Below are 288,358 nucleotides of genomic sequence, written 5' to 3'. Positions count from 1 at the left end.
CATGTCCTAGAGAAATTTTCAATGTAATTACTGTTCATTCTACTAGCCAATATTCGCATCTACTAGCCATATTCTCATCGAAACCTCCCAAAATGCACCAGTCTTTTTAACTTGGAGCTTTTAAGCAAAGAGCCATAGATGACTAAAATTAATGTTTTAGCAGAGCCAGTAGAGAACTCGAGAGACTTGTCTTTGATTTATTGAGTGAGTAATAGTTCTTTCTAATTTTACACTGTAACATTCCCGAGTTATGGTTTAAGTCTTTGTTATGAAAACAGCAATTTGAAGGATGATGCCAAAATGATCAATCTTATTTTTCAAAGCTCTCTTTCTCTCTCTTGCTGCCACCTAGTTTTTAGGTTCTTAAGCGGCAGAAAAACTGTTGTTGCTTACATTAATATTTTTAAAAACATTCTTTGTCCTCTACTGAAATAGTGAACCCTGTCTGCTTGAAATAAGTCTTCTTTTCACCTTCTAAAAAGGACTGGGTCTGATAATTTTTTTATGTCAATAGTTTAATTTCTGTATGAAATACATGTGATTGTTATATAAGTGTTTGAGGCTGATTTTGCATATTAGAGTGCTATTTTTATTAATATGCAAACTATAATTTTATCTTAAATAAATCAGTTATCTGTATTACTTAGGTAAACTCACAAACTGGGATTTATGCAGAATATTCAGTCTGCTGAATTTCAGTAATATGGTAGGCAGTTAGAGTTCTATTAGAACAGCAGAAAAAGATCACAAGGAAAACAAGAAAGAAATGTGGAAATAGAGTTGAAAAAGGATAGCTCAGTTCAAGGTAAGAGAAAATTATTATGAAATGATAGCTAGCTCTTACTCAAATATTCAGATGAGTTTTGAAGACTTTTGTTGCTTGCGGAGGCAGCTGTCCAGGGGAATGTTGCATATCACCTGCCAGCAACACAACAGGGAAAAGCTGTGGGATTTGCATGTAGCAGCAGAAAGAGAGATGCCACAAATAAATTACTGATCCTCATCTGCCATATTCCTGAGAAATGCTTGTCTGTTAATGTTCCCATGCTTGGGGTCCATCATCCTACCATCAGTTGCCCTGAAGACTACTGTCTGCTAATGTGTTCCCTCTGCACTCAAAAGGCACTTGCAAAGGCACCTGGGAAACTTAATTTTCACTCATTTTAGATAGTACTGGATGTGTCACTGTCCCTTTGCTGTCAAGAGATTCTAGACTAAGAGCAGATGCTTGACACTTCTGATTTCAAGTAACCTATAGGGGTGTAGGAATGGTGGAATTGGGTCTGGGGCTGAGTGAGGGCTAGACCCAAGTAGGAAATCCTTGTTGACAGTCTGTGACAATTATATCCATATTTTCCTAATATTAGATGATACTTTAGCCATGACACATTAAGCAGTGCCAAAGAAATGGCATACCTATGCACAAAGATGCATGTAAAGTAACTCTGTGTGATTTTTTTTAATGTGGTTTCCTCAAAGTTTCTGTTTGTTGCACCAGAAAACATCAAACACAGCCTGTTTCTTTTGTGAAATGCAAATGAAAGAGAAGGCTAAATGGGTCTGATGCAAAATAACAAAGTGGTGCACATTAGGTAATTATGGTAAGTTTGTCTTCCTTACTGCCTAAGGAAAATTACTCAGCATGGGTCAGATCCTCAGCTGACACGGTTGGTGCAGATTCACCAAAACAGAAAGAAGGTTGTATCTATAAATATTTTTCCAGCTCAGAGTAACTCTGAGATGAAAAATAATCTAGCAGAGGCTATCCTGTACTAAGTTATTCTTCTTACTCTATCTACCACCTCTGGTGAACTCCAGGCACATTTAATTATCTTACCATATGTTGCCCTCCTCAATAGACGTGTTTTAATAAGTTAACTCAGGACTGTTCATGAATAATTGAAGACTGGAAGGGGTAGAAGCAGAGATGGTTGGGTTTTTCTTTTTTCTTCCAACTGGTCCCCCAGCAGACTCAAGACTTAGTCTTTACCAGCAATGATTTTTGTTTCCTTTCTAGCTCTATTTCTACCCCTTCCCTCAACAATCCACTCAGTTTTAAAGTCTCTACCAAAAAAGATTGAGGCAGGTTGCAAACAGCAGGTAGAGTTTATCATGCCTCTTTTCACAAACTAAAATGTGTATTGCAGTCTAAGCTTCTCTGCTTTTTCTTTGGTCAACAGTAGAAGAGTTTAGGCCAAGAACAAAAGGGCTTAGGAAGCCAGTTTATCCCTCCCTCCCTTGGGTGTTTAGGACCAGTGTGATGGACTAGGGTGAGTCTATGTCCAGTCATTAAAAGCATCAAGGGGATCAACTTGGACTAGAGAAGTTTTTTACTGAGTCATAGTGATAGCTCGACTCCATTAATAGGAATGAAAAGAAAGTAAAGTAGAAGAGTTTAGTTTAATAAAAAAAAATCTTGAAGCCTTGATATTTTGTAATCCTGGCCCAGTATAGCTGCTGTAATGGCACATAGACTAGAACCTTAATCTGCAGGTGGGTACGGATGAGGAACTGACATAAAACAAGCAGTGCAATTAGAACTGCCTGCTCTGGCCTACCACTGCAGAGCCATAGATGTTTTGAAAGGCTGTTTTTTGGAAACAAAATTTCTTGGTCAGCTAATTGACTTTTCAGCTCAAGTTTCACTGGTTGAAGACGCCAAGAGCAGAAAACTTCACTTTGTGATTCAATAAATATTGTGTGGAGGTACATGCATCAGGCTCCCCAGGGAAGTGGTCACAGCAGCAAGCCTGACAGAGTTCAAGAAGCACTTGGACTATATGCTTGGGCACATGGTGTGACTCTTAGGGATGGTGCTGTCCAGGGCATTATTCTGTGATTTTGTCATCTATAGACAAAGATGCTGCTATTTCTATTTAATTGCCCTTTTTTTTTGTTAATCTGGAGGATGTGTAATTAGCAGATATAGCAGAAAATAATGGTCCTTTCCAAGGTGAAGATAACTGCTGTGTCCAATGCCTGGTATTTCTTGCTGCAGTAAAGGTGAAAGATTTTTGATATAAAAATTTCCTTTTGGAGACTAGGGAGACATTCTACAGCTTTGAACTGAAAAGAAAATAAAGATGTACCTCTAACTAGAAAAAGAATACAGTTCTTTTATCAATAAGGAATCAGATTTATTTTGGAAGGAATGGCAAATGAGATTTTTCTCTCAGTTCTTTGAGGTCTGAGATATTTTATTTTCATTTTTAAATGCTTGCCTGTATTGCAGTGTCCGTGGGGACTGTGATTTGTTCTTCCCCTTTTGCTGAGTTCACATGATGCCACTCCTGTTACTAATGCCATAGTGTCAGCTCGACTCCATTAATGGTCATTGTGCATTAAAGTGCTTTGCCACCTGGCATCTTTCTTTCACTGCATCTACTGCTTGCAACAAAGCAGTCAGATAATTTTTCTCTGTGGCTGGCACAGCAGAAGATGTGGTAGGAGCTAGTCTGACAGAGCAATGATGGATGAACATAATCATCTCTGTCTGGATAGAAGTGTATCACCTACCAATTTGTTCTGTTCCTGCCAGCTAGAAAAGCAAACTAACAAAACAGCCAGATGGCTCCAGCATGGCAACAAACTTCTGTACCAGCTACTGGAGTTGTTTGACACCTATTTGCCATGTTATAAAGAAAGAAGCCTAAACTTCTTTATCTGGCTAAACTAACCAGGCTGTCTGTTAATTCTGTAGAGTTGACAAGCAGGCAGGAAATGTAAAGAAACAAAAGGAGTTAATTCTGCTGTACTGGATGTGCCTCAGCTCTCCCAGTCTCATGTCATGACCAAACCCACAGCTTTAAAACAGGAAGGACAGTCTTCAAACACTTTTCTGTTCCTCAAGCTGATCTCATATTCTCAATATATATAGTTTGCCTTTAGACAAATGGCTATAAGGTGACAAAGTATTTGAACCTAGAAGTAAGAATTTCTCTGAGTTGTCCCCCTAAAGTTGGCTGGGGTCGAGGGCACCAAGATGATGAGGGAAGACAGGACAAACAACTTCAGTTGCTGGTTCCTTGTTGCCTAAGGAGGCATTTAGGACAATTACTTCAGTCCTGCTCAACCCAAAACATATTTGACTCACTGCAAGGTGCCTCAGAAGCCACTGTGTCTACTCTGAAAATCTCAAGGGTGATTTCTTTCTTACAGAGAGAAGCTTGAGATATCTCTCTTTTCCAGTTATCAAAGACCAGCCCCACATTCAAGGGGCTGCAGGTTCACTGTCAATATTGTAAACTCTCATGATTTTATCAAGAGTTATCTCATATTAAGCTGTTCTAAAATGTTCTGGAGCCAAGTAATAACATGTCTTGGATTTAATTTTCAGCAGAACAGCAGAACAGCGTTTTTTTTTTTTCTTCTGAGTGGAAAAAGAGCATGAAATTGGACATTCAGAAAGACTGATGGAAAAACCCCAATTAGCTGTTTTAGCCATTGGTGTTTTAAGAACATCTTATAATACTTTCCAAGCTGACTTGTAGCTTTGTTCAGTTCCTAGCTAAATGCTTCCTTTTGACAGTTCAATGTAAGGTGCAGAGCATGTGTCTGGTGAACAGTAGTAAGGGCATTTTACCCAGGGAAAAAATATTTTTGTGGAAAAAGTAAGTGCACAGGATGGATAAAAATCAGTGTTCTTTTTGAAATATAAACATGAAAGCATTTAGTTTGGGATGACTTTTAAAAGTCAAATCTTCTCATAAGTACTGAGAAAAAATAAAGCATTAAAAAAACCCAGATAGTTTTTATACATAAAATAACTTACAGTGACTGTTTCATCCAATTAAGAAGTAGCTAGAGGTCCAGAAGTGTACTGTGATCATTACTGCGTTCAGGGACAATTCAGTTGCATAGGCCCTTGCATTTCTTTTTATATTTGGGGTGACCTATTTAAAATTAAAGTCTTCCACATATGCTGCATAATATATTGTAAGTCCTCCATGGTGTGACAGTCTGGACAGCTTCCAAACACTGTGCAGGTTTTCCTGTCAAAGCAGCAAGGTTTTATGGTCCTTCCTAGTGAAGGTTCTTTAAGCCATTGACTATATTCTCTGTCCAGGAAATCGGCTACAGAATAACCTGTTTTCTCTGAAGCAGATGGGTGTTTTCAAAATCTATATTTGCTTATTCAACTGCTCTCTTTTCATTTTATTCTTTTGCAGAAATTTCTTCTTGTTACTGGTTTGATTTAGGTTGTTCAGGTTGTTAATTACTTGGGACTGTACTAAAGTTTAGACTTGATGGTTATGTTTTTATTGTCGACTTTGTGAAGCTGGAAGTACTTAAAGGTATTTCCCATAGCTCCTGCTGATTCTTGTTCAATACCAGGAGTAGCTATTTATTGTTCTACTGCTTTTTATCTGGTGGAGGACAAATTATTTTAGTGCACAGATTGTAACCAGGTGTGTCTGTCCAGCAGAAGATTCTTCCAGGACACAGTGCAAGGTGGAAAGAAATTGTTTTATCATCCTTAATCTCTGTGCCTGCTTGCCTGGGGTTTTTTTGGCCTTTTTTGGCTTTTTTTTTTTTTTTTTGCACAGTGTGTCTTTTGGCCATGATCTTAAGGCCCTTTTTCTTTCTTAAGTTTGTTGGAGAACACTGTTTCACCTTTGGTTTTTGTTCCAGAGTCCTCTCTTGAAGTTTTTTCTTTTTCCCTAAAACCCATTTATTCAAGAAGTGTCATTAGAAAATCGTTGTTGAATGCCCTCCTGTTGCAGATGGTGATCACATTGCTTTAGAAACTAAGCCAATGTAAAAATAGAGTTCAGTTACACAGAAGTTTCCCTGTAAAATTTGATTATCCAAGGAATTCATGGGATGATAACCACCCTGAGCCCAAATTGCAATGGAAATCAAACAAAACAAAGCAAAACAGAAAAGCATGCCTTCAGCCTACTTCTACATGGTTGTTAGCAACCAATGCTCAGGGCTGTGAAGCCTCTTGGGCTACCAGCCCTATCTGAGGATTCCTGTGGGAGCCCAGCTCTCTGGGCTGTTTGGAGGGGCTGCCTTGTGCGCTGTGACTGGCTGAACCTTTTGGAAGGACTGCAGCAAGAAAGAGTACACTAACTAGTCCTGAGTAACTTCTAGGTTTTAAAATCAGACAATAAAATGGCTTGATGCCTGCCCAAACCCATGTGGGAGTGCCTTTTTATCCCAACTGCATGCAGATTTTTTTTTTTTTTTTTTTTTTTTTTTTTATTTTGGAAATAAGCAAATCTTACTATTTTCAAAACCAACTTACCAACCAGCCTGAGGCAGCCTAGCCTTGGGCACTCCAAATACTTCACACTTTGTAACCACCCAGTCAGCTCACCACGTGGGAGGGAAGCTGGTGGCCTTCTCATCTGAGTAGAACTGCCTAAATAAAATGTAGATGTCTGCCCTAAGTTACCCAGGCTTCCTCTACAGTCACCACTGAAAGGAGACACACCATTCCAGGTTAAGCCCTGGCAAGACAGATGAATGGCACTCAGATGTGTACCTGTCTTTCACTGATAACTCTGTGGAGAGCAGAGATAACTAGACTAACTGCCCAGCTTAGACTAGGCAATTAGCTTCTAGCCAGCTATAATGCTGTGCAATTAATCCTGCATGATATTTAGAGTCTGTCAGTCTGCAACTTTGCAGCACAGGAGACATGAGAAGGAGCAGCAATATATTTAAAATGGAGTTTACTTTCCTTACATTTGTGTTCTGCTTACATTATGTAAAGAAAAATGTAAGAGAGTTACTATTTGGGGTTTTTTATGTAAGGAAGAATTTTAATTCTGACCATAGTCAAAGAACAGAAAAGACTGCAATGGGTTCTTTTTGCTGATTACATGCTTTTCTCTTTGCCAACTCACACCTCTAGTAAAGTAAAATCAGCTGATCACTGTGTCTTCATGAAACTAGATATTCACTTTGATGTTAGAAAAATAACCAAGTAAATGAAACCCAAACTGTTATTTGTGGACACCTGTCACAATATAATATGTACTCTTCCTTGTTTGCAGTAAGTAAAAAAAGTAATGGATTTGCCTGAAGTTGCTCTCCATGCAATTTGCAGCTGGCACAAACATTACTTCCATCATGTATAGATTGTTACCAAAATGATGTTAAAGAACAATAGTTTGCAGTATTTACCTCATAGTCAAGGCTCCTGTATATGTTATGTCACTGACTTTGAGAGCAACTCAACATGTCACATATGTGAGGAAACTGGCAAAAATCATGTCTAGTTTTGCAAAAAAATGCTTTCACAAAAGAATAGCTTTTACTCTTTGAAGAAAAAAATGCCCACACTGGACATTAGTTTGATGCTTTAGCTTCATCAGAAAGAGCAATCATTGTCCTAGGGATTGGTGTATAGGAAAATGAGCCTGCCCTGAGCTCTGTACTGCTGCACAGAGGCAGCTTCAAGGTTGCCAGCCAAATTGTTCAACAAGTCTGTCAGTGAGTCAGATCCTGCTGCTAAAGAGATATCTTTCCAAGCCCAGCATCTGAGTCCTTTTCTGCAATCCAAGAAGATTGGGAGTCATGTTTTAGTTTGACTGTAGCTGGCACAGAGCTCAGAGCTAACCCTTGGCGTTATCTCCTTTCAGTTAATTTGTTTCCTTTATGTTGCTTATTTAATAGATCTAGGACACTTATTTGACTGTTTTGCTTTATTCCCTTTCCCCAATATTGCTTTCTAATTTATTCTAAATGCTCTTGGTGGAAAGAGGCAGGTTCAGCTTTACAATGGGTGAGATGCAGAAGCTCCCTTTTCTCCCATCTGTGTATATGTAGGAGAGCCACTTGGGCAGAAACTCATGTTTTGCATCTGAAAGCTCAAGACAGAGTAGTCATATGATTATATATACTGGTAATAGCTTTTCAGCTGAAAGGGAAAATAAATCCAGCTCAGGCTGTATTAAAGGGATAGGAGTAGATTTGGCTTTTCCAGTTAAATTCCAGTCAGAAATAGGGTTATATTGTGGTTTACTGATCTGAATCCTTTTAATTGAGTAACATATTTAAGGGGATCCTGAAAAATGTAAAGTTTATCTCCATATTCCAAGATTATTGCTTCCTAGATATCTTCCCAGAAATGAGCTCAGCTGGCTCTCTCAGGGGCTGGGGGCTTTGCCACCCACTCCAGCTCTTGGTACCTTCACTGGTGACACCTCCCTTGAGCAGAACCACAGCACAACCTGCAAGGCCAGCAGTTGACTGCTGCTCTCTTGACAACACTACCACCACATCATGTTGTAGCTAGGGACAGGATGCAATAAATCCTAAAAATTTGGAATCCTGTGCAGATTCTTTCATGCAAGTGAGGTCATGAAACAAAGAAAAAAAAAGTTAAATGACAGTGTTTGTGAGACCAAGGTATTATAAATTTGTGTTTAGAATCTTTTAAATGACCTGAATTGTTCATAAGAAAATAGCAAATTTGAAAAATGCCTTTGTTAGAATTTCTTTTTACCCAGGAAATAATTCCAAACTCAGATTAAATCTTCCAGAGATTTTTTCTCTGAAATTTTGAGGAATTGCATACATACATTCCTCAAAATACATGTATGCCTGTGTGTATGTATGTTTTTGCATTTCCTTGATAAGTTCTGTTGTGCTCTTCAATCACTCATAGGCACAGACTTATTAACTGGGCTAAGGGTGAATCAATCATCCAAAATCTGGCCTACAACACATTCTTCCTTAAAGGTCTGATTTCAGCCAAGTGGCTGCAGGACCCCTGCATTTAATTAACCCCAGTGTCTGTCCCTGTGTTAAGGTGATGGCACTGGAGCTCACCAAGCAATTTAATTTAGTAGGGACAGGTTCTTTTCCCAATTATTTTTTGATAGAACAGGACATGTCTGGCAATGAACTTTTTCCGCCCAGTTTTTAAAAATCTTGTTCTAGGAGAATCTGTGGAGTTCCCAGAAGGCTATGTTCATGTAAGACAAAAACCTGCTGCTTTGTAAGTGTAAGAAGCATTTCATGACTGCTTTATATTAATTTCATATATTTCTTTGTTTTTCCCTATTTTGCCTTTTCTTTTCTTTATTTTTCATTTCCTTTATATGTGCAGATGAACAAAATATCAATACCTCTCTTCCCTGAGACCCTGAGGTCTCTTTCTGACAAGGAGTTCTGCTTATTGCCTATTACACCTGCAGAACTGGCTTCTTCATTTTGAGTAAGCACCTGGCTTATTCTTATCAACCTTTTTGAACTAAAGCTAATGAAATTTAGTAGACCCTATCTGTAGATCTGAATGTCCAGTCTTCACACCTGTAGATACACTTCTTCTCTAACATGCTTAGATAATTTTTTTCCTCAGACTGTGGAAAATAAAGGACAGTAAGGAGTTGTGATATCCCAGGGCAGGGACAACTTCCTGCAGCAGGAATCAAAATTGAAGGCCATAGAATTTAGATTAGAAGCCATTATACAGGTGAAGAAATTTCCTTAACAATGTGGATTAATTTATTTAAAATAAGTTTCTGGTAGTGTTTTAGCACTGTTAATTTCGGGGACAGTTTAATTATGTTAGAGAAGAATCCATTTTGTTTTTTACTTACAGAGTTACAGATGATTACTGTAGTAGTAAAACACCCATCATTGCCTAATAACAGGTATATCTAATCCTTCCTGAATGGATAGAGCCCAGCTCTTAAAGACTGAATTGCTCAAGATATAGCAGTAGCTTGCAAGGCTTCTGCTATGTTTTACCATTTAAATTGTATCACCAAAAGGATAAGCAATGTCTGAACAAATAGTCATTTCTTAAAATATTCTAGCTACTGACTCTCTTGATTAAGAGAAGGATTGCTCTTTGGCTTTTCACATTATTATGCTCTTGATGTGACTAGTAGTGGGTGGATGTTTCAAACAGAACCTATTTGAGATGAGAGTGTAGGTGATATACTATTTTCTCATTTCCAAATAATCTCCTCATTAGAGAAAGTGTGAGTGGTAAATGAGGAGTTTCTCCTCCAGGTGTCCACTGTGTATATACAGCATGTTTCCCAGGCAATGCTCATTGGCATTTGTAAATGATCCGTTCTCCATCTGAGAGCATTAAAGTACTGGATGCAGCTGCTCATGCTTTGCCCCATTTGTAAATAGTTTTAAATATGCATGATCAGCTCTGGCAGATTGCTTTACTTGCAGGATTTATGAGTTTTTTGACTTCTTTCTTATGAAATAATTCACTGTAGTGTCTCCTGCACCCTCCTTTTGAAATAAACAGAGAATCTGCACATTCTGAAATTTGGGATTTTGGAGGGAACTGTCAGAAAATAATGGAATGTCAGTAATGCTCATGTTTAGACTGCTAATCACTTACCCCCCAGGAGTGCTTTTCCCTCCCCTCCTTATTCAATATGCCATATGTCAGCAATTAACAGTGAGTCAAATTACAGCTCAACACAGTTTTGCTCATGCAGTTAGTGGAGTAGGCAAGAATCAAACTTAATCCAACAACTATTCATAAATGTAATGCAAAGGGCAAATGGAAATTGGCTGGAAAATTATGGATGGTGAAATGTCAGTGTTATAAATTATTTTAGCTTCAGAGTTCTGAGAGGAAAGGTGGAGCTTAGTTAATAATACAATTTTCTAAAATTCTTTGGCTTTTGACAAAACAAATAGTATTTTAGAATCAAACCCCACTGACTGTAATTGGGACACCCATAGTGCTGATGGCATTGGTATGGATGACCAGGATGACGTGGTCCGTTCTGACCTGCACAGTGCCGTGCTCAAGGCAGGGTGCACTGAGTGTGGTGTAGGGAAGAGAGGACTAGGAGGGCATAAAAGGGTGATATTTGCTTCTTTCTCAGGTAAAGGTCAGGTGCAGATTGCTGTAGACATGTGAGAGCAGCCCAGACCCCACGAGAACTCTGCTGGACTCCATCCAAGGAGCAGGTGTCACCTCACTCCAGTTCAGGATTTCCTGGTGATTTCTCAGAGTTGTCTGCAGATTTTTCAAATGTGAGTGTGTGTGCCTGTGTGCCTTAAATAATTTCTCATGGACTGTTCAAAGCTAAGACATGAAATGCTTTAGTACAAATAGTGCTGTAAGGATTAGAAAGGTAGTGATAACAGTACTCATTAGGGATAGGTGTAGGAGTTACTGGCAGAAGTTTAGTATTTTATGGTTTCTAAGTTTAACATAGATTTCAGAATTAAAATTTAAGGCATAATTAATATTCTCCCTTTCCTATTTCTCAAAGCCCAATTTTTACATAATCAATATCAATTACCAAAAATTGTGAAAGCAAAATGTGATTGATCACCCTTACAGACTACATTTTTTTTTTCAGACTAAGATTTTCCACTATTGTTTGAGATGTTTTATAATTCATACTTCTAAGAGAAATCTTATAAGCCAAGAAATACTGTAAATGTATTTCAAAGTTATCTATGCCTTGCCCATCTACAATCTTTTGCAGGAGATTATATTTCAACCTCTCTGGTTATTTTGCCTTCAGGAACCAGAACCTACATAATATTTTCTATTATGAACTTACTTTCAGTTCATCAGCTTGATTTGTTAGATGGAAATCTAAGAACCATCATATGGATAGCACAATGTTCATCAAGTGTTATCTCAATTTTTTTCGATTTCGCTATAAGCCACTATATCTTAAGTGAGAGATTTCAAACATTCCATCCATTGTATTCTTAATTATATCTAACCTTGTATTTCTATCTCCCAGATTTTCAGTAAGTGTATATCCTATGCCTGACTACCTTAGGAAAAAAGGAAATGAAGAAATCCCCAGATTAGTGGAAAAATAATATGTATCTGTGCATGCCTTAAGAAGCTCCCAACTGATAATTTTTCAAGTGTGGTGAGTTGCAATATTCTGAATGCAGTGGCATTTGCAGGACTGTTCTCTGACAGAACTGGATCTCCCACAGGGGAATGCCACTCATGGATGAGATGTGATTGCAAACAAGTCTCTATGACTTATTTTGATATTATCTATATTAAGAAAGAACTTCTAGGAGGTTAGGGTCTGCATATCTTCATCTTCTGACAGGACTGTGGTTTGGCTTCACATAAATTATTTCCCACCCTGTGTCTCAAAATGCTGGTTCCCTGACTGTCCTCTTGCTGGTCATTTTCATGGAGATTTTTTCAGTCATGGTGATAAGCATTTGCATGAATGAAGCTATAATTTCATTAATCCATCTTTTTTCAATACTATTGGAAACTATTATGTGCTATTATATTTTTTATATATAATAGTATACATAGTATACTATTTTATATTATTAAATATATGCATACTATCATATTATATATATAATAGTATACATATATATTATGTACTATACTATTATGCTTGTATTATGTACAGGGATAAAGGGGGAACAAAGCTCAACTGTTTTGTGGTAAAATTTGTTGAAAATAGTCAGAATTTATTATTTTCACCAGCAGATATTATGATCTAAAAATCTGCCAGGTTTTCATGGAAAGGAAAACATTTTGATTCCTTATCAATACTGGATGGTTTGGAGAGACAACTCATGTGAACACCTGAGTTAGGTCTGAAGCAAAGGAACAGAACTATAATAGACCCTTCTCCCCTGGCTTCACCCCATAAAACTGGGTGGTGAAAAGGCAAATCCTAAGAAAAACACACTGAGGAGAGGGCAAGAGGAGCTTAAAGTAAAAAAGACATGTGCAGCTGGAGAAGACTGTGACAGGATCATATATTTTGGAGAAGTTAATAATCTTTTCTAGCCACCCACCCACCCACCTACCTACCTACAGAAAGAAAACACTAAACCGTAAGCTTTTGTTAGCATAACGTATAACATTTTTCAGCATCACTTTTTCCTAGCAAAAATTACCAGATCTTTTCAGGAAAGAAGAAAAAGATTCGTAGCAAATAATCTGGATCAGAGATGGAATGCCCATTGCTAGGGACATTAAGGGACAGAGAGGCACAGACCAGTGCTCCAAAACTTTAGAATTAATGGGAGTGAAAAAATCAGAGGAAGGAAAAGTATTAGATATGATCACAGAAATCACAGAACTCAGTCTACAACTTGGGAGGGAAAAAATAACTAGCAGGGAAATGTAGTGGAAGAGGAAATAACATGATTTGAGAGCAAAAACATCCACAAATAGATTAATAAAGTAGAACCTGGTAAGAAATTAACACTATGAGATGCACATTTAGATCAAAAAGTATGAACATCTAGGAAGAAGAATAATTTGTATTTTGTATTTCAGAAGGGGAATAAAACCAGATTTAGTGGACTTTATCCTTCCTTTTTCCTTGTCTTCTCTCTTCTCTACTACTATTTCTCCTTAATTTTTTCCATAGTCTCTTGAAATCCCATTTTCTGGCCAACTTTATCTTGTGGTTCAATGAAAATACAGTCCTTTCATCTGTCTTGGGCCAGACAGCTGAAAAGTAACTTCGAAGAAGAGGCCCAGGGGTGCTGTTGGACACCAAATTGAACATGAGCAAGGAATGTGCTTTTGCAGCAAAGAAAACCAGCAGCCACCTGGACTGCATCAGGAAAAGCATCACTAGAAGTAAAGGAAGGTGATTGTTCCTGTCCGTTCTGCACTAGAGAAAGACACCTGGAGTCCTAACTCCAGTTCCGAACTCCTCACTGCCAGGAAGACATGGACTTCCTGGAACAAGATCAGCAAAGGGGCACAAATATTTTCAAGGGACTGCAGCACCTGATGTACAAAGAGCAGTTGAGACAGCAGGGAGGGTTCAGCAGGAAAGGGAACACCATCTGTGTAGATAGAGGAGAGTACAGAAGACAGAGAGATCCTCTTCTCAGTGGTGTCCAGTGACAGGACAAGAGGCAGTGGTCACAAATGGAAACAAAGAAGAATGGTTAAAACATAAGACAAAACTTATTTTGCTGAGGGTGATCAAGCACTGGCACATGCTGTCCAGAAAGGCAGTAGGGTCTTCATCCTTGGAGATATTCAAAATCTGCATGAAGCACTGGGAAACTGGCTCTAGATGAACCTACTTGAGCAAAGAGTTGCTGTGACTCTAAGATTTTGTGTTTTGTTTTCTTTCAAGAAAATACATAAAACTTTCTTCCAATAATTTTTTTATTTTCTAGGTAAGCATGTGTTTAAATTGTATTTCAGGATGCTGTATCATGTGCCTGGAGAATGGGTCCTTCTGTTTGGAAAAACAAATATCAGCTTAAACTGAAGAAGTATATGAACTATATTAGTGAGATACTTTATTTTTTTTTTCCATGAGATGATTTTAAGGATTGGGTTTCCTTCAAGTAAAGAGAGAAAAATCTATTAATGGAGAAGCTTAAAATTTTTCACAAGGAATAAGCTTTTATAAGTTCATTACAGGGGTGGCATCATTAGAAAGTAGAGGAAAAAAATCCTTCTAAAGTTGGCATTAATGGCTGTCACCGTACTTAACATTTTGGTAAAGAAACTATGAACTTTGCACAAAAAATGTGAAACTATGTATATAGTTAGTTTGTTCAATGGAAATATCTAGGACTTTTCTGTGTGCTTTTTGAGTAAATTGTTTGGGGTTTTTTTTTTTTTTGTTGCTGTTGTTTTTTTTTTCATGGAGAGCTTGCAGATTTCTTTTGAACTAAAATATGCTCCCTCAATCTCACTAGTAAAAGGACCTGTGATATCTAATAAATGACTAGAATGCTTCAAGTGAGGGTATAAAGAGGCTTAATAAATAAGATACTGTTTTATTGAGGAACTGTCTCTATTTTTCACATTTAAAGTTCTCCAGGTACCTGTGTACACTCAGAACTAACTCAGTGTTGTCATGACAAGTGATTAATATGCATCTTTGGAATGGGAAGATCAATAAAATGCACACTTTTAGAGCACATTATCAGATCAGAGCACTCCAATAATAATAAGGTGACCTTTACATATCTTAAAAATGTATTTAGGCAATCAGCAGTTAAAGACCTTCTTGAGCTTGAGATAGCATTTAGAACACTGTTTTCAAAAGCTACTAATGACCTTAACTTCTATAAATTGGTTTTATGTATTTTGAACTATTTATGCTATGACTCTGAGAAATTCTGTGAAAAGTCAGTGGCAATGTGCTTCCATTTTAAATAGATTCATATAAAAAATGTAGTTCTTATTTTAAATTTGCCACCTGATGATTTTGAAAGGGCTGATTTCCATTTCTTCCACATACTCTGAGGAACAGTAAATGACCTTCTCCCTAGAATTCCTAATTCTATTAAGCTACATCATATCCTCTTCACTGACTTTTTAAAACCATAAAGTCCTCGTATTTACACTTTCATATAATGTAGAATATATTCCACAAATCTGATAGTCTTTGTTGCCTTTCTCTGTCCTTTTTAAACTCTATTATTAAGTTTTTAGAAGAGGTTTGCCAAGAACTTCATGCAACATTTAAGATGTGGGCACACTGCAGTAACACGATGCTTTCAATTTAATTCTCTATGTATTTCTTTATCATTCCTACTTTTCTATTTACCAGTCACTGAGCATGAAGTTAATGGGTGTAAATTTCAGAAAACAATAATTTTGAGATTTCTTTCCTGCTTAGTAATAGCTAATTTAGAAGCCAACCTTGGGCAAACTGGGTTATTTTACACTGGAAAGACCAGTTACTAAATCTGCTGATAAACTCTTTATAGACTCTGTTTGATGATTAATTCATACAGCCCAGGTTTCAGACTAGACCTGTGTTTTAAATTCTCTCAATTTAAACTTTTTTACTTCTATTAAAATAATCTGTGAAAGGACCTTCCCAGTTTGTCCATGGAAATCTAGTTACTGTAAACTTTCCTGTGTAGAACATGAACATTTCCTCCTTGCCAGAGAAAAGTCCAACTCTGATTCACTATTCCTAAGAGGAAGTGCTTCTACTATACCTTCTTAAAATGGTCCCACTTTGCATGAAATTGCTGGAGGATTTTGGATCCAAAGACAGTGCCTTAGGATGAGTCAAAATTACTGTGAGTCATGGTTATAGCACACAGAGAAAAACATAGCTCCTTATTACTGAAATACTTCCTGTCAACACCAAGGTCAAAATATTATGATCCTTTTCTTGTGAAAGATGTATTTGGTTTCTCTTTTGTTATGAGAATTTATGCTCCAGTCACATAGGAGACTTTACATACTAGAGACAGCTATAGTACCTGATGACATTAGTCCAGGGCCACTGTTTTGTTCCCAGTGGTATGGGCATTGGGTTGTCTGCTGAGATTCCAGACTGAGATGTAGTGAAGTGTTCATTCTCTAGTTGCAGTCACCCAGTAAGGAGTAACAAAAGGATTTTCCAGTCACAGCATTTTGATATATTTCCATTTGCAGAATTAAGTTAGATGAATGCAGTAGCCAGTTAATTGAGTTACTCTAGTTTGTTATTGAGATAATAAACTAAGTTTTATTTACAGGCTTATTTTTCAATATAAGATTAATATATATATAATATATTATATATATATATATATATATAATGTGTCTATTCTTTCAATGCATCACATGAAGGCATCCTGACAGTTGGAGGAAACACTTCTCACTTTTCATCCTGTAGTGTCAAGTAGCTTGTCAAAAATATTTGTTAATAAAGATTGCTGTAAAGTTTTAATGTCCCTACAGAAAAAAAAGTCATAAAATATTGGAATATACATAAGAGTTGAAGTACTGATCAGACCATCTAGGTTGGCATTCTGTCTCCAATAATAAGCAACACCAGCTACTTCAGAGGAGATGAATGGATATTCTGGAAATGCAAAGAAAAGTTTTAGCTGAGTAGATTTCTCCCTAACCTTGTACACTTTTTATTGGCTTTGTGTCATAGTGGGATATTTATATAACCATCCATTTCTCTGGAGATTTTTTTTTTTGGTCAGTGCAACTGGGTTTTTCTACCTGTGGAAACTTTCAAGTCTTTGGGAATCTATAACATCATGGCAAGAATTCAAATATGTTGATTGCTTGCTTAGAACAGTTGAGTTCTGTGGAGAGAAGGAAAAGCATTTGACTAATAGCATTTCCAGTTCCATTGGGTCCATCCCTGTGAACTTCAGATAGTATGGAATTTAGATAGTATGAACTTCAGATAGTATTCTTTAAAAACTCCAGAGAAAACTGGCTTTGAAATTAGGAGTTTGGTACACATATGCTATTTTTTTTTTCAGGCAAGCCAATGACTCTGGATATTTTCAGTGTTCTCCAGTCTAGAAAATTAAGTGGTTTATTGTTTTGTCTGTTTTTATTATAACTCTTCAATTCCATTTTTTTCACTAGATTAGGATAAAAAGAAGTATTTTTCAATGAAATTTTGCCTGGCAGTTTCTGCTAGTGTTAACTGTGTTGAAGAAATCTTTATATGAAGGATTTCTTGGAATTGTGTTATCATGTTCCTCAAGTAATGGGTACCATCCAATTCAGACTCTCTGGAGTCTGAAAAATCATCAACTTCATACTGGCTTCAAGTAATTTAAATTACAGAAACTGCCTTTGCTGTCTTCTGTAGAAAAATACTAAGGGGAATTTCTGGCAGGTGCATGTGTTTCAACTGATGATCATCTTAATATGCATCCTGGTTTTATATGGGCATGTGGCTTGAAATGCCCACTGCAAAGAGAGAGAACCATTCAGGAAAGAAATTCGTGAGGCTCTGCTTTGCAAATTGTTGAAGAATTGTTTGAAGGTCAATTTCACCTCTGGCTATGCAACCTCATCTGGTTTTCCAACATACAGACAGAATACCTTAATAAAATGTTAATTCCAAAGGGTTTTCCAGGATAGAAATCCAAGAGCTTTTCCTGTCCTGGCTAATTTAAAAACTGGTATTTTCTGGCCTATTGCCTGCTAATGGAATTAAACAAGTACAATCTTTGTTATTTAGTTTGATTCCACATTTCAGCCTTCATATGAACTTTGATTACTTTTCAATAGATTTTATTTGGCAGAGTCCAATGATGTTATGGGAAGAGAAAATAGTGAGAAGCATTTGCAACATGTGCATGGTACAATACGATTGAGTAGAGAAAGGAGCCTGAGCACCTTGAAAAAATATACCCTGTGGATGATCTCTTCCTTTTGTAACGGGAACTGTGTTGGTGACACCCAGAGAGAACTGTAGCAGGAAGAGTAACTTTTTGAAAATTGGTTTATATCGGATTCTTAACAGTCTGTAGGGCTTCTGGGCATGGTTCTATGAATATTTTGGCAAATGAAGGACTCAGCAGGTGTAAATCAGCATACAGCTCACTCCAGCTGACAATGCAGTATAGCTACCCTAGCACTACACAGAGGAACTCATTTTCCTCCAAGTGATGGTTGTGTTTTCAGGCATAAAAACCACACTTTGATAATCCAAAACTCTGAAGGTATCATACCTTGAGAGTAAGTCCTCAGTTAACACACCCTCTCAGACAACGATTAGTGGGGGAGGCAGAAGGAGGGTGTTTTTACTTGAACAGAGTTCCAGTTTATGGTGAAATCAAACCAGCCCTGCTGGATGAAAGTCAGCTTTCTGTTGTATTTAGTCTTATATTGCCAGAACATTTCTGCTGAATCATAGAGGCCTCTACTCGTACCCCAGGAGTCCCTTGTGCAGTAATTCAGAAAAAATGCCTTTTCACAAGAAAGGGAATGTTTGGAAATTCTATACTGTCATAAAGCAGAGGCAGAATTTCCCCAGCGACTTCAAGTGCACACTTATTACTCTATATACAGTTTAAATCATTATATTGTTGTTTTTTTTCTTTTTTTTCTGAAGGCTGCTGTCTATTTGATTTTTTTTTACTCATTTATCATTCTACCACTTCCTTGGTGGAAAAAGTCTACCAATTCCTTCAAAACCATTAAATCCACAATTTTGCAACATTCTCTGCTTTATAGGACCTCTCTTTTTCTACTACTTCCTAATAAAATCCTGCTAGAATCAGCCTGATGAAAAACCTCTTGGTATAATTTTCCAATTAATGTCCAGTTCATCAAATTGAAACAAAAGTACAAGTCTTTCTGAAATAGTAATATCAAATTCTAGCTTACACAGCAAATTTAATAATCTCCTAAGCTGTATCTGTGAGGCCTAAGTGGATGGATTTAGTCAGTTACTTTGGTTGTATTTTTATTAGATCTACCCAGCTTCTTACAAGCAATGCACTGACAAGTTTAGCAATGTTTGGATGGAGGAAAGCTCAGCTGAGGGATACAGAAAGACTCTATGTGGAACAGCTTGGAGAGAGAAATTTGTGAAGAGTTGTTGGGACAAAACCTCCCAAAAACAATCTTGGAACCTGCTGTCTCCTCTGTGCTGTCCCATCTTTCCCTTCCCTCTCCCATCATCCCTTAACCAAAGCATAGGGATGTAGCACTGGGGTGTGATAATGCCATAACCACACCTTGATGAGCACTCATCAATGAGCACTTGTGAAATTTGTTCTCTGCAAGCAAACGATGCTTGCCCATTAATTGTCTGTATATGCCAGGTGTGACCCTCTGGCCCTTCAAGTACCACACCAGTATGTTCTCCACATAATCATTCCAGCAGGCAGTCAGAGACCCTTTCAGTGGCTCCCATCAATTCTTGCTCCCTCTAAATTTATTATGACTCCTTTCCTATTGTTCATGTGGTTCAGGTTCAATGTGGGTGACCTCTAAAAGAGAACTTCTGTCAGAAACATTCCTAAGGCAGATGCAGCAAAACTTTGCACTGCTTTCATAAAACCTGTGGGAACATAAGGACTGGTGGCACTGAGAGCCCATCAGAAGTGGAGACTGAGACTTTACCTGTCAGCTTCAGCAAGAGCTCCATAAATTCATCTCACATATCCAACCTGGGCAAGGCTACTGGGAGCCCTGTCTGGTATCATTGCACAGCTCCTTTCAATTGTGACTGAGAAGGGTGGGGAGACTCTGAAAACAGCAAATATTATTCTCATCTTAAAAACAGGTCAAAAAGAAAATCCTGTGACCAATCCAAATTTATCATCCTCCTTTTGATTCTTAGAAACATGATGGAGTGTGTCCTCTTGGAGCACACTCCTGAATGCACAAAGGCAGTTTTATTTGGGAGCAGTCATCACAGATGTGCCAAGTGTAGACTTTGCCCAAGCAGCCCTTCTATGACAAAGTGACTGGGTTGTAGACAAAAGGGAAACAGTGAATGTTGTTTAGAACAACATTCTTATGAAAGAGAGACTTAATGAGAGACTTAAGAGAGACTCTTCTGGAGAAGACTCATGGTATTTTTTTATTTAAACTATTATTCTCTCATGGTATTTTTTTATTTAAACTATGGCTTTACAGTCTGATCTGATGGAAAACCAGCGTGAGTGAGTGAGTGAGTGAGTGAGTGAGTGAGTGAGTGAGTGAGTGAGTGAAGTGGAATCTGTAGAAGTGAAGCACTATAGGGGTATATCCTGGGACCTGTCCTGCTCAGCATCTTTATCAAGAACCTGGAGTAGGGAGGAAGAGGAGCACTTGGAGGGATGGTCTGGTGGAACCCTCATGCACTTCAGCATGGGCAAATGGAAAGCCGAGTAGCTGGGATTAAGCCTCCCACTCCCACCACAGTGCTACATACTCTAGATTAGCTGTGCAAGGGCAGCTCTGCAGACACAGCCTTGGAGGATGTGGCAGGGAGGAGCTGCACCAGTCCCCATGACCCTATCAGAATCAGGGATCAACAGCACCCTGGGCTACGCAAAGAGCAGCACAGGTCCAAGGAAGTGATCACCCCTTCTGCTCAGCACTCTTTAGACCACATCTTAATTACTGAGGCCAGTGTGGGGCCCTTCAATATCAGGCAGGCACAAAGAAACCTGGGAGTTCAACAAAGGGCACCCCAGATGGCTGGGGATTGGAATATTTGGCTTGTGAGGAGAGGCTGCAAGTTCAAGATTTGCTCAGCCTGGGGAAAAGATGCATTGTAAGAAACCAAGTAGCTGTTATCTAAAAGCTCCAGAGAGGTTATTCTGAAGATGAACAGATGTTCTTCACAGTGTTGCATGGTAGGAGAATGACAGACAGTGGGGGTAAGTCATAATTTTACTCATATGCAAAAAGAAAGAACATCTAATACATATAAAACTAAGAACGCATCATTTTAATGGATTAGGTCCTGTGCTCTTCAACATCTTCATAAATGACTTGGATGCAGGACTGGAAGGGATACTAAGCAAATTTTGGAAAGACATAACTGTGGAGAGCTGTTGACCCCTCGAAGGCAGGGAGCTCCTGCAGAGGAACCTTGATTTTGAGCAGGAGGTTGGACTAGAGCTTTCTTTCCAGCCCCTTCCAGCCTGAGCCATCCTATGATACTCACCCACAGGTGGGCAGCTCACAGGTTCCTTTAAGTACCAACATGATAGCCGCAGGCCTTGCCTAGGCGGTGCTGCCACTGGCCTGTGACTGTGATGTGGAGCCCACCTGCCTGGTTTGTAGCTCTGAGAAAGAGTCTGAGAGGATAACCCCATCACCAGGGCAGGAGGAACCATGGCAGCTTAGCCCAATGCTTGGGAAGCAAAGCCTGTCAGGAGCACAGATGGTCACGTGCCTTTGGTTTCTTCCTGTGTACTTGCTTTGCACAACATTCCTCTTTACTTATTTGACAACCTTTCACCTGCATTGTCTGCATTATTTGACAGACTATAATAAAGGGGATGTTTTATTGACCTTTAGAGAGCACTTGAGGCCTGAAATGGAGGGCAGAATGCTATTAAACTTAATTCATATTTACTGTAACAACAACTGTTTCAGCAGTTTTTTTAATGATATTTCTCTGAGCCAGGGCACTCCTAAGAAAATGTCTTTAAAATACTTTTATTCTGAGTGGACATTGAAGGTTTTAGTACCATTCCTGGTCAGCTTTCTGTCAGTGCTCTGTAACAGGAAAAAGATTATCCTGGAAAACATGGATGGCCTCTTTGAATGCCTCACTATAGACTCTGCATATATTGACTTCATCCCAGGAGGAAGACTGGTTTCTAACATATTTCAGTTAGGGGGTGCATAGAAATAGGCTATTCTGTGATTTTGGTCAGATGGAAGAAAAAAAGAAAAAAATGCCCCAAATCCTGGAAATTTTTGTTTTCCCTGAATAATTAATGTTTATGACAAAAGGTGACAATCTGGCATTTGGAGGTGATTAGAAAGGTAAGCCAGCTATAATGCTGGAGGACAAAATGTAGGACATTGTTGCAGTCAAAAAGAAATATGACTTTGTAAAGAGAGTAAAGATTAAGGTGTTTTAGAGGAGCCAAAACCGGGCATTTAAATAACCAAAGTGCTTGGGCTCCAGGCAGTCTTGCCCAGGTAGACACAGATGGCCTCATTCATAGCCTTCCTTCCCTGATATCTCTAGCTATGGGCCAAGCAGGGCATGTGGCAGTGTCCAGCCTGGCTGGAGCACTTGGACTGGCAGCATAATCTTCCCCTTTTTATTCATTGGTAAGTGCACAGCAACCCACGACAGGCCTGACATCTATCTGACATCAACCTTTTTGAGAAGAAACTAATAAGGCAAAAGTGTCTGATGGTAATAATGGAACCTAGTGAGCCCCCATGGACAGGAGCCAACAGCTCCTTGTGCCATGGCAGCAACCATGACATCAAAAGTGATTATGCAGCACAGTAGTGTCAGAGTAGGAATGCTGATGTCATGAGGCTTGTAAATAAGTGCCAGCAGTGCCAGGTTTCCCTGCATGGAGAGCACCTGCCAGGCCCCTGCAGTGTTAGGTATTAAAGCACCTAAAACTAGTAGTTAGTTTTAGGTACTTTAGTACTAAGGTAAACTTTAGATACTAAAGTACTAAGTTTTAAAACTTTAGCTACTAAAGTTCTAAGTTTCAGGTACTAAAACTTTTGGTCAAAACCATGGAAGATATGGAAGAAGATAACCATCTCAGAAAGGGGAAAACCAGATGAAATACATTATCCACGAAACCTGATTAGCTAGAGGCAAAACTAGAAATGTTTTGCATGTTTGACTTTGCAAGAAAAAACACCAATATTATTTAGAAAGAAAAGGTATTTCCTTTGAAATACCTGTGAGACCTCAATTTGCTATTTTCCTCTTTTTTTACAGAGAATGGTGGGAAACAAGCTTCCCTTCTGCTAGAATATTCAAGCACTTGAGTCTTATTTCAAACCAGAGTACTTGAGGTTTTCAAGAAAAGGGAATAACACTATTCAGGGACATACAGCATCTCTTTCTATCTCTTCAGCCTGTTTGGGTTGCTCTAGTCAGAGCCTTCCCCTAGAAGGCACGAGGAAATTTCCAGTGAAAGTCCAGACTGCAAGGCTGGTTGAATGAGATGTAAGAAATCCCATCTTTTCCTTCTCTGGACAGGGAAAAAACCTGTGTTTGGAAATACCTGGGAGTTCTGATGCCAGGTGTGCTGCTCTGGCACTTGGGACCGCTTGGCTCTGAGGTAACTGAAGAGCACCTGTCAGGCCTGAACTTCCCAACCTGTTTCTGGGGTGGGCATGGTACCTTCCAGCCTCAGAGGCCACCCAGCAAGCAGGAGAAGTGGTAGAAAGCCCATTAGCAAGGCAGGGGATGATAGCACACACTGCCAAGATGAGTACTTACATCTTCACATGCGGCTGACCAGTGCACATGGGATGATTGGTCAGGCTTGAAATGCAGTTTTTGAACAGAGAAATATTGTCAGAAGGATTTTGGCTTGCTTTTATCACTGATATTGTGAGGAGAGAGATGGGAAGTATTTGTGATAGAGCCTTGTCAAAGCATTATTGAATGATTTCATGCTTTGAAGGAAATAATTCCCACAAGGATGTTCTCCTTTTTATCGCATTAATCATTCACCAGCACTGAGGGTACATCTATGTGACAAAATGCAGTACTGTGCAGAAGCTGTGATGGAAACCAGTGCAGCCCCATCCAGGGAGAAGGACCCCTGGCTAATTCTGGGAGCTTATATGTGTACAAATGGGCAAGAGTGAATACTTCATGCACATGGTGCATTGGGAGCTCCTGACTCTGAGAACAGTTTCTAAGATACAAGCAGAGGAAAGAGAGACAGTGAGACTGAACAAACAATTTGATCACAGGGCATTACAGATTTTCTCAGTGAGGTGAAAGGAATTTCAATGGCTCCTCAAGACAACAGTGGAAAACCATACCTGTGTATCTTATAGTACATTTTCTCATGTTGAAAGGAGCAGGAAATGAGCATTGCTCGTTGTATCCTCTTCGTCAACATGTTCAGCTTGGCAACTTGCAGCTGAGAAGAACTCCTTTCTCTGGCTTTTTTCCCAAGGAGTTTTAATCAGTGGACATAGATGCTGTGGCTTAAGCAGGTGTGACTGTATTTTAATAATGCAAGGTAGGTTAGTACTGTCATTGGGGAGAGAAGAGACCTGAAAACTGTGAAGGATTGCCGCATCTAAGAGGACTTTACAAACAATGAGGTTCAGCAAATTAGGCTAAATTGGCACTATAAATTTTGCAACCAAGCTATGGAAAATTCTGACATTAGAGGATGTTTCCAAGAATGAAACTATAGTATGCATTACTGCAGAGTCATTCGCGGGGATACCTGTGTCAGAAAATGTTGATAGAAAAATTGCCAGCACCTTTCAGAGAGACACTACTTTTAATAACAGGTGTTGTTGCTAGCAAATTTCATATCTTTACTCCCCATCAAACACAAACCAGAAAACATGTAAACTACAGCTAGACAGAAGCAGTGACTTCTATTAGCAGACCATTCATGTTAGCAAACTCCCACACCTGAAATTTTTCTGGAGGGCTTACATTTCTGACAATGTTTGTTACCGTTCATGTACTCATTGTATGGAATTGCAGTAAAGGTAAAGCAAGTTTGTACATCATTAGCAGTAGTTGATGAAAATAAAAGTCAGCAAAACATGAAGGCTGGAACTGCATATACTAAAATTGGCAAAACCCGACTCACTTCACCCATCTCACTACTGGAGGCCCTCCCACAAACATTTGCATCTCTCAGAGCATCACATTTCTTATAGAAAATACATTTACAGAATACGTAAGCAAAAATAAATCTGGAAGCATATAATTAAAGTTGTGATCTGTTTCTTTACTCATGTAATATTAATTTCTCATTCTTAATTATAAGGAGCAAGCAACCACTGTTTTAATCTCATTAACTTTGTTCTTTTACCTCAAAGTGGAAGTAGTTCTGTGGCTATATGCAGCTGGTATACAAGTTCTCAGATGTGTATTAACTTTCTTCAGGTAGATTTATATCAAAATACTGGAGAGCTCTATATATTTTCACATAATGCAATTTATTGCAGGTAGGGAAAAAAATGATATTGAGAGAAGCCATGTTGGATTCCCAACAGGGTGTTGTACCTTTCCTACAACCGTATATAATTTACTGGAAATTAGTATTTTTATATGCTGGAAAGCAGCCAGAACTAGTATGCTTTATTGAATAATGTGCTCTGGTTCTGTACTTACAACCTATGATGAACTGGTATCTGGTGAAAAAAAGGCTGTATAGCCACTGGTGTGCCAAAAATACAAACCCCATGTTCACATGTGAGGAAGAGAAGGGGTGAGGATTCAGAGAAGAAATCTGAGGGTATGGGGAATGGAAATGGAAGCTGGGAGGAAACTCATGGCAGAAAAGGACGGGCTGGACAGTGCCTGATGGCATTAGGCATGAGCAAAGGGAAACACTGGGGCAGGGCAAAACTCAGAGTCAGGACCCAGAGAGGAAAGGGCAGTAGAGGCAAGGTGTGGTGGGGATATGTGCAAGGGGCTGTGCCCACCTGCACAGAATGTGAATCTACCATTAGAGACCTCAGCATAACATATTTGGTGTCCTGACACTTCTTTCCCTCTGAGGATTAGCTGGTCTAATTTTCACACTGCTTCAGCTGGGTGGGAAGAGTTTTGGTTGTCTACAGCACTCTGGTATTACTTCACTGGTTATGACATAGCAAATCTTCTTAAGTAAAAGATTTTAATGAGGGAAAACTTTTATTCCAACAGAATACTTTTTTAAAGGGATGAAAAGATGTTCTTCCTATGCAAGATATACATTTTTATGTATTTCTGTCTGCCTCACATTAGTGAACTTATATGCAGACACAAATGTTCATGGCCATTCCCTCCTGTGGTTAATGGGGGACTGAAAATCTTTGGCCTGTGGGGAAACCAGCTAGTGGAAGCAGGGCTCTGATAAGAAGGTGTAGACAATAAACTGATACAAATAAATTCTTCTGCAATCTTTCCACAAGGTGAAATGGAGTTTTTTTCCACCCAGAACACATACTCTAAGGAAAGTCCCTAATGGGAAGATGGGAAATAAGAAAGCTGGAAAGCAGATTTTGTACCTTTCTCTACATGTAGTTTCAGTCCTTCTCATGTTTTTGTAGTTATTGCCTTTGAATTTGCTGTCCTGCAAAGAGAATATATACCTCCCCAGTGACAACTAATGAAGATTCTCCATCTAGCTCAGTTGGGAAAATTCGGTGCTTCTGGAGCCATGAATCTTCAATGATTTCAGGTTTGCTCTACTCTGTGTAGCTTAGTACATTATTGGTTTTTTTCTTTGTCTGTGGAGAGCCTGAATCAGCACAGAAGCACAATTTGTTGTATACTGCTAGCTAATAATTGATTTTTTTCTGTTCATTTGAGGGGAAAAAAATAGACTATTCCTGGTTTTTCCTCTTCTGCAGCAAACTCCCCCACAATTTAATCTGACAAGAAATATTAAACTGATTATAAAGAGAGAATTAAAAAAAAAATTCAAAAATAGCCAAAAGGAGTAACGAAATTCAAAAGGTAAGATGGCTGGTGACAAAGAAAAAAAAATTAAAGTGTCAACTAATGGTGGTCAAGAAGGCTTGAGCTGCAAAAATGGTAGCAAGGGTAGAAGGGTGTGTATTTGTTCAGTGTTCTGGTGTTAAGGCATGGTGTGCAGAAGCAGAGGATCATGATTCACTGACCTCTCAGGAAACCTGAATCCACATTAGCTGCCTGCAGCAGCTTGGGGAAGGACTGCTCAGCACCAATGAGATACTGCATTGTGCTGGAAGCTGGGTACCCAGCTTCATAGTTACTCTACCAGCCTCAAAGCAAGGACTTAAGCAAAGCTTTTATTGTGTTTACTCCTTTTAAAGGAACAGAATAAATGAAGGAAAAAGTGGAAAGTCACCATCTGTCTTGGACAAGGACTTGGGAATCTGTTGAGACATCATTAAACTCAGAGTCCTGAGTGTTTTAGAGACTTATGGTGGAGACTGGTTACTGGTTATCACTGAAATACTAAACTCTTTAAATGTCATAGAAAGACATTCTGTCAAATTTTAATTCAGGAATGGTATAAGATGTGAGTTACTGAAGTTTTTATTATGAGGAAACAAAATATCTAGGGCAGTACATGATTTTTTTATTAGAAAATATTGAGAAAAATTAGAAAAAGCTTTGAATAAACTGCATTTCACATTCTTTTGATGTAAACATTTTTTAACACTTGATGTTGTGTGGTAAAAACAGGTGATCATTAAGAAAAGGTGATCACCATTCCCTGTTTATCATATATAACCAAGAAATAGTGCTCATATTAGATCATTGTAGGAATAATTAGTGTTTATATTAACAATAATCACTGGCTAAATAAATTCAATTTTTTTTTTAGTCTTTAAATCATTCTGTACAACTCCACCTGAGGGGACTTGAATCAAGGAATAGTTTAGAGTGGACTGCTCGTTGCTAATTGGTTTTATAGGGTGGATCCAGATTTGTTCTTTGGTTTCTGTTGCCACATGGCAAAATGCTGTTTCTGCATTTTAACTCCTTGTATGTGAAATGTTATAGCTACTTACTGCCCATTTGTCTCAATAAAACAATGAAGGCTGCAGATCAGGGTGGGTTGTGAAGAGTGTCTGCTGACAGAGTCATTTTTCATACTGAACAGCCATTTGGGGGAGAAAAGAGAGAGAAAAATCCACTTTAACAGCTTGCAATGTAACTAGAATTCCCTGTTCCTTTGCTACTTTATAGTTGGTAAATATCTTCTAGAAATTCATTCCCTTTGGCCTCATTCCATTGCTTCTTGAGGTACTATAAGTGTTTGCAGAAACAGCTGGGGTTATAATACCTGTTCTCTTAGTTCTTCGCTTAATGCAGGCTCTTACTGTTCCTAATATTTGTAACTATAGAAGATTTGTTTATGATTTAATAGTTACAGATTTTTTACTGTTGTTTTGATAGCATAATTATATTTTCCAAGGTTTACAATTTGACATGTTTTTCCTTTTGTTGGAATCATGGCCTCATAATTTTTTAATTGTGAATGAATGGTTGGTTTTTATTTTATATCCCTGATTAGAACTGTCTGATGAGATGCTATTGGTACAATCTCATTTATAGTTGTATTTTTTTGTAAAACTTTGGGAATGTAATTTAATTCAAGGGTTGCTTTCTTAGTCTGGAGAGGTTGAGAGGGCTTGAAGCTGTCCTGTGGTGCACTCCCATCCAGAGGCACTCCTCTGACAATTCAGGTTTGGGCAGAGCAGGATTTCCTGCAAGCACTGTCAGATACTTTGTGCAGAGAGTGCAGATGAAAAAGAAGCTTGAGCTAATGATGCTTGGGTTATATATTTCCCAATGGTAGTAGAAATCCCTTCTGATCACTCAGATGTCTTCCTGCCAGTGAACTACAGATATCTTTTCAAACTTAGTACTGGATTTGAATATCCGCATTTTTTTAGTCCTCTGCCCTCTCTCACCTTAGGAACCTTATAAAAGTGGTCATGATTTGTTGTGATTAGACTTTTCTCTCTTGCTTGATTATTTTCTTACAATTGTTTCTCTTAGTGTCTTTCAGCTGAAAGTCTGTGATTTCCCTTCCAACATAACACAAGCAACTGTTTATTTTCACAAAGTCTCAGCTGATATTTGCCACTGTGGGATTTACCTTTTCCCCCGTACCCCTTGTTACTTTTCAAGTTATTGTGCAATTAAAAGATTATTTTTAGTTTCCCACATAAGCTATTCAACTATTCTTTTTTATCACTCCTTTTTCCACATCTATAGTAATTTGTCACTTTGCTATCCAAGATACAGAAGCCCTTTTAAATAACTTTTCTGGCATATAGAAGGCTGGTGTTTGGAGAGATTATAAAGGTTCTTAAAATGTTGATTGAAGTCTAGGACTCTTCTTGACAGTACTTATGTTCTTTGGAAATATTTGCAGTTTTATTTTGTATTTGACTGCCTTCATCACTGGATACTCCAAATGATCATAATGTACTGCATTCTCACAAAACAAAGAAATCAAGAAAATTCTTGCCAACCCACTGCAACTGGACAGACAGTAGGAATGAGATCTATCCTAGACTTAAGAGTGCCAGTAATGATCTGTTGGATTTCACCTTGATCCACCTTCAGGAGTGCTCTACCTCTGACAATGGTACTAGGAAACTCATTCTAGAGTCAATATGAGAGTCTGGCCACCAGGTGGTCCATTCCCTTTGTACTTCACCAATATCCACTTTAAAAAAAAAGGAAAAAGAAAAAGAAAAGAAGATTTCACTTTTCATATTGCTGTGAGTGTAAAATTTTACATCACTGGGGTTGTAAACAGCAAAACTCACCATTATCCCTATCCTTCTGGAGCTCTACTCCACAGCATGTCTTTTATGTGAAACTACAAAGTTGAACTGAGGAAAGCATTGAAAGAAAAATAAAATTATTTTGAATACTTAGCATTTTTCTACATAATCTTAAATAGCACTCAAAATTTCAAAACTTCTCTTTGTGACATCCTGTCTAATCATGAGCATCGTTAAACAAAAATTTCTTATTTTCAGATTCAGTGACAGTGCTATCAGTGGTTGAACTTTGCCTTCTTCAATATGTAGCAAAAAACATTTGGAGTCAGTTTGTGAGTCTTGATAAATATGTTCTAATCTTTCCCAGCATATATGATGTGCTTCAGAAAATCTATTATTTGTCTCTGTTTTTGCTGATAGTAATAGTACCTAGTAGGTTGTTTTGTCTTCACTCTATACCTGCTGCTCTCACTGAGATGTCTGCACTGGCTTTTCAGTGTCACAGATTTTCTCTGCACACCTGCATGTAGCACTGAAGAACCTTAAACTATGCTTTTCAGACAATCTCTGAACAAATAACCAGGGGGGATCCTGAGGCAACTTGCAAGTTCCATGGGAACTTGCTTCATAATGTTGCCTGATATCAAAAGACAAAACAGTATTAAAATGGAAAGATAAAAAAGTTCTTTATTGGAAAATTCTGGGTGCCTCCATAGTTATGGGCTGTGACCACACAGGTTTCTACAATTTTTATAAGTTTAACAAATTATCATATCTGACAGACATTGTCCTATTAGAACAGCAGTTGATTAGGTAATTTTCCCTGGGTACTGCCCCATTGGAATTGGTCCAGGCCTTTTTTGACCCACTTCTTGTTATGTCTTCTCAGATTCTGATTAGAAAACAAAATGTTCTTCTTTTAGGTCCCCTGCCTCAAAATAAGACTAAAAAGTATTTCAGGAATATGTTATAAAGTTAGGTTATAACTCTAAAATCTCAGAGAAAGGGTAGGAAAAATACCTGGAGGTGTATAAGCACGTATTAATGGTCTTCAAAGCTAAAAACTTATGAAAAATACATAAAAAGCTATAGTCTTTAGGCATCAATAAAAGGTGGGTGATATAGGAAAGACTAGGAACTTTACTGGGCACCAATCATTTGGATGTGCTGTGGTTAAAACCCCTCATTTTTAGCATGTTCCATATCGGCATTTTGTATGTACATATTGAACAAAATGTTTGTCTTTCTCAGCTGCTTCAGGGTTTCAGGCCTCCTGTAGATTTCCGTGTTTGCTGCCAAGGGAGTAGAAGCTCACTGATTTTTTTCAATTTGTAAATTTCAAAAAGCTTGAGAAGTCTTGAAGCTGTCCTGTGGTGCACTCCCATCCAGAGGCACTCCTCTGACAATTCAGGTTTGGGCAGAGCAGGCATTTTTTTCAAAAGACAGGCATTTCAAATTCCCTCTGCCAAAACTTCTACCCCTTCCAATGATAATATGTGTAAATTGAAGTGAGATAGCACACTTATACCAGACCAGAAAAATATTTGGTATTTTCTGTTGCCCAGCTGTATTTGGAAGAAGCAGTATTTGAGTAATACTGGCCTTATCTTAGGAAAGTCCATTTTTCAAATATATTATCTGATGAATTTCAAGGGCTGCCTCATAAACTATGTGAGCATTTTCCTTGATTGTATCCCAGATTGGTGGAATCTTTGTTTAATAAAGAAGTGATGTATGAAGAACCAAAAGAAAGCTCACTTAAGAAGCATAAATCCTTTGCCGAAGCTCCTAGAGAGAGGAAGAACAAATATCTATGATCATCACCTATATGAAATGAAGAACTTTTCTGATGGAAGAGAAGAGAAAGTCTAGACAATCACAGCTTCATTTGGAATCAAAATATTTGCTTCATAAGCTTTAGTCTTTTTATGTTTTCATTTTTCCATAAAAACCATAAATTTTATGGAGAAAAGTAGTTTTCTAATTAGTTCTAAGCCCTTAGAACTTATTTAGAACTTATTTAGAATTCATTTATTTTAAAATAAATATCTTTGTGTAACCAAATAAAGTGGTGTTGAAATCACTGTTTCTAAATCCTTAGGTATCAACCACTACATGAATAAAACAAAATATTGTGGTGGAAGAGATTATATGCAAAATTGGTTGTTAATTTAGAAGCATACTGAAATGTTTAATGACTTATAAATCTAGTTTTGTGTTCCATTATTGCCTGTAGCATGTACTATTATTAAAACAGATATTTCTCAGAGGTAACTTTGACCCACATATTTTGAGCCACAACTTAGATAGCTGTGCCATTCATCCTATTGTTTGCAAGTGGAAATTTGATTTTCTTTTCTCTCCTGATCTCTGATGAGGGTATTATACTGGGTCTCGTTTGACCTTTTACAGAGAAATGGAACCTTTTAACAGGAAGAGTGAGATCTAGAAAAAGCAGAGCATTTTCATGAAATTATTTCTTTTATAAATACTAATGGAAACAATTGTACTTCACATTTTGTGTGCTAGGCAAATTTCTAGTTCTGACTAGGCTTGTACAACATGTGTGTGTCTGCCTCAGCACTTGCACAGGTAAGAGGACAACCTCTGCATTACTTTGTTTCTGGAATCTGGGACAACCATTGTGCAAAATAATGCCATGCAGGGAAGACCAGACCATCTGTTTTCCCCATCTGTTCAGCTCCCACAGCTGAGACACAGTGTCCAAAGAATCAGCCCCCAAAATATTAATTTTGAAGGCATGTTCATCTTCTGAGTCTGTGACATCTTCTACATCTCACTTTTCTCAAGCATGGTCTAGGAAACTTGTGCTTGAACCTGAGGAAACAAATGGGTCTTGAAGTCTGGAGTATTCATTTCTGGAGTATCTATCATGAAAAAGAAGACTCAGATTAATAGGTCATGTTAATACCATTCCTACAGCTCACAAGTGAAAAACAAGGACCAAGGTAAGTCTTGAATGTCTGCATCCAAGGCACCAGAAGAATCTTGTCAGATATAACACAGCAGCTCTGTGTCCTTGGGACAGTAGCTTGAGAACAGAAGGATTTCCCTTGAGCAGCTGAAATAGCTTTGTTCACCTGAATTGTGTCTCTGGTGAGGAGTGCATGGCTGGTTAGCAGTGATGGTTCAGAGTTGGAATCCAAAATGTAGAGAATTCTCAGAACTTTGGGCCTGTAAGCCAAAGCTTAGAATTAAACACAGGATTTGATCTGAGACCTCGGAAAAGACTTCCAAACTTTGGTGCTAGAAGCAAGAATGTGGATTTATCGATTAAAGTAGAGACACATTAAGCTAAGTAGAGAAAGGTTTAGACTTTTAGAGTACAGTACTGTAGGTTTGTGTTTCATAACATGATTGGCTAAGAAAGCTTGCACTGTAGCATGAGTCCATAAGATTAAATATTTAAGGATTGGGTCAAAAGCATAAATATCCTTGTTGGCAATGTTTTATTGGTTAATAAATCCTTAGAAGGTCTTGTAACTAGGTCTTGTAACTGGGGACCTTCTGAGCCATGAGGAGCTGATGTGAGCTGAACTCACCCTTCCTGCCTATGTAGAAGATAAAAAAAAGCAGCTCAGAGGTCCTGTCTCTAACTCATTCAAAATTCCTTCACAAATCCTCATAGCTCACTGTCACTGCTGAGACCTGGTCAACCAATAACAGTGTGGACATCAAATCAGGCCCCATGTTAGAGCACCTCAGCTCTGTCCCCTAACTTAGAGAAAAACATCTGCTTTGATAGTAAAAAATTTAGTTGGTTTGGCCTCATTAGCAGCCCAGGATTTGAAACTCATTCCATAGACATAATCACTGCATTTCAGTGTTTCTTCATGGGAATATTGAAGGCTTTTGGTTCTTCTTCCTTTAGTTTTGTCTTTCCCCTCTTGAGCCATTTCAACGGGAAATCCTAATGACTATTTCCAGGTGAGCCATGTCCTTGGTGAAATTGTGTTAACTGTGTCCCTCTCTTGCTTTCCCAACTACACCTGACATCCTTGAGGCCTCTCCCAATGGCAATATTCCACACAGTCTTCTGGAGACTTATCTGAAAATAGAGGGATTAAGTCCTACCCTTCCTCTTTGCTATACAAACCCTTACCCTATACTGGGACACATGTGGGTGCACCAAAAGATGCCTTTATTAAGTAAACATTTCAATATCTGTCTAAATCCTTCTTTTTCTCCTCCCTGAATGCTCCTAATTTTACATTGCTTGTGGAGAGCTGATGTTGAGCAATAGAGGCAGCTTCCTGCTGTAATTATAAAAGAATATAATGATGAAGAAATGAGGAACAAGGAAAGTATCTCAAGGGCCATACGGCAGTAATATGCTCTATGAATTGGTTTTCAAATTATTTGTAAGGAGGAGGAAGGATAATTAAACTTGGGTGTCTTTATTTCTCTGCAACATAATCCCAAGGGCTTGTTTAGGTTAAAGCATGCTCCATTCCCAGTGTCATGCAACAGGATTTTGCTTCATACTGGATTAGATCTCACAGAGTCACAGAATGTGCTGAGCTCGCAGGGACCCACCCAGATGATCAAGTCCAACTCCTGATCCTGCACAGCACCATCCCCAAGAGCCACACCACATGTTCAAGATTATTGTCCTAACACATCTTGAACCCTGTCAGGCTGGTGCTGTGGCCACTTCCCTGGGCAGCCTGTTCCACTGCCCAACCACCCTTGGGGTAAAGAACCTTTTCCTAATTTCCAACCTAAACCTCCCATGACACATTCCCTCAGGCCCTGTCACTGGTCACCACAGAGAAAAAATCAGTGCCTTCCTCTCCTCTTCCCCTCACAAAGAAGTTCTAGACTGCAATGAGGTCTCCCCTCAGTCTCCTCCATGCTGAACAGACCAAGTGACCTCAGCCACTCCTAATATGTCATCTTCTTGGCCCTCCTTTAGATGGTCTTTAATTGCTTAAAGTCTGTTTTATATTGTAGCACCCAGAACTGCTCCCAGCACTGGAGGTAAGGCCACCCAGTGCAGAGCAGAGCAGAGCAGAGCAGAGCAGAGCAGAGCAGAGCAGAGCAGAGCAGAGCAGGACAATCCCCTCCCTTGCCCTGCTGGAGATGCTGGATGTACTGGGGTCTGATGCCCCCCAGTACACCGTGGGCCCTCCGGCCTGCCACTGCTGATGTATATCCAACTTTCCATCAATCAGGACCCCCAGGTCTCTTTCTGTAGCACTGCTTTCCAGCATCTCATTCCCCATTCTGTCCCCTGTACATCCAGGGTTGCCCCATCCCAGGTGCAGAATCCAGCATTTTCCCTTTTTGAGCTCCATATAGTTGGTTGGTGGTTACCCAGCCCTCTGAATTGTTGAGGTGTTTCTGCAGGGCCTCCTTGGCTTTGAAGGAGTCAACAGCTCCTGCCAGTTTTGCGTCATCTGAGAACCTGCTTAGTGTCCCTTCCAGTCCTGCATTCAAGTAATTTATGAAGATGCAGAAAAGCAGAGGATGGAGCCCTGCAGAACTCCACTAGTGACATGTCATCAGTCTGATGTCACCCTATTCACTGTAACCCTTTGTGTCTGAACCCTGAGCCAGCTGCACACCCATCACATGATGTGTTTATCCAGCTGGGAGATGGACATTTTGTGTACAAGAACACTAGGAGAGACAGTATCAAAAGCTTTGTTGAAATCCAAAAACACTACATCAACTGGCTTTTCTTGATCAGTTAGGTGGGATATCTTGTCATAAAAGGAAATCAGGTTTGATAAGCAGGACTTTCATCTCATGAAGCTGTGCTGGCTTCAGAACTTCAGGCTTCATGGATTTGTAAGGATCCAGCTGGAGCCCCAGGTTGACTGGGAATTGACAATTCCTGTGGTCATGGTTCTCCAACTCAGGGCACTGAGACCCCCCCTTAGTCCATCTGGTGTTGATGACAGAGGCAAAAAATATGTTAAACCTCTGCTTTGTCCATGTCCTTGATTGTGAGGTGACCATCCTGTAATGAGCTGATATTAGTTTTGCACTGCCTAATGCCATTGATATATTTGAAAAATCTTTTTACTGTCCCCCATGGTTTTGGCCAGCTTCGGCTCCAGGATTGTCTGCCTGAATTTCCTCTCTACAGTATCTCTGTATCCTTGCCATGTTACCTGGCCCTGTTTTTCACTGGGTATGCACCTTCCTTTTTGCTTTGTTTCCAAGAGAAGACTCCTGTTCATCCAAGCTGGCCTTCTGCCTCACCTGCTTTACTTCTGACTTTTGGGAATTGCCTGCTCCTGTGCCCTTAGGAAGTGATGTTTAAAAAGTCACCATCACTGATGGACTGCGGCATCTGCAAAAACATGTTCCCAGGGGACCTTACTAATTGCCTGAGAAGCCTGAAGTCTGTTTTCCTCATAACCTGAGGAGCTGAGTTTTGCTAGCACTTTTCCTCCTGTTAACAGAGATTTTAACTCGATTTCTTCTTGGTTACTGTGACCAAGACAGCTGCCAATCTCCACTCCACTCACAAAATCCACTCTGTTGACAAGCAGCAGATCAAGCAGGGCATCTTTCTCAGTTCCCTCCCTTAGGACTTGTTCCATAAAGCTGTCATCCAGGTTTTTTAGGAATCTCAGAAGAGAATGAGGCATCTGAGTCCTCTGAAGTGGATGACACCTATGTTAGATTCACAGTGAAGAAATACCTGCTCTTCACTGTTGACTCTACAAGGGCTTCAAAGTTTTCGATGCAGCTGGGTAAGGAAGAAGACAGAATAGTAAAGTGCAGGGCAAATAATAAATATGTACTTTTCTGGTTGTGCTACACTAACGTAATTGCCACCAGGTTATACCACATTTCAAGTGTCATATCTGTCTTTTTGCAATGTCTAGGATGCTGAGAAATGCAATTTAATAAATTCATAACTTTATTGTCATCTGCAGCAAAGCTTAAGTGACTCTTCAAGGTTCCTCTTCAGTTCCTTACAAATGATTATTTGACTGCCTGTCTTCTAGCCTTGCTTCATACTGTATTTTAAAGCAATAAAAATCATTCAGATTGCTGAGTCTGTGATAAGAGAAACATTTCTATAAAGTTCTCAAAGTACAGACTGCCTGTCCTTATGAATTCTCTTGCTCTCATGGTTTAACCCCAGACTGCAGCTCAGCCCTAAGCAGCTGATTGCTCACTCCCACCCCATGGGGGATGGAGAAGAGAACTGCAAGAATAAAAATAAGAAAACTCATGGGTTGAGAGAAAGACAGTTTAATAGTGAAAGCAAAAGCTGCATATGCAAGCAAAACAAAACAAGGAATTAATGAATTCAGCACTTCACATGGGCAAGCAGTTGTTAAGCCATTCCCAGGTAAGCACAGCTCCATCACATGTAACAGTGACTTGGGAAGACAAACACCATCACTCCTAACATCCCACTGCTGTGTTCCATGCTGAGCATGATGCCATATGGTCTGGAATATCCCCTGGTTCAGTTGAGGTCAGCTGTCCCAGCTGTGTCCCTTCCCAGCTTCTCGTGCACTCCCTGTCCGCTCCCAGCTGGTGGGGTGGGGTGAGCACTTCTACTGAGCCTTGACTCAGTACAAGTGCTGCTCAGCAATAATGAGAATATCCCACTCTTACCAGCACAAAATCAAAAGACAGCCCCATACCAGCTACTCAGAAGAAAATGAACTGTATCCCAGTCAATACCATCACACATCCTTATTTAGAAGCATGATTCATCATTACACTAGAGGGCCAAACTAGATGAATGTAAACAGAGCTCCCCCTATGCATAGAAGGAAGTGACATAAGACTATATAGCTGTGGTTACAGTTGATAAAGGTAATCCTCCCTGGAGATTTCTATTCTAGGGAAACAATTATGTACAGTGAATAAGCCCATACTTCTACAAGGCCTTTAGAGAAAACTTGCTGCTCATTTTGAGGACGGCCTCTAAGAAGGTCATTGACATCAAATTTAGCTTGTCACTGTAATGATTAAGGTGAGGTTATTTTTGCCCTTGATATTCATCCATTTTTTTATATTACAAAATTCTTCAGTACAACACATATTATTTGTAGAAGTGGTTTTTGTCTTTCATGATTTCCACCCAGTTTATAAAAAGTATTTATTGGTTCTTTTATTATGCTTGAAAATACAGTGAACTCAGCCAGAAAAAAGTGCATGTTAAAAATGTCTATCTTAGCTGAGAATGGACAGTGGGTAGTTGACAAGTGCTAACCTGAGCATGATAGGTTAGTTTAGTCTGCAATTTCCTTTGTGGATTTACACATAATCATTGCAGGTAGTATCAAATGCTAATTAGCATTTGATCAGATTTGGGGTTAATTTTGTTCGTCCTGCATATATTTAAAAAGCTCAGCTGGCTAAAATAGTACATTAATTTTATCAGTTGATTGTCTGGCAGTTTCTCTTCTCTGTATTTGCTGTTACTGCCAATAATGTGTTTTGGAGTCTTAAAAAGTAAGGGAGGAACTGAGCTAAAGCAATCAGTAAAGAGGAAAGAAGACCTCAAAAGCATGATGGCAACCTGTCACCTCAACTTCAGTCAAAGATCTGGCAGTTGCAGGAACCTGATTAGCACTGCTACAAGACAAATGCAGCTGTCCATTCCCGGTCTGCAGCTGTTGCAGTAGGTATTCCTTTGTCTGACAGCCAGTGTTTTCAATCAAAGTAATTATCTCCTATAGGAAAAATAAAGTGTTAGCCATGTTGTTCTAACAGCAATTACCCATCTGTAACAAGATGGGCACTTGGAGAATACCATTAAATCACTGAGCTTCTGACCCTGTGGTCATTAGGTTTTCCTTTTTCATTTCCACTTGATGTCAGGTGTCTTTCTTGCTATCTGGCTAATTCTGGCTTCCCATGCTGTGTGCTTTTGGGAGTCCTAGAGACAATGCCTGAGCCTTGAAAGACTGTTTTGTGCAGAAGTGAGAGAGCTGGCTCTGTTGCCCTAGTGTCGGTGAGCACTGGAATGGCAGTGCCCAGTCTATTGTGGCCCACAGAACTGAGCATCAGTGCAGTAGGAAAGAGAAACTGATCTGAACTGATCTAAAACTGCATGGATGAGGTTTAGTCATACATTAAATGTGTTCTGCCTGACAACTTCAGAAACAACAGTTTGCAAATCTAGAAGGCAACAGCATGTAGCAAATATGCCACTTATGTTCCTTTCCAGGTAAAGGACTGTGTGTATAATTTCTTTAATATCAACCTTGAAGGTAGCCATCCTCTAACCATTTAGTGCAGAAGGGCTTACTGGACCCTTATTTTCCCACCCACTCTTGCAGTTCTCAGTCAAATTATCTAGAGATGGAAGCAGCCACTGTCCCTAGAAAATCATGTGCCTCTCGTATTTGTCATAGCTATAAAAAAATCCACACACTGCATCAAACTGCATGCAAACAGGGCACTTATAATCTTCCCAAAATGCAACAGGAGTGGGTCCACAAGGACCTCCCATACACAGTTTGAAGTCCAGAGGAGGTTGGCAAAAGGGTTGGGAGCAGGGGATTGCATAGAAATGTGCTTGAGTTCTCAGCCTCTGTGGGGATCATTAAGACACAGAAATTCTGTCAGAGGAAAATTTTTTCATATGATGACAGAATTTACCAGATTTAGATTAGATATTAGGAAGAAATTCTTCACTGTGAGGATGGTGATACACTGGAACAGATTTCCCAGAGAAGCTGAGAATGCCCTATCCTTGGAAGTGTTCAAGCCCAGGCTGGATGGGTCTCTGAGTAACCTTGTTTAGTGGAAGGTATCCCTGCCAATGGCAGGGTGGTTGGAACCAGATGATATTTAATGTCCCTTCCAACCCAAAACATTCTATGGTTTTATCAGTATAGCATCCACCTGTGCTCCTTGGCTGCCTGCCTTTCAGGTGTGTGCCAAGGGTCAATGACTCACAGTGTTCAGACCCTGAAACCATGGCAGTGCTTCGTGGCAGGTGGGATACTTTGCAGAAATATACATTATTTTCTTTTTACATCTTGGAATTCCACTCTTACTTTTTTCCTAAGCCAAATTATGGTCCCATTATATTTTACACATTTTTTCTTGTGTTAGGTAAGTTTGCACAACAATTACAGAAATGTTAATTAAGAAGTCGTACAGATTTTCATTTTGTGTGTTACGGCTATGAAATATATTTCGGTTGTTGCTTCAGTTCTTAGATTTGATTGCTGTAGGAGATGGCTGCTCATACACATAACAAATGGAAAATTCTTTGACAAATTAATTGACTGGCAAGACAGGTTCAGTGTATGCATCCACTTTATAATGAGTTATAATTAAAAAAAATTACAAGGAAAGTAACTATGATTTGGTCATCGAAGTTTAGACAGGCAAGGTGACCTATGTGTGAACAGAAGAGTAATTATTTGAGAACTATGACATCACCTATCGACATCCCTCACATATTCTGTCAAATTAACCTTTGCCATCACAGACAGGCCATTGTCTGGTCTCTTCAAGCTGAAATGATCATATCTAAACTCCTAACTGGGAGCAGCAATGTGGGCTGGCCCAAAGGAGTTAGATGGTTCAGCTAACCTAAGGCACAAGGGTTCCACCAAGCACCCTGATTCTTCAGAACTATTTAAAGTGCTTGTTTCCCTCCTGCCAGGCCTCTCCTGTTAGCATATTTGGTAAAAATGCAGTGAACAGAGAGACTTGTTCTGTCCAAGGTGCTGTCTCTGCCTTGTGCTGTACTGCAGCAATAAAGTTGTTTGCTCTCAGAATATGAATGTGACTAGGTGTCCCATTATATTTGCACAATCCAGAAAGCTGCAGAACATTATGGATGATTCACCCCAGGAAGGCCAGATGAGAACCTCTAACCCTGGCTTCCTAAGAGTAAAGTTCAATGATGGACAAGAGATTTATGAACCCAGTTTACAATGTTTAACATTTTAATATAACAAGTTGTGAGTTTGGATTGGGGATTTATATTTGAAAATAAATAAATATTTTCTCTAATGTACATAGGACAAATATACTTCTTTCAGCTGGTGGCTCTGGCCTCATGATAGCAGTGGGCTTATTCTGCTCTGAAATAGAATACTTCCCATCTAAAAACATGGTAGTGCTTTGCTTGCCTGCTTACACTTCTCTTTATCATTTTTTTTTTCTGCCTACTTTCTTTCCTGCTTACACTTCTCTTTATCACTTTTTCCCCTTAAAGATACATGACTTTGCCCTCAGAATGTGATAGAAACCAAAACTGGTGACTTCACCTGAAGTCACCTCTCTGTTATTCTCCTGCAAGGAGAATAATAGAGAGAAAAAAGCCAGACTGTGTTTGTATGTTCAACAGAGAATAGTAGCAAGTATAACCTTTTAGATAAAACAAAGAAAAAAGAGCCACAGTTCTGGCCTGTGTATCAGGGCATTATCTCAAAAATTGCATCTTTAGCAAGAATTATGTGGATTCTGTCTATGGTATCTTGTTCTTTAATAGGCTACTTTCTAGGAAACTGGAAAACTCTATACATACCAACATGTAGAAAGCTGTCAAACTGACCATACAAATTCAAAGAAAACAGATGGTCTTAGTGTCTCAAATAAAGAGGTATTTCTCACTTCTTTCTCACTATTTCTCACTAGCTTCAAGGCTGCATTCCATGTGCATAAATCTCAAATATTCTGTGATTAGTGCATGCTTGTCTGAGACACTGGCAGTGAGCCTAGAGAAAAATGCCACCTTGAATCATATGTTGTGGTGCCATCCTACAGGTACAGCACACTGCAGAGTGACACAGAACAGTTCAATGCACTCCTGTACTAGCTAAATAAGGAAACAGAGATAGTCCATAATTTCATACAAAGTGCCATTGGTAACAAAGACACTGCAGAAGGAAAAAAAAATTACTTTTCTCTTTTTCAAGAAATAAGGTCTTTGATTCTCTTTCTTTTTTAATCCTTTTATTTAAAGGTGCATACTCCAATCATCAATCTTTTTTTCAGGAGAAAGACTGGTAGACAGGATCAGAGTAAACTGAATGCAGGAAGATTATCCTCTCATCTATCATGTCAAGAGTCTAGATACGAGTAAACCAGAAGTCCCAGTCCAGGCTTGGGTTGGCTGCTGATGCAAGAAATGAAAAAGGACTCCTGAGTATACAAGCACCTCTGCTGGAGGTGGGTTCCTATGACCTTTTTAATGCCATGCCAGGGATCTTTTTGCTTCTACATACACATCACTGTTTTTGCAATACCTGGTCACTTGCTCAGTTGCTACAGCCTTCTCTCTAGAGAAGACAAATAGTCTAATTCTTGAGAGGCCTTGTGTCTGGAGTCATACTATTTTGGTAGAGACTTAAAGGCAATGAAAATATATAGCAAAATGTCACAGAGTAATAGAGTCAGAAATAACAAGGGACAGAAGGTTCAGATAGGATACTGTTAGGATATTAGAAGAGATGGACACAGATAAAGAAAATAGAATAAAATTAGATTTAAGAGCTGAAATAGTGGAAGGGAAGACATAGTACCTATTTGAGGAACCTTTTCTGTAAGAGGAACTCTTCACTGCCATGGGGTTTCAGTGCTGTTTTTGACCTGCAGAGTTATTTTCCAGCCTCCTCCTTGTATTTAAGTGGTTACTTTCCATGTTTTAGGAATCTATGCTACAGCCAGCAGCTTTCAGGTATATTGTTCATCATGTCATCATCATTGGAGTAGGAAGGTTCCTGCTGAAGCAGTATGTCTTCTGGAAATTAAATAAAAAGCCCAAGTTTAGCCATGTCCTTGAGGGAAGAAAATGAAAATTCTCAGATAAAATGGTGAGTTGTATTTAAAAAAAATACTCAAAGAAGAATATGAGCAGCTCATGAAATTACTTGTATTAAGTAGCCTCTTCTTAAACAGAATTACTTACACAACCCCTACCCCCTGCCTCCCCCAATTTTTTGTTAATTTTAACTTCCAGTGTATTCGTATGTGTTAGGTTTAAAAAAATGTTTAAAATTACTTGGGGGAAATTTTGGTTTGCATGTGACATCTGGAACAATGGAAAAATACCAAAAGTGCCATCCAGGCATTACCATTGTGAGGTATTTATTTATATTTCTATCTTTTTCTCCTCTTTGGGAGTCATCCTCAGTAGTTCACAGCACGTAGCAAAATCTTTCTTTGCTGAGTAGTTGTGGAAGGAAGGCAGTTTTCATGAGCAATAAAATAATGAGATACCTTTGGAAAATAAGACCTTAGAATTGTTCCATCTGCCCATTAGATATAAGCATTCATAAAGCATTTCAGTAAAACAATAGAAAATTATTTTAGTGCTATTTTTAATTCATTCTGCTGTGCTGATTTACTTGTGTGAACAAAGCAACCAGAAAGCTTAATAAGTTTGGGCCATCAATAATCTGCATGGCAGCAAAACCCAGATGCTCATTGTAAGACTTTGCAGGAGATGATAAAATCTGTAATTTCCTTTAAATTCATTACAGTTTTGTTTATTGAGCAGAAATGTGCCACTTAAGTATTCATTCTTCTGCAGAAGCTAAGGAAGATCCTTTGTCCTGCTTTAAGTGATAGGTTCAGAGCTCACTTAAAGTGCCTCTTCACAGGCAACCCTCTCCAATGATTACCTAGAGTAAAAGGAAAACTATTAAGATTCCTATGAGAACAAGTTAAGCTTGTTTTTCTACTTTTAAATAAGAATTCTTAATTCTATTGTTTCTTGTATTTATTGTTTAATGTCAATGAACAGCAGTTTCATTATAATGCCTTAGTACTAGGTCAGTGAATTTTTTCTGCCAATCTATATTGCTGTCTCTAACACAAATACCTTCAAACACACAGTCTAAAACAACACTTCTACTCCCTGACACAATACAGATGAACTTGATTAGTCTGTATTTAATTGAGATCAGAAATGGTATTAAAAAAAGCAATGGAAAATACTCTTTTCATCTGACAACTAATATATAGTAGCATAAATTTAGCTATCGTACATAGTTGATTTATGGTTCATGACATAGAAAAGTGTATATTTGTACTTACCCACAGATATATGATGTCTGCATCACTCTGATCCAGGATGTGAACTGATGCAGAAATTCAAGAAGATACGTGAAGCTTAGCAGAAGGAAAGGAACTCATCAAAGCCCACATGTGATCAGTTACCATCATGCAAATTTTATTTTAGCTGTATGCATACATTAGATGTCATCAAATGTACATGTAAATATGCCCAACTTGGAAACCTGATATAGTGTAGAATATAAAAACAGATTCAATTGCAGCATCCTATTTCCGGCAGTAGCAATCTGATCCTAAAAACCCTCAGGGCCGCAATGTGACAGAAGCTGGCAGTTTGTATTTAAGTATAGAATTAAAATACTGTATATTTTTGGGTTATGACAATTTACACTAGAAAGTGAGAGATGGAATCAGTGGATGTCTGTGTTAAAGGATTATTCAGGTGGAAAACATGATCTCCTGAGGGACTCAGCAGGGCGGACAGGGATTTAAACTGGTCACAGTGAATTTGAGATGGTAAAAATAGAACTTCAGTAGAGCTGCAAAATTTGGATCTGGTCTTGGATTTCAAACATCCCTAAATTCTGAGTAAGTCTGTTCTGCACTCCTAAAGTGGCAGCAACAGCAGGCCCAGCTGCCACCATGCAAATGGCACAGTGTGGGTGCCTGGAACATTCTAGGAGTTCAGAGCACTCATATACCAGAGTTTATGAGTTGTCCCCATCATGTTTGGACAGCAGCATCCCTAAGATGGCTCAAAAGTCAATTCTCCCTCAGTGCGTGAGAAGTGTAGATTTAGTTAGATGACTGAGGATGCACTCTAGGGGTTGAATCATTCAAATTATGAGATCAGGGTGAGGACAGAAATCTACTTCAGCTGATGCAGAAATATGTCTGTAAACAGACACAGACATACACATGGACATTGACATTTATGATTGCTGAAGTTTTCCGCACGGATTCTGTTGCACACCTATTGCTTGAACCTTATTTTAGAAATTATTGTGCTTACATGTCTTTGCATTAGGAGCCTGGAAATTATCCTGCTTACTTATTTCAAAACATATGACTTCATGTGGTGTAATACATGCTATGAGCACATTCCAATGAATTGTTGGGTCCTAATGGGAGCTACCTGAGAAATTTTAATGTTCAGACACTAACTGTAATGGCTTGGCAGCTTAAGCTTTGAAGATATCTATAGCTAATGTCATATCCAACTGCTGTTTTTATTCTTCCAAGACAGGCATAATGAGTCCCATGTAGTGAATGAAGGTCTTCTCCACCTTGGCATGAGTACCATCTGCTACAGCTGCACTCAGTTTATAAGTAGCTCTGTAGGTTGCCTAAATGGATTTTTATATACTTCAGTGTCACCGTTTAAAGGTAAAACTTCTGGTTATTTAGCTCTGAAAGTAATATTTCCAGGTTAGAAAATGGGGTTGAATGAATTAATGCAGTAGAAAGTCTGTATACAAAGAACAGCATCTACAATAAAGCACAGACATTATAGCAGTCAGCACTGATTACATGCCTCCTCCACCATGAGATTTATGTGGATGTGAGAGCTGTCCTTCTCTTAGATTGTGTCTTCATGCTCATTTAAGCACAGCAGCTCACATTAACGAAAGGGGGTTAACATGAGCCATCTTTCTTTTGAAGGGCAATTTGCTTTCAGAAGCTGCTTGGTGATCTCCATGCTGTGTTTCTCTCAGTTGGGCCAGGCTCAGCCTTTAAAACCTTTTTCCATGCAAGCTGAGCAGTGCAGCTGGCCCTCTTAGCACATTCCTCTCATTAGCTACAGCCTGGGAGCTTTCCTCAACTTCCCCTACTGCATCGAAAATTTGGTTCCCGGACTTCTGCTCCCCTGGGGACTCTGGAGCACTGGAGAGTGGATGCTTTCACTGGATGAATGGATGCTTTTAGAAAATGTGAATTCACATTTTCTAAAAGCATCCATTCTCCAGTGAAGCTGTCTAGGCATTGCAGCAGGTCTGTCTTTCCCTTTATTCCCTGTGGTCTGAACTACATCAGGAAGAGTACAGAGCTGACCAATGTTGGTTGAGAAATATCCTTTGCAGTGTTGCTTGGGCCCCAGATTTGTGCAATAAAGATTCCTGGAAGAAGACCATGATACATCATCATCTTATGTCTATTTATGACTATCATGCTCTGGCATGTCCTGTGCCCAGGATTTGTAGAAGATGCTTTAATGGTTTGTCAGAGAGTAAAAGACCATGATCTGAATATTATTTACTGTAGTAATTGCATGTTTTCAAGAGTCTTTGAAGACTCCCTTTTTTGGCCTGTCATTTTCTTTCTTAATGCGGTTATCATTTCCTAACTTAACGTGGTTATCATTTAAGCTACATTTGTTACTATGGGTTTTTGGACTCACATCAAGGATATTCCCACACATTTCTTTGAGAAAACCTTTCAAAACGTTCCATAGCTGCATCTCTCATTCATTTCTAGCAGATAAAGCTGATGAAAAAAGCATACTGTAGAGAATATTTATGTGGCATACAAAATACTAATGACTGAATTTTTAGTACCAATTAATAGCACTGAAAGCCAACCAATCTGATGATGAAATAAGTATCTCTATCTTCATGTGAAGAAAGAAGAAAAATACATAAATTAAAAAAAAAAAGCAAGAAATGAATATGGTATTGTGTACAAATATATATGAATTTAATTGTCATTTCACCTGAACAAATAATATGAAGCAAATAGCCTATTTTAATCTAAGCTTTTTAATTTTATGTTTGTTATAAGTTACTTAAAAATAGAATTATTTTCTTATATTTTTCACAAAATATTTTGCTGAATAATTCTAGACAATCTCTTTATAAATAGCTGAAAATAAAGGTTTTATATGATTTCCATCATGCTATCCTCTTTGACACTTTAGGTAGGAGTAGTACCTCCATCATGATGAACTTTCTTAGCTTTAACAATTCCAGTTTTCAGTTTAAAAAATTTCCAGATGTCCAAGAAAAACCAATATGTATCTTACACTAGTGACCTATTTTGGACTCTAAAATGTAACTCAAGTTGCCATGCAGCCACCTCTTAAACTCAGAGTGGAGAGATAATCACCTACCAAGGGTGATTCTAGAGATCCTGAGGGAAGTGGAATGAGCCCATGTTAAGGGCTCTTCACTTTTTTGGGGAATACAGGAAGGAGTAGACAGCTAAATTTAATACAGTCCCATTTAGATAGGCAGATTCTTGCATGCTAAATGTAATGAGTCAATTGTATGTAATTTCCACAATGCAGAGAGCTTTCATTGCAGATCTGTGAACACGGAGTGTCAAGGGAGTACTGAGGTACTCCCACTACTCTGTCGCACCTGCGGGAGGCAAGAGTGGCTTTGGCTTCTGATCTGGAAAACTCTGAGCACTGGGTTATGAAGATGGAAGGAACCAGACACAGATACTGGGGCAGTTTTCAGGCCACAATGCATTTCAGTGCTTGCACAGTGGCTTGGGTGTCCAGTAATCGAGCTCGTAAGGCAGAGCCAGTGTTTGACTCACGTTAAGTTTCTCCATAAGTACTGAGCACTTCTACGCTTAGACCCGAAAACTGTTCAGCAGGAGTGCTACATGGTGAGTTCATTCCTGGATTTTTGAAGACCAAAGAAATTCCAAGAGAAAGTTAAAACTTTTCAAACAAGAGTTGACAGATAGGACTGTGCTATAATTTTCTTGCAGTGCTTTCAGTTTTTTAAGCTGCCAAGGAAGTTTCTCAGTTTGAATCTGTCTGATGCTGCTGGTCATACCTGTATCTACTGTGAATTTCTAAAGCTAATTTCCTGAAAAATGAGGTTCCACATTAACCCATGTATTCTAACCTAAAGGTCACAAAGTCTTTCAAATGTGTAGGCAATGCCTATAAATGGGAATTATGTGTTAAATCTTTCTGTGGCACTTTGAAAATAGATAGTTAGCAAAAGTCTCTATCTTTTTCTGCTTCTAAATGCAGATGAGTGATCTCTGAAAAAAGAACTGAAGAAACACTAGTAGCTAAACAAGTCTTAGTGTACATTATGGAATGCTTGTAGTTATTAATAATTTTTCACCTTTATCCAATGCTGTTTGTCCTAGGACTTGACTGGAGCAGACATGGAAAAAAATATTTTTGCAAAAGTTACAGCCTACTGTGAGTAAAAAAAGCTACTGGAAATGTTTGTCTTAATTTTATCAACTTCAGTAATTATGGCTGCTTCTCTGAGGTCTTGTCTGTGCTTGCAAGTCTCTTCAGCTTTATCTATCATGAGTCTCACCTTTCCCTGGGGTTCTCTGCACCCTTGGGAATTAACATACCCTTTTCTCCAGGTGTCACAAATCTGACATTGCTCTTCAGATTGCACTCTTTTGTCTTTGTTATTTGCAGGCAGCCCTTGTGCTCATTTCCTTCCCTCTCTTGTCCCATTTCAGCACCCTCAGTGGCCCTGAGCATCTCAGGATCTCTCCTGTGAGCAGTTGGTGAAGGCTGGAATCATTGAAATGAAAGACAAAGTTATTTTGAACTCATAAACTCTGATCATAATCCATAATAAAAGTCATTATTAGATGTCACCCTGACCCATTTAATTTCCAATAAAAATTGTGTAGCAACTGTTTATCTAACACATCATTTAACAAAAATAAAATCACGGAATGTAGCATTTGAAAATACGTGGTTGCAGAGCAGAGCTAATAGAGGGGGACTCATGGTGGGAAAGCTCATTGCTAGGGATTAAATTTATGTCAGCAGTAGATATCTGTACTGTAATTACAGGTGATATTAATAAAAACATTAAGTGCTTTAAGTCACAGAGATCTTTCAAGAAATTACCAGTAAACAAAAAAGGATCACCTCATATTATTGTCAGTGTTTTTTTCCACAGCCAGTTTCTAAAGTGTCTCAGGGAGAGAGTAAGAGAAACAGTCCTGAAAACTCTCCTAGGTACTTACAGGCGTTGGTTACATGCTGAGGATAAGACAGGAAGAATCCAGTCCTATGAGAACTGGCAACTTGTCTCCGTGGACAACTAGCAACTAAACATGTAGTGTTAACTTGGTTATCTATCCCTGGATCAAATTTGGTTATCTACCCCTGGATCTACGTCTTTATTTGGAACCCAAACTAACAGAGAAAACATTTAAGTGGTACAGACTCTGCATCTCCACCTTTCGACCTGTAGTAGCTGCTCCACCCTTGTGAAGAAAGCAAACTCACTAGAAATGGAGTGGACTCTCAAGAATACTGTCAGAGAAATCCTGGTGCAAGCAGGAAGCAACCATTTCTAGTGTTTTGACTTTCTCTGATGCAGATAGGATTTCCAATTCATAACATTTTAGCTTTGTACAGCTGAAAGACAAGCATTTACTCAGCAACTTATACTTTCTCAGCATGAGGGACAGAAGAAAAAACCCTCCCGTTTCAAGAACTCTGCTGTATTTCACCTGCGAAAATATGTGGCAATTGATTAATGATATTGCCTGCTTGTACCATCTTTGATTTACTGCAAATTTCTATGCCTTTTGGAACAGGTCCATGTTCTGCTGAGAACCACTGAGCTGGGTGCCATCTTCCAGGTGGAGTCTCTCTCACCAGAGCAGAGCAGAGCAGAGCAGAGCAGAGCAGAGCAGAGCAGCAGTGTCCCTCCCCTGCCCTGCTGCCCACACTGCTTTGGATGCAGCTCAGGACACGTTTGGCATCCTGGGCTGCGGTGCACACTGCTGGTTCGTGTCCAGCCTCTCACCTACCAGCACCTCTGAGTTCTTCTCCCCGCAGGTGCTCTAGATCCATTCTCCACCCAGCCTATCCGTGTGCTTGGAATTACCTCAACCAAGGTGCAAGACCTTCACTTGGCTTTGCTGAAGCTCCTGAGGTTTGCACAGCTCTACCTCTCAGCTGTCAGGGGTACAACTTTGTATTAGAGGCAACCATACAACCTTCAGATGATGCACCCATGTCCCCAAGACATACACACATAACTATTTCTAATAAATTTGGTAGTGTTTTCCACTGGGACTGGCAGAAAGCAGCCCATAAATGACTTGCAAAAAAGATGAAAGCAAATTATAATTCAACCATTTTCATATAGAACATATTGCTTTACACAGGAATGGTTGTTTTATGGCTGTCTGAAACTAATTATCTCATTCCATTCTCGATGACTTATTTATTAATGGTGCTGATTTTACTTATACACAACTTGGAGTACACAAAACAGTTTTATATATAAAATTGATAAATATGTTTAATTTATTGATTTGCAAATGACAAATTTATTTGGTCTAAAAATGTTATTGGTTCATAAGAATGAAATATTGATTTTTTTGTGTAATATAAGTTTCAGATGGGCCCTTAAGTAGAGGCAGCAGAACTGCTTATACCTTTGATGGAAGTCTAACAAGCTTTTCAATCTTATCTTTATTTTGAGGGTTTCATAGCTAGGTCATAAAAAATGAGTTTGGGCTGCATCTTCCTTTAAGACAGCTGTGTATCTAGTGCTTGACATCTCAGCCAAGAGTGCTTTTAAACACATTCACAAAACAGATTGGTCTCTGTTAAGCTGTACACGTTTAAAGTAAATGCCCATCAATGTAACTGTAGATTTATTTCTGTCTATAATTTCTGTAATTGGAAGTTTTGCATCTTCTGTGTTTTCTGTTAAAGAAAATAATGTGTTCCTTGAAGAATAATAAAAATTATGTTAACATAGCCACATACTCTATAGACAAGCAACATGTGGACTTACAGCTCATCCTGGTGGTCCTGAATGAGAGTTTTTCATAACCTGAAATATTAATGAGTTAATTCCCCTTAGCCCTGGGGCAGAGAAATATTCAAGCACATCACAACAGTATGCCCCAAACTCAGCATGGCAGCAGTGCAGTTCACTGACTTGCAGATTCCTGTTATTCCCACACACATTGTGCCTGCTGTCTAGAAAGATAAAGGTAATTAGCTGCACTCATGGTGATTCTTTATATTTCTGTATAAAATACATATGAAGATACTTAGTTTGCATAATAAGATAATACACTTCCCACCAGAGTGTAGGAAGGATTTTGCTGGCATTATAGTTAGCTTTATCAGGAATAGTAAGGTGTGGACATCTTCATTTATTCACATATTATATCCCAGTCAAAGCAAGGTGGGTAATTTCTTTTTCTTTTTGGTTTCGGTTTTGGTTTTGGTTTTGGTTTTGGTTTTGTTTTTTCCCCTGCTTATACCAAGTTTTGCTCAGCAACAAACAGGTGGGATCTGATCTCAATTGGAAGCCTATTTGAGTTAACAGTAATGTCATAGATATTAATTTGCAGGGGATTTCCTTCAGACATACAAACTCTTTATATGTCTAATTATGAATTTTGTTTTTATTATGAAATATCTAGAAGGAAAGCCACAATTGAATGGAATTAGATACACTGTGTCAATTATGTCTCCGTGGATTTGCATTGGTTTCAAGACTTTATAGAATGCCCGAGTCATGACATGTCACTGCAAGGTAGATTAGTTTGGTCCCAGAGATTGGCCAAGGTATTTCCAGCTATGCAGATAGGCTGGACAGAATATAACCTCTGTCACATCTCACCTCAAAAGATAGAGTTTCATCTACTACAGACATGCAGACACTTGGTTTTTACCTTCCTTCAGTCTTTGTGCTCACCTGGAGATGGGACACATATGAAACTATACACTGAGGGGTATAAGTAGCCTTGCAAATAGTCCAGAAGTTCTGGGAGCCCTGAAGCTGAGTACCTGCACAATCAAAAGCCTTGTGTCAGAAAACAGATTAAATGAAAGTTAGATGGAAAAGGATGCAACAAACAAACTGGAAAAATTCAGGGTAATAGGGAAAACATGGGATAAAGTGATACTTATTATAACTGTTTGAAGATTTAAAGAATGATTGAAGAGTGAATAAATGACACATTTGTATGCGATATAATTATTTGGGGAACCTGACAGATGAGTTGTATGTCTAATTATAAATAAACTGATCAGTGCATAAAAATACTCAGGAGGATACTTATTTATTAAAAGTCCTTGGAAAAAACACATAGATAGAATAATTTTTGTAAGGAATATTTATTTTCAGTTCCATTTAAACAACCCACTTTTGTAACACATACTAAAATCTTTAGGAAACATTCTATGAAATTTCAGGATTATAACCACAGTAATGAATTAAACGTATTTCAGTTCTGGAAATTAAAATACAGAATATGTTTGCATCATTCTGCATTTTATTAGGTTGCTGCCTTTTGGTATGCTTTACATTAAAAATACATGACTGACACTCTTTATACCAGTAAGCCTTTTTATTGAAAAAAAATATTATTGCATTAAACTACATTCCCAGGGATTCCTTGAATAAGCTAAAACAAAAGTCTCATTGCATGTACAATAGTGCAATTCACTTAGCTACTGTATAATATAAAACACTTTATACAGAGAATACAAAACAAAATTACTAGTTTACATATTATACTAGCCAGATTATTATCCAGTTTTAAATATAAACTTGACACTTTTAAAATCAATCTGATCAAATGGCATTTTTATGCAAAGCTGCACAACAAATATACATGTTGAATGCATTCCAGAAATGCATCAGATAAAAAAAAAATCCCAAAACAACAACAAAAAAGTTTATCATGGTGTGACTTAGGAAACTTTTTTAACTGGAATTTTAAGGTGTGGGTGACCTCTTTCCTTAGATTATGTATCAAGAATATACAATCAAGCTAAAATAGATTATTAACTTGGTGTGTATATATCACTGCCATAAGGATACTATAACTCTTTTAAAAATATCTTTAAATAAAATCAAAATTGTAGCATGGCTCCATACATCAGGCTCAATAATGCTTTTAATAATTATAATTATATATATTTAAAGTACATTACTGATGAAAAAATATGGCAGCAATTAGGAAAAAAGATATAATTTCAGCTGTGCCAATAGCTTTATTATGTTTCTCCAAGAAAATCCCTTCTGTGCACTAAGAACCATATTGGACATTGCCTGTGTTTGGTAATCAGTGATTACTGATTTTCTGTTGTGCTCTTTCTGTTCCTAATCTCTCTTTTTCTCTCCATTAATACATCTCAAAATTCTAATTCCCATTATTCCAAGAATTAAAATTAATCTTCACTGTCAATTTATTTGCCCTACCAAGTTGGTATGTACAATGATGCATGGGAATCCTATGATTTCATTTATTCTAGAGTCCCATTGTATGGTGCATACATTAAGGGAAACAAATACTTCTATTTTCTATAAATGATCCATGTAGTAGGATATGGTCAAGTTTGATTTGGTCAGGTTTCTTGCCACAGAAATTTTTATAGTATTAACATTTTTTGGTAGAAGTGGGAACACAAAATATGTGTACACACATTAAAGAGGAGATTAGCCCAACATTCCTTCAGTTCCATATTTTTCTTTTGGTGTTATCTACCTAGGGTACAAATGAACTCTTACACACAATGAGAACAGCTGGGTTTACTTCAACAGAGATGAAACTGGACCCACAGATTTAAAAGCTTGTGGGGCTGGAAATGTCCTACCTTTTATGCTGGAATTATCCCTGGACTGCAGGTGATGGCCACACAGCTCAGTCAGCCCTCCTGGGGCACAGCCTGACCTGCTACTTTAGATGTCCAATTCAGAATGTTTCTACAGAGTTATGACTAATGTGTCCAAGTGGTCCACTCAGTGAGTGACCTCCATCCAAGCAAGTCATAATTTTCAGAGGTGTTAAGTCAGAGTAAGTGAAATATGTTTGATTCTCAGAAAATAAAGTATTGGAAGTACAGAAAATATATGTAAATTCAGGTCTTATTTTGGGAAAATTTTCAGCCAAAATTGAAAGAAAGAATTGTTAAATTCTGAAAACATGTAGTTCTATATTCTTGCCAAATAAAATTTTTGACTTCCTTAATTCTGAAACAATAATTTCAATTAAAGAATTACTCTGCAATTTAAATGAGAAAAATAAATATAATTTATATGCTACTTACATACAGATAAGTAACACCAAATGGCATGAATCCATTTTGTTAATGAGACTAAAAAATAATTTGGGAATCAAACCAAAATAAGCTTGAGGGTGCTGGTGCTACCAACCTTTTTTGACACCAAAATATTTTGCTTCTGCATAGTCTCCATAATTTTTTTTCTGGTTTTTTTTTTTTAAATAGCTAAACCATCAAATATTTAAAGCTACTTGGAAATACAAAAATAGCAGTCAAAACTTGTAAAGTAACTCAAAAAGCTTGGCATATTACCAGTTTATGCTGAAGAAGCTCCAGAAAGAGAGAAATTAAAATAATTCAATTTTTTTTGTAACGGATCAATGCATTTTGATTAAAACTAAAAAATTGGTTCTGTTGTATTTTAAAGACACAACTTATTTGCAATTAGAGTTTTCAGCTTCCTCAGGTAGCTGAATATAATGGATTAAAATTCTCCCAAAAGTTTTTCAATGTGTTTTATATTGATTCTGAAAGATTCCTATTTGTGCACTTACTGCAAATGAATTGAAATTATTTCAAATGTTTTTAATCCAAACAAACAGGTACTGTGTGTTGGATGATTCATGGTCCAATTTTATTGGGGAAGCATGCTTGCAGTGTAACCATAATTATGAACTAATTTCATGCTAAATATCCTGTGTTCAGTTGGAAACATGATAAAAAATGTCAAACTATGGCATTCAAAGAGATGCTGTAGCCTTCATCTATTTCCAGATACACAGTTATTACAAACAATTTCAGCCACACATTACTCTTGAAGGTTGGATACATGCATTCAAACCCTATTGATTCATAATTTCAATTTACTTGTTGAGAGTTTGGGAAGCCATGCGAGAATCTTGACATATTTGTTTAGATTCAACAAACTTTTATATGCTGGGTACTTGAACAAGTTTTTCTCTGAGTCTTAACCTGTAGAGCCAGTTTTTGATCAGAATTTTACTTCTGCATCTTTATGAATATATGCATGATTTTATGGGACCAGCCAATTGTTTCTGTTTGTGAAAGGGATGAAAAATATTGACACATTCTTTGGAAAAGACTCTTCCACACATCAGAACTCTGTTTGGTGGGAACCTTTGGCCAAGTACCTCTGAGGTGCAAAGCCAGCATTGGCTGCTTGGCAATTCTGGGCTGGTGTGGCTCACCCTGACATGCCCTGTGACACAGTCATGCCCAGGCAGTGCCAAAAACTTGGCTTCTCAGTGAGCCTGCTTGGATGCTTGGCTCAGAGAGAAGAGGCAGCCTGCTTCTGCCAGCACAGAGCTCCCTATGCTCAGGGAATGCTTTGTTATGTACCCATCACCTGACTGCAGTTCCTTCACACTGTCCAAGCAACATATGCAGGGATGAAATCACTAAAGTATCTTCAAGGTGATCCTCACCTTCTCCTGCTCACTCATCACCCCTCCCTCTGAGCCTCCCCAGTTTACTTTGGCCAGGAGACAGCCCCAGGGTCTGCTGGTCCCAGATACCTTATTTTTAACTCAGTCCAAAATACCTTAACCAAACCAGACACTGTTTCATATACAAACTCAGAAAATCAATCTTTGAGGTGTGTCAAGATTACTCAGCCTTAAATTGTGCTACTTGAGATCCCTCATCAGTGTTGATATTGATCCCATTTTGTCTGGGTGCTGTGGTCCCTTTCCTACTGACTTCCCTTTCTTATAGACTTCACTTCAAGCTATTCTTTAAAACATTCTGTAGAATGACACTGGCCACACATCCTTCTTGTGATAGTATCACGAAAGGCTTTGAAGCAGCTTTTCCTCAGTGATACAAGAATAAAATCAACATTCATATGCTGTCAGCCAGACTGTGGACTTTAAAATCTTGCTGTTGTGCTCTCAGCAAAACAGTAGATTTCCCCTCAGAGGTGATTTAATGCTGAATGCTTTATTTTATTTTAATTTGGGGTTGGAGCCATGATGAAATCATTTGGGCTAGTTTAAGTAGCTAGAAACACTGAAAACTTCTTTTGCTGTAGGTAAATGTTGGGTCTGGATAGAACAAGAATAGTGATGGGGCTCTTGTCCTTGGAATAAGGGATGAACTAAGTGATTTGGGTGTATAGCAGAAGGTGTGGCTGTGTTCAGGTGTGGTGTAAATAAGGCTGGGATATATGCAGCATGAGGCAGTGCAGGGAAGGTCAGTGGGGAAGGGTGGAGGGGAGTGGCAGACACCAAGTGCAGTGGGTGCCCTGTCAGCAAAGCAGGGTGGGTGGGAATAAGGGCTGGTGCTAAAGGGGAAAGTGATATGGGGGCAAAATGTGCCTGAGAGAGGGGGTGGAGGGGTGCCAGGGAGAGATGGCTGCCGTGGGGGTGCACAGATGCCGAGACAGCAAAGCGCTGCAGCAGCGTGTGGTGGATGGTGGTGACAGTAGCCTGCTGCTGAACAGGGAGGGCAGGAACTGCTGGTGTTGCAGAGAAGGCAGCTGGTCCTGGGGCAGGCAAAACTTTCAGATGTTTTGCCAGAAGTTGTTTCTGCATGTGCTGCCGGGCTTGCAGCTGCAGCAACCTGTATTTGTCTACTTCTTCTGGTGTAAATGTGACAGGCTGCTGTGTTAAAGGAGGGGAGACGGATTTACTGTACACTTCTAGGTCATTTAGTGTATCACCATACTTCTGCATAGCATTGTCACAAAAAGAGTCTGAACTGCCTTCTGCCCGGTTCAAGTCCATGTTTACATCATGTAGTTCTTCTTTGGTCTCTGTTGAATTAGCAACAGAATATCTATTAGAGGGAAAAGCACCAGGGAAATCATTTGGTACTGGATCACAGCTTTGTATAAAGGGCTGCACTTCACTAAAGAAGAGACTGGTTTGTTCCTTTATTGCTGTGTTCCTTTTTATGCTTGGGCTCTGATAGCCTGTTTCAATTTGAATTATGTCTTTAAGAACACAATGATCATAATCAGTTCCAGGTGAAAGAGTAACATTTGTTATCTCTGATGCTTCAGTGTTGTTTTTCTTCACACTGTTTTCCAGCGAACTGATTTCATTATGTCTCATGTCATTTTTACCTTTGCTTAGCACTTTCTCTGGCAAAGGTAACATTGCAATGTCATCTACTGATGATGAAAACTGAAGAGCAAAGTGACTTTGTGAGTGATCCTTTAATTCTATCCCACTGCTGATTGAAAATCTCTCTGGATCATGCATTTGTTCCTGGGTTTTCTTAGATTGCACTCTTTCTAAAAGTAACTTGGCTGTCATTGACTTTCTTTTTCCACAGATGTCTTTTGCCAGGTTTTTGGAAGAGCAGGTGGCAAAGTTTTTAGATTGACTATTCACTTTCAGAGAGCTGGAATGTGCAGTTTCAGCTTTTCCTGGTTCGGTGTTAGAACCTCTCTCAGAATCCTCTTTTGTTTTGTTGTCACAGTTGTCAGTCTCTTTTGAGACAGATCCTGAACTGCTGCATCTTGATATTCTGCTGCTAGAGGATCTTTCACTGCTTCTTGAATCACTAGTGGAACCACTTTTGGATTTGTGGCAGCTCCTACTCCTACTGAGCACTTTGCCAAAATGCTGATGTCTACATCTGCTGTGTTTAGACCTGTCTCTGATTTGTAAAAGTTTATGTCTTGAACATCTCCGATATTTAATTGTGCCACTCTGAATACAGTTTCTAGCTCTGTGACTTCGACTATGACAAAGATAATCCTCGTCTGTATCATCTGAAGTGAAAATACACTTGTGCTTTCTGTGTTTGTGCCTTTTATCTGTCTTGTTTTTTCTTTTACAACAACAAAGCAAATGATTTCTTCTGTGATTATTTGATGTGGGACACATGTAGCTACTCGTACTGCTAACTGAAGAGTCAGAATAGCTGGAATGTCTGCCAGACGAGGACTTTTGAGGAGATGGGAATCTCCAGCATCTTGTATAGCTTCCACATCCTTCAGTATCTGAATACTTGCTGTTTGAACTGGATTTACAACTAAAGAAACTTCCACTAGAGTCTTTTCCACTGTCACTTATGTCACTGCTGCAGCTGACCACATCTTGAAGGGATCTGGAGTCATTTTGGTTCTCATATTTTTCTTCAGAATCAATTAAATGACATTTTTCAGAGTTAGAGTTTTTAATCCTAGACATAAAAGCAGAAAAGGAAATGCTTTCATTTCTAATGTTCTGAGTTTTTCTTTCACAGCCATGGAAATGATGCTTTAAAGGTCTCCTCAGTGATGTTGTAAAAAGACTTTTTTCTGTCACATAATTTTTTTGTGAGACATCAAGGTAAGCAGGCACTTTGGGTATATTTTCATTCAAATAATCTGCAATGCATTTTTGACCTCTTTCATTCATTTCTTTCCCTATGTCTGACTCAGCTTTTTGCTTGGCCTTTCTTGGATTTAGGGAACCTTTCATCTTCTTTGGTTTCAACAACTGATTATCTTGTTCATTTGACATTTGCTTGTGTTTTATTAAACCTGAGGGTTCATATTCATCTGCAGTCTTATTTTTAGAGAGCTCTTTACAGCTTGCTTTGTTTGTTTCATGCTGTTTACCCTCCCTGTGATTTAAAGAGAGTCTGAAGTCAAAATACAATGGATTACAGCCATATGAAATACAGGGCTCAGTTTTTGTAAACAAAAGTAATTCTGTGGGCCACTGCAGAGCAGTGGTGCCATCTTTGCTCACTACATGGAGGAAGGGCAATGCCTGGGGCTTAACTTCTTTAACCAAGGTCTCCTTTTCAAGTGTTTCCATATTTCCATCTGTGATTTCTGTAATCTCCAAAGATCTTTCTCTTTTTATCACTCCAGGACTGTCATTAATGTTGCTTGAACAGGTCAGCTCAGGTTCTGGCTGTCGAGGGAGCCCAGATAACTGGGCATGCAGGTGGGCATTACTGTGCTTGTAGGTGCTCAGCTGTGTACAAAAATTGCTAGCTTGGCATGAAGATGAGATGGGAGTTTCTAAGAATTGCTCAGATTCATTCAGTTTGCTCTCTTGCTCTGTTTCTCTCAGTGAAGCAGAAAAATTCAAATTTGGAAGAGGTATTTTGACTTTAGAAAATGATGGATTAGCTCTGAATTTTTCTTCTGATTCCCTATCACTATTTTTATCATTTTCCTTTAGCATTTTAGGTTTTACACCTACATGACTTGATGCACTGTTATCAAATCCATTTGGTCTTGTGCAATAGGTGACTCTTTATCCAAACTTGCTTTCAGTTGTTCCTCCAAAAGTGTGACAGAATGACAGCCCTCAATGGTTTGCTTTCTTTTATGGTTGGGGGACTCACTATAATCATTTCCTTCTTCACAGTTCTCACTGAAGACTGATGCTGAGGACTCAAGCTTCAAAGGGACCTTTTTAGAGAATGAAAAAGACACTCCTGCCCTTCGAGAGGTATTGCTGCTGTATGGGAACTTTTGTGAGACGTGGTTTCCAAGTGCATGGTGTCTTTCAGTTGGGGGGTGATGCCTGCTTATTATAAGTTGCTGTTTCTCTAGCATGCTTTTGGAGAAGCCTTGTCCTTCACTTGTAGTGGTTCTTTGAGAACTTGCTGCAAACTTGCTGCCCTTGTACAGGAAAATGCCATCTGGTGATTGCTGCTTTTCCAGGACTAATCGGGGGGCTTTAAGCAATGGTCCACTCCCAGTGATGCTTTAAGGTAAAAAATAAAGAAAAAAGAAAGCTGCATTGAGTAACCAAGTTATGACAGAGCTTGCATTTTACAGTGTCTGTCTGGTGAAGGAGGGTGTCACTCAATTTTTTACAAGGTAAAGCTAAGTTTCAACAAATGTGCAGTTTATCATCAGTTTGGAATTTTGTATGGGCAAGACAGTCTCTACATATGGACAATTAAATGTTTTAATGTCAGCACATGAATTTTCTTTTTCAGTTATGTCCATGTACAAGCAGAACAAATATTGGTTTTACTCCAAATTTATATTTAGGTTAACCTAATCTGTGGTAAGTCTTGTTTTTCGGAAAGGCCTCTGCAGAGGAAATTGTGCTATGTTCAAAAAGAGATGCTTCCACTTGGAGCATCTGCAAAATCAAACTCTAGAAGAGAAAGAGAAATATTCTGCTTGCTATGGGAAGAATGTGTTTAACTTTTTAAAGAGTTGATTCTTATTTTATTCCACAATAAATGACTATGCAAAATATTCAGAGAAATTAATACTAAAACTGTTAGCAAACATTGGGGGTGAAGAAAATCACAGCTTCCCTGGTCTCTCAAATCAACCATGATTTGACTTACTTTGTTACATTTACTGTGTCTTACTTCCATTAATTACATTATTCCTATCTTCAAAATATCTCAGAAATTATTTCGTTTTCTTTAATTATAATATTATTTCGTTTTCTTGTAATTAAAGAAAAAAGTTACCTATTCTAGGGCCTTAGCAAAAAAGGCAAACCACTGATTTCTTGAAACAGATAATTAACTGATACTGAAATGACTGTAGCCATTTTCCATTAAAGATGTGATATATATCTGGCCACCATAAACTGTTTTTCTAAGATATATTTTAAACACATGTTTCATTAGACTAATTATCTACATTTGCTATCAGTGTGGTACCACGGTACACTAACAAGAAAAAAAAATAGAACCAGATTAAATTAAAAGTTTGATTAAAAAAATAAACCATTTAAATTAAATGTAAATAAATTAAAACTGTTATAAGCTATCTATAATTGGCAGTCATGCTTTATAACTATGCTATAAAAATACATTGATCTTCAACAAAGGGAAAGACATAAAGACTCCCTGGAGTAGGGTCAATCCATAATGTGAGAATATGTGTGCATTTCAGAGAATATATTTGCCTTTGCCAGAAATTCAGCGTCAGGAGATACAAATTGACCCCTCTTTGTACATGAAGAACAATTTTCTCTTGGAGAAGGCATAAAGAAACATAAAGAAATCCTTTTCAAATTCTTCTTGGAATAGCAAAATAAAATTTTTCTGTGCCCAAGATTAACAATAATTTTGTTGTCAAATTGAATTAGCTCGTTTTAAGGAACTGTGTTGGAACCTGAGACAGTACTTGGGGATGGTAACAATTGTATGTGTGTGGACTTCTGCTCACAAAGGCTGACATTCTGTCTTTCCTGAGCAATTGGGAGTGCTGCCCCTCTGCCAAAATCCTGGCATTCAGCCTCCCTGAGCCTGTTAGTGATCACAGGGAGGAAGAGCAAGCTCTTCCCTTTCACACTCTATGCAAAATATTATGGACTCCTGGCTCTTTCTAAAAGCAAACCTGCTCTTTCCCTCCCAGATTCATTCTGGCTTTCCTGTTATCACTGATATTATTGCTCTATCTGAGGGTACATCTTCAAGTATGTGGGCATAAAGGAAGCTTCCCACTGGCAGTTACATTTGTTTCAGCAGATTTGTATGAAAATGGAGTTGTAATCATAAAAGGGATATATTAGCACTAAACTGTTATATTTCAGCAGATTGCCCAAAAGCAATTACATAGGCCAAAATGAGTTTGTAATAAACTCTGAATGCTGTTATTTCCAGGGTACAGTAGTCTTCAGATGAATTTAAAACAATGTCAGTTTATTTATCTGATTAACTCATTGTGGTCATAGATTAATATAAACAATTGGTCCGATGGCAATCTATTCTACTGAAGCATTTAGTATCATTAAACAAAGGAGATTTCTCAATTTTAAAGGTTTACTACTATGATCTTTGTCCTCTATCTTGATATTAATCAATAGAGGTAACAGTATTAGACCAACTTAATTCAGTTAATTACTTGTTTTTCATTCAAATTATCCTGCAGAGAAACTGGAGAATAATCCCAGTACCTTAAAAGCAGTAAAAATTATTCACAAAGGGTTTATCCTCTCCCATTAACTTACAATCAAATGTTAAGACAGTCATACTAATCTCTTCAGATCAGTTTGGATAAGGTAAAATGGTGATATTATAAAAGCATCTTCAAAGCACTCCATTTAGAAGGCATGAGAATATCTACATGAGAGAACATGACAAACTTTCAAACAGCATGTAATTAAGGCAGAGGTTTTCAATGTATGGTTTGCAGAACAGGATCATTTGGAGTTGAAGACAGCTGAAAACAGGTTACAGTACACACAATCTCTGTATATTACTTGTGTAGGAGTAAAATTATTATAATTTCTTCTGGAAGGGAGGAAAGAGGGCATTAAAACCCCATTTGATTTTTAAAAACTTGCCATTCTGACTGCTTCCGTAACTCTGCAAGCTGGTGGAGTCGCTTGAGTGCTTTTTCCTGTTTCTTCTCATCTTTCCATGACTTCGATGCCACATTTCGAGCAAATTCCCTTTGTTTTAAATCTTTCAATCTCTGCATGAAAAGAATATAAACAGAAGGGAGTAGAGATGTACACACCAGATACAGTTCCTCTTTTCATGAAGTTGGTATGTAAATGGAGAATAAAAGTATACCTAAAATACTATAATAGTGCGAAGAGGTTGAAAATGCTATTTTTGCTTAACAAAACAGCATAATTTGCCCTCTGCTATTTATCTGATAGATGCCTATGTATGAATGACAGCTTTTTCTGCTTTTGGTGAATACAAAAATGTTCTGTTGTGTACAAATACAGACACAAAACTAGAATCCATTTAATGAGGTCAACATGTTCCTATTTAAGTCATCCTGTTGAAATGTAATCTGCAGGCATATACTGGAATAACTCTGAGCTCCTATTTGTAATATATTTTATAGTTCTCTACTTGGACATATATACACAGATTTGTGGGGGCTTATCTGTTGGTTTTGTACCTTTTTAAGGCTGTATTGTTTTCTCCAAGGAGAGAACTACTGTCTGAAATATTTGATCAAGAAACTCTTTTATAGTTATTTTCACAATTTTTTTAATCACCTCACACATCTATAATCCAGATAATTGCTGTTGGAGAGAGAAAAATTCTTTGCCTTTATTATAGTTTTTATTGCCTGATTTTGCACTACTGATAACATAAGGAAAACAAAAGGGGAAGACATAAACTAGAAAGTGTCAACAGCATCCTCTGCAGAAACAGATTCTCTGAGCTCACTGTGCTCTCTAGTAGCCAGCAAGTCACGTCTAACCTTACAACTCCCCGGTTCAGATCCATGCTTCCATGATGCCTTCCCCCTTCCCCACTTCTCCAGTGTTTGGAGAAAAAATGTTTTCAAGTGGGGAGGGAACTCTGGTGTATTCAGCCAGATGCCCAAACTGGAAGCTTTGAGGACCAGGGCTGAAACTAAACTGCTGCATTAGTTTGCCCCTGGGCCCACAGGTGGCTACACTCATCTGTGTAATTTAGAGCTACTGTATCAACACCACACAATGATAAATTTTCCATGGAGCTGTTTTTGTAAAGTACATTTGAAGAAAGGTTTTGATATCTCAGTCATTTTTAAACTGCTGCTCATCTTTCAGCATCTATGCCTGCTTGACTGTCCACCAGCACCTAGAGATCAACATCCAAATCACTGCCATCATCTCATGCTGTTGTTTCACTATAGCAGGCCCAGAAGGTCAATATGCATCCGTAGGATAAATTGAAGGCTGAGCAAGCATGGTAAAAGCAAATACTGATTTCTGCAGCTCAGGTATGGGGAGCAGTCTAGCCACAGCACAGAGCTGTACACTGGCCAACAAGCACCTGCTTCTGAGAAAACAGGGCTGAAGGCAAAGAGTCTTCAGCTTGTAGAGGTCCAATTTTCTTATAATTTATAAGAAAATTATAAATGCATGAGAGAACTGCTTTCTGGAGAGAAGTCTAGCTTTTGCCAATAGATTATGACAAAGCAAATGGATAAAAACCACCATCTAAAGAGACGACAGGTTCTTTTTTGTCCAGCTAAGATGAAAGAATCCAGTTAGTGGCAAAGACATAATATGACAGAGAGGCATGGAAAAACACTTGGTGGAAACAGGCCATACAAGGTCTGTAATTTCTTTCTGTGAAGAGTGCTGGAAAGCTGTAGTGAGCATCTCTCACCACTGTCACATCAGCTGTTCTTCAAGTTTGGGATTTTTTAAAAAGTCAGATAACATCCGTGAGAGAAAAATAAATGCTGGAAGACTAAGAGCAGAAGATTTTTGTTTGCTCTCAGCGTTTTGGACCCCAAGACAAATGCCTTTGAGCACTGATCTGGAGACAGGGAGAGCTGGGCTGTGCACAAATCATCTCCTCAGGAAGCTTAAGATGGGTTTCTGTCTCTTAGCCATCCTGATGGTTTTGCACAGACACTCTCTGTTGGATGGGGATGAGAAAGCCAGGAAGTTGCTCGAGCAACTGGTGCACCACCAACCAGCAAGAATCATCATGCTGCCTAGTGCCTGATGAAAGCTTAATCATTTCATCAGAACTATCTACAGTCTGTCAAATCTGTATGTTTCTCTGTAAAGTTTATATCAGCCTTGGGGCTGTACTTCCAGTACATCCAGTACTTCATTGAACTAGACTCTAAAACAGGACAGCTGCAAAGTCCTCTTTAAAGCTCTTAGACTTCACCTTCTTGGAAATAAATGGTTGCTCCCTATATGTTTAGCTTTTACATGTCCCTTTACGTGCCCTCTCTCACTGTTCATTTGTCCCCTGCCAGGCCAGTCACATAGCATTCCATTCCCTCAACCTCACTGTCTGCAATTTAAAGTCAAATGGATGAATATGTGGGACAATGTTACTTTTGGTTCAAGAAAAAAAAGCTTTGCAAATGATACATTAAAGCCAAAGCTGAAAAAAGAAATCAAAGAAACTTCCCCAAAAAAATCCAAATGTTCTGTCACCTAGGTAATATTTACATGAGTGTAGAGATATTTAAGCTGTAAAGATCCCATTCTCCACAGAAAAACATAGGTAGTCTTGAGCCTTATTAACATGTCCAATGTGAAGAAAGGGCAAAGAAACACATTTGAGAAATGCCCTTTAGGGCAGCTTGCAATGTTTTAGCTGTCACCGTGAGCTGTTCAGCATCACACATAAGCGTTCATGAGGAAAAACAGAAACAGTTTCTACCTGTCAAGGAAACAAAGAACAGTGTGAAACTGAGAACTATGGAGAGCAGTACTGCAAAGCAATGCCATTTCGTTCCTTTGACAGTTAGGATGATAATCAAAAAAGCAAATGGACCAACACTAAGAATAGGAGTTCCAGCAGTATTTTTTGCTCTCTAATGGCATGCAGCAAGTGCCAGAGAAGTAGAGAAAAAAAAAAGAAATATAGGTAAGCATAGCAGAGAACTCATCAACTGGAGCTGAAATCCAAGAAATCCAAAGCTCTACAGTCTGAGGAGAGAAAGGGCTCTCCCTGCACATCCCCTCAGCAAAACAAAACAAAGCTGCACTGCCAGAGCTCTAGTTAGGAGTCATAATGAAATTTGTCAGCTATGTTGGATAGATCATGGGACTGCCTGCTGAACCTGCAAAGCCCTGGTTTTCTTCACTAATAACCTGTGCCAGACTTCTGACAAGCACACAGATATTTTCTGCAGGTGGGGTACAAGAGCAAGCAATTGAGCAGATATCTGAATGACAACCCTAAGCTCAGTAGGTGTGCTTGAAAATCAACACTTCTTTACACAGCAGTTGCATTTTTCACATAATTAGGTACTTAAATGGGCATGCAAATACAGGCACATATAATAAAATATTATTTATTTAATAGCTTTCTTGTGTTCTCTCCATCTGCTACAAATATAATTGTTATGCAGTTATATTTCTTTTTTAGACTAATTTTCTATTCTTTCTAAGTTTTTTGTACACTTGTTGGTGGACATTTCCATATTTCAAAATAAACCATTCCTTTTTTTATATACACCCCCAGAGAGTATTAGAAGACTACAAAATAATGTTCATTGTCATGGAAAGATTTACTTGTAGAACTGCTGGGAGTCCCATTGGTTGTTCTGTCTAAGACTCAGTCAAAAACTGCTGAATCTATGCTTTTCCTCCTGGAACTCTGATATGAATCACCTGGAGATTTAAATGAGTTAATGGCATCTTCACTGCCTACCTTTGCTAGATATCAAATAACAGTAATTTAGCAATTTCTTGTCATTCTTAATGTTTGGGGGGTTGTGTTTTGTTCTTTTTTAAATTGTCACTTTATTTGGGACAGTACTTGCTTTGCACTGACCTATGAGCAGCTAAATACTCACTGCTGTCTGCATTTGAAATACTGAGTTTACTTTCTATCCAGTTATGATCCTGATTTCTATTCTTCCCTGTGCAGGTAAATGTTTTCCTGGATTGCTATTATTCTGATCAACTTCAGATGCCTTTATTCATAACCACTGGAAAGAAATGAGAACTTTAGGGACCTAATCACCTGTTTTCAAAGCAGCTGCCTAAATCAAGAAGGATAAAGTTGAATGGAAAAGTACCTCTTTCCTTTCATTGTGTACAGAGGTTATTAAAGGTGTCTATCCTACTTTCTTCAGGGTGTTCCTTTATGAATGAGACACAGCTGACCTCCCAGCTGAGGTGCCTTTACACCAATGCACACAGCATGGGTGGCAAACCAGAGGAGCTGCATCCCACTGCTCTGCTAGAAAGTCAGGAGCAAATTGCCATCCCTGCAATATGGTGAGAGGAATCAAAGGTGTAGTCAATAGGTCCACCTGAGAAACTGCCCTGTGGGACAAGGGAGCAGAACCAAGCTGGCAGATCTTTGAGGAAGTTACACCAATCCTTTGGTGTAAGAGGAAAGGAGAAGGGTGTGGCTGAATCAAAACCTACTGGTCAAAATAAGGGGCAAGAAGGAAATGGAAAGGTAGTGAAAGCAGGGACAGGTGTCCTGGGAAGTGTATAGCAATGCTGCTCAGCTGTGTAAGGACCAGTCAGGAAGGCCAAGGTGAAGCTGGAACTGATCTTGGCAAAGGATGAAAAGAATAATATGGAGAGCAGGAATATCAGCCGGAAAATAAGAGTTAAAGAAAGCATACTGCCAAATAAAGAAAGCAAACAGGAGTGTTGAATGGGTAACAACAAATGAGGAGGAATTTGAGCTACTCAACAACTGTTTTGCCTCATTCTTAACTGGCAAGTGTCTCAATTTGAGGACCATAGGAGTATGGTACTGGGAGACAGCATAACTTCTCCTAAGTATTCTGCCATGGGCAGTGCCATTATGTAGATTTTACAGGGGTTCTCATGCTTTAGATCCTGGGAAGAAGAAGTGTTGCTGCAACTATTCTGAGTAACGAATCCTCTTCTTCTTCAAGTAGTGTAACTGCATGGATGTGAAGAGAAGGTATCTGAGAAAAAGTAATTTTCTATGTATTAAGCTAGAAAATGTCATTTCAGAATAAATTAAATTATTTTTCCCCTTACATTTAGAATGTTTTTGTTCTGGAATATCATTCACAATGCACCCTCCAAACTACTCATTATGCATTCCAGCCCCAGGTAAAAATGTACGTACCATACTAGGTGTATATGTCTTCTGTTATATTTAGAGAGCCTTCTTTGAACTGAAGTCCTTGAACTAATGTGTTTGAGGGCTTGATTTGCTTTAAAGATTTATTCTCACTCAGCAAAAAGGCTCCTTAATTAGGTTCTAACCAAATTCACCATAGAAGGGTTAATTGAGGAAGAAAAGAATGTTAATTTCAGTAATTATTCTCTTGCCTGTAACCCTAACATTGGAACCAAATGCATTATTTGTAAAATGATTTCATACTGCAAACCCTCAAATGAGAATGATAGTCACTAGAGAGTATAATTAAACTCCATATGTAAAGCTTACAGTGTTAGCTTCCTAAGTGAAATTGAGGAAAGAGCAATGAAAGAATTTGCCTTTACTATGGTAAGTAAAATCCTAAAAATAAATTGGAAAACCTATTATATACAGAAATTAACAATAAGAGATGATGCTCAAAAACTAGCTGAGATTTTCATTTGTTTTACCCATAAATAGCTACAGATCTCTTTGAAGTGGGTGCAAGTAATTATTTGTTAGAGTATGTTCTATTATAGCCAGCTGAAACAGATTTAATATTGGTAGTGGAAGTGAATGAGAAGACAAAAAAAAATATCCTTGTCTGATTGGATTAGGGAATGAGATAACAGCAGGAGGGAGGAAAATTCAGTCCTCAGACATGTCCTAGAGAATCCATCTATCAGTGAATGAGATGCTGATCACAGATCTAACCTGAAGGATAAATTACAGATGGCCCTTTGGAGGGCTTGTTTTTCATGTCTTCAGAGAAACTCTTACTGTTTAACCAGACCTGAAAATATTCCTGCTAATTAAACTGATTTCATCTATTTCTGGATGAAAGCATCCATTTGTGGATGCTTTCCATTTTCAAAGATCCAATTGTGTTTCTCATAAGAATCCCCCAGATAAAGTTGAAACAGATGCATTTGGGGGCTGTTTTCACAGGGAAGAGGACAGAACATGCATTGTGTGCCAGCAACTCACTCCTGTGGAAGCCTGAGCTGCTGCCCACTCATGTTTCCATCAGCTCCAGCAAACATTGTCATGGGCTCCACCAAGCTGGCTGCACACTGTGTACTTGGATTAGATACATTTAGTGTCCCTTTGGAATGCAGAGCAATTTATCCAGAAAAATCAACACATTACAATGGTAAAAAACTTGGGGCAGGGTCTTTATCTTCCCTTCAAGTTCAGTATAACCTCACCGGTCAGGGTGTTGGGACCACTCTTAGACCAAACCCATCATCTTTTATATTTTATTTCTTTTTCCTTCTCCTTTAAGCAGCTAAAAACAAAGAAACTGGCATTACAGATCCTGTGCAAGACTAGTGCCGTTCAAAAATTTCTGTACTGATTGTAATCTTACTTTAAAATTATTTAAGACTTTCCACATGTTTTTAAAGCCTGTCTCACCACTTTGTTTTTCTTTGTTTTAATTGTAGCAGGCAGAATGCAAAATCACTAACATTTTAATGAAAAGAGAGTCTAAATTATCCCAGAATTCTCAGGTGAGTCCAAAACCTGGCCTCAAACTTTCTTCAATGCAGTCAGAATGTTTTAAGAGCAAAACAAATGACAGTAGAAATGCCCATACATGGATTTTAAATAACGCTTTTCATAGCCAGATCTCAGATTTCTTACAAAACTTCATCCTTACCATGATATCATTTTACAAATAAATAAATGAAGGCATAGAGAGATGGAGTGAATTTTGGAAAGAGCAAAGAGGAGACTGAATCAACATTTACAGGTATATATGTTTAATTATCATCGCTAACTCTTTGTACACCCATTGAAAAAAAATGTCATTCACCTGAATTAAACCTAATTTTGATTTACCTAATTTTGATAAACCTAATTTTTGATTCTTGGTAACTGTGATGCAGCTGAGGGAACAATAACAGAAGATATAATAAATAAAAAATATAAATAAAAGATAAACCTCTTCCAAATTATTGTGCTGTGTTCATAGTTTACACAGAGGAAAGTTGACTTAACCACCCCATGGTGACTTTGAAGAGCTCTGCAAGAGAACTTCAAGTCCATCACTAAAAAGAAATATTTTAATATGTCCTTGAGATAAATGTAACCTTGCTTACAGTCACCAGCCACTGAACTTTAGATGAAAAGTTACAAACTGGGCAAATGTGTGTGAAGGATACTGGAGGGAGTTAAAGCAGAAGCCTCATCAAATATATGAAGGAAGTAAGACATTGTTTTTTTAATAGGATATAATAGCTAGCTATAAAACAATTTTAGAGTGCACCTTTTTTTTTTTTTTTAATCAGTCTAAACCAAAATATTATTTCTCTTGTATTTGCTTAAAGTAGACTGAGCTCTTCTGGAGTAGGATGGTAAAAGGCAACCAGGAATCTAGCAGCAATTCTATAACAAAAACTGTCTGCTCCAAGTAAAGGAGCTTTAACACATGAGATTTCCTTGCAGTTTTGCTCAATCAGAAAAGACCACAAAGGAATTTTGTAATCATCCAATCAAATCTTTTCACTAACATAAGATAGGGGACATCCAGATAAATAAATTAATTAAAGTTACTTTGACAAAGCTATTTTATATAATCCATAATAAATTAAATGAATTGCATTAAAATTCCTCAACATTTTATAGAGATCTGTATCAGTCATGCCAGTATTCTCCCTGGCACTAATGTCAAAATGACAGATTTTCCTATTTATTCTTTTAAATCCTATCATGGCATCATCTAGCTTGATGCTTTTTCTTCTAGTGCTCTGAGACTCATTAAAAATAAACATTAAATATTAGGGGAGTTTATGGCCTGAACCAGCTGAGACAAAAATATTTATTTCTAGAACGTGTTGTTTAAGGTCCTTCTTAAATATTGATAAAAGAGTGGTACCTCACAATCATCCTAAACATAATGGATGTGGCTAAGTCATCTGGCATTGTTCCAAGTATAGAACAGAAATCTGTTTTGAATAGTCTTTTTTCTTTATATCACTGCTAACAAGTAAATAATTTCTATTTGGACCAGAAGATACTTTATGTTCTCAATATATTTCCAGAAACTTTCTTGCCCTCACCTCTGATGACTACAGGTTTTTCTTTTGCCCTTTTACTTCCTCCATCACTTCTTTTCCAATTTCTAAACTTGTGATTTATAGTATTTACCATCCATTTTTCCTTTCTCTCCTTTATTATAAATTTAAGACAGAGAGAATTGACTTTCCTTCTAAATGAGATTAGCTGTTTATAACCTCTTTGGTCTTTTTCTGTTCTGGGATTTGGGTTCTTAAACCATCTGCCAAGTGCTCTTTGAAATTTCTTTGTTCTCTCTCACATCTTTCTGTTTGTTTTTTCTGCACATAGCCCATTTTACAAGCTCATTCACCTTTATGAAACTAAGTTCCTAAAATAAGTTTATGTTATAGTTTGTTATATATACAGATATATCCAAATATTTTATTTGCATTTGCTATATACAATTCTCTTTTATTATTTCCCGTATGTCTGTGTTGATCATCATAATGCTAACATAGACACACAGATTAAAGATTATAGATTAAAAATAAGATATAGATTAAAGATCAGATTTAATGCATATGTTATTATTTTTAGAGACCCATAATATGGATGAAGTGTATTTGTGCTATTCTTGTCATAAGGGAGACCCACAGAGGCAGCACATTCAGATGGAAGATCTGTTAATTTTAATTTCTTCATGCATGGGATTGGAGTAGCAGTTTATGTTCCAGTTTCTGGTTTATTTGCAGAAAAAGATGAACATGTGCTGTTTTTTATTTTTTTGGGGTGGGGGATTGGTTGTTTTTCTTTTTCAGGGATAATAATTCAAGAGCCTGCTTTAGCCTTTGATTATCAGAGACAGCCTTCTGAGAACACATCCCAGTACATTGTACTGATATTTAAAAAGATTATTTTCATTATATTTTATAGTTTATTTAATCATTTTCCAAATTTTGCCTCACATTATTATTGTGTGTTCTCTCCTTTGATGTTAGTCTCCTTTCTTCCATCTACTTGGCTTATCCATCTCTCTTCTCAGTTAAACAGAATTTCCTTCTGAAATGACAAGAGCAATAAGGTACTTCTTAAGCAAATTCAGTGTGTCATAGAAAGAGATGACCAAACCATGAAGATTTTGCCCTAATTTTCCAGTTTATCAAGGCGAAGAGATGTTGGTCATATCTAGCTCCCTTTTTATTACCATGTGCTTAAAATATTTATTTGCAGCTTGTGATTTGTATTTTGTCCCCTTGAACTTACTGGTGTGCTACATGTCACTGAGCTGAAACTTGACCCACTTCAATTGTGATGCCATAATTAAAAATTTTTAACAGTATTCTAGAAACTGCTCTGTGAGAAGAGAGTAGAAATGAACGTGATGTACTTTTATAAGAGCAATCCTGTACTACTTCTCTTACCCACCTATTTGGAGTTCTGGAGTTATGGGAGGTAACATTTAATGTTATCCTCTTAGCCATGCTCCAGATAATGTCTGTTTACTCTTACATCAAATGGTGCTATAAACACATCTAGTTTTTCATGTGGACATGAGCCTGTTTAAGAGTCAAAAGATGAACTATCATTCACTGTTTCTGAAATACTATGTCACTTTCAAATTCTTTCCTATCACTTGACACAAAGAACCTTTTAAGCAAGCTTTACTACTCCTTCCCATGAAATTTTCATTCCTGTAAAATTCAAAGTTGTTCTTTTATTTATACCATGTTTTTTATCCCAGCAATCCATACTTTTCTACACCCCTGGATTTTAATTATATCTTTCAAAAAAAGAGAAATACTGTGAGTACATGTACTGAAATGAAAAAGAAGCATCTTAAAATATGCACAAATATAGATACAATATGGTGATAGTGGTTTCAAATTCTTTAGACTAGGTGAGTTAAAACAATACTTGAAACTGTTCTGGAGACAAGGAAAAGTAAGATAGCTGGATTAAATGTTATAATTTTAATTTCTGAAAAAACTTGATTGTTTTTCCATGTATTGAAAAAATGTATAGGTTTAGCTTTTAGAGATACCTTCTGCAACAATAAAAAGAATTCTATAAGAAAAAACATTGCTCATTTCCCTGAATATAACAAAATTTCTATAACAATTGCTGTATACTTCTGATGCACTCCATGTTTAGATGTCTTAAGCTATGACTTGGTGTTTGACATGTGTACTGTTCCAATTTCTCATTATCATCAAACTGAAAGCCAGAATCTCAATTTTTTTCCCCATTTTTTTTAACCAAGAAAATTCACATTATGGTGTGCTAAATTTCAAAATGGGAAGGAAATCAGAATCTGACATAGGTTCTTGAGAGCCAAGATTATGTCAATGAATTGAATGTTTGGTGTAAGTCAGAATCAAATTACATAAAAGTAACATAGAAAAGATGGTCATTATGAGCCAATGAGAAGAACTAATTGTTGCTTTGAAGTAAAGATGGGACTAATCGGAATATTCTGGATTTCTTTTGAAAGGTGAGTACCTTTTAGGCAATTGTACCTTTTAGGCCATATTTCTGTATGCAAATATTGGTAACTATCACAGAATCACAGAATATTCTTAGCCGGATGATTGGGTCCAAGTCCTGGCCCTTCACAGGACACCCCAAGGCTCACACCTGAGAGTGTGCCTGGGAGCATTGTCCAAACACTTCTTGAACTCCCAGGCTTGCTGCTGTGACCACTTGCCTGGGGAGATTATGTTCCTTAATAAACTGCACTGGTTTACCCCCAAACATGGTATTACTGTAGTTTCTCAGTTAATTATGATTTGATATTCACACAATCTGGGCTAAGACAGGAGATCCAGGGCAGGTTCAGAACACAAGCCATACTCAGTTTTTCTTCTGCCAGAAATGATTTAGTACCATGCTGGTTACCACATATCCTAAATGGAAAGTGTAAACACACATCAATGGAATGTGACTTTTCAACACAAGTATTTAGGTGTCTCTTTTGAAGGAAGCAGTACTTGGAATCCATCAACATGCTAAGAGCTGAAAGCAAGCCAAGAAATGCTAACTATAAGCATGAAGTATGTCACAGAGTTCCAGGGGGTGTCGGTCAATTCCTGTATACTTACATATAATTCTAGTCTTTAACAGACTAGAATTTCTGCTATGCAGAAAACTTTGATATCTGGGATTTCTTTAATTTTTAGTCTTAGTGGGGAGATAAAATTTGGAAAGCTCATATGAAAAATGAAATTATCAAGTGTCTAGATGTTAATGCATCTAAACAGCAATGCAAAATAATGTCCCAAAGTTGCAGTTTTCAAAATTTCTGTATCTCAAGAATGACAAACAAAAGGTGTGGTTATGTTATAATTAAGATTATGAAAGTATTATTACATTCCTTACAAGAAATTTTGAAATTTATTTTTCTAAAGTAACACCCAGAAGCAAAGTCAATCTTTATGAACCATTTCAAATTGTTTGAAACTAAATGGTGCAAACTTTCTGTATGAAATATAGATTGATCTTATCACATTCCTGAGTAACTATTCTACTCTAAAAACATTTCCTGAAAAATTAGAATTTAGGTTTTTTTGATTTGGTTTGGCTTAGTTTGGTTTGGTTTTGGTTTGGTTTATTTTCAAGAAATATGTATTTTTTACTGTCCCATCACCTGCATTAGTACATTTGTTTGGTATTCACATGCATGTCACCTACATTTCTCTATTCATTCCCTTGAAATTTAATCTGAGAAGATACTTAAAGAGCCCTCACATTTTAAATTATTTCTGATAAAACCTAATTATCATAAAACTGTAAAAAATGTGAAATGATAATCAGTCTGGGTTACCTCCTTTATTTTTTCCTTAGAGACATATTAAAATATGTTAATGCATTTAACTAAGTAAGGATGATAAATGACTAATCTCACCCTTTTTACTGCTGTCTTGGTGATGCACAGATATGTTTCTATTTTGCTTTAAAATATTTGTTTCTGCTAGGAATGCCCCTTAAAGAGGTACAAGGCACATTGTAAGGTTCCTTGAACACAAACCTAGCTGATAAGCATCACTTAAAGCTCCGAAGGAATCAATTGTGCAGCTACATTCTTGCATATTAATTACTGCTTGCAAGAAGGTGTTTAAAAATGAAGAGAACTGGAATAGATAGAAAATTCTAGACAGTTGTTTATAGAGCCAGACATACCTTGTGTATGTCAATGGGATTAAAAGTATTATCATTTTTTTCAGGTGAGGGAAAGTTATCAGCAAGTTCAAAAGTTATGCAGAAGCCAAGAGAAATGTAATTTTTCTGTGAACATTTAACATTTTGCTGTGACAGCTAATTGCTCTATTTCCAAAAAGCTGATTATGGCACAGGACTGCCTCAGGTAAGATATGTAGAGAGGTGGCATATCCTGTGGAACAGCTTCCTTAATCTGGTTGATTAAGGATAATACCTTATTCTAAAAGTCATTCCAGAAATATGAGTTCAAGTACTTGTGAGCACACGGTCACCAAAGCCAATCACAGCACCTGGCAGTGCTTTGCCTCTCTCACCTCACTATTTGTAGACACTGTAGATCTGGACCTTAAAATGACACCAAGTATTCCAGATCTACTGATTTATCACAAAAAACCCAACCAACTGTGCAAAATATGTGGCCTATACACAGCATTATGTAATATTTGCCAGTGCTCTGAAGCTGGCACAAGAAATGGAATGTACATCTGCAGTCAGTCTTGCCCAGCTCTTGCTAGCTCATTGTGAGCACATTTCACATGAATGGTAACATTTTACATAGAAGTAGATAGAACAAATTCTGTTTATTCTGTTTCTTCTGCCTTTGTATAATATCTGGTATTTTAAAAGTGGAAAAATTCTGTATCCCTGAATACAGAGATGTTTAAAAGGATAACAACACCCAAGATAATCTATCTTATTTATTAAATAACACAGACATGACTTCAGTCTGGCTCTTCTAAAGGTTAACAGGGAATAATAATCTAAACATAAATATTTAGGTTCTACATGCCTAGATCATTTAATTAAGTCATATTCTACGTACTATGTGTATTAGCATTTCAGAACTCAGAACCAAAGAGGAGTTTGTTGATTTTGATAATTCTTTTTATGCACTAGGATAAAGAAGTATGACCTGGTCAAAACCTTTTCTTTTTTTTTTTTTTTAATTTTAATGGAATGTTTCAGAAAGTCTTCTGTTTCAATTTTTTGGTTTTGGTTTCAGTTATCATTGCCATGTTAAAACAGTTATAAGAGAATGTTTTAATTAATTTAGTTTTGGGATTATGTCTGTAATCTTAATGGGAGCAAAGTTTGAAGCAATGGAAAATTATTTGAACCAGAGATTCTGAGTTTCCACCAGGTAAACTGGACCTTTAGTCTAAATATAATTGAAGAAGAATGTATTCCTTCATGCTCTGAGTGAGGATTTATTGTACAAAATTAAAATCTAAAATGATGGCTTGAGGGGTAATTCTGTATTTTTCTGTGGCTCGGCATCATCATTTTGGTTTTGTTATAAACGTAATCCTTACAATTCCTTGCTTATTTTAATAAGCCATCCATTATACTGCATCAACCATTCCTACTGCTAGGAAAATTACTTTTAAAACTTTAGTAATTAAAAAGTATACCATCGAGAAGAACAGAAAGAACAATAACACAGGCATTAATGAAAAGCACTTCCTCTAACTGACATTCTGGTTATTGCTATTCTTAAATGCCAAAACCAGATAGTACACTTTTGTAATTCCTTATATAATGAAATGCTTAAGAAAAATTCTACAGTCGTTGGACCATCATTAACAACTATGAAATTAGTTGTCCCATGGGTTTTTTTTTCCAATTTAAAGAGGGTTAAATTGCTAATTTACATGTTAATTAGCATTCATTCTAAAGAACACCAAATGTAATTCCATAGCATCTAGCATTTAACAATTTAGCTTATCAAGACATTAAATTTAAAAGAAGCTCTGCATTATTTGCAAGAATTTTTTGAGGGCTAATGATGAAAGGAATCTCATTATTCTAAGTAACATGCAATTTAAAAAGGATGAATACTGCCAATTTATTTACTTTATCACTGAGTAATAAGAAAACAGCAGAGCATTGGCAGGGCAGCAGGTTTAACAGTTCTTTAAAGCTCACTGATCTGCACAGACTGGTAAGTTTAAAATGAAGAATTGTTTCTGGTGACATTTCTTTGGAATGTGTTGCCTCGAGTCACTCTTAATCACCAGAGTGTGCTCAGTGGTATTTGCTAATACTGCTTCTGCTGCTCTGGAGCTACTCTGGTACATGCACTTTGGTTTGCAGCTGAGGCATTTCTCTCTACCAGACCTAGAAATACAAGCCTGCCCTCACACCATTTAAGAAAATATTGCATGATATTATAAAGCAAGCATTCATTTTAAGAAAATTTCAAACTGGGAAAATAAATGTTCTTAGTTCACTGAAACCACAGAATTATCATATTGTTTATGTCCTGCTTTTGTGCTTATGTTGTACACTAATACTTAAATGCTGATGTCATCCTGTTTTGCTTTATGTTACCCTTATTTGCATTAGTTTCTGTTATGTGACACAACCTGATTGTCTGTTCCCCTGAGCTGCTACTTCAGCATTTCAAAATTGCTGGATTGCAGGTGCTCAGAAGCACAGCAGATGTGATGCAAACATGGTTTTTGAAAGGCAGGATATCTCTCTCTCTAAACAACAGAAAAAAAGCATTCAGAACAAGGAAATTTTAGTCTTATATTATCTAGCAGTAGTAAAAGATGAAAATGTATATGAAAACAGCATTATACATTCCATTTTTTGCTTTTTTTCCAGAGCCCAGCATTTTTTATGTTGTGTAAGTCCTTTGTATTTTTTTCAATGCAACACTGTGTGCCAATACAATATCTATGGTACTCTATTTAACAGAATTAGAGTCATGAAATGTGGCCTATTCACTCAATTCCTCATCTCTAAATGTAATGATTTAGACATTGGTGGTGCTAAGTGGCTGACACTGAGAGTTTCCTGCTGTGCTTTATCCTGGTATTTCTCATCATTTACTGATTATTTCTCCTGGTCCTTCTTATCTTGTAACTCTTTCTTCTCCCTTGTCTTCTAATTTCTTAGTGATATTTGCAAGCCTTGCTGTTGTAGCAGTTTCTGTCCTCACCTATTTCCATAATTGCTTCCCAAACCCACATGTTCTTCTGTTTCCCTCTCATTCCACATCATCAGTTCTTTTGTAGACAGCAGCTGCATCCCTTGCACAAAAGGTATTAAATTCTAAAGTACCGTCCATCTTCAGTACTGAGTCAGGGATGTTTCCTCACTGAAGACAATATGCAACCTCAGATTAAAGATTTCATTAAAGGGCAGATCCATAAAAATATCACTTTAGGGTGTCCCAAAAGTATTGATTCTGAAGCCTTCTCACTTCTTTATTCTTGACTTTGCAAATACTATGTATTTTTACTGTTAATTTGCTAAATCTTGTCATCCATAAGCAAAATTTCAGCCCAATAACCAAGGGCAAGGGAAAGATTGTTCTTGAAACACAAAGTGTTTGTAAACCTTTATTATAAGCACCACAATCAGTTCTGTATCTAACAATCCCCTACCATTAGGTAATCTAGTTTGTAATCAAAACTAGTTTAGATACAAGAATGATGGATGGATGGGGTTAATTCACAGGAAAAAATTCTGAAAGAGTGAGAAAAACTTTTTAATTATGGAAAAGGCAGTGTGAGAAAAGCATAACTATTCAGCAAGAAACTATCAAAAAACTTGCTCTTCGGGAAGAGTTACAGTCAGAGTGGAAGTAATTTTTGGAAGTATGAACAAGAATATACACTGAAAAATCAGTGTATGAAGAACAGCTAAGAAAGTGTGAAGCTATAACAGAAGTTAAAGAATGTAATAAATGGCATAGGAATAAGTAGCAACAAGAAAATCTCTAATTTCACAATGAGCAAGAAATAGTGTCTTTAAGGCAAAAAGACACTGAAATGATAGGATGGACTACAGAAATTAATTATTTGCTTTTAACTTTGGTCTTCATATAAAAAGAATCTGGACTAGACTAGAAATGTCAAGAGTATGCTGTATCCAAGGGAAGAGAAAGAGGTGCTTAAAAGGATAGAGCACAGAAAATTGTTATTTCTATTGCAGATTAATGAATAAATAAAGCAAAATTGAGAGCATCCATAACCCCAAATTCAAGAGGAAAAAAAAAGTGTTGCAAAGAAGCAGAAGTATAACAAATGTTTTATTGGACAAGGTGATCATTCTAAATAATTGTATAGCAGAGATAGTTAAAATATAAACTGGTAATAGATTTGTCTAAAGTTAGAAATAAGCAGACATTTCACTGAAATTAAAGAATGCTTTGTAGAAAAAAATCTGTGAAACTGTAGACTGCATTGAATCATAATGTCAATATTCTGATGTAATTTCATTTCTAACACCCCTCTCTTGTAAAACATACGAGCTTCCTTCATTTTATGCATTTAAATATTTTATTTTTTGAGGGCGCTGCTTATAGGGCTACCTCTTAGAAAGTTCAAAGTTTTCAGGACAGGGCCTAATTTTACACCCTCTAAATTGCACACATATAGAAATTTGTGTATGTGATAGTTGCTTTGCAGCATAGAAATTCATTGGTAGTAAAGAGGACAGTAACTATGACATATACAAAATTCTTGCATCACTTCAAATCCACTTATAAACCAGCTGTTTGTGGGAATCTACCACCATATTACTGTTTCTCTTGTTTGACTTCTTTTTTCTAATCTTTCTAAGGATGTGAGGAATATGAAAGTTTTATTACAAGTATGCATGTGTTTCTTGACAAGCATCAAACCAAGGTGATTTTTGTGAGTTACAGGAGCAGAATCCTGATGACAGCACCACTTGCTAACTGAAAGGAAGAAATTATGAGGTCTTTTACCTCTCAGGTTGTTTCTTGAAGAGGCCACAGAGTACAGACCCATGTGCAATTGGCCCTACAAAGTCAGGGCCAGTCTCCTGCTTTTCAAGGGTCATCCCTTTAAAAGCCAATGTCCTGATGCAGAGGGACAGGAGCAGGGACTACAGGGAAGGACCTGTAGTCCTCATGGGAGCACCAGAGGACCAGTGGGCCCACCTATTTTCCAAGGGAAAAAAGCAGAGACTACACAAGCACATGTAGTAGGGGACCTTCATGCTGGTGTAGTCCTGTCTATGATTACTGTGCTCTTACAGCTGAATATGCATTCCTTTGCCCACAAAAAGCTTTCTTAACACTTTTGCCTAATTTCCCACATCCAGATCCTAAGGTGAAATTCCTCAGATATTGCCAAACCAGTTATTTTTCCTCCAAATGAAAATTGTTTGGGTAATACAGGTTTACCTTGGCAGCAAAAGACATGACTTACTTTTCCTCCAATAAACACAGAGATGCTGGAAAAAATACCCTCAAGATGAACTAACAAGATCTCAGCATTTATACTCATTCCTGGAGCTTTCTCTGAGTTAACTTATCAGTACATTTTCTGGGTGGCAGCAGCAATGCTAGCTAAAATGTAAGCATATTTGCTAGCTTTGAAGTTTAACAGGAACTAAATCTCTGTCTGAATTAGAGTTTAAATCCACAAGCACCATAAAGGCTTAACAGTAAGTGCCAACAGCTGTACACACTAAATCAGTTTCTCATGCCAAAAATACAACCAAATGCTAGTATGCATGGATGTAAATACTGAAATACAGGTATGTTCATGTAAACCAGAGTAGAATGAAACTTCTGTTCGCTTACTTAGTACTGTCTGCTTCAAGGACACTAAAATTTATGTTGTGGGGTGCTTTTTATGGGTTTTTTAGTTTGTGCATTTTTTATCACAGGAGAGAGTGTGATGCATTTAACTGTATGGTTAAATTCTGACAACAAAACTAAAGGCTTGCTTTGTCATCAGAAACCCCAAGATGGCAATACAGTCTTGTTTTTCATTGCTGCTTCTAGCTATTATTATTATTTTTTTATCATCATAATTATTATATTGCAGTACATGGAACGGATTTGTGATTTTCTCATTTGCTGACATCTAAAAGCCTTGCTCATTGCTAAGGATTATTTATGCAAAAAATTGAAAACTCCAACTACTTTGTTGTTAACTGAATGCATGAATACTGTGCATGACCTGGACTTATTAAAAGATTCCATTTTATAATGCCAACCAAATAGACATCTCTGCTCAACTTTGGCTTCATTTTAAAGACACACAAAACATGGTTAAAAAGAACTACACCTGTACATTATTTTCAGCTTAACCTACTCCTACATAAATTACCTTTTCAGGTGGCAGCCTATCTTGCTTCTCTACATCCTGATCACTTTAAAATGAATTCTCACCAGGACCCTTTTGCTTTTCAGTGTTCAGAGAGCTTTGGCAGAGCCCAGGTACCCTGTTCTGATGCCGTTAACTTTTGCTGCAGAGAGCACAGCGAGCAAGCGAGGGCCAGCGTCCTTCACCTTGATGCTTGAGGAGAGAAACTCAGATTTATCAAATAGGCTGCTCCCCCTGACTGCTGCCCCTGACTTCATAAAGTCATAGGAATAAAACACAAAGGGAAAAAGCCGTGATTTCAAGTGGGTTAGCTGATATGTGGTAGGCCAATGAGAGATGCATGCACAGGGCTGTACAGAGATGAAAGATTAGGTTCTCCCAGGAAAGTCACTCCCACTCCTGCCCCAGCCTTGTTAAGTATCAGGTTTAACAGCACAGGGCTCAGGTAAAGCTGGGTGGAAGTGCAAACTTCCAATCAGACAGATTTTCTGTGTTCGCTTTATCCAGCAGTGCTCTGAAAGAAATTAATTTCCAATAGCAGGTAATATCAATGAAAAATTCTTGTAGTGTGTCAGGAAAGATGTTGAGACTAATGCTGACAAGACGACCAAAGGAATAAGAATTGCTTAATAGTGGGAAAATGTTACTCAAAAATAGATAAATAATATTAGAACTCTCTAGGATCATTATAGTGTTAGAAGATAATGAAGACAGAGGCATTGATCTTTGATGGGCTGTCAAAATTGTATGCATATATATGTACACATACATCATATTTTTATGCCTATAAATTTGAAGGTATGTAGCAAGCAGAGAGAGAGAGAGAGGCAATGTCTGAGTATACTGTTTTAGAATATTCTAACACAGAAAGACAGCAGAAAGACCATTTATGCAAACTAGGCCAGACTGCCATCAAAACATTTTGCAGCCTCTGAGGACAGGGAGGGCAATGGCTGGTATGCCAGCTGCTGGGTCCAGGACTCAGCACTTCCTGCTATAACAACTGGTTGAAATCATCTATAAGAAAATGGATTGCAAAATTAATTTTATGAAACCACAATATTTGGAGATTAAAGCCACAATTCTCTGAATAAAATCTGTTTCCTCTGGAAGACAAACAAAAGACATGATTAAGCACTCAGTGCAATATCCTTTTTTCTGCCTTACTATCTTCTCTAAACCTCATTTCCACTTTAATACAAATTGTGAAGTAGTAGCATTTAAATGGGAAATCACATGGGAGGAGTATACTGTATTGTTACTGAGATGCAAAGAGTGTCTCATTTTAATTTACTCTCCATTAGAAGAATGATGTTTAGAACATATCCAAGCAGATTACTAAAGCTACCCTCAAATTACTGCTGTGAAACAGAAAACATACCTTCAGAGGAAGAAGCTCTTGTGTTGGCTAATGTCCCTCCCAGAATAAACATTTTGAAACAAAGCTAAATAAACCCACACGAAACCATAAATTAACCTTTTAAATTTTTTTTTTTAAGATTATGCTGATGAAATTATGAAGAGAGGCTTTTCTGTGACTGACTATAAAAAGTCGGAGTAAACACCTACACTATTCCTAGAGGCAAACTAATTCTTTTTCCAGACTTGGCTGACCAGGTAAGAAGTGAGAGGGGAGAAGAGACTGAATTACCCTGTCACATCAGGAGGGTATCTAGCTAATCCTGCACTAACTGAGCCTCTGAACTACATCTGAAAGGGCAGGATGAGGTGAGCTTGCACTGCCAGTTGATATTCAGTATGTGTCGTGCATTTCTGTGCAGACTCTTAGTTTCCAGCACTATATGTCTGGCAGCTTTTAAAGCAGTAAATTTATCTGAAAATTAAGAAGAGTTTTATTGCTTAAACAAGCCCTTTTATAACAGAAACTTGCCAAAAACCTCCCCTGCCCAACAACCCAATCATAGTTGGTGCATGAAGCAGGCTGTTTGATTTAGCATAAACTGCTTTTTGCAGGGGGAGCGTGTGAAGAGGAAAGAGCACAAATGGCTCCATTTGAGTTCAGATGCATTTCTGATGACTTAAAAAAACAGCTGAAAGGTGAAAAAATCTTGTGTGCAGCAAATGGGGATTTATAGGGATTAGAGTCACAGGTTTAGGATCTGGAAAAGCATTTGTTTTGTATTATTATAAAAAAAATTACGGATTAATTAAAAGAATGGTGATGAGGGGAATTGTTTTTGATTTAATACATAAGCACATAACTCTGGTTTGGGAGTGCTGGGACAAAAGAGTCCCATTATTACCCATGGATAGCTGCCTGGGGTGCTTGAATTCAGCAGGATGGTTCAGCATTTGATGTGTGGGCAGACCTTAGGCAGTTTTTTAATGAAGTGCTGTGATAGATGCACACAGAAAATTCCAGGGTGATTTACATCCTCTGTGATACTGCAGAAGACAATAAGATTGCTTTCAGGGAGACCTAGGAGTTTTGCCTTTAGCATTGCTCATTTTATTCAACATTATTATTTCTAATACTCTCTTCAGAAATACCTGCAACTTCTAATGGTTTCACATATTTTTGAGGTAGCTCCTGACCCTCATGAACCCACAAGTGTGATCACACAGAGGACACTAATTCCCTGGCAGCTTGGATGCACACTATACATGAGCACTTAAATGCAAGCACTAGCAGAGATACAGGAGAAAAAGATCCACCTACAGCATCCAGTAGCATGTGCTTAGCCTGCCTGGTCAGCAGATGTGATCTCTGGCTTCAGAGGTTCAGAAACGTTCACTCCTGGACTTCACAAACCATTTTCTTTAAATTCTGAAGTACTTATATGAATTAATTGCATTTTCCTTTCATCTTGCTAATAGAAATATGGATTTTGCTAAAATTGGAGGAAAACTGGGACTCGGGAAATAAAGTTAATAGGCACATATGGGTAAAATATACCTACCACATACAAATGTGATAAAATTGATACCAAAAAAGTGATAAAAAATTAGTATTTATTATCTTTTTCCAGGAATCCAATGTCTCATCAAGGATTATTTTATATCGTTCTGTATGCAAGGAAAAATGTATTTTGCCTGAGAAAAATTATGAGACATAGATTTTAATGCCAGAAAGAGATGCTTTAAAAAAAAATAGACAAAATTAATTTTTGCCCTTGAAACAGCACAACCAGCTTGAAATAGCATGGTCATATGCCTTCTGATAAAAGCATGAAGAATAGAGGCTTTTCTGTGACTGGGAGGGTCAAAAGAACGACCTTGTCGTTTGAGGAAGTGGTCTTTCCCCCTGCCTGTGGTTTTGTAAGTAATTCCACATTTAAATTTATCAAATTAAGTCCTGACATCAGTATTAAGCATGTATCTAAAGCTACAGCTGGAGGTCTTTCAGTCAGAGTAGCTTAAAAGAAATTGTGATAAAAGTGAATATTTTCCATTTTATTTTAATGGAAAGTAGCATGTTAAAGTTGAAAACATCAAATGATGAATTGTCTTCTACTTGGGTGAATTTAGAAACCTCCTATAATCAATGAGGAGGGAAGAGAGACTGTTGTAACATGCAAGACATTTATCAGGTTTACCTGCTTGTGAGCGTGGTCATAAGAATTGATGTGGTTGTCAAATTCCTGGTGTTTGTGGTACTGCTTGTCACACAGTTCACAGTAGAAGTTAGCCTTCACATCCTCCAGGGCCTTAGCTGCAGCTTTCTCCTTCTCAGCGTAGTCCTGCAAAGGCAGAAGCAAAGGGAGGCTCTTCACCTGAGACCGTGAACTCCTGCCTCAGCAGCTCTTTTTATCAGGCACATTGCAAGCCCTGGACAGCTGGAGCACCAGATTCCATCCCAAACATGCTAAGCAGGTTTTGGTCTTAAATGGGATTCATTAAAAGAGTTGTGTTTCTTGGGGAATTGTTCTTACTACTCATCATAGGTTCTGCTGTAAGTAGAGAGGAACAGGGTGCAGAGGAATAGCACCAGGATACTGCCTCGCCCCTGGGCAGCAAAGCTGAGCAGTGAAGAACAAGTAAGCCCCCAGTGTCACCCTGTTAACTCAGCCCCAGATTGCCCCAATATCTGCTCTTTCAGGTACTGTTGCTCACAACAAATAAACTGGTTTAATCTGCTTTGTGGCAGATTTTATTTTGTGTTCTGCTTTCTGACTTCTATGGAATATTCACTGGGCCCGGCAGCAGATTCCTATGGCTGGCTGAGATTTCCCTGGAGTAGAGCCCCCTCTGCAAGAGCCTTTTCTGTTCTTCCCTGCCCTTCCCAACATGTGCATGAAGGGACACACCATCCAGCCTGACCAAAGTTAAAGTAACTCTTGCTTGCCTGACACAGGCCACAGCCACTGAGGAGAGCATTATCTAATGCCCAGGCTCATGCAAACACAGCTGAAAACAGGGAAAACACAATTAGTTCCTACATAGTTGCCTTCCATATCTCCCCACTGACACAAGTGAGTGCTATGGAGAGTCAAACACTTCAATTCAACACATAATATTAGGTAAAAAAGAGAAAATTTCAAACATAGGAACCAGAAGTTACTAAGCTCAAATCAATGCACTTAAATAAAGGGCCAGATATGCAAAATTGGCAGCAGCCTTTCTCAATCTTATTTCCTTTAAAAGTCCTGTTGCTGTTATTTTTATGACACTTCCTCAAACATTTTGCATTAAAGTGCAAACTTCTGATATGGAAAACAAGAACAAAAAAAAGTTGGTAGAAGCAATTCATTTTGTATTCATATTGACAAGCTGATATTTCTTGAGTGCATGTAATATATTGCCAGGGATTGCAGTAATTCATCATTTGCTGTACTGTTTTACTCTCCTAAAGAAATGAGCCCTTTCTGCTGCCAGGCTCTCTGTGCTCTGCAGTCAGTGTTGCCTGCTGTCCACACGCTTTCACCACGCTCTGCGTGACAAACTCAGAGTGCATGAAAGCCAGGACACGCTGCACGTCTGGGACAGCCTGCTCTTAGCACATCACACTGCCCAGCCCAGCTCCAGGGAGCAGAGAGGGCTGGAGGCTGGTGTTGGGTATGGCACATTAATATGAAGTTACATTTTGAGCCCTTCAGAGGGGGAGCGACTTTCTTAAAGAGTGGCATGATTCAAATATGAGACTTGGCCAAGCAACTGATGCTGGTTCTTCGTGTGACTCACTGAACTTTGCACAGCTGTGTGCTGTGAGCCCTTCTGTTTTGCCTCTTTTTCTCTTTACACCCTCATATTGCTGTGAGTAGGTCTTTTTTACATCATAGTTTTAGAGGCTACCTTTGCTGGTGTGATTAACTTCATCTAAACTTGGCTGTCTAGAAGTTAGGTGTACAGGTAAGACACAATCCTAAGCTTCTTCTGTAAGAAAGAGAAAAATGCTAGACACTGCCAAATGGTTATTAATCCCATCTATTTCAAAAACCCATTTTAGGATGAGATTAAATTCTCCAGAGGTTCTATCTCTCTCCAACCACTGCAAGTCTCTAAATTACTAACCTGGCCTACATCCTTAATTCTTAGATTGCTGAACTCAAAGATAATAAATTCTATATTGTATTTCTTTAGATTCAATTCTAAATCTCCTCATGAAACTTGCATAAACTGACCTACATGAAGACAGGAGGTCAAAGGGGAAAGCCGTGCCAAGAATTTTGATTTTACATCCTATCGATGATACCAGTTCCTCCCAGAGGGGAAACATGCAAATAAATCTCTTTCCTGCAAGCATATAGCTCAGGTGGGTCAATATACTATAGTACACTAAGAAAAAAAAAACTAACCTGAGCTAACATTTCTCCACTTGAGAGGCTGCTCAATTATGGTACTTAATCCTTGATTGTATCAGGGAGAAATATACTCACAATCAAATAGTTAAATAGCTTTCATTAGTTATTTAAATTTACAAAGCCCATTAAAAAGTGATACATTTCAGCTTATGCTTCAGACCCATTGTTTTGCTAGCATTAATTATTCACCAGGCCTTTGATATAATTAAAATGCATAAATTAGAATGTGGATGCAATAGTATTAATTATGCAGAGATGTTTTCCCTGAAAATCAAGTGATGGAGGCAACATATTTTTATTCTAAACTGGTAAAAATGTAAGTTTTGCACTCACTGGAAGCCAGTCAAAGCATAACTGTTTTGCAGGAGGGGTTGTGGGTTGGGTTTTTTTTTGATTTGTTCTTGTTGTTCTTGTTCTTGTTGTTCTTGTTCTTGTTGTTCTTGTTTGTTTGTTTGTTTGGGGGTTTTTTTTGGTTTTTTTGGGTTTTTTTTTTTGCTTGGTCTGAACTGTCAATTAAGTGCTTACAGCCTGCTCCATCTTTCCTTCTGCTGAAGGAGAAGCCCAACTGTTTGGGGTTAATGCACTGCATTACTGTCTGTAAAGCACAGCTGAAACTGCTGCTCATGAGCATTCCAAACTGCCGACTTTATCTTTCTCAGCAGAAATTAATACAGCTTCCTTCACATAAAGATGTTTTAAAATAGCAACAAGGCAGCTCCCAGGTGCATCCTAAGATAATCACAACTACCTCCATTGCCTTATTGCTTAATTATGCTTGTCTACCATGGCAAAAGATATAACTTCCTGCTTGCTTATCGATCAGATGCAGGGAAATTGAATGCTACTCACATACTTTAGAAAGGTCATGGATTTTTTCTTTCTCTACAAAGACATAAGAACTTCTAGCACTACTGTAAATTGTGCAATGTCAAATGAATTTTCACATCCAGACTTCTAATATCATCTCACTAGGATTGTAGAGACCGATAGTCAATTCTGGCATGGTGAATGTGATCACATGGAAGAAAATCTATGGAGCTGCACCTGTGGAAAGCATACGTGATCATGAAGGCCTGAGCACACAAATGCAGAGACACAGGCAGGCAGCAAAGATGCACCAATACATTTTGAACTCTGAATCTTCAATGGTAAGGAATATATGTGTCACAGTCTCATAAACTTTATTCTGGATCACACTGTCCTTAGTAGTGGCACGTAGCCTTGGTAGACATGTGTATACTTGTAGGACAATACAAGTTAGCAGTTCTGTCTTCGAGTCATGGACAGTGGTGGTGCAAGCTCATGTAAGGGGTGGCGCCATCCTTGTAGGTGAGAACTCCTGGAAACCATGGATTAGCCAGCTTCTGTGGTGCTGGATGCAGGCAGGGAAGTGGATAAGGACAAACAAGTGCAGAATATGTCTCTAGATGCCTTTTTTCTAGAAGCCTGCAAAATGGTTCCATATTATAGATTTTAATTGCATTCGTGTCAATTTGACCCACAGAGGCACATAACTGTAATAACTGTTTATATATTGGATTAATTTTAAAAAAATACTTCTCTTGCATGTTAGGCTAGAAGTGCTTTCACTTAGCAGCTACTTTTGCAGTATGCTTGGTATTGTGAAACTCAATTAATGGTAGCTGACATTTCATTTTCTAATATGGGGAAAATCAATGAAAAATCCCATGTAACTGAGTTTTCTTGAATGTTGCCACTGACATCTAGTCAATTAGAAATCATTTATTAAATCTAGAGTCTGTAATATATATTTAATAGACTGCATGGCCATTAAAGGATGCTGATCTAGACAAAACAATACCACATTTCTTGTCTCAGTAACTGATAGTAAATATATCTGCTATGTTCAAATGGGCTAAAGTGAAAAGTAGGTCACTTGATAACAATAAAACGTACGGAGGCAATTTTCCACAAACCCATGGATTTCTATAAATATAGTGGAATAAATACATGGTATTTGTAATAGAATATGAGAGAAATATAGCATCATTAGCCCACTTTTAAATACCTATTTCTAAATTGGAATGCAAAATTAGTGACAGAACAGCTAACTCACATTAATGCAGAGCTCAGTAAGTGACAGACTGCTTCCTCTTTGGGGACACAAGCAATCAGTTTGGTAACTTAAATATGATTTTGTGAACCAGATTAGATATGAATGCAAGTTTTAAATACTTATGCAGCTACTGAGGTACCTCTTGGGGGTTCTCAGGCAACAGGTTAAAGGAGAAATAGTATGAATATAAGCACATGAATTAGCTACAGATTACAGTCTACATCTAAGACTTTTAAATGTATTTTCATTCTTGATTTAGATGACAAAATGAATTGTGATTATCTATGAAATCTATGAATTCTACTAATTAACAGCATAGGGCATACAAAGGCTTTCGGGACCTGAATCAAGACTCAAAATTACTGTAATAATCTTCAGATATAATCTTAAATCAGCAAGATAAAATTCAGTAAGATGTTTGTCAAGTGCCGCAGTTTGGTGGGGGAAACCACGTTCATCAATGCTAGATTAGGAATAGCTGCATAAAAAAATACAAATGCAAGAAAAAAGGTCCATGAGTTAGAGTGGAAAAGAAACCAAATGAAAGTCAACAATGAAAGTCAAGGCAAATCACATTCTGACATGTTAATAGTGATGTTATAAGTAAGATGCTGAGGGTAATTATTCCACTTGACTCAGTATTGGTGAAATGTCAGCTGTAAAATACTACTTGGTACATCTACACTAGAAAATAACTTGGCTTCTAGAATCTGACTCTCTATCATTCCCATTATGTGTGTGATAGTTCATTCCTGGGCTTTTTAATTTCAGAGTTCGCTTTGAGATAAAAACGATTGGAGTTCCAGAATAACATCCAGTGCAGGGACCACGCTCTACAGGCAGGGAGGATGAGACACCACAAACTTCTCAATGCCCTGTATAGCCTTGCAAAAACCCAAAAGATTTTGTCAAAGAAAGCAACATTTGCATGCCATAAGAAAACATACAGCATCATGTCACAAATCAACTACCCCAGCAGTGGTTTAACGTAGCCCTTACACTTCATCATAAAGACTGAAATAAAAAATAAATATAATAAACACACCTGACAGTACCAGACAGAGGAGACTTCAGGCAAAATGGACATATGGTCAGTTTGTCCTGGGGTGCATGTACTTTTTGGGGAAGACCAAAATGTAGATGTAGCCTTTGAGACAGTTTACTTCCCACAATTTGAGAAAGACATAGATGTACTTGAGAGATCCTCGAGCAGAAGTGTAGGGATCAGGGGTTTAAAATTAGGCAAACTAAATCCAATCTGTAATTCATATTTTCATTGGATCATTAGTGTGAGCACTTGTAAACAACATTTTTGAGGGAAATATATAGAACTGCCTAGGCTGGTACAAAACGTCTCTGGGTGGTCAGGACCTGCACATAGATGTGTAGGAACAGCAGTTGTAGAAGCTTCGTTTTGAGTGCTCGTTCACCACATCTTCCAAATTCACCAGTTTTAGGGATACCTGCACATAATTTTAATGTCCTTATACATTTTCTTCTGCAGCTAGAGTGAGATAGATTTTAGACTATCTTTAAAACTCAGCAGGCAGGTGATAGAATGCAGGAAGTAATCAAAGTACTTGTGTGCAGTGGGAAACTTGAGTACCACAAAAATGTCCTGCTATTGAGATATGTAACTGAACATCAGGTTGTTTGAAATTAATGAACTTTTCCCTGAAAGCTCTCTTTTGTTTTTTCTCCCTGGAGAAGACTGTTCACTTACCTAAAGACTTTCCTAGGGAAGTTTAGCTGTGGAGATAGAATAAAAAGCAAGTGATTTGTTCAGCTGCAATAGCTGGCAGTACAGAACGCTTTCATTTATCTCACATATGTTCTGCCATTCTCCACCTTGAAAACTCAATGCATAGTTTCTGCCACTGTGGGAGCTACAGGGAGTATTTGCAGAGCAATGTGTTGCAAAGGATTTTTTCTTCAAAGGCAGTAAATGCTGCCATTCTCAGCTGACTCATAGAGGGCAACACCTAACTTCTGCAAATAAATGCATCTTCATATTTTTCACACTCAGCCAATTACTGCAACATTTTGAATTATCTGCACATCCATTTGCTGCTAGAATGCTGAGAAGTGCAATGCTTTTAGCAGGTCCTACAGACCTCTCAGAGTACAACCCTGCTGAGACTAATAGGACATACAGACCAATTCCTAACCTATTTACTATCAAAATCATCAGTGCTGCTTGGAACAAACCTTATAGGACATAAGAATTCAAAGAACATGAGCAGATCTATTCAGACCTTCAGAAAATCTTTTATTTTCTAAGACAAATGAAAGTAACTTTAGAAAGGAATTGAACTTTGAGATTTTCTATACTCATTTTCAACATTATAAATGGAGCATACAGCCACTAAAAATCTTTGTTGTGGATATAGAGGGCATTTTTATTTTTCAAACATCCCAACATTTTTCTCCTCATTTTCAGAAACTGGTGGAATTGAGATCACATTCTGAAAATGTGATCAAGAGTTGACCTGCAAAGGTAATTATGTACCTAACTGTAAGTTGCATACAAAATTGTATGTATTCAGTTTAATTTTTAGAAAAATTTACAACTAATCAAATTTGAGGATTTGCATAATTTTATATTGCAAAGGGATATATCTAAAAGGAAATATATACTGGTTTTGGCTGGGATAGAGTTAACTTTCTTCATAGTAGATTAGTTTTCAACTAGGGTTAAAGCATGACAGAAGAATTATCAAAATATAATTTATTTAGCTGAGAAAAATCTGCCTGGAATTGCATAGAGTGCAGAAACATGAGTGCATAAAATAAAGCCAGCTTATAGAGGATATTAAAAATAGAGTGGAACTAACATAAATGGAAAGAAAGTTCAATTTGGGAAAACCAAGGGGTAAAATGGAGATCAGTGATGAGAAGTGTCCCCACAGGGCCATACTGGGGCCAGTGCTGCTCAGTAACATCATAGATGACACTGTGGGATCCAGTGCACCTACAGAAAGTTTGCAGATGACAAGAAGCTGAGAGGTGGGGTTGACATGCCCGAGGGATGGAACATCATCCAGAGAGAACTGGACAAGATTTGATCAAGTGGATGCATGTGAACCTCAGGAGGTACAACAATGCCAAATGTAAGGTTCTGCATCTGCGTGAGGACAACCCCCCAGTTGTAAAAGAAGGTGATAAAGGATCTGCTCCCATGTATTAAGCAACTACTGAGATGCAGATGAAAAAAGAAATTAAATTGAATACAGCAAATAAACAATTTCCATACAGACTGGGAAATACACTCAGGCAAAAAGACCAAATGATAGATATAAATGTATAGCTCATTTATATACAATAGAAATTGAAATTATTATATTCACTTATATTTCAATATATTCATATATTATGGCTGGAATCCATTATATATGGATTTCTCATCATCAGTGGAAAATATGTAAGGACAATTTTCACATTGAAGTTGAAGGTGTCATTTTAAGATGAACCATGATATATTTATGAGGGGGAATATATGATGGGATTTGGTTGAAGATTTGGGAAAATCTTAAGTTACACTAAGTCTTTTTAATGATTAATGGCTTGTTGCTTGATTTTCATCTCTGAGCCTCATTGTTAATCCATCCCCCATATTAATGCTAGCATTATCATTTGACTTATTGCTTTGAAAGGGTTTCCAAGCATAAAGTCATTAAAGAACAATTTCAAAATATAAACGCTGCCATTAAAGAACAACAAAAAATGTTACAATTTAGTAACTAGAGCAAAAGCTCTAAGAAGATGAAGAAATATGATTCAAGGACAGCCTGAGAACACAAACGGCATTAGAACTCTCAAAATTTGTGGTGGTAGAGGCTGAAACAATTTCTGGGGTAACCGGAAACAGATGTGGGTTTCTTACAGTTAGGATTATATTCTAGGCATTTAAAAGAAAATTCTAAAAGCTTTTTGGGTAAGATTAAAAATAGAAAATTATAGAGAATCTCAGTATATTTCCAGCTACTCTGTAGATATGGTTCACTGACCTTACATGTCAATATGACTGTGGAAAAATGTAAATAGAATAGAAATGTTTTTTTAAAGTTGGACAGAAGAACTGTTCCTGTTATGAAGAAGAAGGAAAAAACCCATCATTCACTTCTTCCTTATAGTCCTGCTTTTCTGCACAAATGTGAGTCCTTCAGTGAATCTGATTGTGACGTTTTTGTCTGCCTTCCATTCAAAGCCAATTCCTTCAATTTACTCACTGATTCATACTACTTTCTCTCTCCTCCTCTCAGGTGATCATTTCTTTTACTCCTTTTCAGATGAGTGAGGTGTTATCAATTAATCTGAAGAGTTAGTCCTCCATTTATGTCTGGCTATTCTCGCTTTTCCACTTGTGATTTTTAGAGTACAATGCATGTTCTAGCACTGCATGGATTGATGTGATGTATTTCTTTATCACCTCTTTTCAGATTAAATGTACTTGACTTTTTTAGGATCTTTGTACCTTTTGACCTAAAGGCTTCTTCTATAAAACACATATATATGTATATAACTTATATGTAGTGTCTTTCATATCTGAGCTACATAAAAGCACTTTTCAAAAATTATTTTGATCATTGTTAAGGAAATTGTGTAGAAAATATTTTAGGCATTTGATATGAGCATAATAATAGTTATCACACAACTCATATATAGCTGTTAGAACCATTTTTATTAAGTGCCTTTTTCACAAAATACAAGCTAATCATATCAGATAGCACTTTATAGTCTTTAATAACAATAGAATTAAACATTTAAATCTCTCTCTTTTAACATTGTTGGACTCTTTCTTTTCAGATACCACAATATTAAAACCAGTTCCTGTAGACTTAGTCAATATCATAAATTATGCAATACATCTCATATCAGTGGGTTTCTTTGCTCATAGCAACAGAGAATAATTTTTAATTTTATGATAAAATATTAATAAACTATTAGTAAATCCAGATTGGTCAATTTATCTCTTATATTATGTATATTTGCAATCTACTTCAGAAAATGTCTTACAGGGTAAGCATTAATCATACACTTGAATTATATTTATAACCACTCACCTTCACTTAAAACTCATCTACTGCACTCCACTGCATCATTGTTGCATTGTGTAGCATTTCATGGGAAGTTTTTAACCAGAAATCAGGTCATTTCTGCACATTATCTTTTCATGGTTTTTTGTTGGGTTTTTTTGGTTTTTTTTTTTTAACAGAAGCCCAGAACACTGATTTATGTAAGCTTTGTTTTTCTCAGAACTTGAGGTTGTCCAAGGGAAAAAGAAAGAATTCCAAATTGCTTTATGAAGTTCAAATGGAAACACAAAGTTTATTTGCACACACACATATCCTTCCTCTGCTCCCCAAAGTTCAAGTGAGTTATAAAATTCTATATACTTTCTTTTGTTAACTCTGCAGTTTTATACAAGCTGCAATTCCATGACCTCACCTAAAGCAAAAAAAAATAATCCTTTAATTTAGATGAAAGTATAATATTTGCATTCTGATTGGAAAAAATGCATGGATGGGACAGAAAGAGGGAGCTTTGAAAGACGTGAGTGTGACAGGAACAGAGGAAAGGAAGGAAGGAAGGAAGGAAGGAAGGAAGGAAGGAAGGAAGGAAGGAAGGAAGGAAGGAAGGAAGGAAGGAAGGAAGGAAGGAAGGAAGGAAGGAAGGAAGGAAGGAAGGAAGGAAGGAAGGAAGGAAGGAAGGAAGGAAGGAAGGAAGGAAGGAAGGAAGGAAGGAAGGAAGGAAGGAAGGAAGGAAGGAAGGAAGGAAGGAAGGAAGGAAGGAAGGAAGGAAGGAATACTTTTTCTACCTCTATTTTATCCAAGTGCTTATGGCTTGAAACTCACCCTGCAGCACACATGGCAATTAAAATTAGTTGATTTTAAAATACAACTGGATACTCAGCTTGTAGATTGATGGCACCCTTATGGCAATTTCCAAAGTTAAACTCTCTGTCATCCCATTTTCTTCAGCCTTGATGCAGGAAATAACTGCCTGGAAGGAGTCCCTGTATTCAAATGCCAAGTGGTTTTTTTGAGTTTTCAAGCTCAGTGTACAACCACTCCAGGGGTACAGAACAGAATCAATGTATGTGTCCTATTCAATTTGCAGGTGATCCTGTGTGGCTTTGCATTTTTGTTCTCTTGCCTTCTAATTTTTCTGGTCCTTCCTTTCCTTCACATAACAACTTAAGAAAGAGACAGAATCCTGGTCCTGCCTGCCAGTTTCTGTGTTTACCAGGCTGTATAATTGGTAGTGATCTTCATTAACCGTCAGTCTGCAATAGTTTTGATTACTTATTTGTAGGAAGAAAAAAATGTTGCCAGAATATATCTTTAGAGCAAATTCCTGGCCTTCATGAGGATGTGGAGAAACGCCAATGCTCACGATCAGTTGTGACACCTTGCCAGTTACCAACTTCTCTTTCTATGCTATCACCCAGGTTAAGGACACGTTGCAAAAGGGCATGAAGGGCTATCAGAAAATGTTGGCCTGAAATGCTCCAGCCTATCCTCATGTCTTGGTGAAGTCTGTTCCTAGAAGCTGGAACAAACACAGGTGTATCTGCCCCCATCTCCAGCCCAGGCTCCAGTAAGACCCAGCAAGGCTGGACTCGATGGAAGCTTTGAAACTGATTCTAATGAGGCTGTAAGATCCAGCTATAACAAGCATAATAAACGGGAAAACAAAACAAACAAAAAGGAAGATACCATTTAGATCCAGGGAGATTTACTGAGATTATCAAAAATAATAGAAGAGAGAGTGAGTACATTCTTGCAGAGACAGATTTGGAAAAAAAAAAAAACAAAACAAAAACAAATCAAGATGTGGAAGAGAAAACGGCTGTTTAAAAGACTACATTTTTTTTTCCTGCTGTGGTATTTTGTGAGTAAAATACTAATATGGTACAAAATTGATAACAAACATCTACTGTGCTCTTGAATTCATCATGTTGGTATTAGGAACAGAGCTGTATAACGCAACATGCAATTTAAAATAAAATGTCAGTGTCTGGGACACAAAAGGTCTTAAACAGATACTTTGTTTAACAAATAAAGGATGATCCATCCTCATCTTCCCTCAAATGAATAAACTATATAACATAGAACTAATTCTGTCACAAGTACTTGGTTGGGAATATGTTACCCACACATAATGAGCACTTCTAGTGCTGCTGTGGAGACCTGAGGCTTCCTGAGACAACAACTCAAGCAGCTGATTGCTGTTTGATGCTGTAAAATGAGGTCTCCCGGGGTGTCCTTTAATCCCATGAATTTTCTGAACATAGGGCAATGTAGAGGTGCTTGAATTCAGAAAACTGGGCCAGGCTGACATTTCTCAACTTGAAAGAATATTTCTGGCTTCACCATCACCTATTATAAATACAAATGGGGAGTTCTCAGCTCCAAGATTACCATCATTAAATTTCTTGCCTTACTGTGTGTCACATTTCCAAAGAATGAGTTTTAAAGAAATTATTACATTTATATCCATTACTGACTCTCTGAATTCTTCTTTATTTTTTAACTGTGATTCTGTGTTGAATATTTAATGATTTTAATGCAACATAAGTGAATAGTAGTTCCTAACTTTGATTTTTATAACCTGTTACTCCAACCATTTGTGTCATGAAACAATGCACAATCTTATTAGGTAATGGTGCATTTCCTTAATGAATATGAATACAAGTGTGTGAGCTCTCTAACTCTTGATCTAATTAAAATAGATGACTCAATGAATTAATGATGAGACATTTCCTTCCAGTATTTGAAACCTATGTAGTAAACTGTCTGTTATTAACTAAAATGTAACAAACAAAAAACCATTAATATAATCTCAGTTACCAACAACTTGGAAGAGCAATTTTATTAATAAGCCTGGTTAATTTACATAGTGCTTTTCTTGTAATTGCTTGCCTTCTGCACAAACTTTCTATTGCCACAGTTTTTCTGAACCTTGTTATTTTTTTTCCATCCTATTGACACTTCAGTGCTTACATTTTGGTTCCAAGCAACCTATTCTAGTGCATTTCCATGGTGGGTGATTTGGGTGTAATGCCTTTAACTTTCATCACTCAACAGCTTTTTGCTATGCTGTCAATATACTGTCTGGAACAGAAGATCAACCATGATGAGATTTGATGCCTTGCTGTGCAGCTGGATTGTTCTGAGCTGGCTCACACTGATATCAACAGCTCTCTGATGGGACAGGCTCCCACTAGGGCAAGAATTCACAACCCTGTCCCACACATTTGGGGAATAACACAAGTACCCTGTAGAAACATACAGGAAATAATGTTTTTGTCAGGTCTCATTGCCTGTATTTAGAGATAGTCTCCACCCTTTTTGATACAACTACTATGCCACAGGAAATTTCTAAAAGCAGAAGTTCTGACTTGATTTGTTAGGGCTTTGACTAGTTTATTCAGGAAATTAAGTCTGTAGTAATTCAAAAGCAATTAGGACCTCATTTGCATTATGACAGGTGTGATCAAGTGAGATTTAAACTTCATAACAGCAGTTACTGCTAGCCTGAAAATTTTCTTTTTCCCCTTTTGAGAGGAACACAGCTCTTAGATGCTGGACACTTAGCCATATTCAGTGACCTCTATTCTAGTGACTTCTGACTTATGAATTCAGTACAAGATATATATTCAAAATACTTATCCTGTTCTAGAAGAATAACTCTGACAAGTTTTGCCTTAATTGCTGTATATGTTTAACAGAGAGAAATAAAAAGCAGCTATATCTATGTGTGATGTATATGGTCACCTCTGTCTTCATCTTTAAGACAATTTGTCTTATGGTTGCATAAACTTATATTTATATTCAAAACATCATTCTGAAGCATGACTGCCTTCCACAATGAGCACAGAACCAGGACTTTGGCCTCATCATGCTCAGCTTTACAGCACTGGACTTGCCTGCACCTTCCTGGAACCTGTAGGGCTGCATTGGCCATCACAGCTGCCTCTGACACTGTGAGCCCAGTGTCAATCCAGCTTGTTGAAGAGATATCATTTGGAAATAACAAGAGAAGGAATGAGCCTTTATATTTCCTTCCTCAGGGATTGGGATACCTTCCTAAAGTTAAATAGCTAAGCTGCTCCTTGCAAATGTGGCCTCCCTTTCATGTCTTGCCCACTAAAATGTGAATTTTCTGTTCAATTTGGGAACGTGGTACTACATTTATTCATGCCCCTTTTTTAATCACCAGGAGGACAAAGGAGTTCAGTACAACCCTGTACACTTCCAGCACTGTGGAGAAAGTGAAAGCAAGCACTGAATGACAGGAATAAGATTTGCCTGTAGGTTTGTGGCTGTGCCAGAAATAGCACCCCATGCTCCAGCCTGAGCCCAGTGAACTGCATGGCTACATCTTCAATAATTTTAGTGAGTGAAGATTTCTAGAGAGCATGGAAAAATGTGACAAAGAAGATGATTGGAAAATAAAAGAACAAATGACAAAGCACCCAAGGAAATGTACAAAGGAAAACATAGCCATGGAAGATGATGGAAAGAAAATCTTCATGTTAATTACCTAACTGAAAAGAAACCTCAACATGTGGATATACATTCTTCAACATTTTTCTGTTTAGTGTCTGTAGTATAGTATATATAACATAACTATAAAACTATTTTTTAATTCCATCTAATATATATATATATTACATTCATCATGTTATTATACTATTACAACAGTAGCAAAATAGTGATGCAAATATTCTCTGTATAACATCAAAGCAATGTTAATAATACGTTGCTAGATTTTTTTTACTATGTTATTAATATATTAAATTTATATATGATATTTTTCTATATAAGTGATTAGAACTTGGCATCACTAAATCTAAATAATGCTTCAACATTATACTCTGCTATAAGGAGAAATTGTGTTACTACTGTCCCTGCTACCAATTTGGTTCCCCTAATCACCTGCATTTTCACAAATCACTTCAAGTAAACTTATGGTGCCATCACTTCTTGTATAGTTTCAATATCTTGAAACTTACAGCAGCATGCAAAGCTAATAGGAATGAGTATTTGAGATTATTTCAAATATAAAAAAATCATTTTTTCATATTTTTTGATTTTATGGTTAACGTTTAAAAATATCTTTTTTCAGTTTGTTTCATTTTACTGAGGATGCCATAAAAGAGAGGCTACTTACAATAATGAGAGTTTATGACAAGTCTTTTAATAATACATTCGTCCCTAGTTTCTCTGTTTCAGATTTTAACTCAAAATTAATTAACTCATAACAAATTAACTAATAATAAATATAACAACTTTGGCTGGTACTCCAGATAAAACATGCAGAGGTCCATGAACTAAAGTATTTTCTTCAGTACATACTTAAAAATTTCTATTCATAAAAGTCATAGTTAAATCCTGGCAATCCTTATCACAACTGTTCAAGATGTACTGTTCTAAAACAAGCACTTGCTTGTTATGCATGCATAATAAACCCTCTTACTGAATTTGCTTCTCCTTACCACTTCTTCATTTGCAAATGTTATACATGCTTGCATGCAGAATAGGATAATGAAATTATGTCATGCTTATATTTTGAATAAACAAAAAATAGTCAGCATACAATAAAATAATGGAAAATTAAAGTGAAAAAGCAAACAAGATAGTCATACAACAGACACAAACCACCCATTTCAGGCATTATTTAATTCAGAAATTATATTCCTCCCCAGAAAATTTATCACATATCAAACAAAAAAAAAAACCTGTGTTTTTTTAAACACTAATTGGCCACCAAGACATTTTCTGAAGTGACTTAATTTCTGCTCAGATCCTGTATTTGGTAATTAGTTGTATTGCCCTGAAATGTAATGATGTGACACTGGCATCTAATTTTGGAATAAATTCAACCCTGCAGAGAAAACCTACGTACTATTCTCTGCCCTGCCTTGAGCAAAATTTAGGAGCTTGACTAGTGTTCTGCACTGGGTTGAATTCCATTCCAATCAGTGTCAGTGTGCAGATTTAAAAAATTCAAAGTTACTGGAGGAAAGGCAAAGGCTGGACCTTGTCTGAATTAAAGACAGCTTTATGTGGAGTTTAAGCTTATTTTCCCCTTTGTTTGCAAACTCATGCTAAACAACCAGAAGGAAATTCTGAAATTCTCATGCACAACAGGGCCTTCCATATTTTCATTCACCTTGATTTCATTGAAATAAGGTTTCTTTCTTCTAGTCCCTTGAGTTTTTGAGGACTTTTGGGGTTCGTTTGACTCTAGGATCACAAAAGCTGCTCATATGCTCTTAACAGATTCTGGAACCTTGTATTTAAGTACAGTCTAATCATTACTCTGGTATAACACCATGTGTACTTCTGCCAGGCCACCTCATTCAAGCCATTTGAGATTCTCAAGGCAAAAGGAAATGAATTGCAGTGCAGGCTTGAGAAGCTTAAACTATCTATATTTGAGGGTATGTCTTTTATTTACTTTTTAAATCTATTTATTCTAAAAATAAAAAAAAAAAAAACCAAAACAGGTGCCAGGCAGAGATTCTTCAGGGACTGTGGCCACCTCTGCCTTAGTATTTTGGATCAGAGCAGTAACAAGCTTCTGAAGCAAAGTCAAAAGCCTTCTTCTTTTCCTGCAGGTTGGCTTGGTTCATAAATCAGCTCTGGTGTGTGCAGCTGGCTTTCTTTCAAGGGAAACTGCAGCATAAGAACTGCCCAGGGTACATACTAAATGTACCTGAACTACAGTGGAAACATAAAAGTACAGACTAACTTATCCTGCAAACATCTTTGACCCTCGTGTGTAGTGGGGACCACTGCTCTAGGGAACAGCCTGAATCTTGTCCAAAGCAAAATATCTGAACAAGGTGGATGTAGGTGTCTCAAAATCAACCCTTTCAATTTACAGATCCACTCCTACTAAATGGAATTACTGTCCATGCAGACAAAGCCTGGCTCCATGATAGTCAGAACAGCTTATATAACTTTATGTAGCTTTTGTAACTTCCCCTACCAGATTCTCTACCACATTTGGCCCTGATTCACCCAAACTCAGTAAAGAACAAAGCTTTAGCTACATACCAGTGGGGCATTTGTAAACATATTGTATTGTACATCTCTTCCTTGGGTGACAGCTGGGTTGTTAGACTCCTCTCTACCTTTCCAGATTGAGGGCTTTATGTAAAAAGTAAGAACAATATCTTGCTGAGTTATGTTAAAAAACACTCACTCCATAGTCCACCCTGCATTCAGCTTGTCATCAGGAGGATGGGGTCAAACGCTAGGGCTGCTCTGTGTAGAAGTGAAGGACAGCCTGTAGTTTTAAAATAGCAATGGAAAGAATGTGAGCCCCCAAAGTGAATTTTTCCCCTATTGCACTCAAGCAAAGAGTCATCTCTAACTTACTCAATAAGGTCACTCTGTTTAGGGACTGATTTTTCTTTTCCATCAAGGAGACACAAATATAGCTTAGGTTCTATAAACTGAACATTTTGATAACACTGCAGTCAGGTCAATTGAAGTGGAACTGGTACAGAAACATTATCAAGCATCATTTCAATAGTGTGTGGCTGTCTTCCAGGGGTGCAAATATCATTACAACATAGCAAAGCAGTCTATGAACCGGATTAGCTGAACAGCCATTATCAGCACTCAGGAAAATAATATCAGTGACTGACTTCACCTGCTTGAGTGGTTTAAATGTCCTGCCTTTCCATACTGATAACATTTGGCACCACTTGCAGCCTGAAGAAAGCATAATTTTATTTGATGTAATTATAAAATGATAGCAATTTTTGATAAAGAAGAAAAGACATATAGTCTAGGTCATCTTGTCCATCTCCCTGTAACTACATGAAAGTTGCCTGGCCATGTGCCTGAACTGTATTAGAGTAACACCCGCTTTTTTTCTCCTCTGTGGTTTTCTTTATTGGATTTATTGGTTGGATTTTTAGATTCAGAGCAGTAGAGTTCCCAATAGCAATGCTATTGGAGTCTTTCCATAGGGAAAATACTAGTAATTTGTTTTGGCAGAGAAGAATAAGAAGCAAGATGTTATTTTTAGAAATGTTGAAAAGATTTTCCTCAGGGTTTAATCTCCCCAGCACAGGATGTCTGTGTGCAGGAGGAAACTTTGGCTTGGTATAGGCGACTGCTTTCCTGTAGTCCAAAGCTGGCAACCTGGCTTGGAGGCAGTCAGGAAATTTGTACTGCCAGGTGGATTTTGAAGTGATTCAGTTGGATTTTGAATACAGTGTGATTCGATACAAAAAACCATTTAGAGGCAGAATCCTCATTAACCAAATTATGTTTAGTGTCCTTAGTTTGCTGCACAGTACACAAAGTTAGTATATGCTAGATATGCTATATGATAGCCTCATATCATAGAATGTTTTAGGTTGGAAGTGACCTTAGAGATCATAATGTTCCAACTCCTTGCTATGGGCAGAGATGCCCTCCACTAGACCAGACCCACTAGACCAAAGTCCATTATCCAACCTTGATACTTTCAGGGATAAGGCATCCACAGCTTCCCAAGATGATCTGTTCCAGCGTCTCAACACCCTCACTGCAAAGAACTTCTCCCTATTATCTAAATTCTAATTTAAACCTATTCTGTCTCAGTTTAAAGCCCTTTCCTAACACGGCGTATATTCTTGTAGCCCCCTTTAAGTACTGGAAGGTGCTATAAGGAGTCCCTGGAACCTTCTCCAAGCTGAACAATCCCAACTCCCTCATTATCTTCACAGAAATGCCCAGTGCTCCAGCCATCCCTGCATCCCTCCCCTGGACTCACTCTAACAGTTCATGTCCTTCTCATATACCCTAAATACAACATCAACCTATAGTCTATGAGAAGAAAAATTAAGTTTCCCATTCATCTCTGTAATATTTTCTTGTTTGGAGCAGTGCTGTAGTAGACATTTGATTGGTAGTATAAGACCAGTTTTTCCCTAGTTATAGGAATGAATTTTCACTAGTTGTAATTTTGCCCGGGATGAATTCTGATGTAAATAACGATGTACCACCCATACCATGGGTAGGTGATACAGCACAGACCTGATTTACAAAAATTTATAAAGATACAGACCTATTTATAGAAAATATACCAATAAAAGGCCATCATCAGCTTCGAATTGTATCCTTAGATTTTTCTGAGGCCACAGAGAAGCATGCTGCAGTACATTATCAGTCTGTACTCGCCTGCCATTTGCACAGCGGTAAGCTTGCATGGTTCCATTAGCTTGCTCAGTTTAGGCACAAATAGATCCAACTACAGATTCAATACCAGGGCAAGAAAAGCTAGAAAACAGATGCTGACCTCTGGCACCCATGGAACATTTCCACACTTGGTTTTCCATTATCCTGGAGGGTGTTCTCATTACCAGCTCCAAGGAAAGTTTTCCAAAGAGCAGTGATGCAGAGAGCACTGTAAGAATGATTGCTCCCATGGACTGCCGAAGCATTACTTGCAGCTGAGTAACAGGAGATGACTTTAGCAAGATAGTCCTACTGAGCACAAACTTGTGTAGTCATAAGTGCAGGCCCTTAGAAAGGTATTAATTTCATGGCTATGACCCCTAAGGAGAGGTGTTGAAACGTGCCCTGCCCAGACTCTCCTGTTACAGAGTTGAGTGCTGGGCTTTGGTTCTGCTGCCCACAAGCGTTCACTGCTACCTGAAGTGTGCTTAGTCCTGCTCTGTCAGAGCATCAGTCTGCTTTAGATCCTCTCTCCCACCTGTGGAGTAGCTTTTACCTGAGATGCTCTCAAGGGTGAGTGCAGCTGACATCTTGTCAGCAGAGCATGGACTGTGAGAAGTCCTGCACTCAGGATCCACTTCAGAGCAACATGAGCTGCTCTCTAGACTGCATGGCCTGTGATGGCCGAAGGCTTAGTGGGAGACTTTGAGTTCTTTTTGAGATTCCTGTGGTATTATTGCATCCATACAGGATTGCTGGATGCACTGGAGTCCACTTAAGACTCACACCTTTCTAGAAGAGCTACCTGGGAAGCAGGTGGAATATCCTTGGCCACTGGAAATTGTTATCAGATGAGGAAGCCCATGCAACTGAATCCTGTCAATAGCCCATTTCTAGAACAGATATTTCTAGATGTTTCAGTACGGAGATGAATATAATTTGGGAAAGTAGATCCAGTGCTTACAGCAGGGAAGGTAAAAACTGAAAGTTTTTCATTTATTTTCTGCTGGCACTTGTAGCTGACAAGGGAAAGAGGTCAGGCCCATCAGATTTGGGCATGGATTTGGAGATCTTTTCATTTTTTGAATCCCAAACTTTAATAACTTAAAACACTCTTCCATGTTAGGTTGCAGGTGCCTGTATTCATAGTAAAGCACGTTAGTAAAAAACTTGTTCTTGTTCTATCCTTTTAACTTCTCTGACTATCCAGTGAATAGAGAAAAAAAAATCCAACAAAGCAACTTTTTTTTTTTTTAATTCTCATTTTTAAGTCATTTATTACTTTGATTTTTCTAACATCAGTAGAGACCAATCACCTCTTCCCAGGTGGGATGTCCCTTGACAGTCCTTTTCCACAGGGACAATGGAACTGTCAACCAAACAATGGGTGAGGGATGACACTTATCCTGCAGCTGGTTCACCACATGTAATTCTCTTTTATATTAGATTAAAAAGAAAGTGACCAGTGTGACCCCATCAGTGTTCAAATAATTTGGAAACCTGGTTCTGCAAGGTATTTTTTCACTAGAAAGTCCAGAACTCCTCCTGTTTATACAGGGGGTAGGTGCTTGTAATGTGTTATCACTATTACAGTAAAGTAAATGATAATAAAAAGGGACTCTTAAGAATTTTTTCTCTGTAAGGATAAATTTGTGTGTGCGGCTGTATTCTAGCCATGGGGTATTTTGGTTAAAAGAAGATAATGGACTTTCAACAAATTACAGGTTTTGCTGATATTTCATGAGGTTCCTTTGGACTGTTTGAGGGATGCCAGAGTTCAGTGTGTGCTATATAATCACACAGCATACCTGCAATTTTTCCCTATGAATACTTGCAAGCAGTGCAGAAATCAAGAGAGTGATGATTATGCTTTGGGCAGGTAATTTTGAGTTACTACCTACAATAGTCTATAAAAAATCACTTTCATATGCATTACTCTCTAAGTAGTCTACACGGACTGCTAAAGTCTCAGCCACCTTGACTGCTCAAAACTACATTGTCAAATTTCCTTTTATAATAACAAGAAAGAAGCACCACATTTCGATTTTTAAAAATTCTGTTCTTGCTCGGTGTGTTATATTTTGTTCAAATACATTCCAAAATGGTTTCTCTTTTTCATGAAGACTGACATACAACACAAAACAACTAGTCTACTTTTGAAAATGTAAAATGTTAAGAAAATAGATAGATAGATGCATAGATAGATAGATAGATAGATAGATAGATAGATAGATAGATAGACAGATTTTGTACTGTAGAGATTAATACTAGACATGCTATTTCTAGTTTTCTTTAACTTTATGTAATTGTGTTCTGAATGAAAAATAACCTCTCCTTCCTGGAACCTCTGCCCAAAACTAAATATTCTGTTACATGGAGTTGAAAACAGTCTGAGAAGTTGAAGATTTCTTCATCCCATACTTCAATATGGGCTTATATTCAGAATTCCAGGCTTCCAAGCTGTGAAGTAACACTGGCTTCAACATTTCCAAAATTGGTTCTCCAAAAGGCTTTAAACACTGACAGATTTTTGTCTGAGCTTTTCAGTGGTCTATGGCAAATAGAGTTCTACCTAAATTTTAATAATTCATTAGTGAAGTTAATTTGCTGGGCCCCACCCATTTCCCATATCTTCAGAAATGCTACCTATACCCATTTGTAGAACATAAGAAAGATCATATAAAACACCACAAATTACTACCAAGAGGCAGGAACAAAATTTCAATGTAAAAAGTTCTATGAGGAACAAAAAAAAAAAAGGCGAATGACACATCCTGGGGAAAAAAGTACAGTTAGCAGAGGGTAATTCAATAATAAAATAGCTAGATATTTGCTAAATCTGGAGAGAAAACAAATAATCTAATTTTTAAAAGGGAGTGACTGAAATGCACTGAAAGGATCAAAGAAATGGGCTGTTACTGACTCAGTAATTTTATTAAACTTCTGAATATTGTCATGCTTTTTAATTTAATCTTTTGTGATGGCAGCACTTTCAAGCATTTTTTTCTACCTTTTTCATGAGGGTTCATTTTTCCTTCCAGATGATTCCAAGACAGGAATATTCTGCCTCTGCATCACAACTGGGACAGTTCTTCAGATGCTTCTTATGAGCATTTCCTTACTGATAGGTCCCAATTTTTATATTTTTTCTCAGCTCTCTTTAGTGCAACTAGGCAAACAACTTGATGTAAGTAAAAGTTTATTTCCAACAGCAGACTACAAAACTGGCATGCAGCTAAGGACAACCATTTAAAGAACCCATTCTCCTTTCTGGTTCAGAAATCCAGCAAAGTAGATTTAACTATTAAAACATGTGAGGAGAATTTATTTAGACTGCTCACAGTGGCTATCCTATCTCACTATCTCCCTTACATCACTGGATTGAACATTGCAGTGGTGGGGGTTAGAGGGAGAGAAAAAAATCACTGGTCTTGGTGTTAAAAGACTCTTTTACTTGTAGAATGAACTTGATGAAATGTAGGTCATTTTAATATAAAGATTACAATCAAAAACTGCATTTCAGAACATAAAAAGGTTCCAAAAAACCCAAAAAAAACCCAAAAAACCAAAATCCAATGGCAATATCTCTTTTTTTGCATGGGATTTGGTCTCAGAGTAACTATGAATGTTTCTGACACTGTCTCTATGTGCTTCACTGCTTATGATGCAGAGAAAGAAGCACCTATGAGAAAGGATAATGGAGAGACAGGATCAATATACTGAATGCTTCCTTGTTGCTATATTTTTCAAAATAAAGCTTCCCATTTTACATACCAGCAGATTTCTGATGGTTTTAGCTTAAAAAACATGACAGCATGCAGTGATTGCTACTGTTTCTTTCTCTAGTACCTTAGAAAATACTGAAAGTGCTTGAATCAGCACATACAGAGATACAGAAGTACTTCTCTCCTCATAGAGATTAGACAGGGTTTGAGGTGATAAAGTTTACAAAACTCACAGCATTTCATAATTCCATCTTCTTTTTTTCTATACAGCATTATTTGCCTTCTAAGAAGTACATTGCCAAAGCAAATTTTTTCCTGTCTGTTTCACAATGCTCACCAAACTTACAAGGGACATGTCTGAACTTCAATGAATGACCAAGTATGAGAGCTCTAAGAATAAAATAATTTCTGAAGCCAAATGTGACCTAGAACAGTGCTCCACACAGCATTTACCAGTGTGCCAGAGGAGCCAGCTCTTAATACTCCTGGAGAAGAGCAAGGAGTGGGTGCACACACCCATTCAGAGTGGTCCTATCATGCTTTGTGTCCCCTGCATTTTTTGGGCTGCAAAAAGTGAGCCCTATTTTAACATTTTTCTCTAGCATCAGGAAAATATCAAGCCTACCTTAATGCTCCACTGCTAATATCCCCATAAGCAATGCAATTATAGTTTGTCAGAAACTTTTGAAGATTTAAGGAACCTCAGGTGAGTCAATACTAGGAAAATGCTCGTTGATAAACATCACTTCTTTAGTACTTCTAATCTGCTCTAGGTGCACATCAGACACATCAATACAATCAAAATGGCACCATGGAAGTTCCTACATTGGACAGTGCTATGTGATGCTGCTGCTGTGTAAGGACAAAGTCAAACCATCAGCAGTCCAAAGTCTTTTTCCAGCCAGTTAAAAGATATGAGGCACAACGTTGTGTTCAGAAATTGATGAAGCCTAGTGATGATATGGCCATGTAGGCTCTTTGATCCTTTTTGTTTTTTACCAGTTCAATACTCACCCACTCAGATGTCACTGCTGTACCCAGTACAGAAAATTATATAGATCTTGTAATTCATATACATGCTGTTACTTCAGAGCCAAATCTTGTTCAACTATCTACCAGCAGCAAAAAAATGCTGCCATAGAAACCATATTTTTTGCTGCCTTAGCAATCCACCACCCAGCAATTTTCCATTACTAATATGACAAAGAATATGCAGAAGTGTATACTTTTGCCACAGTGTGTGCTTATTTATAATCAGATGAATGCTAAGAACTGCCTATGAAGACCATGATGTCAAATCAATAAGTGATGCTAAATGGCAAGTAAGACATTGATCTATATGACTATATAATCAAATTCATTGTGCCAGCAGTTGTTGCTTGTGTAATTCAATACTTTTAAGGAAGTAAAATTTGAGATTTCAGTCTAGTATAGTCTTCGGTTATTTGGCTTACATTTCGTGACTTCTTTTTACTTCTGGTCATTCAACAGCAAACCTATAAATACAAGGTAAAAGAAGAAGTAAATTTTAAATAATAATAGTTGATTTCTCCATGCCACTCTTCATGCCAACTCCTTGTCTCCTCAATACCAGAGCCACTGTCACTTCACAGTGTATACCCAGGGCCCACAGCACCATGACAGCCAGAGGATGGCAGGGCACCAAGGAGGGCTCCCTCTGCAGCTCCCCTGGACTCCACAGTCTCTACAAAGAGCCGAGCAGGGACAATCTGATCATGCTACTAACTACAGTGTCTCTTGAAATACATCCAGTTCTGAATGTGACCATTATGTGCAGCAATTCCCTCCTGCCAGTCAGTAATTTTGGCTCTTCTAGCACATGCAAACCACACTCTTGGGATGGGCTGGAGCGTGTCTGGTGCTCCATCTGTGTTGGCAGGCAGAAACTCCTTCACTTGACTAACACAGCTGCTTGCTATTGTGGGCATTCAGTGAACTAGACCAGGTCTTCAAAAGATATATTTTATTCTGCTCTATGATGAACAGCAAGTCCACAGACCTCACTTGCTTTTTCCTAGAATCTCAGATACAGCAAACTAAGTTACATATTCTGTTCGTGCCAGAACCGAAACACGTCTCCATCACCTTTGTTGAATTCCTTATTTCACCTTCCTTCCTCACTTAGATGTGAAAAATAACTACACTGCACTAGACAATATAAATTTAATTTGCTTTTCATTTTAAAATGAGGACAAATACTACCTAAAACAAGTTCTAGTGCTTTCACTGTTTGAACTACTTTTGATGATGACAGTGAAAAGTAAGTCACTTATTAATCTTAAATAACTTGACATTTCAGTTTTATTAATAAAAGTCATGTCAATTAAATAATATTTCATCATACTTTACATATTTCAGCAGCACATACCCTTAAAAGACCCATGGAGGTTCAGACTGAGAGAATGGCAATCTGCAAAATGGACAGGTTATTTCAGCCACTGCTGCTTAATTTACATGTTTGTTGAATTGTACATTGTTTGTACAATTTTACCAGAGAAGAATTTTTACAAATAAATAAAAAAAAATTTCACTCTGTTTTAACATTTTACAGACATCTAATCTTATACCTCTATTTTGCCTGTCATTTATAAAGGCTAAAGAATTCAGAGAAAAGTAAAAGGAAGAAAGGCAACAGAATGCATTCTGTTTATGATTTTATTAGAGTATAATGGTCTGTCTCTGTTGTACTAAAGCCATTGGTAGTAAAGCAGGTAATCCCTTATATTCAGTTTGATATTAGACATTCCATGCTAATCTACTGCTTTACTTACAGAGACAAAATCAGAAGCTCACCCTGCAGGAGCAATGCCTATAATTTTCTGAAGGGTCTCTATTGTATTCCCTCTTTTCAGCTGTGCATGGCTTTGTATGTCAAAATAGTCCAACACATAGGAGAGGCGTGTTTTAAAAATTCAGCCCCAAGCTTTTACTGCCCCGGATCCCCTTATCTAACAGCTTTGAATTACCTTGTGTCATTTATGTTGCAGGATGTTCTTGAGGGTATAACTGATTAAATGGCACAAAATCTAGCAGTTTTGGAGCAGCTTCCAATTCAAGGCCATTAAATGGATTCTCATGCTGTTAGGCTTTCTATAAAGAAACTCTGAAGACCAGAACAGACATTCAGTAAGTTTTAAAAACCCTTAATGTTTTCTCTCTTGGTTTATAATGAAGCTATTGGATTTGGCCCAGTTAATCATCCTTCAGTTGTGTAACTATTTCTTTATTTCCCCAAAACAAATTTCAGAGCATGGTAAGTAACTAGAGGTTATTCAAGTCACGAACAAGCTGAAATGATTTCAGGGTATTCGGTTTGGTAGATTTCCTCTTTCAGTAAAGGAATGACAAGAAATAATTCTAACTATGTGGCAATAAACACATTTGTTTGAATGTGTTTGAACATAGTATCTGTCCAGTTGAATGAACCTCATGAAATACCTGCTGTTACTAGCAAAGCTCAGCACAGCTGAGCCTCATGTTAGGCATTATTCCTCAGGAGACCTCATTCTTCCTTGCTTTAAGCCACATTCTGAACTCATCAATGTGTATCTATTAGTTACTTGGATTTCAAAACACCTTCACACTTACTTTCAGGATCTCACATATGTTGGGAGATAGTTACCTGTGAGCATTCAGAATCCTTGCCTCAGGAAGCTCTCCTTTGCTGTAATGCAAACCCAGATATTTTGGCTACCAATGCCATAATACCTCACTGTCCTCTCCCTCCCTCCTTTTTTTAAAAATTATTTTCCTTTTTCTGTCTGTCTGTCTGTCTCTCTCTACATATATATATGCTGTCCTTTTTATTTTAATTTAAATTATAACAAATCCAGGGCAGACACCTTCTGGCTGTTTGCATGTTACTTGCCACAGATGGCTCCAGCTCCAAGCCTAGTAGTCCCAGATGGTACTGTAATAAAAACAATAAAGATAATCTCATAATTCCCTAGGGCATCAGCCACAAACTCTACATGCAGGATGTATTCTCTTCCTCAGCATTGATCTGACTTTTCTGTCAAGACAAATGCTCTGAGGAGACCAGGAATTTTCAACATTTTTATGCCTTTTCCTGAATCTACAACTGTGCATGATAAGTGACAGACAAAGGTGGCTATCCACAAATGTATGTATCCAGACACACAAAGATACACATACACACATTTCCTGAGGCCTGGGTGTGATGAGAATTTACTGCTCCAGATGAGGTGTTCAGCTTCTGCACCACTCCAGACATTCCCCTATATGAATCCCTACAAATGCCTACCTGATACCTGCATATCTGATGGGAAACTGCTGAGTCCTGAAACTACCCCTCAATGGTACACCTACAGGTGAAAATCCATTCAACATATTGCTCTACTATAAGTGAATTGTAACTAATGGATAAATTAACCCAACCTGATTCAACCATCCAAAAATATATTTGGCCATAGACTGGACTACTCACTCTAGACTGCCTTTACAGTCAATGGAGAAATAATTCTCCCCTGAACAAGGGTCCTTGTGAAATAGGGGTCCTAAAATAGATGAGATAAACTATTCTTAATTCTTGGGACCTGGGCTGAAAAAATTGGACACCTGATTTTAGATAACTAAAGTTAAATGGGATTGTCTGTTTCTGGGATTGCTTGTCTGGATTGGTCTCTTCCCTGAAGTGTAAGACTTTGTGCCACTATTTCAGTACTGTTCCTGAATGTCAAGCTGTGAGGGTGGCCTGTGGGGAGACTATGACTTTTTGTTTACCATGCTCTATAGGGAAATTGTGACTTTTTGTTTACCACTGTGTGGCCAGGTTTTATAGATGGCTATCAAACCTGCCTTCCTCAGTCAGTTTGTTTTATTTTTTTATCCTGGTAGAGTCTTTAATTATATTTTATCCCTAGAGCTCAGTAAACCTTCAAATTATTAATACTCTTGCAACCAGTTTTGCAATCTAAAAGTACTTAATTTTGATCCTCTGGAAGGATTTATATCTGCTTCTTCCTGTGTGAGAAGAAATTTAATTTTTACTCCCAAATTTTCTACCTCCCTTTCAGGATGGTTGTGTGGTAAAACATAGGTCATCTCAACATTTCTGTCCACACCTTGAGGTCCATAATTGTTGAATATCAGGACTGGAAAAATTTTAATAATGGATAAAAATTTAAGAGTTCATGGATAACAGGTTGAAACACATAATTTGGAAACTTAATGGCCTTTGTAGGTTGAGACTGAGACAAAGCACACTGAACATCCCCATTTATTCTGGTACATTGCCAGCACCTTCATAGATGTGTTCACAGGAAGGAGAACCACATATTCAGGAGAATATGGCTTTGACTGAATATCAAGAAGGGTGTGTAAGCACCATCCTGAATGAGAGAATTCAACTTTCTGTGAATTAATTTGTTTTTAAATTAATCAGAAAGAAGGATAAATTTTTTTGAAGATAGGCATATGAGTTCTAGTTCTTTGACTCAATGGTAAACAACGCATTGATATATGCTATTAAACAGTGGTTGTATAGTAAAGATATTCCTTTAAATGGCCTGTATGATATGAAGATTACTAATAATGAGAGAAATATAGGGTTTTTTTTGTTGTTGTTGAAGTTGTTAGAAATAAGCTGTTTGATCATCCCTTATAATTTTTGGAGCCAACAGAAGATGGCTGCAATGACAAACTTACTTGTGACCTCTAAAATTCCAGGAATATTTATTTCCACCAATAAAAAGCTTGTCATCTGGATAATCTGCTGCAATTACATGTAAATGCTCTTTTTATATTGAAAATATTTGCATATATAAGGAAAAAGTGCATGAAAGCTTAGAAATTATTGAGGAAGTTGGCCAAAAACATAACTCCAATATGTCAGCAAAGCATTAAGTTCTCTAACAGAATTAATATCTTCTCTGAAATCAACTAAAATCCACTGTAACAATTTTTAATAGCTCAGTTTACCCAGGGGTTTTAGGAAAATTTGAAAAGAGATTAATTTCAGTACACAGTTTTAAATAAATATTTAATTCATGACAATAACTGCAGATATTTTTTTCTCAGTAGAAATTCTCAAAGGAGAAAAATGCTACATTGATTCTCTTATTTGCTACATAGTGTAGTTTGTCAATTGCCATAGACTAAAGTTTCAATTTCATGTTTTTGGATTTGGAAGTCTTTTGTGTTTCTGACATTATTAATTTATTAGGTTTTTGAAACTTCTCATGAAAAGTGTTTACCAAACTGGCAATACTCTTACTTTCTATTTCTTTACATAATCTGTACTGTCTGCAACTGCCAAATCAAATTAGATGCGCAAATATTTTGGTTCTAAGCCCTACATGACACATTGAAGTGCAAATCAAATAGTAAATAAAAATAGACATTATTCGCCAGTTTGTGGTGCCAGACTTACATGACATCATAAACCCATTGCTCATCCTTCATGCAGCTGCCATATCAGAACAAAATGCAACTGTAAAATAAATAAGTATTTTGGGAGGGTTTTTTTCCCAAGAAAGGGCAGAAAATATGAAAAAAAACACAAACTCTTTTGCCAAAAGAGTGATATTGATGATACTTTTCATTTTACAGTTTTTTCCAGAAGGCATGATTGCTAATCAGATCGACAGTAAATTGAATATCAGTGTTCTCTTAACTGTACATTCAAAGCTCTACTAATAGCATAATTAAAATTATTAGTTATTTAATTATTTATATTGCAGCAGTACTCAAGAGTCTTTATTAAAATCTGGAGTAAACACAGATGAGTAGAGTGTTCTTGCCTAAGAAAGCTTAGGTAAATTTTGTGAAGAGAGAATAATGACTATGGAAACTTGTTCCTCGAATTTGAGAAACTCAATGACTTTCTGGGTTTTTCTCTAGACTTGAACTTGTGTCCAAGTGCACTCACCTAAAGTTCAGTCCAGTTTATCATTCTTCTTTATTTGACTTGCAAAGACTATGTCTGGCATGTCCAGAACTAAAATGATAACAGCAAACATCCAAGTTAAACTGAAAATCTTTAAAAATTTGGATTCCGTGGCAAATGAAAAAATTCTGTCTTCTGTTCAATCAGGCAAATAATATTTTCCAGGATAACAAAGGGAAGATTAATTTGGTCTATGCAGAGAGTAAATTTCACAAATTTTACAAAACAGAAATATTATATGATAATTATTACTATCTTCACTGAATAATTCTAGAAGACATTGAACATTGAAGTGCATTCTTTTGTGAGATGAATAGGATGATTTTGCCTCATCTATCAAACTAAGAAATTGATTTAACCCTTAAACTAGAAGCTATGATCTTAATTGGTTATCATTTTATTATAAGGTACAGCTCAATATTAAAATACTTAACAAAGTTTTATTTTTCATTGAAATGAAACTTTTTCAGTGTACCCAATACTAAGCTTCTAACAGGTTAAATAACTCATTCACCTGTGAAAATGCATTAGTAGACAGAATACACTAAGCAACTCAATATTGTTTATACATTACTCTCGTCATAAAAATTACACAATTCATAACACCCCTAGTGATTTCTTTAGCCCAAAATGTGAACCAAAGATCTCTTAATTTCTTTTCCAGTTATTGCTGAAAACAGTTCTAATCTTCTCTTTCTCAGATTTTTAAGGTGAAAAATAAGATCACAAATAGAGCCATCAGCCAATGGATAGGGATTAGAAGTGAAAGGAAGAACTGCTAATATTCTCAAAATGTCCTTCTATAATAAAGCTGGAATACCTTAGCAAGATGGCAAGTTACACTGCCAGGGAAATTCCAAAGATTTGCACTACTTAATTACAAGACACTTCCTTTTTGGGTGAAGGCATCCAGGATGGTGAAGATGGACCCCTTTCCCTGTAAGGAGAGCTGAAGGACCTTGGCTCAGTCACGCTGGAGGTACCTAACTGCAGTCCTGCACAAAGCCCTTATCAAGGGGATGGATTTGGCTGCTTGCAGAAGTGTGTGGTGGGAGGCTGAAAGGCAGTGGGCATAAACTGAAAGAAGGGAAGTTCAAGCTGAAGGTAATGAAAAATTTTCTCCCAATGAAAAGAATAAAACAGTGGCACAGGCTGCCCAGAGAGGTTGAATGTTCTATATCTTTGATATTTTCAATACCAGAATGGACAAGCCCTGAACAACCTGGTCTGAACTCATGTCTGACCCTGTGTGAGCAGGAGATTGGACCAGAGACCTCCTGAGGTCTTTTCCAGACTGAATTATCTTGTGGTTCTATGATTCTGTGATGTCAGCCTTCACATGCAGTTATTAGAAACAATAAAAAATTTATCTAACACGTTAAAACTAAGATAAATCCTTCAATTCTACATATCATGTACAGACTTGTTTAACAACCACTTCAGGGCATCTTGGGTTAGTTTCTCTGCCTCACATGGCTGTGGCACTGAGCAGATATATTATGTAGACTTAACTATTATATGACATTTTTATACATTCAATGAGACATTGTTATAAATACAAAAGGCAATTAAACTTCAAGGAAAATTATTCACAAAAGAGGAACAAATACAGTTAGCTAGATATATGGATTAGTAAAAGAAAGTGCTTCTATCACTTAGAAGCACAGGCTGTATATAATAAGGATGTTTGTGTTCTTTATGGCCTACATAAAGTTCAATTTGTTTGGTATCTCTGCTAAGTATTTGCATATACTGACATTTTAGATTTTTGAAAGTGCTTGTTTTATATAATAATTTCTTTTTATGTATTTTAAACTGCATCTCTACACCACTGTTTCTTTTAGATTTAAAATATGGATTTTAGCTGTTCCATTTAAATTATTCTAAGAGCTAAGGAAGACATTATTGCAGTATTGCTTGCTAACAAAAGGCTGTAAGAGGCCAACATGCATTTGGTACAATTGTGAAATTCTTATAGAATGCATCTGTCCCAGCTATTAACCATATGAGATTGGTTCAGCAGAGATTGCTGAAAAGGAGTGTATTGATTGCTTAGCTCTGCTGTCAAAGGAGTACAAGGCACAGTATTATAATAGGTGCAGATTACAGTGATTGTTGTTGAACAAGAAAGTTTTGAGAGGTTCTATTTATTTCAAATGCTTTAACAAAAGCAATTTGAATGAGCCAAAACACAGGTATTTTCCCTAAATTACTTTCAGTGTTCCTGCTTTTAATAGATTTTATTTCAGAAAGTTCTGACAAGTAGAGTGGTGACGACTTCTGTACCGAATGGCACCTATGTGTCTGTGTAATAAAGCCACAATGTATTCAACTTAATTGACAATAAAATTCAGTACATTTTCAATAACTCCTCCTTCACCAACCCACATTTCAGCAAGATTATTTTGATAGCATCTTTAAACATATGAATTTACTTAAGGTAGCACTAAACCATATATTTTTGTAATGTAATTAAACTTTAAATCATAATGTAAAACTAGTTATAACATGCCCAACTTTTTATCAAGCAGTGGGAAAGGGATAGTTATAAATATATCTAACATTTGGGCTTGTATATTGAACACTCCTAAATATTCAGAATATAATATGAAACATGACTTTATGTATCTCAGCCTCTGAGATTCAGAACTGGGGATTCAGAACTGGGATTCAGAACTGACAACTATCTCCACATGAATTTCCATGCCTATGTAGTAAAAAAAGAAGATATTTTATTAGAATTAAAATGAGGAAAATATCAAGATAAAATAATATTTTTTCCTTTGTATGTTTTCTATGTCCACACATGCAAAATCTGCCTTTAGCTAAGAAAAATTTGGTTGACTTTGATGCGCTTCCCTTAAAATCTTGATAAAAAAAATAATTAACCCAGCTACTATGTTAAATTCCTTGTCTTCTCTAATCAGAGCTGTAGAAATGAAGCAGAAACATCCTGTGGATAGGAGAACCAAGAAAAAAACATGTTCCACCACTCCTTCCTTTGCACTGGCAACCACAAAGAAGGAATGCTAATCTGTAGTGATAGCATAAGCTGGACAAAGTGATGTTTGCTCTTGGAACAAAACCAAAGAAAAATAGAAGAAAAGCGGAGGAGATGAAATTCTTTGCACACTGGCTTTTACATTAATTTGCTAAGAAGTGAAGTTGGCTTAGGTTTTTTTGGCACAACATATCAGCCTTGTTGAATTCTGACACAGTATCTGTACTCCTCCAGCTTTCTGGAATATCCCTCATCACCCAATATTTACTTAAATATTTCACAGGTTCAGCAAGACTGAAGACTTTTAGCAATGAGTGGGATAGGGGTGGCTTAAAAAAATACTTTTTTCTTTCTTTTTCTTTTTCTTTCTCTTTTTTTTTTTTTCCTTAGATTACATCTTAATGTTTATATTAATGATTGGTAAAAAACAGACTTTCATATCTCACTTTCACTAACGTCATACTTAACTTATTAGTTTTACTCAAGTACATGTTGATTATATTTGGTTTCTTTGCATCATTTTTTATTATATAAATTTAAAGTATATTCAAAATATGATTTTTGTATACTTATGTGGTATAAAACATGGACGAAAGGTATTTTACTTATAATGTATTTTTTGAATCTCATAGGCCTTAGATCAACAGACTGCTTTTTATACTCTTCTTTGATCTTCCTTTAAATACTTTGCAATTTATACTCCCATGTGTATTTGTTAATTTTTATGTTCTGTCCCATTTTCTCCCTATTGCTTTTCATTGACAACTTCTGTCCTTTTTACTGCCACTGGGCTGCAAAGGACTTTTAGAAAAAGATAGCTCAGTAAGGAAATGCAATTTTCTATCTATTAGACAAATCCTTTTTCATATCAATTACACTCAAAATTTTCCACATACCATTTTATTGGTACTCACAATTTTTTATTTTCTTTGGGTGTTGAAAGCTTTTCTGAAGCACCAAATATACCTTTATCTGGTTGGAATTATCTTTATTTTCCTCTTCTTACCATAATCATCATTATCATGAATGTCTAGGCTGCCGTAAAGTTCCATGCAGGGATTAGTTAATTTTGCCCATTAGAATACTGAAATGAATTTTAAAATTTTAACAGCAAAGTGCACTAATATAGCATATCTTATGAGGCTAGAAATAAAAATATTTTTTCTTGCTTGTGTCCTCTAAAAAAGAAATAAATCAATATCATCATACCCATTATGATAAGATGTGGGCCATGGACCAGCTCTGAGTCTGCACAGAATACTGTGTATATTGCACCTATTTTTAGTTGAATATTATTCATTGAATACATTATTTAGAAAATGTTGCTGGTTTTCAATGAATAATTTATTCATTTTTGTTGCTATCTTAGACCAGCTTTAATTATAACCCATAGTGCAGTGCTGAATCAGAGAGAGATGAAAAAAGATAAGCCCATCTATTGCTAGGATGTCTAGAGACTTAGGGCATTAAATACCATCCATCTAAGCTGAAATCAAAATCCTGATGTTTTCAACTTGCATGTATTCTCTATTGTCACTTTTAAGTAGTTTTGATTTAGTCTCTTTCTCCTTTTTTCCCCTTCCTCCCTGTTTTCTGTCAATTTTTGCCTCCAATTTTCCCTAAACGTCTATTCTGTCTTTCCTGTCTCTTTTGTATTTCACCACTCACCTACCCCTGTCAACAAGCTCTCATTTTAGATATAGATTAAGGGTAGTCCAGCAGACCTCTTGAGAGCAAGTGGATCCTTCATAAAGCACTTCTAAATTTATTAATTTTTCTCTGCTGGTTCAGCTCAGTGGAGTAAATCTACAGGAAAACATTTCTGGGAGACATTTTATTTCCTTGAACACTTCTGGTAAATGAAAACAGTTCTGTGACCAGTGCATTTTAATAGTTCCCTTATGAAATCATCATCTGCTCTTGTCCATCATTTAACTGAGACTAGAAAAGTAGGAAATTTACTGAGTTAGTCTGGCAACATCCATGAATACAAATTCATAGCAGAGAGAAAGAAATGTAAATAATCCAGATCTATGTGCCAATCTTAAGGCATGCTATAAAGCATGCCTTAAGCATGCTTTATAGCATGCTACATGCTTCTGAAGCAAGTAGCTACAGAAAACAGGACAGGCTGATTGCATGCAAGTCAAGCAGTAGACAGGCTGATTGCATGCAAGTCAAGCAGTAATCTCTGTTACTGATGACATATTGGCATTGGAAAATAGCTTAGATAGTTGGTGCAACATTCGAAATCATTAAAAATTAGAAGAGAATAGGAATGCCTGTGAACCTGAAGAATGTCTTGATTCATCAGAGTGCTCTTAAATGAACTTCTGTGCAATATCCTAATGCTGATGTGAGCAGCTCTGCTGCAGTTACCCAGTAAGGGAAAACCAAAGACCCAGGGTGCCAAGCTTAGTGTTTTGAAAATATTAATATTTGAAAAGTTTTCAAATGGGGACAACTAGATACTGTAAAAACCCCTGCATATCTTACTCTTGCACTCAATGAAACATAATTTGTAAAGTGTCCTGGAAACATTTCATAGTGGATTGTTCTTATGCAGGACTAATATAGGAGAACTCAAATGCAATGCCTGCCTAGCTCAGGTTTCTGGGCACTATAAGAATGCAAATAATAGTAATAGAAATTAGATAAAAACTAGACAGCCACAAGGGTGTTGGGTGTTCTCTGGGGGTTCCAAGAGAAAAATACAGATTCTTCTGGAGACTCTGTCACTGTTTAGAACAGTTAAATATAGTTGCATCTGAAACTTGAAAAGTATCAGCAGCAGCACATGATTTTCCAAGCTTGTAACATCTGCAACTTAATGCATTGGAAAGCAAAAGAACAAAGGTCGCAGTCCCATACCTGTTATATGTTTAAAATCTGGAAATAATATAGAATGTGAAAGTGTGACTTAAAGAAAAACTTAATTGATTAAAATATAATAAATGGTTAATTCCCCCTCTCTGATTAAACAGTTAATTGCAAGAGCAGTGAGCAATAAAAATATATATCAATATTTAGATATGAATAAATACATATTGAGACACAGCACTTATACAACACTTAGAAATAGATTTGAGAAACTCAAGATATGCAAGAATCCCTCTCTAAGAAAGTGCTGTTTAACACTACAAACTCTCACTACCTCAAATATAAAATACATTTTTTCTTTCTAGAAAGCAGTTTTTAAAAATTCCTCTGAGTTGCTATTTCTTGTCCTGAAAATCTGACCTACTGATAGAGCATATTGCTAGCATATGTTTGATTCTTCATCAACCTTTTTTTGACAATAAATATAACTACTAATGTTCTTGCAAAACCTCACCCCATTTTAGAAAGTCTCTGCAGAGATGGGAAAATTGAAATGGGTACACAGAAATTGACATAAAAGTATATGAGTTCAGGCAGCTATTTTCCACATATCTTCCTTATTTCCTAACTTGTTGGCAAGGTTGTCATATAAGCCATGCTCTAGTAACTTTACAAAGATAAATCATAAAATATTGCCTATTTTAATTATGACATCTGTTTTGCACCACAGTATTATATGGTTCAATATCAACAGCATGGCTTGGTATCACAGCTGGATTTGTATCACAAATATAATCATCAATACTTTATTAATGGATTCTCTACAATAATTTGCTGATATTGCTTCTTCTAAACTAAAAACAAGAAACATACTCTTGTCCATACAAATATTATTCTATATGCAACCAACATACTTTTTATAGTTTACAATTTAAAAAAGTAATCATGAGCTCCCCAATCCATGTCCCACAATTATTAAATGGTATTATCTTTAAAATTACTAGCAGTTTATCAGATTCCTCAATATCATAGAGAAAAAAATACAGTATCTTGAACACTCGTTTTTTCAAAGAGAAGTAAATGAAGCATAAAGGCCTAAATATCACACAATACAGCTGTACAGTTGTAGTTGAGCACACAAGACCGTAGTAAATCTACTTTAATAGATGTATTATGAGAACACAGGTAATTTTTGAATAATATTTGAGTACCTGTATCATCTGGTAGGAGAACTGCAGTGCAGGCATGTAGCTTTTAAACAGAAAGCCAAAATCACAGCTGAAGAGCAGGACAGAAAATGATAACAGTCCTTTTCTAGCTCCCTCACCAACTGGCTGTTGAATTTTATAGGTAGATTAAGTCATGGAAGATTAAGAGAGAAGCTTTGCTCAGAGTACCTACCAGGCAAGAGAAAGCAAAATACAGCACTCCATTTACAATAATGTACTATGTAAAACCAGAAAAGCTGATTGGCAAAGCAATCATGTTTAAAATGTCCCTGAAGACTATAAATAAAACACTATTATATTTTATACTGGAGCTCTGTGGTATGACGACAACCCATTAACTCAATCAGAATAACGACAGGAGGGCCATCAGAATGATAAAGCCATTCTAATAAAATGCAGACTAAGATTAAAAAGAATTAAAAGTGACAAGTAAAATCCATTAAAGGACAGCCTTTAGCTACTGTAATCAAAGGATTATTACTTTTCTTGTCAATTAACAGCTGTGTGTCTATTTTTTCACGCAACACTAAAGACTGTGCCAAGTGTCAAAAACTCATTATTAATAGGAGGGCTTTATTTTTATTTATTTGGCTTGTGCAAGTGCATTGTAAGTTCTCCAAATGAATCATGTACACAATTTTAGAAGCCATAACACACAATTAACTACAGCATTCTGATTCTACTTTATCATTGCTCTTAAAATTGAGTCTTACTGAAGAAAGAAAGAAATTGAAAATAGAATCAACTGCAAATGTATTAATTAACGCCTTTAATTTACATAAAATATTAGAAGAATACGCATGTAGAAATGCTCTGGTTTTCATTCCTTGACATTATTTTATCTACACTTTGCAACAATATTTCGCATGGTAGGACATTCCACCAATGTTGGATTCTGCAAATTGCATATGCAAATTAATTTCCTGTTCAATAACCTTGAAAATAATTAACGGTAAAAAATAAAACTTAAAAAAGTTTAAGAGGAAATTAAATTCTTGAACACAGAAGACCAATTTGCACCTTTGTTTGGAAAAGGAAAGTGTCATCCACAAGTCAACACAGATTTTTATGTTTATAAACATAAAAAATTTCATTAAAAAGTCTTTTACAATTAATGTTAGACAATTAATACAATTAATAACACTAATAATTTTAGCAGATGAGGCCAAAGAAGAGGTCATAGTAAAAATGCTTATCTTCTTTTTTATGTATTTATAACATGTGGCCATCATCTGTGTTGTTTCCATCATCTTTAGCAAATTGCCTTTACTTTACGCTGCTTCCAAATTGCTCTAAGTAATTTCAGAATGGGAAAAATTATGTTTTAATTCCATGCTTAAACACATATGTCCTTTCCTCAGACAAATTATGGCAGTATTTGGTCATTCATCCAGATTTTTCCAGCACTACACCTTTAAATAGATGAATGAATGGCCAAACTGATTAATCCACTACTAATTCTGCATTTTGGAAACAAGCAAAATAGTTTGCAATATCCTGTAGCGACTAACAGAGAAAATTGAGACACCATAACATTTCAATTACATCCACTTCAATCTACCCTGATGAAACAAGAGTAATCATGAACAAAACATCACCCCAATCCCCATCTGCACTCTATAAATAAATGTCAGGATACTTTGTTCTCCCAGTCCTTATCAAAGAACACAAGTTTCTTGAGGGCTGATAGACTCCATTCAGAATTATGCATAATCACATCAATTGCAAGATTGATAGTTGCTCCTGTGAGAGGCATCTGAAAAAGCAAATATTTTCATTTGATGCAAATTGGCTTACTACAGGGAAGATAGCAATGGCGTTTACACCATTCAGGGAAATTTTTTTGGTCAAACAGCTTTACCTAAGGAATACTATGTTTTCTGCATTAAAAACTGTGTTTCTGAAACCCAGTATAAGTAAGAGCCCTAATCTTTTCTTGCAAAATCCTATCAATATGTTGTAGATTATCAGTGAGTCACAAGACCAAATTTTAGGTAAATCAGTTGTTCATGTGCTTTATTTGTTTGGTATATTGCCAATTTTAAGAACTATTGAAAGGAACTGTGTATTGCATTGAAACAGGTGATGGAATCCTGCTTCTTTACATAGTATTTAATCCAGGATGGGAACTTATCTGTTCGGAATTATAGGAAAAAATATCTGCATGATACCAGAAATAATAAATTTATTTTTGCTGAAACACTTAATAAAATATTTGCTATTACATCATATGAACAAAAAGAAAGCTTTTTTAACCCTAATCGTCTCCCAGCAAGCATAAAGAAAAAAAATCTGGCATTTCTATGAATTATTATTTTCTCCCACTTCACCTAAGAAGCAAAGGGAATGAAGGAATGCTATAAATTCAAGTAAGATTCCCGAGGGAGTTCTGTGTTTTATTCTGAATTTAATCACATCATCTGTGTCTAATACTGTCAGTAGGCAATGTTATATTTTTCTTGTTTTCCTATACATCATCTTCCAAATTCCCCTTTCCTGTGTTGCTTAAAGTGTTCTGCTTGCTCTGTTCTTGGACAGGAGTTGTTTTCCGTGGCTCACTGATTTCACCATATAATGCCATGACCTTTGGAAAGCTTTTTTCCCTCTTTGAGTCTATTCTCACAGCTGCTTTAGAGAGGTCTGTTCATAGTCTTCTCAGACTGCCTAGAGGAGCTTGTTCATCAGCATTCCAGTCTCTGGAGACAAACACAGTCACACAGTTCTGGTAAGGAACACATCTCTCAGCCGTGTGACATGGTTCACAGACAACACTACACTGAGTTTTCCATACACTACACAGAGCAAGTAGATAGAACAGGATCAAAGCTGTGTGCTCCAGTAGCTTCTGGAGGTTCTTTTGTTAGAATGAAGCACTTTGCAGCTTCTCTTTCTCCTGTCTAGGTATGTCAACTTTCCTTAGCGTGTCACACTTCCTTTTGAAACAATGGCAAGGATAAGAGGTCTCTGGCTATTATAAAATAATGTGTAATTGTACTAAAGTGTGGGATGTAGTGTGAGAATGGATATGAATAAAGTCTAGCTATGCCTAGCTGCTGCAAAATATTGACATTATTTTGCATTTTGTAGGACCAGCCTTGCTACTGATGCCAAAGTTATTAATATCAGAATATTTTGCACTACTCCATCTGCAATTTCTCATTCCTAATCCTATAGGAAATGGTTTGAATAGCATCGGGAGAAGAGGAATATCTAAGAACTGAGGGCAAAGAGGATTTATAGTTCCAGTCTTTCAGTGATGCAAGTTACTTGGTCTTTTGCCGCAATTGCAATGGTAATAAGATCAGATCATAGTTATAAACTATTTTTTATGAATCCCGAAGAATTGGAAATTATTTCAAATGATGCTAATAAGGCCTCAGTCTCACAAGGAGCACAATTTGATTTGAAAATGTCTAGAAACGTCCTGGTGTTTATATTTCATTTTCAATCTGATTAATGCCAGTAACAGATCTTTTTAGATTTACTGTGCCAGATTTTTTTTCTTTTTTTTGACAGACAGTTTGCTCTCTGTCTTTGTTTTACCTTAGAAGGATTAAAGTTTCTATTTATACAGGGGCTTTTATAGATTATGTTTTTTCTTACTGCTTAAGTTTGTGTGCCATTTTGTAGGTCAGATGCCTACTCAGTCCTAACTGAACGCTTTGAGAAACCTGGTCTCTTAAGGACATATTCAGGCCAATGCAACACAAAATATTTACACATTACACATAATGCAACACATTATATTTACAGGTGTTCTTTCTTTGTGTGTTTCAACACATTTTCCCTTCCTTGAGCAGAAAAATATAAGGGCATGCAATAAAAGAGTAAAAAAGCTCAACACTTAACTGATGGTTTATAAATATAATGAAAGATTTAAATTTACACTGAAAATCTAGATCAATATTTATTTATCCATGCATCATTGTCCACTCAAATTGCCCTTCTTAGGCACTTCAAACATATCTCAAATAGAAAGACAAAAATTCTTATTCTGTTCAGCAAGGCAATCTACAGAACAATCTACATGTAAAGTGCTGTAGGGTGCTCATCACTAACAGCAATTGGACTGCACCCTGTCTACAGGTACACTTATGCAAGAAGTGATTTGAATTATAAAGTTAAACTTCTGTGAAAGCCACCTCCTGTCTGGAAAGGAGTTGAGGACACCACAAACAATCAGGCTGTGGGGTGATTTCCACACACTAGACAAGTTTGCTGAATGCTGCAGAATCTGTTTTCTTCCAAGCAGTGAGGACCCTGCAGACTGCAGTCCCCCATGCAGATGAAACTGTTGGTTGATGACTGGACTATGTGGATGTCAGAATGAGATGCTTTGATCTGGAGCACCTTTGCTACATCCTGCCAAATCACCTGACAATAATAATTGTCATCTACTGCTCAGACTCTTTTCTTGTGAAGTAAAGTGTCATATTTTTTACACAGAAGGTGAGAAATTAAACCTCTACTTGTCTTTCACAAATTTTAAAAATGTCCAACTTTGCTTGCAAAGATTTTTTTCCTGCTGTTTCGCTGCAACTCAAAGTGAAACAGGTGTCCAAGAGCCACACATGGTTGACACAGAAGCAAATCTAAAGGCTTCAGATCCATTCAATATCTAGGTAGGTGACTGAAGTATGCTCATAATGTTTGTAAATGTTTTCAACTTCACATTGAACAGGAAAAAATTGAGTGAGGATAGTCCCAACTCTTCTTGAAAAAATTGAAGTGTGATCAGCACTTCCTTCCTTTTTTATTCTTTGGTTATTATATTCCTACTGTGCTTGTGACTTCCCATGACATGCCAAGAACACACTGCAAGGTAATGTCGAAATGCAGCCACCATATCCCAAATACAAGACAGAAACTAGCACAGATACAGGCAAGGAGAGCTATTTTATCTTGTCCTGACAGTCAGAAATATTGTCCTTCTAAAAGTCTCAATGCAGAACATATGTTTAATTTTATCACACAAATTAACAGAGAAAAATAATTCAGTCCTTTCAAGTTCCTTGCTGAACAACAGAGTGCAGCAGCCTGTTGAGGCTGAGATGACTGAGGTCCCAAACACAGTAACAAGTTCATCATATATGGTCCATAACATTCTGTAATAGATGAACCTTTTCAGGTTTGGGGTTGTGATTTGTCTCCCTTACAAGGCAATTTTTTGGAAAGATGAGTCATTCTCAAGCAAATGAAATGCTTTGCACACCATTTCACTTCTGTCATGCATTATTAAAGGCTGGCATATCTTTATCCATACATTTTGTGCAATTCAGCCATTCCTTATGTCCCTTTCCATAAAACACGCTTGTGCTGCTGTCACCATCACAGTCCCATAAACTGTGATACTGAGGAAAGGGTCATCACATAACAGGCAATGAGGATAAGCTTCATGTTCAGCAAGATGCATGATTTTTCTGACCTAATATTACTCCACAAATGTATAAATACCCAGGCTATTATTTATTAGTGCTCCCTTTACAGTTAATAAAAAACGTTCACTTGAGTGTAAAGACTGATTTTGAATATTAGTAAGAAGACTCCCTTGAATGCTCTCTCAGCATTATTGTCATGGCAGGAGAGATGCCTAAAGAAAACTTTTAGATGGCTAAATCCAGATTACATAAATCCTCCCCTACATGCATACATGGCCACCTCAAGACATGTACTTTGCACTGGAAGGACTGTCACATCACACTTGAAAGTTATCAATAAAATTATGTTGCCTAAATCTTTCTGATGGCTCATGAATTATTTTAAGTATACTGATCAGTTAAGTTACTGGAAAGACTTGAGTTTTAAGCTTGAAGAAACCATGTTCACATTATTCCATCTCCAATTCTCTGGCCTTCCATAGGCAATTTTTCTACTTAGTTTGACCATGCTTACTGAACTGTGTTCTCTGAACTTTCTGATAATGATTTTAACAACTTTTGAAACACTGAATATTTTCTGGCTGGAATAGCCACTATAGCATGCAAACACTCCAACACTGACATTTCATCTTGCATTTTTTAAGTTATGCCCATAGAATTGCTGCCCATTTCCCAAAATGCACAAACCCCAAATATTCTTGCTGAATATCTGATATCAAGTTTTATTTCAGAATAAGGAGGTTAGCTTTTTCAGCTCCCAGAAGAGTCAGTGATATAATACAGAAGAGAAGCGTGACAAGAAATAACAAAAGGTTCAGCAATGGCCTGTCAAATGCCAATCACTTCAGCAATTTTGGACCATGCTTGAAAAGAGACCCAGAAGCTAAATGCATCAGGAGCATATTTTTGACTAACATAATGTGGCCTTTTTGTTTTGTTGACAGGAAAAGTTACTGGCAGCTCTTTGGCATAAGAAGCTTTACTCCTTTACTCTCTGAAGGTTCACTTGCAGCAGGTCCTCCTCCTCTGGGGTTCACAGCCAGCCAAGATGAAAGTGGTGACCAGGATTTATTCCCAGAGGAGAGAAAGGCAGTACACTATTTTATACCAAGGTAAACTTCAAATTAAACTGCATTATAAAGCTTGTAGCTTTGTAGATGGTTATAGAAATGTTCAGCCAAAACAGCCATGGAGTGGGAAGGAAGGTGGTCCTTATGGTTATACTGAAAGGATTCACAAGGCTAGAGAGAGGGTGTTAGGGAAATCTCAGGGTGCTCATGGGCTGGGAGTGATGGGGATCAGCAGCCATGAGGGTTTTTCTGAAAGGGCAAAGCTGACCCCACATCTTGGGCCCATCCCCAGACAGGAGCAGGGCAGTGGGGGCAGCCCCTGTCCCAGCCATTGGGCACTGAGCTGGGACTGGGCTGAGCTGGGATATGGGCTCATGGGCAGAGCTGTGAGCAAAAGGAGCCCAGGGCTGCTGCAGGGTGGCTCTGGCAGGGACTGATGTTTCTGGGAGTGAAATGAGCCCCAGAAGGAGTTTGGCAGGAACGTCAGGCCTATTGATGCCCTCCAGACTGTGACAGGATGGACCAGTTGAAAACCTGACCTTGTTAGATATTTTCAGTGAAAATTTTAACACAACAGGTAATAAGTGATAAGAAAATTTGGAAGTTTATCTTTCATATATTACAGGTAAAAACCACATGTGCATATAATATGAAATAAATATCCAAATGGTACAGTTGGACTACCTAACTGTGCAGTTTGGATATGAAAGCTGGAAACAGGATGAAAAACAAAACTGCTATGCAGTTTAGCAGAAGAAAAAGGCCAGAGTTTAATAATAGTCATACATTACATTTGTCAGCAGTTTGGATATGATAACATAAAAATGGAATAGGAAAACGTTTTCAAGTTTTCGGCTGACCTAGTTGTCACAGACATCCTTTTGTGAAAATCTTTTCTTTAGGATTTTCCTGCTGAAGCTGAGAAGTTTCAGCAACAAATGTAAACAATTATTATCTGCTGCTGTGGAATGCAACAGGTCCACCTGTAATTGGCCCCTCTTAGATGTTTATAATTAATGGCCAATCAAGACAGAGCTATCTTGGACAGAGTCCAAGAGAGCTGCCTTTTGTTTTCATTCTTTTCTATTCTTAGCAAGCTTCTGAGAAAACCTGTCCTTCTTTTTCTTTTTAGTATAGTTATAATGTAATATATATATCATAAAATAATAAATCAAGCCTCCTGATCATGGAGTCAACATTCTCGTCGTTTCCCCCATCCGAGAACCCCTGTGACCACGGTCACACCTAGTCAAGTATTATATGACCATACAATGGTTAGCCCACCTGGACCCAAAGCCAGGCTCTACTTGCCTCAAGGCACCTCACTGGAATGACAGAATTAAAGTTAGCCATTTCAGTTGCAAGAAGGAAGAAATTGAGAGTCATTATGACTTCTTTCTGGTTTATATCCTTAAGGGAAGGTAAGAACTATTTGAACTGAAGGGCAGTGCTAGAAGACTTCTAAATGTGCGGACTAATAAAGGCCTAATGGCTAATAAAATTGTTGTGAGGAAAAAGGAAGTTAGATATTGATGCTAAAATACATACTTTAGAATAAAAAAATTGATGGAAAAATTAACTAGCAGCAGTGGCAGAACAAAATTCAACTCTTTTTTTAAGTTATAAATTCCATCCCAAACACAATGTCCAATAACTAAAATTTAAAGCGAGGAAATTCAAAACATACCATTCTTTAAGAGGCACTTGAAAATATGAATTTCAAGCTGTTAATTTGTGCAGGAGTACATTCATTGCCAATTGTAAGACAAAAGAAAACGTTTATGTTCATTTTTCAGAAAGAAATATATTGTCTTTAAAAAAAGTTTAACAGACTGGTAGATCAGTCATTCAGCTCTAGCACCCATGAAACTGTAAGTCATAAGATGATATATGGCATCTAAGGACTGAAACACAACAAAATAACATTTTCCTATCTTGAAGTTTTTGTCTATATTTTTAAAAGAAACATTAGAAAGTTTTCAGAATGTTATAAATTTTCTATTCTTTGCCCATAGGTTTTGGGTGGCCTAATTTAAAATTGATGCTATAGAAAGCAATACCAGAACACAGTTTTTCTACATGTTGGCTTTCTGAGAAGTTTGAGTTGTTCTCAAATTGCTTTGGTATCAGTGTTAGCAGAAATACACTTTCAGACACTACCTGAAAAATAAAAAATTATTAACATTGTTGAACATATTGTGCCTGACATGACAGGGGTCATTAGTATACTTAAATTACCCTAGAACTTTGTAATATATTAGATGTCTTATAAAGAAGGAGTAAGACCTACCAGAACAGAAAAGAATAATTTATCTTGTCTTCATCTGTTTTTCAAAGACAAGGGCAGCTATGACTGAAATGTTTTGTTCTATTATAATCACAAAAACCATCAGTATCACTCATTGCATTTCTTTCAGCAACCTTATTCCAATGGTTACTCATTTTAGAACACTTTTCCCTTGTATTTTATTTTGTGGTAATTTAAGCTTATCTTCTTAGATACAAACATGAACAAATAAGTTTTTCACTTTCCTCTCCACTGCACCCTCTTAAAGATTGTCACAGCAGTCAAAATATCTAAAGAAATATATTTGTCTTCTAATAAAAAAAAAAAGAATAAAACCAAAGTGTTGACCCATGTAGACTCCCACAAGTCTTATTCTTACATGTGTCCTACCATATTGTTGCAAATGGTCCAACAACTTGCCATAGACTGAAAACAACTTACTTGATTTTGGTTTAAATTTTCAGCCGAAGAGCTTGATAACAGCATTGACCAAAGTAAACCAGAAAAATATTTCCTCACCTGTGGGCTCCAATATAATTTTGACACATCTTAGTACAATACTCTGAGTTCTGTCATATCTCCAGCAGTGGTGTGGCCAGCAGGACCAGGGCAGTGATTGTCCCCCTGCACTGGACACTGGTGAGGCTGCACCTCGAGTCATGTTCAGTTTTTCCTTGCTACAGGAAAGACATTGAGGGGCTGAAGTGTGTCCAGAGAAGAGCAATGAAGATGGACAACACAAGTCTGGTGAGGAGCTGCTGATGGAGCTGCGGTTGTTGCTGGGGTTGTTTAGCCTGGAGGAGCCTCTGGAGAACCTTATTCCTCTCTACAGCTACCTGAGAGAAGTCTGTAGCCAGGTGGGGATCAGTCTTTTCTCCAGCTAACAAGTGACAAGAAGACAGGAAATGGCCTCAAGTTGCTCCAGGAAAGGCTTAAATTTGGTATAAGGAAAAATCTCTTCCCTGAAGGGGTTGTCAAGCACTGGTGCAGTCTTCCCAGGGACGTGGTTGAGCCACCATCCCCGGAGGGGTTTAAAAGTTGTGCAGATGCAGCATTGAGGGACAAAGTTTAAGAAGTGTAATCTTAATGGTTAGACTAGATGATTTTTAAGGACTTTTCCAACCTAAATGATTCTTTGATTCTCTGATTCAATATTTGAATACTACCAATGAGATTTCCTCTTTCAGGAAACATTTGAGCAGTCTTAACTTATTATTTGCTTCAGATGCTATATTGACTTACTGAGGCACATATTTTTACTTGGTATGGTCTATGGTCCTGTGTAGCATCCTCTGCATGTAATTTTATTACTGAACTTAAAATAAAAAGCTGAAATCATTTAACATTGCTTATTATTGTACTAAGAATTTTTAATTATTATGATGGTTTCAAAGGAAATATTTCTCTATAAAAATAAAATCACTTTAGGGTCTTGACGTCAACTGGAAAAATAATTATTAATATTTCAATTTTCAGTAGATACTTCTTTCCATAACTTTTATTTACATTCATTTTAGGAATACTATAATTCTATAGTACAGTAAAAGATTTTCATTATTACAAAGAGATATGATTTTTTATACTGGAATCCTAAAAAAGTGAAAGAACTCTAAAAGGCAGTCTTTAAAACTCATGCCTCTATCTTGATCTATTATCTTAACATGAGTTGAGCACAAAAATGGATGGCACGATATGACCAGGGCAGGCTGTAGTTATACTTTTCTTCCTTTCTGAAATTTCTCTAAGACTAAATTACACTTTATTTTGTTAAAAATAGCCCTATCCCTCTGATTTTAGATGTCTGACAATTTCTACTTCTTGTCCTGCCTTGTGCTATTCTGGTGTGGCTGGTTCCTCTTACCATTTGAATTTTAGGAGCTATTTCAGTAGTTTCAAATTTTTCAAGACTAGATTGCTTACAACAATGTAAAATACTTCAGTTTTCTATTTAACATAAGATGTAAACCTCAGTTGTTTTTCTCAACCCTATTTATCAATATCTATCTATCTATCTATCTATCTATCTATCTATCTATCTATCTATTCTTCCATGATTCTGCTGCTCACAGAACATACTTTACTTAACTGATACACTGCCTTCTATACCTGTTCCAGTAATTTGCATATTAAGGTTCAATTATTTGGTCTTGTCTAAAGGAAACTATTGAAAAATAACAAAAAACCTGCCATTCTAAAGCTTTAGTCTTTCATGCATAAATTAATTATGTCTTTTGATCATAATCAACTCGTTCTGCTTTTTTTTTTCTTATATTAGGGCAGAGAATAAACAATGCTCTCACCAGAAAACCTGAAATAAATATAAGCAGAGTAATAGCAAGATTATGAGTTTTGAAGTCTCAGGAATATTCCTGACCATATAAATATATGTAACAATTTATAGTAAACTAATTCTAAGATCTTAAGTTAAAATTTTCTGGGAATTTGACATTTCACTTGTTATTTTCAATTTGGAATGTATTTTCTTCATTTTTACTTTCACCAGTCTTATTTTAACCCAAGCAGTTTTGAAATACCGATAAAATATGCAATTGCAGTTTCCTTTGGCTTAAGCTGATGAGTTTTAGCAAGCAATTTGGGATAAGGTTTCTTTCTTGTTTTTCGTTAGTAATGACTCATGAATTGGTCAAACATTACTATTTTAATTCATTAAAATTCACAGGAATTTCACACTTGATTAAGTAAATCTTCATAAGTGCAACAGCAGAATGAAAATACCTCAAAGTCATTAACTACCTGTTTAAAGGAATGTTAATAATTTGCTGTAATGAAAAAAGAATGAAAACATATTTTCCCGAGAATGACTGAGCCACCACCACTTCACAGGACAATGCTGACAAAAAACATTTTGGTGCAGTAAATTGCTGAACGAGGTGCACTCATTGTTCCTAGGCCATCTCCAGGAGATCACCTTGGCACCTTTAATGGTGATTTTGCAATGTGCTCCCTTCATGAAGTGCTTGCAGAGCCCCACGCTCCCCCAGGCTTGCAGAACTAAAGTCTTGTTTCGATTTCTCTCTTGGGCTCAGAGCAAACTGCAGAGCAGTCTGAGAATGAACAGTACTAGACATTTTGTGGTAATATTAGGGGAAAGGAAAAGTAGCCAGAGATTTTAGTGCAGGAGAAGGATTTAACTTCTGCACATTCTTTCACAGACATGTGGCTCTTCATCTTCTTATCAACCTTGAGTTACACAGGCTGCATTTATTAGTGTGTAAGACTCCTCTATGCATATCTTTAAAATGACCCTCATCTTACTTCAAGACATTCAGTTGTTCCTTGTTTTCCCTATTAGTATGCCCCAGTGAACACCAGCATTCATCACTAGAAATGTCAGACATAACCAAGAATTTCTTCAAAAGCCATTTTTTATTACACACATACAAAGAGAAAAGAAAAAAAAAGAAACTGATATTTTATATACCTTCAGTTTTCTTCAATGTGTCCTTGATTTATGGTACAGTTGTCCTTGATTCCTTTGTTTGAGTTTTAAATGAATATCTGCTATGTAAAGAGTGCCCAATATTATGTACATGTAGAGAGCTACAGATCCTCCCACGTGCTGCTTAAAAGAGAATTATTAAACAATGACAAAATGCACTGTCCTTTCACACTGAAAATCTCACAGTATAATCAAAACTGACTTACTTCATGTATGAAGTGTGCATTTTGTTAATTAGCTTCCTTCTGGCACCTCTGAAGCAAAAATCAATTTTTCACAGAATAATTTTTCCCTCCTTGTAATAAGTAACACTTAATATTTGCTGGTACTGTGATAAAATGTATTTCAAGGTATTTTTATGGAGTACTAAATTAAATGTTTCAATTAGAGCTTCAGAGAGCTGTTCAGCGATGATTTGAATGAACCTCTGTAGGCAAACCTTAAAAAAAAATCCCCAGGCCTATATTTTCATGCACTCAATAAAGATGTGTCAGGCTTGCAATTAAAATAATTCATTTTTCTAAATGAGCTGAGAGAGATCACATCTCTTTTGCTCAATTACTCCTATTTCTATCACTTTTTCTTCTGTTATTTTACCCATGTGACTCTGAAGCAAAAAAATAATGTGAGAGTTTGGAAGTAAGATTGGAACTTAGGATCTGTGAGCTCCAACTTTGGAATATGAAACAGAAAAGATAATTTTGATTATTTTGTTGAGTTTTCCCAAAAGGCAAAACCCTTCAACATCCATCAGCTGAACATCTCTTTAGACTTTCTCTATTAGCATCCTCAGGGTCCTGCCATAAGATACTTATCCCAAGACTGTTGTTTCTTGCCCTGTGTCTTTTCTTTGGTCTTTAGGCTTGTCATCACCCCCTTGAAACTCTTTTTATCTGCTGTCATTAGGAATCTTCCATGTCTGTCAAATTACAGCTTTGAACGCTGCAAGTCTCATGAGAGAGTGTTTCTTAATCTTTGTTTAGCAGTGTAGAATGGGAATACTTCTGACATCTTTTGTTCCTGCCTTTATTGTCTGGGCTTTTTTATTCTTGGTGGCTAAGGATTGTGATAAATGGTTCCTGTGAAAGTCCTAATCAATGTGATAGGAACACAGACAGAAAAAAATTTTATTTCACAAGGTATGCAACACACTCATAATAAAACTGAAAATAGTACAAAACATTTTCACTTCTCCCAGTCATGCCTTTCATGATTCAATCTCATAAGTCTTCAGAAAAAAAAGGCAGAATCTTTTTTTTTTAAGCAACTTCTCCTTTATAAAATTTATTCTCAAATGAGAAACATTAACAATGCAAAAAGCAGGAAAAAATGGGCGCAATTTTTGTGTAAAACATTATGTAATTTTACTGATTTTATATTAGTACTTGGGCAAAACAGAGCCCTTAAGTGTAAGAATAATTTCTGAGATGATTCAGTGCCACAAATTCAGATCTTTTAGATAGCCATGAGCATCAAATTCATCATTCATTGGTAGTATGCGCATTTAAAGGAAGCAAATATTTATCATTTATCAATAATTTTGTGGGGTATTTTTTGTAAAATCAGATTTGGGTGGGTTTTTTTTAATTTTTAATTTTTTACATTAATTGTGCTTAAGATAAGCACTCAGACACACACAGCTAATGGATTCCACAGGACCTTGGCATATATTTATGCTTAAATATGAGATTTATTGCTGTCCTAAAAAGTCATAATGGAAGAACAAAGGGAAGGAAGAAAAAGGGAGAAAGAAAAATATTACTGTACATTTCCTCTCCCCTTAAAAGGGCACTTTCTAAAGCTAGTATGAAAAAATCAAAAGTATACACAACTTGGATAATCATGGGGTCAATAAAAATTCAGCAACTTTTAGAAGATACGCAGGAGACAAGAGAATAAGAAATCCTTTATGAATGAAATTATATTGAACTTAATCAGTAGCTTTCATAATTATCTGAGAAAGATTCTTATCTGAACCGATTCTAAAGGAAAACAGTCATAAGGACAAAATCTCCTAATAAACACAAGCCAAAGACAAACAAAACACCCAGAATAAATATCAACGTGGTCTTTAGACAAATAACATTCTACCATGTAATATTTTCCGACACTGACTAATGTTTTCTTTTTGCATGGGTAGCTCATAGGCACTCTCTAAGAAATTATTCAGTTTCAAGAGACTCAAGCAGCAAATAAACTTCAGTTGAGTGCACTTAGCTCTCAAGAACTGCACTAGAAATAAAAACAAACATTATTTAAATATCTAATCAGATAGATATCTGGTATATGCGTGCTGCACTGTTAAATTGGCTACATCATACATATAATATATATCCTGTTTACCTTGTATGCAAATGTTAATGTGTTATTTTAGTGCACTCATTTAATCTACACAGTAGAAAATATGCAGAAGAAACAATTTTCCACTTTGATGAAATATTGGGTTCAATTCAATTTTTTTTTGGTCTAGGCAATTACACCAACCCTGAGAATGTCTTAGTCATTCTCTCTCTCAACCTTAGCATTTAATTTAGAAAAATAATTACATTTATATTATTACAGTATCTATGCTGATAGAAGAGCTGTTGTATTTTCCAATAAAACACTATTTTCATTGGATAGTTTCTAAATAAAATTCTGCTAACAATATGTCTGAAATCAAATTAATTATGAATGCAACTAAAAGGGTGTCACAAGGTTAGAAACACCAGCAAACCATGTGTCACAGCAAACATCACATTAAACATGTTTTCAGGATTTAATTCTGAAGATTTATATGTCACTTGACTTATCTCCTCCATCTCAACGTCCGCATATATCTCCCAAGACATAAGCATTATAGAAACTGACTATTGCTGCTAAAAACAATAGAGGATTTTGTTTTGCTAATAGCACAATTGATTTCCCAAACAGGAAATTAGAAACAGCACCCTTAGGAGTATTTTTGAACTGCAGTGAAATGAAATAAAACTCTCTTCATTGCTATTGACAGAACCTAATAAAATGTTTCACACTAAATTTCCTTTGATGCATCTGTACATAAAATTAATTATGCAAATAGTATAGTATCTTATCTCTATGGATAATTACAACAGTAATCATACTTATGCTCTTTTTTTTTCTTTTCACAGGTGAGTCTATTCCAAAAACGGTGAAACAAAACTCTGTGATTCTACCTACATTGGAGCTGCCTGGTGTATCACAGAGGGGCTGAAGCCAGGAGACCCCACTGAAGCCCATCCAATTTAGTGCTCTGCTCTGGACAGGGTCAGCTGGAGCAGGACACTCAGGGCACTGTTCAGTCAGGTTTTTAGTATGTCCAGGGATGGACGTCACTGTGCCAGTACTCAGTTACCCACACAAAAGATTTTTTAATGTTCAGACAGAACCTCCTGTGTTTAAGTTTGTGCCCATTGCCTTTGTCTCTGTCATTGAGCACAAGCTGAGAAGACCCTGGCTTCATCACCTTTGCACCCTCTCTTCAGGTATTTAACACATTGATCAGATTGCCTCTGAGCCTCTTGTGCTCCAGGCTGACCAGTTCCAGCCCTCTCAGCCTTTCCTCTTGAGAAAGATGCTCCAGTACCTTCAACATTTTTGTGTCTCTTTGTTGGACTCTCTAGTATGTCCACCTCTCTTTTGTACTGAGGAACCCAGAACTGGACACAGTGTCTCCAGTGTGGCTTCACCAGTGCTGAGGTTAAGGAGGCCACTGAGGACCTCAGCCTTTTGCATGACCTCTGTCCTGAGGACCGCTGCCCACTCACAGAAAGCCTCTATTTTCCCCAGCCTTCCTTTTCCTGCCAGCGTGTGTCTGTGATAACTCTTGTCAAGATGCAGCTCCAGGTGGGCTTAGCCATTCCTAACTCCATTCCTGCATGCTCAGACAGTGTCTCTATCTTTCTTCTGACTGCTCTGATCCTACTGCCACCTTTGTATGATTCCTTTTTTTGTTTCAGTTTAGTCAGGAGCTCCTTATTGAAACCTGCTGATTCTCTGCACCTATGCCAGACTTTCTTCTTGATTGTTCTTGAGCTTAGATGGTCTCTTCCTGTCCCTCAGCACAAAAGCAACTCCCAAGCACACGACAGGAAGGTGTAGGAGGTGTTGCAAACACATGATCTCATGAAGAACACAACTCTCCACTGTGCTGAGAGATCAGGTCATCCAGGGCAGAAATTGTCTGCCCTTTGTTACTGCAAAGACCATCTCATATCTCTTCTTCCAGAATTCTCCAACTGAAACACAAATGGTTTCCATATGCTGCCGTTCCAGACAACTTTCTTGTGTCACATGCACTCATTTTAGATGACAGCATAGAAGAAATAAGAGCAAACAAGATATGTATCACATGAAATGCATGTCTCACAATTGTGGAAGTTTTGCCTTCTGCATTCCCCCACCTGCTGTCTTTGTTTATTGCCATCCCTTACTGTGTTATGTGCAATTTAGATTGCATGCTCCTTGAGGTTAGGATTTGTCAGATTTTATTTATCTGTACAATGCTATACACACCTATGGCACTATAGAAATAATTAATAATAACAATTTATGACAGAGTACTTTGTTACCAATCATCACATATTGTGTTCATTCTGGTAAGACACAAAAAGCTTTTCTAATGGAAGTGGAATAACATGCCCTATTTCTTGATAATTCACTTCTTAATGTATTATCTGTATAAGCATGAAGGATTCCTGAAGAAGGGCTCAGTCTTCCTAAGCTGATCTGTATTTCCAACTTTTATATTTTAAAAAAATGAGATTTTCTTCAAAATGTGCTTTTTTGTTTTATGTCCTGAGACTGACAAACCAATTCTGGTAATGCAAAGATTCTACTGTTATCATTATTGCACATAACATGGCTTTTCCACACAAAATTCTTTGCATAGCAGGACAAGAGAAATGCAGTAATTATTTTATATATGCAGACATAAACCAAAACACAGGAGTCTCTTTTCTTCTCTAGGTAATTTAATTTGCTACAAAAATTAACCAAGTATCTGGTGTACTTCAGCAAAAGAAAAAAAGTCACCTCTGAGGAATTTATAGAGTTTACTATCTTTTTCCAATATGAACACAAGATACTGAGTTACTCTTCTAGGTAGGAAACTTTTATATCTACACCTTAAAATTCTGGTTTACCTGAAGTAAAACAACTGCATGGCACAATGTCTCTGAATCTCCTCTAGCAGTCAATAATTATGGTTGCCCACTAGTCTAGAAAAATAACTGTGTTTAGAATTTGTAATAACAAATGTATTAAAGAAACTACTATGCAAAGGAAGACCTGGTTTACCAATTCTTAGGGAGGAGTTTGTGGAATGGAAATTTCCACAGCACAACCAAAGTTGAGATGTTTCTTTCAGAAACACCGTGCAATTATATAAACAGAATAAAACTCTGAACTAAAGAACTCCAAAATTTTCTAGATGTGCAATAAGAAGAATGTTTAGAAGAAGACTGCATTTTCCTAGAGAACCTGATCAAAACATCAAATTGCTACAAATGGTCTGCAAGTACATCTGGAGTTTATTTCCTGTGGACCTACATATTGTGCTTTCAGGTTAAAAAAAAAAAAAAGAAGTAGTATTTTCACAATCACTAAACCTGCTATCCCATATGTATATATCTTACAATTATTTTTCATCCCTCCAGAATTAAAAATGTAAAATGTATCACAGCTTAGTAACACTGCAGAGGAAACTCTCTTTGACAAAACAGGTGAAGTATAAGCTGTAAGCATTTTTAGAAAAAAATTTTGTGCATTAGTTGTGGGTTTTTTGTTTTTACACATTTCCTATGTGTGGAATTCTATAGTTCAGTTTGTACTGGCATTTTTTAAGCCACAGATTCACTGTTTACTGGTAGTTTGTTCTGATAGCACAGGGTGTTGCTTCCTTGGTTGGACCTCTCAGGACAACATCTTCACATATTTCAATACTCTTTGTAATCTTTTGTAACATAAATAAAAATGAATAATACTGATCTTTTTGAAGTACTTTGAATTCTGCCGAGGCATGAAGGTTGCTCTCTACAAATGTCCCATATACTCCTTGTACACCACTAACAGAGATTTATTTTAGCTCCTTTACCTGGACTGAATTTCACACCGAATTAATTTTATTAACTCATTACACTAATTTTATCTTGTTCAAATGATATTTAAAGTCTCTGCTTTCTGTGGCATAGATTGTAACAAATTTAGTCACACAAACTGTGCTCTATTATGCTTTGTTTTTGGTTTGGGCATGAACATATTTGCATTTCAACTACCCAGAAATTCCTTGCTAACTGCTAAACAACATATATAATATAATACATGTCAATATTTGAGAAACCCCATCAAAAATATGAAAGAAACAGTCTTATTTTTTCCTCATTAAGTTGATCATTTAATGATCTCCCAAGCATGTCCTTAGCTTGAAGTGAGGAAAGGAAATGGCAAGAGACATTTGTGCAAGCTGTAATCTTGAGGGACAGCCTTTGTAGGCACACAGTTTGTGGTAATTGGGAGTGGGGCTGCAGTGGAGCCCCATCCCCAGTGGGTACAGCTGTGGGGAGCAGGTGAGCAGCACTGACAGCAATGGCACATGGAGTGCCCAGGGGCACTGAGCCCCATCCCCAGTGGGCACAGCTGTGAGGAGCAGGTGAGCAGCACTGACAGCAATGGCACATGGAGTGCCCAGGGGCACTGAGCCCCATCCCCAGTGGGTACAGCTGTGAGGAGCAGGTGAGCAGCACTGACAGCAATGGCACATGGAGTGCCCAGGGGCACTGACCAACCACCAAAAGGAAGAGAGGGCACACAGGTGCACTGCATGAATGGTATAAAAGGCTGGGCTAAAGAACAACAAGGGCAGCTGCTTGAAGCCTCCTGAGGTGAAATTATTCTGTAAGGGAAGATGCTTGAAACCTTCTAAAGAGGTGTGGTTACTCTGTGTGGATGAATGTTTAAAGCCTTCTGAAATTTTATGAGGACATTCTGTGTATTGTGGATGTCTCAACTGCGACATATGCTGTAACAAACCTTAGGAGAAACAGCTATCCTGTCATGCAGGGCAAAGAACTGCCTTCCTCTAGCCTTTCTTTCCCTCTTATCTCTACTCAAATGTCCACTCCTGCTCCCTCTTTTCTCCCTGTGTGGCCTTTCAGGAACCACAATTTCTTGTTACTGCAATTTTTCAAATTATGATTTACAGCCTTGATAATCAAAACTTGGTATGATTGTTGTGTTAAAAGTATTTTAAAAGGTGGTTTTTCTTTCTAACTAATGTAGCAATGTGTTGCATCTTTCAAATGGGAATTGTATTATTTACTGGCTCCACAAGCTGGTGTTTCTTTGTGTTTTACAAAGGAAAAACAGCTCAGAAGTGAGGGGCAATATACAAGTATCTTTAAGACATGAGCACAAATTGCATGAATACTGAAGACAGACAAACATGCAAGTACTGTAAAAATGTCTGCTTATAAATTGAAATTTATTTATGACTCAATTCAGAAAGAATAGGAAAACGGAGTGGCCTCAGAACAAAAATCTGAACCAAAATAACATATGCAATATAAATATCAGATTTGACACATGCTAGCAAGGGTCAAATCTTTTTGCTGAAGGAGGTAGGAACTTAAAAACATCTGTGACATTTACATCTCTTTCCTAAGTGTAATCTTTGTTGCTATTTGGAGAGAGCCGCCTCAGGGTAAAAACCATGAAGGTGTTCAATCAGACACACAAACACTCACAAACAAGAGAGGATTGGAACTGGATACTTTACTCAAATTGGAGTAAAGTAAGATAACTACCAAAAGACTACCTGTGTTTATGACTTTCAGTGTGGTAGGAACATTCTCTGTCACTGCAACTGGCTAGCTTGAATCCACCCATACCCATATTAACCAATACTTTTTTTTCCAAGACAGAAACAAGGTGGTCTCCTCCTTCCAGTAACTCTCCAAATGTGCTCAGGAACTGCATGGGGAAATGCAAGCTGGCCTGGGCCCAAGTGTGTTCCAGGAATAATTCTGAAATTTAATAGCAGAGATAATTGTGATCCAGTGCCTATGGCTGTTTCCTGACACTACCTTCTGTATGTGTACAAACACAGTCAAAATGTCTGGTTTGTGTTTCTCAGGACTGCTGTGCAAATCAGCATAAGGTCTCTTAGATTTGGCAGTGCACATGGATGAAGTGACTGGACACTGGCCTTCCAGAAAAAAATTACATACATTTCCAAGAATATTATAATAAACAAATAGGCTGCTAAATAGGTGACATAGATCTAATAATAATAGGTCTGTTTCTTATGTTCTCCACATAATATTTAGAAACAGTCCTTAGACCTGGCAATCTGCATGTCAGAAGCTGAAAAGCACTGATTCAAAATAATCTGCCAAATAATAATGGCATAATATAATATGCCATTCATATACAGACTGACATAAAGGAAATTATGTGTTCCCTTTACAGTAGATGATTAACTGGGAAACTACTGTACATGTTTGGTCTTTAAGTTTGGTCACCTGAACTAGGATTTGATATCAAAAACATAATTTGGTCCTGCTTTGCACATGTTGTGTCATACTTAGAAAATGGCTGGTGGTCAAAACAAATGAGAAGAGACATGCAAAATGAATATAGGTGCTTGGCAACAAAAGTTTCTCATTCAAAAACTTAGGAAGACATGATTTTCTTACTGTATCCATAGCTATTATCTCCTTCTAAACAGGATATTTGCATGCAGTGGTAGAATTTATTTACTTTTTTCTAAACCATGTTTCAGATCTTTAGTAGACGGTAAGTTTAATCTTTTTCAAACTCTGCTATCAAAATGGACTACTTCAGAGCTGTCTGTCTGAAAGGCAAGGAGAGCTTAATTCAAATTTTTGTGAGGGCAGAAGGAGAAGATCCTCCTCGAGCTACAGGCTGGGGGCAGGGGGGTGGTTATTGGTATTTGTGTTGTTAGACCAAAATCAGTGTTAATTGCATGTTTTTCATTAATATGAAGCCTGAACTTAATAGCTCTGTTCCCTGAGTCTGTTAAAGAGTCAAAGATTCACAAAGAACCTTATTTTTAAAATTCAGTACTCTGATGCAGTCTAATTAATAGCCCTAAATTAAACACACTGCTCCACACTTTACACCCTCAGCAGAACATCCATGGGAAATGGGAAACATTTACACAAACCAATGAGAGGTACACAGTAGAAAGTCCAGCCTCAGTGTGCAAATATTTCCTTCATTTTTGAGGTTTGCATTTGCAATGTAGAACAGGTAAGGCCTGTCCTGGAATAATGGAGGCAAAAGCAGCAGAGTAAGAGAGTGAGCAAAGGGAAATGAGACATTTGGGGTCAAAGCCATTCTCTAAATCAGACCTAGCAAGGACCTGCTCCTATGACTCCTCTTCAAAGAGAGGTACTAATCAAGTTACATGGGATAAAAGTCTTCTAGTCTTTAGGTTTCTTTTAAAAAGAAATTGCTTTGACGCCTAACTCAAGCTAGAGGACAGAACTGCAATCTTAGGTGGAGGAGATTTTACCCTATGAATATCACTCAGGTACCATCTTGCCACCCTAAAGAGGCCAGTACACAAGTAACATCCCTCCAAAATGCGTTTTTTGTTGGTGAGTTAAACTCCTAAGATTTTCCTCTCCAGTCATCCAGCTCTTTCAGGTATTGTGAGGAGCCTAGATTCTAATGGGAGATGGCAAACTCTATCTACATGATAGGTGAGTATGAAAATTACTGAGTGAGTTTGGAACTTAGAGATGATGTGGCACTAAAACTCTTGTTATTCCTATTCTATACCCATGTCTCAAATTTCAGCAATGTAACAACACTTGGTTGTTACCTCTCAGAGTTGATTATCTCTGTCACTTCAGTCACAGGGTTCTACTGAACCTTTCATAATGGAGATTTTGTGAAGAAAATAGTGTTGAGGTCCAGAGTGCCTTTACCACATGTTTACTACTCTATGGCATTTTAGGGTGTTTGGCCTCAGCTGTTGCAATGTCACATGCCTGAGACAAGCATTTCATAAAGACCAGTTGTAAAAACCCTGTAAAAACCTGTAGAAAACCCTAACCCTGTAGAAATTACCTATGCAGCTGTTTGAGTTCACAGATCTGTAGTGTCACTACCTTTGCTGCAGCTGCCACAGATGACCATGCTGTCACATTTTGCACTGCAGCAGCAGGGTTCTCTGTCCAAGAAAATCCATATAAAAGGCATTTCCTGACTTTGATTTTTTTTTTTTCCTTTTAGTATCTATACCTAGATTCATCTTTATGATTTGGTATTACACAAGCTCTCAGTTACCCGGGTATAGATCTAAAGGGCGAAGTTGTGAGAGATCCTGAAATATTAATATCTTTCTTTACAAACACATATACTCTCAGAGTATCTCCAAATGTAATAATTTATACTACATCTACATTCACTGACTAAAGAGGTACTAATATAGACATCCTTTCCTATTACATCTATTACCAAGCCAGTAGCAATTAAGAGGAATTTGAGTTATGATAATGAATTCCTAGTTTGTAAAAATACTTAAATTTTTGGATGATTTTCTATTTAATCTCCACTCTGAGAAAATAATGTCATCTTAAGAAAGGAGGAAAACAGCCCAGGAACAATTTCAGGATCTAACCCTTCAGCCTAGTTCCAAATAATGCTTTGACACATGTATTCTACTGATTTAGGTTGGACTTATGTGTGACAATACCTTTGAACATTTGCATCTTCCTATATAAAAAAATTTGTCATCATTCACGTATTCCCAAGAGGTTTAATGTTTGATGACATTCTGTAGGACTGAAAGGAGCAGGTAGTTCTTTTATGGGTCACATGTGGTATGGCTCTATTAATTTCAGTGAAATTTCCATAATTTTAATATTCCATGGACTTTTCCCTTTAAAAAACAGGAAATATTAGGAAAAAAATTGGATTCTATTAATAAGAGAGCAATGGAATGAATTGATTGAAAATAATACAGGCTGTTGATTTCTAGGGAAAGAACTGTAATATTTCAATCTCTTCTTTAGGTCTCCACCTTGTATGCAAAGGGGAAATTAAATGACAAAAGCTGATATTTAATACATGTAGTAGAGTTCTGAAAATGATGCCTTTTTAAGCAAAGTGCAGTGCACCAAAAATAGTTGAATAGTTAATGAATTATGAAACAAAAGCTGGTTACCACTGAGAAATATCTTAGCTTAGTAGTCTACTGACAAATATTTCAGGAGTGATTTGTACAGGTGGTGGCTCTCACACTGCAAGCCCAATGCTCCTGAGGCTGTTTTCTGCAGTACCCTTTTCCCTTGAGCTTCCACCACCTCTCATGAGAGGAAAACCCGTCACACTGCCCTTGATCTGCAATTTCTTGTCCCTGCTGCCCTTCCTCACCTTGGCCGTGCTCTGGTGGGAATGGCAGACTAAGACTTGTGACCTGCCACTGTCACTAAAGCTGAGAACCTGACCCCTTCCTCATAGTGGACCAAAGGAAACTTCTCCCTCCTGAAAGGTTTCTGTACACCTCTGAGGTAGAGGGGCAGCTTGACCTGGGTAAATACTGTCTCCCTTTGCAGCAGCTGGTAGTCTGGACAGAGCCAACACTTAGCCTGACAGCTTAGGAAATTATTTGTTGTGTCTGGGAAGGGTGGCAGGGGAAAAGAATGAGAAGCAGATACACTCCTAAATCAATCATAAAGACATATTTATTTATCCAGCTGGCAAGTGTCCAAATCCACCAGGGCTCTGAATGAGTTATGCTCCCAAAGCTTTTGCACAGACCTATAGATTAGTCATGCTCTAAATGAATTGCCCATTCAGCACTACAAGCTCTGCCTGGCTACTTTCTAGTCAGAAAATGTGTGTGTGGTAGCAGGAATGGACAGAGTCAGACACTGAATTGTTCAGTCCATGGCAAGGAAGCATTTGGCCCAATCTCAGGGCCAGCTGGGCTGCAATGCTTACCTGTGATGTGTTTCTGTTTCTTGTTTCTGCACTGAACCAGCAAGCACAGAGCCACATTCAAAAGGCTGCTGTACCTGAAATGGTGATCACAGCTTCAGCAGGCCTGCCTTTACACTTTTCTACCTTAGTGTCCCTGCATCTTCACAAATGGTAATTTATCATGCCATGAACTAATTTTGGCATGGTTTCTCCTGAAATTCTTCCATATATCTGGGCAGAAACATTTTGCACTTGCACTTAAAGAAACTGGGCAATTTGGTGCTTATTCACATATGTGTTTACTTTCCTATTCGCTCAGAGTGGGCTCACAAGATACATCTGTCTCAAAATTTATATTACAATCCACCCTCTGATATCACAACATTTACTATTCTTCCCTTGGATCATAAAGTCTAGTCAGCCTCAGATGAGAAAAAAAAAAACTTTGGGAGAAGAACATTGGACAGTTTCCGTAATGGAAGAGAAAAATGAAAGAAAAGTTGATGGTGGTAAAAATATTGAGAAATACCCTGGGAAGGGGGGAAGTCTCTAGTGCCTGAAAAGTCAAAAATTTGTTCTGAGAAGGAAGGAGAGAAAGATATTTGAAAAAAAAAAGGAATGCAAGAAGAGCCAATTATGGGGTACTCACTAAGACATAAAAAAGAAGTGATTATGGCTGAAAGAAACATATTTAGGGATGAATTTTTATGGAAAGTGGGATTAGAACAAGGCTTCCCAGTAGCATGAATAAAACACCAGGTGAAATAGCATCTTGAGTGGCATGTTATTCTGGGCATGATATTGTGCATACAAACAAGGATTGTTCTGGAAGAGAGGCACAGACCTACAGCACAGCCAAAAGATTGCTTGGCTCTCTGTCCACACCACTGCTAAAGAGCAGTTTGTAGATGAGGTAAGGGCACAGTCTGCTCCTTCACCTCCATGCCCACAGCTGCTTCACAGACTGCCTTCAACAGCCTCTGAGGTTGTGATGTGGTGGGGTCTGGGAATGTGTGGGCACATGGGGCAGCAACCACACTGGGACATTGCCCATCAGGGCCAGGCAACTGGGCTGCTGCCTGAGGTGTCTGTACTGCTGGGGAATCAAATGTCAGAGCAGGTCTCAAGGGACAGCAGAAGCAATTCACCATGGCTCCAGGGTCAGGATGTTTGAATGTTAGCTTTAACTAACCAGCAGTCTCCTCTGCACTTCTTCTGAGCATTGATTAAAATACTAATGAGTGTAGCATGAACTGTGAGAAAACAGACTGTGTGAAAAGCAAATGTGACTTGAGAAGAGTGCATCAAAGCAAAAAGCTGCACTGATAACCAATCACTCAGACAGCAATACTGTCTTCATAAAGTGTGAGCAGAATAGAAAATTCTAAATGTAAAGTTAATTCTGGCTTCATGTCATATCACAAACATGCCTGTTGTCAGTAGTCATAAGTAGTGATAAGGAGAGCTTAGATGGTTCTAGCATTTTAATGTCTCACTCTTGTATTTACCCGACCAGTGAAGTTTTATGCCAGTTACTAATCACTTCCTAGCCAGAAGCAGCAGACTCCTTATTCCCTGAAGTCTGTTCTCAGTTAATTGCACTCATGAGTATGGCAAATTTAGAATTATTATTCTTTAACAAATCTTTCCAAGTCCCTGGCCAGGAAGCTGGTATGACAGCCAGGCAATATAAGCTACATTATCACCTCCTACTGGTCTAATATTTTAATGGTGTTTTTTAACTATTGGTAACACACATTTGTCCTGTCAAAAGGTGGGATCAATAAAACATTCATAGGTATAAATAAAGTAAAAAGTATTCCTCTATAAAAACAGAATGAAAATTGATGCTACAATCTATTTAGCACTTTAGTTTATAGAGTAGGCTTTACGAATCCACACTGACAGCATATTCCAGGAGAAGCTGTGCCCAAGCAGGGCAGCTAATGGTACTAACTGATTAACTCAATTTCTTTTGAAGGAAATACATTTTGGAACTGGGTATTTCCATTAGCCATTGTCATAGATTGTTCTTAATGGCCAGCCTGAAAAAAAATAGTTATTGGTTTCAGTGTGCCTTTGGGGCCAGATTCACAGTTGGAAGAGCTCTGATCATTTTTTGTAGGCTTATACTGCTTTGCTCTGATGTTTACATGAAGTCTCATTCTGATTTAAATGATCTGAAGGAAACAGTGGCAGTCATTAAGCCAGCAGAATTTTCTTTAGTGCTTTCAGTATTTTTCTGTCAGAGGTTAGACAGTTTTGCTGCTTGACTGAGTTGTAAGAACTGGTTTTGCTTTTTTTTTTTTTTTTGGGTGAAGATAAGTGACAGTGTCTTTTACATCTAAGGCAGAAAAACAGGTTTTAAGAGACCAATTCTAACTCTTAGCTAGGGTCTCCCAAGTGGCATTCCCTCTGAATGTACTGACAGACCTCACAGCACTGCTCTGTATCCCCATACTTCTGCATTACCACAGCTCAGATCCTCCTGCTTGCTGCTTAACAGTGGGAAAGACTCACTTACTGTAGGGCTTGAACAGTAACACTGAAGTAGATGAAAATATTTAAGTGATGTTGGCAGACTTTGGCTCAGGACCTGCTCCCATTGCACACTGTGATAAAAGGGGTGAAGGTGGCTTTGCTGGGCTTTATCTCGAGAAAGGATGCTTCTCCTGAAGGGTGTCATGAGCAGCAGCTCTAGTGGCAGCAGCAGATGTGAGCCTGGAGACTTGCCTAGAAGTGATCAACTTTTAAAAGGTTCAGTCAAATTGTAAATAATTCAACTCTAACTCCTTTTCACAAAGTCAGGAAGACAGGAGATGGTGGAAAACTGTATCACGGAAGACTTCCATTTCAAAGGCTCCTGTTCAGAAATGAATGAAATGAAGCCAAATAATGTAACCCCAAAAGTATGACTGCAGTGATGTAAAAGAAAAAAAATGTTCTGAAAAATGCAAGTAGCCATGGTTACACACACATACACACCCATCACAACACAATGGTCCTGTCATCCACTGCACTGAAAAGCTGCTATATCCCAACATAATGCAAGTCTTGGAAGGAAAAACAAGAGCCCAGTGCCACTTAAAAACTCGAGAATTTCAACTCTCCGCAGGAGGAGATTGACTGTTCTGCAGGTACACCCTCAATTTTAGAACCACATTATGGGAAACACAATGAGTTAATTGCTTACCTAAGCAACAATTTTGCAAGCTATCATAGGCAAGCAAAGTGAGGAAGGAACCCCAGGACTGCCTTTTTCATATCAGGTAACTCCACTAATGAGCAGTGCTAAACATTTCTATTTGAGCTGTAAATGCCTAAAAGCTTTGACACGTGTCTGGTATTGCTGGCTTTTTATAGCTTTACATAATGAATTAGGGCATCTACAGAATATTTCAGAAATGCATGCTGCAACAGCTCTCAGGACCTGTAAAGTTGCTGCGTATTTTCTGAAATAATTTTCCCTAGACTTTCAATGAACACAGATGGGCATACTGCTACCTTCCAAAGCACAAGGTTTCCTGAGTTGGTCCAGATTCTCCACAGACTGCATGGGTGGTTAAGAAATCCCAGATGGGTATGCTGCTGACCCAAGGGCAGCCAGTGCAGGTCTTTTTCTGTCCATATTTCATCTCTGAGGGCCACAACACAGCTGCAGTCTGGCCATCAGGAAACCAAGCTTTTACCAGACACATCCTCTTCTCAGCTGGGCACTGCCGATGGCTGCCAGCCACAGGAATGCAGCTGTACAGATTTGGGACTCTGCCTGGTTCAGCGTTTGGAGCATCTGTATATCTGCTTTTGCTGTATAGGGAATCTTTAACCTTTTCTGTACTTCAGTTAACAATGGTGAAAACACAGATAAAAGAAGTTTCCTGCTCTCCCCGGATGTTCTCAGTCAAATTACATGAAATATTGGATGTACTTTTCTCATGAAGCACAGACTGCTGATGGCATGGCTGAATCAAGAAGAATATTTTAGTGGCATCCTGAAGTAAGTGTTCAAAATCCTGTGACTTATGGAGCTGTGAGGTTTTGCTCATATGAAAAAGACAGAATGCACTGTTTTCCATGGACCGAGTTGCTGTCACCACCAGGAATCTTTTATTTAATTCAGAGGAGATCAGATCACTCAAGAGTCTTAACTGGGAAAGAAAATAATTGGCAAAACCCCCAAGTTTTGCTGTCCTAGTCTGACAATAGCGCAGCGCAACGCGGTCTGTATGCAGAACAGTACAAATCACAGGTTTAGTTCTTGCTGTAATTCTCTGGAGTACAATGTGGCATCAGGGGTCCCAATTATACTCAGAGCAGTTTTCTGAATGGAATCAGAGAGGAAGCCATAGAACAAGGCTAAGGGTATTTAGATTCTGCAGTTCAAGAAAAATTACATCTATCATATATGACTCCTGGGAAAAGAGTAATTGATCAGAAAACGTGTTTTTCTAAAGCTTAGTCTCCCCATGACTTTGTTTATTTTTGAAACATAATCCACTTTTAAAGAACACCCAGAAAGCAGGAAAGCCAATATCCTCACCATCTAATCAGGATTCTTAATTCTGTCTTTACTGCAGGTCTGGCAATTGCTTGGATTTAGGTAATTAGTTGATTTATGTGCCTAAAGATGTTTGGACAAAATCAGAAGTGGTGCAAACACAGATTCAGGAGAGCCAATGTTTTAGATTTTTAAAAATATAAACCCACAAGAGGAATGCAATAGAAGGAATATAGAAAGAAAATAAATGAAAGAAACCCTTCTGGGGTACTCTAAAATAGTGTAAATTAAAGTAATGCTCCCCTCCCACCATCTACTCAAATGTAAACAATGGCATGGATAGTTTTTTGACTGTAACTACTTAGAGTCACTTACTTGTAGTAGTAATAAATAAATAAATTATCTCTGAATCTGGGTCCATTTTGGATGAGGCTTCTGACAACTGAATGTTCTTTCAAAGTTTAAAATAGTTGCTGTTACACATTTCCCAATCAGTGCAGGGGAATTATCATCTCTGGCTGATGATTTATCACAACAGTGTGAAAAACCTATTTTAGAAACATTTTCTGGAGGTGTCTGCTTCTTCTAAGTGATGGCTAGCTGCCTCCCCATTGTATCAGAGTCACAGCAAGGTCCAATACATAAATGGAGTTTCCTTTAGATTAATAAATTTTACAAATAAAAATATGTTTTCTTTCTAAATCAGAAAGAAAGGTCAAAGTATCATCAGTTTTCACAGCGTGGAAGCTACAAGAAATATAGAATCAGAAATATTGAGCTGTTTGTTTTGATCATTGTCTAATTGTCACACTTTGCTAGTGTTAAAATATCTCAGAAAGTTAAAAGCATTTGAATAGCACTGGAAAAATAAAAATTAATATAAATTATAATAGAGATGAACAATGTGGTCTGTCAATGTGAAAGCATCTCTAAATATGTGGTGTAACACTCCTAATATAGCAACTAGAATAAAACTACATTAAGTTGAAGATTCATAGCAATTTTTTTTCTCTAATACACACTCTGAAGTACAAAGAGGATTAGTTTAAACACTTTTTTGATCAAAATAAGAAATAAAAAAAATACAAAAAACCCTATTTTCAAGTGCAAAGTTTCTTCATTTCCCTGTAAAATTTTTGGTTATAGCTCATAGAAGGCTTTCTGCTGTGTGGATGGCATCTGCCTGCACTGGATGATGCTGCCTCAGAAAAACTCCATTTTTGGTGCATGTTTCAGCTCTAGCTACATCCACAAGCTGTGGCAATATTTCTGCATCTGCCATCCCTGTAAGCAGGAAATCACACCCTGTTATGAAGTATCATTATTTTGAGAAGTGAATGGGACAAGGCTTCCCATGGCCTAAGTGTTTCCAACTCTAGAAACTGTTAAGTGCCACCCAACAGGTTCTTCCTTTACAGCTGCCCTGTGGCAGCAGTGAGAAGGCTCTGTGCAAAATCCTGTCCTTGTTAATGACACCACAATGCCAAGCAGAAGTGCATTCTTTGCTTCCTTGGATATTTTATAAACATACATTACCTGGACTTTTGACCAATCCATGGACTTTTAATTCTAATTTTAATGCTTACCATAAATGACAAATATTTGTGTAACAAACACTATTGCAACAAGAAAATTGTGACCTTCAAAACTGATTGTATTTTATGCTTTCTGTTATTATTAAAGGTCTACAGCATAGAATTTCCAGTGAAAGATTCCCTATATGACCTTATTTTTCTGACCAAACTTTTGTACTAATTAACCAAGAATTAGTATTTTTGGGTTTTGTCCTAATCTGTATTTTATTCCGCTCACCCCATGATTTTTTGTATAATATAACTGTTTCTGTCAATGACAGGCAAAAGAGGACAGGTCAAGAAGGAATTTTATAATTCAAGTATAACTCAATTTCACCAGTTAAAAGTGAGGCTAAAGTATAAAAGAATCCTAGAGAAAATCTATTTCCAAAAATTAATGAATTCACTCTGATTTTATAAGTTGCCCAAAAATTAAGGGCTACAGCTGTCAGTACTCAATTTTTTCAAGATAAAGGAGAGTGAACTGTTAATTTTTTTAGCAATAATGATAAGGTTGTTACCAGCACATGAGGGATTGGCAGTCTGGACAACAGCTCAGCTGTAGTTGCAGACCTTGGGATGTTATCCTGGCTGCTGGACATTGTTTAGCTGGCCTTCTCCATGCAATTCTGAAAAACAGTAAGAATGTAGTCTCCAAACTTCAGCTAATACCTCCAGAGTTATTCCCTCATGGAGACCATACATGGCCTCTGACTTCACAGGAGAGCTTTTTTTAATTTTCCAGTTAAAATTAATAATGGAGAAAAAAGGAGAGATGAAGGTAACAGCTGCCACTTTGGACTGACATCAGAAGAACCAAGCTGGGAGAAAGGGCTGTGAGCATCACCCACTGTCCCTGCAGACACACTGGAGGGCTCCATGTGCACCCAGTCTGGGTGCTTCAGACCTGCAGAGCCCTGCAGGCGACCATTGTGGAGGTGAGTACCCAGAAAGGCAGATCCCAGAGCACCCAGCCCAGAACAGAAAGCAGTTTCCAAGCAACTCTGGTGAAAAACAGGTGTTTTCTGCTGAAAGAAGCCACTTGGTGTGAGAAATTTCATGAAAGAGACAGTGTTCCACATAAAATAAAGGTGAGACAATCTGAAATAACTCACTGAAACACATTTGACAAACCTCACATATTGCCTTTGATGACGACATCTTTCCCAAGCTACCAGGACATAAAGCTATGTGTGCTGACAGGGATGAAGCTTATTTAATAATTATGCTAGGAAAAAAATGTAATAGTTTACAGCTTCCACCTGCATGTCCTGTTTTATCCATTTTTACACAGTGAATGGATATAACAACAATGGAGCTAGAGCCATCTAACTCAACTATCTAAACGCCAAATCCTAATCCCATGAATAAGTGATGGGTATTAAGTACTTAACTGAGTAGGGACAAAGTCCGCATTTCCACGTGCCATAATAATTCTCTCTTTAGCCTTACATCTTTTTCATGAAATGTATTATTTTTAAATTAAATTTCTACTGTAGATCTGGGGAATGTCATAGATGACCCTGAGCTTGTCCTTTAGTTACAGCTACATTGGATGGTCTTATAGGAGATATTACCTTTCCCCATCAAGCTTTTCTTCCATTATTATTCTTAGAACACTACAACTGCAAAAGCACCAGCACTAGTTTCAATTATTTCAGACAGCATGAAACAGCTTTCATGGGACTGAGAAAGCCTTTACACAGAATAGCCTATAGTGTGGCCATTATGATGTTCTTCTGGGACATGGGGGAGTAGGTTGAATCCTATTAAGTAGAGGAGACAATTGAATCTGCGTTTCCTGCAACCTGGGTGAGTACTTTAATCATGAATTATTGGATAAAAGGTTAGGGGAGGATCACCATTGGCTTTTCCAGATACATTTCATGAGAAATGAATAGTAGCTCCCTATGCAGTAGAGTTTCAGTTTTGTGAGTCCCACTGGCACTAAAGTTGTAAGTACTGGAGGACAGCTTAAGCCCACCTTTGCTCCTAGCAGTTCCTGCTGGCTAGCTTAAGTAGCTCAGCACAGTTTGCAAATCTCATTATTTGGCAGTTATGTCTCCTAGTGCACTGTACTGAAACCAGGCACCAAACTCACGGCAGCAATCTAAAAATTTAGTCACTGAACAGCTAACTAGGAGGCCTGAGACAAAATTCTCCAAAAAAGTTAAATTATGCATAATTTATTGATAAGCTGGTAACTTCAATATCCTACTTCAGTAGTATAACTGATGCTCTGAAATAAAATATGTAACACATGCTCTTTGGGATCTAATGCTGCTCTTCATTCTGTACATTTTTCTGAGTACTGCTGGTAGATGTGATTCAGACAATTGAAAACATAGATTTTCTATTGCCATTACAACAAAAGACAACACTTTTGTTCTCAATTCTTTTTAGATATCAGTTTTCAGGTAAATCAAAATAATCTTCTTTACACAGATTTTTACTTCAGAGATTCTGTGATAGTAACTTAGAATACAATCTAATTTAATTAACCTGATCTTCATAACTTAAACAATTGGAGATGGATTTATGGGTCATGTGTGCATAATTTATCATTATATATTGCATAACTTGTAGCCAAATAAATAAGCACAAAAGTGCAAAACCAAAAGTATCAGACATATACATGCTTTTTTCTATCTAGCCATATATTTTCACCATGCTATAAGCATACAAATGCGGAGAGATTGCATCAAATGTTGCACAATTAAACATACTGTATGCTCCAGTAATAGGACCAAATGCTTACAATGGTCCAGTTATCAATAAATGATTTAAAATATTTTGCTCCCAGTTTTGCTCAGACTTGCAGAGAAAACTCTGCAGATGCCAGGGTGTAACCATGGAATTCAGCCTTCTGTTTCTTAAAAGGTAGCAAAGGCACATTTCCAAAGCTGCTCTTGCTCGACGTTTGAAATGCAATGGAATACATTGAGACATACGTTTTTTGAAAATCTCATGCTTTCATCCAGCCCTAAAATGTATTTGACATGCACCAAAATGTCAGTAGCATTATATGAGATGACTTGATACCACAAGCCATGGTGCCATAATAGTAAACAACCTTGGGAATGGGAACTGGAGCAGCATACATATCTGAAAATGCAGAATGTCCTTCAGCTGCCTACAGCTAGTTATTTTCTTTGCTGTCACAAAGATATTCAGCCTAGATACAACCTCAGCTTTTGAATTTACTGGTTCTTTTATCTCTACTACACTTTTCTATATCAAATTTCTCTATAAATTTAAGTTGCATGCAGCTATATTTGTGCCACTGGGAGTAGAGACAAAGGAGGTTGTAGTTAGACCATTAGTGTGAAGGAGGTAGACTTGAGAGCTCAGCGTCACTCTGTCACAGAACTCTTTGATGAGTGTGGGAAACTCACTCAGGAGCTTTCAGTTCACAACTTATATGCAAGTGAGGCTACTGTGAGGTCTGTGAGGTATTTAGCTAGTACACTAAAAGGGCCTTCTAAATATCATAAGTCAAATTTTATTTCTAAAGTGAGTCAGGATTTAATTTAGTTAACAATTTCATTGATGGATTATATGGTCCAGGCCTGTCTATACTGGAAGCTAAGAAATTGAGTGTTTTGTAATAACCTCACTGGAGACCTTGCACTGCCACTTTACATCTGTTTCCAAACTTATTGTCAATTACTTATTGTCACATTGAAACAGCTCAAGTAGCAATGGAAAATTAGTGTACATCTTGTCTCGTAATATCATAGCCACACTGTGAGACTGAAAAATATGCATTGCATTTAGTTGTTTTTATTCTGTGTATGTGCAGTCTTTCGATGAAAAGTATCTGAATATAGTCAGCAAGGTATGACTCTTGAAAATACTATTTTTCAACATTTTAAAAACAGTTTTGTTTTTCTATCATAACTGCAGGAATACTCTGAATTTCATGCTCTATTTTCCCTGAAACTCTCTTAGAAGGCTACCTCATTCCCATCTCTGGTTAGCAGACTTCAGATTTCAAAGCAAAATATTTCTTTTACACAGAGTTCTATGAAAAATCCACTGTCACTTGCAAGAAATTGAGATTTCCAAACTATGTCCTTAAAAAAAGGAAAATCAGTGACCAAAATCTCTTGCATAATTTGAATTAATCTCTCTGTATATATCTTTGTATGTGTTTATATATGTATACATATACCCAACTATAACAGTAATTATAAATATAAACATATATATGACTTTAAATGTCATTTTGGAAATAATTCTTCTGTCCCAGCTGTCATGTCTAAAAGTTTTATGTTGAAATCTAATTTAGGCTTTCTAAAAAATGGAAGGAACCAGTCTTTCCAAAAGGATGATCTCTTTCTGCTGAAGAAAAGTATCTAAAATAAGAACTGATTAAACCATTCTCTGATGTATCCATTTTTGCAAAAACTACAGACTGCTATACATAACTTAAAGTCAACTTTCTTTAGACAAGCAAAATAATCTAAAATCAATCCTATTATTTGACTTTCTTTAATTTCACCTCAGGGTCAAAATTTCAGAGCCTCATGTGCTTAAAAAGTGGGGCTCTAGGCAGCATCAAGGTGGTTGAGGTTGGATAGGTGCTCAGTGGTGACCAAGCTGGGCTTCCCCCAGGTGTCACAATCCATAGGAGCATTTCTTCCTGATAGGTCAGGATCTTCAGAGGGCAAAACATTCCAGCAGAAAATTTCTGATCAGTTCTAGTCTTCAACAGCACTGATTCTTTTTTTTTCATTAATTGCATTTAATTTTTGCCTTAATTCATCTACACATTCTAGATGGAGTAGATGTTTTGACTGAGTCTTTTAAATGCCCTAAAGATCATAAAGCAGCTGATCACAGTCCCAATCCTGACATCTTCTCTTGCATCCCAGTTAATCAAATTTCAGTATAAGTGAAAACCTGGTTGACCAACATTTGCAACCAAACTGATTGCCCAGCTTAAGATGTCTGTGTGTAAGCTGCTCACTGGCTTTTCTAGCTGTGTTCAGACAGCTAAGGAAAGATCGCACATCAGCAGGGGTGGGATTGAGTGATGATATTGAAAAAGGCAAAACTAAATGCAAAGCTAAATAGCAAATGTGGGAAGAAAAAAGTGTTAGTTAGACATTATATGAGCAAAGGAAGAAAGAAGGGATGATGAATGTAAACAGAAATTAATCTAGATAATCCATCCAAAAGAGACGTCAAGATGATTATTTTAAGGCAAAGGAAAAATGGAGTCTCTAAAGAAAGACAGTAAGGGACAAAAATTTCCTCTGAATCAGCAGTTGTTTGCATGGTGATGACAGCTGCATTTATGGATAATCACTATTTGTTCCAAGTTTAATATTTCTTAGTCTCCTTGACTGCCCTCTGTTTCCCTTTAAAACTGTGCAAAATACATAACTAGAGTTCCCAGATTAAAAAAAAGTGAGCTGAAATATTGATTTTTCTGTTTCCTTTTCTTCAAGTAAAAGATAATGAGCAAAATTCATCACAGGAATAATTAGTAGAAATTATTCCTATTGTGTTGTGAAACCAAGTGACGTTTCATTATTTATCTGGAGGCTTAATGATGATTTCTGGTGATAATTACTAAGCTTTCAAAGTTATTGTTAATATGCACCAGTTTTCTCTGTTTATCCAAACTCAGAAAGTATGTGACTATATAAAAATATTTTAAATAGGTCTCAACTGTTGAGCTGTCTGAATGGAAAAGCAGTTTTCTTTTTTTTTTTTTTATTTTTCCATCCCTCAAATCTTTCTCTTGAAATCTGGGTCTAAGAATTAAAGCTGAGAGTTTACAAATGGGCCTTATGTTGTAAATCATGAATTACAGTAATGAACAGCTACAAGAAAAGCAATAGCTACAGAAAACAAAACCAAATAAAAAATATTTAAATTCTCTCCCACGTCTAAACTTTTTCTGATTTAGTCACACACATCTACAGTACCAAAACTGTAACAGGCAAATCTTATTTCATGAGTACCTGTAGTACAGATGGCGCAGAAATCCTTGAGACAGGACTGATGAAGCCAGCTGTAAAACTCCTGCAGTATGTTTAGTTCAGATGCAATGCAACTCCCAAGTGAGTCTGACTGCTTTCAGGGCAGTAATGCATGGTGTCCTGCAGATGTACCAGGTACAGACCACTACACATCTGTGGCACTTCTAAGGTCAAATGGTGAGAACTTTAATTATCTAAATGTTGGAATCATGCTCCTAGAGGGACAGTTATAGAGGTGAAGTAGAGACCCTTAAAAATTAAATTGAAGAAAAATGTGTAAAACTGCATAGTAATACTGTTTTACACATTTCCTCAATTATTTTTTTAACTACATTTTTTTGAACTATTGGAGATTTTAAGGTCAGATAGGTTCATCATCCAATGTGATCTGCAGCTTAACTCATGCCAGAGAAATTTTCAAAGGATATTTCTTAAAGCAGTATCTTGATGCTATCCTTTTCCTTTGGGAACTGAAATAAAACTTTACTGGTTTGGGAAAAATTTATCAACATCAGTAGGACTCCATTATACTTGTCACCAGTTCCAAGTCAGCTTCTATCTTTGTCCTTTGTTATTGTCATTTTCATTTTGATTCTTCTACTTAGTATGCTATTTCTGTCTGTGCTTTCAAGATTGACAGGTATACTACTTTTTCCTTTTTCTCATTTATATCCTTCCTGCTTTTTTCAAGGTCTTAATTAATGGCTGAATAGTCTGGACTTAGATTTTAAGTCTACTCTGATTACAAATTTGGTTATCATAGTAAGAATAAAATGTTTTTCAAAATCTCAAAAAAAATTGTCAGTGGCTCATCACATCAGTTATGGAACACTTCAAGTTTTAAAAAAAAGTGACACGTCCTTGTCCAAACTTTATATATGTCAAGTTAAAACATAGAATCATAGACAGTTTGTGTTAGGAGGGACCTAAAAATTCTCTATTCCTAGCTGCCCTGCCAGTGACCAGGGACACTTTCCACTAGACTGGATTTCTTAGGGCTCCATCCAACCTGACATTGAACACTTCCAGGGATGGGCATCCATAACTTCTCTGGGCAACTTTTTCCAGTGTCTTACCACCCTCATGTAAGACATTTCTTCCTAATAGTCAGTCTAAATCTACTCTCTTTCTGCTTTAAGCCATTGCCCCTTGTCCTGCTCCTAAAGGCCCTGGTAAAAAGTCCCTCTCCATCATTCTTGTTGGGACCCTTTAGGTACTGAAAAGTTGTAGTAAGGTCACTCCAGAGCTTTGTCTCCCAAGCATGCTGAACATCCCTAACTCTCTCATGCTCACACCTCATACCAGAGGTGTCCCACCCTTCGAACATCTTTATGACTCTCCCCTGCACTTGCTCCAACATGTCCTTATGTTGGGACCCCAGAGCTGGATGCAGCACTCCAGGTGGGGTCCCACCAGAGCAGAGGAGATTCCCCTCCATCACCTTGCTGCCCATGCTGCCCATGCAGCCCAGGATACAGTTGGTTTTCTGGGCTGCAAGCTCACTTTGCTGGGTCATGCCAAGCTTCTTGTCCAACATCCCAAAATCCTTCTCTGCAAGGCTTCTCTCAGTCCATTCTCCACCCAGCCTGTATTTGTATTTGGAATTGACCATACCCAGGTGCAGGACCTTGCACTTGGCCTTGTTGAACTTCATGAGATACCCAGAGACCCACCTCTCAGCCTGTCAAATTCCCTCTGGAGAGACCTCTTCCCTCAAGCACATCAGCTGCGCTGCACAGCTTGGTGTCATTGGCAAACTTGCTGAGGGTGCCTTGATCCCACTGTCCATGCTGCCAACAAATACGTTAAACAGCACTGATTCCAGTAGTAATCCCTGAGGAAACACTCATCACTGGTCTCCACTTGAACATTGACCCCTTGAGTGCCACCCTTTGAATTCCTTATCCACCAAGTGGTCCTTCCATCAAATACATCCTTCTCCAATTTAGAGACAAGGATGTTCAGGACAGTGTCAAATGCTTTGCCCAAGTCACAGAATCACAAATGGATCCTCTGGCCCATCCTGCCTGCTCTGCAGAATTAGTATGATTTTAGTTTGAATTTAGGAATTTAAGACAGCACAAGGGACATTTTGATGTGTGTAACTCCACAGACACAGCTAGATGTTTATCATTGGAGGGAAGGCACACCCGTTTTGGGGATCCTGAAATAGCTCTGTTTCTGTTCCTGTTTATGCATTATTCAGATCCCAAAACCCATTTTAGCAGAAAATTAACACCAAGTTGAAAAATCATTAAAGAGAACACCTAGCACTAGGAAGTTGGACTGTCACCTGATGGTCTGAAGAGACACAAGTCCCTGGTTAAAATCAATACCTCTTACACACTCATCTGTTCATTTCTGGAATAATTAATATTCTCTGCATCCATGGATTAGTGACCATGTTCATCAGGAGAAAGCACTGGCAAACTTCTCGATGAAGTCAAAAATGGGATATCCTTATACCTCATTTTAGACAAGCTTCTTGCTTTGAGTCTCCATTTAAGAACACATGAGCTGACAGCTTTGGTTGTAGGAAAAACATTCAAACAAGTACAAAGAAATTCCCTCACACAGAGATCCATCAGCTCTAAACATTCCATTCTTGCTCTAAACAGTCATATGAATTCCAATAAACTGTAACTAATAAAAACAGTGCAATAACGGCAGGTACTAGCTCTTACATTTTATTGACCTCTCAAGCCATTCAAGCATATTGAACTTGACTCAAATGCTTATGAGTTTACTGTTAACTATACCATCTCCCTTACTTCTAATTTTCATTTGATGTGTCCTAAAATGAGACATAAAAACAAGAGCCGCTTTCAAGCCAGTAATTGTTTCTTGATGTTAGGCCCACTATCAAATTAGCCTCAAACAGAAAACTTTGATGACATTTAGCCAACTATTAAGGCTATTAGTTGAAACATTAAATTGATTTATTTTTCCTATTACATTAACTTTCTCCTTTACATTCAGTGGTTTCTTACACAGGGCAAAGTAAAAACAACTTGATATTTAAAGATGGCAAAAATTAATATAAGACATCTTGTTATAAGCCACATGTTACTGTAAAAACAAGCTGACAATGTCTTCTTAAGGATGTTCAGTGCTAGCAACAAAATGGAATATTTGTAGCAGCATCATAGTGGAAAATGAATTTGATGGCACTGAGAGAGGGAATGTAATTAGTAATAAGCAGGATTTATTAGAAGATTTTACGAGATATATGACCTGCAATGCATAGATATTTGACAGAAAAGAAATGTCCTTGCAACTGCAAGGCAGGGCAGAATTAAATTAATTTGTTCTGTCGATTTATCTAAGGCTTTTAAAATTAGATTGATGTATTTATATCAATGAGAAAAGCTTCTGTTTTGAATGTGGAAGAATTCCCGTAACTAGAGAAGAGAGCAGGTAACCCTGTCATTATTAACAGGGAATTATTTCATGAAAATAAAATGCTAATTTAAATACATACTGCTTTTGCACAAAAAAAACCCCATTAACAAACAAATAAGCAAACAACAACAACAACAAAAACCAACAAAAAACTAAGAGCAGAATATGAACAATAATTTCATACATACTAAAGCTGCAGGTGTTTTGACAGGATAAAGCACCTGCTCTTCACCAGCAGAAACTGTATTTTGAATTTCAGCACAGGATCCATACAGCTGCTGTCCTCATATTTCTATCAGAAAGATATCTTTTTACTAATATGTAAATTCATGAATCCAAAATATATTTACTGTTGATTTCTTATGTGTACAAAAGACATCCTTGAAAATGTCAGCTCCTCCAGCTTCTATTTCTGTTTCCACAAGCAACTTCTCAAAAACGCCACAGATCCAATAACATGGGTCAAAACATAAAACTTCAGGTTAATTTCATTTTTCTATGTACTTAGAAAGACCTTTTTTTCTCCTTAAGAAAAGCATCTGAGGGGAAATACTGCTTGTGAACAAATGTGCTGCAGCTTTTGCCTCTAGAAAGAGGAGACTCCAATTTTGGCTAGACTGACAGGGGGGATATAGCTGCCCTGGTGATGCTAGGCAGATGTGTGTGAACATGTGTGTCCCCTGAAGAGCTCCTCTGTCCCCTGCACCACTCACATGCACACACAGAGCCACAAAGGCACCAGCTCATGCTCTGAGCACCATCTGCAGGTGAGGGCACCAGCAGCAGGGGCAGCTGTTAAAGCAGATGAAGTGCTGGTCTCCGGGCGCCCTGGTGAGCAGGGAGACTTGCAGAGTCCTGCACATCAGACAGAGGCCTGAAGCTGCCAGCTGGACCATGCTGCTCCATGATATCAGCAACACAGGAGCTAAAATACATTCACAAAAGGCATCTTCTACTCCACTATCAGCCTATTCATGCAGAAGCTGAGTACCAAGAGGGAAAAGCACTCTATTTTACAGGAAAAGTGTTTTTTCTTATTTTCTCAAGCATCACTCAGAGACAGTGTTTCTAAGGTTTCTGAGTATGATGAAGGTTATTGGTACTCACTGTACCATTTGCAATTACCAAATGTCTCTACTCAGAATTTTTCCCAGGTTCCCTTTTCCTTGCTGCAGTCTATGATTAACACATGGTGCTGTCAGAGAATACCCAGCCTACACTTACCGTTTTGCTTTCATATTTTTCTCCTTGTTTATTTTGTTGTATTCCTGAAATTGCTTTGCTATTTGGGGACCTAAAAAGATTTGGTTTTGTGGAGGTATTTCAAAAGCAGCTTAGCTGGGCTTCCTGGGCCTCTGATAGACAGAGTGAACTCAGACATAATGTGTTTTCCAGTGACTCACTGCTGGTAATCCAGTGGTTATCTTAAAATACCAATAAGGTTGTGGGATCGTGTCCACTTCCACCTGAGAAGGTGACCTGCCAGCAGGCTTGTGCTGGGAACATGGGGCAGCAAGTTTGCCATCAGGGATGTCATGCCATTCCTTAAAATCAGCTCTGAGGGATACAAACTAATGCTGTAGTGTTTTGGGTGCCCTTAGCACACACCTTACACCATCAGTGCTAAGAGGTGGAGTCACCCATCTCTAAACCCATGCCAGCATTCACATATAAGAACCATACATTAAGGTGAGGAAAGAAGAAAAAGCTCTTGCTGACAACAGCACTACTTAAAATTTTGTCAGTGCTCTGAAACTAGGAAAAATGTTCAGTCACATTTTCAAGCAATCTGATTTTGACCTTGTTTAACTTTGCATGAACATTTGGAAAACTCATAACACCATATTTTACTATTATCAATATTCATGTAGAGCAAGTACTAAGTTTTTATGCTCAAATATTTATAGAAAGTGGATTTTATGTTTGTTTTCTATAAACATTGGTGTCAGAGTCTGGTTGTTAACATTAGTGCTTCATTATCAAGAATGAGAAACAGCACTATGTGTCTTAGACAGCCATCACAGTTAAACAATACAGACAATACTCCAAAAGAGATCTATAGAGCAAATGAATCAGAACAACAGAACAAATGTGCAGAGATAGTCAACTTATATAGGCTTTCTGTCAATGGAGAGAAAAGCAAAATGTATCAAATTCAAGTATTAATTATTCAGCCAACTCTTTTTGCAGATTTGCCTTCAGCATTATTATTTTTCACGTGAGACTATACTAACTCACTTTGTACACATTAGGAAGCGTCTGAGCTATTATTTTATAAATTATTTGAACACAGTGATAGTGCTGAGGGCTTCTGTTCTTGTGCTCCTAGAAATTAGTCAAGAAAAATACTTCTCCTGCTGAGGCAGTAAAGAAAACAAACTACATATGAGATGACACGAACATTATTGTCTCCCTTTTACTGAAGGTAAAAGAAAACCTTTCAAAAATCAACCATTACCATGTTTTTAGATAGCATGGTGGTAGATCTAAACATCTAACCAAGTCTCCTACTCCTAATTACTGATAAGGTACATGTAGACAGATTCCATTTTCCTATATATGTTTTATAGTAATTTTAAGATCCATTTCATCTTTTCCACAGAAGCTTCTTGAAATCACAGGCACTGAATAAAATTCCTCAAAATTATGTTGCTTCCTCTAGAGGTCACAATTTTTAAACAATTGCCTTCATTTCATTCCAGTATCTATGAGGAATTTGCCCTCACCTCTGCACCAGGCTGGTTGCTGTACACCCTGAGGGACTTTCAGAGCTGCTTTCCAAAGCCAGGAACATGCACAGGCAGGATATTTTTTTGGCTGTGGCCACAGGGCTTTTTGAGCCCTGCTCATTAGCCTTGCACTGTCACAAGCACTCGTGTAACCAGGTCCAAGAGAAGCACCAGTGGACCTGCAGAGGCTTCAGAAGAGCAATACAGAACAGCATAACCAGTACTGAACGGGGAGAAGGAAGAATTAGTGTAGCCCAATCTGTATCCTCATCCAGATTTGTCCTTCAAAAGCCAGTTTTGGAGTTCCATGTTGCCTCATCAGCAGCTCCATTGAGATTCTGTTAAAATTTTCCTTCTGGACAGTGTTGTCACAGGTTAAAAACCATCACTACATGATGTGTTGGCACAGTCACTTTATCTCAGCTAGATGATTATGATTTTGGACAGTATTTCCCACAAGATGTCTCTTCTTCCATTTTTGCATTATCCCCAAATCGTGTTCAATTTCAACTTTTTTAAAAAAGGTTATTTTTAAATCTTAACTTCATACTGATAGCAAAGCCTACATATTCAATGAAGGATCTTAAAATCTGACTATACAGCCTTGTAGACCCTTTATTGCTAAGACCATTCTTGTTAAGATTCAGGAAGAGGCAGTGACTGGCCCCTGGATCTATTTGACTTTTACAGTATGGGACAGCCTTTCTAACCAGAGAGGGGAGTTATTTTGGTAGCAGATCAGGATCCCAATTTACAGGGACCGTGCTGCACTCAAATGCCTTCTCACACTGCTGAATTCCATTGTGTTTGCAGAGTGCTTATTTTAGCTGCTGTCATTGAAGTTATTACTAGAGACAACATAGGTTCAAAATGTCCCTTGCACTTAAGCAAAAGTAAAGGTTTCCTGGGATTCCCTGCACTAGGAGTTTTGCACTTCATTTTTTCCAGGTATTAATGCATTCTCAAGCAGTCATCCCCAATCAGGTCTGCTGGTATCCTATGCTTGTAAAAGTCACACTTTTCCTATCAAACTTCTACAGTCTCTGTATCTTTGTAAATTCTGACTTTTAAAGAAAGGGTATTTTTTATGTGTAACCCAGTTCTCATTTAGGAGTTCATTTTATTTAAATAGTCTTCACATTTCTCAAATAAGCTTCCTAATTTTCACTAGTAATTAGTATATTATCCAAGTAACAGATCACTCTATTTAAGACTGTTATTATGCAGGCTGCTGAAATGCAGAAAGATTGGTAGCCATTGCTGAAAGCTGCCTGATGAGAAAAAAATAAGGGGTAGTGAATAATATGGAGATTCAATCAAATAGAAAGCATTAAACATTCACTGAGCAAATTGACCACCATTCAACCAATACCTTATTTATCTGCAATTAAATAAAGTGAGAATTAATCATTTTTCCATTGTGTCTGAAAATGTATTTGGAGAGCCATAGCTGCTGCACCAGCTGCTCATCTAGCAGGGTGGGAAGGTGAAATGAAATTGCTGGGCATGACTGGAGGCAGGACTGACCTATAGACAGGGCTGTGCTCTCCCTCAGGTGTGCTGTACAGGGTTAGGTACATGCCATTTCCACCCAGGCTCATCAGGAAAGCATGAATTAAACCTCTCAGTATCCCTTCCCCTTCCTGGGCATGATACTGCAACTCCCATGTATGTCCCTGAGGAGCAGTGGCTGCTGTGACCATCAGGGCACAGTGGCCCCTGGCCCCTGCACTGTGACCTTCTTCACAGCTGCTGCCAGCCCTGCCAGCTCAGGGGAAAGTTTGCCCTCCAATTCCAACCCCTTCACTGTGTCTTTGCTGGTGGACACATGGTGCCCTTTTTCTCCTGTTTGTTTTTCCTCTGCAATCTTTTCAGGATTTCAGTGCTAAGCAGTGGCTGCTTTTAGTCACAAAATGCATTAGTGGCTCTGTACAGATCATAGTGGAAATGATTTTGTAGCAAATGACAGTCATGAGGGAGGCATAAGGAATTATTTTTGGGAAATAACTCTTGTAAGGGAGTCACTTGTGGTATCACTCAAGTGTTTTTAGTACTCAGTAGCAGGCTATGTGAGGTAAAATCTTTTTTTGCATTGGATGCAATACTATAAGGGACATAACAGCTACTGAATATATTAAAGCAGCTCATCTGTCCTTCTCTCACAATGTACTAACTACTGTACATGTCAATTAAAGTAATCAGTTCACAGAAAGACTGATCTCCTACACCACTGAAGTCTTTGAGAGGAACATACATAACATGTAAGGTTACCTGCTATCTACTCCAGATAGAAGATGAAGAAAGCTTTGGAATGGGCAGGGGAAGGGGGCTTTGCATCAGGGGGCTGGGTGGGTGAGGAATACCATGGAGAAGCTGCTGCTGAAATACTCCAAATGCAAGCTCAGTACTGAATATACCTCATACACTGGGATTTCCCACGCCTGCTGCGTTCCTCAGACCTTAGAAGTACGCGCATCTGCTCCCCAGTGGTTTTAAAGGAAGGCAGAGATAGGCTGTGGTGCTTGCATGCAGGAACTGACTTCCCAGGACACACAGAGTTTCAGAACTCCCTGTAAAGGCAGAGCCAAGAGCCACCCATGTTCTGAGTGAGGGACATGGAGTGCTGGGGTCTGAGCTCACAGCTGGGCTGAGAGATGGCACTGGGCATTTCCCCCTTGCTGGCACAGGACCAGCCCTCAGATAACTCTCTGCTGTGGCACTCAAGCCCAGCAGGGAGAACCTTTTATCAAAGGGTACAGGTGTTTCTTGGAAGATAAATGGCTTTGAAAAGCAGGACTCTCCTTTGCAGTCAGCAGACATTAAGTGCTACTCTATAAGATGCTACTTCTTTCCATGGGTTGCATTTTAAAGCAAAATGTAAAAAAACAGTTTCCTCCTGAAATGGGTACCTGTTTGGTATTCCCTAAGCGACTGTGAAGTCCTTTTCACAGGAGATATTGCTCAGAAAAGATTTATGAAATGTGGCAGGGCAACATCAAGGCCTTAGAACCATTAATTTAAAATGCCTTTCCCCTTCATCCTCCCGTGTAAATTGCTGAGCAATCATGATTTCTTCTTACCTTCTGCTCTCAGTGATACAGCTCGTGTCATGCCAGGATCACAGTTCCATGACATTAATTATACACAGCCAAGATACACTTTTTATTTTGTGCCCCAAATGGAAAATAGTGCAAAGGAGCACAGAAGACACTGGCTGTGCTTAGGGAATTTAATTTCATCTCTGTACCTTAAAAAAAAAAAAATAAAAAAAAACCTATGGTTTGAGAAATCTTTCATTTTGAAAGTAGTAGGTCACTGCTACATTCAGAGCTGCTTACAGTGGAATGGCTTGAAATATAGAATAATAATATCAGCAGAAAATTTCTTGGGCCTGCTTACTTTTGTGTAAGGGAAGGCAGATGACAGCCAAGATAACAATCTGACCCCAACCTACCCCCCTCAGTGCAGTAAAATAGAACCATGTAAGTGAGATGTAACAGAGCCAGAACATCAGGTCAGTGAGTCTGCCTCTTCCAAGGCAGGACTGTGGCATCTGGTACATCCTGCAGAGTGAACAACTTGCATCATTTTAACCACAAATTTATATTATCAGGTTTTACCTGTACAGCTGCAAAAATTATCACAAAACATTAGTCTAAATTAAATATGTTGTATAGAAAGAGACCTTTACAGGGCCAAATTCAGAGACTCACTCAGAGCAGGATGGATACGGCATGGAGAGCAGCTGACTATGCACACAGGCACAGGACTATGTATGCACTCTCTCACTCCTCTAATGATCTCCCCAGCCCAGGGGCAGCACCTCCTGAGAAGTCTTCACTGGATCAGAGAAGTTTTCAAGATCTACTCTGGTCTCTGAGACAGCTCTGCCCAGGATACAGCTTACAAGAAGGTATTGGTACTCATCCAAATGCCTTGAGTATGCTAGGTGGGGGAAAGGCCACCAGCAAAACTGAGAAAAGCAACTTTAACATCAGATATCACAAAGCATCTACACCTCATGTGCAGCCCCTGGGGCTCACAGAAAGGCTAGCACCAGCGAGGTCCCACTGCTCCCACAAAGCCATCAGGAACTGTAAAAAGGAAACAGTAACCTGAGATGATCCCAGATACAGGCTGCAAACTCCTGCAGCTTGGCAGATCACAAGCCCAGCCTTGTCTCTGATGGTGATGTTTCAGTGCTGGGGAGCAACACAGCGCTGTGTATCACTCTGTAGCATCCTTCGCTTTGCGGGTGGTACAAATGGAGAATGAACTGTTTTTACTTCAGCAGCCATGATAATCTAGATAGCACCACACTACTTTCTTCCTGAACTCCTCTTTCAGTTCTGCCAACTACTGTCCCAGGCTACTCTGACAAATGAAGAGTGCTGCTGCAGACAGAATGAGATACTTTCTAGGTGAGGCTTTAAAAATAAAAAGAAATGATGGACTTCTCAGGTTTCTAAATGTCTATTTGGAGTGTTTTGAAGAAACATTGGTGACTTCAATCATTGGTGACTTTTAATCATTTTTCATACAAATATTTTCCAATTAGTTTTTCATTATTTCTGGATCTTCTTAAGCTTTTGCCTTCCTTTAATGCTGTGACCTTAATGAAACTCTTTTGTGATTGATCTATGAAAGCAGGTTTATCATGGTGTTTTATGAATCTGACATTTCCACACACATGAAATCCCAGGCACTGAAAATGCGGTGATTTATTGGCAATCTATATTGCATAAAAGAATAACAGGGAGGAATATAATGGTATAAGAAGAAATCACACACAGCCAAGACCTGATCTATTGAAATACCTACCAAAATTTCTTAAAACATGTAAGTAGCCCATTCTAATAGATCATCAGAACCAGTCACAGATTTCACTTTTTAGAGGGTTTTTCCTACCTTGCTATTACATGTGCCTTTACAGTTTTCTACTAGAAGATTTTTTTTTTCTTTCCTGAAAAAAATTGAGATAATTTTCCTTAGAAATACCAACTTGAGACTCCTAGGTGTGCCCAGAAGTCACACCCACAGACTTTTGTCAAAGAGACCAACTTTTAGACAACGAGGCTGCCGCTGGCTCTGGCTGTGACCAGCATCTCCCTGACCCCAAAAGAGCCCAGACAGGAGCTGAGGGGAGGGACACAAGGGCCATCAGCACAAGAGGAGGAGGTGAAATCCTGGGGGCCTGGGACAAACCAAGCAATGTGACCTTACCCCATCCTCAGGAAAGGCTGCAAATCCCAGGCACAATTCAGGCCTGGAGGCAGCAACTGCTATAGGGAATGGCTATAATTTATGGTAGAGAAAAAATTCAACTGCAGAGTAATCCACCTTACCTTTTAAACCTCTGCCTGTGTACTTTATTTCTCAATGTGGAGATTCAAAATTCTCCAACTTTTCAAGAGCAATCAGTTATTATCTGCACTAACACAAGAACAACCAAATTTGATGCATAATGAAAACAACAAATGCTACAGGGGTGTTATGCCAGTTTACTATGTTAAGCTTTTACTGCCTCCTTTATTCCTAGATTATATTGGGGGTTATTTACTGGTGATTCATATTCTTTCTTGTTATGATGCACATGATAAAATTGTCCATGTATGGGAGAAAAAAAATAGGAGTCTGCACACTATTTATCTCACATACAATATTAGACCCTGAGATGTGTAATGAACAGAAGGATGTCAAACCAGACAGTAAATTTCCCAGTTGTTCAACTAGCACTTGTTTTTTCTGATTTTTTTTTTATTTTCCAAGCTCAAAGTAGCCATGATGAGCTCCCTTGCCTTGCTGTGTGTGCTTGGGCACCCCTAATGTAACAAGTCACAGACAGTCAGACCAGTCACTGATCACACTAGAGAATGGCATTTAGACTGCTTTGAAGAAAAAGTACTAGCTGTTCTTCAACTTTGAGTAGATCTATTCCTATAGAATATAAAACAGGAGCATAAAGTCATAAACCAAATAGAAGAACCACTGACTACTGAACAACAGCTGCCTTACAAAAATCCCCAGGCTGACTCTGCTGGGGATGCTGTCTAGTCCACTGCATCCTGAAAATTTCAGAAAGAAAGATCAACTGACAACTTTAGAGAGCTCACAGAAAAGAATAATGGAGAGCAGAACCAGCAACTACAAGGATTTTGTAGGATTTTGAGAACTTAGAATAAATGAATAGATTTGAGTGCAAAAGTAATAACCACAGTAATTTATCTGCTCCCTTCACTTAACTGTAAGCATAACCTTGTGATAACAGAGAACCTGTGTAGCTCCTACCTACAGTCCAACACCTGGAATTACATTTGTTTGTATTGGGAGCATATTTTCAGTTAAAAATTTAGCATTTCTCTGAGGAACCAGGACATATCTTGCTTCTTTAAAAGCGCTAAAAATATTTTTTTAAAGTTTGAATTTCATAAGTCACTGCTTCCAGGTACTGGCTTACTTTGTGCAGCTTGTGAGATTAAAAAGCCTACCATTTTCCACTGAAAAGGTTAATCTACCTGTGTTCTTATGCTTGTGTGGCAGAAAAGGAGTTTTATCTTCAGAGCAAGATAGTAGTGCTATTTAAAAAATATAAGTAGCATAGAAAAACAGAAAAGTGTATTCAGAGCATTTGTCTAAGATTCCACTCATGAAGAGTTGGTAACATCATTGGTAACATAGTTGGTAACAAATGTTTTTCATGGACTGAGCATGATACTATCATGAAAATAATTTTTTTTTGGCATATATTCTCTAAGAGAGGTAAAAACCACACAGTTTTTCCCCTGAAAATGCAGAACAAAGAAAGGCACTCTTAACTGTGGTAGGACTTGTGGAAATTATCTCTACTCATTATTCCAAGATAAAACACAGGTTTATTGTAATTAAAAAGCATATTCTCATAAATAAACCAATTGCAATGATATTAACTCACAGATTACTTTAATGCAAATATGTGAAATGGTGATTAATGCATAATGCTGACAATTTTTGCTTTTGGGTCAAGGTTCAGTATCAAATACAAACTTCAAAAAGGAAGCATGCAAATCACAGCCATTAGTGCATTAATCTTTTGCAACCAGGTTTTGCAAAAAAATAAATCTCAATAATGTGTTGAGGCAGTAGGGAGCCATGTTATACAAGGCTTTTTTACTGTCTCCAAAACATAATAGTTACTGAAAAAAGTGAGAAAATAACCACAAGTGCATGATACCTATTGCCATCTAAAAATGTTCTATAGAGACTCACTGATCCTTTTTGTATACCTGTTGAATTCTTTGTTGTATTATTTATCTCTTGCAAAATCTAACTTATTTTACTGGATTTTTAACCTCCTCAGTGATTAAATGCAAGGTCGTGATTGTTAATTGCCTTTGCCATGTCTAAGTAAAGCAAATGCCTGAATCTGCTGTCTTTTTCATGAAACATGTCACTGTTCTCAAAGTCAGCCTTGGGGCCGTGGCGGCAGCTCACACCATAGGGGACAGCAGATGAAGGCTGTGCATGTCCCCACAGCCAGTGTGGCTGAGGGCTGGTGGCACTTGGCTGCTTTGGTGGCTGGGGCTCCCAGGGCCAGCACACCACTCAGAAAGGCATGCCAGGTTTCTTCTGCCACTGCCTGTGAGTGAGAGAAGAGCAATTTTCCCTGTGCCCTGGCTCCAAGAACACCTGCATGTTTTAGCAAGTTCTATCTTGTCAATATTGCAAAGTCAGATGCAGCTCCCCATTTCTGAGATTCCTTACAGGTCTAGGATAGGAGTAAGTTCAACTGCAAGTCACGGAAATCTAGAAGGAAAACACAACTTCAAGGCAGTGTTTTTTTCTTTGATCTTGCACATCCTCTCCTCAGGCTCCAGGTAAAACAATTGAATTTGCTTTTTATCCTGCAGTGAGCTTGGGACCTCTCCCAGGTTCGTGCACAGAGGGGGTTGCTCACCAGTAGCATCTGGTTGTGCACCATGTCACCAAAGGCCACCTGGCTAAGGGTTAGCAGCAGCACAGGACACTATGGTGACAACACTCTGCTGTCCCTGGAGCTCCCTCCCAGACAGCTGCCAAGTGAGGGAGACAAACTGTCTGTGTCTGTCACTGCAGCCTCCTCCTGCAACATCAGTTTGTATTCACTACTGTGATGCACTTAGGTTGTAATTAAACCTGCATCTCTAAATGGGTACATTTAACTATAGGCTCTGATGTTTTTGGACTTAATAAGCTGAAAAAAATTTTGACATCATATGCACTACATAGGTGACCACAGTCCTCAAAAGACAAGAAAAAAGAGCAAGTAAGCCCCTCTTTTAGGTATATCTTCTGCTTTTCCTTCTTCCATCTGAAACTAGAGGCCTGGTTTCATGCCACATTTGACAGCATGAAGGGAGTGCTACAGGACAGGCCACAAAAAACTGCCAATGCTTCAAATCTGCTCCATCATGAGCGAGACACAGGAGTGAGACAAAGCAACTGTTAGTAGTTAAAAGAAAATAAAGCCTACCTGCTTACTCTGTACTAGGAGCTCATTAACCACTGCTTGTTGCACAGGCTGAGTTTGATCTCTTAATTTTAGCATGTAAAATTTAAACGGACATGATTACATAAGACATGGGAGATACCCATGCTCTACTTCAGACTTCTGGTTGGAAGAGAGCAAATTTTTAATTCGAAGACTTTCCTGCTAAGAAGAGTATCTTCATGCTCAAAAAAGAAACCAGAAGTTAAAAGCTTCTGTTGTTTTTTTTTTTTTTTTGGGGGGGGGGGTTTGGGTTTTTTTTTGTTTGGTTGGTTGGTTTTTGGTTTTTTTTAATGAAGCTTAGCTGTGACAATACACCTATATGGCCTAAACAAATTAATTCAATAAACTCACTTTTCTTTCTAGTAATCTAAATCACCTGTCCTTCCTGTGTATCTGAGACAAAGCCATATACTCAGAGCTTCTAGATTACCCAGAAAATATCTTTGAGAGCACAGAGGACAATACCCAGATTTCTCATTTGCTGTTTTTTCCAAATTGCCCACTATAGCAAAGTGGAAGGTACCCAGCAGCAGCCACACTGCTGCAGAGAGAGATCCCTCTCAGCTCCCTTTCTATGACAGTAGCTCTGATTTGGGAGAGCCCCTGCTAACATGATCAGGAAGTGCTGAACCATGTAGGCACTTCTGTTACACACAGTATAGGTATTTTTCTGAGCGAGTTTGCAGCAGCTCAAGTCCATTTATTCTGCATCATTCTCAGGCTACTGGATCAGCAGTGTTCTCTGTAGTGAAAAGCACTGGTAGAAGGCTATGAGCAAAGTTATTGCAGAGAGCTAGCCAGAAAGACTGTGACCTCCTGCTACAAAAATTGAATCTGGGGCAGCACATCCATTCTCCTCTTGACCCCAGCCATGTATTTTCAGGTGTATCCCGAGAGACAGCAAAGAGGGACAAGCAGGAAAATACCCACCAATGCCTTCCACCTGTGAGATTTCCACACTTGGCAGCTCCTGTTATTCCTTCACAGCCACCTCTTCTCAATGCAGCTGCTAAGCCCTCTCAACCATAACCTGGAGGATAGCCAGGCTGTTGAAGGAAAGTCCCTCTGTGCAAGCAATGAATTATATCTCACATAAAAAGTAGTTTTAATGTGGTTCCATCTGACTTTTTTGGGTTATTGTTCAGATAGGTATTAAGATCTAACAAATTGTCATCATTTGCATTAACTGGCATTTATATTACAGTTAAATGCAGATGGCAACTGCCTGCAGGCTGGTTTCCTTATCTACATTTGCCATTCCACTATGACTGTAAATCATGGCTTTCAAACAGTTGGAGAAACAAAGCATTCAGGGAGTGTCTTCTGAAGATGGTGTACTTACTTTCCTAAAAGAGTTGATTTTTACAAGGACCAAATAAGCACATTTTTTAAAGAATCCTGCACAATTTCACCCAAGAAGAGTCAGAGAGAGGATTCTGTACTCAGCAAAAGCAAAATCTGTAAAGAGAATAAGCTGTATGTACTGGTGCAGATTCTGTTGACAATTTTCCACACTGAACACATCCCATTACCCCAGCTGGCACAAAACTGGGAGCAGCAGCATTCCCCAAGTGAGCAGCATAAGGGAAATTGGGTAACCCTGGGTGAGCCTGAAGTCTGAATCTAGAGCAATGCTCCAGACCCCATGGGAAATTGTGGGCTTGCTGAAAGAACAAAATGTGAAATTCAGAAGCCTGGAGTGGGCAGAAAGGCAGAGGAGATGATCAAAGTAACAACTCCTCTTTGTCTTGTCACAGAGGGAGTCTGGGCAGTCCTGTGCTGCATCTGCAGCTGAAGAGCAGGAACTGACACACATTCCCACTCCACACATCCCCAGCTTTTCACCCTTTATCTGTTTCAAATATGTGATGATACTAAATATTTTCAGTCAGATGAAAGTTTACCTTTACTTGTAGAGCAGATGTTATATGCTCATCAATTTAATTTACTAGATACCTAAGGAAGAAATATAGTCATCCACAGCATCTAAAAGCAGATGAGTTATTCACCATATTGCTAGGTGAAACATGTTAATGTCCTCCCTATCTCTTTATTACCTGTGCAAAAGTTTCTGATAAATTAGTTGTGGTACAATGGCAGAACATAAATATTTCAGCTAGTAATTTTTAAACTGCAAAATCTCTCTGTAAAATCCCCCACATGTGGGAGGTACTCCCTAAAAAATTGTTGTTGAATCTCAGCACGTGGATAGTACAGGTCAAATAGCTAGTTGGATGTAAATATTCCCAAGAGCCAGAACATTGCTGATGACCACCAAATGCTCTTAATGCTTTTAGTCCCCTTTGCTACTCACAGGGGTGCTACCTCTGTGATCCTCACCCTCCTCAGTGATTTATTTCCCTGAAATCTTCTGTCAGGTTTGATTCAAAGTCTGCAGTCCTCCAAAGTTTGGTTTGGTAATAAATTTATCACATTTTTGGAATGGTAAGTTATACAGCAAAAAGTTGTATTCCTCAGGGTTGGTTTAGGGAACATTTTTGTTAGAAATTAAAAAAAAACTAAAGACTTCTTTCAACAAGATTGAAACAGTATTTTGATTCCCCATTTTTATTTCTAAGCTCATTTTCACCTACTATTTTGGAATTACTGTTATTAGAAGAGTGCCTGGCACCAATCTCTGAGCTCAGAGCCTCATTTATTGCTATTAGCCCAGCTAAGGTGTATTGAAAAGTGTGGCATTCATCAAATGCAATTTGTCCACCTTAGTTCTTTATTCTTTCCCTACAAATGCTCTGAGTAACTCTGATTTTTCCCACAATTTTCTCTGAATCACTAATTATTACATTTGATTTCCATTAATATGAGCACCTAATATTATTTGAAACAGTCTGTCAATAGGGCAGACCATCTTATTTTATATATCTCACATTTGTATGTTTTCCAAATATAGGTGTACATGATTGTAGCTAATTAGTGTTTAGTGCCTGGTACCAGCATTCCAGTTCTATAATATGTATATATATGTGTATATATTATATATATTTTTTTGCACTTTGCTGCAAGGACCCAGTTCTCCAAAGCATTTAAACTCCTGCCTTGGACCTTTACTGCTTTCCTAGCCAAAGCCTAATTCTGTTTGGTTTTTTTCTCCAGACATGTTTTCTAGATGTTAAGGCAATGGGAATAATGTCAAATTGGGATGCTGAGAAACTGATAGCAAACCCACTCTCTCTGAATGAAAATTTAATCTGAGTTTAGTAGAAATCCTCCTGCAAGAAGGTTTCCTCTGTTCCCACGGCTTCAGATCCCACTGCACAAACACTCCGTTCAAAGCTATGTTTGCCCACTGTAGGAAACATCCATCAGGAATGGGAATAGTGCACAAAGAAGCAACTTCCATTACCTTTTCTAGTATCAAGCAAAGATTTAGGTGGCATTAAAAATGACAAAATGCTCTAAAATTTTTTGTGCTTTTGTGAGCATAGAAGGATGCAAAGAGTATCCTTAGAAACACCAGCTTCACAAGAATGGGTTCTGTAGATCAATGCAATTTATCCTCATCATTCTGAGCTGATGAAAACTTACAGGGGTATTTCAATCAAACAAGTTTTCATTAAAAGTATCAGAACTAAACCAAAAAAAGTTTCAAATTTGGAAATGTTTCTTAAAGTAATGAAGAGGTGAAGTTTAGCTGCCTGGTGACTCCAGGTATAGCATAGCACTTTGACTTCTGTGAGGACCAGACACAGCATCTGCACTAGAGGCAATGACACATGGGATAAGATGAGCTGGCCAAGAATCCCATCTGCAGGTAAGACTACAGAGGGGATGCAGCTGAAAAATAGCTCAGTGTTTCTCAGGATAGTAATTTCTAAACTGAGCAATCTCAAGAGATAATTTAGAGTTTGAGGATTAAAAGGTCGGTCATTGTATTTCTGTTACTAAATACTGATACAAATTTTTGTCTTTGTTCTCCTTGGGCAGGTGAGGTATATCATAAAGATTTTTAAATTAAAATAAGTTCCCCATTATGGACTGCATAAATAGTGTGGAATGTAAAAAATGGTACATTAAAAAAAAAACCTTACGAGAAGTGTAAAGCATAGTAAAAAAGTGTGTCATTAGAGAAAAAATATTGCAATTTAACTGGTAATTTGTTTCTTGGATTCCTCTTTTTAAGAAAGTAAGACACAATCATTGACTAAATTCAAGTTAATAAAATAATTGTTTGCTCATTCTTTACAGAAAAGGTCGGACTGATGTTCTGAGAGGCACAATTCACCACCTGAATTTTCTGCCCAGGATTATATTGCCAATAGGTCCCTCTAGCTGGAGACATAGTTTTTGTTTGTTTTCCTCCAAGCTGTTTAAAACTATAAACATATGGTGAAAACATATAACAATATTATGTCAACCCAAAATGGAATGTGAGTTTGTAATAGAATCTTCTCTAAAATAATCTAAACAATCTCTGTGACTTCAGTCTGACTTAATTAGCTTTTGGACTTGCCTTTCCCTTTTATAAATGAGATCCAGTGACTAAAGAGGTAATATATGCCAAGTTCCCCATACAGACACTAACATGCTGCCAAATGCTGCCCAACGCAAAGTAAGCTGCCTTCCATGGAAATTCACCCACACAAAATAGAATTATGTTTTCTACTCTTCCGGAAACTGCCATACAATCCTTCTGTTTAATTTGAGAAGACAGGAATAACTTTGTAGCATAACCCATGTAATAAAGGAAACAACTTCTGTTGGGAGTCCTTTACATTGTAGATGCAACTTACAGAATAAAGACAGCTGAAATTCTTAAAAAAAAAAAAAAAAAAAAGCAAGTAGCCAGTTAAATCAGCCTGATGTAGTGGCTTAGCAGAGGGGAGCACAGCCTCCACTGAGTTATAAGCATCACAGTTGATTTACCAAGCCACTGTTTGGATTTGGGGAGTAAAGCAGTGGCTGGCACTGGCAGAACTGCATTATCTACTGATGCATCTGCTGTGCTCCATCAGAGCTGGAGACTCAGCACCATCCATGGCCGTGAGTACCTCTGAGGAACAGTGACTTCCATATAAGCCCTATCTGCTTCCCCAGGATGGTAAATATTAAGCTTTTCATTTTAGATTAACAAAAGGCCATTAGGGCCTTGGAGAAAAAAAACCCCCAACCTTAGCAGAAAAATAAACAAAACTTTAATGCAGAAACCATAGCGTGTGATGCGGGAGCTTGTAGACAACGTGTTTGTTCAAAAGGAGAAAAAAGCCCAAGAATCCCCTCTTCTCTGTTCTCCAGTCAATCTACAAACAGGGGTGAAAAACAAGGGAAATTTTCTAAGATTTGGCTCCTCTTATAAATGTTTTGCAAAACAAATTGTAGAGATTCTTTTGCTGTCTTTGCAAGTGAACTTTGCAAGGCCTTTACAATTTTGCTGGGGTTCTTTTCATTATTCCTTTCTTCAGTTGTACCTGCATGTCACAGTGGTCACAGGGGTTTGCAGGTGAAGAGAGAGACAGGAATGTTGACTCTATGATCAGAAGGCTTGATTTATTATTTTATGATATATATATATTACATTATAACTATACTAAAAAGAAAAGGAAGGAAAAGGTTCCTTCAGAAGCTTGCTAAGCTAAGAATAGAAAAGCAAAGAATGATAACAAAGGCAGCTCTCCTGGACTCCGTCTGGGATAGCTCGGTCCCCGATTGGCCACTAACCATACACATCTAAGATGGGCCAGTCCCTGGTGGACCTGTTGCATTCCATAGCAGCAGATAATAATTGTTTACATTTGTTGCTGAAACTGCTCAGCTTCAGCAGGAAAATCTTAAAGAAAAGATTTTCACAAAAAGATGTCTGCGACACCTGCACACAAAAGCATTAGCGGAAATGGTGCTGGTCTAGCAGCAGAAATGTTGCTGGTTAACCTCTGCCTGCCCTGTCTCCACACAGGGAGGCAAGCTGAAGAGACTGATAACTGAACTGCCTGCCTCTTGGCCTCCCCATCCTGCAGCACCATGGAGACCAGGTGCATGGAGGTTACTGAACAGTAGGAAAGATATTTTTGTTCATCTAACTTGAAGCATTTTGTCACCTTCCTCTTCACACAGAAATAGCAGCAGGTAGAAGAGGAGCATTTGTCAAAATGAGGGTAAAACTTGTTAAGGACTTCAGTGCCTTTTATATAGCAAAATTTGATACCCTGTGACAGATATAAAACGCTACAGATTAGCATTTTAAATCTAGGAGTCACTTTCTCCACAACTGAAAACTTCGCTACACCACACAGTATCTCACAAGCTCTCAGGCATTCTGTAGCAGCCTGGTTTGTTCAAAATGTGGTGCAGAAGGGACACATTTTGCAGAAGGGCCCAGCTGTTATGGTTTGTTAACCTGCAAATGAGCATCAAGCTGTGAAAGAAAATCTTCAAGATATGCCCTCTATTAATTCAACAAGAATTTTTGCACCATTTGAATGATAGTCTGCCCAGGTTTATTTTTTTTTGTGTAGAATTTAACCTAGCACCCATCGTTAATTTTTTATTATTTTATTGTCAAATTTTTCAAAGATGGTTTGGAATATACAAAAGATTACTGGAACAAACATTTTTGTGTTTTAGTACACAGATGTGAGGCAATATTCTTCAAACACAGTTTCCTAAAACAAGGGTTCTGGTTTTATGTAGCTTTGCTTTACAGGGTTTCACAACCCCTATAATGAATGGGTTTGCAATGACTTGGAAAAGTCAAGCTAGTTTTGTTTTATTTTCTTAATAGTTACTTTTGAATCTAACCTTAGGTATAAGCTAAGTAAACATGCTGTCTCCCAGAAAATGTCTGAGATTTTCAAAGATGTTCAGGGTTAGCCTAAATCTACATCACTGTTTAGTGAAAACATTAAATGTAGATTGATTTCCATCGTTATGGATAAACCAATACCAAGCACTTGTGAGAATCTCATCTTCATCACTTATAGGTTGTAACTCTGACTTTAACTCCATTACTGAAATGGAAAATAAAGGCCCTCCCAGAAATTTTAAGATTGGGCATGCACAACTCTCTTTCAAACCAACAGATTGAGTGGCTGAATCAGAGCCATAGAGAGCACCATGTGTAGTGCCTGAGGATGCAGGGTGAGCACCTAAAACTGTGGAAGAGTCTCCTGGGGAGCTCAGAGCACCTTGAGCCGTAGGAAGGGCAGGGGCTTGGGGATCATCCGGCACCCTTTGGTTCAGGGCTTGAAGCCACCCCTTTTCTGCTGCTGCTCTACTGACTGCCAGGTAGCACCCACCTTTCTGGATGTGATGTAATTACATTTCTGGAGCAGAGCTTATCAAGCCCAGCTTGTGAAATCTGTTTTGATGTTGCCCCATCCATCGTTATGTCCATGATTTGTAAGTGGCTGGCTAATAGGGATAGTATGCTATGAAAAACTCTGTTCCACAGATGGGACCTTGTCAGTAACAGCAATAGCTTTTTCCTGATGATTCTTTGATTTAACCCAATTTCCACCACCATCTGCATCCTAAATTAACCCTTGTTTCCCAAGACTATTCACTACACCACACCATAGCTCCTATTGGCTAGGGCATTTTATTAGTGCAGCTGAAAATAGTCTTCAAATAGGAAAAATTCCACCTGATCAATTTTATAATTTTGTTATTTGATGCCAAACTTTCACACAGTAGAATAAGTCACAAGAAGTAAAAAACAACAACAAAAAAATCAACGTGAAATAAGATGCTCAAGGTGTCCTTGCTCATTGCAGGGACTTGTAACTTGATCACCTCTCAAGGTCCCTTCCAACCCAAATTATTCTATAATACTATAATACGCTAATTGAAATAATAGACATTATAAAATTCCTCTTAGTTCATATCAAGTTTTCCTATTATAACGTAAAGATTATGGAGACCAACACACAGTGTAATTACATTATATTAAATGATTCAACACATTAAGGTAAAAATGTTCTGGATTTGATATTACTTGGCTTGGGTTTATATTTTGGCTGGAATTAAATGAAGTTTTTCTAATGTTTCTGACATAACCATTTTAAGCAAATACTTTGTAAAAAAAATCCTTGATGACACAAATTAAGGGGTATCCCATGAAAGTCACAAGTGATGTGGCAAAGCCACACTGAAAGCAATCTTAATGCATGTTTTTTATATGAAGGAGAAATATTACTGGATTCTACATTCACAGTGAGGGAGAAAGCCAAAAGCATCTCATCATAGGTTAACTGAGTTAAATTAGAAGAAGAAACAGCTTTCAAAACACAGGAAAAACTCAATTACTTCCTATTTTTTCTCCCTCGGTGCTGTAACACTTTCTCTTCTAATCCATCTTGTGTTTTTTCTTGTTTGGAACATTTTTAAGCCAGTATCTGGCATACCTATAGATGGAAAGTATTTAATTTGAGAAGTGAAAAATCCAGTCTTGACACAAAGCTTGAACCTAGCAGCAGAAGTTGATATAATTCCCAATGAAGACAAATGGTGTACAGGCATGGGCTTATTTTGGTGCTTTGGGCTCTACTCCTCACCATTTCCAGCAGCACACACAGCCCAGCAGGACCAATCTTTCCCATAGCCCAGCACTGACTCCTGCATGCAGACAGCAGTGTCATGTTTGCTGACAGAAATCTTCCTCCAACCTCTGTGCTGGCCCATGTAACATGAGGTTTTCTAAAATAAATAAGCTCTTCTACTATGATTTTATGTGTATTTTCACACATGAAAATGTCATTGCCCTCTTGACCTCTGCAGCATATAATAAATGCAAGTTTTGCCCTTTAAGCGACCTTCTACTGTTTTTCTTCTTTCCTTTTCTGAATTCTCTTTTCAGTTTAGCAGGGACTTGATTTACTTTCTTTTTTCCATTCAGTATTTGTCTTTCTTCCCACTTCACAAGTGTCACAGCATCTACAGTTCATTGTATTTGATCAAGTTAGATCACATATACATAGTGAAGTCCCTGAAACACACAGGCACTCCAAGATGAATTAAGGAGGTCACACAAGCTCTTAAAATCACATTTTATGAAACTAGCAGAAAAGCCAATGGTAATAAAAGGCAGTCAAACCACAGATTCTGCAGAAAGTGTCTGCTATGAGGCAGCAGGCTGACCACTGCTTCCTGCCCCCCAGCTAAGCAAAGTGGGATGCAACTTATTATCTGCTGGCTTTTCTGCCAGTCTGATAAGATGCAATTCACATTTCAAGTGGTGAGGCTGTGATCTCCTTCAACAGTAACATTTTCATTGCAATCACTGAATCTGTCCCTCGGCCTCACTCCAAACACTCATGTGCTAATGGGAAAATGTTGAGGGCCAATTCCTATATGAGTATCTAGAAACTTGCTACTGATGCGGAGAATAGCACTGTTTTCAGCAAATTACCAGATCCTTTCCCTACCCTAGGAAAAAATTGAGGAGTGTTATCCCATTTCTGACTTGTTCTACTTAATGCCAGAAAGTAAAACCTTTTTTCCTTTTCTGAGTTAAGAGAACAGGGAACCAGCAAGTGCCCCAGCTTACAAATGTGTCAAAAGCAAACCCACATTTCTGGCAGAAAGTGCTGCCCTGGGGGCGGAGGTTGCTTCCCACAGTGACTACAGCACCTGCTATGTCTGGAGCATGTGAACAGTAAATGTGAACATTTCCTGAGATTTAGTTCAAGCTCCAGACATCACAAAGTTAACACAAGTCACTGCACTTGCAAGGAAGAAGGATAGGTAGAGTTTATACAGATGTTGAAGCAGATTTTTAAGGGCAATTTGTCCGTGGTACAATTATTGTGCAGCAGCTGGAAAGAGAGGTGGTGTCCATTTATGTGCACATGGATGTGTGTTTGTGTTTGCAAAGTGGCACAAGTGCAGAGAGATGGACTTGCCTCTCCTCAGCCCTTAGCAGGCAAAGGTTTGGAAGTCCAAAAGCTGCAAGTCCTCAAAGTACCAGGGGACCTCAGAGGACAAAGGACCTCTGGGGCTGGAAAGTCTTGTTTCCCTGTCTCTACACCAACACAGCTTTTCTACAGGACATGGAGTGGGGCCAGGCAGACATACTTTGCTTACTGAATTAGTAGTAAAACAGTCATCACAACAAAAAATGGTGGGGTTTGAGCCCAAAAGACCAACATTTCTTTGCACAAAAATGAATACTCAGCAACAGCAAACACTGTACTCACCCGTAATGGGAAGTTTACCCTATATTCAAAGATCAAACTTTATACCAAAACTCCATACACTCAGAAATAATTGACAAAATGTAACTGTTCTCCCAAGACACAAATCAGAGCTCCCAAATGTAACAAAATGAGCCAAGATGGAATTGACAGCTACTAATGGAGAATGTAATCCTTCTCACAAAATTCAACAGAGAGGAAATTTAGCTCTTAGGAATAGGTGCTATTTATCATTTGTTTGCAGTTCCCCAGCTGATCAACTCCCAGCTGTACACCAACTAAAAATCAGGGGATTAACTCAGCTTTGAAATGGAGTAATCAGTCTACTTGGTCTTTGAGCTGCCTCTCACATGCTTCTCACATAATCAAGATTCCCTAGAAACACATGGCATTATTTCACTATTGCACCTCTAACAAACAACAAACTCTAAAAATGGTAGTTAAGCCAAAAATTGGATGGACTGTGAAAAAAACTCTTTGAATAACAATATTCTATTTGGTAATGAACTGGCTAAGAATTGTTCATTAGAGACCCTATTAGAGTCCCCTATTAGATCCACTACAAGGATCTCTTGCATCACTAGTCATAGATATACTAGTTAATGATATCTTAATGTGCTGCTCACAACACAAATAAATTTCTTAGGCTGAATTGCCACAGACTGAAATAGTAAACTGTGCAATGGATTAGTTGTATGATGAAGAATTAGCCTAGCCATGGGAAAATATCCTGGTTTCCTGGTGCTCACCTGCATTCACTGAGGTACTGGCTGGTCTTACAGGAGGTCAAATGTTTCAGCTGGAGCATTTGTACTTGATATACATTTCCTACTGTGACAATGTGATGTATTCATAATGATTTAGAGGGATTGCAAACACAGAACTTCAGTTCTCTGCCATTTACAGATGACACCAACTTGCACAGGATGAAAATATCAGCTACACATCAGCAGTCAGTGCAGGTTTACAAAACTTCAGGCCACTGTATGCAGGTTAACTCTGGTTGTACATTTATACACATAGAGACCTCAACTAGGCACCTTATGGCTCCATCCTCTGACAACATGACAGACACTTCAATTTTGCTTCTGGCACAGCATAGTAAACCTATGGCCATCTCAGTCGTAGTCTCCAGTGCTAGTGAAAAAGAAAACAAAAAAGCCACAGAGGCCAAAGGAGAACAATCCCATTTGGATTTCTTCCATGTGTAAGTACCAGCTGTTGCAGCAGGAAGGCATTAGGATTTTCTGCAGAAAAATAGCTGCTAAAATGTCTCTTGTTTCCCATTCTGGATTTGTACCTGTAAATACAGGCTTGGGTCTTATTTGTTTGTTTGCTTTTCTTACATGGGCTTCTACTCTGTCATGCACTGACAGTCTTGCTCAAAAAGTTAATTAAATGTTTAATATTTATTACAGCTTCCTGCCATTAATATTCATTTGTAAAAGCCTGGATCAACTCACCCATTAAGTTCAGATACATATAATTTGTTCTTAATGTATGCTCATTATTTGCCATGAAAATATTAAAGAGATTTCGACACAAGCCTTTTATTCAATACAATTTCATGCATAGCCAAATAGGCAGTACAAATAGCATTAGTTCTATTTTTGAATCTTTGCATCATGAGGGTTAGGGTTCCAGGCATGTGCATTGCTGCAATGAAATCTGGAGTCCTGTGCATCAGCAGATCACTTGAAAGCATACATTTAATTGTGAGCTGCCAAATGTGTGTCAAGGATTGGTTCAAAAATCATTCCTGAGGCAAGATGACTCGTGTCTTTGTACTTCTTACTTCCAACCCAGTAATATTTAGTTGAACAATGATAAATACTTCTTTAAATATTTTAATTAATATTTTGCTATAAAATTACAGGCAGTTATTTAAAGATTAAAATAATTTAGTAATTCTAATAACTTAATAATTTAAAGGATATATAATTGCTATTTTGAGAATCAGACAGAAACATTATTTCAGGGAAGAAAAGTATGTCTTCTCACCTGTCCTATGCTTTATCTGAATTCAATAATTCCCTAGCAGTGAACATTGGCTAACAGTCCTTTGCCAAGAATAAATCAATGAATCCCCTTAATTAACTAGTAATGCCCATGGTAAGTTAAGGCTTCTACATCTGCATATTTTAGACAGTGACAGCCAAAGATTAATGTTCTTATCCTTACCAGCAGCCTCATTCAGAAAAAGAGCAAGGTGCATGCTAAACTGAATTTCTCCATCTCCAGTGAATCTCCTCATTCACTCCTCTACCACTAGGCAGTCAAGGCAATCCTGCTGCAATTTTTCAGACCAAAATTGCAGAGTTCAGGAGACTTTTGCTTTCACAGAACAAACATCAGCCACATAATATGAATGATGGACCCAGAAGCAGTACTCTCCTTATATGAATCCCAAGTTTCCATCCTTTCCAAGCAAGTTCAGGACAATCAATGCACAAAACTTGATGTGATTTTAGGTATTACCTTGGACAGCAAAGATACAAGAATGTAGAATGCATTAGCCAGCTTTTTCTTTTTTTTTTTTTTTCAAAAGAGAAAAGGATGTTGATCTTTAATTTTTGATAAGAACTATTTTGTGGTCTGAATATATCAACCTTTCCCTTTGCATCTGTCTGAAGTGTTAATTTAAAAATAACGACTTGGTAAATGCAGAAATAACAAGTCTCATACTGTCAGTTAAAAGGATCATAAAAAAACCTTAGAAATTAGGCAGATAGCTACAAATATTTCTTGGAACTTCTTTTTCTCTATAAGTTTCCAGTAAGTTCAGTGGTCATAGGGGTACCACAATTACAGTCTCGAATTTTAAACTGATCCTTGTCTGGAAGACAAGAGTGACTGAAATAGGCCTATCCAGCTGAATTTTCCAACCAGAAGAAAATCCGAACAGCTTTTCTAACAGTTGTTTCTGAATTTTTGTGAATTCTTTACTCACATTTTTGGGATTTTTTTTTTACTCCTGAATGTATAAAAATTCACTAGGTAGGAAAAATTAATTCAGAACAAAAGGACATCTTTCAATTTAAGCAATAGGGAGGTACCATACACACTAATATCTTCTTAAAGGGCGATGCTCCTGGCTTTTTATCTAGGGTATGGTCTAGAAGAGGGTCCATGAGATGAATGAATGCCCAGAATCTCTCCCAAAAATACTTCAGACTGGGGTGGCAAACCAAAAAATTACATTGGCGAACCAAAACCAATACACCAGGCTAAACTGGGAGATACTGATATATTGACAAGGTTACTGGGAAGTCATGGCCTGTTTCAAGCTGCACCTAACACAGCACATAGAGTGAGATGTGGAAGGGTGTTTGTGAGAGAAACCAAAGTTGGCTGGAAGGGAGCAGGATGTTGCACGGTCTCCTCTCTGCACTGTAAAAATCTTGGCTCCTACTGCAGGAGCTTTTTTCCAGCTGCTTTGGTTGCTCTGTGATTACATCTGTGAGCAACCAAAATTTATGAGTCCACACAGGTCAAGTGAAAGGCTAAAATTTTTCATTCCAAGAAAATGACAGGAGAGGGAGTCAAGTGAAAGTTCAAGTCAAAGGCTGTGAGGATTAAAACACAGATGAGTCAATAGCTCACATGTGGACATATCCCAACAACAAAATGCTTCTATGCTTCCTCACTAAATTTTTCAGTTCTCTGACTGAAACATTTTAGACCCATTAACTTGATTCCTCTAATAGTGCAGACAGGCTTTTTATGCAGGGATGCCTCTGGAGATACGATAACTGGAGGAATATTCCTCTCTATCAGGAGAACTGTCAGAGGAAATTACTCTAATACATGTGCACACAGCTCCTCCAGAAGAGGAAGGCTGCTCCCTTATGGGGAGATGAATGGAACCTCAAGGATGTTGTAGGCTCTGGTTATTCCCTTTTGTTTCTTGCTTGAAGCACTTTTAGATCATGTTAGGAGATTTTAAAGACTAGAAGTAAATGAGAGCTTCCATTTACTTTTCTGGTAATTTAATGTTTGGCAAGCTGGAAAATATACAGATTAATCGATCTGCCAGGCTCATCTGGTTTAGCAAATTAATGAGTCTGTGTGAAAAAGAAGAAAAACTACAAAAGATTTCCTTCCCTAACAGGTTACATACACATTAGCTGAGTGTCTGTCCTTCCTCTCCAGTGGGGGTTTAGGAGCACAGCAATGCAGGTAATAGGATTTCTATTGACAACAGTGATTTCTGTGGTCTTTGAATAGATGCTAAGTATTGTACCCTGCTCTAGTGAACTGCTTGGGGAACTTTCCACTGATTTAAAGAACAGTTCAGTCATTCTACAGCTAAAAAGGGGGTTTAAAAAGATATGGGAAGCAGAAATTCTCTGAGAGAAGGTGTAAGGCATACCTCTGGATGAATAAACTGTCCTGATGCTGTCCCAGGCAGATCAAAACAGCTTTAGAAAACTCTGTTTCTTTTGAACTTAAAACAGAAACAGTCCACCAATGCTTTTGTATTTCCAGTTTGCAACACATGCCTGAAAAAGGGGAGAGCAAGATCCAGACAGGCTGTAATTGTTTTCCTGCTGAGGTTTCACAGGTGGACCAACAGGGGCTAGTACAGAGGAAGCTGGGAGGACCCTGGAAAATACCATAAGCACTGTGAAGAACTGCAGAGCTCTTGTGTCCCTTACACAAATGCACTTTCCTCGTGCTGGTGGGATGCCCATTTCCATCCCACCTCTGGGTCACCAGCTCCTCAGTCTCACACCTTTCCAGGGCAGCTGCCCCTCAGCTGTGGCCAGCTCTGCCCAGCACGCAGGGCAGCAGCTGCTGCTTGCACTGAGGCAGGAGCTCCAAGGAGTGCCCAGCCCAAATGTGTGTTCCCACCATGGTCCTGCTGTAGAGGGGTCTCTGTTATCACTTAATCCACTGCTACTGAGGTATGAACAAAGAGAATAAGAGCAAAAATTCAGAGGCTGGATCAAACCCATTCCAAGCCCCAGTGTGACTGCTGCAGGCATCCCTGAGAAGGCTGGGGGGAAGGTGCAAGAGGAGCATTACACAGGCCTCAGGCTGGCAGAGAGGGACAACTTCCAACCTGTTGTCATCCTCTAAAACACTTAATAGGATGCTTTCTTGTATGATACAAACGTTTTTTGCATCACAGACAGTACACCTCTCCAATTATTCTTTAGAATTGTTGGCATGTTTAAATATTTATTATAAACTAATATGACATTTCAATGAGATAAACACAGCATTTATCTCATCTAACAGGCAAGAAGACAGTTACTCAAGTGCCTCCCAGAGCCATTAAAAGTTCAAGGTCTGAAAAGGGATCCTCTTCTCCTGCTTGTAAGCTTGCAGGTGGTGCAGACTCAGCAGTTTGCCTCTCTGGGAGCAGGAGCAGGTCTGCTCTGCTCACATATCACCACCTCCAGTTAAATTTCCAAACTACCAGAAATATTGGGAAAGATTACTCTGCTTATCACCAGTGACCAAAAATTACTTTTAGAAACAGAGAATGTCATTAGTGACCTCATAGGAAAAAAAAAAAGAGATAAATCTGAAGGATGGGTTAAGCCTAAGAGATAGCCTAAAGCAGTGTTTGCACTTTATCAGCTTCCACTGACTCAGTATGTTTATTTTTTTATCTGTTTGTTTTATAGTAGCTGAGGTATTTGTTAATAACAGTAGCAATTTTGTATCAAAATGTTAATTTCCATACCTAGGATCTGAGCTTTAAATTACATAAACCCAAAGAAGGGAGAGAGCATCCTGAGAAAGACACAAGGGATACATGGAGGTCAACAGATTGCAATTTTTCAATGATTAACCATGTCCAAAGGGCCCAGGAAAGCAAAGTAAAACCTCCATCCCCACAGAGGCAAGCAACTACAGGGAAGGTGAAGGCATGATAGCCACATTTTATTACCCAAATGGAAATCAAGCCAGACTGCATTTTAGAGATATAAAGGGAGATGCAACAACATAATTTAAAACCCAAGAAAAATAAACTTTATTGGCTCACATAAATATCAATGCAGATTGATTGCTGGGGAACTGGAATATTAACAAGCCAAGCAAGTTCACTGTCTGCTCTAAACAGACATAACTGCAGGTCAGCATGCAAATTCCTTCTATTATTTATACAGTCTCAGACAGTTATAGGATATTGCATACTGCATAGAATATTAGCAAAGTCATGGTCATGCAGAAAAAATACCCTCTAGATTTTAACTCTGGTTGAAACATTCAGAGCAGACCTGAGAAGTGACAACAGAGCATTATCAGTTCAATATGATGTCACCATGCATGCTCCAGCTCCCCACCCAAGTTAGTTTGTGTTCAGAGTCTTTACACCAGCTAATTATTCCATTAGGAACCCCTGGAGGAGAAAATGAGGGAATGATGACTCCAAGATTTGGGCTAAGCAGTGGGAGAATGGGTAACTGAAACACAGCAACCAAAAGCCTCCAAAAAATGAACAGAAGTATAAGACTTCTGTTGGGAGTTTTTTCTTTAGCTATTGGTTATTTCTGGTACTGAGCAATTTTCAAAACACAGTGTGAAGGAAAAAAAATTGTAGCAACATTCCTAGAAAGCTCAAAGAGCTCAGAAGAATTAGAACATTAGTATCAATTTCATGTGAGAATGTGTATCAGCCTTAGACTGAATCAATGAATGTTTAACAATCCCCTCTGTTTTTTTCTTGTCTCTTATGAAGATAGCTCTGTATATCTTAATAGTCTGAGACTTTCCAGTGACTGAAAGTCATTAATAAAGGAAGAATAGCATAGATTTCTTTTTTGCTTATCAAAGCTACTACCAGCATTTCCATTCTGTCAGGTGAGAAAACGTTGAAAGATAAATAATTAAATTAATCCATTAATTTATGTATTATGTACAGGAGTTGGCTTTATAATGACTTTCACATTTCCCACCAGGATACAGTCTCTGCAGTTTACATTGCAAGTACACATTTTTTCCTTGAAGTCATAATTTATCTCACGAGTTCTGCCTTCTGACTAATGGGGACAGAATCTTTATTCCCTTCCCTGCTGTCACCACTCAGCCTTGGAAGGACTGGAACTGCTCTGCTATCCTCACTGCCCAAATAATCCAGCTGTTTACCCAGACCTCATGTTCTTATGGTACAAATGGGAAAGGCCCTCACACAAGACTCAAAGTGCTTTAAACCCTATTCAGTTTGCACAGTGCTGCTGTAGCTCAAGCTAGATCATGGTAACTTTGAAGCAAACCAAAAGCAAATTCCACAGAAGCCTGACAAGAAAAAAAACCCTCCTATTCCTTTTAAATTATTTAGGAAATAAATCTCAAAATAATTTTCCTTTTCTTTATGGAAACTCTGAGGTCTTTTTTTACATCTCTTTATTAAAGTGACCTAAAAAACTGGACAATTGTTTATAGAATGATATCACCATCATTCCTTTCAAGTACAGTGCTGCTGGCACATGCCCAGCAACCCTTCTGGACAAGACACCTCCTGTACAGTTACCTCTGATGGACAGGGAATGGACCCAGCTCCTCATTTGCTATGTAACCAACTCATAAGAATTCCTCAGGATTGTTTTCTCCATTTAAAAGCTGCATTGCATAGTGAAGGGATATAATTCATAAGAATTCCTCAGTGCTGAGAACTCAATGCCAATTAAAATACAGTGTGTTGAAAGCCTTATTTCTGTTATTTTTACCAGTAGCAAAGAAAGCCTGAGAATGAAAAAGTGAAAAAGGGGGTGTTTTTCATGAAAACAAAACCTTCATCTCAAAAATATAAATTTTGTTTTATTCAATAAAAGTGGGGCAAAACAAGGATAGTGAAAGACAGAAGAACTTTAAAGATAATGCTTCTTCCAATGGAAAAAAAAAACCATAGTGGGAGAAACTAAAAAAAATTTATATATATTTTACATCAACATTATTTTCCAGAATAAGCTTCCAGAATAAACTTCTTCCAGGTCTAATTAGGAAGGCTCTCCTGCCCTTGATGCTAGGAAGGGCAGTCTCTACCTGCTGGTAGAGAGCTCCTGAAGTCACAAGGGCAGCAATAACAGCAACAACATGAGGGTCCCAAAAAACAGTAGGAGCCAGCATTCATTGATTTTGGCAGCAATAAGGCTCATTGATTTTACTGCTTGACACAACTAGAAGCAAAAGAAAAATCCTCTTCAAGGAAGATATGTCATGTGTATTCTCTGAATACATTAAATAAAAGAGGCCCTTTGGAAGCAATATTAATATTCTACAGAAGCCAGAGAAAATCTGACATGTTTTGAAAATGGTGCTGAAGGATCTGAGACATAACCAAGGATGAGTGGCAGCCTCTCACACTCTCACCATGATCACAGCTTCCACTATTTTCTTTCTCAGGTGGTTTCAGTGACTCTTCTTGGTACTGAGAAAAGGACAGAAGAAATGGCAGTGTAGGAATGTCAAAGGGTGAACAGGAATCACCAGCATATAATCCTCTGGATTATCTGTATCTCATCTAAGAAAAAGTAGTTCAAATAAGAACAATATCAGGCCCTGCATTGGCTGTGAAAGAGAGCATTTGAAAATCTGCTCTAGAAGGAAAAGTGAAGGAGCACTTTTACTGATGGTAAAAGAATGTACCCATGCATTACCTACCACCTTTCTTCTCTTGGCATATCAGTCTGCAACTTCATTTCTCCTAGAGGTAATGTAATCTGACTGAAAACCAAATAAGCAAGTACATTTCATTGTTTTCCTTACCCCACTTAGATAGCATAGATTGTAGTTTTCAGAGTAAAGCATTTCTTGGGTATTATATACTATTGCTTCATTTACTAGCTAAGAATCATAAAATATTAACAGAATTAACAGATTACTGTGTTCAAGACTCTTGGCAGTTACAGATTCTTGATATTTTTCCTCTTTAAAAAGAAAGAAAAAGGTAATGAAAATAAATTATATGTCTTGTTTGAAGGCACTCAGGTCTACTTTTTAAACAGAAATTGAACAACAGCCCTTTGAATAATAGAGGGAAATAACAAAATGTTGTTTCTGGTTGACCAATGAATATAATTTTGATTAGTTGATAATTTTAAAACACAACCAATCCAAAAGAAATATTTTGCTCTACCCAAAACAAGCATTTTTTATGTTTATACTTTCTGGTGCATGTCAACATCATTCAGCAGCTGGTTTTGATGTATAAATTATTTCTTAATATAGTTCAAGCATTTAATTTAGAAAATATGTTTACTTAATACTTAGGCTTTTCAAATTGAAATAATTTGCAGAAGTGTACATTTTGAAAACATTTTGCATGACCCAAAACAAAATATCTGGGAAAAAAAGGGTCTAGTTCTGTTCACTCTACATGCTCCTATTCACTACATTGTCCTTCTCATTTATTTCAGGACTAAATTAGAAAAGAATGAAAATCAAATGAGCCAGAATAGGATTGTTTTCGCCATTTAAAAACTACTTTGCAGAATGAAGGGATATAATTAAGGGCCATCAATTATCATTATTATTTCTCCAGAAGAGAGAAAAAAGACCCTTGCCTTTTCACTGCATAATGTGACTACAAAAGAGAAAATTCCAAAACAATTTTCTGAAGAGTTTTTCAACATTATTTGGTCACCTTAGAAGCTGAAAATCATTTCTGGCAGTAACCTTGCAAAGGAACCTGGTTCTATCTCAGTAGTCACTTTTATCACCAAAGTGGGTTACTCTGTTTTACAGATTTTAGCCTAAGAATTTAGAAGGCTGTTATATTTGTGCATACATCTTAGAAAGTCTTAATCTGCTTGACAGAGCTAAACAACATAAAAACTTAGTAAACATTATTCAGATACAAACCAAAAGTCTATTTAGCAAAGGTGTGTATGAATTAGAATTATTCAGTTCAATTTCCATTATTCTACTTCTGAAGTGGCTGCAAATACTGGTCAAGACATCCAGTCATGCAGAAGACTAAGACACAGGTTGGAAAATAAAACTTTAAAGCTGGAAAAACTTATCAAGCCTGTCTGTGTCTTACTCTGTAACAGATCAGCACTGGAAATAAGCAGTCACACTGGTGAGTGTAGACAAGACTTCCAAAAAGTAGCCTGGTATAAAAAACTTGAAAAGTAACAGTCTTCAGAAAACCTTCTCCTAACAGCAAGAAAAATATTCTCAATATCCTTTCAAGCCTCAAGGTCATGGGTGGAAAAACCCTGCAACTTCAGAGGTTCAAGTATACAAATATCTAAAGCAATCAAGTTAGCATTCAACCATATATAATTTGCACTTATTGGATGGAATTGTGCAACATTAATATTTGACAGAAAACTCTTATTATTATTATTTTTAGCTATAAATGGAAAAAGGCTTCTTATACAGCAGCACTGGGTAGCAGTGTGAGGAAAGACAGGAATCCCAAGTGTAAGGTAGAAGGTATTTTCATCAACAATCACAAGGCTGAAATATAAAGGACCATAGTTCACCCTGCACCCCAAGTGCAAATGTCCATAATTGGATATGAAACTGGAATAGCTGTACAAGAAACCCTCCCCTACTCAAACTTCTCATAGCAGGGATAAAAATGCTCTGAAGTGAAAGAGCAAATACATCACAATGCTACCAATTCACTGATGAGCAGGGGAAAACACCTCCTAAACTCATCTAAGGGTGGCACTGGCCAGAAGAGAAATCTTAACATTGACATGGGCTCAAAGACTATTCATCAGCAAGTCTCACACATCTACTATGAAACTAACATGTCTGCTCAAAGGATGCTTCATGTTCCTCATCTTTATCATCAGCATGTGCAGTGCAGAACCAAAACTGGATCCCTACAGACCCAGACCTACCCAGTTTCCCAAAACACCGTGATTCATCCCAAATGTTTTAAACTAAATGGGTCCGAGGGAGAAATGTTCTTAATATCTGACACATGTGCCCCCCAGCATTTCTTCCAGGACCCTACACAACCTGTCTTTGGAACAGGGATGCAAGCTGGTGTCTGAGCAAGCATTGAGCATGGGGCCAGAGGAGCAAGCACTTGCTGTGCCTACTACGTGTCTGAACTGACATATCACATCTGTTGTGCCTTACAGGTCTCAAAAACCCTATGCCCTCCCAACCTTGCTCCTGCCTTTAAACTGTGCATTTCACAGACTTTAGCATGACTGAACTAGAGGGCTGATCTTCCACCATTCTCATCCCTTTAGCAGGAATAAAAGAAAATCCAAATACTGCCTGTGAGAGTGGCTGAGGTGCAAGGGAAGAGTTCCCTGCCAGTTTCTTACAGACCACTTTGGAAATGAAAGCCACTTGGCATGAACCTCTGTGGAGAGATCACCTGTAAATACAATACATTTGCACTCCAAACATGACAATACTAGAGCCATAATGATGTTAGTTCCTGTGTGAGAGGAATGAGCTGTATGCCTTCACCTACCAGAGATGAGAGGGTGGGGACATTTCTGATGTGAATAGATGCACAAATGAGCAGATTTTCAGGTAGCTCTCAGTGCTGCGTTTCCTTCTTTCTTTGGTCTGAAGATGCCATATACACTCAATGCAAATTACAGAAAAAATGTATCATTAGGAGTCGCAGATTTCCAAACCACTTTGGCAAAGAAAGCAGTTCTCTAAATTATAGAGATAGGTTGTGATCTGTATTTGCATAAAAACATGAAAATGTCTACTGTGTGATTCAAATACTTCTAGCACTTTAGCATAATTACTGTTCCTGCTTAAAAATCACCCATGGAGAAATGGATTAGGCCTTAAAATATAGCACAATACAAAATGCATCTTATGAACTGTACAGGTTCTAAAATGATCTTGAAACTCAAGAGGTGGCATGATTTAAGGTATACTCTCAGTTTCCTCTATATTATAGACTACACCTTCAACCCTGAATAGTAGGATGTCATTAGCTCTCAAACTTTATGAGGTTCATGGCCTAGTAGAAGATTTCATGCTGTGCATCTGCATTAGAGTTTTTATTCTGTTCAGAAATGCACTTTTGAAACAGATCTCCTGGTCACTGAATGAGCTTTAGTTCACGTGATAGTCTCAAAGCACATGGACTTGAAGGCACATTGCAGGAGTGCCTGCATTGTACTCCAATCTCTAGTGGATGAACACGCCCACTGGAACAAACTATGGTTTTCATCCTTTAAAATTCCTGAAATTTTCGTAGTGTGGATATTGTATCTGTAGTACCAGTAGCTTTACTCTACTAATCCACTCCCATTTGTTTCACTACTTGCTGAGGTAGGCATAGTGTATAGCTGTGCAGATGTTAGATTAGACCCTTAAACCCCTGTTGGAAAACAGGATCCATCTTCACAGAGAGAAGGTAGCCTTAAGCAAGACCTGACCTTGTGTGCTTTGACTTGGCTCTCAAACCTCCATGACATAATGTTCTCACTTCCTGTGCTTTTTCACCAGTAGTGACTGTGTTCTACCAAAAGAATAAATTGGCAGAATCTAAGGTGCTTTCAGAAACCAGGACTGGCTGCATTTGTGGAATTAGAAACTCACAGAGATGAAATTCTAAGATTATGTATTTTCATCTTGAAAAATATATGGAAACTGGACCACACATTGCCATTCTCATTGAGATATTAAAAAATGTTTTTGCTTCCAAATCCTTATATTCATAGCTTTGACTATATTCATCATTTAAATGTTCTCTTCTCTGGGCTGCCAACTGTAGTGCAGAACCCAAAAGCTGGCAGTGAAGGTCTCATTTCTTCAAAGCTTTAGAGAAGCCTATAGGCAATTGATTTACTCCAGCCTGAGATAGCGTACAGTTAAAAAAGAGATTACTGGAAATGGTTCCAGCTTTGGCTGTGGTCATAATACATGCATCTGGAATGCAATTACTGGGAAATAAAAAATTACAATAGCATAGGCAGCAGATTTTTTCTAACTGTATGTACAGACAGCAAAAATGTTATCAGACACATACATCTGCATTCAGCAACTTTCACTTCTTCAAATAAAAAGAAGCAAAGTATTTGTTGGCTGAACAGTGGCTGAAGTGTTCTGACTTGATATTAAAACAAAATCACCCACATACATCATTCTGTAAAAAAACAATAAGTGAAAAAAATAAATGACAGTACAGGTACTAGGGACTGAGATGGAAAAGCACCAGTCACCAAGCAAAATTGAATGTTGCAAAAAGGATGATACAGAGTGTAGTTGTGTAGTTTATAATACCAGGAAGAGATCAGCTTCTCACTAGAGGTCAGGCAGTGTAGTTTGGCATTAAGAAGCATGGAACTAAATCAGATAAATACATAAAACTAATGTATTCACAGGTGAAAAGGGAAAAAAATTATGAAATGTTGCTCAGGAAGTTTCTCCCATTGCTCTACTACTGAGAGAGAAGAACAAGCTCAAATCATAGCCAGTGATGGCCATGAAGGTTTTTCTTTAAGCCAGAGCGGGGAAGTGTAACACAATAGAAATGAAACCCTGCTTCTCGAGTGGTCCAGCAGTCCTTACTCTGTTCTGTCTACAACAGAAGAAGAAGCAAGGAGGGAAAGTCCAGGCAGGAGCAGGGAAGTATGGAGGACAGGTGGGTGTTGGAACGAGGCACTGTAAGAAGGTGTTTAACCTGCTGGCTCTGGTCCCACTAGCTGTGGTCTGTGGCCAGCAAACCCATGCCTCACTTGAGTCCTTCAGCTACTTTCTCCACCACCCGCCTTCTCTCTGGCCAGGCTTCCCTTTCAGCATCCTCAAATGCCCCTGCCCTCAGTTTCTGTGTGTGGTCCAGGAGACAAAGGCTGCAGTCCATTTCTGCATTTGCAGGTGGCTGCCCTGCTCCTGCTGCAGACAGTGCCACTGCAGTTTTGTGGGATGAGCCAAAGGGAGCCTCCACACCCGCATCCCTCACTGCTCCCTAAGCTCTCCCAGATGTGGCACCTGGATTAGAAGTTCTGCTCCTTTCACTTCTCATTTCAGACAAAGAGAACTAGCTCACAGGGATGTTGACAATTGTCACCACCTGGAGAAATGGATTACAGAAAAAGGCCAGACACTGACCACCTCTCCTTTTTCTGAGATGAAACACACATACCACTTTTTTCTGTCTCTTTCTTAGTATGCTTTACTTAGTTGTTAGAAGCCAAAAGAAATACGTAAGACTAACAGTTTAAAATAAACTATAACAATTAAAGTGAGAATTTTATGAACTTTCTTAATAGAAATGGTCTTATATAGCCTATTTTGCAAAGAGCCTTTAATATTAATTCTTTCTCACGAGAGATTATCAAGCAGACATGATCAAATTGGTTGTATTAATCTAAGCAATAACCTCATCTAAGTTTCCATGTCCTTATTTATCCTGTTACAACAAATTTTTAAACTTTTATCTTGTATCATTGAAATTACAGATTATTTTAATAAATATTTTAATATTTAATAGAATAATAATTTCATTTTCCTTCATAAAACTGGCATTATTCTTTCATCACAAAATAATGTTGTTCATTCAGTAGTTACTTGCTTGTGAGCAAACAATGTGAACCTAAACTCCAACTACCACATGAATGACAGTTCAATCTATTTAAAAGCTCTGAGCATTCTCAGACTTTTTGATAAATGAATTTGAGTTAAGGTGAATTAAACTTTCCAGAAGCATTTAAAACATAGTTCTTACTACATTAAGATTCCCATTCTTTATTTTCTACTAGACAGGCAGTGAGAAATTGAATAAAAATCAACAACATGATCCTAAATATGAAGTGAAAACATAAATAGATACTTTGGTATATGGCAATTTTATATGTGAGCATAGTGCAATTATGGACATAAAATGTTTAACTCCTATTTAAATATTAGTTCTGTCAATCAAGCTGCTTTAACAAGTGACAAATTCTCAAAGTGGTAATTGACCAATATCCCAGGAAGCAATTGTTTACTTTAGCACTTCATCTAGATAGTTAAATTTGGTTCAGGCAACAAAAGGTTTTTTTGAGAGATGCCAGCACAGCTGGTGGAATATTAAGCATTTACCTTAAAAAGATTTCTTTATTTGGGAAACACTTCATCATCAAAAGATGAAAAATTGTGAGTTGCATCAAATGCTTGTTTAAGGATACTGCTAAACAGAATGATACAGTAAATACCAGACAGAAGTTGTGTGCTTCAGGCAAGAGAATAGAGGCCTGTAAATTCTGGAAAAGTGAAAGGGAAAAATGAACACAATAATACTATATGAAATTTTAGCCCCTTTTCAATCCCAAAATTCAGTTTAAAATAGTTTAAACTCGCTACTGCACAGACCAAGTTCTACAGTTTAATGTAATTTCATAAATCTTTTTCAGGGGGCGGAATCTCAAAGGTATTGCAGGCAGAATAATCAACATTCAACAATGAGCATTTTTTTTGACAAAACATAATGAAATTCCATCAATCAATGTAAATACACTTGTACAGAGTACTGGAAATAATCTTGAAATAAAAACCATTAAATAATTCATTATATAAATATCATCATGTTGTTGATTATAGGACAATATTCTAAAAGAATATGAGAAGATTTTTGATTTTTAACACATCTAAAAAAGTATTCTTCTCAAATCTTATCCAACAGACAAATATTTCTTCATGCGATACCAGGAATACAAACCCCATATTTGACATATTATCAGAATACAAGTAAGTTCTGGTCCTGTACCAGAAGGATTTGTGCCTACAGGCCCATCTTAAATGTATAGACTATGTTTTAATCTCTGATGTGTTCAGTTCACAGACACATGTAAAAAGTATTTTCCCTCTTCATGTCTGCAGAGCAGCAGTTTAGTGAATCTACTGAGCATCACATCATTCCTATAGACATCTCTGATATCTGCACACATGTGAAGGTACACTGGGTTTTACTGAACTTGAATTCTTCAATATTTTTCTCCAACTCAGGCTGTTAGTTATTTATCTCAGAATTCATGTGAATCAATTGTTCATCAAATGCTGTACATTAAGCATGTAAATTGAATCTTTGGGAGGACAATAACACAAAAAAACTCCTTAGGGGAAAAAGTACAAAATTGTTTCTCTGTACATTCAGTCATTTTAATGAATTTACAGCTGTGATGCAGGATATAACAAAAGTTGAAGCAGAACACAAAATATAAAACAATATTGCAGTGTGGTATTATTGAGGAAAAATGTTTAACTACAATGTGTGACATAAAAACAAGCAATAAAGAGAGGCTTATGACACCAGCCTTTGATGTTCGACCTAATCACGTGTTTTTCTAGAGAAAAGTGTCTAGAGAAAAGATGAGGATTAAAATTTCCTACCCTTTAATTGACTGAGATGTTTTATGAGTGACAGTGGACTAGTAGTAAGTTATATGAGAAAAAAATGTCAAGTTGACTTACAATGAAAAATACATGGGGTACCAGAGGAATAGTTGTCCTGGCCCTAAAGGCTTATGAGAGGTAACAGTGGAGATCACGATTTAAAGTGATCACACTGAAATGAAAAAGAAATGTTGCTGGACAGTGCAAGACACTGACCCATGCCTCAGTTGTGGAAACCAGCTCTGTATCCTTTGATATCCTCAGCAATATAACCCAATATAGCAAACAAACACATTTTTATGTTCCTATTGCTTTAGTTGGACAATGCACTTTTCAAGCCGTGGACCAGCCTCAGATGAGAGATACTGCAGCTGAACAAGCACAACAGCACATCTGAACATCTAGTTCCTTAATCCAAAGCACTGCAGTGTGTGGTGGTGGAGCTGATTTGGGAGACCTGCTGGAGCTTCCCTGAACCCCTGGAGGAGGTTCTGGAGCACCACAGATGGTGCAGGGAAGGCATCTGGAAAGGCACGAGCACAAGGGCACGCTGACGCACCAGGAGGCTCACACACCACTAAAGGCAGGAATTCATGGGACAGAAGAACTTTAGAGGGGACCAAGTGGAAAAAAAGTCAGGACAGAAGAGCATAGTACATTATTGAAAGATCAGGATTGAAGTACAATAAATGATGGTACAGCAAGAAAAGAAAAACTCATGGGAACTCATGGGTCTGAGATAATGGACAAGGCAGAAGAGCAGACTGAAGTGAGTAGATAGGCACACCAGAAGACTGATTTAAAACTGCTGCTAGGAAAACTACAGTAATGTGTACTGTAGTCTCCTGCAGCTTAGAAAAGATTGCTTAGCAATAGCATTAATAATTAATCAGTTCTGCCTCACCAACCTGCCTGCCCCTATCTCTGCTATAATCTGCCATCTCAAGTAGCATGGTGCTGGACAGATTGAAACTGGACATACCATGTGACATAAAGTCTCTGGCTGGTACTAGCACATTCTACAGCCATTTTCGTGTGGATATTGTGAGTATCTGTATCTGCTTAATGCTAGATAAAGCACCAACCCTTGAATGTAGTTTGCCTGAACTGCATTAATAATTTCTCTTCAATTGTGGTTAGTCAGCCGTCTGTCTAACAATTTCAAAAGCACTAACCACATCACATTTTTTCTGATGTGGAGTAATGTCAAATGCTCTGCTGAAGTCAAGAGATATGTCCTCTTTATTCCTCTTTTCTATGAAGCTTATTATCTCATCAAAGGCAGAATTCAAGTTAGCTTGACATGATTTATTTTTATGAATCCATACAGACTTTCTGCATTAATCTATTTAAAAAACTTGCAGACTGTCCACTTCATTGTTTGTTCTAGTACTTCGACTACTTCTTCTGGCGTATGCCTTAAAAGATTTGATATTTTATTCATCTTTCCTAAAGATAAATAGTTTTAACTGATGTTTTGTACCACTTCAGATAAGCTGCTAATCTTCAAATTGTGTCCTGGCCATTTCTTTTACTATCCAGGTAAACAAGATGTATTCAAGCTAAGTTTGAGAAATTTATGGCCATGCTTCAACTGTATCATCATAATGGAAACCTCTGACATTAGATTGTCCACCACTGCTAGAGACAAGTCTGTTCTCTGCTGATTCCTGTACCATGCTGACAGGGAGGATATATTGATATCTGACTAATGATTTTTGACTGTTAAAGGACATATTTTTCCCAGTGTTCTCACTGGCGCCATTTAACGTTATTGAGTGAAATTCACTATGAAAAGAGAAATATAATCCAAACAAGGATGTCCAGCAAAGCTCTATTCTCTGAAAAGAGTCTAGAAGCTGTGGGGCAGCTGTAGACACACCTCATCATTTATTTCACCAAGAGTAGTACTGTCTTACTGCAATTTTCCCGCACAAGGTGCCTATCTGACCCATGGGAGCTCAGGGCTTCTCTTGCCATGCCTTGGGTAAAGCCAGGTGCAATTTTACTATGAAGGTAAGGATTTATCTTGGAGTTGCCAGTAATTCTTGACTTCAGACAGTAACTCTTGGACTTTAGGGACCAAAGGCTGGCAGCTGTGGATATTGAGGAGACAGTAAAACCTGATTTGAATACAGGATAAAATTACTGAAGAAAGTTGAAAGATAAGATACAACTACATCATCCAAATCTAATGGGAACCCACATTATCTGTCATCTCTGTCACATTACTTGTCAACATGGACAAGAGCATGGAAGGCATTTCTGCCAAGATTTATTTTTACTTGAATGACAGCTAATTTGTCATATAAATTGATCTCTAGAGCTATATGATGTCCAGTGTATAAAAGTCAGTGACTCATGTTAGCTGAAAGATATGGCACTTTTAGTGACACCAGTGTATTAATACCAATATTTTTATTATTCAAGGAGCATAAGGCAGAAGAAAAAATGTCTAAGCTGACATTTCAGCACTACAGATATACAAATGTGGAACTGTGGCTGTTTGCCATAGTAAATAATAGCAGAATGCTAAATTTTATGTTAATTTTCTCACTGGTGGTGAATTCAGAGCTTCAAAAAGGAAATAATTGCATTATAAAGATAGATAAAATTCTGTCACCATTTCTGTGTGGGCTAAATTGTGAGATTCACTGTATCATTCTCTAGACCTCAGCATTAGTGAAAGCAAATGAGGTCACATGAATGAAAACAATCATAATTATTTTTCTTAATTTTTATCACCATTATGTTACTGAATTTATTTAATAAATACATTAGCACTAATTACTAGTACAATTAGAGCAGTATCTTTTCAACATTTATTACCCAAAACAGTTCATTATGACAAATTCGTGCACTGAATTCCAGACAAAAGTTGTGTGTCATTTGAAGAATTGTGATGATTTTCTTAGCAATGCAGTCAAAGCTTTGACCTAAACCACATCCTCTGTATCCTAGTTTTCTAAAAGCTGAGCAGTTCTTAAGCACACATCTAGATGTATTAAATGTTGGAGACATAACTGTCACCAATGCAGTGTAACCAAACCTGTAAATTTTCCAGAAGTAATGATTTTCAAAAATCATAGTTCTCTGTATTTTGTGCAAGCCATATTTGCATGTATTTAAAAGGGTCACATCAGGTGAGCCATAGCTCCTCTCTAACTGCTACCTGTAGGGCCATCTAATGCTCTTGAAAAGGAAAGGTTACATTTAGAAAATGCCTTCTTAAGGTAATGTTCACCATATTATGTTAATTTAGCATTTCAGTCATGTAAGCACAGCATTCAAAAATGCTGTAAATTTGGTTTTCCAAATTTAGAAAATGTAGGACGTGTTATTCCAGAGATTTTAAACATTTCTTGGTGTATAGATACACCACTAGGATATCTGATGTTACTGTCCAACAAGAGAGCCACTACCTTATTCAAATTTCTCGTGAGCCAAAAGAACCCCGTGCAACCACTGTAGCACAACTCCAAACTCAAGCTAACAAACTGAGATAAACTCTCCTGTCAGTAATTATTAGATTTATCTCTGCAGTTGCACAAATTCAGGTCAGCTCAAAGAGAGCTTGCACTTGCCCAGAGTACATTTTATAAACATACCACAAAGAGGCAAAATAATTAACAGCTACTTTCCAGGGAAAGACATGTGCCTTTTCTCTCACTGCTCTCAGATGAAAATTATATGATGTTTCATTTTTTCTAGACTAGCCCAATTTAACAAAAAAAGCAGTTTGATAGCTCAGTTTATTTAAAAGTACATTACACTGTTAATTTTAGTGCCACAACTTGGTTCATTTCCTCATCCACTAAATATTTAACTTCAAAAATATTCAAGCAGCATCTGTGTTCCCCCATACACTGAGTCTCAGATACTTAGAAGAGATCAAAGGGAAAGCTATAGCTTGAAACCTAAAGCAATTTTTCAGGGTAATCTTGTTGCTCTGAAATGCATTTTTAAAACCTATATCTTGTTGATCTGAAGTGCCTTCAGAAATCTCAAAATACTGCAATTTAGATCAAGTTTAAGAAAAAAAATTCTCTGATTCCTACTTAAAGCTCAAAACACAGGAATTTAAGGTAAAGGTCTGCCAAGGAATGTGTCTTCTCAATCTTCTACACAGTTAATAGAGGATGTCTCACACTGAAGTAAAAGCCTCAGTATAGACTGCATGAATATTTTGTGAGGAGAATCAAAAGCTCAAAAAGAGAAATAAGTTATTGAGCATGAAAAATTAACATTCATTTATTGATTAGGGGTTACAGTCCCAAAAATGTGCAATTCAATTGAACAGAACATGTGTTTTTGTGAATAAAATAGGCAGTTACTTGCATAATTTACAGTCTGCAATTAGGAATAATTTACAGTCTGTAATTAGGAATGATGAACAATTACAGGTCTAGAACAGAAAAGGTGACCTTAAAAAATGCAAATCCTTGATCATGCTTCTTTTCCCCCAATTTGAAACATTTGCAAATAGAGAACACGATTAGAACATGATTATAGGTTTCTGAAACAAAATTAAATTTCTAGGTGAACAAAGGGAAAAATTCTGGAATTTCCTGAAGCATTTGTAAAAGGCAATGGGTAACTGACTGCATAATATCCCACTGGCCATCAAGATACTATTTTACAAGAATATCAATCACTTAATCACTTTTTTTACATGTGTGGCAACATGCACCCTTTCTCACATCTGGCCTTTAGAAGAATTGTGCATCTTGGAAAGATATACAAAAGTTCTTTTGTCCATCTATCTAAATCAGCAAGGTCCTTATGAAATTTTGGGTGTGTTAACTTTATATGAGACAGGTCTGTGTCTGTAAGAGATAGCAGAGAGGCAGTCCCTGTCTCCTGTTTCCCTCTGACTGTCTTGCTGGCAGTCAAAACTTGCAAGGGCTTCCAAGTGTTCCCTCCTCGTGTATCTTTCTCTCCACTATTGTGGAAAAAATGTAAGGCTTTTTTTTTTTTGCTTTTTTTTTTTAATAGGTTTTACAATTTATCTGTTTTCATGGTATTCTAGATATTATGTTAAAAAATTAGTTGCCTATGAGAGAGCTGTATCTTATTTTCATTGGGTGTTTCTCAGATGAGTTTTGCCTGATGAAAGGTCAATAGTTTTGTTTGCCCTTTGTTATGCATGCATGTTGTACTTCTGTTGAGATTTCCTCCCCATGCTGCTGTTTCTCATGTATCTCACCATCCTCTCTTGCCTCCTGGTGCTTCTCATAGTCCTCTTTACCCCCATCTTCACACGTCCCAAGCAGGGCTGGCTCAGGGCTTCTGCTGTGCTTCAAGCTACTGAGTTCTGACCTATTGACAATGTTCCAAGTAAAATACCTAGTAGAACATTTGAGCTAACTGATCAAAAGTGGTTTAGAAGCCCATACATTCTACAAAACTTGACAGGCTGCATTTATCATGAGAATTTTTGGAACATGTTATGGCCCACATGTCCTGCAAGCCATAGATCCCTGTACCAGTACTAGGCGCAGCCTAATAATGCTCAGTTCGTTTGCAGAACTACACCCTAAGAGACTTTCTGGCTCTTGCCAGTTGGTCTGGCTGTTTAAGATACATAAAACTCTGGGATTCAAAAACTTGCAATGAAAATACACTGAGAATTCATTAGGAAAAGACAAATGAATTTGACATTTGTGTCCAATGAAAAGATGTAGCAGTAGCATATCTAAAGCACAAAGGAGCTCCTTAATGAACTACAAACTGAGAGCAGATGACACATTGCCTGACACACTTTAGGCTGGATTTCATGCACAAACTAAAGGCAGCAGATTAAATACAGGACTGCAATTTATTGGAATTTCAATATTTGTGTGAGCCGCATGATAAATGAGATAATATATCCCTGTGATACAAAGAGGCAAGGCTTGAGGGCCTTGTGGCTGAATAACAAAAAATGGGATTCAGGAATAGGATATTTAAATATGAGAGGCCGAATATGACAGGGAAAATAAGGGGCAACACTGAAAAAAAGTCCCTATTTTTAAGAGCAGAGCTTTGAAAAAGCCTATTCTGATGACAGTAAAAATTTAAAGACTTCATAAAGACAAGACAAAAGGGGAGGTACAGGGGACCATGACAATGTACAGGCAACCGTGCAATACACAGATCAAACAGTATCAAATTGATTCAGATTTAAATCTAAAATGTGATGTCACTCCAAGGAAAGCTTTTAAGAAAGCTTTTAAGGAAGGGAAGATGAAGTGGCAAGGAAGGAATTGAAGATGCCCTTCCAAGAAATTTGTTGACAATAAGTATCCAGAAGACCTTACAGAGCCAGTAGGATTAATTTGTGAAGAAAGACTGAATTTTCTAACCTCATGAAGGCTAAATGACAGCACAGTGGGAGGCTGAGGGTAGACATTTCTACATATTTAACAGAGTGTAAATGCCACAGGGTAGATCCTGTGCAACCCAACATGAAGTTTGAACTGATGGAAGTGTGAAGTTTTATTAATGGCAAATGTTTTTTGACTGACCTAACATTTTCACAGGAGAAAACAAAGCAATTTTCACTTATTCTAATGCTTTAATTTTCTTGACAACCCTGTTGCTATTACAGAGGAACATGAAATTCTTGCAGTTTCTGTGTTATATGCAAATTTTACAAGCTAACATGCCTCAAGCAGGCCGCAGGGGTGAGCATTTTTCTATACAGCTTTACTCAGTCCTGATCTCATGGCACATTTCAGAGGAAAAGCCTAGCCTTTAGTGCAGTGGATCTTTAGAGGTGAAGCATTTTTAGAAGCATTTGCTGCTGGGAGAGTGAATAGAAAAACTGTAACTGTTGCAAATACCAGACTCTACAGTAAATCAGTTGCAGAAAGCAGGCTAGGAAGGCAGCTTGGAAAAAATGTGAATAAAATAAACCAGCTAAGAAGATATGTTTTGACCTTTCCTTATTCCTTCTTTTGTTTTTCATGTTCAATCTCCTTTTCTGCATCATCTATTTCCCAGTTTTTCTTTTTTAATTTTCTTTTCTTTTACTTATTTTCTCCCTTCTCTTGACTTTTTTATGATCTTGTTCTTCATGTGTCTTTAATAGAACTTTGATATTGTTACCCACCTAACTCATTAGCCATCTTCCTACATGCCCTGTGCTCTTACATTTCTCCTCCTGGAGAAATGTTCTTTTATGAACGAGGCATTACAAACTTGTGTTTTCTTTTTAATAAGTAATATTCAAAGGACTGTACCTAAGTGGTCACTAAATATTTTCAGTTTACAAATTGGCAATCAGAAGCACAAAGAGACTTGGTCTACAGCAAGTAAAACTTGTGTCTTCCAAGTAAAATTTATATTCTTTTAAGTATTAACTGTCTCTTTACCTTTATTCTGTGTTTCAAGTTCCTCTACCTCATCAGTAGCTCTTCTTTACTCTCCATATTTTCTTTCTGCTTAAAGGTTTTTTTCCCTTTTAGGCACCAGAAATATTCTGTCACACATGTACACACATACAAATATATATATAAGTACTTATATGTGATACTGCTAAGTTCCCACAGGTAGCTGAACAGCCAGAGAACCTGTGATAAACAGAAGGTATGCAGTAAGGCATCAGTCACATGGGATAATGATGACTGAGACACACTGGAAATCACCAGATATAAATATCTGAAGACTTAAACTAATTTTGTTCATTATTTCATACAGTGTTGATCACTACCTCAAGAACTGAGCATTTAGCAATACCATGACACAAGTAATAAGTAGCTATTCCATCTTCTTTTTATGAACCCGTTTGGTCCTTGGATATGATTTTTTCCCTAGTTTTCATTTAACCAATTATTTTCATCCTATGTGCCACAACATTGGTATCTTGATTGGAATTTGATATGTCCTGCATCTGATGCCTCCTCTTTAATTTCTAACTAGCAGAAAAAAATTCTCATTACACTGAAAAAAGCCATTTTCCATTTGACCTAATTTTTATGGGTTTTTTTCCTACTAGAATTTTTTTCCTTGAAATACTAGGTCTCAGCTTTCTATCAGGATTTGAAACACTTTCTTTATTCACCTTCTGAATTCTAGCTGTTCTCATAAAGAAATTGTGTCACTTAGTGCCTCATTGCACATGTCAGTCACATGTCAGTGTCACATATCTTCAAGGGTTGGGATCAGGAAGTCTGTTAAATATTAATGATTATCCATTCAAATGGGAATAGCTTAAGACAATAACATGATCACTTTGTAAGTGAGGTTAGAATTATCCAACTTTGATCCCAGTGATTGAAACCCACAAAGTTAAAATCCCTCTCAAAAGAAGACAGGTGTTTTAGCCTAGACTTGGAAAAGCAGAGTCCCTGAGATATGGGGAACTTGTACAGAAGGAAAGTACATACAAGCAAGAACAGTTAGTGCATTCCTTCATGACTGGAGTTCTTTTAATAAAGCAGCAAAAAAAGCTGTGACAATAGGCAATGGTTTTGAACTGAAAGAGGGTAAATTTATGTTAGACATAGAGAAGAAATTATTTACAATGAAGAGGATGAGACGCTGGATTAGGTTGCCCAGAGAAGTCATTCCTTTAAATGTTCAAGGCCAGATGGAATGGGGCTCTGACCAACCTGTTCAACCGAAAGATGTCCCTGCCCATGGAAGGGAGGGTGGACCAGATGATTTTTAATCATAGAACCACAGAGTGGTTTGGGTTGCAAGGAAGTTAAAAATATCATCTAGTTCCAACTCCTCTGATCCAGTGTCTCATCACCCTCACTGTAAGGAATTTCTTCCTAATGTCTAATTTAAACCTATTCTCTTTCAGTTTAAATCCACTCCACCTTGTCCTGTCGCTTTCTCCATCTCACTTGTAAGCTTCCTTCAGGTCCTGGAAGGCCACAATCAGACCACCCCATAGCATTCTATTTTCCAGGATGAACAATCCCAACTCTCTCAGCCTTTTTTCATATGAGAGGTGCTTTATCCCTGTGACCATCTTGGTGGCCTCCTATGGACTGGCTCCAACAGGTCAATGACCTTCCTGTGCTGAGCATTCCAGAGCTGGATGAAGTGTTCCAGGTGGGATCCCACAAGAGCACAGTGTTGTCTGGGACCACCTCCTTGTCCCATGTGCCTGAGCATAGCTTCTGGGAGGATTTGATACATGATTTTACCAGGCAAAAAGGTGAGGTCGACAAGTTAGTAGTTCCTCCTTTCTACCCTTTTTGAAGATGGCAACCTTTCCTTTTTTCCAGTCACCTGGGACTTCACCTGACTGCCATGACTTTTCGATTATCATGGAGAGTCGCTTGGCAACTCCATCAATTAATTCTCTCAGGACTTTGGGATGCATCTCATGGGTTCCTACAAACATGTTTGTTCAGGTGGTCACAAACCTGATCTTTACTTATGGTGTGGAGAACTGCTCCCCCAGTCCCCATCCTGCTATCCATCCAGTTAACAGGTGTGGTAAGAGAGTTTGCCAACGAAGACTGAGGCAGACTTCTCATCCATTGTTATCAGTTTGCTAGTGTCCATTACCAGGAGGTAAACCTTCTCTGACCTTCCTTTTCTGGTTAACATATCTGTAGAAGTCTTTCCTGTTATTCTTTGTGTCCCTTGCCAGGATTAGTTCCAGCTTTGCCTTGGCCTTCCTCACCCCATCCTTACACAACCAAGCTTCTCTTCTATACTCTCCCCAGGCCACCTATTCTAGCTTTAACTGCCTGTGCATTTGCTCCTTTCCCTTTGCTTTGACCAGCAGGTCCCTGCTCAGCCTTGCCCATCTCTTGCCTTCCTTGCCTGATTTCTTGTTCCTGTGGGTTGCCAGCTCTTTTACTCTATGGAAGTCTTCCTTAAAGATCTTCCGGCTCTGTTCTGTTTCCTTGTCCCCAAAGTAGGCCTCCCAGGGAATCGTATTGATCATCTCCTTGAAGAGCTGAAAGCTTGCTTCCTTGTAGTTCAGGGGTCTAATTTTGCTCCTTACCTGACCCATATCTCCCACAATCCCCAACTCCATCAGTGGTCTTTGAAGGTCAGTCACAGCAATCCTTCCCTAGAAGCTGCACTCCAGAAGAATTTTTGAGTCTGCACAGAGAAAAATATCCACAAAAACTATCCACAAGCACAATTTAAAGAACATTTATGTTCTCTGCTAAATAACAATGAAACTAAACACCTTTTAAAGGTAAACATGGGCCTACAGGGGTTTTCTTAACTAGATCATGAGTATGGCTAATTGTAAGTAGTTGCTTATTCCCTTTTAATGGGGAGCTGTTTAATCTTCTTGGATATGCAGGTTTGAAGGGTTGATTATATTATAAATTACCATGTTTTTCACCACTTATTTCCTTTTGATAATTCACTAATAGCGTAGCATTTCAGTGTTGGAAAATTTAGCTTTAAACTCACAGAATTTATGTCTATTACCAAAATAAGTGTTCTATACATTTATAGTTTTACAGTATCTTGGTTAATAATCAAGTCAACATTGCCTATGATATATGGCTTAAGATCATTATTCTTTAAATAGATATATTTAAGTCAGTGAAGAAAATATTAATTAGCAACAATTTTTATTTCATGAGGTCTACCTTAAAATGTTTTAATCATTAAATATCTTCATTTTCATGGTTTTGGCCACTCAGTCATTTCCTGTGTACTACAGCTGCATTCCTGTCAAATCACTGAGTTAAAATACCTAAGATTTTATACCAAAATGTATCAGAAAGCACAGCCTGAAACACACATGCTATTGCTACCTTTTAAAAGAGCATTTCTAACAATGGCTATGCTTTGTCATGGAAGGATTTATGGCTTCACAGGGAATCTCCTATCCACTCAAGCCACATAAGAAATCCCATTGCAAACAGAAACAGATACTTGCTTTTTGCTGTGGCTGGTTGACTTCACCTGTCACTCACTAGTACAATCAGCTACTTCTTAATCTCTAAAAAGACTTTCACACTATTGTTTCAGCCAGATCCTAGACTATGAGAACCACAATATGAATGGAAATTCTTGTGTCAGATGCCTTGATATGAAGTATTATGTTTGCAACAGGACCTACATGTGCTCAGACTTTCAAGGCACAATAAAAAGCTTAGTTATAAACAGATACTGTTGGTTAAATCCCACAGTTATATGCAATAATAAATAAATAAAATAATAATAATAAAAAAAGCTATATGCAATAATTCAGCTTAAGAACTATTGCACTATGGCTGAATAGCAAAAGATCTGAAAAAAAAGCTTTCATATTGACTTTTTCTCATATCTATTCTATACCTGCATAAAGAATCAGAAATGAAAAGATTTTAATAACACAAATTATCATAATGTTTAATATTTTTTTAGTTTTTAATGGACAAATAATTGAAAACCTATTGTTTTAAATATATTCCATATTACCTGCTGTTGGAGACAATACTGAGGAATCAGCACCAATTTCCTGACAGTAAAAGTTCTAATGAAAAATAGCTTATTACAATCAATGCAGTGAATCTACATTCATTTCCATTCCAGGAAAATGCAAATAGATATTAAAATAGAAACTAATTTGATCCTTTCTCCTGGGTATTTTTCTGTAGTAATGAATCAGACGGTAGCATACCAAGTTTTGTACAGTATCACACTGCTGCATACACAGTTTAATCCCACAGTCATAAAATACCCAAACTAAAGCTGAATATAGTCTCAGTTCTGTACTGATGTATGGAAGCATTACAATAATAATTATTTTGGTACCGTTTATTTTATCATGTTTGTAATGCGGGTATCTCTCAATATTGTCTTTAAATTAAATTGTTCTTTGAGACACCACACATCATAGCTTTTAGGCTTCTATAGACAACCAGGTGATCTCCAGAGCCTTCAGAGCTGGGCAGTGTGAATTCCCCCGCTTGAGGTTATAAGATAAGATTCTGTGGGGCTTCCTGTGAAAGGATGGAAAAGCATTTTCCTTTCTGTGAGGAATCTGGACAAGTCTATGGCCATATAGGAACAAGCCAGTCCAGTAAAGCATTTTTCCCAGGTTTTTGTGGCTTGAGGTTTACATGAGAAGGATGCCTGGAGGTTCCAAGGCCTGCAACACCCCTGCAAGGATCCTACATCCTCATTCACAGTTGTCCCACCCTTTTGTGCTGGCACTAGCAATTATGAAGCTGTGCTGTGATCAAGGAGGGAATTGTAGTAGAATTAGATATGGCCAGAAAAAATTAGTTCTGGTCAGAAAAAAACCTTAATTTTAACCTGAATTAAGTTGCTGATTGTTTTGGACACTAACATTAGAATCCTCAAAGATATGGACACATGATCTGGAGGAAAGATAAGGCTGACGGATTCTCCAGATCACAATGCCCAGGCTACAGTGCTCTGACAAGTTCCCAGAACTGCTTATTTACACTGCAGTCATAGGAGAATCAACACTATCCCACTAATCCAATATCTTAGAAAGGTAAATCTTGATTTTAAATCTAAGAAAAAGGTAATCTTGATCTTGGTAATCACCCCAAACGCACTAGGACTCTGTAAGTAGCCAGTGGATGTTACTACCACTTAAATCAGCTAACAAGTTCTCTTGCTATTTAGGGTCTTTTTTTAAATACTGGGCTTATCTGTTAAAAGCAAATCCCCACAGTAAGACTCAAAAACTTCATCTTGCCACCCAAGCCAAACTTTACATGAATGTGGGCATTTTACAAAACTTTGTAACATATCATCTGTTCCATATATATATATATATATATATATTTTCCCCATCCCCGGAAGCATTGGACAGGTTGGATGGGACCTTGAGCATCCTGATCTAGTGACAACCTTACCCTTGTTGAGGGGGTTGAAACTAGATGATCTTTAAGATCTTTTCCAATCAAAACCATTCTATGCTTCTATGTACATTTGGCAGATTGTTATTCAGCATTGTGGAATCATTAGCCTCACTCCTCACTCTCTCATTCAGAAGTAGTGCTCTGCTCGACAGAATGTTTCTCCTCTAAATGGACTGCAATCCTACAGTAACCCTGTACTCTTGCTATTTGACTGTTGCTAGACTGCTGAAGTTCAAAGGAACCTGTCTAAATGAACTAAAGCTGTAGGTGCTGGGTAGGAAACCAGGCTTACAGTCCTTCTCTGCCTGCTCCAATGACTCTGCCAGCTACATTAGACCTCTCTGCAATCCCAGTTCTCTACTCCTTCCAGCCACAAAATCTAGACACAGCTGTGAGTAGATATTAATTTTTTATCTTGCCTATCCATTTCTTCATTGCACAGATATTCTGAATACTTATTCAAAGCACTCTTCAATCTTCCTGATTTGCAAGTCAAATATAAAAACTTTTTACCCCCTTCTGGTTCCAAACTTGACAGTTTACTCATACCTTTAAAATCAGCTAAAGCCGAACAAGTTTTTAAAAGGCTACAGTAGTTTTCTCCATCAAATTAGTGGGAAAAAAAGAAAAAATGTATTAGTCAGTGTCAGAACTTCTTATTAAATCTGCTGCCCTGTTGATATAAAATGAGCTTTACTGCAAGGGGTTAACTTAAAAACCTAACAGGAATTGTATGATTTCTAGAATACCAATTTAACACATGCAGCTCTAAAGCATTAAACGTGACAGAGACCATACACAAAGGGTGGTAATTGAATTATGATTGAGTTATAAAGCAATAAATGGGAGGTCAAATGTTGTTCTCTCAAACTACACCAGCATTGTTCACTGCAGTGGCATTAAAGAAGTACGGACTGAGACAGAATGGCTTAAGATGTGTCTAAAATAAAGTTTTTACATTTTACTAGAGGTTAATCTCTTCTTTTATTTTAAATGTAGAAGGCATTCTTAGAAAATCTAGCTTGACATTCTGATTAATAAAGGCCACTGAATGATCCTCTGGCTGCTGTCTTCCATACTATAATTCACAGAGTCCAGCCCTGAAATAATTTCTAAATATACCCAAGGGACAGAGTCTAAAATTAGTCTTATCATCCACCCAGTAAGACATTCTCCACTATGACTTGGAGTGATAAATTTCAGTTTTTTCAAAACTAGGGTTTTGGACTCTAAAATCTCCAAACCCAAACAATAAAGTGTATAAAGGAGACTTTAAAGTATGACCAAAGGCTACACACCCTCATGGCAGCAGGCATGCTGGTTGTGAAGGTTTCTGGAGACCTTCGGGTTAAGTGCCATGTTTTTTAACTACTGAACATCTACCCTCTCATGTTTTCTCCAGAGGAAAAGGAGGAGATCCCTGAACATCTGGCCTCCAACAAAGGGAGTAATTCTTTGACCAGATAATCAAAGCTGGTTGCTCTTGGATGAAAGTAAGAAACTGTTTGTAAAATGGGACAAGAAAAAAACTGGGATCTAAAATCAGTAGATGGATTTGGGAATGCTAAAATCATGAAGAGCATGTTAAAGAGATCAAAGAATTCTTCAAAGCCTGGCTAGGACATCAAACTTTCTGACTGCTTATCCTTATGAGATCCTCACAATTTAGAGGTTTGCTCACAGGGGCACTAAATTAAAAATATTAGAACCAGACAAGCAGTTCAAGCTCATATCTAAGTCCTTTTGCTTTGCAAAGGGACCAGCCTAAAAGCAGGCTCAATTGGGGAATTCTACTCAGAGGCAGAAGATGGGCAGAGCACAGATTTGGATTAAAGAAGCCCAGCTGTTTCACCAGAAGTACCAAAAGATTTGGGTTAAAGAAGCCCTGCTGTTTCACCAAAAGTACAAGGTGAATCTGGATCTCCTCATAGACTCACACACAGAGCTGACAGCAATCCAAATGCCAGTAAAGTCTTGTGTGGCCCAGTCTGGCACCAGTAGTGTAAACTAAACTGAACAGTCTCTTGTATCTTCTGACTGCTGCTGGCGCACAGTGGCAACCAAAAGGAATTGGAAGCTTCTATTAAAGGCAGACCAATAAAGGGCAGATTTCAGTGTCTTCCACAACAGTAAACTGAGAACAGGAACTCAGTGTTAATATTATTATTATTATTATTAAAATACCACCCACTGCAAATTGTAACATCCACAAGTGGGTAGGAGACTCGACAGCTGCTGATGAAATTATCCACCACTATCAAATCACTAGCACATGGACCTTGGAACACAGGCAGGCAACCTCCCTGTTTTGTCAAAAAAACTTTCTGTGGTTAGCCAGATTAAAAATACAAGGAATCAAATAATAAAAATGGCACATTTAATGAATATATTTAAAAAGCAACAGAAAATTCTTTATGGCTCTGAAAGTAGCAGAATCCAAAGGAAGGCATCATTCTAATAGTTCTCTAAAAATCCAATACACTCTTAGGCACCAAGACTTGAACACGTGTAAATGGACAAGGGAGTCAAGGCCCGTTCAAAAGCAACCAATGCATCAGAATACTTTTGGGAAAAGAGTCTTGACTTATTGTTAAGTAAAATAACAGTAGATTTTAAATTGCAGTATATGGCAATGAAGCCTTTTATTATTTCAAGTAACAAGATCATTAAAGAAAAAAATAAAAGCAGAGGAAAAATAAACCTCGGAAAAACCCAAACCCTGCAGGTGCCACCATCAAAACAAGCATCACAATATTCCAGCCCAACTGAGAAGGAAATTGCTGGCCATCTTGCAGATCAGTAAGATTCAATAAGGCCACCTGAGACTCTCCATATTCCCTCTGAAATTCAACAAATTCCTTCAATACAATAGGTATCTGAAGAAAAAAATGTAGGAAGGAAACAGCAACTAGGGTCATGGCAAACTAAGTGGCAAAGTTCAATCTTTTGTGAAAACTAAGAAACATGTATCTTCATTGGCATCTGCCAATATGCAGCAAAAAGCAGAGCTCCCTGTTCCAGCTGATGATGGCCTAATTTAAATAAGCAAAACCAGGCTAAGAAGGAAATGTGTTTTGTAATTCAGAACATAGTTTTCAATTTTCAATTTTCAATGGTAACAAATACAAAAAGAAGCTAAAGGCAGAGTTTAGAGTGTGAATTAGTAGCTTCTATGCTGAAATACTATGGCTGAATTCATCATATCAACAACATAAGGGTTTCAAGTATGACTAATGTGATTAGGAATCTAGATTCAGTAAAATTACAGTAATAATAATAGAAAACTCCTTTACCTTTGAATAGAATCCAAAATTGCTATTTTCCTCAAAGACTTCCAAAATAATATCATATCTCCAGCAATCAGAATGTAATGCAGTATTTTATGGCTGAACAAAAGGCATTTCTTGGAATATGGCTGTGAGTTGTCTCCAGATAACCTAAGGATCTCTATGTCCTCCAAACTATAAATCCTGGTATCTTCTTACCAGGATGGGAAAGTTAAGCATACTTATTTCCACAGCTGACCATTAAGATGAAGAATGTTTCTTCTAGTCATAAATTATTAAGATACAGCCAGAAATATCAAAGCTAGTGTCAGCATATCAGATAAATTTAGGATGCAGAGCATAAATAAGGTAGGCAAAACTGTCATATGTCATCAAATGTGTGTCTTCAGACATAGGCCGAAATCTGCTCCATGCTTGGACCTGTACGAGGTCCAAATTCAGCAATATCCCACAGACACATCCTGAGGCAGGGAACATCTTAGAGAATAGGTTGCTGCAAAGAAAATAACATAAAATCCTACAAGATCCTGCAGAAGGATCACTGAAAATCCAGGTTATACACATACAGTTTCAATACTGCCAAAGTATCCCAGTGTTTCTACTTGCTTGTATTTACCCAAACTAACTATAAGTGTCTAGAAACACCATCCTTTTGTCTGTACTTCATCAGCTTGTCTACGAGGATGATAAAAGCTGAAGTCAAGATAAAAGACATCTGCTACTCTTACTTCATCATAGAAGACTTATCAGGTTGGTTAATCTTGATTTGCCCTTCATAAATCCATGCTCACTACTTCCAGTCACTTCCCCCTTTTTCATATTTTTGGAAATGGTTTCTAGCTTCCATCAGCTCCATCAGCTCCCCAGAGGTCAAGTGAGGCTGATTATGTTGTAGGCCCCAAATCCTCCTTGTTGTCTGTCATTTACATTCTGAGTCCCCAGAAGCCTCCCCCAGTCACCATGACCTGAGATTATCAGCTCTTTCTTTTCCTAGAATTCCTTGATCCTCAAAGATCATCCCATGGTCATATACCCCCAAATATCTGGTGTCAACAGCAGTTGTGCAGCCAGCTGTTAGATTTCTAGATTTCCTGAAGCCCTTGCCCCTCAGTAACAGGATCAAGGAGAGACCCCCTGTGCCCCCACGCCATTGAAAATCACCCCAGAGCCCTGTAGTCATGCTTTATACACTCCAGATCTCTTCTGGCAGAGAGTGGTGCCAGAGTCCCAAGACCAGAAAAGCCTCTGAAGTCTCTCCACAACCTGGATTTGAGTTCTGAGCAAGCAGCAAGCTCTCTAGATAGCAGATCAAGCCAGACAACCTGGGCCTCCATCCTGCATAGCAGGGAATTATTCACAGCTCTCCGTTTCCACCCTCTCCTGATCCCATGCAGCTCCCAGGCCCTCATCTGCAGCCAGGGCACTGAATTTGCTCAGTAGATACAGATTCACAGGCAGCCAGGAATTGTCCTCCACTGTCAGAAGCCAAAGGCTCCCACCTGTACAAACTCCTGCGGGCTTTACCTGGGTGCTGGGTGCTGGCCAAGTCCTGGCTCTTACACTGGCCACTCCCCAGGATCACTGCAGGGATCCTCCAACAGGGGAGGGATCCTCCAGCCCCCTCTTCAGAAGGCAGCAGGAGCAAGAGCCCCAAACCCACCATGGGGAGGGACAGCTGGCAGAGCTCCTTAGAGCTCACTGAGCTTTTTCTAGAAGTTGAAGCCTCTTATAGCTACCTTTGGATGAAGGAGTCAGTAGAGAGTGTTTCATAGCATCCCCAGAGGTCCTTCAGCAATCCTGGGAGTTCTGAAAGAACATATCACCTTTTTTCTTGGCCAGATTTAATTTCCCTTAAACTTCCTCCAGGAAAATAAATTTTCAATGACAGTAAAGAAACTTGCAACAAAGACTAAATACAATGTGTGTAACTTTGTACTGCAGGTGCAAAGTTGAATTCCAGTATCTTCTTTCTCAACTTTGTGTTTTGCAGTCTTTGGACTCACTAAAACATTAATCAAAGGCAAAGCAAGATGCTGGAATATTTTAGAAGTAGACTATTTTTAAAAGATCCTTTAAAGATAAAAGTGCAAACAATTATGCATGTTTAAGTTCATACACATAGATGATCTCAAAGACAGTGGGACTCGTGTGTGAAATCAAGTCTCAGCCAAGAGTTTGTGATGCTGGTGATCCAGTCTAATGTTGGGAGAAATGCTCTGTCAAAATAAAATCAATTTCATTGTAAATTACAGTTTTACAGTGAAACAGAAAAATCCATTCTGAAGCTAACAGGTTAATTTTTAGCTGAAGCCTTTCCTAGAACAGTTATAAATGCAATTATTATTTTTTTGCACCATATGTAAAAGACAGAAGGCTGCAGTTAGTAAATAGCATTTCTCATTCTATTTTTCAAGCCTCCCAGGGGAAGAATTTGGCATCTTCAAAGGGGGTAAAATCCATGCAAGGCAAAAACTGAAAAGAAAGCAGTATTTTTCATTTTATGCTTCCCCATTTTTGCCTAATATTTAGCAAAAAATAGAACCATCTATTAAATACAGGCAATGGTCTTTATTAATATTAAATGGGCTCTGAATATGCAGTTTCTGGTTTGAGTTTTGCTAAAATACTCATGGAAATTATCCACCAAATAATAAAATAAATTGTCACAAACATATATATTGTTGAACATATATATTTTCTTCCCAAAATATGTGACTTTTAATTAAAATATTGATATTGAAAAGACAATAATTTCAGAAAAACATAGTCATAATTCAGAATCTTTCTACACATTTATGAATTTTAGTTATGGAAAGGTATGATACAGTAATGACACAGAATTGTATTTGAAACAGTTCTTCTGATATTATCTCTTTGAAAAGCTTTTGGTGAGGCACCCAATTTTCTTCATCCTCTTATTACATTAAGAGGACAGATTTGAATGACTGAAGAAAAAAATCCAGCTCCTTCTGCAGATTCCTCAACAACCTTAGTACCACCGTGTCCTTCCTCTGAGGGCATGTTTTTACAGCCTGAATGTCTTTTCAATATAGATTTTTACTTTGGGTTACTACAGGAGACAAACTTACACTGTCATATCTAATATCACTTTTTGTCTCTTAACAACGAATTTGAGCTCACAGATCAAGCTTAACAAAAAATTGGCACCATGGTAAAGGTGCCAAAACTTCCTACGAGTGTCATGAAAAGAGACATGGAAGTAGAAAAGAGCGGTGTCTCAGTAATGTACTGAAAAACAGAGACATTATTGTAGCAACCCAGTTAAAAATGCATATTTGCATTAATTGACATCTAAGAGACTCTGTATGAAGACATTAGACCCCAAGTAAATTAGATGGTTAAAAATGACCATATATAGACCCGACACACTACAGCAGTTCAAGTCAGATGCTTTAGGTACAGCCACAGAGCATCAAGGAAAATCTCATTCATCCTCTTCTACAGAGATGTTCTTCCAGCCACTCTCCCCACTGCACTGTGTCAACAGTTTGACCAAGGCATGTGTTTGGTGTGGGGTCCAAAGGTGACCAGGGCAGGGCTTAGCAGGGCACCACTCCTCCCTGCTGCACAAGAACAGAGCCTAGGGCACTCAGGCTGGGCTCAGGAGTTGCACTTCTTCCACCAGCTCCCTTTTGACAAACTGATAATGCTCAGAGACAGTAACACAGCCATAAATCAAAAAAAAGATGTTCACCATATACTGGTGCTATTTCATGGTCTTCTGATGGGGCAGAGGATATCTCAGCAGTGCAACAGGTTGTTTCAGTGTTTTCTCTTGCTGAGGTGCAGACAGGCAGAAAAATTAACATTCCATAAAACCCTCATTAAACTTGGATACTTCATATCTTCCAATCACTACAAGTATCTGTTTGCAGTTTTAGAATATTACACATGTAATGCAAACATTCCAAACTCCAAGTGAATATAGTTTTCTGTCAGGAAATTTTTGCCGTTCAAGGGTGGCAGTAGTACAATCCAATTATCCCAGGCTCAGGTGTTTTATACACAGGAACATCTAATATGGAAACAACAAAAAAAAATTCATATACAGAAACAATCAGAATTCAATCTAGCCCTGAGTAGAAAGTATATGGAAAAACAGTCTTTAATAGTTTGCTTACTATAATCTGGAATTAAAATGTTGTAATTGAAAATATATGAAGAGCACATAATTTTCCAATATTATTGGTGATTTTCTGGAACTTTTTAAGGCTGTTTCCCATATAAATCTTAAATGCTAAATCTCACGTTCCTGAAACAGATAAGAAATTTCTTCTTATCTTGAGGATTCAGGTGAACTGATCATCCCTTGAATGGGATGACTTTTTAAGAATGAGGAACAGACTGGCTTACTTTGGAGGCACTGACATTTTGAGCTAGTTTGACTTGGAGAAGGGAAACACAAGGTAAAAGAGTTGCTCCATCCTTTATAGCTGGCTTTCAGGCCCAAGGACTGAGAGCATAATTTTTTCACATGGAAGTAAAACTTGAAAGAAGGTAAACTGAGCCCTGACAGTTATTAGCTTTTCTTTTTCATTCACACTGAAGAAAGAGCACCTAGGAATTTCACAGCTTATGAACTGACAAATCCTTTTCCTTAAGTCTGAAGGGATAATTCTCCAATGTTTGTGCTATTACCTCATGAAGATAAAACAGTTCTTTCATATGTTCCATATTAATAAGAAACTTTAACAGATTTTTAATTATAATACCAGGAGGGTTTTTATAAACTTGTTCAGAATGGTTTAATTGTTGACTACTGCTTTTTTCAATTTCTTTCCAATTAACTGAAAGATTTGATTGGTAACTTATAAACTGACACATGGAAATATGCTATGTACACCCAATGGTCTGCAGATAGAGAGAAAATACACTTGAGTACTTATGTTTGCAACCACTGAAACTACTGAGAACCAAGCAGGTGAGAAACATAGAACAAAAGATCCAGAAATAGCAATGAGGAATGGATAAGTGTACTATCTTTATTAAATTAATAGACACAATGTAAGTAAACAAGGATTGGATAAATGAGTAGCAAGAGGAAATATGCCTTAGAGATAAATATGCTTATGAAAACTGATTTGAAAAATCAAATCAAGGTGCAGCGAATGGACAACACTAAAAAGTTCAAAAGCAAACAAAAGAGAAGAGTATCTGAACAGAGAGCAAACAACAAATTAAAGATGAAGAAGCATCCTGGGAAACTGCATCTAGATTAGAGTATGTAATTACAGGATTTGCAGCTTGATAAAGCAACTGATTATAGCAGTGGATTAATTTTAAGTCATGAGTGAATACCAGGATCTGAAAAAGAGCCAGTTACTTTTTTTGGCAATCTTCTGCTCAGAAGTTGTAAGTTAGAGTTTCACCCACTTGATGATCAGAGTAAAACAAGAAAGGCCCTTGAGATATGTGCTTATCACATAAGATAAATGTGCCTAAATAGATCAAACAACGAAGAAAATCTTTATTATTGCAATAATTTTCAGACCAAATAAACAAATATTTATAACATCTTAAATTCAAATTTTAAAGATAAATTTAGCAGCCAAATACCTATTATTATTTCAGAAAGAATACTGAAAACTTGAAAATATCACAAGCCAAAAGTTAAGAAGCTCTGAAGAAAAGAAAGCTGAAATGCTAGGCAAACTTTATTCATGCTGTTTAATTATATATATTTTTATAATAAATATAAAATATACTCAGTGAATCATGTATTCATATAAGCACAATCATAAGTGCATCCAAAAACTGATTTCTTCACCACCTGTTTCATTTAACACAACTGTGTTCTGTCCTTTTCTTGCATGTTTGCACATAAAGATTGGCATCTGTGGACTGATCACACAGTACTTCCTGAAGATCCAGTTTGCCCTGAACAAGACCATCTGTGAGGCCCAGCCCAGTGGGATTTATTGTTCAGAGTGAATCAAGACAGCTGCATACATAATTACCTTTATTACAGAAGAAAAATTTTAATTCTTTTGATCAAAGCTGCAAATACAGATAGCTCAAAGGAACTTGACTTAAATGATACAAACCTTTTCATCATGTTATAGAAATCTGAGAACTTCACCAGATCACTCAGGTTAAATTCCTAAGCATACTTCACAAGATTTAAGACACTAAATTGTTTTCAAATGCTTATTATTTCTTCACTTCAAATGGCAAGATTCTGTGCTTTATGTGATCTGGTCAACCTCCCAAGTGATGCTCACCATATGCTCCTATCTCTTGATTTTTCAAAACAGCTTCAATTGTTCATAGCTCCACAACCAAAAAATATGAACATGAAAAAGAAAGGAAAACTCCCACATTATATCAAACTATGCAAACAATTTTTATTAGTTTGTGGAGGATCACCACGAGTCCTGTGGGCAGTTCTGGGCACTGCAATATAAAAAAAGATACTAAGGTATTAGGGAGTGTCCAAAGAAGAGCTATGAAGATGGTGAAGGGCCTTGAGGGGAAGCCTTAAGAGGAGCAGCTGAGATCACTTGATCTGTTCAGCCAGGAGGAGACTGAGGAGAGACCTCCCTGCAGTTACAACTTCATCATGAGGAGGAGAGGAGGGGCAGACACCAATTTCATCACTCTTGTGACCAGTGATGGGACTTGAGGGAATGGCATCAAGCTGAGTCAGGGGAGGTTTAGCTTGGGTATCAGGAAAAGGTTTGAAAAATCAGAAGGGGGTTAAGCACTGGAACAGACAACCCAGAGAAATGGTCACAGCACTTCTGTGTTCAAGAAGTGTTTGGACAACACTCTCAGGCACATGGTGTGATTCTTGGGGGATCCTGTGCAGGGCCAGGATTTGGACTCAGTGATCCTAATGGTGTATTCCAACTCAGCATATTCTATGAAAACTCCCTCACACAGCTGACAAAGGAGCCTTCCTGGAGTGGTTGACTGCTAGACCTGCTGTTTATGAACACAGAAGAGCTGGTGGGTGAGGTGGAGGCAGGAGGCTGTCTTGGGTAAAGCCACCACAAAACGACAATTTTTAGTTCTCAGTGAAGTAAGGAAGGGGATAAACAAAACCTCTACCTTGGACTTTCAGAGGGTTGAAAACAAGGGACCAGGCTCAGCCAGCATGGGTTTAGGAAATGCAGGTCCTGCTTCACCAACTGATCTCCTTTTTTAACTGGGTAACCCGCCTAACAGATGAGGGAAACCGTGGAGGTGTCCACCTGGACTTCAGTAAAGCCTTCGGTACTCCTTCCCACACCATTTTCCTGGTGAAGCTGGCAGCCCATGGATTGGACAGGTGCCCTCTTTAATGGGTAAGGGTATGGTAAAGTGTCTGGATGTCCAGGCCCAGCGAGTGGTGGTGAATGCAGTGGTGTAGAACTGGTGCTACATCCAGTTGGTGGCTGGTCACTAGTGGGGTTCCCCAAGGCTCAGTACTGGGGCCAGACCTGTTTAATATCATTGTTAATGATTTTGATAAGGGGATCCAGTGTACCCTCAGTCAGTTTGCAGACACACAAAGTTGGGTGAGAATGTCAATCTATTGGAGGGTAGCTCCACCCTCCCTTCCAGAGGGGTCTGGATAGGCTGGATCGATGTACCAAGGCCAGTTATATGGGATTGAACAAGGCAAAGTGCCAAGCCCTGCCCTTGGGTCACAACACCATGCAATGCTACAGGCTTTGGGAAGAGCAGCTAGAAAGTGGCCCAGCTAAAAAGGACCTGGTGTACTGGTTGACAGTGAGCATGAACATGAGCCAGGGTGTGCCCAGGTGCCCAAGAAGGCCAGTGGCATCCTGGCCTGTATCAGCAATAGTGCAGCCAGCAGGAGCAGGGCAGCGACTGTCCCCCTGTACTTGGCACCAGTGCAGCCACACCTAAAGTACCAGTTTTGGTCCCTTCACTACAAAAAACATTTGACTCTTACATATTTATTGAGTCAAATTAAATCTGATCACTTTTGGTATGTAAAAATTTAAAAACTTAGTAAGGATGCATTCAACTATGTAGAGTGACATGTTGTTGTTCTATTTCTCTAGAGTCCCACAATTATCAGACTTCTAAAGTCCACACCTCTTTGGTGTATTCTCATGGCTGCAGATCTTCACTGACTCCTTCTTCTGCATGTTGTTCTCTCTCAGCTCAGGGCTCCTCCAAGGCTCTCCCTGACTGGCTAACCTGCCCCCTTTTATCCCAGTTATCTTCATTGGTCACAGCTGCAGCCCAATTAAGGACATCGCAGCTGCAGACCAACAAGGGCAACCGGGACCTCTGGGGCAAAGCCTCTATACAGATATTCAAATACATTTCCTCTACTATAGTGACGCATCTTGGCTAGGAAAAAAAAAAGGGAAAAAATAGACTCCAGATTATAAAACTTTGTTAAACATTTTATGAGAGTTTTCTGGTCTGGTTTATCTGCAGTAACTAGAAGAGGAAAAAAAATGCCAAAAAATGGCAATGGTAAACAATATTCATCTCATTCACTTGGGAAAAAATGGGTAAAATTTAGTTTGTTTTTAATCAAAACATATATCTCTCAAGCTTTTTAACTAAAATTCTTTTCATTCTACAAAAATTATTTAGGTATAAACCTTCAAAATTTCATTCAATATGGATGAAGTGCCTTGCTTCATATTTAGAACAATCTAGGTAATTATGTAATTTTTGCTTGTTTGAATTTCCTTAGCAATGAAAAAATCTCTCCAGTTTTAATCACACTGTTTTTTTAAAATTATGACATAGGAAAAAAATATAAGGACTTTATCCCCATTTCTTTTTACTGACTTCAGTTTACACAGATGTACTGTATGAAAAATTGTGCCAGATAACATGACCCAATGTGCTTGGATGAGATGCAAATATATTCAAATATATGCATTATGCAAATAATTCCTATACTTCATGAAGTCTAGACATATTCCTACAGGATCACTAACTAGTGGAAACAATATTTGAGCAAATATGCAAATCTGATTCGTTCTGCAAAATACACTCTGGAACACATATGATGTCTAGAGTTCAAGCCATATTATTCTAAAAATTCTCTTATGATCTACATAAGATGTACATGCTATCCAACTGAAAAAGAAACGTGGAATGAGGAGAGTAAGAAACACTTGTAGAAATACCATTTCTGAGAGATGAACTTGATCATGATATTTAATAAAAATAATCCTATTACAAGCTACAGAACATTAAACTTAGCTAATCTCTTAGAATTTGCTTTATTCATTTACCTACATTATTACAAAGAAAAAAGCTAGTTCAGAGAAACCTACACACCAATATGTAGTCAGACCTTCTCTTGACAATAAAAATAAGAATCAGAACCTCTTTTCCACTGTTTAAAGATGCATAACGATCTTTGTCCCTTTTTAATGAAAAATTCAAGTAATGCTGTTAATGGTGAAGTAGAAAACATAAGAAAATAGCTTTTTCAATCAATTTTTCTAATTCTATTTCATATCATTCTATTAGGAATTGTATGCTCCTTAAAATTTTATATCTTCCCTTAGAAGTGTCTTGATTTGCAAAGAAGAAACTGCTTTAAGACCAGGAATAGACATCTGAATATGAGAGAAATAAAACTGTCTGGTTTCCTTGAGGTTTGGCAGAAAATGCACAGACAGAATCTGTGTATATATTTACATATTTACTCTGCATACACAATGACCATGATTACAGTCAACCAACTATTAATTTATCAAACTGATCATTGGTACCGGAGTTCCTTAGCAAAATATCATTAAGTTATAAAAGCAAATTCGCATACATTTTTGCATGCACGCTTGTATGCCTGACCTTTTAAATATCAGGCCTATTTTTACTCTGATTTATATATCATGTAGATGATCATTAGGTACTGGGGTAGAATCTTAATGACTGAAGCTTACCCAAGACTAATTTAAGTACATTTAGTGCTCACCTGGCAGGATTTGGCGCACACACACAGGTGAATGTTTTTGCTGATAAGGGACAAAGGGATACAAAAGGCTACAAAAGTGGACATGAACCATACACATTCAAATAACCAGCAGGCCAGAGTATAAAAATAAGTTTGAAACATTCCAAAACATACGGCTGACTTGCTTTGTCTACCTGGGTGGGAAAATTAATACATTGACATCCGGCAGTGCTGCTCAGGGCCAGGTCCAATACAATCTTGATTTCCGCTCCCGTTCTCTACAAAGGTGTGAAAACCTTCAAAAATCATTGTTCTAGGGGTTGTACAACCTTGCCGAGGAAGCAGCAGCACAGAAAATGGGCAGAGTCTGTGGAAGTCAGTCACCTGTCTTGTAGAAACATAAAGGTGACTTCAGCAGCAGCAGCAGCAGCAGTGGCAAGAGATTAGGGAGGTTGATCAGTCTTTACAAGAGGTCCATAGCACAGAAACAACTCAATCATAAGAATGCCTGTGCCAGCAAAATAGCTGCTCTTTAGAACACAAACAGCACTGTCAAGGGACAGCCAGTTTCTCTACCTTTCCCAATAACCTAACCATGATGCTGGTACAAATCACTCACAGGAGTTTTGGAGGCTCAAACGGGTAAGGAAAGTAAAAATTTCAGGCACCAAATATGAAGCTAGCAGCATGGACTGAGTTTAGGATGGGCAGGCATCTTAAACCTCTGGGGAGGAAAGGGGCTGGCTTTGGAAACCACTATTAAATACGCCAGATGAAATGCCACAGATCTTTCAAGAAAAATATATTTCCCTTTCACCTTGGAGGAAGAAACATAGGAAGTCCAAATAGAGTTATCAGAATATAATATCCTCAAATTCTTATATAGTAAGGCTACACAAAGCAGGATATTGAAATCCAAAACTATACCAAGAGCTGAGCAGGACATCACCACTATCAGATGCATACTTAGTTATACTACAAACATGTCACATTCAGCCTTAAAAAGCTGAGGGCACACAGCAGACATTTTGGGGAGAGTGATGTATGATGCTAGTGTTAGGCTGGTTAAAGACTACTGTTATAAGTTGAAACATTTCATTCTAGTGCAAACCACTACTCCACTGCATCTTTCCTCCCACCCTCTTCCCATTTACTCTTCCTTCTCAGGGCAGTCAAAGTAAATTTAAGATTTGTTAACACAGCTAACCAATAAGCAATTATATAGATAATTTATATCTAATTTGCCCTTAACATTATCATTGGTACTCGTAATTTCATAATGAAACATACTGCTGGTCAGTTTCCATCTCTGAGGTAAAGCAAGGTAAAAGTAAGTTAACTTAAACTGCTATTTTTATTTCAGAGTATGAAAATATGAAGTTTACACTCCACAATCAGCAGCCAAATATTCTGTAGACAGAAAAGTAGGATCTTCTGTGACATCTGAACTGCTAAAACTAGTCAGAGCATTTATTCTAGCACATTACTTCTTTAGTGAAAAGTAGTTTTTCTTTTACCAATACATCTGCAAAACAGTATAAAAAATTTCAAGTAGTCAAAAAGAAGAATAGTGAATTTTCTTATTTCTATTTTGCCAATGGATCAACAATCTCTGGGAAAAAAATCTCATAATTAAAACCACAAGTGACAAATGTCTAGCTTTCTTGAAAAATCTTCCTGTTTTAGGAAGTACTGTTACTCATTTATGCTGTATTGTTTGTTCATAAGCAATTAATAAACCCCCGAATAATATATAATTCCAAATATTCCCAGAACAACAGCATTCAGGTTCATTTGTGACATTTGAAGTAACTGTATTTTGTACCACACATTAGACAGGGGAAAAGTGGGCTTCACAGAATAGCTACCAATAATCTTGTACAACAACACAACAACATATATCACTAAACCTCAAATATCAACATGGATTATGACACAGGGCTTAAAAACCCTTGCAACTTCTGCAGAAGAAATACAATATTATCTCTCTACAGACCTCAAGAGACCATCCAAAATCAAAGGACTGCTACACTGCCAGTCCCATGTGCAATAATACTATCAAGTCTCCCCAGCCCCTAAAACATAGGCCTAAAAATCATGAGATTTAAAGATAAGAATCAACACTATCCCTTATCTTCCCTGGAAAGAGCTTACAATTCTTCATTTTCCACAATAGCAAAGGTTATTTATTTTCTAGAGAAGCTTGACTTCTCAGAATATAATCTGATTTCATAGCCAGAGCTCTAGGAGAAACACTGAATATTGCTATGTGATATTGTGAAAGCATATAACACAAAATGTGGCACACAGTTGATTTTTTACCCATTGCCCACCTACCACAAATCCTCAGAGATGTAAGCAGATGGGCTCTTTCAAGGAAAAACACTGCATCTTCCCATGAACAAATACCACCCCAGCATAATTTCATCATGATATATGGCTCAATTATACCCACCTCTACTGGAAGGACTCCTGTGGCAGCATGGCTGTTAGGAAATACTCTGGTATGCACTTAGCATGCAGCACTAGCAGGTATAGCAGATATTAGTTTAGAGTGTTCTGTCCCCCAGAGGGCAGAAAGGTCAATGCCCCACCTGCAGTGCTGGCCCCTTCCCTCGTGGAATTAGTGCTGCAAACTCAACGTGGGCATTACTTGGAGGGAAAGACAGAGAGCAAAAGCAGAACTGTTCTGCCTTTTCCAGGATCTGTGCATTTCCACACTTTGTGGCCTGGAGAAATACAGTTCAGAGTTTTCCATCTGTAGTGTCACCTGGGATGCTGTGGGTGGAGGAATGGGCATCAGGAAGGAGAAGGACAGGACAGAGGGAAGGAAAAGGAGAAGAATGGAGGAAGAGAGCTCTTTTGGGAAAGAGATCTCAGGAAAATACACCCAGTCATTTTTCCTCTTAGATAGTCTCAAATTGGGGGAGGAGTAGGAATTCTTACACAGATCTGCTGCCTGCTGTTTTGTACACCTTGGTTTTGCAAAGTGTATTTGCAATATACTAATTGCAAATATGGTATTTACATATAAAATACAGGGCTTTTAAATAAATTATTTTAGACAAAAATATTGTAAGACAGTGAACCAAATTTGTGGCAATTACTACTTAAAGTACAGATTATTTTCAAATTACATATTTGACCAGTCTTTAAATAAAAAGATTCTAAATAAATGTTAGTGTTCAAATTTTGTCACTAACTTCCAACCAACTTCCATTTTAGAAAATCAGGGTTAATTTCCCCTACCTATATTGATTAAGCATGTGCTTTCCACAAGCTAACTCATCCAGACATATTTTTTGAACCACTTATCCACGGGGATCTGTACAATTCCCAATCCAAGGAATAATATGGCCAGTTTAACAAGCAACCAGCTCAACTAGCAATATGCAACAGGGCTCAGTTAGATGAATTAGATGCCATTTAGTCAGTGACCTTATTTGTTTCTTACATGGCTTGTTAATAATTAATCAAGTGTGCATCCTCTAGCTAAACTGATAAGAATGCATATGCATTTCCATTATATTCTCTCATTTCAGCATATTACAACTCCACCATAAAATCTGGCCTTTGGCAGAAACCTGGTGTTCAAGGACTCAAAAGATATATATAATACAGTTTTTAAATGGGGAAACTAATAACCTATAAAAAAATTAAAAGCATATTTAACCAATTTTAAACATTTGTGCGTGCAGATTCCAAAACCTAAGCATACTAAAATGATAACACTAAAGCCTTTTCCTAAAATTGCAACACAATAAATGAAACTCTTCTGCTTACTGAAATTTAGTACAGAAAATGGTTAGGATATCTATAATGTTAATGTGCAACCACTGCTACAAACAACTGTCTACATTTTAATACTAACCTCAGCAGTGTAACAAAAAACACAGGAAAAAAAAACCACTAAGGAAGTTATTGATATTGTCCTTACAGCACTAGAAACAGTCCCCATGGAAGTTTTTATTTAATATATTAGATTTATATATTTATATATATACACATATTTATTTATTTTTTATTTATTAATTTTATTTATTTATTTTTAATCCCATTTGATTTTACTGGTACTCAGAGAAGAAGAGTAAGCAACTGATACCTGATTCATTTTCATGACTTTAAAAATTCTCTCTGAAATGGCCTCTCTGCTTTCTGTCATTTGTCACCTGCAGACCAAATCACAAGACACAGCAAAGGTGCTTATTCACCTGTGCATAGCACCTCTGCTATAAATCTCTGAATTTATCCTTTACTCCTCACAGGTGCTGATGTTGACCTGAAGTTTTGTGGGAAAGGCCTGAGATACTTCACATAGATCTTAAATAGATCTTAAAGTATGTTTTACCTACTTTGATTGATCTCTGTGGTAATCAACACAGATTTATTCAGACTTAAATATGAGACAACTGCAACCTGAAAAAATATGAAGGGATTACTGAGGTAACTGCAAATGAGAAGCTGGAAAGCAGCACTGTGGAAAAGCACCTGGGATCTTTGTCAATGGCAAGTTGGACACGAGTCAGCCCTGGCAGCCGGGAGGGAGGGACATCATGCACAGTGTCACCAACCAGGCAAGGGGGACTGCCCCACTCTGCTCTGCACTGGGGTGGCCTCACCTTGAATATTGTGTGCACTTCTGGGTGCTGCAATATAAGAAAGACACTAAGCTATTAGAGAGCATCCAGAGGAAGGCCACAAATGTGGTGAAGGGCCTTGAGGGGAAGCTGAGTGAGGAGTGGCTGAGGTCATTTGGGCTGTTCAGCCTGGAGAAGATTGAGAGGGGACACAACTACAGTCTTCAACATCCGCATAAGAGAAAGTGGAGGGGCAGATACTGATCTCTTCACTCTTATGACCAGTGACAAGACTCGAGGCAACACCTTGAATTTGTGTCAGGGAAGGTTTAGGTTGGATTTCAGAAAAGGATTTTTCACCTGGAGGGTGGTTGGGCACTGGAACAGGCAACCCAGGGAAATGGTCGCAGCACCAAGCCTGGCAGAGTTCAAGAAATGCTTGGACAATGCTCTCAGGTGTCATTCTTGATGGATCCTGTGCAGGGACAGGAGTTGGATTCAATGATCCTGATGATGTATTCCAGCTCAGCATGTTCTTTGATTCTATTCTATGCTTTTACAGCACTAGCTATTAAGATTTTACAGCACTAGTTATCAGACATTCATATCCAACTAGCATTATTTTTCTAATACCTAGTTTCTCCTTCTGATCCCTCAATTCCCTAGTTAGAGACCAATTAAGCTAAAGATCTGCCATCAAGTGCAATGTTTCTCATCTTGCTCTATCTGGAAGAAACAATTCCTGCAGGCTGGATACTCCCCACAGGCAACAATGAGACTGCCAACCATACCCTGAGGGCTAGGTTGATTGCATATGCCCTTTACTCACTTTTTATAAGCACAGAGATTCAGGTAATACACTGGGTTTTTTTCCTCAGGCTAATCTTCCATGTAAAAAGCTTCTGACATAGCTTATTTATTGTTCCATTAAGCTCAGGCCCATTTACAGACTGCACTCAAGAGAGCTCCTTCCTTCTCTGCCTCACTAGCAGAGCCTAACCATAGCCAAGGAACCTCCAGCATCCTCCTTCCACTGCTGCCAGCAATAGTCTGCTCCCTGCAGAGGGAGCTTCCTGGACTCCAAACACAATGCTCAGGTTGCCACTGACCTGTCTTTGCTCCAAAGCCTGCCCTAAGGTTAATACTTTCAGCCTGCCACTCACCTTCATGCACTTGAAATGCTCTGGTTCCCTTTATTTTCCTCTCCTGGCTGGCCAGGAAGATAGCAGCTCTGTGTTAGCCAGGAGAACCCAGCATCTGCTGGACCACCTGCACGCAGCACAGAATAGGCTCCCTTGTACAGCTCCAGAATGGGGAAGGGGACCCACCTGTGCTTTCTCAGCAGCTCCCAGAACATCTTCTCCTACTTTTCAAAGAGCCATACAGAGAGCAGGTTAAAAACCCCAACACAAGGCTCCACGGCACTTATCTGGCCACTTCAATTCATTAGCAACTAGAAACACATTTCCACACCCCTATGTTTAAATGCAGCTGGCAACCTGAAATGAGTTCTTTTGAAATAAGCTTTTGAGAAAGACATCATCAAATGTTCTATTAAAATGTAAATATATTGTCTCCATTATACACCTTTCCTCCATTAATTTTGCAATTTGATCATGGCTTGGGTTTTTTTGTTTCTTTCTTAAAAAAATTATGCCAGTACTGGCTCAGCTATCCTCTAATTATCTATATAAATTACAGTGCCCTTAAAGATATCAGTACCTATTTTGATAGTGTATTAGGAACTGAATTAACCATCCACTGAAAACAGCACAGAAAGTTGTATGTAGTAATAATGTACCTTACACTTAAAAAGCTGACACTGAATTAGTCTGTGTTGATAAAAATTATTTTCCACACCTCTGAAAGCCTTAGTAAGTGTAATAAACATTTTTTCTTGCACAACAGTCCCCAAAACTCTTAAAATCAATAAGCCTCTCCAACCCTCACAATGCTGTGAGAAGTGATGCCTAGTTACAGCGGTGATATACTAAAACTGCTTTTTATAAAAACAACAACCCAAGAGAACAAAACTCTTCAGCAACATCACAAAAATCTGTTCATGATTAAATTTTGATAGGTTTAAACTTCATAAGTAGATATAAAACAGTGAAACATTACAAGTGTACTGGCAGTTTTATTTTTAAAATATCTTTTGCATTGCATTGTTGAAAAATTATAAAAATACCTAATCTGAATTACATTCAACGGTTTTCACCATGATGCTGCAAAGGTTTTTCTGTGTAAAGGAGAGGAAAAATACAGGGTTTATGACAGAGTTTTCACTTCTCATCCTTTGCTGTCCCTTGAAAGAACCACAGAAACAGAAAAGCAGAAAAATATTCAGCTGTACTTTCCATGTCACTCTTCCTTTTTAGAGGTGTAATACAAAACTGTCTACTGGAGATCTTATTTGGAATAACTGATTAGAGCTTTGTTCATTGCTAGTTATGAGTACATCCTTCCACAGGACTTTGCCTTATAACACATCAGATTTTACAGTCAGAAGAGAACAACAGAAGGTTTTCTCCATGGTTTAGTAAATCCCTGGGTTTTAATCTAATATAAAATTGTGAGCTAACAGAGTGCTTCTTGACACAGCTCTTATAAAAGCTTATGAAGCAAATATACAAACCCAAGGCCTGACTTGCATTATCATGAGTTAGAAATGCCTTCATTTCTAGGTATAATATCAATATTTGGAGACCTGCAATTAAGAGTCATAAAGTTTCAACTCCTTTCTTCAATTTGTCCTTTTAATTAGATCAGTAATTTATTATCAGCTGAAAACCAAACACAACTTACTAATAGTATATAAACAACATTCTGCCTTTATACTGCCAAATTTAAACAAGATGACAATTAGGATATCCTAATAAACAACATTCTGCCTTTATACTGCCAAATTTAAACAAGATGACAATTAGGATATCCTGATTTTCTCTAAACATCCCATTCTAAGACAGAATTTACTCTAGACCAGGGAGGCGAGATTAACAATTTTGAAGAAAATATCTGCAGCAGACTTCATTAGCATCAAAATTAAAAAAAACTTTATTATTGAAACAGAAACACATTCAGACCCAAAGCAAGCGACAAGGCACCCACAGCAGAGAGCTTAAAGGAGGACAGAAGACAAAGCCTAGGCCAAAAAAAAGAAACACAGAAAACAATAGAAAATTACGTATCTTAAATCCAGGAGGATACAGACACATACAGCTAGAAGAAAACATTAGGACATTTAGATGAGAACAAGAAAAAAAGGAAAAAGCAAAGGTGAATTGGATTCTACAGGAAGAAGTAGTGAATCAGAAGATATGGTAGCATTACTGCATAAAGTAATAACACAGTATGTCAAGTACACTCTGTTTCTTTGATTACCTAATCATAGCAAGATTATTACAATGTTTGAAATAATGCTGCACAAACCAGGTAGAACAGTATTAGGAATCAAGGTTAAGACTCAGGAATTACAGATAGATTCTCCTTTTACTCTTGAGATAGTAGTAAACTAGATGAAGTAATGAAGTATATGCTAGATGAAAAACTACAAAACAAAGAAAAAACAATAACCAGAAAAAAAAAAAAAACTCAAAAACAAAACCCCAAGCAGAAAGCAGCAAAATCCAGATATTTTAACAAAGACAGGAAGCAAAATGCGTAAATTTAATTATTTAAACCTGTATTTTTCTAAAGTACGTGTTTTACAATCAGTACATGAACTGGTGAGCTCACTCCATCTTTTCTTCAGAGCTTCAATACAAGTTACCAAACTAAATCTAATCTTCTTAAGAATATTTGAAAAAGTATGTATATATATTTTATAAATATGTGTGTATATATATATATATATCTATATATATATCTGATTCAGTACCATATAAAGAATTCTTGCATTATTCTGATCATCTGGGCAGGATTTAAGAAAAAAGGAGTGACTGTATGTATTTTTGAAGAAGAGAACAAAACTCTGTCACCCTTTTCACAGGCTGAAAGGGCTGGACAGGGATTGAACAGAAGAAAGGGAGACAGGAACAATTTACTGCAATAAGCACCTGGTCTAAGAGCAAGAGTAACTGGAGGGAAAAGCTGCTGAGTACATAAACAACTAGAGGATGGCTGTGAGTGTGGTGTGAGGGGAAGCAGATTGCTGGGGTATGAGACTCGAGTGCTGGCAGGGAGGCAGGTGGTCTTCCTGACTGCTGAAGCTTAGAGTGGTGGACATATCCCTGGGGTAAATGCAGCCCTTGTTGTCCAAGCTGGAATGGCCCATCCTCAGCTTAAACCTGGTACTGTGGAAGTTTCCAGTGTTTGTAGAAGTCATAATACTAACAGTTTCATTATTTTAAAGACATCCTGTAATTAAGCAGCAGTTTGGATGGTGTGCAGGATGGTGTATGCTGTATCATTAATACAAGAAGGAATTTCTCCAGAACATTTGGTATCCCAAGCCCCTCACTTCATGCTGCCATTGCTTTCCCTCTGTACTTTCAGTACTCTACATTCAAGTTCTCCTTATGTCTGCTTCTGTTTTTCTTCATGTTTTCTGGAGATGAAAATTACCTCAAAAGCAAGGCAACTTCTCACCATTGCATGAAAACACATAAATACCACACTCTGGATAAAAACTTATTAATTTCCTCAACCCTAGTGGAAATAAACAGAAATTATCTCTCCTCATACTTCTCCACAGAATCAGAGTATCATTTAGGCTGAAGAAACCCCTTAAAATCATCAAGTCCAACCTTTCATAAACCTAACAGTCATAACTGAACATTTCAGTTCTTCCTATCAAAAAGTAGCTCATGCTGATATTTACACACATATAGTTTACATGTACTAGACTCCTACACATAAAAAGGAAAAAAAGAAAGAAAAAGGAAAAAGAAGAAAGGAAGATGACTGCTTTTACTGCTTTTCACAGTGCTTGTAAGTGCAAAACTGATATGCTTACAAAAATACATTTGGCAAAAAAAGAAAATTAAACAACACATTGGCTGAAAATTTTATCAAGAAAATATACTGATAGAAAATTATAAAAACATAGTGTTGCATTTTCAAAATAGGGTTCATTTAGGAAGTATTATCTCAGTGGAGGAAATCCATTATCAACAGGCTATATCACAAAAGTACTCAGGCCACTCAAAAGCCTAACCATATCAGAAAATTATATGAATTACAGACAAAAGTCCCATTAGTCCATCTTAAAGCACCCAGGTATTACAGTAATACTTTTGGGTGCTTTAGAATCAAAGTAGAAGAAAGAGACATTGCCTGTCAAAATAGAGTTTTTCCCTGATGTTTCCTACTATAATTTTAAATGTCTTAAAGGATGGAGCTTTTAAATTTTTTTACAAAAGCTCTTCCACAATTGTACAGATCTCCATGTCAGGTAGTTGTCTTGTTACTGATCTAAACTGTCTCTTCACTAAATTATATCTCATTACATCAAGTCACATTCCTTTTGACACATTTTACATGCAGTAAGTACAGAGTAAGTACTTATCCTAACAAATGCAAATAATTTAACCACATGATTGCTGCCTCCCAGTACTCACATAATCCCTGTTTCTCTTGGTGCCTTTATTCGCTATTCAGACAAACTATACAGAATCATAAAATCACAGAATCACCAATGTTGGTAAAGACTTTCAAGATCATCGAGTCAGCTGTCAACCCAGCACCACCAAAATGACCCCTAAACCAAATCCCCAAGTGTCACACCTCAATGCCTCTTGAACACTTCCAGAAATGGTGACTCTACCACCTCTCTGAAGGAGTCATTGAGATGTCTAACCACTCTTTCACTGGATTTTTTTTCTAATATCTAATCTGAACCTTTCACAAACTTAAACTTCCTCTCATTCTTTCATTTTGAGACATGGCAGAAGAGACCAAGCCCCATCTCACTACAACCTTTTTAAGTAGTTGTAAAGATAATAAAGTTGATAAGACCTTCCCTAAGCCTCTTCCAGACTAAACAACCTCAGCTAACTCATCTGTTCCTCACAGGACATATTTCCTAGATCTTTTACCAGCTTAGTCTCCCTTCTCTGGAGATGCTCCAGCCCCTCAAGGTCCTCTTTGAAGTGAGTGGCTCAAAACTAAACCCAGCACTTGAAACGCGGCCTCACCAGTGCTAAGCACAGAAGGACAATAACTTTCTTAATCCTGCTGGCCACACTATTCTTGGTACAGGCCAAGATACCATTGGCCTTGTTGGCCACCTGGGCACACTGTTGGTCCATGTTCAGCTGCTTCCAACCAGCACCCCCAGTCCCATTCTGCTGAGCAGCCCTCAAGCCTCTCCTCTCCCAGCCAGCAGCACTGAAAAGGGTTGTTCTGATCCAGGGGCAGGACACTTCACCTTACTGAACCTCATGCAGCTGTCTTCAGCATATGCAGGTTTTGCTTTTCTCTTTCAGTTCTGTCTGACCACCCTCTCAATAATACCTGTGGGTGATAAGGAACTGCACATGTATATTCCAGCAGTCTTCTCACCAGCATGTTATAGAATATCCCAGTTTTGTGATCTGGTACATTCTATAAGTGATGGTACCACTTCTTATGGGGTGAGAACATCTTTTCAGTCATTATAGATATTGATTTGATGATAATGTGGAGTATGTAAATAAATATAAGTAAATGAGAAAACAATTGAGTCTCTACTGTGTTTTTGCTTGGTGTTCAGGTAAAAAAAAAAAGCCCTGTATGTATATATAATAACAGTCTTTGGCTCCTTCTCCTTGCTTTTCTTATATTAAGTTAAATACAGCCTAAGCTCGGGATCCTGACACATTTGCAAGATTATCATGACCCCAAAAGTAATTTTGAAGCATACAGCAGAAAACACAAGGCTGTCACACCCCAGAGCAGATATGGGTGTCTTAGGGACAGTCACTAAGTCAGACACCAAATCTCAGAACGGTCACTGCAGTGTGTGGCTGCTCAGAAGTGAAAGCATCATTAAAGGAGACACAGCCTCACTGACAGAGGCAGCCATTCCCTCCATCCCAAATGACAAACCTCTCCATGGATTACCAGTGGAGCCTGAATAGGAACAGGATCCTAACCAAGGACTAGAAACACCCTCTACGTGACTGACTCTCCCCAAGGATACAAATAAAAAAACTTAGTCCTTACTCCTCCAATGAAGCAGGTATAACTCCCCACTTGCACAGAATTACTTTCATCCATTGAAAATTGGATTTTTGCACTTTCTGCCTAGTCAACCAGATAAAAATGGAAAAAAAAAAAGATTACACTTCAGAAGAACAAGCCCAAAGCAATATTCCAAGCATGAAATAGCAGAAATTCTCTGTACCTTAGAGGAATAAAGTTTTCTTGAGAATTGGGAATCAGAGGACCCTACTTCTGCAGTTTGTTTCACTTAACTTGGCCAGCCACTTTGAAATCTTCCTCTACAATCTCTTCATCACACTCATACTAAAGTAGCTGTGGTTCCCCCTGTAAATCAGCCCCTCAAAAGGGTCATCAATTGCTAGATTTTTCTCTAGATATGAAGTTTGAAAACTCTTCAGCCACCAATATAGTGAATAATGGCATATACTGCACATGCTATGTGGCATCTTCAGGGTCTTGAAATTGTTAGGTGCTGTAGCTAAAAGTTCTATGCAAATAAAAAGTTAAAAGAATGTGAAAATAAAAGAAAAAATTATGGCTCCTTTTATGTCAAAATTGAAAAAAACACCAAAAACTGAACAATTTTTCTGCAATTATACACTTAAACATCATCTGTAACAAAAAGCATCAGAGAGGGAATTTCACTGATGCCAATGATGGAGTATAAATACAAACCTCTCTGCATTGTTGCACTGTCTGCCTCACCACAAAATAATATTCTGGTTTAAATTTTTTGTTTCCTCGTTGATAAAGGAAACAACTTTGGGTTTGTATTGGGTTTAAAAATATTTTCCTATGAGTGTGTTTTTACCAAGACTCTTACATTCTTATAAATAAGTCTCCCACTAAACCTAGTATGATTTGTATGTTGGGTAAATGCCAAAGAAAAGGTCTTGGCTCACTGCAATTTACCATACTGGATTATTAGATACAGAAGAAGTCATGTTTACTGTTTGTTTAGTTATTGAATACGCAAGAAATAAAAATAACAATAAATAAAACAATTATATAACCAAAATTAAAAATTAAAAGGTATATAAAATATAAAAATATTTATTTAATCTCAAATATCTTAATCAACCAGCTGCTACTGCAGTTGCAGTGGCATATGAATCTTTTCATAAAGCTGCTCAAGATGAGGATTTTACATCTCTTTTAACTCTTCAGTTTTTTCTTTGGAAAACAACCCATTCCCTACAAAGGGCTTCCGAGGCTCCTAGTAAAGACCATGACACAAACATGGCATGGGGTTTCAGGAGCATATTGGGTTTGCAGAATAAATGAACTTCATAAAAATCCTTTCCTTTCCTTTCCTTTCCTTTCCTTTCCTTTCCTTTCCTTTCCTTTCCTTTCCTTTCCTTTCCTTTCCTTTCCTTTCCTTTCCTTTCCTTTCCTTTCCTTTCCTTTCCTTTCCTTTCCTTTCCTTTCCTTTCCTTTCCTTTCCTTTCCTTTCCTTTCCTTTCCTTTCCTTTCCTTTCCTTTCCTTTCCTTAACATGAACTTCTAAGTTTTACCCAACAGACGTTATTACACAATCCTGCACAAATCCCTGCCTTGGAAATAGGACTGGAAAGCTCAAGGTGTGTATGGGAACAAGAATGAGCCCCTGAGCTTCAGGAAGTTAAGAATGGTAAGAATGGTTTATGAAAACATGAGGAGGTTGGATAAAAAAATATAGTAAAAGAATCAATTTTCTGGCTGCCTACCTTCTGGCTGCCTGGTAAGAGTTGCTCTTATGAGGAGGAAGAAGTGGCTTTGTCATTATAACACACATGGAAAAAAGGATATGTTGTCTACATAAACAAGGCCATGAGAGGAGGGTGGGAATCTGAAAAACACTCCCATGAGAGTCAGAAAAACCCACTCACTATCCACCATATCAGCAAAGCTGACAAAACTCCTGTTAAAGGGGTTACCGTTGATGCCTCTCATTGGGAATCCTCGGCAATTGTAATTTAAATTCTTGTGATTTTTCTCAAATGAAGGAAGAAGCACAGGAAAATAATGAAGATCAAGATTTAGTGCTGTGGAAAAATGATAGTAATAGATCAGAAAACATTAGTAATAGATCAGAAAACATCAGAAAACATTACTGATTGAATGGGTATCTGCTCCATGGATGTGAATCCATAGAAAAGGTTGAATCAAGATGAAATGTATGATAGTGGGGTTAATGAGATGAGTTTTAAATTAAGGAGTACAGGGGAAAATTAGAAAGAGATCTGCCTTATTTGCATTAGCTTGGTTTTTCAGTGTGGAGGGAAAAAGGAAAACACGTGAGGCTCTAAAAGCAGATGAAGGTCTGTGTATGGCTGTAGTTTACAGAAAGAGGAAAATGAGTAAGAATATGAGAGTAGAAGAATGATTACCAGGGAAAATTTGAAAGTGCAATAAGGAGAAGGAAACTATTAATGTGGATAAGAGCAGTAAATATGCAATCAACATAGATAATGAAGGGAATGAGCTGGCCTAGCCTGCACAGTTGAAAAGAAGGTAGATTTGCTAGTTCCTAAAGGAAGTATGTGAACTGCTGAAAAAGAAAAGTAACAAAATGGAGGTGTTCAAATTACTGATACAGACCTCAAGGCAGCTAGTGCAAGCATAATAAAAATATCAGGGTAATCCTGTCAGGGATAAAAAGCATTGTGTAAAGGTGCCATTGATGAAAGACATATTTTTCCTATCAAAGATAGAAATATTACTCTGTAAAATAGCATTATAGTTTATTGAAATGACAGTACATTAGAATGCATAACATCCAGTTGGCAGCCAGTGACCAGTGATGTCCCCCTGGGATCAGTGTTGGGCTCAGTCCTGTTTAATGTCTCTATTGATGATCTGTATGGGGGCATGGAGCCTGCCATTAGCAAATTTGCAGATGACACCAAGTGGGATGGGAGTGTTGATCTGCAGGAGGGAAGGAGGGCTCTGCAGAGGGACCCAGACAGGCTGGAAAGATGGGCTGAATCCAACAACGTGAAATTCAACAAGACCAAGTGCCAGGTCCTGCACTTGGCCACAACAACCGCCTGCAGCACTACAGTCTGGGGGCAGAGTGGCTGGAAAGTGGCCAGGCAGAAAGGGACTGGGGGGTACTGACTGACAGATGGCTGAACCTGAGCCACCGTGTGCCCAGATGGCCATGAAGGCCAAGGGCATCCTGGCTAGTATCAGCAACAGTGTGGCCAGCAGGAGCAGGGAGATCATTCTTCTCCTGCACTCAGCACTGGTGAGGCCACACCTTGAGTGCTGTGCCCTGTTCTGGGCATCTCAGCTTAGGAAGGATGTTGAGCTGCTGGACGTCTTGACATGCTGAGCATGTCCAGAGAAAGGCAGCAAGTGAAGGGTTTAGAACACAAATCCTACAAGGGGCAGCTGAGGGAGTTGGGGATGTTTAGCCTGGAGAAGAGAAGGCTCCTGGGAGAACTTACTACAGACTACAACAACCTTCAAGAAGGTGGTAGCCCAGTGAGGGTAGGTCTCTTCTCCCAGGCAACTTGCAATAGGACAAGAGGACACAGCCTTAAGCTGTGCCAGGGGAGGTTTAGGTTGGACAATAGAAGGAATTTCTTCACAGAAAGGGGACTGGAATGGGCTGCTCAGGGAAGTGGTGGAGACACCATCCCTGGAAGAGTTTATGAAAAGACTGCATGTGGCACTGAGTGCCATGGTCTAGGTCATAGGCTGGTTGATGATCTCAAAGGTCTTTTCCAACCTAGCTGATTCTGTGATTCTATGAAGAAAGAATAGTTCCAGATCTAAATTAATACAGCAATTAGATTTCAGTATCAGCAATGTTTATGAGCACAGTACCCAAGGAGGAGGGCTAATTGTGCAGAAGGTACAGAAAGGTTTTATCCAGCCTAAACTGAAAACAAATCTAAAGCAGTTTAATGCTCGCATATACTTCAAGTTATTGTCAGCCTTGCTTACCATGTCACTGTGAACTTCAGAATGAAATGGAACAAAGTCAGGAACAATATCAGGGAGGAAGGAGCAACAAAAGCATCATCCAGAATTTAAACAACAATTTTCAATTTTTTTAATGTGGAGAAGAGGTAAAAACAATTTAAAATCTGAGAAGGTGCTATTTCAGCAGCTTTGAAGAGAAAACTACTTTTATGTCTGTGCTAAAATTTGAACTGAAGTACAAATAGCCTTGGTGGCTTAATTAAGAAGCTAGAAGAGGAAAATCTTCTAGTATTATGCTCTCACTATATTTTAAAAACCTTGCTTTAATTCAAGTTTTGAGTGCATGATACAGCGCTATCAGCAAGGTAATAAACTACATATGATGACACCCTGCTACCTGCTTCTGAGGAATGACAAACAACATGAGACTATTGCAGTTCTGCTGACTCAAGTCAGCAAGAGATCAGATTTTAGGCTGGTACTTCTAAAAAGAATACTATCTGCATATCATGAGTTTAGTGGATAAGAGCTGATATGAAAAAACAAACAAACAAAACCCAAACATATTAATACCTAATCATTTGAAGGAAAATATTCCGGCAGAGACTTCTTTCAGCATAAATAGACAGTATATGATACCTGTTATAAACATCTCAGGTCAGTATCCCAGTATAAAATTCCATTGTATGAAAAATTCAGTTCCCCTAGTTTTGAAAAAATCTGTAGCACAATTGGTATAATACACACAATATGACCATGTTTCTTGATGCAAGAAGCTGAAAATGCACCCAGCCAATAAACAGCATTAGATGTGATGCTTGAACATTTAACAAAAGTATAAAATAGCTAGACATGTCTGAAATATTTAAAGGTTTGGGGAGCATTTTTGTCATTATTTAGTACTAACTACCAAACCTGTGGAAGACGCTTTTGTTTCTGTATGCTTAAAAATTGTCCAAAAAGTGTACTGACAGAAAGTGCTGAGCAAGTTCAAGAAAAAAAAAACTAGGTGAATATTTTATAATATTAAAAAATACAAAAAAATCATGCATAAATTTTAAATATAATTCAACATAGGTATGAGTTACAGGATATGCCACATCCATTGTTTCTTAATAAACCAATTGAGCAGAAAGATACTTCACAGTAAACAAAATATACTGGATATATCAAATACCATCCTAAAGTAGCCTGTAAAAATAACCATTTGAGATTCCACTGAAAACACTTAATTTTGACAAAATTTTCCTAGGCAAAACAATCTACTTAGAATCAACTTCAGTATTTTAAGATGCTTTTGCTGGTTTCTAATGTACCTTGAACTCACAGGTTTCTTGTTTTACATGAAAGATTTTGACTAGTAGGAGGACTCTGACTCACTACAAAGGACTTAAGATTTTACATATTTTGGCAACACCAAAAATTAGAGCCCTTGTTATGCAACAAAATACACTAAATGATTCTATATTGCCAGAAGCTTATTTTTAGTTCATTCATTTTAGCCCTTAATATTTGGCCTCTAATGTCAATTCTTCCCTTTGTGCTTCTGTAAAAATAAGGCATAAGCTCATCTTATTCAACCAGAAAATCACATAGCGACCTGTGTTGAATTTACATAGTAGCATGGACAACCTTGCTGACAGAGTTAAGTCAAAAATGTAAGTTTCTATTTACTCATTTAAATTACTAGGAAAACTTCTAATTGAAGTACATTTAAATTCTAATTTGTGCAAGTGGCACACAAAGGACAAAGTACATGCACTTTTATTCTTGCCTCTTTAAGGAAAAAAAATAAAGGATGTACCCAAAAATCCCTTCATCTGTAATTTTCTCAATCTGCCAAGAAATGCACGATATTCTTATCTTTCACCCAGTTCCTACTTTCTATGGATACTCTTCCATAAGCACTAGAAATAGAATCAAACTAGTGGCTACATCAGGGAGGTGTCTGTATAATATCCACTAGACAGAACCCATGATAAGGTCATACTGGTACCACCTCAATAAGCCATGCTACTTACAGAATTAATAACAGGATCATCATGCATGCTGCCACACACGTGGAGAGGCTTTGGGAAAGCAGTTTAGAAGCTACAAATGGAATGAACATGCTGCCAGAGATGTCATGTCCAAAGGGGCACAAAAGAGAGTTGTAATGTAAAGGTGGATGTGCCTTGAAGTGCTCTTCAACACAACATATGGAACAACACTGTCCTGGGGGGCACATTCATTTTAGTGCTTATTTTGTCACTAAAAGCCCCATTGAGAACTACATAGACAGGGCTGCTATTCCTGCAGGCAGAAAATGTAAAAGCAGTAAATCAAGTTACACTAGTTCTGCTGCCACACTACCAGAATTGTCACTCAGACTTCCTGAAATTCATACAATTCATATTTGTAAACATAGGCCCTTAAATATAAACAAACTCTTACTGAAAATTTTTGTGTCATCACTGAACTTTCCTCTTATAATTTCATTATATTACAGTGGCATCAGACAAGTAAAATCATCAGCATGACATTTTTCACAGATTGAATGTTTTGACAAATTGGTTTTACGTATGCAGCAGACTTCAAGTACTTTTTACATGAACTATAGCTTCCACTGTATTTACAGTTATTTATAATTTTTTAAATTAAGTTCATTCCAACTAATTCAGATTTCTGTTTAAGCTTTACAATCTAGAAGTTTAAATAGGTTTTCTATTTCTTCTTCCCTCATGCTAAGAAAAAAACACAACTCAGACAAAATACTTAATTCTAAACACTTGAGTTCATTTCCTTTTCAGCCTTAGTGTTCCCTCTAGAAAAGGGGTTTCATTACTTTCTATATTAAAGATCCCTATCTAAAGTACCTATGTAATATTTAGAGATCTGTGTGAGAAGTGATGGAAAGCACTGAAGAGCAAACCATCCTCTCTTACTCTCTTGAGCTGTGGTCCAGCCAACCAGAAAGGCAGCAGAGTAGTTAGGGGCTGGTGATGATGTGGTATGAGGCCCAGCTGTGAGTAGAAGGACTAAAGCACCAACTTTGCTAGTAATTTAGAAATATTTCTGAGGCTGGACTTCTGATTTTCTGCTCCCTCTTCTAGACGGAGGACCATGGAGAAAGTTACAGTTTTGAGATTTCACTGATCTCAAGCAGATCTGATTTAAAACTCTCTCTGGTTCAAAGACCATTCTGATTCCTTTGGTCAGTGGCTCACTTTGCAGCGAACTAATGCAGGCCATTTATCAGAACTCTCCCTGGCTTTTGAAACCTTGACCACAGGTTTTTCCTCACAGGTTTTCAGATCTCAGCAGGACACAGAGAGCAGTACCACTGTACCATTTCAGTAGCTTTATCCCTGATGAAGTCGAGATGGTAGTTGAGCTGGCTTAACACAATTAGTGCCACAGCCTGCTCTTCTGGGTTAACTCGTTTAAGGGAGAAGCCTTTCCAAGGGACAGTAAGGCAAGCACAGTTATGCTGTCCTCACTGGCACATCTCTGACTCTGCCACCACCCAATATGTGCAGAGCTTGACACAAAAAGTACAAGACTTGGTTACAAAGGCTGGGGGAAAGGTCAACAGGCTAGAGAACAGGCCTTATGTTTAACTTAAAAGATTTGATGTGTTCTCCATAAAGTTCAGAATATTTTATCCAAAAAAGAGGAAAAAAAAAAAAGAAAAGAAATAAAAAATCAACATAGACACTTCCACATCAGCTTGGTCTTGAATATATATAATCTACCATTTATAACATTAAATGGACTATTTTATTTCTGACTATCTACACATGGTTGTAACATTCAATCCAGTCAGTAAAAACTCAGAATGGAAGGGGGCCCCCTGAAATAAAAAAAGTGATCTCCCTTTCTTAAGAACACAGTGAGGATCAACAATGAAGAAACTTTTGAGTATTGCTTTTCAACATTTCCTCAACCCAAACTAAATTCAATCTCTGTCATTCAGCACTTACTTAATTTTTGAGATGACTGCAGTATTTTATTTATAGGCTTCTATGAACCAAACTGCCTGAACACATTGTATGATGTTATTCAACAGAGCACTACAAAAGATCAACACTCATTCCAAGTCCATTCAACTGCACAGACTTTGAAATCAATACATAAGTAAGGAAAATTACGCCACACAGAGTAATTTGCTAAGCAAGTCTTACAGACAGTCAGTGCAAAGTTCATTAAATCCCTTTTTACTAATTCCTTTTCTAAGGTTTTGACAAAACAGTAAATATAAGAAAAATTTTCAAGAAGTAATTCTGAAAAACTAATATTTTTCATAATCTTACTTTTAATTCTAATACTAATTGCATCATGGGAAAACCTATGAACTAGAAAGTAACTTTAAAAAGTGGATAAAAAGTGAAATAAAATGACAAAAACTTAGTTACTAGAAAAAACATTTCTTTAATATGAGAGAGCAATAAAAAGATTTTCTGGAAACCTTTGTAAATCATATCAAAGAAAAGAGAAAGGATATCCTTGTTTATTTCTTAAGGTATTTCTTATTCATGGTCAATAGGTTTTGAAATGAAACTCTGTGCTTGCCCTTTCTGAGATATTTTAGCTTTACAGCCTTGAATTCTAAATTTAAGGCTTTCTTGACCAGCAATGTAAAGACAAAGTCAAAATTGATTTCAAGGAAAATTATTTTGAAACAAAAAACAAGACTTCAGACCTTTTCAAGACCTGAACAACTGGGTAGTGCTGTCATTCAATTCTTTGCCAGAGAAAAAAGGAATAGCACAAATGATTTTATTGGTGCTGATAGTGTGATATTTTTACCATTTCATCTTCTGTAATAGCTTAGATCAGCCCTAAAGACAAGATGGATTCAGAATAATGTTCAGACATTGGAGCTTCTGCTGCCCAATATTTCCATGAGAAAGAATAAGACATATTCAGAAAAAGATATTCTGTTTAAATACTTTATGGAGGGGAGAAAAAAATCCATTTTCTTCTTTTTTAGCATAGGCCCACAAATGTAGGTGTTAAAAAGTACTCTAAAAGCAGAAAAAGAACAAGCAATACTAGACTTTTCATGAAAAAAGCCTTCCTTACAAAATACATCTGGCAATGGCCAAGTAGTCAGTTTAAATTTCCTGAAAAATTAATGGTTTCAACTTCAGTCTGTACTTCCAGGGACTGAAAAGCCTTTGTGTGCAAGTAATTTTTCATAGTTACAGCTGAATAGGTGTCAGACAAAGAAGCTAGGCTGGAAGGTGCATAAGTTATTAATGACTCTTATGCAAACTACAAAACTATCACAAGAGTAGGCTCCCTTTAATTTTTTTAAAAAAACAAATTACATTGGAAATTTTTAAGCGTACTACAGAAAAAAACCAAAAACTATACTGTATTTTTTTTCCTGTGTTTTGCCATGTTTGTTTGGGTCTTACAGCAGATCTCAGTATATCAAGTTCTAAACCAAATTTTGACCCACGTCTTGTAAAAGATTTGCATTCACCTTTCAGAGGACTTTTTTTAGCTATTGATCCTCAAAGCCTTATCCATATGAACAGATTAAACTTTCCTTTGCTGATACTACTTTTAACACCAAGCTCACCAAGCTATTCAAATGAGAGAAAGGTGTGCACATACATGTGAGGTGAATGTCTTGACTTCCTACAGCAGCCCTGCACCTTCCAAAATCTTTTTTCTTCTATGTTCTTTCTTCTACATTCCCACATATTCTTAACCTTTTTTATTGTTTCTTCCTTATGCTTTGACTTTAATAACCATTTTCCAGTATTTTGCTTATACTTGAAAATGCTTTTTTTCTCCTGTAAATGATCTCTTTTTAACCCAACCTTTTCTGAGAGCACACTACTTGCATGAAATAGAATTTAGCCCTCCATATATACACCATATTTGTTGAAGCTGATTAATTTGTATTTGATTCCCCCAGGTTGTACAGGTCTATTCTGCTGTGCATTTGCAAAGGCAGTAATTGTGATTGGAAAACTTGGGACTGAATCAGCCACCCTCACTAAAGAAACAGAGTAAGTCTCTAAACTGAGTTTAGGAGGAATAGGAATAGCTACACACCTATTCCCGTGACAAATCCACACTCGTGGTCCTTAGGCTAGATTCAGTAAAGCATCTGGAGGACACTGCACACGGCATGGGTGGAGTGAAGAAGTAGTTCTTCAACTGAAACATCAGCTGCATGGCTTACCATAGTCCATAAAGAGTTACAGAAATATGTGTCTACTGCACACATGTGTGGCTACAGGGTAGGGCATTAGGCTGAGCAAGTAGAATAGTGTTAATTGGAAAAAAGATAAAGGTATCAGATAGAAGTGTATTTTGCAGGTTGATTGGACATGCACAGCACAGCAAATACTCTGTTTAGTGCATCACAGTATATTTCAACAATCAAAGCTGTTTTCTTCAAGTACTTCCTTGACAGCTGCACCAGCTCTGAAGCATTAAGATATTCCTATGTACTGCCAACATCTTTTTAACAAAAATCCACTAAAATACCACTATTAAAGAGTGTGAGATACCATCTTCTGAAAGCAACAGCTTCCTCACACTAGAAAACACTTCCACATCAGCTGCATCCTGAACTTTGTCATCAAAGCTGGATTAGTTATATTTCACTAGCACCAAGTCAGTGAACAGTGTGAGACAAAGACAGCAGTGCGCACCTCAGCTGTATCTCTGCCTGCTATCACTAATTTTCCCACCCATTTAGTAACAGGCCCACGCTTTCCTCATTTAGTCCTCGTTAGTGTTACTAATCTGGTGGTAGTAGCTCTGCTTGATACCTTGGCAAACCTCAATCACTGTTGAGTGCTGCTCTTCCTAAAATACTTCTAATATCCAGAGAATCTTTCTAAATCCTTCTTTGAATGCTGTCCTTTTTTCCATCTTCCTCATTCTGCCATGTTTCAAGTCTATTAACAGAACTTAGGGAAAGAAAAAAAAGAAAAATCAGGGAATGCTTTTGACCATCTGGGCAGGGGAACATCCTTGGTTCATCCAGACATAGGCCCACTTTATGGAACCAAATCTTCCTGTGCAGTCTTTGATCCTGAAGCCATCACATTGTGCACTATCAATAACCATTACACCACATGAGACTTGACAGGTGGGTTTCTCAATTTTATGTCCCTATCCTCTAAGATAATATTTTTTTCCTCAAATGGGGCTCTCCAGTGCTACAAGCAATTATATTTAAAATCATAGTTTCAAAAGGTACAATGAATATTCATTTTTTTTTCTTTATAATTCAGTGTTAGGCAATCTAAACAGAGTCCACAATTCATTACTGCTAACAGAACACAGCTTGCATCTGGAAAAACAGCTGCATCCACCTTTTTTAACCTGCCATGTTAGACTTTGCATGAACAAATAAATGTTCTTTTATGTGTATCTAGAGTCTTGGAGATTCCTAAAGGACTCAGTGCCATACACTTACTCACCTATGTAACCACAGGTCACAAGAAAGGAGCACTTACCATTTGTTGGAGAACTAACACAAGAAGTCATTCTCTGGTGAGTTCACTTGATTGGCCAGATGATGGGTATTTTGGTTTTTCTAGTTGTCTCATTAGCTAAACCTACTTTATGTCTTAGATTTGTCGGCAGCAGAAGTTCCAGACAGATCTCCCCCCAGAAACATTATCTGCTTTTTTCCAACATAATAAACTGATTAATAGTACCTTTACCAATTTTCTTCATTTCTCCTAAATTTATGAGATCTTTCATGATATTTTTGACTGAATCTTTGTCCTTTTTGACAAGAGGAATCATAGTCTGGTATTTATCTATGTGAGCCAAAGAAGCTCACAAAAGGAGTGAGTTTCTCCCCCTTTTCCTAACCCTGCTAGTTTTGCCCTTGCACAGGCACTGATGTACCAGTAAATAATTCTGTATTTTTTATTCAGTTGCAATACAGTGGCTCCTTACTGCTGGATAGGACTTTTACCATTGTGCTGTTGTACAGTTTTTTCTTCACACAGCATTTGCATTATATTCATTACACATTCTCCACCACAAGCAGAGCATCACAGCCTCATGTCTTGGGTGCATTATGCTCAGTCATATAAACAAGAGCTGCATATTCATGTCCACTCTATTTCTCTAGAGCTCTGCCCTCTCTACCCTTAGCAAATGCATAGTCTATGTTCATATATATAACAATAAAGGTATCCCATACAAAACCACATTATTATATTTCTGGATTCAAGCCTGACAATAAGTATATTATTAACTGAAGGTGTAAAATCACAAGAGTTTTGTAATGGGCTCAAGCCCATATCATATAGGGAACGGAGACACTTTGCAGAAGGAAGTGACTATTAACATTGAAAGTATTATTTGAACAGCACCAAAATGTCCCTGATTCCTTGTAGACCTTTTAGGTCTAATGCCTTGGATACCCTGAAACTCTGTATAGAAGCCATATCAGAAGCACTGTCAGTGCTCCTACCAGCACTGGAAATATTCTCAAGAGGGGCTCTGGACCAGAGCCTGCGGAATAGGGAATTTGGAGAATGAGAAGTGCAAAACTTTCAATGGCAGAAAGTGCTCACTTAAAAGAAAGGGAGAGGATGCAAACAGCTATTACACTGATCATCTAATGGAGAAAGTTGTTTTCTGGACAACATTCAGCCAACAGCAGATTGGCTCTAACCTACAGAATACAATGTTCCTGTGGACCACTCCAGAATAGGGGCATGTTTACATCACGACAGTCAAGTTTCCGTACCAAAGGCTTTGACATACTTGGGATGAAAGCCACACTTGGATCAATCGCACCAAAGCCATTATTTCACATATTGTTCTGAGTAAATCTGAGCCACCAGACAGGAGAATGTAAATGCTACCCTGGGAAAGGTTTCCCATGTAGTCACTGAAAAGTGAGCATAAGCAAACCCTAATCTATAACAGAAAAATATATATCACACACATCTTGGGACTTGTGCTACTTCTCTCCTTAACAGAAAGCAGAGCGGGCTTATATATGTATCACTGCATGGATGGCACTGACTTGAGCAGGATGCAGAAGTTGTAACTTATTCTTTGGGACAGTTGGAGAGCCTGACACCTCCTGATGCATGTTACACTGTCTGACAAAACAGTTTGATCGCCTGAAAAAACAGTGGCTTAGGAAGACTTCACAGGTACAACTATAATAAAGAATCCCTTTACTCTTTTTCAAAACAAAAGGGCAACATCCCACAAAAAACCCCAAAAAACCAAAAAAAAACACCATGGCATATCAAAGGGATCAAATTATGAGAAGTAACAGAAATTCTAATAGTGTAAAGTGTTCCACTAATACCTTGCAAAAATTTATTGAAGGAAGGTTCACCTACCCTTTCTTGTCCACAGGCAGTGAGAGACAAAACATGCATGCCTACCATGAAATGCTGTTTTTCACATCAAGGTGAAAGACAGAATAGTGCTTACCCTCATGCTGTGGTGGGTGGACTGTGGCTGGACAGCCGGTGCCCATCAAGACCACTCTAGCACTCCTTCTCCTAAATTGAGAGGGGAAAAAATATAATGAAAGGTTCTTGGGTCAAGATAAGGACAAGGTGAGTTCATCACTGATTACTGTCACAGGCAAAACCGACTTGATTTGGAGAAATTAACTGAATTTATTAACAATGAGTAGGGTAACGGGAAATAAAACTAAATCTGAAAAACAACTTTCCCAACGTCCTTTTTTCACAGGCTCAATTTCACTCCCAGTTTTCTCTACCTCCTCCACTCCAGTAGCACTGGAGGACAGGAAATGGGGGCTGTGGTCAGTTTATCACAAGCATCTTAGCTGCTCCTTCCTCCTCAGGGGGAGGACCCCTCACAGTCTTCCCCTTGTCCAGGGTGGGGTCCCTCTCATCAGAGACAGTCCTTGAGCTCATCTGAGTTCTTCCCACAGGCTGCAGTTCTTCATTAACTGCTCCAGCGTGGGTCCCTTCCAAGGTCTCACAAGCCCTGCCAGCAAACCTGCTCCAGAATGGGCTCCTCTATCCACGTGTCCACCAGCTCCTGCTGGGAGCCTGCTCCAGCATGGGCTTCCTGTGGGGTGACAAACTCCTTCAGACTTCCACCTGCTCTGGCATGAGCTCCACCGTGGTCTGCTGGGGAGCTTTGCTCCACATGGACCTCCATGGGCCACAGGGCACAGCCTGACTCCCCATGGTCTGCACCACAGACTGCAGGAGAATGCCTGCTCTGGAGCCTGGAGCGTGTCCTGCCCCTCCTTCTGTACTGACTTTGGTGTCTGAAGAGTTGGTTTTTTTCTCACATATTCTCACTCCTCTCTCATCTGGCTGCAGTTGCTGTTGGGCAGCAATTTCTCCTCCATTTCTTCCATGTGTTATACCAAAGGCACCTTCACCACCCGATGGGTTTGGCCATGACCAGCAATAGGTCTGGTCTGGAGCTGGCTGTCATTTGCTTTGTTGGGCATGGGGGAAGCTTCTGGCAGCATCTCACAGAAGCCACCTCAGTACCCCCCTGGCCACTGAAACCTTGCCTCACAAACCCAGTAGACACATTTAGCCACACCATGACTTTTCTATAGCTCAGCGAAAAGCAAGGCTGGTTTCACATATTTTCTTCTGAAACTCTGGCAGCTCTGCTTAGTTTAGGATTTTATTAAGCTGTAAAGTACTTCCTCTAATCAGAGTGAGGAATACTGTTGACAGTGGACTTAGTTTTATGAGGAAACATTTAAAAAGCCATCCTGACATTCAAAAGACATAAATGTTAGTACAAATTGAACTGCAGCCTCTGTGCTTCTGATTCATTTTGTTAGGTACTCTGAGACGATTTGCCTGAGGAAATGAAGCAATAATGTCTGAAGGCTTGATTTTTCAGAGATTTTAAGACATACAGCTCCAGATGTTGTCATAGAAATCTATGGTACTCACTGATTCTGAAAATTGGGCTGTGGATGTATAAAGCCTTGCCTTGTGCTTGTCTGAAAGGTATGTAGTAGAGGACAAAAAGTAAATACGGTGTTTTCAAAAGAAACCATTTCTTGCTTCTTCTTGGAGTGTAAAATTACAAATGAATGTTACATCTGAAATGAAAACTTGTGGAAGTAAATATGTCTAAGTTTTCCATCTGTTCACAGAACAGGTCTTCACTTATACTTCAGACATAAGGAAAAATTCTTCAATTAGTGTAAGAATTCTAAACTTTATAATCAGTTGCCCTGGAAATGTGAGACTTGACTGTGGCCATGCAGTTACTCTAACCTGAGCTATCTAAGCTCCCTAGGCTGGCAGAACCTTCTCTTGCTTTGACATATTGCAGTCTTCTACGTGCATGATGTCCTCTATGCACCAAAGAACACATAGGTATAAATCTTTCATTATATACAGTGGAAAGAGACTCACAGCCAAGGATATTCTTGCTACTAAAATGTCTGTCTATATATCTACCTTTGCTTCCAAAGTATCATTGGTAGGCAAAACACATTCAATCTACATTTTCATCACAAAAACAAAGTTTGCTTCTAAGCACATGAAAAGCTAAGTGATTTTCATTCTACAAATGAATGAGTTTCCTTGAGTTGGATACTAAAAGTTTTTTCTTTGCATCACTGTGAGTAATAATGCTTTGCAGACTTCTGACACCCTTTATGTCCTGGTAGGTCCATTCAAGACTGCTGTAGTTAAATCTGTCAGCATTTCCATTTAAGTCTCTTTCCAAAAGTCTCAAGTCTGGTAAAAGGATTCTCATTATTGCTGTATTTTAAGCAAGTAGATCTTCATAAATCAGATCTCTTGTATCTTAATCTCCTTTTAAGTGTTCTTGGGCATTGCAATACTAATTTGAGTACATAATAATTTTCTGCTCTGCCTCAGTCAACTGTATGGTGTCTCTGTACAGATATCAGAATGAGAGTAGACCAACCCAATGAGGGGTGCATTTTGATACTTTTTTTGACATCAAAACTTGCATTTTGCAAGTTTTCTACCTTTTCTGACAGCAGCCTCTAGAATAAGCAAAAGAAATATCACAATGACCAGCTACAGATATGACAGATTTTAAGCAGCTTTGCACATTCAGTCACAATTGATCTGCTTTGTTACCTGGATGATAAAATTCCATTGTAGATTTTTCCTCTTCTATAGGGTGGTTTCCTTGGCACATGCTCCTAACAAATGGAAATATCCTTAAATCCATATTCTTTTTTTTTTTTTTTCACAACATCCTTGTATGTGTAAAAAATCCAAAAGTCAAAATAAAGACACTCACTGATTTGGGTTTTTCATCAAACTCTAAACAACCTTTTTTTTCAAATACTTGCAGACAGAGTAGTTCCACTTATAGCTCCACTTACTTCCAAACTCTGGAGAATAGAATAGAATAGAATAGAATAGAATAGAATAGAATAGAATAGAATAGAATAGAATAGAATAGAATAATGTTCTTCAGTTGGAAAGAACTGCAACAATCATCTAGTCCTGACCACTCAAGGGCTGACCAAGCTGAAATGTGTTGTTAAGGATATTGTTCAAATGCCCCTTAAACACTGACAGGATGGTGATAGGGACCAGATTTCTAGGATGACTGTCCCAGTGTTTGACAACCCCTCTGAGTAAAGAGATGCTTCCAAATATCCAGTCAAAATCTCCCAAGGAAGGTTAAAAATCTGGGGGTGTCAGGTCCTTCAAAACTGTTTCAGTGTGGCATATCTGAAGAGTGGTCAGGATAGGAAGAGAGTGAATACCTATGAGAGCTTATATAGCTCAAATGCAAAATTCCCTGTAAAATGAGAATTTGTCTGCATACATACTGCATGGCACAGATAAAAAGCTGCTGAAAATATTAAAAGATAAAACAATGTTTTAAAATTGCCATTTAGGATTTCTAAATCCTACTATCACTTTTTTCCTAAGTAGCTTTGATTCAAAACCACAAACAAAGAAAACTTGGAAGAAGATTTAAAAAAGTATTCAGTGAAAAAAAATCAATTTGTTGATTTCAAAATCAAAAAAAATAAGATTCCAGTTACAATACTTTTGTTGGCAGGCAATTACTGTCAGATGTCATCAATACTTAAGAGAAAGAAAATTATGCTTTAAGAGAAAATGTCTGCTTAATTTCCTGCTTTTTACTTAATGATGAGTCTCCTCTTCCCTTTAGTTTCTTCTAATTACTACATCTGCAGTAGGACACAGTAAATTATCATTTTATTTCATTTGTTCTTATGACATTTGAGGTCAAATCCAACAAAACCTCAGGCTCTGTCCTAGAATGAAATTAAAATTTAAATGCTTTGGAGAAACTGTGCCTCAAAGGCAGTTCTCTCTTTAGCATTGCTATTGACTGAATTATTTTGTTCCTAAATTAAACTATATGTATCCATACTGAAACAGAAAAAAAAAATTGTCCTCCTCTTATTCAATCCATTCCTGGTGAATTCAAACAGTAGAAATAACTCTAAGATTTTTGCTTGTTGATGTGTTGGAGAAAATTGAAACTAAATTTCATTGAACTAAACAGCATAAACAAAATATATTCTAGCTTGAAATGTACTCATAGCTTTTCTTCTCTATTTAAAAATCATAAAACTAATTTTTATTCTTGTGAAAACTGTTAGAACTTGTAAGTATATCTGCTTCCAAGTGTCCAATTGTAAGTATTAAAAGAAAAAAATATTAATGCAGTTTAATTGCCAACTGAACATACAGAAGTGTTGGTGTATTTTTAAACATTTACAATCTGTGTTCTGCAATATATTTCAGCTCCTACAGTAACAGCTCTTTGGTTTAATGTGTGCTGCATGAATGTAAAAAGGATGGCACATTGCACTAGGATATCAACTGCCTACTTGGAGAATGATTAATTTAAGATAAATAGATGCCTGGCTTCAGCTACACTGATTGTATTTCCTATCCCAAGCTGCAGAATCAGTGTTTCCACTCAGATGTTGTAAAACATATGCAGGAATCATTCTTTTCCACTCACAAACCACACTGCATCACAGATTTAATCTTGCTCTTCTGCACTCTATGGCTGAATTTAATTTTACTCCTGCCATCAGCCTAATAGACAAAAAATGTTTCCTATTTATTTTAATACATAAACTAAACTCATGTTATTCTGGTTTCATCCCACTTCAATTTCTTGGTTTGATGGAAAATAACAAAACGCTTAACTCTGCCTACAAGTACATAATAGAATCACTTGGAAGAAACACAAGAAAAAAAAATCACAACATAGCTAACTGGAAAAGTATTTCATTTCATAATGATCATGGGATTTACCAGACATGAAAAACACAAATACACAGAAAAAAGATCTCACCTTTCTTTTTTTTTTTCCGCAGTGCTGCAAGACAAGACTATTTGTTTGTTCCATTGTAAAATGCATTTTTTAAAAAGACTCCTAGAAAAATTAATGGCTCTCTCTTATGAGATTGCATATCCCTAAAACCCCTACCCTCTGGGTTTAAAGCAAACAGCATCTCCCACTCCATTCAGTAGTGTCTGCATCTGTTTTCCTCTTTCTGTAGGCACAATCTTACTCACAATAAACAATTACCTCCCTCAGCAAGCCAGGGTGGAACAGACTTTCTCAGGCCCCATCCATTGCCTGTCTGGAGGAATTGGGTTGGATGGAGTGTAGTGACCTACAGTGGGCATAAAGGAATTGGAGACTAGGAAGGGGCAGACTGGGTGTCTGGCTTAGACTGAACTTGGGGGAGAGGAAGGACAGGAGTTCACTTAACAGTTTGTTTGCTAATGACCCCCACCATGCCTTAGAGTAGGTTCTTCCAAAGCACTGATTAGTAAACCTGTTCTCAAGCATGTAACTGGAGATAGATTTTCTACAACTAGGCATGAGTGACAGAATTTAAAAAAAAAATCAGACTGACCTGAAATTGGAGCAGCTTTTCATATCAGTCAATATGCAATAAGTCAGATAAGCACCCCTTGAGTTGAATGAAAAGAAAAAAAGAAAAAAAAAATCTATGTGCATTTTAGTATTAAATCTCTTTTGTATTATGTGTATGGATTCTAATAACTAACTTCAACATTTTTATTTCCCCTATGTAAACATTTAAAGCAGATGTAAATGATTCAAGAGAACAGCTTGGAAATTTTTCTACCCCATCACAGAAAAGATAGCAATAAATATGTGAATATTAGGAGCTATCTAAGAGATGAGAGATTATTTTACTCCTTATTCCCATTTATTTTCTTCACAACACTATTCCAGTCAGGAGACCAATTAGTGCTGCACAGTGATCTAGAGTTCTAAGCATTTGTCCACAAGAATAAACCTGCAATTACTATAGCATTTTATGTAGGCTCTTAGCATCTAGCAGATGATGACAAACTTAACTGAAACTGCTTCTTTTAATTGCAAAACATATTTAATACACACAGCAGTTTTTAATTATGATCATGACTTTATTGCTTCAAGTGGTTTTTTTGTAAATAGTGGAAGCTTGCATCTGGAAAACACCAAAAGGTTATGTTGTTATCTGTTATAAATCTGACAGTAAATGGTGTGAGGAGCAGCTCTTACCTTTACCCTGCAAAATTCTCTGTCTCAATCACTTGAAAAGATTCCTGGTATGTTACCCTGTCTTAAAAGGTTGCATATTCTTCAGCTATATCTTACCTTACAAAGATTCCATAAAAGGACATTGTACCCAACTTATGTCCTCAGGCAGAAGCTGGTTCTTTTCCCAACTCCAGAGTAATCTAAATCCCTTAGAGAATCTGCCCACTGCTTTTGTCCTGCCTGGTAGTGGCTAAGAGTTGCAGATTGCACAGGAGATTCACATACATTCAGAGGAATTTTATCCACAGTGCTGAGGTTTAACCCCAGCCAGCAGCTCAGCCCCACACAGCTTCTCATCCATTCCCCCATGGCAGGATAGGGGAGAGACTGTGAGGGTAAAAGGGAAAAACTCATTGGTTGAAATAAAATCAGGTTAGTAGGGAAAGCAAAAGCCACACACACAAGCAAAGCAAAATGAGGGATTAATTCATTCTTCTCATGGGCAGACAGGTGCTCAGCCATCTCCAGGAAAATAAGGCTCCATTACATGTAATAGTGACTTGGGAAGACAAATGCCATAAATCCAAATTTTGTCTCCTTCCTTCTTCCTCCCCCAGCTTTATATGCTGACCATGACACCATATGGTATGGGATATCCCTTTGGTCAGCTGGGATCAGCTGTCCTGGCCGTGCCCCCTCCCAGCTTCCCATGAACCCCCAGCCCCCTCACTGGTGGAGTGGGTGAGAGACAGAAAAGGCCTTGGCTCTGTGCAAGCCCCACTTAGCAATAACTAAAGCAGCCCCAAATGTCAACTGTTCTCAGCACAAACCCAAAATGCCTCCCCATTCCAGCCACTGTGAAGAAAACAAACTCTACCCCAGCCAAACCAGCACAGTCAGAATGTTTTGGATATACAGATTAGCTGCATGAAAATGCAAAACTGCCCACTACGGTGGCACAGCAGCAGCACCCCATATTCTTTCACATGCTACACAGGTGCCAGCATGCCAGATTAAAGGACAGGTAATAATACTCTGATGTAAGTTATATCAGTAGGGTGCAAGCCACACTCTCCAAACTTAAGAGATAGTCATAATATTCTTGAAAAACAGCTGTGACATCCACAGAGCTACAAGGTTATAAAACTAGAGGAAGCAAGATGAGATTCTGGGTATGTATTTTCTATCTAGACATAAGTTCATTTCTAGGAACCCAATGACTACCAAATATTGTGAGTTTAGGTGTCTAGACCATTTGTCACAAAAAAACTTTCAATATTCATGCCATTAAACATTCTGTATATTCAGCGATTATGGTTTTAAGTGATGAGTGAGTCCCTGTTTCAAGTCTTGATGGAAAGGGAAAATATATAAAACATCACAACCACACCTGAATCGCTCAGACTTCATCAATATTAAGGTAGATACAGTGCTGGTTAGGCTATAGAAAAATTATGAACTGAGGAATTGTATTACAAACAAAAGACAAATTATTTTTATGGTATAGCAAATGAAAGGCTGCCCTAAAACCATATGCAAGTTAAAACAAAAAAATGTAAAATTCAACATTCAGATGACAACTGATGCTTGTATATTAAAGTATGGCCTGCATGAGATTTCCTTCACGGTGTACATTTAAAAAGTAATTATTCAGACATATGTGCCTTAATTTAATCTCCTCAGGTAATATGGAGGAGAAATTATATTAAAAAATAAAAATATAAAACCCACAATAGAATATAGTCACAGAAATATCTCCTGGTGCAGCTCCATTTCACCTTACTTCATCAAATGGGATCTAATGCACCGAATTGTCCTGAAAAGTTTAAACCTGAAAGGAGGTTGAAGATCATTAAACAAGTTTTAAAACATCTTTTGTGGCATCAAGAAAGCATCAAATACAATTTTCTTCAGTTTAATGACACACCTTGACATTGTATGTCCATATACATGAGAGATTTTTAAATACTTACCGTACAAGCTTGAAAGTGGAATTGCATTTAAATTATAACACTTGTATGCAATTTTAGAACTTGGTTAATTTTAAGCTATATGCAAAAGAAATGTTTCAGACTTTGTTTTAAAACATATTTGCATATATCTGATTTAAAAGTAGGAGATAATTAGTCCTTAAAGAGAAATTATGGAAAATGCTGTACGTAGAAATGAGGATTACATCAAAACTAATGATTTTTCACATTGACTATGCGCTTTTAAATAATAATTTAACTTTTATTTGTGCCAGTAAAGCTATTGATTCAGGTAATGTTTTCAAGGCTAATCTTATTTTCAAAAACTACAGTAAGATAATATCCAGAAAACTAGGCATAGGGAGTATGTGACAACCACCTGTTACAGAAACACCCTTTTCTGAAGCAAAAAGTAAAATCCTGTGGCAGTGTAAGTGGATGGAGCTGCTCCACTGGTGAGCAGAATAAGGAAGCAGGAAGATGCAGAGCCCACATGGTGCACAAGGCAGTCTTGCTGGTTTTCTCTATATTATGATTTCTATGCATAATACTTCATTAATTCTTGCACCCTTCTTTCTGCTGCATGAGGTAGCAGAACCCTGGACCTGCCAGTCTGCAGAAAGCAAAAAGACTGTCTCAGAGACACACAGAACCCAAGCCTGAGTATTGTGCATTTAACCTGCTCTGTGATTAGTCATTTTCCAGTTTTTCACCATCATGACCAGCACAGAGGTCTCTAAACAGCTCACCTCTCAGGCAAACCTGAAGGATGTGCCTGCACTGAATTTCAAACTCAGTATGTTTTTACCTGTTACTGTTTCCATTAAAAGCATTCTTGCCATACAAGCTGACTTCAGCAGCCTGCTGCTATTGATAACCTTTATTGTTTAGGACTCAAAGAAAAAACATTTACTTCCAGATTTCCAAAGCTCTAATTAGAGATGACCTGGGAATGCAATACTTAAAAAATGAGATGTTTCTGGGTATCTGCTTTTTATCACAAACTGCTGAGTCCCATTTAGCTCTCATTTACAAATGTGCTACATAAATGATTCATTGAGATTGTCTGCATATAAATAACTATTGAACTTTTGTTTTCAAAACCAAGTTTTCCCGACTCCCCAAATCACGTGCATCCCAAATACATGATCCTGAGCTGCAACTGGTCTCCTGGATCACAGCGACCAACAAGTTCTCTTGATAAATCTGATTTCAGTTTTTGATTGCAAAAAAACACCAAACAAGCCCCAAAAGCTATTTGCATTGAAAACTATTTATACCTCATTCTGTTTCAAGTAGAAACTCACTGGAGGACATCCATAGCAGGGCCATAAAATCAGTGCAGTCCTCAGAGGCAACCAAGGGATAAAGCCATGAGCTGTAGCCCATGATCACACTGCAGCTCTCCTCCTGTGAAGCCTTAGGAAAAGGCTTTTGAAGAGCAGATCACATATCCATCCTAATTCTTTGCTTAAAAGAGTCTCTGCACAGACCAGAATACCTCATACTCTCTATGGTGTGTCAGTATAATCACGCTATATCCACATAAACTGAACAGAGTTTATGTTTGATTATAGTTATATCTGAAATGCATTAAAACTGTGACTTGCTGCCTGAGTCCACACCATGCATTCATATCATCTCTGCCTATGTGTGCAGCAATAGATACATCTCAATTCCAGTAAGTGACATTTAGACACCTGCTGAACATGGGAAGAATGCCTGAGCCTCAAAGCCCATTGCTGCTGTGAATCAAAGACCATTTGCCATCTCAGAAATTAGCTGTTTTTGAAGACAGCACGTCCAGATGCAATGGCATCTTTAGCTGTTGAGTCCACACCAAAGGCAGCAATGGAACTGAGGACAAGTATTTTTTACTGTGGTATTTGATCCAGTTTTCCAAGTTATCACAGATTAAAGAAATGTGTACATTTAGAAAAAAAATCTAAAATCTCAGATGATTACTAAAAGACAGATTTAGCAAAGTTAAAACAAAGCAAAAATCCCAACTCCTACACAAAGTATTAGGTATCTAAAACAGAATTCAATGGATTTTAAGCCTTTCAACCAGAAGACAGTCCAAAATCTCTTGATCAATCTTAAGCCTGGAGTAGCAAAAATGTGTTGAACTTCAAGATTATCTAAGAGCATTGCCAAGAGTCCTGAACACTCCCAGGACTCCCTGTTAACCAGCACTGACCGTTGGCTGCGCTCCACGTTTGCCAAGCCAGGCACCATTTCTTGAAAGTGCCTGGAAACACAGGCTTGGTGAGAGCACAAAAACCACACAGAAACATAGACTCATAGAATCAGGTCAGCCTGGGTCAGAAGGAAGATTAAGGATCATCTAGTTCCAATGCCTCTGCCACTGAAAGGGTCACCTTTCAGTAGAACAGCTTGCTCAGAATTCCATCCAGCCTGCCCTTGAAACACGACTATGCTTTGGCATTCAGAAACACAGGAAGAGAAGGAAAGCTTTCATGGACTTCAATGGTTAAAAAGCTTCCCAGAAATTGTGAGCAGTGTGTTTTGTTGTCCTTCTAATTGAAAAAAATCCCAAACCTAATCAACACCTTCCCACAAGTGCTCTAAACATGACACAGATGTTTATACCATAGGATTTTTTCACCTTTGGTTTTTTTTTCAAAATCTTAGGAAAGCTGTGCAAATGGCAAAGCTGGATGATGATTGCTGAATTTCTTCATCTCTAAAAGCACACATGTATCTAATTCATAGAGCACTGCAGGAATGCATTACTTAAAGCATCATGAACAGACAAGAGCAGTATAAATTACAAGTACTGTTACTACTACTAGTAGCAATAATAATAATACTTGACACTAGTACAAGTGCCTTTCATCTGAGAAGCCCAAAGCACTTTACAAAAATCAATTATAAAGATGCTGTGAGGTGGGTAAGTATAATCTGCTTCTTATAGATGATGAAACACTGGCTCATATCGGTTAATTGAATTGCTAAAGTTATCCAGGAGGCAGGCATAGAACCACAATAGATAGTGCACATAAGACCTCCTCTGTCATCTCTAACTACCAGGAATTCTTCTTTCCAATGTGTCACCTATTTGCTCTCACTTATCATTTTTGTGAGCTGTCTTCAACAAGGAGTTTTCATTACTTTCCTATCATTATAAATGACAGAATTAAGGATATAACATTAGAAAATATACCCCTGTCCCTTCATTTCCAGGATAGGTGTAGCATGTAGCATTATATGAACAATCCATTTGCATGTTGTAATGCCCTTTAATATTTACTCTCTTTTTTTTACTGTTTTGCGGAAGAAATAAAGTATTGCCTATCACAACAACAACAAAAATATTCTGGTAGATTTTACAAAACCATTCACTTATTCTCATGCAAACACTACATAATCTACTTTCTCTTTTGCCCACTGATTAAGAGGGAGGAGATTTTTTTTTAAATAACATGAAATCATGTCTATATGGTCAGGAACAATCACATGCTACATACCATATGATCTCACCCAGCAAGCTGCTCAAAGACACTCCCTGTTAAATGCACCTTCATAAGTGAATCCCACCTACAACTGCAGATTCTGAGTTCAAGGACAGCCCCAGGCTGAGGGATCTGTGCTGAAAGGCCCCAGCCTGGAATTGCACCTCACCTTGTAAACTCAAAACTGTTGGTTTAAGATTGACTGCTCACAATATAGTTACTTCAAATAATTAATGACAGTACCAGAGGCCTGCTACTTTTAGATTATCCTGAGCTTAATACAGGTGATTAACACCCAAGTTCTGCCTGAATATTCTCCTTCATTAAGGTTGATGTATTATTATTTTTTTCCAAAGTCAAGTACCAGCTAGTCACTTAGCTGCACAAGAAATTTCACTGACTGGAAAAGGAAGAAATCTCATTAAAATTTTCCAAGCCAAGATGTGTCAAGTGAAGTACAGATATGCTACCAGTGGACCCAGCCAAAAAATTACTGACACTGTTCTCATAATATTAATGTGATAAATTTTTAGTCTTGTTAATATTAACATAAAATGAATGTATAGAAATGTAATATACATTTTTAATTTAAACAGTAATTTCCCCACACACATTTCTTCCCTCTCCAGTAACGGTACCATATTTTATCAGGAGAATACTAGATCACTTCTTCTCTAGCTTTAGTGAAAATGTACTTTATTTTTATATCTTGGAAAGACATCAGCAGTGTTTAGATATAGTGGCCGAGAAACTGGATCATGTTAAGTGCTTACATGCACAGTGTCCCTTTGCTTTCTGCAAGCAGTTCATTAACAGGAAGAAGTTCATTAACAGGCCGCCTCCATTTGCCTCCTGCTTCCCTTCAAGATTAATGGAGGAGCTTCCCAACCACTGCAGCTGCTGCATGGTGCAGTCCTGTCTGCACAGGTGCCCTTGGGAAGGGGACTTGGTCATCTTGGCCTCCTTGTGCCTTCCTTTCCTGACCTTCTGCTCTTGGCCCTTCTCTGTCAGTCACTGGCTGTGGGTGTACACTGCACTGACCCAGCACGCAGCAAGCATCAAGAGAAAAGCACATTGGAGCTTCCCAGGAGCAATCAGGAAAACACATGGACACAATTCCTTCATACAGCATTCACTAGAACCTCCTTTTCTTCTGACTTTCCCTTTTCCATGCTTGCTGAATGTATTTTTACCACATTATTGCAGAAATACAGAGGGAAAGGAAGGTGGCCAAATGTCCACAAGATTTCTCATATTTTGTGAAAACACTACATGTCCTACTCTTATCCTCAGGCTGCAGTAAGGAAAGATAAAATCAAATTTCGTTCAAAGCTCTTTCTGCCATAGAACATTCAGCAACTTTAATTCAAGATGACTTAGAATGGGAAGTGTACATGTGAAAAAGACATTGTTCTCTCTTCATGAGTGAACACAGCAACCCCATTTCAACAATCAGCCAAAAGAAGCTGGCCTAAATGTTGATATAAAACTGCCATCATTTTAAGCCTTCCTTCTTTTGAGAGAACAAAAAAGGGGGAAAAAAAAGTAGTTACAAAAATCTCTTTAATAAGGATACAGAGAATAGTCAGTTATTGGTCACAAAAACTCTCAATAAATCAATTAACCAACCTCTGCAGTGTGTTAAGTTTGTTCAGTTTTCAAAAATTACAAGATATTAGCAAAGGTACAGCAGTCTTTAAAAGAACTCATATGGATAATGTTTTGTGTGCTAACAATACCAACTGCCCAAACACACACTCTTTAATAGCCCAACCACCTAGAGTAAAAACTCACGTCATTTACTATATCCTGCGTAATCCCAAATTTTCCATGTTTTAAATACAGTACCTTCCAATGCTCTCACATTTACATGCATGTAAATCTTTGAAATCAACTTGTATTATATTTTATACATTTCTAAATTTAAAAAGACAGAGTTTGCTGTTGATTCTGAGCGCTGGATTACAGCTTCTAACCTTTCTGTAGGAGAAATCTAATTATACATCAGATCACATTCAAAACACAAGCCCCATTTAGTTTCCTTTAAAGGCATTTCAGCCTTAATATCTCAGCCCAAAAGATCATTTAAAATTGACTCGGCTATACAACCACTTATGTTAACCTTGTTTGCTGTTTAGCCAAACCTCATAGAAACTGAGTAATCCCCAATTACCACTTTCTAACACAGGTAATATAATGACCCAAAAGTAATCTGACTGAATTTCTCTTTCAGAACATAATTATAGAATTGCAAATGTATTTTTTTCTCCATGAAAGCAAAAAATGCTGTGGCAAATTTTGTATTATATTCTTCTATAGTACATATTAATTGAAGCATTCCTCATTTGCCATTGTTTTTTTGTTCATATGCTATGCCTATATTTATTTAATAACATGGGGTTTATACAACTAGAAAAAAATCAAGACCTTTATGTGCCAATCATAAACCAAAATAACACCAAGAAATCTTCTCAACTTCAACATATGCAGGATCAAGCCCCAAACTGACATTATCCATCACTCTGTGTGTATAACACAAAATTAATTTGGTATTTTAAGTTTTTACTTGTGATTGTATTTACTCTTAAATCCCCTTGAGACCATAAAACGTTCACAGAATGAGTAAGATGTGCCACTGCATATGGCAGAGTAATTGCATGGGAGCCAGGATTCTCTATAAACATTTTTTTTCAAGAGATTTTGCTGAAAATCATGAAAGTCAAACTCAGTAAAACTCCTTGACAGAGCTCAGGGAAGCACAAATTCATTCCTGCACTGGTCACAGGGTAAATAATGTACCTTTCTGACCCCTAGCTGTGCAAAATGCCAGCCCTTGGTGCAGGGATGAAGCAGCGACCTGCTGCTGCCTTCTTGTCCCCAGCCTGCCATCAGCCCTTGAGCACCTGTGACACTTTGCCAATATTAACTAATGGCTCAGACATAAATTATTGCACATGCCTGCCTAAAAACCACACTTCCTAGGGACGTACCTGCCATGAAAAGGTGTGGTCCTGCAACTAGAAAAGATATTGATTCATTCCTTCCTTTACTCAAAACCATTCTCAGCATCATACCTGAAGAGGGGAACTCTTCTTTATTTCCCTGACAAAAGCTGCATTTTTTCAACTTGTAGTTTGTGATAAACCCACTCACAGTGATAAAAGAGCAACAGTTTATAGTTTACACATACTAATAAAAACACTGGAATTGCAGTCATGCAGGGGAGGCAGTTCACCCATCTGCATACTAAAACCAGCCCTACCTCCATCAGGCTGTAACCTATACACACACAGAGAGTAAGTACACGTAAATTAACTAAAATCCTATGTAATCTGTATCTGTGTTTCAGTTGCTTTGGAGGTGAGATTAAACCAGTGCCAGAAGGCTAAATATCTCAGTGAAAGAGCTGACTTGTTTCCAGCTGCAATTGTGGACTAATTCATTAACTAGCTACAGGGAGAGCAAAAATATCCTCATTCAAAATTGCCAAAATTCTGCTTTCCAAAGCTTTTACTTCTTTGTGTCAATTATTTTAGATCTGCTATCATGTTGCAGACCTTTGGCCATGGATGAATACCTTCTGGATGCTACCTTAGCTAGCTTGCTAGCATTATGAAAACTAAACCAATGGAAAAAAAAGTATGTTTCCTCATATTTTGCTTCCCCCTTTGTTTTTTTTTCCTTCCCCTATCACCTTCCCAAGGCAGTTCTTCACATCACCTCCTGGCTGCTGAACCATGATGAACTCCAAGTGCATCTCTGGCAGGATGAGTATCCCAGCCCTTCACCATTCCATCCTCATTATGCTCATGCTGGTTCCTCCTGCACTTTTGGACAGAGCACTGCCTTGTAGGTACCACAGTGCACGTGTGTAACTCTGCTAGAAGATGTACCAAGAAATGGGCCAGCAGAAAGTCATCATTTAAATCCATCCCAGTTGGAGAAACTGAAGCAGTCTCACAAGTCCACTGGCATACCCACAGAAGTCATTTTCCTGGATTAGAATCACAATGGAAATATTTACCATCTTCAGGTAGTAGACCAAGACATCTCGATCTCTCACTGGCTGAAAGGTGCCATCAAGAACATGACAGCAGTAAGACCTCCCAAAGGTGAATCCCTTTTGTCCAGCAAAGCACCAAGCTCAAAAGCTTCCCAGCAACCAGTGACCTGCAGTCACAGAGATTCCCACAGCATTCCTCCTGTGCACTCACCTGCAGGACTGAAACTGCACAGTGACTCTCTAGTCCTGTGAAGAAACACATCCTTTGTGGAAATAAATGCCAGCCCTCCAGTTTTATCACAGGACAGGATCCCACTGAAGCCATTAAAGAGCAGGATTCTTCCCCAAGCAGCCTTACAGATAATGACTGTTGGCAAGTTTCTGGTATATATTATGTTAGAGAAAATTAACAGTATTGCAACACTGTAATTAAAGGAAAATAAGCAAACAGCAATCCCTAACAGGGCAGCTAAACATACAAATCCAGAAAATCCATTTTATATTAATAAAGGATAATGCATTAGATTTCAAATTAAACCTGAAAATGACACTTGTCCTTCATAAGAAACTAATCACTTTACTAACCAGCTGAGGTTAACTGGTTAACTAGCCTAGTCACTCAGGCACAAAAATTGTAACAGCAGAGAACTGGATATTAGTTTAATATTAAGGTATTAAGTTAATACTAGATTAGGATTAATATTAGCTAATATTGAGATATAGAGTGTGATCACTAATTCACATCTCAAGAATGCACTGCTCTGCATTTGTAATCCAGCAAAAGTTGCAACTGCTTTCTGAGGAGCTTTTTCTCTTCTGGAAAGATAAAAAGTGATTTTTCTGTGTATTTTACTAAGATCTGGTTAATTTCAACCAGAAATCGGGATCCTAAAATTAAGTGGTCCCAATGTTACTTATGATGAGACTCTAAATATCTAGTATAACACCATCATCCCACAGTGAATAACTCATAATTGCCCTTCTGAATGAACACCTACCTGCTATGAGGATAAGGAATGTGGCAGCAAGTTCTGAGTCAAACTGTGTTATCTCAGGGATGTGTGCAAATCAAAGATGAGCTCCATAAAGAGAAAGGTGTTACATTAACTGCTTGAATACCTTTGCTATAGCAGTATTGTTTGTATTTAACCAGCATTGTTTGTGTCTCAGTAATCCAGAAAAGAGAGTCACTTTATAGAGTCCAGCAAAAATAAACAAGGTTTTATGTTTGGAGCACAGTTGCATTTTCCTTCTGATTGAAATTCTGTGACTGAATCACAGTGATGCTTCACCCTGGAGGTCCTAGCAACTAGTATTCACTAACTTGAGCCACATTACTTACTAAACAAAATCTAAATAAAATCTCAGGAACAAATCCTGCTGGCATAAAACAGCCTTAGAAGATGTAATCAATTTAACAGATTGATTTACACAAGCTAAAATTCTACCCTGAACAGTCACTATGCATGTCTGCTTCCTGTGAATTTTAAGAATTCTTTAAGAAACCATAAAAAGTACTCCAAGAAGCTCATTATGATTCACCAATACTCTCTCATCTGCTCTTTGTCTTTGAAGTTTGCTGCCTGAATGGTGAAGCTGAACTTTCTCTCCTCCAGTCAGCATATGCATCTCACATTTATTGGGAATGCTCCTGTCAGGAGCACAACACAGATTTGTAATGGGATTTGTGAGGAAATCCACCTGCTTCATCTGATCCAACCACCAGACTGCTATCAGGAGATCCAGCCACTGCCCTTCAATCTCCAGAAGTCCCAACACCCCAAGACATTGTCCCATTTTCTGCAGAGCTTGATGGAGCTGGAGCCCAGGCTGCATTTATTCTGGTAACTGAACACAGACATAGGCTCAAGCACTAGTGGTGCCATCATTTCTGATTTTTTCACAATGCTTCCCAACACAATTTTGACTTATGACACCCACCATTGTCTCAATGCACAGTTACAGTTTTGGGAACAACAATGTCTGAGAGGTTTGCCCTGCAGGTGGCTAGCAGTTCCATACACAGGAAGGATTTCAAAGTCAGTTAAAAAAAAAGGAGGCTTTTTCCTGTCACTGAGCAGCTCATCAGTGCTGTTAAACTCTCTTGGAATTGAAACTGCAGCAATGTTAATGTTTCTGCCCTACCCTAGTTCCCAAACTCTCTCCAAGAAATGTTTGGGGCAGCGCTACTTGTTGAACAGCACATATTGGAAACAACACTCACAATTTCATTGTTTAGCTGATTAAGCTCCAATGCCTGGCACAGTCTCTGGTGTTGTTTACTAATGCACACACACTGCCTTTGAGGATCTGAGCCTCAGTGCTTTCTGTAGCAAAGTCATTTACTTTGCAATTAACCTCCCTGTTCACAGTTACTATCCCCCTTCCGTCCCTCTCACCAATCACTTCTGAAAGCAGTCCGCTCCACGCCTGCCAGCTGTAATGCCCACAGGTCCTTGTTCAGAGCAGAGGCAAGGATTCACATTTTTGCTGTTTGCTCTCCTCACTGTGAAGTAGTGTACAATTGCAGTACTAAATCACTGTACTTGAGGGCTCTTCTTAATATGCAGATCTTATCAAAATATATTAGTACCATCAAGTAGAAAATTGACACCATTATGTTTCTTCAGGTACCACATATCCTTTTTAACTCCATGAGAGACTTGAACCCTAGAATTTATCCTACAGTATGCTGTAATCAGAAGTATCAATCTTTTTAAGGCTGTCTAATGTCTAATGCCTGCAGTCACCATCCTTATTAGCCAGAGGTTAGAAGAATAAACATCGAGAAGTACTCTTACAATGATAAAAAGGAAGATTTTCTTTCTAATCATATAACTTGAGCAGACATGCCTTTTTCTGTTGGAAGAGGCTCAGAAGTCTTTGAGTATTTAAAACACTTCAGCATAAGGTGCTACAATTACTTAATCAGATATTACTCTTAAAAGGCCATCAGGAAGCTCGTTATGATTTCTATAATGGCTCACAGGCGAGCAGAAGGTCAAGATCTGAACTTTACCTGAGCAGACATAGGAAGAAAGGCTGTCAGTGATTCATCAGTTCATGGTGATCTCACATGCTGATTATTTTACTATGCTTGGGGGCATGGTTTGGGGTAGCATGGGGTTGCTGAGTTTGGGATTTTTTTCTTTTTTTTAATTGAAATTTACTGCCTGGTACAGTAATAAATCACAGCAGTTAAAATAGCTTTTTTAAAATTATATATTTCAAGCACTTTTTGAATCATAATTTTGTTCTTCAAACAGTGCTAGTCAGAACATCAGGGAAAAATATTACTACAATACATGTTTTGGGAAATATTTGGGATAAGGAACTGTATTTTGGTAGAGGGAAAAGGTGTTCAATGTCCTTATTACTGAAGTTTACAGATGAACTTCAGATTTAAAAAGAAAGGCCTTGAAAACTGTTAATCTACTGGGATGTTTCTAAGTGTACATAATCAGTAATCCTCATTTGCTATAGCTTAAAAAGCAAGTCTTCGAGAACACACAGTGGAAACAAAACATTTTTGCTGTAGATTTTAAGCACATTTTTCTACCTTTGGTTTTTATTGACTGTGAAGATTATGCAAGCTCTGTTAAGTCATTCTGTAAACTTGTTTAAATCCCTTTCAAGGAAAGGAATTTTCTAACTTCTTCCAATTTGCTGTTTATAATGGTCTTTACTGATGAAAGCTGTCATATATGCAAATCAACATAAATATTTAAAGGCTGATTCCACAACCCACAGAAATCAAATTCAATCACCTGAAACCTCAGTGATTCTGTAAGGTGAAGAAATAACAATATAAACAGCAGATAGCTGTCAAAAGAAAAAAAAAAGAAGTCAATGAATTTATTTTCTCTATTATTCTTTCCCCATTAAAAGCAATAACATAGCATATGGATACAACCTTCTATTTCAAGTCATCATATCTTCTTTATATAATAAAAAGCCCAGTGCAAAGATTTATTAATGTAGCCAAAATGAAAGGCATACCTTTATCCACCAAGTGTTATCATCTTCAAATAAGACATGTCCTCTAGGGAATAAATTTGAAGGCCATTTTTTATTCATTTTTTGGGAAGGGCTTACTTTTGAGATAAATAACCACAATATTAGATCTCTATTTTGGAAGTTTAACTTATAAAAGATGCTTATTATAATGCTAAGCAATAAAACATATCTATTGTGCAGTATATATACACAATAAGAATTTCCTGTTGCATATGGTATAGAATACACTGGTTATAAATAGGTCTTCAGCAGAAGATGAACAAAGTATAAAATCAGCAAGTTTATATATTCAATACTTATTGCAATGCAATTTTTGTTTTATAGGATATGAATACATCTGCATCAAAGAACACATATCTGTAATTTTTCCATTATTAGTCATCACAAAAATTTATCACTCACTCCCAGAAAAAGAGCTTTTTAAAAGTGATACTTCTTTGTGAATAAGCAGTGTCTCCAACATTGCCTCTCCTTATATTGCCTCTTTTCCATACTTAATAGCCAAGGATGCATTTACCATTCAAATGAAAATTGAAATCTTTGTATGTAGTATCAACCTGATTTTTCTTCATTTGTCTGACTAAATTATTTTTTCATATGGGTTTTGCTCTCTTCTCTTTAAAGTGAAGTATGTGTAAATTGAAACATTACAAAAGGGAAAAAATGCCTGTAGATGTATACAACCAAGCAGCCTTGGACTTCTATACAGGAAGAGCAGTAGTACAGCTTTGTAAGGACAGCAGTTAAGCATTCAGACAGCTTGGAGAAGCTGCATATGTACTCAGTGACATTTATGGGATGTTTATTTATTATTTGGTACACACAAACTGCTTGCATGCACATCACCTTGTGAGTTTGTTCCCTCTGGGCCCTACACGATGATGTTTTTTAGTTTCTTTTCCTGAACTAGTCCTCAATAGCTGTGGGGCAGATGCTGATCCATGTCCATCAGACCAGGCAGCCACTCCCCATGTTGAGACACCTCCTGCCTCAGCTGCTGTTTGGCACAGACCTGCAGCCACGTGGGTTGTGGGAATCCTGGATATTGTGTTCCTACACCGTAATTCCTCCCAGCACAGAGGAGCCATCAGTGCAGCGTCTGGAAGTCAGCAGAGCCTTGCCCAGGCTGAGGAATCCTTGTTATCATCCAGTCCACCGACCACTGGCCTCAGCCAGCATTTGGACCCAACGTTCACCAAGCAACCAAGCAAGGACCCTGCAGAGTCATTCTCTGTCTACCTGCAATGCATCATCAGAAGCTTCTTGCAATCAAAGACTGCTCAAGGGCAGGCTCAATACATCAAGATCATAACTGAGTTTTTTAGTGTCTAACAAAGGGTGGCATAAATATACACATTCTGCTTCTTCTTAGGTCTCCCAGTAAAGTCCATGGTCAGAGTTTACACACTTCACAGAAGTCATACTTAAACTGAAAATGTAATGATTAGCACAGAAAAATGAAGATTGGTTTAGATGAACAACTCGTACTGGTTACTTCTGGAACCCATAAAGCTAATGAAATTAGAGCTATAAATATCTGAATATGAAAACTTTTCTTTGAAAAAAATACTTAGAATACCTTAATAACTATTAGAACTCGCATTTCTAGCAGACCCTCTAATCATAGTATTCATACAGATTTCATTTATAATTTTAACCCCAAAATATAATCTAGAAAATATTTTGCTATCAAAGGTGTATTTTAGGGAATTCTCTTCTTACACTTTCTAATCTAGTTTCTCAAGCCTTCCTCATATGTTGCAGTCTAAGTTGGAAATGAAGGCTGCAAATTTACAGCTGATTACAACTGACAGTGTTCTCAAAGACACCAAATACAGCTCTCCAGTTCAGTCTGAGCAGAATATTGATAGAATATTTCTGTTGACACAAAAGCACTAAATCTGTTTTAGAATATGTTCCAGGGAAAACTCAATTGAAAAATTGATATCAACTAGAGTTGATTAATGTATGAATTGTTTCAGAGCTGTATGCAATCCCCCAGCTATAGTTCTATTTCTTTACTTGAACCAACTTGCCAATTATCATTATGCATAACTATGAAACTGGGACAAAATTTTGATGATGTTTACATCTTATCTAGTATGCACATAAATTTAGTCTAGTATTTAAAAAAAAGAAAAAAGAAAAACCTATCATTAAAGTGCCTTATGACTGGGCACAGAACAATAAATTCTGCACAGTGAAGAGCATCTTCAGGTGTGTGTACCTACCCCATGACTAATCTTGATACTTGAGCCCTGCAGTTGATTGTACAAGACAAGCAGTAATGTGTGCCCACACAAAATACAGAAATCCAGGACTGAACTTTAGATATCTGGCTCTAATATTGCAGTAGCCATATCACCTATGCAGATTATCAACATAAACCAAATCATTTCAGTACTCTTCATTCAGAGTTTGGCAGGTTCAAAGGCTAAGAGCAGAGCAGTTTGAATCTTCAGAAAACAGTGCTTACAACAGTCAGTGTGGAAGCTAAAAAGTTCTTTTAAAGGGTCCTCTTACTGCTATTCAGATATGTTCATATGCATAGACTGCTGCATGCACATGTGTTTACAAAATGGCTAATTCTCCAATGAACACTTAATTCTTGGGAGGGTCAAACTGGATTTTAAAGCTACTGCATGTTATGTTGGGAATTCTGGTTCCTGCAAGTGCATGCATGTATCTGTGCTTCTTTTTAACATTAACTTGATGTTAATAAATTTAATAAATTTAAATTGATCTTTTAGGTAAGTTATTCCTAATGCATTTTTTACCATGGCAGGTGCACAAAACTTAGATAGTGAGATCCTAACTCTTGAACTCTAAAACTGGGTCTACAGCTTCTGCTCTGTTTTGTAACAAATGTGATACACTGTTTTTCATGGATAGACACATAAAGCAGTAAAACTAAACCTTTCACAGTGTAGCACATTGGGATTTTAAAATTAAAGCACTTCAGCATGCAGATAAAAACATTTTGAATGTCTTTTTTTTTCCACAGAAAAGTCAACATATTCCCTAAGACAAGTGAGTAAAATTAACTTTGCAGGTAATGATTGAGTCTTCTAAAGTGATCAGCTGTGACATTATAAAAAGACTTATCAAAGTTTCTTCATGTTAAATGCAAAAAGAAAAACAAAACAAAAAAAAAACCAAAAAAAAAAAAAACCAAAGCAAAACAACAAAAAAACAACCCAAACCAACCAAACAAAAAAAACCCAAAAAAACAAAACCACAAAAAACCCAAAACAAAACAAAATCCGCCCACAAAAACAACCAAAAAAAAACCAACACAAAAACACACACACACACACACACGAAAAAAATGTTCAAACTAAAAAGCCCCAAGCCTTGCAACCCAAGGCTATATAATGCACCAGAAAAACTCAAGGAGGGGAAAATGCCTACCTTCTGGCCAGCCTTTAAAAGCTTTCTTTTCCTTCTCCCTTTAGGTGTTTTTTTACAGGGGACTTTTGCAAAACTTTGGTAGGGAATAAGTAGATTCAGATGATGAGATTTTTTTTTTTTTACCAGTTTTCTTTTCAAGGAATCTAATCTCACATGCAAGCATTTGCATAAATGAAGTTACTCAGTTTATTTACTTGTAAACTGGTCGAAACAAAGCATTCATTTAGACAGAAGGAACTGGAGCATCCTCCCCAGCAAAGCCAGGCAAGTGCATACCATGGATACCACACATGGGAAAGAGTCCAGAAAACAGGGCTGAACAGGCAGAGGAACAGCCTTTGATGCTTAGAGCCTGGGTAGCTCAAACCACCATCCAAGGGAGCACCTGTTTCACAATCACTAGGTCTCTACATTCATTTTCAAATTTGTACACAGTTCTGAATTTAAAAAAATAAATAAAATAAGAAAACTCACTAAACTGCTCTGGGTGAGTAAAATGCATATGAACTGAAAGTGAGAATGTAAATGGATGTAATGGCAATAATTCTGGAACTAATGGACAAACAAGCACTGCCAAATGCAAAATAACAGAGAATTGATCTAGGTTTACAAACTCAGTTGAGGGACCAATAAAAATATTAGACTGCTGGAAAGGTGCTGTCAGACATAAAGCACCTGTTTAACATTATTGCTAATCGTGGGTGAAGGAAATGGCCCCAGCAGAAATTGGTTGAAGATGATTAAATTTAATTGCAATGCTACATACAAAGTGCTACCCACTCACTGAATTAGAATCAAAATTGCTCAGAAGTGATAGATTCCACAAAAACCAGGTTTAATACAAGTCATGAGCAGCAAGGTTACATATGGCACAAAGCACATTCCCATTTTCTGAAAGTTCTTTCTGCCTCTCACATGTTGCAGAAAAGCACCATAATAGGAACCATGAAATCAGGAAATAAGGTCACTGTAAGGTGCAGTGTGGGCTGCAGGAATGCTCATATTCTCCATCATAGTGGAGACAGGAGGGCTGGTAGGAAACACACTCAGCCCACTCTGAGACACAAAGTGCCAGGAATCAATGAGATCAGAAACAGTTAGCAGGAGTGCCTGCCCTTGGTTTGTGTAAGGCAGATGCCTCTGTAAGCCAGCTCCAAGCCTTCAGAAGAGTGCACAGAATCCCCCCTGGCAGGGAGCCACTGTTGCTGGAGGCAGCTGCCAGAGACTTTTGGCACAGAAAAGTGAAAGTACAATTTTCCATCTTCTTTACGATTTCTCCCTTTTTTCCTTTCCACAAAATTTTGTTAGTGCAGTTGGGATTTTTTCCCCCTTTCCTTTTGTAGGACTATTTATTAGTTGCTGGTTTATTATCAGCCCCTTTAGACTCTATTTCCTAACTTAAATGTTACTTTTCATGCATTTTCCTTGTAATGTTGCAGCATGCCCTTCCTCTCTGCTTTCAGTGCTGTTGAGAGTGCAGTCACAGTGCTAAAGGATGCAGTCAGAAATGCACAAGTTTTTTGGTCTTCCAGTAAGCACCCAGGTAAAGGATGGCTCCTCCTTTAACCTGCTGCCATCTAAGCCATATTTCACATGGTACACATACACCATGTCTAGCCTTTAAATTGCTTTCTGACAACTGTGCCTGGGACGTGTTTGTCACTGGCTGGTGGCAAACACAATACTGTCACTTTGTGGTAGACTTGGCTATGCCTGTGTTTCTAGCATTGATCTCAGGCAGACAGAGATAGCTTGCCCATGCCATGTCCCTCCTCTTCTCTATTTACAGTCATTCAGTCCTCAGGCTCACTTAAGTTTTCAAAGTTTCCAAGTGCCTTGTGTTGTTGTCTGCTTCAGAGAGTGCTAAGGTGCTACTCAGTCCTGGTTATATTTGCTGTAGTGCTAAAACAGCTTGCTTATGGCTCAGTATTTACTAAACCATCATTATTTCCAAGTACCTGCAATGTACTTAATTAGAACTGCTGGAGCAGCCTCTGGACATGGGGTGAGAGCTGTGCTTTTTTAAAGGTACTCTGTGTAACAGAAAAGCCTTTCCTGCCCCCAACAACCCAAAGAACTCAGGCAAGCACCGAGTGCAATGGAGCAGCTGCTTGACAGCTTTATTTGAAAACAGCTTAGAGAAGTACATGAAAAATACTGTATTCAGCTGAAGCTGCAGGGAACGACGGAAGAAAAATAATTAGCCAAGTCAGAAATTGGCTAAGGCACTGGGTCTTCTGAGCTTTCTATTTCCTTCAAAATAAAAAGGGATCTTTAAATACTGAGTAGTAAACGAGACTTTGTTTATATCTTATCTTAAAAAGCCACAGGAAGAACAGTGTACCCTAATAACATCCTTGGCTTAGAAATTATTCAGAAGCAAGGGGGCCATCTGCTGAATTCCCAGTACCATTTTCTGCTGCATCCTGGAAGTTTCTTTAAAAGTTTTGCAGGCAAGTCCTTTTCAGCATGGCAGTAAATCTCTGAGCAGGTTGGGCTGCGGGTGAGTGTGACAGTGTTATCTATCATGACTTCAAACAGTAAAACTGGTACACTGATCAATGTAATCTATTCAGGACTCAAAAATTCTATCATCACTCTGAAGTGTAAGTAATATCTCTGGATCATAATGAATTTCCTTAAACAGCAATTTTCAGAGACAGAAAATTTGCTCATAATATGCTCCTGAATATAACTTTTCGCATAAAATATAAAAGCTTAAAGCACAGAATCAGCTGTGTTTTAAAATGATCAGCTTCTTTCATTGGCTTACTGTCCATTATCCTTAGTAATGCTGGCCTCATGTTCACACTCAGCATTTCCTTCCCCATGTAACTCCATCAGAGTCCACTGATAAAGGATTTACTGGTGACTGCTTCTAATTCTACTCTTTCTGAATTCATCACTACTAACTTCACGATATTCACAGCTAGTCCCTTCTCTAATATGTAAAAATGGACAAAGGCAAAGTTAAACTTTTAAAGGATTTTATGACAACATCACGACAAATTCATTACATACCCAAAGTGTGTTATCCTTGTAGTTGTATGTATCTTGTTCTTGTTCAAACTGCTACAGCTAAAGGTCTCTCTGCATACCAGGAAGAAGGACCAGAATTGTTTCTGGTACAATAATAGCAAAGCATGCTAAATAAATACTACATAAACACCCAGACTGAAAAAATCCTTGTTCATAAAACCATGAAATTTGATAAAGGTATTTAAAATATTCACCACTTTTCTCATTTCTCAAAGCATAGCCTTAAGTCCACTGACATTTCATGGTCTGTTAATACAGAATACTTTAAATATAGAAAGGTACATATTATCCATTAAAGGCTACATAGACTCATGCATAAGATCACTCATAGTGTACAAACAGAAGATTGTTTAATGGTACAAATGATAAAATCAAATCTTCAAGGCTGCTTCCAATACAACATTTTAAAAATGACTGCAAGACATAACTTGTACCTTTCAAAGTTATATTCAGGAGGGTTGAATAAAAGCACAGCACATGGAATACAAATAAATGCCACTTGCCAAAGACTTCCTTCTTAAGGAAGTGGTCCCAAGTTTAACTCAATAGTTGGAGAGTTTGTTTGCATTGTGTGGGGCATTTTTTCATGTTTAAAACAATTTTACTACCTCATTCAATACTAAATCTCAATATGCATGACTCCCACACCATAATGAACAATGTATCCAGGTGATGTTTTTTGCTATTCACTATTACCAACTTTATACACACTGATAAGGAAGAGGGATATGGTCTGGAAAGTTATAAATTTGTAGGCACATGCAGATTACTCACTGCTTTCAGTATTTAATAGCAAGCTATTATCCCCCTGTGCCAACTGAGCATCCTTTATTTATCTCCTAAAATCTGAACTTCCGTATCAAAATCTGAAAATAGCCTATATAAACAAATAGTAAATTCAAAATATCGAACACATGAAAAAGTTACACATGAAAATGCTACAGTTACCCAGCATTAATAAAACTTTATCGGGCACCTTTACTCCCATGAGCTGTCCAACACTCCCTCTTCAAAGGGCTTAGCCAATGACCTCAAAAGCCTGACTAGCTTCAAAGAGTTGCCACTAAAAAAGGCAGAAGAAAACAAAGAATAAATTTTTAAAAAGCAAATATATGTAGAGAAGTAAATTTTTTCCCTCAAGAATTCAGAATGAAAGCTAAGGATTGCTAAAATTTAGTCCTTTCTGTAGAAATGGCCCCAAAAGATATAAAACAGCAACTCCTGGTAATACAAATTTAGGAAACAAGATGTTCTGTCTTAGTAAAAAGTAATACAAAGTGCCCTTGCTACTTTTTTCAAACTTTGGAAAAATCACATGAAAGAGCATTTCTTTACAGTGAAAGAGACTTGAGATTAATTTTCAACTTCATAGCTTTTTTCCTTTTCCACTAAACCCTAGATGGTTGGCTTAAGACTAAGATGGTTCAATTTAAAACAAAATCCTTTAAAAAAAATACACCTTTAAAGATTAAGGAACATGAATTTTCATTGGTCTTCTTCTCTGTTACTTACATATTAACAAAAATTGCTCCCACCCGGTAGCAGGACTATGACTATTTCTTAGTGGACCTGTGTTGAAAATTATGATTTGTTAGTGGAGTCAGACAAATTTATTTCATGAAGTATTTAGATGGAGAGGAGTGGTGTGCATACTCACTAGGCAGTTAAAAAGGGAAAGAAATTTGAAAGTGAAGGATTTGGAACACAATATTCAGAGAGTAGTATCTTCCCAGGCTTCTGATACTACTCAACTTGAATATCAGTTGTTTGAATTCTGCTAAATCAGAAGTATTTACAATCAAGCTTGTTCCCATTTTACATCTTTGAGATCTTTTTCCATTTGACCTAATTTCAAACAGAGATCTCAGTAAATGTTGCCTGCATTTCTGGGGTTCCACACATGCAAGTGGAAAGTGGATGAGCTCCATGGGTCAAAGAAGACAAACACAGCTCAGCCAATGACTGATCGATGGTACCGGTGAACTGCGGCGCAGTTGTGTTACACTGCACACGACAGGCACAGCAGCACAAGGGAAGAACTCGCAGGCACTCTATGAGAGTGCTAGTGCACAACACAGAAGGGATTTTGGAAGCACAGTGAAATATGTGTCATTTTTGTTCATTGGAAGTCAAGAAAGAGAAAGCAGACTTCAGTTCCCGTAAGGTATTTCGGGTGCAGGTGTGTTGCGAGGCACAACCTGGCATTGCCGAAGCTCAGGGAATCCCAGCAGTGGGCTCAGGCTGTCCCTTGCACGGGTGTGCAAGGCAGGCTGGGCGGATGGCAGGTCCGTACCCCTCCGTGTGTCACACACCGACACCCGGCACGGTGACAGGGAAAGTTCGGTGGCGACCACGGGGGCGGTTACGGTGCCACAGCCACGGCGGAGGAGAGGCAGGGGGGCATCGCCGCCGCCTGGGCACCTGCGCGCTGCCCCCGGCACCCGCTGCCCCCGGCAGCACAGGACTCCCGTTCGCCCCTACCAAACGCCTGTAGCGACTCACGGACACCGTCTAGGGTAGCTCGACGGGTCTGCAGTCTCCGCAGGACCCCCCAAACTTCACGCGTGCTCTATCTAGACTCCGGTCTAGACAGTTAGTTCACAACGCGCCTTAGACAAACTCGCGAGTGCATTTTTTGGCACACGAATCCACGAGAGCGATCGCTTCCCTCCTCCGCCGCGTCAAAACCTTGGACAAGGTACTAAACCGCGACACCTGGAGCCGACACGGCGCCTTCCCCTCTACCAGCCTCCAACTTCTCACCAAAGCGTCAGAAATTAACCTCTCCCTGGGCACGAGCCCGAGACGCGGTCCACGGATAACCCCAGCGAAGCCGTAGCCCCCCCCGCCCCACTGCCGAACGCCAGCACCGCCCCCAGCCCCGTCCCCGCGGCCACTCGCTGGCAGCCGCCGACGGAGAAACTTTTCCGAGCCGCCCGGCGAGGCAGCGCCCACGCCGGGGCCCCGCAGAGCGGGACCGAGCCGGCGCCCACGCCCCGCGCCCCCCGCAGCCGCGCCGGCCGCCCCCAGCGTGGGCATCGCCCGCACCGCTCCTACCGTGCGGGGGGCAAGTGAGGGAGGGGGCGAGGAGGTGGCAGTTACCGGCGAGCGAGCGCCCTTCTTGCAGAGCGGTCCCCTGAAGACGCCTTTGATGCCGCGGTAGTGCCCGTTGCTGAGGTGCCGGGAGCTGATGACCAGGTAGCACGCCATGCGGGCCCCCCGGGCGGGCGGGCGCGGGGCGGGAGGGCAGCCCGGCTCCTCCGCGGCGGCGGTGCGACCTCCGCCCGAGCAGAAGCCCGCATGAAGGAGCGGGCGGGACCGCAGCAGCGATCTCCCTGCTCCCGTCTCATCCAGCGCCCGGGTGAGCGCTGCCAGCAGCAGGATGCACTGAAGGCGGCGGCAGCCAGAGCACATCTGAGAGAGCGCGGAGGCCAGTCCGCATGCTGCTCCGCGGGTGGGAGACGGGCCGGCGAGAAGAAGGGCAGAGCGCAACTTGTACAGTTCGCCGCTGCTACGGCCCTTCCTCCTCTCCCTCCTCCCGCTCCTGCTCAGACCAGGCCACCCGCAGCCGACATCCGGAGGGGAGTTTCTCCGCGGCAGCTGGAGCGGCGGCTGCTCCCCATGGCTGTCCCCAGCGCCGGGCTGGGCGGTGGATGCAGCCGGCACCGTCCCCGCTGCTCCCGCACGGCCGCCGCAGTCGGCGCTGCGCCTCGCTCACCTCCGCCGGCGGGGGGGGGAGGCGGTGCGAGGGGGGCGGAGGAGGGGTAGGGCCGGAGCGGGGGCGGCGGCGGCTGGGAGGACATTGCCCCTCGCCGCCTCGGGGAGGGGAGCAACGCCGGCACCCCGGGCGGAGCGGCCGGGAACGTGGGGGAGGGCAGCGGGGCGCTCTGACCGCCCTCCTTCTCTTCGCCCAACTTTCCCGTCCTTGATGTCGGCTGGTAACGTCCCTTCCCCGCCCGCCTCCGGCTGCGCTCCCACCTGTCCCCGGCATCCTCTGACCCTCCTTCCCCTCCGCTGTCCCGTGGGCCGTCCCGGGCAGTGGACGTGAACGCCACGGGCACTCGGCATCCAGGCGCGGTGCCGGGAAGCGCCGCCGCGCCGGGCGGGAGCCAGGGCTGGCCCCGGACTGCGGCGTCCATCGTCCGGCTCCATCGTCCCACCTGAAAGCGCGTGAATTTAGGTGCGCGGCGTCATTTACCACCTCAATGATTTACACAGAATCGCAGGTATGAAAATCTTCCCCCAGTAAATAGCTGGAACAGGTTGCTCCTCTCCCCTTCTGCAAGACGGAGGTGCGAGGTGCCTCGGACCCACTTGTGCAGACTCAGTTTCTTCTCATCGGGTCACAAGTACCATGTCTGCTCTGCTGCTTGCTAAGTCGATAAAATAAATCAAAAAATCACACAGCCTTAGTAGTCACCTGCAGATCATTCATTTCTTCGAAAGAGATTGCCTTAAACTGTAGATAAGAATTGTTTCAGTTTTTTTCAATTAATCTCCTAAAAGCATATGCTTTCAGTTATTTAATGAATGAAACTGATAAGCCACAATCATTCTAATTTTAGATTCTCAAGAGCTTTTTTCTATGAACCTAATGAAAATAAAAGGAAAATCTCACACAATCCACCAAACTGATAAAGAGATCATGACAAATCAAATGTTATGTTTTGACTGTTTGTGTAACTTGGTGTTGTACACTCCTAGTATGGAGCATTGTATAGTGTTTCACATAACCATATTGTTTTACTACATGTGTGTATATGTAGGTATATACAAATCGTCAAACATATTATTATGTATTTTATTAATAAATATATTAACACTTTTATAAAGAAAACATAATAATTTTGAATTTTGAACCAAAGGTGGAAGTAATATATTAAGAACGTCCATATGTTAACCATCATACAGTGTTTTGCAATGTAAAAACTTTTAGATGGGGGTCAAATTAAGCTGGTAAAATTTAGGTGTGAAATAAATGAAAGGACTTGGCTCTTTGTATTATGTGTGGTTGAGCTGTGAGACTCCTGTCAAAGGGTGTTGTGGATCATAGATTAAACAGTCCCATGAATCAGTACAGATCAGGCTTTGAAGCCTGGTAGTAATACAATGCCTGTAAAAGACCTCTGAAGGACTTTTCTGAAGGAAGAAATCGCATTGTAGATTTTGAGAAATTGTGATACTGTACTAATTAAAAAAAAAGTAGTCCACTGTTAATTTGGTGGTGAAAAGGAGCTTTTATGATTTCCTCCTACAAGTCACAGAAGTCACAGCTATGTGAGTGACTTGAAATTTATTCTTGTTGGCATATATATTTTCAGTTCTTCCTGAAATAATTCCTCTGCAAGCCTGTTAAAGATAAAAGTAATATCTTCACTTTGAATTTTGGTCCGCAGCTTAACTTTCTGACTCTGTACTGAATATGTATCTGGAAGTAAAGACAAGCACCTTTTCTCTTTGGCAATGAAATGAACTTCCAAAAACTTTGCTTCTCTATGATGCAGCTGTTGTTTCTCAGAATAAAACAGAATGAGAATTTGCATCTCAGCTCAACAACTTGCATAGAGGTCTCTGTTCCTTTTCTGTTGGAGACATGAGAAGTCCTTTGCTCCATGAGGCTGCTGATGCTCTGTCACAAGGTGAGGCAGAGGGTGCAAAGGGCCCAGGCCATGTGCATAGGCTGGAGGTGCATGATGGTGTGTTGCAGCCATGTGGTCAGACTGGCCATGTCACCTGCAGAGGAGGTTCAGTACAAGCTGAAATGGTGCAAGGGCTTTGCTGTAGATTTAAAGGACACTACTTTCCTCTTTAAACTGACAGAGCCTTCCCCAGCTCATTTACTAGTATTGTGCGAAACAGAATTTATTTTCCCCTGAGTAGACTGCACCGTATTCATTTTATCCTGCTGAGGAGGATGATGTGCTCAATTGACCTGCTGTGAAAAGTAGAAGTCATTTTGGGCTCCCTTCACTTTGCAAACTCAGGGGAATAGTTACTATGACCACTAATCTAATTTATAAATAATCTGTAGGATGCAAGCCTGAGAAAATGAGATTAAGCGTTGTCAAATTGAACAGTTAGTTATTAATTATATCACTCCCCGAACATTCCCCAAAGTCTCTGGAGATGCAGCACCTTCTTGTCTTTCATCACAGGTCATGTAGAAATATGAGCCTTAACTATTAGTACTTTCATCTGGGTCCAATCCTTCACTACCTTAGATCACATAAAGTAATTTTCAGCTGAGCACAGAGGATGTAAAATACTACCTTTCAGAACATTATGCTTTCTTTGCAGAAGTGCAAGTGACTTTTCAAGATGCAAGGAAGTAAGAGAAGCAGGCTAGCTGTCACTAAGAGATGATGATTAGAATAATGGAAGGTTCTCCAGTTCATCTATCCTCTCAGTTTACAAACTATTTTGTTATTAATAAAGACTACTTAGCATTTAGTGTTCCCCCAAAAAAATAAGCATTTTCTAATTATTCTTTGTAGGGATTGTCCTTATTGCACAATGCAGTGTCTAAATTAAATTTCCATCCTAGATATGAGGATTCTAGTTCTGATATAAATATTCTCTGACCATCAGAACTATATTAATGCAGTCATATCCATTTTAATGGTTTAAATAATTCATATGTTTCTTTGCAGCATTAGACAGTACTGTGTAGACATACCCATAAAACCTTGTCTGCCTTGTGAATTTTATTTAACTTGTAATTCAAGTGTTGCTCCTGATCTGAGTTCCACCTGCACACATAGTCCATTAAACTGATATTCTCTGCTGTATAGATAAAAACTACAGTTAGCATGATTTGCCAGCTGCTAACCTAAGCACTCCTCACTGTGGGTACAGGCTAGATCTGCTTAAGGGCCTGAGTTCCAAACTGTTTTCCACAATCCCTCTGGTGAGCCTAGAAAGAACAAAGACAACCTTCCCCATGCCTCCAGATATGAGAAAATTCAGAGTGCAAAGCATCTTCTGGCACTATACCTCTTGAAATTTTACTTTCACAAGCAAACAAGGACAGAAGGTGTATAGACACAGAGCTTGAGTACTGTTTCACAGTCTGATTATTCTCACTTAAGTTAACACATTTTCCATTGTAGAAGAACCCAAATTAACCCTGCAGTAAAAACATACTCTAATACGGATATGATTTTTACAGGTCTTCCCCACAGTAGAGAGGGAGGGAAGGAAGAGGGGGAAATCAACATCTTGGCAGGACAATTCAGGTGTGAAAAGACACAATGAGGTTCCTGAGGTATAACAGAAAGGTCTTAGTAACATTACAGTTTTGGACATAAAGGAGATTTTAAAGCTGTCAATTAAGTCCTGGAAATATATGTGCAGATCTTTGGATTATAATGGCCTAAACTAAATTTCCCTTCACTCTGTTTCCCTAAACCATACATCCAGCCTCTCACTCCTCTCCATTCTAGTGATCCATAGCTGCAGCTAATTCCTCTGGGTTCACATGAAAAGTGACATCCTGCCCCACTGAAACTAGTGACACTTTTTGAGGTTGACAAAATCGGAGTTTCTTCAGAAACTTTCAACTGTTAAGCATGTTTATGTATAGTAAAAAACCTTAAATGTATGATTACATTAGTTGTCCTCTTATTCTACTTAAATAAATCATCTAACATCCCAAAAGAGTCATAATTTTTTGAAAGTGAGAACCATATATTAGAAATAGTCAACATTTCTGTGGCTCACATGAATAAATTTTCGTCTGAATGTTTCATTTACTTTTCCTAGTGAACCATATTTTGGGGAACATTTTATGAAGTTTCATTCTGGTGAATGTAAAAAATACAAGGTAAGCTGGTCTGCATAAAGCTTTGTTTTGTTTTCAGTGAAATGGCAGCTTCAAGCCTCTCTTCTTTTTTAACCCAGAATCCTAAAATACAATTATGTTTTTTCCTGAAATAACTAATAGAAAAACCTTCTTTGTATCTGTCTTTATTCTATTATCTATTTAGGGTATTTTAGTCCTTCCTTATTTTATTCCATTTGAAGCAATCATAACACTGCTTATCCAAAAATCTTTAACCCCAGGCTGACTATTTTAACCTAAATCATCACATTTGTCTTTCAAATCACTTATGTAAGCAGCTTTCTGTTACACAGAAGTTGAATCTGTCAAAGTTTATACGTTTAAAGCATTGATGGTTAAATTATTCTACTCTCTAGTCTGTGCAGAATCAATGGACACCGTTGTACTTTGGATGGAGCTTTTTGGAGCATCTTAAGTGCTGAGCAGTCACTTTATAGTCTACAGCTTGCTATTAGTTCTGCAGCCAGCAAATACAGCATGGTGGTCAAAGCAAAGTGTGTGTGTCTACACCAGTGAAGAGCAGTAAATCATGCCCTGCTTTCCCTATAGGCTCATGCACCACTTGTTTTAAGAAAGTCATAATTGCACAAGAATCTCATTCTCACTCATGATTCATCCTTACTCTAACTTTACTTAGATACACCTTTTATGTGACATTCAGCAGCCCCTCTGTATTACTTTCTCTATCACTAAAAAAACAATATCATGCTTCCTATGGAGTTATTGTGAGAATTACTCAATACTGTTACTACAGTCATAAAGAAGAATGTTAAATATTACTAGTACTGGACTATCAGGAAAACTGCTAATTTCATACTCAGTTAAAATATGCAATAAATCTATTTTTTTCAGAAGGTTTCTGGACATGCCATTCACTTAAATTCATAGATCAGTTATGTGAATAGGCCATTACCCTGAATTAACAAAATCTCAGTATCTCCAGAGTATCTTTCCAGTGATGTAAATACATGTTCCATTGTCTATTCAGAAATAGTATCCATTGGTTTATTCTTATTGTTAGCTATAATCTTCACCTATATTAGGATGGATATAGATGGATATAGAAAGAATAATGACAAGTAGCTACTGTTATGAAAATTATATAGCAGAACACCAATTCTATTTTAGTAGCAAATCCTTTTCTTCAGGCAGATGATATATGGAACACATGAAGATGTAGCAGTGTGTTCATACACTTGCCAATTTATTATGTTTGCATAAATATTTAATACATCAATCTCTTTCTAAAGGAAAAATACGGTTTGCATTTCCAATCTTGTAGTTTTGTTAGATTTTCTTTCTGTTAAATCCTATCAAAACTTTAATTAAATGCTAGACATCCACAAGATAGGTGATTTATGGTTTCTGTTGCTTGTTGATGGTCATCAGACTGATCTCCTGAGGTTAACACTGTATGTGCTAGTGGCTTTAAAATCTAAAAGGTGAGAAGTGACTGAATTTTTGTTATTAGGGGTCATAATTTAATATTAACTGAAAAACAGATACCTTGAATTTTTTTTTAAATAACGTAAAGTGACAGAAAATACTGACTAAACTCTCCAAAGTTACCAATGATATCCACAGCCAGTGAGGCTGCTAGCATATGCTTCAGCCATAGATACGTTAGTTGCAATAACTAATATAACCACAGCTGTCAATCCCTTTTCCAACTCATACTCATTTAATTTAAGGAGAGCTCCAAGGATAATGAAGCAGCCTAGAAACAGGAAAGGATGCTCATTGCAAAGGAATGATGAAGGCAGCTTCTATCAAGTGGTTATTTCCATTATTCCCAGTACTGTCTGCAAAAGTATTTTATCTTACACTTCCATAAGTAACATTCTTTCATGTTTGACCTGCTGTGTATGAATTCACACAACACCTCAGTGATATCCACAGACAATTCCAGCTGGGCAGGTTGCTATCACCCTTTTTGTCTGGTGCTAACATTGCCATAAGTCACCCAGAGACTGTTAACACATATGTGTTACTTTCTAATCTGGCTGCATCTTCAGCCTTTGAAATCTATCAATTGGCATAAGATCAGGTAGAGTTTACAAAGAACTCTCAAGTCACATTTTTCAAGAGGAAAACTCATATTGCTTTTTACAAAGTAAAAGAGAATTCCATTTTCCTTGAGAAAAGAGGGTCAAGCAGGAATTGTGAGATGTCACACAAGCTGGATAAAGATCAGTGATCTGGGAGCTCTATACATTCTGATAATAACAAGTGGCAAGTAACTACAACTATCTTCTCCATGTAGAGGGCCACTTAGTATGGTAGTTCACCAAGCCATTCCAGATAGAAAAAAAAATAAAAGGAGAAAGGAACACTTTTGCATAACTTCATAAAAATAAAAAATATATAAGTTCTGCTTTCTAAGACATAAATAGATAAAAGTTCTGCTGAACTGCCAGCAATAAAATACATTGTTTTATTTTTATTTATACATAGATATACTTACATAAATTTTTATCTACATTACGTATGGATTATTTTTATAGATTTATAAATGTGTCTAGTGTCCATATACTAATGAAATAATACAGATATTTAAATGCTTTAAATGTCAACACCTATACCAACTTATTTCCCATGCTGTTTTTCTTTTTCCCCACTTCAGCAAAGTGACAATTTATTCTATTATTTTAGGGAGTTAGTGACAGGGAAGTGATTTAGCAGTCTTCAGCAAAGCAGTACAGAACTAGAGTCTGAGCTGTTCACACCCACTGTACTACCTAAGGTATCTCAGATCTTCATGCTCCCATGGAAGTATTTATTATGCACTGCCACAAGATCACCCTGTTAGTTCTGTGCATATCCTGTTGCCAGTGTTTGATCATCTGTCCACATTAATACTTCAGCAGGCAACCTTTAAAAATACTCTAAAAAATGATATGAAAGGCGCAGGAGAAATTTCAAACTGACAGCATTTGTCAGCTGGAATCTTCTGGAACTCAGGAGTCAGTCCCTCATGTTATTAGGTATCTATGAAGCAACAGTACTTTTTAAGACCAACGCCTACATACTTTCTCTAAAATATACAAATACTAAGAAGTTTTTGAGGGTGTTATGGCCAATTTTTGTTCCTTAATAAGTTTAAATATTTCAAGAATTATGTAATATTCATCCACGTAGTAGCAAATTTCCTTTGTATCTTAAGGAAAATGGCTAATACTGTTGTAATCACATGAATTTTAGTGATAATTAATAATAGAGAAAGGAAATATGCAGTAAAATCACTCCTTTGTAAAAAGCTAGCAAAAGAATTGTACATGTCCTTCTTCCCCCATGGTATCTCCTAAACTGTCTCAGGGGCTTGCTGGCACATGCAGAGGTATGGATGTCATCCGATTTCTCCAAAGTATGGTATCTAGCAACTTGCTTATGGCCAAAAATGTCAGAGTTTTCTATGCAGAAGTAAAATAGATGTTTATTTCAAATATAAATTCAGTCTCTATTTTTGCAGTCATTTGGTGTTCTAATTATAACAATCTAATTTGTAAACAACACATGCTGAGGTTTGGCAGTGAATTTCTGATGAAACACAGAGTACAAATTTTAATTACATACAGTTCTAATACAGTGAGCACTGCAGCATTTCTGTCATCTTTGAAATGGTAACAAAATGTAAAAAAAGTTTTTTGAAATATGAGCATGAAGGTAATGAGATCAATAAATGTCAGCTAGAAAAAATAATCACAACTCTAGAGACTCACTAACCTTTCTACAAATTCTAGAAATAATAGACTAGCCTGGATGAAGAATCTTTAACAATGGGAAACAGATACCATTATAAGGGGGAAGCGAGCCAAAGACTGCTGAATAATACCAGAAGCATTGCCTTTTAAGTAAATGAGAGAAAAACAATCAATATTTTTACTTTTCCTCCTGTGATCCTCACCACTGCACTTTCCTTCACACCTTCTGTTTTTGAGAGTGAAATGCAATACAAACACATATGTAAACCCAGAGCAGAAATGTGAAATGTGGCATCAAGTGCAGTAAGTGATCGTGGTTTCCAAACTGATGGCCTGATCCTTCTCTCAGAACGTTGACATCCATATAAATTCCAGATACTTAACACTCCAAAGATTTGGTGGTATATGGTTTCTAGATATAATTTATGCAAACCCAAAGCTTAAGCATGAATTAATTCAAGACAAGAAAATTTGTGTGCTACATTTTAATGCCCCTTGGTAGAATCTAACTTCTGTAAGAGAAAACATACTTCATATGTGAAAGATTGAGTAATATTTGAAAGGATAATGTTGGTATTTTTAATTTTTTTAAATTAAAAATGCAAGAGACATCGAACCTGAGGTGAAAATGGAAGAGAATAAAATACTTTGTCAAATCCATCCAGATGGGGAATTTTTTTTTTTTGAATGACGCATAAAATTTTCCTGAAAACATATAAACATTTTATGAAGGATATGCAAAGTGTACTAAGGATTTATGCATATGAAAACTTATTTTAGGTAAATTGACTTTTAAAAAAGGGTGTAGAGATAACATGGAAACCAACTCTTATTTTACCATGATTTTTTTTTCCCCCAGGCATTGACTAAACATTTTTAGATGTAGATATCAAAAAATTATGGGATCAGACTGGGATCCAGAGTCTACTCAGCAAATGTGTACCATTTTTTAAATTATGATTTTCAAATGGTAACACTGGTGTAAAACCAGCTGGAGATATTAGCAGTTTACATTTCATCATTCAGGTGCTAATCTGAAGTAATAAATGCAAAAGGGCTCCATGTAAACATACAAAGCATTTTAAAGTCACCATTAACTTTTATGATCAAGTTTCTGCTTCCTATCATACTGTATGTCCTGTTAAAATTAAAGGAACTGAAGAACCAAAGTGCTTTGAAATTCTGTCTCATTACACACACACACACACACATTTTCTTCTTTGTTATGTGTCAAACTGCTCTTTTAAATCTGATTGTTCATTTCTATATGTGTGAATATAACCTCTTTTGCATGTAACATTTTACATATATTCACATGTAGATAGTATTTTACATATTTAAATGTGTTTATGTAACACTGCAGGACTGGAGTTCTTGGAGGTGAATAGCTCTGCTGGTAACGTGTCACCCAATATAAAGTAGCAGATACCTGTGATGACAGCTTGGTTGTTTTTTTTTTTTTTTCTTTCTCAGCACAGAGCTAAAGAAATGTGTATTATGAAAACTGGTAGTTGAGGGCCACTCCAGGAGCACAAACTGGATTTCAAGTCAGTTTTGTTGAACAGAACTTAGCTTAAGTGTGCTGCAGCACTAGCAATGTAGAAATGCAGGAAGGGAAGGATGGAAGTTTCCCTGCTCCAGCCACCCGTGGTCATCAGACTGATCACCTGAGGCAGCTGTGGGAGTCCACCTCATGAGTGAAGCTGATGCTTTTTTAAGAGACCATGCATGTGTTTAATGACAAAGGAACAGATCAAAGCCAACGGCAGGTGCTGGAAACAGGTTGAATCCAGGTAAGGAAGATGGTTTCAGCCTTTAGAAAAACAGGCAAAACAGGCAGGTTATGTTATGTTTCAATTCCATCACCCTACAAAGCCAAAACTCACATAGGAACTGTGTACAGGGAGGCCATGCTATCCAGCTGTGAGTAAGAAGCTATGTTTCAGGATAAAAATATTTTCAGCCTGTGATTTGAAATGAAATGACTTTCAGTCAAATTTTTGCCTGTAAAGGCTTTGCTGCAGCACACCCTTCCCTTGCTCAGAGCAAGCTAAAGTAAAGCAAACTGCAGAGAGCTGCAGAAATATCCTGCAGGTGACAGGGCAGCAGAATGGCAGGTGAAACTCAGTGCCAATAAACACAAAGAGGGGAAAATAAAGTACACACCCAAGATGTTGGTTGACCACCTATTGTCACACCTGGAAGGAATGTTAAAGTTCCTGGATAGGGCTATACAAAAATGCCAGTTCATTGCACAGCAACAGTCAAAAATGCCAGTCTGATGTTAGAAACTCAAAGGAAAGCATTGAAGAACAAAACAGAAAACATTTCAACACATTCTGCTCTAAAAGCAAAGGGGAACTAGGCTAGGACTGGAGAAGCACAAATGGTGCATGTGGATTAATTTTTCCAATTTCTCAGTACAAAGTACAACAAAAACATTTTGAGGAAGCAAGCTTAAATTAAACAATAAGAAAATTTCTTTGCACAATCCATCATCATCCACCGTTATGAATTAATG

At 38.0% G+C, this 288,358-nt stretch overlaps 1 protein-coding gene and 1 long non-coding RNA gene across 2 annotated transcripts; both read right to left on the bottom strand.

Annotated features, from left to right (window-relative positions):
• Nucleotides 1-36,845: 36,845 nt before the first annotated feature.
• LOC118701979 (uncharacterized) lies at nucleotides 36,846-43,595 on the bottom strand. The gene is made up of 3 exons (XR_004982616.1): nucleotides 43,553-43,595; nucleotides 42,037-42,254; nucleotides 36,846-38,220 (listed from the first exon to the last, which is right to left on the bottom strand). It is a non-coding gene; the product is annotated as an uncharacterized LOC118701979 (long non-coding RNA).
• A 7,957-nt stretch (nucleotides 43,596-51,552) lies between these two features.
• ZNF804B (zinc finger protein 804B) lies at nucleotides 51,553-278,012 on the bottom strand. Its single transcript, XM_054516365.1, is given in 5 exon segments — nucleotides 51,553-58,707; nucleotides 58,710-59,194; nucleotides 61,751-61,881; nucleotides 83,839-83,982; nucleotides 277,354-278,012. Coding segments are annotated over 5 exon segments (4,302 nt in total). The 5' UTR covers nucleotides 277,711-278,012; the 3' UTR covers nucleotides 51,553-55,522.
• Nucleotides 278,013-288,358: the final 10,346 nt, after the last annotated feature.

The sequence above is a fragment of the Molothrus ater genome, chromosome 1 (assembly GCF_012460135.2).
Source record: "Molothrus ater isolate BHLD 08-10-18 breed brown headed cowbird chromosome 1, BPBGC_Mater_1.1, whole genome shotgun sequence".
Classification (NCBI taxonomy): domain Eukaryota; kingdom Metazoa; phylum Chordata; class Aves; order Passeriformes; family Icteridae; genus Molothrus; species Molothrus ater.
Note: the sequence above shows the minus strand (reverse complement) of the source record. Positions and strands in the feature narration are given on the sequence as shown.